At 40.7% G+C, this 288,358-nt stretch overlaps 5 protein-coding genes across 5 annotated transcripts; 3 read left to right on the top strand and 2 right to left on the bottom strand.

The window, feature by feature from the left end:
* Positions 1-14,045: 14,045 nt before the first annotated feature.
* LOC308132956 (transmembrane protein 132D) lies at positions 14,046-41,433 on the top strand (the record flags this gene model as incomplete). Its single annotated transcript, XM_080500187.1, has 9 exons — positions 14,046-14,118; positions 19,082-20,006; positions 27,917-28,054; positions 33,716-33,908; positions 35,907-36,050; positions 38,924-39,129; positions 39,369-39,633; positions 39,843-40,034; positions 40,120-41,433. The coding sequence occupies 9 exons, from the start codon at positions 14,046-14,048 to the stop codon at positions 41,431-41,433; spliced, it is 3,450 nt and encodes a 1,149-aa protein (XP_080356313.1).
* Positions 41,434-42,424: 991 nt separating this feature from the next.
* glt1d1 (glycosyltransferase 1 domain containing 1) lies at positions 42,425-62,729 on the bottom strand. Its single transcript, XM_080499295.1, has 12 exons — positions 62,503-62,729; positions 62,160-62,311; positions 61,947-62,052; positions 59,913-59,964; positions 57,308-57,344; positions 56,835-56,891; positions 48,498-48,596; positions 47,789-47,838; positions 45,636-45,679; positions 45,095-45,215; positions 44,469-44,567; positions 42,425-42,873 (listed from the first exon to the last, which is right to left on the bottom strand). The coding sequence occupies exons 1-12, from the start codon at positions 62,568-62,570 to the stop codon at positions 42,721-42,723; spliced, it is 1,038 nt and encodes a 345-aa protein (XP_080355421.1). The 5' UTR covers positions 62,571-62,729; the 3' UTR covers positions 42,425-42,720.
* Positions 62,730-63,126: 397 nt separating this feature from the next.
* On the top strand, positions 63,127-93,146 carry slc15a4 (solute carrier family 15 member 4). Its single transcript, XM_080500188.1, has 9 exons — positions 63,127-63,262; positions 63,840-64,444; positions 66,836-67,128; positions 67,902-68,043; positions 68,288-68,365; positions 70,364-70,544; positions 75,289-75,453; positions 80,302-80,460; positions 91,379-93,146. The coding sequence occupies exons 2-9, from the start codon at positions 63,872-63,874 to the stop codon at positions 91,528-91,530; spliced, it is 1,743 nt and encodes a 580-aa protein (XP_080356314.1). The 5' UTR covers positions 63,127-63,262; positions 63,840-63,871; the 3' UTR covers positions 91,531-93,146.
* Positions 93,147-103,163: 10,017 nt separating this feature from the next.
* LOC308131908 (transmembrane protein 132C) lies at positions 103,164-249,335 on the bottom strand (the record flags this gene model as incomplete). Its single annotated transcript, XM_080498797.1, has 9 exons — positions 103,164-104,336; positions 105,832-106,023; positions 108,912-109,185; positions 116,784-116,992; positions 124,505-124,648; positions 140,893-141,079; positions 170,909-171,055; positions 220,398-221,286; positions 249,290-249,335. 9 exons carry the CDS (start codon positions 249,333-249,335, stop codon positions 103,164-103,166), a joined length of 3,261 nt encoding a protein of 1,086 aa, XP_080354923.1.
* A 16,598-nt stretch (positions 249,336-265,933) lies between these two features.
* asb6 (ankyrin repeat and SOCS box containing 6) lies at positions 265,934-273,153 on the top strand. The gene is made up of 7 exons (XM_080500119.1): positions 265,934-266,056; positions 267,110-267,232; positions 268,384-268,559; positions 270,402-270,508; positions 270,601-270,709; positions 270,810-270,896; positions 272,238-273,153. Exons 2-7 carry the CDS (start codon positions 267,123-267,125, stop codon positions 272,960-272,962), a joined length of 1,314 nt encoding a protein of 437 aa, XP_080356245.1. The 5' UTR covers positions 265,934-266,056; positions 267,110-267,122; the 3' UTR covers positions 272,963-273,153.
* Positions 273,154-288,358: the final 15,205 nt, after the last annotated feature.

The following is a 288,358-nucleotide window of genomic DNA, read 5'->3' as shown; positions in this document are numbered from 1 at the left end:
GATAAAAATCAACACAAATATCATCACAGTAAATTCAAGACCATAACTGTTGGGAGCTCCAGGGTGGTCAACCAGTGGGAATCAGACAGATGCAAACTGTCCCTGATTGAAGCTTTTGCTTCTGATAGAAGAGACCAGAAGATCCTAGTCATAAGCACCGTTGAAGGCACAAGGAGAACAGGGACAAACTCAGCACACACATTTAAATAAAATCAGGATTTTTCACCAATGACTTAAAATACATTTTCATTACTTTCTGCTACCTGTCAAATGTTTCCACGTTGCATTAAAAGGCTCCTGTGCAAAGAAGTGTGAGGAAAGGGAGGATCAAATGTGCAGGCTCGAGAGACGAAAACAAGATGGACGGCCGGTCTCTTATATTGAGCCAAGCCAACTTCTTGATAATTTTCAGGTCATCCTGTCCTCATCTCCGGACAACAGCTCCCTGATAAGCACAGAATGAATACAAAGTGGAAACCAGACAATAGAGATGATATGATGTACTCATGGGGAAATGAACTACATTGCAGTTTTGCTTCCAGGCGGAGGCAGTGTTAAGTCAGAGAGGGCGATTCACACAGGACATCTATTCTGTGTGCCTTGGATTAATCGGCCATAGCAGAGGCCCTGATGGAGGGGGAGCTGAGCCCCCCCCCCCCATTCCTATCAATCAGGGAACTCTTCTTCTACCCAAACGAAATTGACCTGCCAGTGCTCTGGCCACGTCCAAGCTCTTTGCAGAAATAAATCACACTGAATCAGAAGTACGTTCCTGTCAGCTACACTGAACACAGCATCCCTCCATCTGTCCTCACTGGAGGGAAAGGCACATCTCTCTGCATGGCTGGCCGGTTCACAAACAGCAGCCTGAACAGCTGACTGACCTGCACATGAGTACAGTTAAAGAATGTGTTTTATTTACTTCGGCCTTCAGCTGGCTCAGTTTATCGTGTTTTACTCTGTTGTGGATGCAGGACAGAATTATTTATCCACCTGTGATAGTCATCTATTGATTCAATTGCAGCAACAGAACCATAGAGGGTCAGGATAAGAGTGATAGGAACGTTTTTGATTATTCTAAGCCTCTTTCCTCTAGAATAAGTGTTCTGACATTTGTCAAGCTGGCACTGGTGCATCGCTGTCGATATGTCCTTGCATCAGTGCTGACGAGACAGATCTGCCGAGGCCCATTTAGCTCGAGCTTCATGGAGAATTTGGGTCTTACTTTCATTGGAAACAACAATCGCAGTGTTGACTTGATGGAGTTTCAACCTTTCTTCATCCTTCAGCTGCCACTTTATCCCCTTGTTGTAAAGCCAGGGGCTTTACGAAGTTTCCCAACATGAGCAATGGTGTAAAGGGAAGATAATGTAAGGAGGCCGGGCTCTAAATCTCGGTTCTGCTCATCTCCTCTCATCCTCTGGTTCACCTACGCAGCTGGCTGACAGATGACACAGTGTGCAGCCCAGGCTGCGTCTCTGTTCCCGGGTCATCCATTCCTCCCGGAGTGATAAGTGGCTCTGTCCTGGTGTGGCTCATCCCGCTGCATACACAGTCAATCACAGGGCCGAGCCACGGTGCAACTACTGCCTGTGGAGGACAGCAAAGCAATAACCAAACTCCAGGTGACATCTGTATCACCTGCAGTGACAACAGAATTCCCTGCTGTAGGTCCCACAAAGGACTTCCTCTACTTTGTTCCACGTTTACCGTTATTACTGGTGATCAGCTCCAGCTTGTGTAAAGTTCTGTTCAGCAGTCTGTTAAGTGACATGTAAAGAGATTACAATTGTGTGACTCTCAGGTGGTAAAGAAAACACAGTGATGGTGGAAAACCTGTGTTACTTTAGGGAAACTATTGAGCAAATGATGATTTCTTTTATGTACAATCTCCTGCTGCCTTGTTGATGGTCGAGAGCTGCAGACGATGCAGCATGTTGTGGTTTCAAAACTTGGCAACACACTTTTAAATATCCTTTCTGTATTTTAGTTTTGTGGATGACAAGTGCAAACTTGATGTGTAGATTATGGATTAAGGGAGTTATGTGGTTAGTTTTGTTTCAGCTGTTTGCTTCACAACACAGTATTCAATTATGTTCTGGATAAGCTGTCTTGTGTACAATGCAAAAACTGTAAAATGTCAGTATTTCTTTTGCTGGAGTTATTGCGAGTTTTGTTACAGTAGACAAGATATGTTATGTTATTTGTATGTTATGACATAGAACATTTAAAATGATGGGAATTTATAGGAACATGGACAACCGTGGTTAGCGTAATGTATCACAACCAGAATATCCCCAGTTTGAGTCCAGGGTGGATTTTCTGTGTGTTGTTTGCATATCCTTTCTTGTCATTGAGTTGATTTTCTCCATACTCGATATGGGGAAAAAAACACTTCTGAAACTAATTTGCACAAAAGATTGTATGCGAGTGTGTGTGGCTGTCTGTTTTGTCTTTGTTTTTGCCCTTTGCAGGAGTGGTGACCTCCACTCTGCCTCCACCCACGGCCAGCCTTGTTATCCTGAGGTTGCTAAATCTTTCAGGTAAATCCAACATCTAATTAGCTTTGTTTGCAAGACAGAGGAACAGCTTGTCTTCCAGTCAGGATATTAGGGTGTTGTTTGAACAGAAGCAGAAGAAGTAACAATGAATGATTGGTGCCTTAACCGTGAGGCTCCCATCAGATTTCCAAAGCGTTAAATTATGATTTGCCTGGGCATGAATTGCATCTTTATTTAAATAATACAAACCTGCTTCTGTTCAAAACCAACAAGAAAAGTCCAAAAACGAATCCTCTCTAAAGCTGTTTTGCTAGTTTTCACTACTTTCTATAATTTTTTGTAGGATTGAATTAAATAAAATGTGCTGTGTTAATTTTCGACTGGTAAAGGAGCCAAAGGAGGTCTCAACCAAATTTTGGAAAGAACCAGATTAGCCTGCCTTTACATCAAGCCAAAGTCACTGGCTGCAGTTCCATGTTTTAAAACATGACAGTAGCATTTATTGACTTATTCGATTCGTAACTGCAAGAAAGCGAGACAGCGTTTCTGTATTATTTTGAGAAGTGTCCTTTCCAGCAGAATTTAACCTCTGTGTATGTGTTGCATTGAACGAGTCCTTGTGGCTAATCCCCGACAGAATGCATGCAAGCAGTTTCTGGAGTTTTTTTTTTTTGTTTTTTTTGAAAAAACTTCTGAGGAAGGTTTTTTTTTTTGTTAATTTATCATGACTGTGGCAAAAAATAAAATAAAAATAAAAATCAAAGACTAACACAAATGCACAGTGTGAAGTTAACTGGATGGAGCGTGGCAACAGCACTGCCAGGACGAGAGCTTTGATTCCCTGTGGGATTACCCTTACTAGAGACATGAGCACTCTCAGGCACTGTGAGATGCTCTGATCGGCGTGCACACACACACACACACACACACACACACACACACACACACACACACACACACACACACACACACACACACACACACACACACACACACACACGCCTCGCAGAAGATAAAGGAAAAGAAATTGAATGCAGCCCAGAAACTGAATTAATTTTCCGTCTCAGCAAGCAAGTGAAGTGCAGTAAAGAGACACTAGATGGCAGCACAGCTACACTGCTGCGTGTCCCTCTGATAGAATATTTAGTCATGTTTCAGATGACAGTTTTTGCATGACATAACATGATAACATACGATGTCACCTCTGTCCATTTACCTGCTGTTGGGCTGACATGTTGTCCGCCCTGACACTCCTCATGTTCACGCCATCATACCAATGAAGAAAAAATATATAGAAGAAAATCTAATAACATGGCTGACTAACTGCTCAGCCTGCATGTCATGCTGTTGTGAGCTCGCGTGAAAAGAAATATACATAAATTAAAGTTGAGCTCTGACATCCACTCATTGGCCTTTTCCTAAATCACCCTCAGGAGATGAAAAAAAAGTAGTCTGACTTTTGGAAGGGAATAGTCCTCTTAATCCTCTGGACCTGATCGCAGTCTGCCAGGTAATTCCTGGAACTTGGCACTCTATCACTGAAAGGAAATTGGGCTTAAGATGTGCAGCCCCTCTGGTCTTGCAGGGTGTTTTTAAGAAAACTGAGAGGGAGGACATTGAAGTTTGATGTTTGCAAACTGTACTGCTCATTAAAGTTTGGATGCCATTCTTGTTCCCGTGACTGAATTAAACAGGAACACCTGCACATATAAGTCTGGGATTTAATCAGGGTGGTAGAACTCAGAGTACGGCACCGAGGCACACTTATTGGGCCCATAGAACCCACGGTTATGCATACATGATCACAGTCGAAGGATTTCCAGCATGCTGGATTCCAAGTTTCTAATGAGCATGTCCAAATGGAAACCATGCTCTGTCCATATTGTGGCTGTGAATGCATCATGTGTTGTTGGAGTAAACATACTTTTCTGACTCTGAGATCGCTGCCTGTCATGATTCATCCCATCATGTCTGACTGTGTTCCCCAGAGCGCGAGGGAGAAGCTTATCATCTCTCTCCTCATTTCATGCCCTGTAGCAGGCAGTCTCCAGCATCGGAAGAACCTCAGGAGGTAGCCATCGCCGACGCACCTTAATTACTACACAGGATGCATGTAAGAGAGGCAGGAAGCACATATCTCGTCGTCATATTAAAAAGGGGTTCCAGGCGTGATATTCTCACAAAACTGTAACCTTTCCACCGCAGTATTTTTTCAGGATAAGGTAAGCCAGCGACAACCTTAAAATGTGCTGTAAGCTGAGATAACCTATCCAATATCAGCAACTAATGAGGCAGAAAGAGGAGCTGGAGCAGACAGACGGTATCATTTCAGCTCCATACGTTTTCATGTGTAAGATAAGCTTTGTCAGAGGTCAGATTCTGTGTGATAGTCTGACCAATTTCCAGCACTATTTCAGGCAACGACTGTCGATTTGATGGCAGTTTGGATTGCCAGCCGTGGTGAATGAGCAGCCGCAGTGCTTTTGGCTCACAGGGGAAATCTGTTTTGGGCTGCCTGGAGTTGAACTGCGGAGCACTTTTACTCCTGGTGAGAAGATTGCTCTCATGTTTTATTGAACGTTGCCCCCGGCACCTCTCATCCTTGACAATCTGATTCTACCAAGGTCCACCTCGTGACCTTAATGTTCAACCAATGGGGTGTTGCATTTCACTCACACTGACCCCTCTATCAACCTCATCATCCTCATGGGTCCTTTGGGCAACATTTATGGTCCACTCTCAAACTAGATTAATATCTTTGTTGCCGGCCTGTACTGTACTTAACTGTCCTTGCACTTAAATAACCTGTCATCTTTGCCCTTTAGTTCACTCGCCTCATAACAGACAAGGCCAGACATCACTTTATCATCTATTCTTCCTTCTCCTTTACTGTTCAGGTGCACGGCCAACAACCACTTCATACTGAGTATGTACATGTCCTTTTGGCAAACATATTAAATTTGGGTCAAGCTTGCCAACGAGAGGAATAAGAGTCTGTCCAGTCTCCTTGTCTGACCTCCACAGCTGTCACCCAAACTGTATTGTAGTGGAGATTTAATCCACTATAGCAGCCGTGGAGCCAGTGATGCTGCCGTAAAAAAATGAAAAATAAAAAAAACAAGCTCAGTCCTACATCCATATTGTGTTGCATCACTATAGTGTTCGCTTAGCTGCTACACAATTCTTCCAGAGAAGACGGTTGTTTACAGAGTGTAACAATCAACATGAATACTCTGGTTGGATATCTTTTCACTTTTTCTCATGACATTATTTCAAAAACCTTTTACAGATCAGATAACAGATGGGAATCTGCTTTTACAACATCACCAAGAGTCGACATGAACAATATAAACTGGAGGTCAGAGAAGCAGACTTGGGTGTCCATGACGTCTGACCTCACAGCATCCCCTGCTCCTGGTGTGTGTAGAGATTAATATGAACAGTATTTGTTAAAGTCGGAGAATTGATTTTCTCATGGGGCTTTATAAAATTGTGCTGAAAAGAATAATAATGGAAACAAAAAAGATGTGTGCGTGTGTGTGTGTGTGTGTGTGTGTGTGTGTGTGTGTGTGTGTGTGTGTGTGTGTGTGTGTGTGTGTGTGTGTGTGTGTGTGTGTGTGTGTGTCTGTGTGTGTGTGTGTGTGTGTGTGTGTGTGTGTGTGCGCATCTTGCAGTTTGTATGAATTGGGTTCATACGAAATGGGTTTTTCTATTTTCTCTGTTAAAAGCACTTAGGAATGACTGTGTTGTAATTGGTGCTACATAAACAAAATCGAATTGAATTACAAGTTATGGTACAGACCAATAATAATTAAGAGGGGTTTATTTCACAGGTTAAATAAAAATTTTCTTCCCCCATGATTTTTTTAGTTGGCCTTTATGCAGTTGTGTAGACTCACTGTTTGACAGTGTTGACATTGAGAGCTGTCCTAGGATAAGTTGTGCGGAACCGATGTTTTGTGACACTTTCTTACTCGAGACAGATCTCAAAGATGTAAGCTTGATTTAAGTTAGTATCACCAGGAATCATCTCCAGATAAGATTAAAATAAGATTAAATCATTGGATTTCACTCTTGTCGCCATACTCCAATAAACCTATATGGCTGAGCAGGACTAAAATATATGAGCATGATCGGCCTTAAGCTCTCAACATTCCCTTCCCACAGTTCAGTTGTCTTCATTTCTGTTTAAGAGAGGTAAATAATTGAATTAGATTTTCCCCACAAAGTCTCTCCAGGGCATGGAGTTGTCGGAGGATAGCCGGGTTTTCTTGACACTCAGCCAAATGACTGTCCTTATTTCTATGTCCTGCTCTCTCTCCCATTGCCTCACATTGTGGAGTCCATATTCAGATAGGTGCTTGCTTACGAGTTCTTTATTATTTTTGATTAAGGTCTTTCAGACCAATTGTCCCAAATCCATTTTGTCCAAATCACACACATCAGTAATTGAAAGGTGAATTTTTATTTCTGAACAATCCTGCATCTGAATGTAATACCCCAGTAAGCTCATTTCCTATATCTATAATCCAGTTGTGCTGATGTGAACACGTGATCAAAAGATGGCCATCTGAGCATTTCCACCTCATTTAAGTGCTTAAAGTGTTTAATAATTCCCTCCCATGCACCCATAGAAAGATTTATCCATTGGCCCATTGTCAAAACAGTGATTGTATTGATGTGTCTGCATAAATAAATCTTTAGTCTTTCATTTAGCTAGATATGAATTATTTATTAAAACTATTGCGGTTCTCCAGGGGTTCCAGACAAACTGGTTACACAGACATAACTCTCTCTTCAAAATCAAAAAGTAACGTCAGAAACTGGAGTTCCCTGAGACAACCCACACATGCAGAGGGAGAACATGCAAACTCCACATAGTACAGTCTCACGATCTTTTGTTCAATGCTGGCTTTCCTCTACCTTCACTTCAACTTGTGAGCAGCTGGTCCGTGATAACCAATGGGTGACCAGTGCAACTCAGGGACCTACTATAGTAGGTTTCTATATTAGACTATATTTTTACATCCAGTGGCCTCATGCTGTGGCTGACCGGGTGTGTCTATTTCACTGTTTTGAAAGATGTCAAAATTCAACCCCCCCCATAACAGTCAAAACATGCAAATGAATACAAGAATTCAACCAAGGGGAGAAGCAGGAGCTTTTAGATTGAGTAAATCAGATGACTTACAATACACATTTATTAATGACTTCCGTTTTCAATCACGATTTCCTTTCAAAAACTTAAAGGGAGATGAGTGCTTTTTAAAAACATCTTTCATGTTTCAAGCTAATACAATATTTCATTGTCACTGTTAGAGTGTTTTGGTGTGAAAAAACCCACTAAGCTATCGCTCCTTTTGAAAAACCATTAAACTGGACTCGTTCACAATTACCCAGCATGGTTAAGAAAAGCTAGAATTATTGTGTGACAACTCAATTTTGCCACTTCCTCCAACAGTCGTTGCTCATTATTTTCCACACAAAAACAAATGGCCACCTGATTGCAGTGATGGAGCAAACATCACAGCTTCTCCAAAGTCATCATAACTCATCTTTGAAACACAGAAGCCTGTAAAAATTCCCTGCCACTTCATCAGAAAGTTGGCGAATCATTTCAAGCCCGAATTGCTGCGCAGGCCAATCAACTGACATTTCCATAGAGCCATACTCCAAAAATTAAATACATGACAGATGAATGAGGCAGATAAGGGGATCATAATGAGTCTTTTATGAGATATCGCTGCTTAATTGTGGCCTGAATTCTGCATAACTGATTTCTTTCTCTTGGTGACCTCCTTAAGATAACTGAGCTGGAAATTAATGATGCGATTATTAAAACACGAGGATTTTATTTGTAACAAATGATCTTCGGAGGAGGCATACTAACCGTCTGGTAATTACTCAAAACAAATGGAGCCTATTCTTCGTCTCCTTTAAAGACATTATTCAGACATTATTACTGTTATATGCCGTTATGATTAGAACGTTTCTCGGATTGTCAAGATGGCCTCAAGTAAGAAATATTATTCTCAGAGAGACATCAAAGCTGTCTTATCAGACAAAACATTAAAATATGAAAATAAAGAAATGTTTGCATCATTGAATGAAAAATTCTTTACACAGAAATCCTGTAAACATACCAGCATCTGGTTTCACAGTTATTTTTTTGTTCAGAGTTTTTGTTTTGTTTTTTTGTTGTTTTGGTTGTTTTTTTTTTTTGGGGGGGGGGGCAGCTGAGTAATCGTCACGATCTTCTGCATTTGCATGAAAAGTGAAACACAAAAGGAAAAGTGATGCAGAAAGTTTAATAACAACTCTGTGCAAGTGCTTCAGTGTCTTACACTGAACCAAATGTGGGGCTGTTATTTCCTTTCATTTGATTGGCATCAGAAAAGACGACATGAAAATGTGCGGCAGATTTCAGATTGGACTTGTGAATTGTTTCCTCTCCCTTCGATGTGCTTCCATTTGATCGAAGGCACCAACCACAGTTGCTTCCTACCTTTCTGTTATTTGTAGGGATGTGTAAACATCCATCATCAATCAAGCGTGAGAGTCAATTTTCATGTAAAGTGGCTGCTGCCACTCTGTTCACACTGTTTGCACGGGCTTGTATGTGTGTGTGAGTGTGTGTGTACGCCACAGTAAGTGTTGGCTGTGTGTGGAGCAGTGCAGAGCGCTGTCCTGCCTGCTTGGTGTGTCTGATTTCTCTGTTGTGGTGGTGGGATTACTCTGGAGGATTAGCAGGATACTGGCAGCACCCATCGATGGGGCAGAGATGACAGTTCCCATCACGCCGTCTCCCGCTTCAACCCCTTGCTACTCCCCCGGACTTAAAGCAGCACACAAACAGCAGATTACGCGAGTGCGACAGCAGGGGAAGAAGTCACACATCACACAGTGGAGATTAGGCTGAACAAACTCGTCTTCAGTCGCCTGAGGGTATTCAACCCAAACATGGAGAGCTGTCTCTTATGGCCCAGTTTGGGTGAGATTAGGAAGCCACTGACAAAGTTCTCACCGTACAAGAGTTTGGAAAGCACAACTAATGGCACAGCATTCACATGAGTTTGCAGATATGTTCATTGCAGTTTCCCCTGCAGGAAACATCACACACACACATCTATTGATCGGAATCAGAAGCAGTCGAGTTGAATGCTTCGTCACTCTGTCACTGGCGCAGAGCTAATGTGTAGGCCTTTATGACCCTGAGGAATCGGGAACATTGGAGTCTCTTGGGTATATTTGAGGCATCTGAGCCCGTGTTTGTTCAGGTCTCCGCTTTGTACCTTTTCATATTTACACATACGATTAATGTTTGTAGAGCCTATGCAGCCCCAAGTGCATGTGTCGGAGGGGAAGCATCCAGTAGCTTCTCTTCTATTAAGGAAGCCTATTTTCTGTCATCTAATGGTGCAAAGTCTACTGTATATAAGATGTTTCTGTCATAGTTTTATCCGGTGTGGACTTTAATTGAAAAGTGTGCTACAACGCGAGGGCTTGTTATTCATTGCAGGTTATGCAACGTACAGTATTTGAAAGATAAAAAGTGTAGACAGAGTCTCTCTGTGTGGGTGTATCGCTAACTGTAATTGCATATAGTGACGGCCGTAGTTTTAACAAGGGTGTGTTTGATCTGGAGCATGGGTGGGCGCAGTTTGACTCCTCACGCTGTCTTCTTGTTCCAATCTGTGCTATACTTTCATCTTGGAGAGGATTTCATTCACGTGCACAGCAATGACCACCATCACCTGCAATACAGCCCCGAGCCTTGACTAAATAGGCTTTACTTTGTTTCAGATTTTGTTTGTGTATTGCAGTGTTGTGAGTGTTGACTTTGCTAGAGAGGCATTACATGAGGATTAAAAATCATCATGGCGCCGGATTTGTCTTGGGTTAATTAAACACCTTCAGGTACTTGGATTTTTGAGTGACAAAAGGTGTCGATTTATCTGATGGGGAAATTTAACTTGGTAACTTAAAAATAACTGTCAAGTTGTCAAAAGTGATCAACACTGAAATGTTCAGCCTACAACTGTCAGATTAATTATGGCACATAAACAACCGAACTAATTTATTCATTGTCTGATCAAGAATCATCCACATCATTTTGCGACAGTTGGCGTTTTGCAGATTTCACCACATAGCGTTTTACAAGGCGGAAAGTACTGGTCAATGTCTGTCAAAATGTCTCGATTGCAAACACATTTTGATCTGTGATTTTCTTTTATTAATAGTGATCATTTTGCTGCCAGGATTCTCAAGCACAGCCAATTAGTCATTCAAAATTCACAAACAACTCAGTGAAAGCTCTCATACATGGAGTGCTATGGTAAGATTGATAGAACAAGCCTGTTGTTATATTTTTAAACTAGCATCATATAAGTAAAACATCTTTACCCAAAGACCAGCAACAGCTCGTATGTGTTGTCTTTAGATTTAATATATCTTGTTAATAGTGGTATGTATCTTAACAGTCAACAATAAGCCAAAACATCCTTAACAAAAAATAAATTAAAAAATGCATGGCTTAATAAGAAGTCTGAAATTTGTGTATGTTTGTTGCAGGTTTATGTCCTTTATTTACTGGTAAGAATTGGCAGTTCAAGCAATTCAACAAAAAAACAAGAGCTGATGTAAGATGACTGTTAAGGTTGATTGAAAATACAGAATAAAGGAGAATCATCCACACATTCACTCATAAATACGTTTTCTACGGCACAGTATATTCTAGCCACAATGGGCAGTGAGGATGTTATTGTAAAGATATGCAAATTTTAGTGCACTCCCTTCCTGAGTTCCCTGCAAACCTGAGGATGGGACCATTACAAGTGTGGTGTGTAGCTAAATGCACCTCCGATGAAGTTACCTCTATCTGTCAAACAGAAGGATGATGCACATTGAAAACACATTCCCTTCCTCGTGGCGCTCACATATATCACCAGTTTATGGCCACTCTCCCTCTCTTGCACATTTCTGTTGTGGCATCCATCTACGTCAATGTCCTAACTTACATATCCAGAGGCCTGTGTTGTTTCTTTGTCCTTTAAGTGTCCATAACATACTTGACAGCTCTCACCATATGTTTACCTGCATCTGTAAATCAATGTGTATGCTACACAAATACAGTCACCGGAGGAAGGTTACATTTGTTTTGTTTTTTTGTTTTTTTCCTTTTCAGATAGCTAATGTTATTTTAAGTGATAGGTGAATGTTTGTGATAACTGACAGCCCTTTGGTCCAACACAGGGTGACGAAAAAGGTTATTTTGGTCAAGAGCATGTTTCCGCTTTGCTAATGTAGATGCAGTTGGGGGATGACTCAGACAATCCTGTTTAATTTTCAAACCAGGACAATTGCGGTTCTATTTACTTACAGAAAAAATATCTATATTCTTTATGCAGTATGGTGAGCATTCAGTGTATTACTGATGATTGTGAGTGTGAATGCAATCAAGGTACCTGTGCTCCTGCATCCATTTTGGTCTTCTCAGCCTTTTTCAATACGGTATAGTTGCAGTTTCCCTGTGTGTATGAGAAGCAGGTAAATAGGAAAAGGATCTAAATTATCCTACGGCAGCACCACAGCATATTGGAGCTGCCCCAACACGAAGATGCAGCTGCTGCTTATCACGGTGCTGCAGTGCCAGGGAGGAGCACAAATATGCTCACAGCAGTATCTTGTGGCAACTTCTCCAGATACTCTGAGCCTGGGTCACACTCTGTGTATAGATATGTTGGTTAATCCTCTTTATTAGTCAATAAAGCCCCATTACATTTACCACCACAGGTCTGCAAGCCATCAGAGCAGGATTACGAACAACTAACTTTTGTTGGAGTCAAATAAGTCAACATGTGCACCAAGCTTTATGACTGAGGTATACTCATTAGTATTTATGGTTGGTTGCAGACAGATGAGGAAGAGGAATATTATATCACAGTGAGATATATCTTATGTCACTACAACCAGAAAGTTGTATGCAAATGTTAGGCACTACATTACTGCAACTCATAAAACTACATGCATGAATTTAAATGCTGCTCCTTTACCCTCTGGCTTCTCTGTTAACAAAATAAGCTCAAATAAGTGAGAAACATAATAATTTCTGATGTAACTGAGCTGCAAGCAATAGTCAGTAACTCACCTTGCTTCAGTTACCAAGAAATCCCTCTTTACCATCAGAGGGCACTAAAAACCCACCTGAAGTTTTTTTTTTTTTTTATTACAATCTGGACCAATAGAATTTAGACGTCACAGAAACGGCGACTAATGACATTTGGATGATCAATTTATAAGAAGCAGTAAAAGTTTTCACTTTTTATCGTATCCGAGATTAAATAGGAAAATTCCTATTGAGAATTTAAATAAAACGTGGTAACTGGGTTCTCTGGTTAATTTAAAATCGTGATGGGTACCTACAGTCAACCAGTCAAGGTCTGACAAGGTCGCAGTGTATTTATTCTCTGTGTAGATAATCATCCATGATTTAAAGGGAAGGCGGATCAAGGGCGTTAATCAAGATTTGACAGTGGCAGAAAATTGAGGGAAATTGCGCAGCGGATTATAAAATCTCAGACAAAGCCAAAGTTACTTTTCGTCATGATTCAGAGACACCGTGCATTTATATCTTATAATGAAAAATGTTTTCTCAGATGATAAAAATGGCAGTGATTTAACGAGAAACAATCTCCATCATATTAGAATAAGTGTCACTTAAAATAAAACGCAATTCAATATTCTCAGATCTAAATGATTACTTCTTTCTTTTTTTTTTCCACAATAAAGAAAACTAGTAACATTTGCAGTTAGTTTATTGCTGTGTCAATCGTATAGTTCTGGTCATTTATCCTCCACAAAAGCAGTTAAAAACATCTCTCCATATTTACACCTTATGATGAAACAAATTGAGTGAACTAACGTTACAAGACATTAAATGCGCAACATTTGATAATTTCTTGTGACATTACATTCAAACGCAACGCAGGGTTAATCCTACCAGCTGCGCACTGGACGTGGCTTTCTGAGCGGATGAACAGTGACAGATGATGAGTTTAGTGCCCTGAGGATTGCGCACAAGACAGTCAGTGATCTGCTAACAACCGTTTAACGCCGCAGAGTCCCAGCCGCGGCGGCAGAGAGGGACACCGACTCATTCTGGACGACTTGTTGAGATAATTCGCTTCGAAGGGGAATATTGATCCATACGAAGCTCTCTCCGCCTCACACTTTCCGCTCAATATTCACATATTTTCAAAGCGGGCTCGAAGTCTTCAGGAGGGACTTCGCCGTGGTCGTTACGCACAACTTTTACGCACGGCGCGGTGGAACCAGCAGATGAACAGACCTCGATGCGCGGTCCATGCTGCCTGCCCTACATACGGACTACAAAACAACTTGTACTCTCACAGGTGTGATTATGTCAAATGTGCGAACTGCAGGAATGAATGAAACGATCCGTTCTGTAGTCTGTTGAAACAAGATCCAACCGCAGGGACTCTGGTGGGAACTTGCCTGGAACAGCGAGCCGCGCCGGTTGCCAAAATGAGCCTTTACTGGCAGAGCTGGAGGGTCTTGCATATATTATTTGCAACGATTACAACGATTCTCACACAAGGTAAGTCACCATAGAGTGTGTTTTGTTTAATCTGATATATTAATGAAGAATATTTAAGAGACCAGTGCAAGTGAAAGTGGAATGAATTAACCTAAAGCCTCTTGGGATGTTAATCGCTGTAGTTAATCGCTGAAGCATGCATTGTGTCTACTTTATTCACTGATGATCGAAAACCAACAAGCTGTTCGACCGAACTCTCCATTCTGTATACATGTTACTCATGGAAAGTGGGCCTCTCCTCAGCAGTGTCATGCCACCAGCAAAAACAACCCCCTCTGAAGTTTAAATAATACATAAATGTCCTCATTTGTGCCACAAACTTGCATCTTGCTCCACAATGATTCAGTGTTTGAGCGAACCTAACATACGTCATTATTGCTACACGGGAGTGTCACAGCAGTGAGTATAGTATTAAACATTTAAGATGAAATCAGTGAGGAGTAAAACCACTTGATGGGTTTGTATTACAAACATGTCTGTGAGGGATACTACTACTGGACTCTTTCATGGCTATTTATAGGAAATGCAAACTGGTAGATCTGTGTGCATAATGAGGTGACAAACAATGAGAATTTGTGACAAAACACATTTTTAAAGCAGCTGCAAAAGCTGGAAAAGTCTCATTAGACCATCTCTTCCTATCGCTGCACAAGCTTACACATTCCTCCATCTCTTCAGTTTTCTGTCCTCATCTCCCCCACCATGTCCTCCTGCATTTCAGAGAATTGCAAGCTGTACAATCAGTACTGCATCATCTCTGTATGTCTGTACATTATGAAACACTTTGTAAAGCATAAGAGAAAATAACATGGTGGAAACTGCTTTAACAAGACGGGTGTTGTGGGCAAACTTTCAGCCTGGCAAGAGTTTATGACCAGGCTTGTTTTTGCAGCTTTACTGTTGCCAGCTCGTACATCACTTTGATGACACATTGTAGTGAAAAGCAGAGCGAAGCTGCAGCAGAGTTGAGACGAGTGAGAAAATTTGATGCATTCTGCATATTAACATAGCCCAAGGCGAGGGACAATACAAAAAAAAAGGAAAAAAGGAAGCTTTGTCACTTTGATTATTACTCAAATCGAGCCCTTCTCATTGGCTGAAGTTGTGTTTCTGGCATATGCTTTTCAACATCTGCTTGATGTTCCTTTGATAATTAACCAAACTGCAACAGAAACTTTTTTTCATGAGTAATTCATGATCCTACTAACAGCTTCCCTCTCCTCTAATGCGTGCTACTGTTTATCTCCCGAGTGGACTTCTTAAGTGTCCTGCTAACAACACTGTCAGATCCTGGCGAGAACATTTGCTGAAATAAAGACCGACACGCTGGAAAGGTCAACAAGTCCAGAGACAAAAACACACACTGCAGGCACCACAATTAGGAAAATGTTTTACGCTACAGGTGTATTTTTAAAGTTGTGAGCATCTGGATCCTTGCCATTTCTTTTGCACTCTTTGGCATGGTGCTTTAGTTGACCAACGTGTGATCACCTCTAATGTCAGCCTGACAGCAAAACGTTGAGATACAAATACATCTTTTCATCTCTAATGCTGTAACACAGTGGCCTGTCTTCTGCAATGCTACTGGGAGTCAGCTCACTTCTGCAAGCTGTTTTGCGACATATGGTAAAAGCCATTAGTGCACATTAGAATTCACGATGGTTGCTCAGGCTTGCTGCATTTTAATGGAATAATACAAAGATTGATTACAATTGAAGAAATAATGCTCAAAGACAAGCACCAAAAAAAGCAGTTTGATGACGTGCCAGTGAGAAGAATTTAATGTGCCGCCATAAGACAAACTACGGGGCAAACTGTAGTTCATTAAAAACAACAGTATTTTTATTAAAACCGGTGAAGGGGAACATTATTTTTGAAATAATACCCTTGTTTAATGACTGAAGTCTCACACCGTTAAATAAGTAAACTTTGTAGTTAGTTACTTGTAGCACAAAGCAAATCTCACTTGTCTTACGGAACTTTTAAATGTTGATTATCATAAGAACTTTTTATTTCCTTTTTAATGCTTGACAGTGAAGCTCTTACTGGTTTGGACTCACTCTGAACATATGGGTGGACTAAAAAGTGATGTGATACATAAAAAGGTGCATTTGAATCAGTAGCGCATCCATTCCTGCTGTCAGTCAAGGGCAGTGTTGCTTTTAAATGGAATATGAAAAGCAGCTTTTCAATATAAATTCATACGTTTTTCTTTGTTTTTTTTAATTGGGATACTCTGAGAGGAGAACAAAGATTTGATTTACAATCAAATTCTAGCAAAAATGCAGCCCTCCCTCATAGCAACCATTAACCTACATACTGTGAAGAAAGAATTTAATCAAGCAATGGTGCAAGACGTTGAACATGTTCTGTCTGCAGGAGAGCAGTCTCGGGAAGGTGGCTTTTAGAGGCAGTTGGAGCATCTGCATGGCAACATTGATGCTTTCTGACTCAGCCAAGGAGGAAGAGAAGCTCAGGGTCTGAGTGATTTGAGGGGATGGAACAGCTGGTGCAGCGGATTTGCTTTTATGTTCATCAGTTGAAGGGGAAGACTCTCATCATTACAGAATTTTTGCTTACATGCTTGTTAAATTTCCGAAATGTTGCTGTGATGGAAAAGAGCCTGCAAGGTTTGCTGCATCCACGGACGGATTGCGTGCGAGGTGTGCTTCACTTAATTGCCCTCCGTTGGGTTTTTATGAGGTAAAAAGCATGTGAGATAACAAGGGTGGCACGGATGACCCATCAAACCCAACCGTGGAGCGTCAAGCTTGCATGTGAGGTACTTCGTTGCTGCACTCGCTTTGTACTCTCCCTCCTGGAGACAGTGAGTCCGTTTATATTCACTCCAGCCAGAGCTGCTGCCAGCTCTGGTATTAAACAGCACATCTGTCACTGTGGCCACTGGTAGGCTAAGCCAGGACAGCCCAGATACCCGACTTCAGCCTCTGCCTCATGCAGTGTGTCGCCCACTCACTGAACATGAATGACACTCGTGTCTATGCATAGAAATGGTTGAGGGGGGAAAAAAAAACATTCTGTTGTGTTCTCTCGGAGGCTGGCGGGCTGACATAACTGTGACACCTACAGGATACTGATTGCCGTGTCAGACCGTGGTGACAGGTTCCTTGCCTGTGTGGATGAGTTGGAATGAAAAGCTCTGATAGACAAACTCATCAAATGCCAGCAGCCATGAGCGACATGATGGATCAGTTTGACACAGAAAAGCTTCAACCTTCCTCACTGGATAAATAACAATTAATAATTCAATGACAAACAACACTGTGTAAGTCATCTTTTGTCAACATCTCACAAATACATCCCACACAAGGGCACAATTCCGAGCAAGAATGTACTCCATTTTTTTGTTTTAGTAAAGTCACTGGATGATCATGCACTCCGGTTTTGATTTGCTGCTAAGTCTGTATTTTTTTACTGTGCAATGCCATGCTTAGTGCAGCTTCATCCATTTTGTCATAATCTCCAGAGTAAACATCAGTGTTTTTTGTCCTTAATTCAACAAGTAGGGCAATTAACGACCAGATAAACATTGCACTCTCAGGTCAGCTGCTATAATCTTTATAATTCTATCAAAATGGATGTTTAATGAGGGCAAATGATGACCGGATGACCCCAGGCCTTTCACTTGTTTCTCATTACAATTTACTCACTATCAAGCTTTTAAAGCAGATCAGAGAATATGTGTGTTGCTGGTTTTTGCATATTCACAGATATAAAAAGATCATTCTTGGCATTTATGTCACTCAGTCACTAATCCTTGTAATAATTCTATAAATACACTGTAAATACATCAATCTGCATTGTACTGATTAAGGATACGTTCAGAAACGTTTATATGTCTTATTGGAATATTTCAATCAAAATCCAGTCATATATACTGTACATCCTGTTGTATATATGTTATAGCCAATGGAGGATCTGCCTGCTGACATTATGAAAATCCATATTAATCCTACTTTTTTGAAGGGTGATTTCAATCTTGCGCCAGATGTATCAGATCCCACCTTTCCTATGTATACAGGGAAAAAAGATCATCTGTGAGCGAAGTGAAACTTGGACACATGGAGAGGAAATTAAAAACATTACTGTAATGTTACACTATTACAAGCAGTATTTTCCAACTCTGTTTTATCGTTTGAATAATTTGTGTATTTTGTGAGTCAAACAGATTGTAAAAAGTTACTAAAGCACCACTTTGTCATAGGTAAACTTAGTCATAGATTTACATGACATGCATATTATTTAGGGACTGTACAGAATTTATTAGAGATTACAGCATGTTTTTTTTTTTTTTTTTAAATAGAGTGACCTGAACTTTCTTTCTCATCTATAATTTTTTGTGACATCCTTTTTTGCAAATGTTGCTAAAAGGCAGTGAAATTGTTTTGAAATTGGGCCATGCATAAAAAATAGGGCACTTTAACCCACTGAGTGCAACAGTATGTTGGAGTTTTATTAATGTGTATGTATGATGAGCACAGTTGGACATACAGATTGGAGTTTAAATATTTTCCTGGTCATACTAGGGCAAATTATTCATTGGGAGGACCTCAAACATGACGCCTGGAATTTGTTAGTCCTGACTGATTTCAAAATCATGAAAAATGCTTAAACAACAACAACAAAAGAAAACACTTCTAAGCCTCTCTTTTTGTAATTTACATAATTTTACCTATGTACTTTGATGCACGACTTTTAAGGTTAAGCTGATAGGCCTTTCAGAATAATACTTTGATGCTCCACTCAGCTGATAAGTTGGCCTTGACTGACTTTTGCCTTCAAGGCCGAATTTCAGGAACACTGCTTTGACTTGCCACTGTATTTTGTTCTAAAATAAGGAGAATTGAATTCTTCATCTCCATTTTTTTTGTTCAAAGTGCTTAGAATTGTAGTCATCAGAAGCCCACTAGCTGAGAATAATTTTACATTTTTTGCTTTGCAGATTTGAGCAGCAAAGAGCTGACGGACAGCAAGAGTCCCGTGCCTTTCCCTGTCTTCTTGCCAGTCAACTATGACGTGTGGGATGCCGACTACCTCTTCCTAAAGGAGGCAGGCCAGGACTTCATGAGGAACTTCAGCATGCAGAGCCACACGCAGCCCTTTGTTATTTTAAGAGCCAGCCGCCAGCCTGCTGTCAACGCCAGCTACGGCACCATGTCCACCGAGAAGCTTGTGCCTCTGGATCTGGTGCAGTCCGTGCAGCTCTTTAACACTCCGGAGGTCTTTACCTTTAACTGGAAAATCCAGGCCTTCGTGCTGACGCCTCGGGTTTTCTCCTCCAAGCCCAAAGTGCGAGTTCTCTTCTATGTTGCAGGGAGGGACTGGAGCAGGCGGGAAACGGCTGTGGATGAGCTACCGTGTGTGACAGTGTATGGCTTCTGGCAAACCCAGGAAGTGAGAGGTTCCTGCTCCATGGGAGGCGAGAGGGGGACCTGCATGGCTGAACTGGCTCCAGCACTGAGTTGGTTCGCTCCAGGGTCAGAGGGCACCAGCAGGGAGAGGCAGGATCCATCTGCTGGGAACCCTGTGGAACTATACTACCAGGCTCAGCCCAAAGTTAATGGGAGGTGTAATTCTGTGGATGGAAGCCGTTGGGGAGGCTCACAGCCACAGCAACAGCAGAAACAGCAGCAGCAGCAGCAGCAGCAGCAACAGCAGCAGGCTGAATACGTCCCTGTCACTCCCATGCAGAGGATTGGCAGTGTCCGTCTTCTCCAGGTGCCTAAAGGAATGGCAACGCTCTCTCGACTCAAACTCGGCAATGCAATAGTGATAAGGACGTCCTCCAAACCTCTGAAAAAGACTGACATTGCCACCTTCTACATACTCATGGCCAGTTCTGCTCAGCTGACCAACTTCACTCTCAGGTAAAATAACATTTCCTGTTGCACTGCCAAATAACACACTCCTTCATAGATCCGTGCAATTTCAGTGCAGTCGAAATGACCTGGTCACTGAAAAGCCAAAACTAGTTTTTGTTCATCCATTGTATTAGTCATCTTTCCTAATTCTTGCACAAATCCTGTGCTCTGAAAAAATAAGGGAGTATTTGAGAAAATGAGATTTAACATGGATTAAGGCATTTCTCTGAAAATATCGCCATAGTTAGCTGTCTTTCTGTGAAATGGGGTAGATTATTTGAGGGAGCACAGCCTGATGACATTAAGGGCTGTTTCGAGTGCGGCAGTCATCAAGGTTGACATGGATCAAATTAAATCACATATAGCTTGTGACTCATTATTTCCCTGCTTGGGATACTATTGAATGTACGAAGATCATGAGGATTACTACCATAGCTCAATTTGATATAAGGCTGTTCCCATTTTGCTGTGCAGAATGACTGGGATGAGAACATTTGGAATGCAATCTTTAAAAAATAGTTATTGTACTCGAGGTCTCTGTGACATCCTTGATCATAGAGCCTTATTTTATACAGATTTATATTTTCAAGAAATGCAACCATTTACTTCCCCAAAATTAAAGTCCCAACCCTCCCAAAAAGAAAAACAAGACAAGTTAGTTCACGTTGTTCTCTCTCCAAATGTGAATCTGTTATTCAGTTTCTCTTAGTAAAATGATGCAACATGGTAGACTGACACCTCAAAACTGCATTTAAATTTAGCCTACAACATTCTCCCACCATTTCATTGATGAGTTTCCTGGTCATCTGCAGCCTTTTGTTATCATCATCCAGACAGAGATCAAACAGAACCACATGGCAGCAAAAGCCAGATTTGTTGAGGTTAGCTGTCAAAGCAGACAAGCAGAGATTTACACTCACCTGATTAGCGGCTGGTTTTCTTTTTTTTATTATTATTATTCAAGACACTATCTTTCTTATTCCGAGCCAGTGAATAATGGTCTGTCAGTTTGCGTGAAATCTGTTTTCTTTACAAGTCTCGGTTATTCATTCGGTTTGTTTGAGCACGTCATAAATCTGTCTTTCATGTGCGGTTTGGCTTCCCATCATCGCATAAATGAACGTCTGCATTAATCTTCTCATCCGGTGCAGCTGAGTGACGTCCAGGAAGGCTTCCTGGTCTGAAACAAAAGACGGCATTTAAAAAGTATGTCAGTTCCTGGACAGTATTGCAGCGTGTCCTTGTAGGGGAACAAAAGCTGCAATTCACAATCAATATGTTCAGGAAAGAAATAAAGAGTTCCTGAGTTACTTCCACCTTGATCCGCTTGTTCTTACACGCTTCGGTGGAGAGGAGCAGGTGAGGAAATGATTAATTATTAATCTGCACTATGGGAGTGCCGGGAAAGGTGAATGTGAACTGAGTGGACAGCTGTGTCTCCATGTCACTTGTCCCCATAATCAAGGTTTCTCTCAGCTGCTGTTCGGTTCATTTCTGCTCCATCAAATGGGAACAATTAAACATGAAACCGAAGGTCTTCCATCCAATATTTCACAAGTTGCCAGAAATTCCAAGAGAAACATTAAAATGGTGTCATATACTTTAAAAGGTTAGCCCACGCATTTGAATTAATCACCTGGTTTCCTTTTTATTTTAGCCGAGGCAATGCAGCCAAAAAAAAAACCCGACATCCCCTCTTCAACCTGTCGCTTTTAATCATGGCTGCTTTAATTCACTGATAGTCCCTTTTAAGCACATGAACAAAAAGCTAGATAGCATTAATACCTCACCTCTTTTATCTTTTCCTGCTCACCAATGTTCTTTTCTTCAGCTTTTCCACACTCTTCCTCTTGCCTATTGTTCTCTCCTCACAGCTGTTACTTGGTTGGAAGATTGGCCATCTCATTAGGAAGCTTTGTAGTAATTAAACCTGTGATGGCCAATTATGTCGACACAGTATGTATGTGGTTCACCAAAGTTTGGGATTCCAGTGTAAACATACACTGGAAACACTTTCTGTCCCTTTAACTTAGATAGTCGTCGGTAACGCTGTGGTTTTCTCCCCTCGTCTTATCAGCAAATTAACAAGCACTGTGCATCCGGTCCTCAACAGCTGTCTGTGTGCTTTATCACTGTCTGAATGTCCCATTAAGCTCGGCTTAATACTCTCTCATCAGCATGATAAACCTGTTATTGATGTCTTTAGCTTGAGTCAAGGGACGTACAAATTTGAGGTCGATTGAGAAAAAGACAAGCCACACCTGTCCGTTCCAGCAAAATGAACCTGTCATTCTCCGAGAGGCTTTGATAAAGGTCAAAGATAACGTATTGTAACGCCGTAATTACATTACCCACAGGAAGGGCAATTACATGATCCTCTTTTGCTCGCGGAGTTGGGTGTCATGCAGCATGAGCAGACATTTTTCTTTTTGTTTTCTTCTGAGCAGCTATTAAAAGTCAGTGATGAGGCAACGCAGTTTGTCATTTTATCAGAATTTCATTTCATTGGGGCCCATAAATTAACGTTGAACGTCTATATCTACAGGACATTGTGTCAGTGAGCTTTTCAACCAGGGAGCCTAATCATTCATCTGTGTGACAAATAGGGCTTTTACATCCATTTTTAGTGCTGTGGTGCCTGCCATCTGGCATGAGTGTTGGCATGAGCGTTTTCTCCAACTCCCTAAACTGCTCCATAAGTACGATAAGCACGTTGCCGATGGCTGGCCATCAGACTGGCTAAACGGTGGACATTTGCCTGCATAATTAACGATTGCATCTGTTTCCGATTGCGCCGGGGTTCACGAGTGGCACTGTGGCCCCGCAGTGCTGCATTCAAAAAGCTGGAGACAGCAACACAAATTATACCAGGGCAGTAATTACAAACCCTATGTAGAATTTTGATAGCGGCCTGGATGATGAAATGCATCTGGGCCAGGGTGTCTCGCTCATGGAGAGGAAACAATCTATCTTATAGGGAGTTTGATCAAACTCAGTCTGCATCACCTCTCCGCCATTTTGACTTGCTTCATTTTTTTTACATTCATTGTTGGCTGCATCTCTATGATGAGTCGATATAGGTTTTCAAGAATACAACCTTCCACAAGTAAGTAAGGGTAGTTGTTGACTAATGAAGACCAAGGGCCATCGAGGTCCGCTATGAATGTTTGCTCGTATTTCTACGAGTGTGCACGCACGTGCGAGGGAATGAAGAGTATGTAGAGAGTGAAACAGCAGTGCCACTCATGGATTGCCTAGTCAGAAGTGAGATGGATGGCAGGTGCAGCACCTGAGAGCTGCTTTTCTCACACACTGTCGGCTTCGGTCTCCACAGCCATCCATCTTCTCTGCCCTGGTGCCTCCCCCTGCTCGCTGCCTCCTCAGGGTCTGCTAACTAAAGCCATGGACACTGGTTCCCGCTCCCAACCACTCAAAAGAAAAACGCCTCATCCAGCCGCAAGGGATCTTTTTTTTTTTTTTTTTTTACCTAACACAAGGGGAGCCGAGAGACAGAAAAAAGGGGCTTTAGATAAGTCTTCTTGTTACTGTCACTATTTATTAGTTAAACCCCGTTCCACTCAGCTCAATACACAGAGGTGTTTCATCACAGCATGGCACGTTATTCAGAAGCCATTACTAGATTAACATTCCTCCTAGGTTTTCTCATTAATACACTGAACATGCAATCCTGCTTACTTCATTGATTATGGTGGCTTAAAGCTGTTTTCCCATTGAAAGTAAACTGCACAGCCATAAAGCACTTAGATTTTTCGATATTCAGGAGTATTGCAGTTAAATAAAAATGGACACGTGACGTTGGTTGACCTCAAGCAGAGAAGGACCATTTAGCAGTTCGGATTTGGCGAATACTACAATGCAGTGCTTCTCAAACCTAACACGTGACTGTAACGCCATTACTTTTGAAGTAATCACTTGGTAAACGACTACGACAATTAAATTAGCAATGCACTTACAATTACTGAGGTTGCTCTTTGATTCAGCCTGATAGGAAGTCAGGTGGAGAGCTGCTGGATGCCTGCTGAGCCAACTGTTAGCTTTATTATCAGGATTATCCCAAGCTTTTGTCTTAAAGCTTATAAATTCACTGTACCCATGTTTACTGGAGGAGCAGCGCCAGCACAAACAGGACCTGTGAATAGTTAAACATGTTAACGTACTGCGTAAAACCTGCCACGCATGTGTTTGTCTCAGCTGTTGTGTTGCTGCCTCTTCTTAATGTAAATATGTAGCATGTAGTTGTGTAACTACTACTTAATTAGTCAGTTAAATTAGGAACTTGTAGCAATAACTTCAATGGAACATTACAGAAAAGTGGACTCTGAGGCCAGACCATTGTTGCACCTTTGCTTTGTGTGAGAAAAAAGGTTAAATAGGACATTTAATAATAAATTGGACGTGGGCGATATGAATAATTATAATAAAATGTCATTCTAAAGGCAAATATGCGACTGGTTACTTTTGGCGTGATGCCATTAATGTAGCAAACAGAGTGCCGTCGCCATCCTTTTCATTGCCTTCATCCTAATCAGAAACATGCTGCTCCCTACATCAAAACCTCTTGTATTCCTCTTTTCTCATTTCGACCGCACTGTTTTCCCCCTCAGTCGTTGGCTCTGCTGCCTCCTGGGAGCCCACCGACTGATAACAATGAACTGGTTATCCCTTTTTGTTCTCTTTCCGTCGTACGCTCTAATGCACAGAGAAGCTGGTTTCATTTACGAAACTAACAGGGAGGCCTTACACCACTCTTAGCTTTGTCGTTCCTTCTACTATATTTGAAGAGTGCTGCTCAGAGTTCGAGGTGATTTAATGAGTCCCGGTGCTCAATGTGAAACTTCAGTACACAACCCAAAATTCCCCAGGAAAATGTGAAAACACTGCCTTGAATGTTAATGACAGCAGACAACAACCCAACTTATCAACTCGTATTTATCTCCAATAGAACATAGACAATATACAAGACAGAAAATCTCAATTTGAATTTGATGGCAGAAACACATGGGTAATGGGCACAAATAAAAAATGACTATGCAGTATATATATTTTAAAATAATCTTTATATTTACTTATTTGACACAGCTTCGGAGACATGCAGCTTCTCAGATGTAGACAAGAGCAGAGGTTCATCAATATGCAAATTGTCTCAAATGAGTAAAATGTTAAATAAAATGCTCAGTGTAAAATTGTATAAAAACTTTGGTGTTTGATGGAATCAAAACATAATCAGGACAAATCTCTGTGTGCAAGAAACAAAATGAGAAGGTAAAAACTGGATGTTGTTGATCTTTCTTCCCTCACGCTGCCCTGGCTGCACACATGAGTCTCTGCTGGATATCACTGCATAGGCACAGGGACACTTTCAGAATTCACTTACTGTGAACACAGCTCACCGTGCAATCCACAAATGCAGGTTAAAGCTGTATCTTGCAGCCATGAATCAATATGTGAGCACGAACCACAAACTCTAAGTGAAAGCTCGATCGAAATTGAAAGTCAGTCGAAATGAAGGAAAGACAATGCTAAACCACTTACTGCAGCGTGGCTTCAGCATGGCTTCACAATAGAAGAGCCAAGGTGCTAAACTGGGCAGATGGAGGTCACTCCTTCCGCCAATAGAGAACATTTACTACATCATGATGCAGAAAACAAAGGCTGAGAACTATTGCACAGATAAAATTGTGCATCAGATTAGAATGGGACAATATGCCTGTCCTAAAAGACTCCCCACTTAATACATCTCATTTCCACACCATGGTGAACAAGGCCCTGTCACAACTTTTTTCTGATGTGTTGCTGCCATCAAATTCATGTGCTAATCCTTTAAATGCATTGGTAAAATTAATCAATTTCAACCTCTGATATGTTGTGTAGGTTCAATTGGGAAAAACAAATTTATCATATTGAAAAACTTGCCCAATAACATAATACCTGCTAATAATGCCATCATTTTTGACATTTTAAATGTAATAAAGTCAATAATGTAATACAACATTTGAGCCATTATCATAATAATATTTTGCCAAGTGGATAGTAATCCTTTGAAACTAAAGTTTATTTAGAAATAATAAGAGTAGCGGATAGTATAGTGATACTTTTTCATTGAGAATACATACTCCCTCACGATAATGGTTCTGAAAATGTCTTACTATATTATTATATTACTAGCAAAATTATCTTTATAACTTTTCAAATGGCCCAAATTTATTACATTGCTGTCAGTTATTATTGGCTATTAATACATTATTAGTTCCTGCAGGGGCTGTAATTTCTGAAACACATTTGCTGGAGCTAACAGTTGTAAAACTGACACAAATTCATGTGTTCAACTGTTCGGTTTGGTTAGTTTATGGTAAATAAACAGTAAATATTGTGTCATCAAAGTGTCCGCTGACTTTAAAACTGTGCCAGTCGGTTACATGCAATCATCACCAAGGACGATTTCAGCTTTTAGACCTCTGATCTCTCGGTGAACCTGCGTTAATTAAATATATCAGCTTCTGCAGTGAACAGCTGGAATGGAAAAAGTCATTCTCGAGAGCCGTGATGGCGCAAGAGCAAATCCGCTATTGAAGAAGATACAGTTCATCCCCCTGTGATTGTGACCTTCAACCTGTGAGCTGTCTGCTTAAACTGTCAACAGTGTCACAAATTGAACAAGATGAGCGCCATTCATTATTTGCTTTAGAGGATAAAAGAGGGACGGCACTAGGGAAAAAAAGGGAGACCTTTTTAGTTTTCCATTCCTCCTGTCATACCAGACAATATGGCACTACAGTGAACAAAAACTGTATATGCCAACAATCAGGAGCCACTTGAGACCTTCCCTCCAGATTACTTGTTGGAGGGGCAGATGTTGGCACAGATAAGGGATCACGCATATTGTGTACACACACACATACACACGCACACAAATGCGCAACATGTACTGAAGGCGGAGCGATGTCTTCTCCTGCAGCTTGGGTTCTGGAAGTAAAATCAAAGCCAAAAGCAGGAAAACTGCTCCGATTGCGACTGCGTCTATCACAGATTACACCTCCTCAGAGACTCATAATGCGCTCAAACCTTGTATTTATCTCAAAGATTCAGAGATAAACCAGGCAGCTTTGCATGCAGATGAAAACCCCACAAAAACTTACACAGGGATGCTTATGGCATATACTTATTTGAGACATCGAGTGCGAACTGCTGTCATGCATTCACTAAATCTTTTTAAATCTATAAGTACATATTAATATATACTAAAGAGCAATATAGAGACATTCCTAAAAAAATTGACCTCCTGCAAGCTGCTTATGCGAGGGAAAGTCCACTGGGAGCATCCGTACAACTGCATAATGTGGACCATCTACAAATTAGAAGTCAAGAAAAGCAACACTCCATTTGTATATTTCAAAAAATGAGAGCAGGCTGAATAAAAAGGACAATGTTTTCACTGGGCCTTCAATTGCTTGGGGGTGAGGACGTTGAAAACTACAGTCTATTGGCTTTCAATGACTTGACTTTTTTTTTAAGGGGGGACCAACATTAATTCTTAAAACTCTCACGTGCAAAATCAAACATATGAGGTTGCCTTCCTGTCACTGAAGTTATTTATTTTAATAATCATTAAATCGTTAAAAGCCATGATTGAAAATTGTAATTCGATTCTTTGGTGTGTATGTTTCCATTGTAACTCGGCCCGACCCATAATATAATGGGCATAAAGAAGTAACCTCAGACAAATGGGCATTAGCTTTGATTAATTGTACGCATTATAAAAGCAATTGAACTTGAATAAGCTCCAATGATAATGATAATAATACTATCGAGTCATTGCTGGGAATTTCTCTGGTTGTTAATATGGAAGGTTTCACATTGAGCACATTCCCGACCTTTTCGTTTCTGACTTTTCACAGAGCAACGGTAAAGAAAGGTGTGACCTTTCGCACAGCGACACCCAGTAACTCTTTACTGTGGGACATCACCCTGGATATGGGGGCGGACGGAGCCATCGCCGTGATCTGTCAGAGGAAAGCTCCCATACCGGGGAAAAGGCAAGTTGGTTTTCTTCACACTGTAAGATCTTATTGTGTGTCTTTCTTATTCTCTTTATCTATGACATTTAAACACATTTTAAGGTGATGCGATAGATCACTGGTTAAACTTTTAAAGTGTCGCTTATACGTATATCTTGTGCTTGGGCAAGCATATCAGTATTTTCCCATGCACCCGGGGACCACAAGACAAACCATTAGTAGTGTACAAGTGTGACACTATTTCAGTGCAAACATTCCTCTGTCCTGCAAGGACGTCTCTCATGTATTCTCTGAGCGCACATTGGCTGCAGGGTCAGCCTATAAAGCTGCCTCTTGTAAACAGGTAATGCTTCCCCCAAATTTATTATCCACTCCTCTGCACTTCAATCACTTCCAAACATTTAATAGCTTTTATTAAAAACCAACAAAAACATTGCAACCTGTGACTTAAAAGCTACATGCCATAACGGCTGAGAATATTTATTTAAAATTTTTAAATTCATTCATTTCAGGCAGACAATGTCCTGATTGTGATTGTACAATTCAAGTGTACAATTACTTATAGCTATGTATGTGTATGTGTATATGTATATGTATATGTATATGTATATGTATATGTATATGTATATGTATATGTATATGTATATGTATATGTACACCGTTAAACTCTAGTATTTTAAGGGTATTTACAAGACATCTACAGGTGGGTCTGCTCAAACCCTGCTCCTCGGTCTCTAAGCAGTACTTGTTCCTTAATCTCATTAAATAGGGCTACAACCTTTCCCTGACAACCAGCCTATCTTAGATGTCCTTTCAAGTTCAGCTCAGTGCGGCTTTATTTCATTGAAAGGGGATGAGATGAGTTCAATTAAGAGTTAAGTCCCATAAACGTGACTCTGCCTCTTGAGATTACAAGACACCTGTCTTAAAAAGGGCACAGACAACACGAGGCAAAAAAAAAAAGAAAAAAGTTTAGTACGTGTTCTTTCAGCCTTTCTCTGTCTCACTCGATTGCTTCCAACAGCAGCGCTAGATTTACAGGCTTATTAACTACTTGTTGTTATGTGCGGTTGTCAAATGTATCTTGTAACCGAACAGATTTTTCGTTTCCGCAGAAATCCAACATGGCTTTGTAAAACCTCGCTGTCTGTCCTTGAATATCGTGTGCGGTTTCTCATGAATACCTGGAAAATATAATACAGGCAAAAACCTAATGCAGCTGTGGCGGTGGATTTGTGAGGCAGTACTTTGATAAAAAGGTGCTTAAAGATAAATACTGGCATTCATGTGGCGACAAGGTCACAATGCTGGTCCACTGATGTCCCGCAGGTTGACCATGCTGACTGTTTTAAGTTGGCGTGTGGGCCCACCAATGTTTACTGAGAAACTGTAAACACAAAGTAGGTCAGTACAGGCTGATAAAGACATTAGCTTTGTGAGTATGTATGCTAGACAAATTGGAATTTTGCCTTGCTGAGTGCACTAAACTAAAAGTCAGAGGATAACCACTTTTTTTTTGTTGTTCTTATTGTTGTTGGTTTTTTGGGTTTTTTTTAAATTAAATTTCATCCTGAGGGAAATACAAATGTCTGCCCTGAATTTTATCTGGTGACTGTGGGGACGTTAGAATCACGAGCAGCACAGATGCCGACCTCCCAGTGGCAGTTAAGGACACGTGGGAACGTTTCTGTGATATTTATTCTTTGGAAGCCACATTTTTATCCTAATTTATTTAAAATTTACACTACAAATACATGATGCATTAAAAAGTCACATGCAGTGCAATTTGTTCCATCTGACTGTGATCCCACCGTTTTTGTGCACATTATCAGCGGTCTGATTCTATGGGCAAGTCATTGATGTGTGAGTCTCCTGCATGGCAGCTGTCACCACTAGTCCCCATCGGTGTGTGTGAATTGGTGAAAGTGACCGTGTAAAGCGCACTGAGAATGTTAAAGAGGAGTGAAAATGTGGAATATAGGTGAAATCCATCCATTCATCCATAATCTACACGGCTTTATACAGTTCAGAGACGCTGCAGCTGATCCCAGCTGGTTGTGGTTGAAGGCAGTGAACACTGTGATCAGTCCGTAACGCGGAGAGACAGAGAACCACCACACCGAGAGGCAGTTCAGAGTCACCAGTTAACCTCAAATGCACAATCGTGGACTCAGAAAAGCAAAGACAATCAACGTGTTCATGTCCAGGACATGCGAACTGGGTACAGAACCTCAAACTGGAGGTCTTCTCATTGTGAAAAACAAGAACAGTACCACGATTTTCTTGCAAATCTAAAACTGCAAAGCTGATGAAGAAAAAGAGTCTACCTCCAATGTGCACAAGAAAAAGCCCTAATACCAAAAACTCTTTGGTCTTTAAGAGCTTCATGTGGGTTCAGTTTCAGTAGTTTGCTCTAAATCAAGATTGCATTGCATGCTAACCTAATCTATGTTGCCAATATTGTGTTGACCTCATTTAGCTGTTTCCATGGATTATGACATTGTTTTTTACAACTTCTTTATGGGTTAACATGTTTTTTTACGCCATCGTTTTTGGTTAATCCTCTCTAAAATGTCATGAAACTCACGGAACCCCTGCAGAGAGCGTCTACTGTCACACCACTGAGGGGATTTCTCTGACGTTTTGCCTCCCTGGCTTTAGTGAGCACTAAAAGTATTTGCCATAACTGTACATTAAAGCTTTTTTTTTTTAATCCACCTCGTCACAGCGGCTTGCTTTGGATCTTAATATTAAACCGGTGCAACTCCCAGACACTGCTGACCATAAACAAGCAGTTGAAGTATCATCGCCTGCGAGCATTGTGAGAACAACAGCGATGTAAATAGCATGATGGCGTAGCATTCCTTATGGATATCTGTGTTAATGCTGACTTAAGAGGATATAGACATATCTATGCATATATCTTGTTTTGATACTTGATCAGAACACATTATCTTTTAATCTCAAGTCTCTGAGCAATATGTTTCATATTATTGAATTACACTAAGTCTCTGTCTTGCTTTTAACAGGCGTCGATACAATAGAGCATTACTGTGCATTGTTGTTGAGTCTCAAATTTAATGGAGGATTAACAAAATATGATTTGCACCTTCTCCTATTGTTCTTGCTTCAGCGCAAGAGGCTACTGGTGCTGGTTCTTTTCATGCAGTAAGAAAAAAACTTACTGTGTCTCTGCAGCACGCTGACACAGACTTATAACACATGCACACAAATGCAAAGTCCCATAATGTCCATGTGGTTATGTGCATGCTTAATGTATTTTTGTCCAACGATATATCTTCTCTTTTTGTTCAATACAGGAATGAAACCCAGTATACAAACTTGGGCCATGGGAGAAAATTGAATCCATAGCTAGACACTTTGTTCTAGGCGGCATCACTGAAAAGCCATTAAAAGTTACAGAGGCTTATATTTTGTTATTTGGAGGATGCCACTGTCCTCGGATCGCCTTGTATTTTGCTCACATTTAACACTGCGGGCCACTCCAGGCTCAGGCCAGCAAGCAGAAATTCAGATCTGTTCTTTTTCAGTTTGGTTTGTGAAAAATGCCTTGAGATGCAAAGTCGTCTTCAAAGCTAGAAAAGAAGGGGGCTGTGTCTTGTCACAATTACTACAATCATATCCCTGTCCTGGAAAATGTGTGTCCTTTCTATCCATGGGGCCAAATTCAAAACATGTCACGATGCATATTGAGCTCCAAAACTCCACTCGCTAGCTCAACAATCTTCTGCAATTTTCTTTCAAATGCAGATTTAATGTTTGATGATCGGATTCATACAATATAGCTGCTTAGTGTTCATTGTTGTCTTGCTCGTTGTGCATACGTTGTAGTCGAAGTGTTGTTTATGCATTCTGATTCATCAATAATTTAACATCACTATGCTATATTTCTTTTTAATCTGGTCAGAAGGTTCTATATCGGTCTCGCTCTACTGAATTTAACTTGTTGAGACAGGTTCAGAAGAAAAATTGAAATGCATGGGTTTGGTGTTACGGTAAATATGGCATCATCAATTGAAGGGGTCAGTCAATTTGTCAGTGTGACATTAAAAACAACAACAAAGACAACAAAACTTCTAAAATCTCCATATCCAGATCAGGCCAAATGAAATGTGTGTATTAACTAACCGGGCAGCTTTCATATGACTTTCATAATTTTGTCTTTGGCACAAACAAAATCAATAATTCCAACTTGTCCTTGTTTAACTCATGTTGACAGAATGATTGTGATGCATACATGCTGAGTTTGTAACGTGTGTACCAAAGGCATTCTTTCCTGTCTGCTTCCAGTTGAAGTCTATATTATATGAGTGTTACAACACATTAAGATAAAGGAGAACATAATCTTTTGTTATTTTGAGATAAAAAAAGAACTTAATCACATATTAATCAACAGCTTTATGTAGAAAAGCAAATGTGGACATTTTACATGATCCCATTTAGCTCATTGAAAGATCTGATCACTCTTGCAACAGGCTGTCGAAAATAAAACAAGTCAATAAAAATACATATGAAACTATTCCTCCCTTGCACAACAATTCTGTGTATTTAAGAGGAATGAGAATGAAGGTTATCTTTTTGCTCATGTTTTGATGACACACTACTATTACGTTGAGCAGTTGTTTATACCATTGCCTCATGAGAGAGAAGGCCACCAGGTCGAGTCCAGGGTTGGACCTTCAATGGCCGTCGGTGTGAATGGGTGATACTTCATGTAGTGCTGACCTGTCCAGGGTGCACCCTGCCTTTTCCCACAGTCAGTTTTGATCCTAAGTAGGACAAAGCCCTATATAATATGGATGAATGGAGCACTGCACAAATCAAACGTCACTACAAATCCCCCTGTGATGTTAGCTAATTGGTGGACACATCTCACAAATACAGGTGTGGGTTGAGAGTACTGCTAAAGTATTAAAGATCAGCTGAGGACTGAAATGTCACTAAACCAAACACCTAAGAAACAAATACTCATTGCCAGTGTTGTTGTAGACTCCTGATAAGATTTTCAACATGAAAATTCAAAGAATCCTAATGCAATGTGTGATGACATTAATCACGCTCTTTGGTCTCCGGTGCCAGGATTTGGGCTCTGTGTTGACTTTTAATGTGCCGAGAGCGCTGAGCCATTGAGCAGTGATGCAGAAAATGCAACCATCAAAACACTGCAGATATACTTTTCGAACATAAACTGAGAGATTACAAATTGAGACTTCATATTAAGCATCAGAGGCTGTGATAGAAAAATGTATCTATTTCTTTTGCCCACCAATGCACAAAATAATAAGAATTAGAGTCTCTACAAGCAAAAAATGTTTTAATGCAAAAACTTGCTCAGAATATTGAAATAAACATTGGGATGTTGCTGTAACATTGTAGCCTCTCTTGACATATGATGGGGTAGTGATGGCCTTATGAAAGGTTGCAGGTTCGAATCCACCTAGAGGACAGGTCAGTACAGTGGGTCATTGAGCAAGACCCATGACCCCCCCATCAGCTCCCGGGAGCCCCCTGATGTGGCTGCACCGCCACATGGGTGAATGCAGCAAAGATACATTTCCACAAATGCATTGATTGTTTCGCATTTTTAATTTGCTGTATTACCATTCCGAGTGTTATGTGCCTTACCTTATGTATGTTATTGCTTTGCTTCCCATGCAGGCTTGAAAGCAGCCTGCTGGAGGTACTTCAGATGGATTTTGAGGTGGAGGAGCTCAGCAGTCCTCTCGACAGTCAGGTGATCATATGGAAACTGGAGCTACCTGCCGCCTCCAAGACCGTGGCCAAAAGTGAAGGTGCCATGAGGATCTACACCACTCAGAGAGACTTTGTGGGGCTGGCTCCTCTTGTAATGGTGAGTTAGCTGTCAGGTCTTTCAGGCCATACCCAATACTTATCGAAACCGTCGATGAGGTTACTGACAGCAGCGTTTCCGATAACCGCCAACGTCCTTAGACGGCATCCTTTGAGCGTTGGTGCATGAGAATATCATAAAATGCACTTTGGTCTGATCCATCCCTGTCTCGTTTGCATACACAGAAGGCTGGATATGCTTCAGATTGTTTAGTAAATGGGTTCTATTTTGAGCACACAGTGACCTTGTGTTGTTGACTGTCAGCTTGCTGATGTTTCTCCTCTCTGTTTCTCTGCTCAGTTCTGGCGTGCAATATGTGGTCATCCGTTCTGCTTTACAGCTGCTTCGTGCACTTCTGTTTCCGTGCCGTGGGACTCTTTACCATGCCGCCCCTATAACTGATCCATACTCTAATTTTCACTTCTATGGTACATTACATTACTTTGAATGACATAATTGCATTGAGTTGTTAGAGACTTTAGTCAATAATCTCTCACAAGAATGTTTTTTTGAAGGGATAACTTTATTATAGGAGATTTCCCAATAAAAAAAAGTTCATCATTGTCCTTTTTTTGTATATTTGAAGTGGTATGTTATTCATTCTTCACAGACTATTTGCTGCATTGCGATCATTACGGTCCTGTGGTGCTTGAAGTTATGAGGACATGCTCAGTATCCAGATTTCTGAATTTGACATCGTTCATCTCTCTTGTGGATTAGAAGCTGACCTCAGGCCGACGGCCAAACATGAAGAGATTTGATGGTTGGCTCCGGGGAACATTAGCGCTGACTGATCACTCTTATCCTTGCTCCATGAACTCCAGCTCGTACCGCTGCTCAATACTTCTATATAATGGCAAAATCCTCCCTGACACAACCCTCTGATCGGTGGCTTTAGTTGGGGGGAAAAAAAGTCAAGTTATTTCAGGTTCATTTAAACCAGTTTTCCAGTCAAGGGACACATATCCATCTGCTTCATTTTCATACAGAGATTGGCCAAGTGTCTCCTTAAATTTGATTTAGCCGATCATTCACAGAACCCAACCAAGCTGCTCTGCACTGCTCTCATACTAATTCACACATACGATATTCCATTATTTCAACTTCATTTGAAACAGTATGCATTTCTTTCTCTTTTTTTAATTTTTAAGAGGGCAGCACATATCCATCTGCTTTATTTTTCTATTTGATTATCCAAGCACGCACACATACACTATGCATGCCTGTCTAAGCACATATACCCATAACTACTCCCGCAGTACCAGGATAAATTAATTTCACTCTTTGTGCTGGCAAAAAAAAAAAAAAAAAATCACTGCAATTCATGGAGCCATTTTATACAGAGTCCTATATAATTTTTCTACTGCTCTCACCTATTAAGCTGCTTAACTTACAATGGATAGATATATCCATCTATAGGACACAACTAACATTAGTACAGAAAGAGGCAGGGATTTAACCACTAACCGGCCATTTAGAGACAATTGTCTGCTGTACTTGCTGCAGCTGCCCTGTTTTTTTAATGACACAGTGAGCATTAAAGAACCGGTTGCCCTGTAAACGTGTGGAGAATATTTCTGATCTCCGTCTCCAGTTATTTGGCCATGTCTGAAGTGATACTGCAGCCCTCTGACGGACAGGCCTATGCAGAGGAATCCAAGATTAGCTTCCTCGTCCATGAGGTGACCTGGCCGTCACCCAGTTTTGACTCTGCTCCCCTCCTGGCTTTGCGAAGGGCGACTGGCCTTCCTCACAACACTGCAGAGTCAGTGCTACACCGAGCCTTCTCCTTTACTTCCTTCCTATATTACTCCGCTTGCAAAGAACAGTTTGCTTTCCAGCTGCTGCATTTCACAAAATCGGAAAAAAAAAAAAAAAAAAAAAAAAGATGTTTCGCGACAGAGTTAGGTATCGGATTGAATTATTATTTATTATTGAATGAGAGAGGTTTCTTTATTTCATGGCTGTACCTCATTTTTCCTTTCAATGTCTCTGCAGGACACAGAGATCCTGAACACAGCCGTGCTGACTGGAAAGAAAGTGGTCATGCCTGTGAGGACAGTAGCAGTGGAAGAGGACGGAGTCGTCACAGATGTGTCCGACTACACAGATTGTAGCTCCACGGATGAAGATGTTCTCAAGGTAGAATTTCCTCCTGTGCCTTCAGACGTACAAAGAAAGATATGCTTCTGATTCTTTTTTTGGAGCTTGTTTGGTTCCACACCTTTAAAATACAATATGTCCAGTGTTAATAAATGAGAGTGACAAGCAAGGTGATAATTAGCTTGAAGATAGTTCAGGGTTTTTAACACCAATTTTTGACTTTAATTACTTTTCTGCTGCAGTGCCTTTGTTTGAAAACCGCTCGATAGCAGGTCATAAATTACAGCAGAGAACAATGAGAGTTGTTTGCGTCTCGTCCAGCCTCCCTGATGCTGAGGGACAGAGGGCAATTTGGAGAGGTTGTTAAAAGAAATACTCCACAGGGGAAAGGTTGGCTTGTGTGCCATGGGAAGGACAGCCACGGACAAATAAGTTGCTCGAAAGTCACTTCGGCTCTCTGTCTCTCTTCCACATGGTAAAACAAACTATTAGCAGGGCCCAGACAACATCACCCATCAATCTTCCCGACAATGAACAGCTACTGTGCTAAATTGCTCACCACAAATGACCTCGCAGTCCACCACTGTGCTCCCATCCCATGGCTCGTCCCTTTTATCCTGTGAACCTGCACACGGCTGTCTGCCAAAAGCTGGCTTTGTTTACTGATGAAAATTGAAAGTCAGGCCCCCAGCCCTTCAGGTCAGAGGCTGTGAATATATTTGCCAGAGATGAACAAAGAATAAAGACATGCAGTGGACTGCAGCCTCACTTTTTGCACGGTCAAATATCTCCCAAAATGGGCCTTGAAAAACAGCTGATGTCTCAGCTGGTAAATAAACTGTAAATTAGTGTTGCTTTTAAAATATCGCTCTGCATAAGGCGATGAACCACCCCTTAGTGTAGGATATACAGTAAGTGTACATGCATTAGGAGCAGATGGGTGTCAGTTAGAAGAAAAGCGGGATTAGTGGAGGATGTCAAGGGGATGGATGTAGACTAAATAATTCTTTTTGCCCCTGTAATGTAGCCGCCTTTGCTGTTTTTCTAAGCTTATTGTAGCTCATGGTGTATTTGCTGACCAAATACAAGCTTGAGTCGCAAATATTCCCTTTAATCTTCTTAGTCTAACAGCTCAATTCAGATATCTTTTCTCCTCTGGTGCGCCTGAAGAGTATCAAATCTGCTCGCGATAGACAGGGAAGGATTTATCGAGAATGGACAGCTCATGACACAAACAATAGAAAAATGAAATATAATCTGTAGTTGTGAAAAGGTTTCGGAAATGTGCACAAATGATTCAGAAACATGAGATATATGAAGGCACTCTCTTTGTCACCTCTGGGTTGAAGGGTTGATGCTTGAAACAGAAACATATCACACTTAAACCTGTGCGTATTTGATGAAACGGGACATTTTCTGTTCAGACAAATAACTCAGCTGGAATTTACCCATTTACAACACTTGCACTCACTCTGCATAATTAATGAATTCCTATTTGACTTGTATCATTCGTACAGAAAAACTACAGTCACAGTCGTGTCAAGTGTGGATTTCAGCCTTTTTAATTTATGGCTGTCTGTTAATACTGTACCCAGTGATGAAAGTCAAATCCCATTTTAAATAAATATCTTTTTTGACACCCGAAACACAGAGTGCTAGATATTCTTGGCCACAGAATAGGACTGTGACCGGGATGAGTGGGCGGATGGCACATTGAAATGGCTTCCCATTTTAGCTGATGCTTCAGAATATTATTTGAACATGGCTCACATTAAGTTCAGTGGAGCTCTTGGAAGATGCCTCTTTAAAAAAAAAAAAAGAGTAAAAAGAGCAAATTGCCACAGATCAAGGATGACTGGTTGACTGCCTCCACACTGAATATAAGCAAGAGAGCCAGACACAACTTTACTTAAAATAAATCCTCCCATGTCCACTGTTCCAAGCTTGCTTTAGACATTCTCCCTGACAACTATTCAAGGGATTCAGCACAACATTTTCTGCAGTAAATTTTTTGTTTGTATGCAAAGTGGAGCATGGGATTATTTGTAGAGAAGTGGCGTTTGTACCTCATTTGGCAGCAAGGATGACACATCGTGATGTGGTCATTTCAGAGCAGTGGTTATGGCTGAGTGACACTCGGATGCAATGATGACACAAGATGGGCACAAAAATAGCATATTCCTGTGACAGCACATCCCCAAGCAAACCGTTAGATTCACGCAAATGAGAGTGGGATTCTATTTGCTATTCGTATTCCTCCTTAGGCTATCTGTCAAAGTCACTGTTTTTTCCTGTCCATTCCCCTGTGCAGCTCCACCAGCTAGTGACTGAATTTCAATGTTGTGTTAATTATCCAATTTGTTTAAAGCAGCTGAGAGGCTGTTAAGAGGACCAGAGAAAACCTCCCGACACATGTCTCAAAATGTTCACCCAATCTTTGAGCAGTTGCCCAAACTTACAAAGGTCACCTTTGAAATTATGCAGTAATGAATGCAGTTGGCTGTGAAGGACTGACGTTCAGCACAGCACTGCATGATATTTTGATTAACATAAAACTGCAATGCTGTCTTCTCCTCCCGCTTCGGACCGGTGATCATTGCTGTGGTTTATTACAGCCAGCTGACATTACCGTGGTAACACATGCAATGGCAAACTCCTACGAGGCCATTTGTTGTTGTAAGAATGGCCTATTTGTTATAATAATGACTTTTATGAGAATATGTGATTATTTTTGTTGTTGTTGGTTATATGACAAAAATCTCCTTCACCGACAAGAATGTCACTCTGAGTTTGATATAGATTGTTTACACGGGCTCACTTATACGAACGCTTTGATATTATCTGGGGAATTAAAATAAGATATACATCTTGTGATGGATTAGTTACTTTTTGTATTATCTCCTTTTATCCAGGTGTCAGACAGGTGCAACTACGTTTTTGTCAGCGGCAAGGAGACGAAGGGCAAAGTGAAGATGATAGTGAACTTCACCTACAGCTACCTGAGCGCTCAGCTTGAACTGGACGTTTGGATGCCTCAGCTCCCCCTGCAGATTGAAGTGTCGGACACAGAGCTGAGCCAGATTAAAAGCTGGAGGGTTCCTATCCTGACCTCAAAAAGGTGAAAGTCTTAGGCTGTTTGTCATCCATAAAAACTCCCTTGATCTGTTTTGTAGCTGTGAATTCAAAAAGCACCCGACAAATCCAAATCATATCTCTCCGTGGATTTACGTAGGTGTTTGATTCCATTGCATAATGTATTACAGTAGCTTGATGTGATCCAATCAAGTAAAGAGAGGGTGCTGAGTGATTGGAGTCGAGCAGGCGTGACCAGCATGGCCGTTTCTCTACTTGTAACAGATCTGGTTGGAACAGCGAAGAAGAAGATCGGAAGGGGAAGGGCTGCATGCTGCAATTTCAGCACGCACTGGTCCGCGTGCTCACCAGCTTTGTGGCTGAGCAGGGAGACCCTCGGGATCCCAAAGCCTACTTCCTGGGTTCTGACTGGCAAGTGGATGTTACAAGATTGGTTCGCTACTTCATGAAGGTGGAGGACCCTCGCGTGGCAAGATTACAGGGAGGAAGAGTGCTGTCGGGCAGAGACCTTGGCACTACTACCATTCAGGTACTAAAAATAACCACTGCTTGGATGGACCTGAGTTAAAAGACTAATGTTTGCAATTAAAAGGTGGAATTACATTTTCTTTCTTTCTTTCTTTTTTTAACCATGTCAGATGCCATACTTTGAGCCTCATAGCCCGAATTTGTCTTTTTGAGGATATACGTATAGTCTTACACACCCCAATGAAATGATTTTATGTTTTTGTGTGGCAGGTGTTTTCTCCACTGTCTGATGCTATATTGGGTAAAACAACCATCCAAGTTGTGGATGACAAAGTGACCATCACAGAGTTGGGCGTCCAGCTGGTCACTGGCCTCTCAATGACCTTACAGCTCAGCCCTGGAAGCAACAGAGCCATCTTGGCTACCACAACAACACAAGAGGTGCTACAGAGCCCAAAGCAGGTACTTGTTTGTTTTTTAATTTGTTTTTTATAATTTCTTCAAGACTAAGAAAAATAACAATTTCTCTATTTTCTGCTTCCTTCAGGAAGCTTTGGTCAGTGCCTGGATACAATTCAGTGATGGCAACCAAACCCCTCTTGACATCTATGATCCAGCCTACCACCGTGTGACTGTGACATCTCTAGACCAGGGGGTAGTGTCAGTTCAGAGCACACCTCCAGTTGTGGTGGCAGAGGGAGAGGGTGAAGGTGTCCTGGTCAGAGTAGAGATGTCCATATGTGAGGTCTGCCAGAAATCCAAGCGCAAAAGTACAGTGGCGGTAGGCAATGGCAGTCTCAAGGTCAAATTTCAGGTGAATGCTCGGCGCCCAGATGGCAACACCAGCAGCTTGGATAGTAGCACCGTCAGCAACAAAGACAATGGCAGCGACTACGGGAATGACGGCGAAGAGCTGGATGGTGATCGGCGGCAGAGGAAACCACAACGAAACTCTAACTCAGACAGAGAAGAGAGTGCCATGCAGAAAATCACAACCACAATAAAATCCACGGAAAAGACACTGATAACCAGCGGCAGCCTCGGAGGAGTGGGTAAGACCGGTAATTCTGGAAACCCCGGAAGTCCGACCAGAGGAGTGAATGTCAGTCTGATGAACAGCCCCAGTGACAGCAGCAAAGGATACGGATCAGACAATATGATCGTGGAGGACATGAGCAGTGTTAGTTTTACAAGCACCGTGAAAGCTCCTGGAAATCTTGTCAATTACAATAATTTTCCCTCGAAGGTGGAGATATCTGGGCAGGACACAGAGGAGGTAGATATTAGTGGTGAAGACATGTTGGTCAACAGGCCTCTCACAGACTTGGAGATTGGCATGTACGCTCTGTTGGGCGTCTTTTGCCTCGCCATTCTGGTGTTTCTGGTGAACTGTATCTCATATGTTATCAAATTCAGACACAAGAAGCCTCCCTCTCACGGACAGGAGCCCACGGGACACAGGCATGACTGGGTGTGGCTCGGCACGGATGCCGAGCTGGTGATGAGCGTGCCAGGCAGCCCTGTCCAGCAAGACTCCCAGACGGCAACCACTGTGATAGACATTGGGCCCGATAAGACTGCCTCTCTTTCCAGAAGGACCAGTTGCCTGACCCCTCTCACAGACTCGCCCATAAGCTGTGTGGGTTCCCTCAGGAACAAACCTTTGCACACCGAGTCTCTCCATTCACCCACAAGCAAGAGAAAGAGAGTGCAGTTCACTACCTTCTCCTCACTGGAACGCCAACATTCGCCACGTGTCCCACCCAGAGAGAACGGCCACGGCATCCACTGGGTTGGAAAGGAGGACAGTTGTAGGGAACAACCTCAAGTGCCCATCACAGAGCCCAGAGACCACTTATAATAGAACATATGATCAGACCTTACATGTACAGTAGGTGTGGCTTTGATCACCTCAATGCCTTTGTCGACTTTGACAACTGTAAAGAATATGTGGTTTTGGAATTTCTCTCCTCTACATTTCATGACCTATTAAGGCCTTTTACATGTACATGTACTGTATATTATTGTTAATATTGGAAAGAGGATCAGTATGAAGATATTTGAGATTGCTGATAGGATGAGACTCTTATTTACACAATGTTCAAAGCCACCAAATGTCAATGCTGCATGTGGATATCTAAATTTGTGCACTCACGTATGAGTAGAATCCTTTGATCACACACAGAAAGAAATACCACATTTTGAAAAAAACCCCAACAAAAAAACAACAAAACACACACACATATATACATATACATACAGTATATATATATACATACAGTATATATATACATATATATGATATATATATATGATGTATAACAAATCTCAGTCACACATTTTAAGATTTCAACAGAAATCTGACTTTGATTAAAAATAATACTAATATGAAGATTTTTTTTGCTTTTTTTTTTTTTTTTTTTTTAAATCATCCAATATATGAGATTTCTTTATTTGTATATTTAAAAAAAATCCCTTTTTCATTAAAATATGTGATCTAAAATGTTGTTTTTCAGTTTGTCTTAATAATTGCTGAAAATACCAACTGGGTGAAAAATTATGTTATTCTGCAGTTTGTGTGCTGCTTTTGCAAAATGCAATGAGCTTATGTGTCGTACTGCACCTTAAACAATTTCCATTTTTTTGCAGTCCTTTATAAACTGCAACCCAATTCGAGGCATTTATTAAAAATTCATGTGACGACAAAAAGAGTGGAGAGATCCTGCAGTGCACATCAAAGTAAACAAAAATAATTTCTAAATCTTTCCAAGTCTGACAAACAAAAGTTGTGGTGTAAACAAAGTGAATGGCATTGAAATAACTATAGCTGTTTCTTCAGATTAGCAGTCAAAGCATTCAGCCGTTTGTTGAACATAAGGATTAGACAGAGATCCCTTTATTTTGTTTCATTTACAATAAATTATAAATAACAGTACATCATTGAATTAATGTGCATAATATATGTAAACAAGACAAGAATTTCAACCCAAAGCGATCTGCAGCATCGTTCCCAAAAAGCATTTGACTTTTTATAAACAAAGGCACCTGTAATAAGAACCTCAATATCAAGTGAACGCGCCACTGTAATGTCTTCTTCTTGACTGTTGCACCTGAGAAAGTGTGAAGTGTGGTGCGAGCTGCTGCGACCTTATGCTCGGTGTAGTGTGCCCACCAGTCGCTGGTAGGTTTCCCGCTCCTGTTTGAGGCTGTGATGCTTCTCCACGTAGAGTTTTCCATTCCTCACCACTCTCTCTCTCAGCACATGATCTGACAACAGCCTCTGAGATTGATGCACAAATTCCTGGCAAGGAGAAGGCAAAATGAGTCTCATTCGCTGCCAAATGCCACTTAAAAGCTTGCCAGTGAAGGTGCCTAGAGATATGTTTTTCAGCATAAAAGATAATCCAAGGCACAAGAACAGAACTGAGATAGAAGCCTTTGCATCGTTTAGTAAATATTTTAAAAGTGTCAGTGTATTGCCAAAGGGAGGAGATATTTGTGGCTCCTGATCCAAATACGGATGTCCAATACACCTTTTCAGTCTGTGCTAATAGCGGCCACCTCTCATTTGCTTTTGAATCATGGGGGGGAAAAAAAACCTCAAAACACAGGAGATTCTGCAGTTTAAAAAAAACCCTGCCAAACCAGCTGTCATGGGGACGTCGGGAGGAAAAGACGATGGTGAATTTTTGACAATTAAAAAAGAAGTAAGTGTGCCACCGCTGAGCATTGACCGAGATGCGATGCAGTTATGCAGCATCCAGAAATCCTAGTTGCTCATCTGCTGGCCCAGCAGGTTGAGAAAAGTCTCCAATAAAATGAAGTCAAAGTGCCTTGAAGTCTACTTGCAATATGGCAGCCAACGCGGACTGCAGAGAGCCAACGGGCACATAAAGTTTTAGCCACCGCCAGTCAGCAGGCCACTTCACTTTACTTCACTTCAAGTGACGTGATTATGTCTAGAGAGGCTCTTGGTGGGAAACAGCTCTTCTGAAAAGCCATATGAGAACTATAAATCCTCAGGAACAGGATTAAAACTCAAATTATGAGCAGAGTACTTATAATCACTTCACTTTTGGTCCAAATTATAGAACCACACAAAAGTGTTTATTTCACTTGTCCAATTTCTTGATGGCCAAACAATGCGATATAATTCCTTTGACAAGTTAACAAGCTTGAAACAATCTGTCGATCAGTATGACATCATTTAAATAATAATAATAGTGCGATACATTGCAAGGACGGCTGAAAGACTTGCACTTGCTGCCCATTTGTCCTGGCTGAAGTCGGAGTTTATCCGGCCCAAGTTGATACAACCATCTGTGTGAGCTTCCTACTCACGGCTCATCTGAGCACACGTGCAGCGAGGACTTATCTCCGCGATCACAACAACATCACGCTACAGCATGGTGTCTTGACAGCCCCACGCTTAAGCCCTCTGTCAACTGGCATTAGCCTGTGCTCCTCTCCCATTGCATCAAACCTCATTAAATATCAGACTGGATGGCTCTCGAGGGGACTCCCCATTTTGCACTCTGTAGTTTTCTGCTCTGTTGCATCAGTGCACGGTAATGTGGTAACTTTGTTCTGTTTCTAAAGGTTATTCCTTTTGAATTTAACCTGAGATAATATATAATAAAATAGAACAAAAAATGTGCCATTTTATCTTTACATGTTGCATTCTTGCATTCCATGATCATTTGATTGAAATTATAAAAAAAAAAAAAAAAAGTATAACATAAGAGAGACAGTTTTTCGTGAGTTAGAGTTCTAGTATCACCTATAAATCGTACTGGTAGTCAGTTGAGGAGAGAGTTGCTCTAACTACGTGTACGGACGAAAGGGCTTAACAGGAATTAACCTGTGTGGTGACCTGGCCAGTATGTCTCTTCATACCTGCGGAGAAGAGAACAGCAGGCCAGTGACCTCGTGCTCCACCACAGCTGCATTTCCTGGAATATCCCTGGCCAACACTGGTACCCCGAGATCCATGGCCTGTTGCAGCAGAGAGCAATAAATGCAAGTTCCCTGATCAGTTGATCATTATTAGGAAGAAAGCACCTAAAAACCTTGAAAACCAAACTGCCAGGCTAATATGCTCCTCAGTGCACTTACAGAATCAACAATCTTTGTCAATTAATACCTTGAGCAGGTTGTTGAGTGAGACATGCTTACATACTTATAAGACTTTAAGCCTACTGTGGATTGTCTTAATTGACAGTGTTTAAGAGAGATTAAGTGGATTTGGAGGTTTTGCTTTCTCAGTAAGGGGAAGATTTTAGTCTGGCAATTAATTTGGGTAATTGTCCCTGAAGTGGCCTGATAACATTGCAGCGAAGCAACATTCTGAGATTAAGAAGAAAAAAACAAAAAAACAAAACAACTGCAGTGACACATTTACAGAGCTGGGGTTGTTCTAAAAAGGCTTTAGATGACAAAATCTGTTTAAATACCTTGATAAAACCAATGCCCATGACCAACATGCTGTTGTCCAATTACCCATGAACCCCAAAGATATTTACCTCCAAGATTGCTGCTGACATGCCCTCTGAGACTGAGCTGTTGACCACAGCAGAGCACCTTCTCATGACAGCATGAAGCTCCTTTTGGCTCCTCTCCTGGGCCAAGAAGACCCCTGCTGTTCTGCAAAAAGCATTGGCAAAAGCACAGTTCTGCGTGACTCAGAGCTCACGGAGGCGTGAATGATGCTCAACAGCAGTGACAAGCTAAGGGTAGGAAACATGGTTGCACAACGTGTAACACGCATGGAGTGTCCAGGTAAAACCTTAACCAGACAGGGCAGCTTCCTGCCGCAAAGATCTTTGTTATGGCGAGGGCCGTCGGCAAAACAATGAAAGATCAGCCAAGATTTGAGAGTGGGAGGACAGAAAGGGAAAGAAGGAATGCAACTCAGATTTTCTTTTCTTTTTTGAGTAGGTTAAGATAAAAGTGAGTTACACTTGCTCTGATGTATTTGTGTTCTTCTTCAGAGACACACACGCTTAAACAGTCTTCAAAAGGAACATAATAATGGCAGATCCGACTACAAAACAGAAGCCTTACCTACTGACAACAGCTTCCACTTCACCAGTAAACACAGGATCAATCTGGAAAAAAAACAATCAAGAGAAGAGAAGCCCTTTTACTACCTGTCAAAAACGGTTTTCCTCAAAGATGCCAACAATGACTTAATCGGAAGGGGGAAAGAATAAAATAAACAATGACACAATTAATAATTGTTATCATGAGACTCATTCTCTGAAAATCCTGTATTTTCAGAGATTGGGGTCAGGGTTGGGTGGGTGGCCAATCTGATTAATTGCAATGTGGGATTTGCTTGCATCAGTAAGCATGCAGAAAAGTCAAAGCATAGAAATTTGGGTCAAAGATGCTCCCAAGCAAGCTGCTGTTTTAGTGTCTTTCATTGCATAGCTCCCGACATTGTTGTATCAAGAGTTGTTTTGAAATACGTGCCGTCTGAAACAATCCAGGAAACACTTTGATGCAATCATAAATTGAGAAAAACATTTCACATCTATCAAGCAATAGATTATTAAAAGTGATGCTGACAAAGATTTAAGCTCACACAATGCAATGTCATGGAGATATTCAACCCCAATTTGACCAATCGGAAAAGGAAGGAAGATAAATATGTTTGTCCAAGTAAAGCTGCCAGCACTTTACTACCTGATTACACTGGTGTTGTTTTTAAGGAAGCTGAAAGCACAAATTATCGCATGACATTCATTTGGCTCAATAATCCAAAAAAGAAAAAAGAAAAAAAAAATGGACGTCATTGTGTTTGTTAAAACCCAGTTGCGGGGCAGTGAGATGTGTTATCACTGACAAACTGACCTGAATCTTCTTCTTCATGACAGATGTTGTGCAGCCAGAGCGCTTATTACTTGACTGAAGTAGCTGTGGATTTATAGTCTGGTGGTGGTCTGAGCGACGCACTTCTCATTCTATCTCCTGACTGCATTTTTACTTTCACTCCATTTAACGTATTTTGTACTGTTTATCTTTTAACCAAAAGCAAAACCCTGTAATTAACACTGAACAATTTGGCAGTCATACAAACAAACCAAAAAGAAAAAAGAAAAAAGAAAAATAATTACAGTAGCTTTTCACTTTTCAGACAAATAACCGTGCCTCCAGTGTGATTCAGGGGTGTTGAGATGAATCACATGTCTTCGATTCCACTGAACCATTTCATCAAACAACAACAAAGCACAACCGAGCAAGAAGTGGAAGTGAGACAGTGTATAAGCCCATGGCCATGTCTAATTGAGTTGTTTTTGAAGCAAAACTAAAGCTGAGAGTACCTTTTGCTTGACACCGCTGTTTGAAAGAAAGAACAGATGCTAAAGTACTGTACATTGATGTTGCATCAAAGCAAGTCAGGTGGAAGAGGAGATGAAGACGTGCATGCAGAGAAATCAATGAGGGAGAGATTGGAAATTAAATTGGAGGGGGGGTGGGGGGGACAGAAGTCTGAAGTGGCTGCTGCTGCTGGCGACCAGAACGTAACTTCTATTTGATGGACTAAAAAGACCAAATTAAAAGATATAAGTGCAATCACAATAAGAAAGAAAGAAAAAAAACACTGCACTGAATGTTTAAAAACTGATTTGATTGCCTGGCTGACTGGCTGATTTATGAATCTCATAAATCATGGCAGGCTAGAAGAGCTCAATAGCTCCCCCCCCCCTCCCTCATTTTTTTTTACTGTCTTTTACATGAATCCACAGCCTGTGTATATGCAATCAATGTCTTGCAGGGCGATGCATAGGTCAAACGTATGTGTGACAAGCTACTATATGCTTTGCCATATATTCAACTATATATAGACCTGTTTACGTGGATTAAAAAGAACTGCTTCTATACAGGTCCTTCGTGAAAGGCATGTGTTTATCTGGAAGAGGCATGGCTTTGGGATATGAAGTATATAGAAGGCAAGACACAAAACCAAACAGCTCCACTCGTGGTGCCGACCCTTCCTCAGCTTGCAGTGGAGTTTTCAGCCGTTAATTCCAGCTAAACAGCTAAAGCCCGTGTCTCTGCTACATCCAATTAGAGGTTGCCTGAGTTCCCAGGGGAGGTTTCAAGGTAATTTCCACAGTGCACGTCGAGAGTCATGGTGCAGAGGGAGACACATGACAGGTGGGGAGAAGAAAATAATAAAACTGATTTGTGCACAGTTAGCGTGTACTTACTCTTGGCCCAATAATGACCAGCACATTGAGCAGATTCTCACAGTGCCACTCTGAAAAACACAAAATAAAACTGGCAGTGACAACCAAAATACACAGAGGGCGGTGAGAACAACAGCAGATTTTTCATATCAGTAAAGCTGTTTGGCATATAGTACAGCTATGTTTGTTTAGAGGACCATATGCTGTGCTTTTTAAATAAGACAGAATCAATTAATTCCAAGAAAATGTGTGTGAAAACTCAAACGTCAAAACATAAGTACATAATTTGATGCCTTGTAGTGCTGTCTCATTACCATAACTGCACGCTATAAAGGTCACATAAAACAAGAAGATTTAACAATGTCACCGCTCGCCTATCAGAGAAGGTTCTCTGAAATATCACAAATTTATAAGATCATCATCCAAAAAAAGATATGCTACAAAGGCAGGACACAACCGAAAGCACTACTTGAACAATCTCACAGCAGTTTCACATAAATTTTAAATTAGGTGCAACCTAGCCGTAGAGATCTACCATCATTTTTAATTAATGAAGACATTGCCTCTACCACAGGCAGGAATAAATTCAGAGAGCCTTCGTGAATTGAGCGTTTATCTGAATACCCAGTCATATGGGCTGAAAAAAAGGCCCTTGTTGTATTGTGCAACTTTTTCAACTGCAGGTACATGTGTAATATAAGTGGTAAACATAATAGATTACACAATATACCTGAAAAAACCTCAACCAAATAGAGGGGGTCTTTGACTCTCCGAAGGCCACAGACCAACAGGAAGACGTGCATCTCATCCACATCCTTGCTGCTTACACCTGGAGAGAAGCCAGACACACAGAGCGACAGGGCCACAATATCAAAACACTGCATAATGAACATCCCGAGTACATCAGCAGATAATGAAAGCAATACATCACCCAAGGTCATGAGGAAAATAAGACAGCAGTGACTAATGTCCTCGCACAATTCTCTGATCAGCAGGGAAATAGTCTGCTGAAAACATTGGAAGGTTGCAGCCTAATCACTGTGTAATGCAGCATCATAACCACAGAGGAAGTGCGCTTGGGTGACAGTCTGCACATTGAACGGCGCTAGATTAAAAGCAACTCACCCAGCATCGCGTTAACTCAATGAAACAGGTGAATAACCATTTCTTCCCCCAGATTATTCAACCCTCTCATGCAATCTGAAGAGTTCAGAAACTGACATGTGTGCTATTGCGTTTGATGACTTCTATACTGGAGCTGGTTGAATAAATGCAGCGGATGCTCACATTGATCCATCATGAAGGCAACACACATCAACCTGTCAGAGCTCTTATCAGGACAAGGACCTTGAAATTTAATCGAGTAGTTACAATGCATTATCTTTTGTTGTCTCTGAAGTACCTGTGGCTCATCAGATCAGATCTGTGGAGTTGATCAGACTTGCCTCCACAACTATTAGATGAGCAACAGTCAGCATACTAAACACAACAGACAAAAAGGTACCGAGCTGCAGTGCGGAATACATACTGTATCATAGTCACAGATTTATGGGCTACCGTGCTTCAACTTAATATAAGATGTAAGACACAGCCAAAACTTAAGGGAATATATTTTGTTTTCCAGGAATTTGTCCACATAAAGCATTGATCAAAATGAGGGATCTGGGCTTTTAGATTAAAGGCTCAAAAACTTCCAAGAATCAAAAATCCTGAGAGCAATGTGAGCATCTGCACCAAAATAGACATTTTCCCAGTTAAGCACAAACCTGCATGACACAAAGGAAATCAGAGATAATCATTCAGTAGCGTTGATCCTTTGGGAACTTGAAAATCTGTTCAAAAAAAAGAAAAATTAAGGTAATCTCACCCGAAAAGAAGATTTAGCCCTGACATAAATTTTTAATGCATTAAGTTCTGTTGGGAATTTCACCAGACCACAGAAAAACACTGCAGCCCCCAATGCATCAAATCCCCCCCCCCCGCCTCCCCTCTCAGGCTGACTCCCCCCTGGCCTCTCAGCCAGTCACTGATTGGTCAGGGCCCCCAGGATGTGACACCTTTGAATGCCCCATGCTTATCAAAAGAAGCATTCACTCTCTTTGCTCAGCAGCCACTGAGGAGGAAGGACCTGCATGCAAGCAGCTCATCCTGTAAGCCCAATCCTGCCCACAGCCAACGCCAGAGGCCTGAATCTGAAGGCCTCAACTCCACTTCTGACCCAACAACGAGGGTCAGAACTTCCCTGGAACTAGAGGCCAGCACCCAGTGTCTGATCTCTCTTATCTTGCAGGGAAGCATCCACTCGGGGAAACCACCTCCCGCAGAACTCTTTGTACTCTTTCCTCCAAACAAGCAGGACAGAGCGCCATGACAGAGGAAGCAACCAGCTTCTCTGATCTGCAAAGAGACAACCAGGACACAGCACGGACCGCCCTGAACCACAACCCTCTCCTCCTGCACAACGCAGCCAACCCGAGTTAGCAGGATGCTATGCATAGACCCGTTTAACTTTTACTAAGATGTGTTGATTCTAGTACTTGTGATTTAACTCTGTTGGTGATATTAGGACACAGGGTCCTGCATGCTACTCTTGGCTTTACTAGCTTGTTAACTAACAACCCTACACATATCACATCAAAGACAACATCACACACGTAATTGAACGCCATCTGATAACTGCAGGCGTGTTACAAGGCAAATTACATTCAGATAAACTCATTTTATAACTTGGCCTTTAAGAGAGACTCCAGAGTCTCACTACTGTGCACCTTGGTTCTCCCAAACACATAGTCGGGAGCCTCTCTGATAACCACCATTTGGAATGTAGTTTATTGTGATCCGCCATTTTCATGTAGTTCCATCACATGTCTCACACACTCCCTCCACCTCTCTCTCTCTCGCTGCATCAAACACACAAACACACACATACTAAGTTGTATATAGGTTGTTAGAATCTGTGTTGTTTGTTCTCATTGTAAATAAATATAATTTGCGGAATTATACTTGCTGTCTTATTAATGTGCACAAAGGTGGATGAAATGTCGACTTCCCCTGTGTCAAGAACTTCCAAATCTATTAAATTGGGTAATTGTAATTAATTTAACTATTAATTCAAATTCCAAATACATTGTTTTTAGTATATCTTAGGAGTGTCATATAAGTGAATTGGCTCATTTCCTATTAAATAGGTGGTGTTCCTGAGGTATCCAATACAGATCAAATGTAGTTTTTAATAGAAAAATTAATAACTATATTTGAGAATTATTAATTATTATCAATAGCCAAAGTGTCAAAACACAATATCACTTGTAAAGCCACTTCTGGTTTAATTATAAACTTCAAGCAAAGTTTGTAGAAAGGCAAATCTGTAAAGCACAGCCATATTAATCAAAAGAAGAATATTACATTATGCCAAAACTCAAAGATGTTCAAGGATATTTTAAGATTAGAGGGTTGCCATAAGTGTCAGAAGATTAATTTTTAATCCCTGACCTTCTATGCTTGACAATGACCTAAAAAGAAAATCCATCAATGTTGAGATAGCTGGGCTGGCGATGGTGCAAGTAATTTAGATTAAGTGTTAAAAATTCAGTTTGTCAATGTCAAACGAAAAAAAGAAGAAAAAATGGGGAAACAAACATTTCTCTTAAATAATAGGGCCGACAGCACGTGCAGTGAGCACAGTGACATTCGGGAGAAATCCCCTGCTGCCAGATAAGTCCAGATCAGAAGGCTGAAGCATCTCTTTTAATACTATTAAAGAGCATCTTAAAATGACAGCGCAGAGTCTGGGCATTGACCCTGATCCTCAGAGCCGAGTGTCAAAAAAGCTTGGACATCTGTGGGATGTATCAATGTTTTTTTGCATTGATTTGCAGCACAAAGAAAAAAACAATGCTTCGAAATGGAATAAAAGACACGCACGCACGCACACAGACACACACACACACACACACAAAACAAGGCAGTAACATGACGTAGGATGGCTAAAATCATAACAAAGAACAAACCTTTCAAAAGGAGTAAGAAATTCAGAAAAGTAGAAATTCGCCTTTCCTTGGGGAAGAATAACAAATATACAAATGATCTGTTTTGCCAGCAGCAAATTTGCACTTTCCCTGCAGTTCAGTGAGTTCTATGCAAAACATATTTTTTTTTGTTCAGCTGCCTTTGATTTCAGAAGGGCACTTTCAACAGCCCCCTAATGCTTTAATCAGCATGTGTGTACTACATGTGTTTGTGCAGGGATGTGGGATCATGTATCTAAGTGAACAATTCCTATTAATCTGTTGAGTGGCACAGGGTGAATCAGAGAACAGAGTCGGCGGGGTGTCGACGGAGGGTGACAACACCATCTATAACAAGAAACTTTCATTTATTAATGCATCGACACAGGTGATGAACATCGTGAGGAACGGGTGTCTCTTTGAGAGCGGCATGACTATCAATACTTGATAGCAAGATGTGAGCAGGAATACGTTTGCGGCCCACCTGAGGCGAAAATGTGAGACCTTAAGTAGCCTTTTTGTCTAATCATTAAATGGTAAATGGACTGTACCTTCATGGCACATTTTACATGGGGGTTCGGTGTCTTGCCCAGGGACACTTCCGCACAAGCACGGGGTAATACATGGACTTGAATCGTTAACCTGGGGACAGGAAGAGGACACACTCTTCCCTATTACACCTGCATACATGTGCAAGTGAGACATCAAAGGTAAGAGCGACTGTCCGTTTGCCGAGTCAAAACGAATGCATAATGCATTATTTGCGGTATATATTACTTGCTTGAGGCAGCACCCGATTGTATGTAGCTACCACTGAAAAAAAATGCACGTCATGCATGCATGAACTCTGACCTTCTCATCAAGACGATAAGCAGTGACCCAGACAAACAGGAATAACAGCATTTGTTCAGCACCTGCTTCCAGTTCTACAAAACATTTTCACCCTGGGCTGCTGATTTCTTGAATTATGTATCGTGTCGAAAACAATAAGGCTATTTAAAGAAACAGTCTTCTTTAAATAGACAAAAACAACTAATAAATCACGAGCATCGAAAGTGTTACTGTATGAATAATTGTGTCTCTATTTGAACCAACACTTGAAATAGGACACGCATTTAACAAAAACTGTATAAATGTCTTAATAAATGTTGCGTTTCATTATTTCCTATGAAAGGAAACTATGCCAGGAATATAGTCCAAAACTGTAGTCTTAAAATGGAACTAATGGAACTCATTTTTTTAATAGTCTTTTTTTCCCAATGGTGGGACACACAAACACTTTGAAACTTTCCTTTTCCCTTCATGTTCAGAATGCTCACTGAAAACTTCCTGTATAATTATTTAAAAATTGGATTCATGTGGCGGTACACAAAGTCACTGGTCAAATTAATGACAAGCTCCTGCTTGTTTGACATCATCCATGACTAAATCAAAGTATCGGTTGCTCAATGTATTGCAATTTATCTGTTCCCTCAACCCCCACCTCACAAAGCACACAGCAGGGACAAAAACACACAGACACACACTGAAGTTTGTGCCTTTGATGGGTATATGACATCTGAAGGATAACACTGAGATGTGTACGGTACAGTCGTACATCTTCAATCAGGTTGGAGCATTGCTTCGCCTCTTTTATGTTCGCCAGTGGAGGGCTTTTCACAGAGTGCCACTGCCATGAGGCATACATTTATTCCCATACCTTTACCAACTTAGCCTATATACAATATAGTCTAGATTTTGTGGTTTAGGAATGATTAATTGATATCACACCAGATGGAGGGAAGAAAGAATAAATCAATATGCAGCGAGATCGAGGAGGAGAGAGTGCACACATGGGATAGTGCCCTCTGCTGTGCTGGGAATGTGTGTGGAGACAAAGGGAAGATGAGAGCGGGTGGGAGGGAATACGGGATGCTGCAGGAGCGACTTCAGTCAGACTGCGCTGCTTTGTTTGAAGATAAGTAAAACATGAGCAAAGTCATTGACATTGATTATTGAAGATGGCAAAACAGGTTCTCGCGGTTCACAAAAAGGACAGGGAACATCAGATCTCTGAGACAGCAGTGGGACAAAACCACCCAGCGAGGAAAACTAAAAACACAAAACAGAGCCTGAATGTTTTAGGAGAGTGCGACCAAAGTTATCCTCACAAAGGCAGATTGAGAAGACTGAAGCATACAGTTCATCTAAATGAAAGATCACACTCACATTGCTGGATGTAAAGGTTCAAGTGAAAACATTCATAATGCATAACACTGATCAATAAGCGGGCTGCAAGGTGGTGCAGTGGTTAGAGCTTTCAACTCAGTGAGAAGGTCTCTGGTTTGAGTTTGCACGTTCTCCCTGTGTGTGGATTGCCTTCTTGCAGAAAACGTGTTTCAGGTGAACTGGTGCTCATAAGTCCTCCGTCTGTATGAATGTGAGTGTATGCGAGTGGTTGTCTGCCCCTCTGTTTGCTCTGTGATCAGTAACGTGTGGTGAGCATCAAGATTGGGTTGGCAGGGTCATCAACGTCAACATCGACAGTTACACAAAGCCACAAAAAACACAACACAATCATTACTAACACTAAGAAGCCTAATATAACCCCAAATAACGACATCTGAAACACCACCAACCCAACTGCCATAATGCTTTGCAGCGATCAGCTCCATGACACTACAAAATGTTTTGGCTGACAAGTGTCAATCTGACAAAATCAAGATCCTAAAACACCATTAAAGAAACTTAAACAATGATTCAATAGCAGTCTCCAGACTCTCCCAACAAGATATATCGCATGACATGGCAGCGCATCCGTTGTTTGTGTCGAAAACACGGAGAAAATGAAAACAACTCTGACGGCAGAGCTGTCTGCGGCGCTGAAACCTCTTTTGCAGCACGTCTGCACCTAAATTGACATGAAAGTATGAACAATTTTCAGACCTTTCCTTTGCTGAAGGTCTGGTAGCTCAGGTGTTGGTCTTCCATCTGTTAAAAGCTGCTGTTTTTCCTCAAAGCAAAGTTGTGAAAATGTTTTGATCGTCTCTAACACTGCCTGTTAACCCACCAACTAGCGAGAGAGCGTAGCAGTGCTGTATCAATTCACTAATGTACTATGAAAGTAAGTATAGCATTTGGCACAGCCCGGTTATGTCCAAAGGCAGCGTAGTGATCTGCCTTTTTAGGTAAATGGTTTTCATATTGCGGAACTTACTGCGGATGTGCAAACACACCCATACACTGGCTATGACCAGTAAAGGCAGAGCAGCAGTGTGGCCTTCAGGAGAGGGTGTGGCCTTCATGGTAAGACGTCGCAGGAGTAAATGACTTGTGCAGCCTCTCTGCCGTACCAGGAAATAACGGTTTTGAGTCATTTGGGTTATGAAAAGCACAAAATGCTGACACTTTCAAATCTAAAGGTACTGTAAGATACTGAAAATTGAAAAATAGATTATAATAATTATAATACAATTTTAAAAAATTAATCAAAATGAATATTTCATTAATTTCAAGTTAGGGTAGCAACTGGACTTCCCTGCCTACATGTCACTGTCTGTGATATAATTGCAACCTGTCCTGGCTGTATTCTGACTCCACTCATTGTCAAGTGGAATCGACTCCATATAGGAGATGGATGGATGAGAAATCAGGTCTATTCTGACATGTATTCAACAACAGGAACAAAGCTCTCAGTTCAAAAAAAAAAAAAAAACAACCCAAAAAACAAAAAAAAAAAAAAACAAGTCAGTGCTTTAATCATGTCGAACTCACAACAATGCTGATTCCAATTTCAAGACAAACAAATGAGAGATGTGACTGAGGAAAATGGGTATTACTTGCACCAGTTGTGAAACACGGTGATAAATGGCTATGGGCTAGAGAGCTATTAATCAAATGTACCTCTCTGCAGTCATCGGTGCTTTCTATGAGCACTAATGCACTCAGGATGGACATCATCTTACAAAGTCCCATTTAAAGTCCAGTCTGTTTGTAGAGACGCTCAGGCTGCCAGTGCATATTTACAGAACTATCAACATGGGAGTTAATAAAGAATGAAAAAAAAAAAAAAGAAGGAAAATGTTGATTAAGTGAAATTTTATTACTGCACAAACTGCAGAATCGACCACTGTGATCTTTATACTGTAGCACAGAACTTTATGCTCTCCCAATGGTAATTTTCAGGTTGAATGTCTGAATGTTTTCCCATTCTGCTTGCAGTAGTGGCTTCGCTGCACTGCGCTACACAATCAGAGAGGAGGTGGGGAGGACGCTTTCTGCTATGTGACAGAAGTACAAGCCTTGGGTACAGTGCTGCAAATGGCTACAGAAATATGTATAATGGCGATGAATGACACCAGCAAACCTGCTTTTCAAGGCAGTAAAAATCCTTTATGCAGTTACCTGGACAATGTCTTTCGTAGTGCAAGCACGGCTCCCTCTGCAGAAGTTTAAGGCATAATCCTCATATTTCATTACTGTTAACATTACTGTCACGTTTTTGATGCGATGAATGGACCAACAAATCCATTCATACATCAATTTATCGTAACACTTAATCTAATTTAGGATCGCAGGACATGTCGGGCTGATCCCAGCTGACTCTGGCCAAAAGCAGGGTTCATACACCCTGGGCAGGTTGCCAGTTCATCCCAGGACAAACACAGAGAGACAGATAATCACATTCAGTACCTGTAGGCAATTTCAAAATTTACCTCAAATGCATGTTTGTTTAGTTTTTGTTTTTTTTCAGACTGTGGGAGGACTGCTAACCTATTACATAACTGTGCAGCCTAAGAGCAACTCAGTGTCAGACGAGTGTCCATTAAGCTGTGACTAACAAAAAAAAAAATGAACCTTGTAAATTCAGTTAAGTATGGGCAATTCAGCTGGTTGTGATTATAGTATCTCTTTTTACAGAATGTTATGGGGTCCAAATACTGAAGTAATTAATCAATAATATAGCCAAAAAAAAAAAAAAAAAAAGATCAATCGATAAACTTGTACAGTAGTGACTTTAAGGCCCGAGGAACACTTAAACCCATATTATCAACACAAGACACAAAGATGACTGATCGTACCTGAACTCCTCAAGAATTCAGACCAGCAGAGTTTCTCAGTCCCTTCTGTCTGGATACCTTACAAACAAAAACACAAGCACATTTACATTGTACACCAGCGCTCACAAATGATTATTCATCCCAAAATATTATTTCTGTGCGGCTCCAGTGTGATCGCTATCTGGTGATGAGCCTAAAAAAATAAGCCTCCCCTGGTCGGGGCTCAGCCATGCAGCTGGCCCAGGGGCTCTCGTCTAATCTATGAAGGGACACTATTTGCCAAACAAGGCTACTGGTGGGAAGCAACATGGAAGAGTGATTTGGCCTGTCCTACATGGAACGGTGGCCAATGGCAAGAGCAAACACAACTCTGTAGCGCAGACGGTATGATAATGGAGGAAAGAAATGTCAAGGCTGATTAATGTAACACTTCAATGGCGAGTCGGGGATGCACAGTGTAGGACAGTGCAGGATATTCATCCTGCAGAGCTTACCTTGAGGCTGGACACAGATTTCACAGTTCTGGGACACCTTCAGAAACAAGAGAGAAGCCTGTGATTGTAACAGGTACCAGAGTACAATAACAGATCCAACCAGTTGTTAATTAATTGTACTATTAGCTTTTCCGTATTACATTTGTTGATCATAAAACGAACGTATATGCTTTTTTGTGCTCAAAGACAATTTTGACAAATGCAAATTTTTAAAGAGAGCCAGGAAAAAAGGGTTGCAAAGATAAGGGCAATGCAGCAAAAATAAATCAGAGGGGGTGGAAAAGGAATTGACTGGATGTTATCACATCAGATCCATCCCCTATGTGTGTTTTCTGTCACAATAAAATGCGTGGCGATGCCTCTCGGTGCCTGTCCTGTCTGGCTGTTGTCACCAGTAAATGGCAGAGATAAAGCATGCCACTTGCCTCAATTTGCAGCCTGCGGCTGGAATCTAATCTGAGAATAAAACACGGTAATATTGTTTTAATGCCCGACTATTATGGGACAGGGCAGGATATTGTGTTTGTATTGTAAAAGCCCTTCTGCTGTATTTATTGATGCTGTCAGGCTCCTGCTGTCTGCTGATGGGCCATAAAATGTAAACAAAAAGTTAAATTTTTCTCAGCAGGTCTGTGGAAAGGGAAATGAGCTGATTAAGCAAATAGGTCAAAAAACCTGCTGATGGTAAAACTGTGTCCTACACGGAACTGTTTCTAATTTGAAGTGGAGGCGGTGTGAAGCAGGCTGTGATACTCATGATGATGGATCAGCAAATGAGAGCATACATGGATTCATTTATCAGTGAAATTGTCGAAGGAAAGAGTGACATTCAAACCCTCTAAAATTCTTTTTAATAAAATCCCACGACACTCGATGGCACAATCTTTAAGCATCAGTAAAAAGAATTAGAGCGATCATAAAAGTACCATTAGACTATTAACGATCCAAATTCAAAACTAAAGTGTGATGCCGTGTGCTAAAAATATAGAAAAGGTGACAGGATTTGTTTTGTTTGAGAAAGCTGTCATCTTTTAGCACTGACAAAGCCATCGCGGCCAAGTGTGTAAAGATATATACATAAAACATATCTGGTATAAATAATTGATACTGTTACTAAAAACCGACATTGTCAACAATGTCTCATAATCTTCGCTCGCAGGATATTCTCTTATTGTCTTTTCCTAAAGTCAGGGCAGAACTGGGAAAAAAGGCATTCAGGTTTCTGCTGTTTCTGAAAAAAAACCTGATTTCACTGGACTCTTTCAAGAAATTTGCTCAGTGACTTGGAGACAGACACATCTGTCTGCAGATGTTTTAAATGGTGGACTTAATTTTAATTTGGGGAATTATTTAGTAATTTTTTGTAAATGTGCATGTTTTCTTTTTAATATGTTGACAATTTTCTTATATGTTTTATGTGCCTGTTTTGTCTGGAACGTTAATGTACAGCTGCCTTTCTTCGCCACGATACTCTTGAAAAAAAACCTATTTTAATCTCAACAAGGTTTTTCTGGTCAAATTAAATGTTAAATAAAAACAAAAACACAAAAATGTCAGTAAATAAAGATGGACACTAATCTGTCCCCTTAAAACAGTGTTCCAAAACAGAGAGATGTCACATACTGTATGGACATTTGTCTACTATACGTTGTTATTATGAGACGATGTGCAGCACAGTCTGTTCCACAGTTTAAAACGATTCGGTTTGTCTCATTAACAGACAAGGATATAAAGAAGCAGATGGGGCAGAGAGACAGTCTTCATTACATATATTGTTGTGCAAACTGTTGAAGAAACTTTCCTGAAGAACATTTGCTTTTGTCTGTTTGATGTTTGAAATATTTTTTAAAGTCATATTTTCATTGTGTAACTACCAGCTATTGCTTTAAAAAAACAGCTTATTGTAACATCGTCTGGATTTCAGTATCGCGAGCTACATAACCTCAATTTTCACGCCTTTATTGTCATCCAATGTTTTGTTGTTGTTGTTGATTGAGTTGCAGTTTTGTCTTTTTTTTTTGGTGTCAAGGTAGAGGAAACAATTAGGAATCCACAACTTCACATTGAAACTTTTTAGGTTAACAAAGTTGATCCTCCCGGCACAGAGAATTTTAGCTTCTTCCAACTAAAACCAGCTTTGGTTCAGCTTCAATTGTTCAGGTGAACTAGAGGTAGCACATCTGGCACATATGCCTAGTTATTAATTAGAATATTCAATTATTACAGTGTTGTTACGGTTTAACAAGGTGTGTAATTGATGTGGTTTGAGCATGTTATTCTATTTTCTGAGTAAGTCGTGTGAATTTCGTCAAGGCAGTATGACTGCTTGGCAGGCTGAATGCTTGCTCTCTGACTGCAACATACATTTACCCACGGGTACTTGAACATGATGGACTGGTTGGGTAGAAGCAATAGAATAGAAAATGTATCTTCTTTTCCTCACTTTCTTTTTGCACTTACCTATTTGTGGCACTTTTCATGTTTACAACCCTGAGCTTCACTGTCGATATCTCTCTAGAGAGGCTGACTGAAAACATGCACTATTTAGATAGAGAACAAACTACAGCTGGTAGTGTATCAAAATATCAAAAGAGTGTAATCATACCAAAAATAAACCAGCCTCTTCTTTCAGTTTGTCAGTAAATGCGACAGCAAACCTAATTTGAGAGCAAAATACATTTCATTATTTCCCCTATAAAAGGCACTTTCATTTTTTCTTTCACAAGAAATATTACATTTAATCTTTTTACAAGCAATGACAATCATTTCTGACAACAATGGAAATTTAAAAAAAAAAAAAAGCAGCAACAACAGTAACACAGAAAAGTCTCCAGACTCAGAGTGAGAGCAGAAAAGCAAGTGTAGCTTGAAGGCAAACGATCTCAGGATGCATGCTCCAAGAATACAATGAAGGAAATATAGAGCAAAAAACAGTGGGGAGACGTTCATTTGCGTATGAGTGTGAATTATTAAGTGGGCCAGTAGGAATTGGGTGCCAATTGAATTCCATGATCAAGGTTAGTGTATTAGAAGGTTGTAACAGTGGGAGGTACCATATAGTATATGGACGGAGACGTTTGAAGTCACAAGAGCTGAATCTTTCATGAAGGCAATTATCTCCTCAGACATACTGTGTAGATATCTCTCTATTGATCTTTATCATAAATGCTTAGGCGACACAACAGTTTGACATCCGGTTAGAGGACTAGATATTGATTAATTGCCAATGTTGTAGAAAGCAAGGGGGGAAAACAAAACTGCTGGAGTTACCCCGCGTGTGTTCAGCTTCATTCTTTCAGGCCAGTACTCCAGGCATGGGCATATCATGAAAATATCCAGACTTTTAGAGCCCTGCAGATAACTGTTAACCTTGTCAATATTAGTTACATGCTTTTCCATAAAATCAGGGAATAAACTTCTTCTGTAGAACATTTGTATGTCCAAAAATGATCACAGTTGTTGAATTAAAGTTTTTTTTGTTTTTCTTTGGTAAAGTTGCATTGCTATTTGGTATGTCACATCTGCTCCCTGTTTGCATTTAACAACAATATCAACAAGTTTGTTTAGTATAAATACATATTTATTATTCATTTCAATTCAATTCAATTTTATTTCTATAGTGGCAATTACAACACAGTCATCTCAAGGCACTTTTACTGAGAAAACCCCAACAATTCCATATGAGCAGAGGAGACGGTGGAAAAGACAATCTCCCTTTCAACAGGGAGAAACCTGCAGAGCCAGACTCAGAGGTGGAGACTTTCTGCTATTCTGGTTGGGGATAGGGAGAGAAAAAGATAGGACAGACAGACAGATGTTGGGGAGGAATTCAAACACTGGATCGATCGGAGGTAGGAATGTTCTATTCAATTCAATATATGCATTTATTCATCACATATTTAGTACATACAACTGAAAGCCAGTCTATCAACCATCTATCTTTTGCAAATCTTTGTCCAATTCAAGATTATGAAATATCATTGCTGATCCCAGGTAACTATGGGTAAACGGCAGGTAAAGGCAGAGACACATTCACGTTGATGTGCAAAAGTGGTGTACAGAGGAAGTAGACTCAAGCATGCATAAGGAGAATGTGCAAACACCACGCAAAAACGTCCCAAACTAAACCATTCTTCCCTTAGACAAGAGCACTAACCACCATACAAACGGCATTGTGCTGTGGGGGCCATATGTGTCACACTTACAACACAAATACCAAAGAGAGGAAGCTTCGATGGCAGGTGTGCCACTTTGTCACGCACAAAGACAACTGACAGCAGATATCATCGTCTCCTTCCATTTAAAATTAACAATGTCAACTCTGTTAATAAATGAAGAGGCACACTTCACACTAACCTTTAAGTGGCACTGCAACAGAGAGGAATCTCATGAGTTGGACCTATTGGTGCACTTTTCTATTGTGCAATGTTACTGTGATAGTGTGCAGTATAAACAGTTTGTTTAATATTTTAAAGTGACCCAGTATGTCAAATTAGCTCCTGAAAAGAAATAAGCAGATATGGCAGAAGCTTTTTCTGAATTACATGTATTATTATGTAAAGTGTGACTTTAACCATTTTCTGTTTGATGAGTTGAAAAAGTAACTGTAAAGTAATAGGATAGTTTGTGACAACATCACCTGGCTTTCAGTAACACCTGCTCCATTACCACACGCTTCTGCTCAACTTTCACATCTTCATTTATGTCTGTTCCTCCAAAGATGACGCCAAAGGGTATTTGGACATCTGCGGTGAAGAGCGGATATAAAACAGAACAGGTAGTAGTATCATATGAGTCGGGCGGTGGTTTATTACACAGATAAGTAAATGATATGGCAGCAAACATCGTTTACCAAGGAGGAGTCTGCCTGCTTTGAATAGGTGAATGGCCAGAGCACCACCAAACGAGGGATCTTGGGATATTAGATCTGCCACATCAGCAGCAGATTGAAATTCCTTTACATCTCTGAGCTCACAAATGTGTCCTGCTGTTTCAATGTGGGACCTAAAAAAGACACATGATTGAGCTTGTATACAGGTTGGTGAAGATTACAACATGGTTTCGTAAGACAGGCAGTTTTAACAGCCTTTACAGCTGATTTCTTACAAGTGAGGTATCTTAATGCAGGAAGGATCTGTTTCAATATTATTCGCATCACGTATAACGTCAAACTACACTGTGTTAATACGTGTTACCTTATTCTCTCAGCTGTGGTGTAATTTCCAGTTTTGGGGCTGAGACAGGCAAGGAAGAGTAATTTCATAGTTCCACAAAAAAAAAGCTGGGGCGTCTTGAAATGTAACAGCTGAGGCTGAACTACGACGGAACACCAGGTGAAGTGTCATAGCGAGGAGGAGCTCTGTGACTTAACACCTCTCACATTTCCTTAACTCATGCCTTGAAGCTAGCAGCTAGCCGCCGCCAGCAGGTCGAGCTTCCGCGCACGCTTCCAATGTTTATATGTCCGTCTCCTTTACTTGCCCCCGGAAACACATGCGTACAACGGAACTTTACCAATTCCCAAATTGTATTCTATTTTAATTTCGTGGTTATTGTTGAACTGAGCCAATTCCTTCAAACATGCCAAACATGTTTATTTTTTAACATAATTTACACGAGAAAATCTGTGACGACAAAAAAAAAAGGCAATTTCACTTCCTCCTCCCTGGTCCTTCATCCGCACACATGAAGCAGATTATTATAGCGTATGGATAAGATGCCCAACACGGTCTTTACGCTCGCCTTGCTTTTGTAGATCTTTTTCTGGGCAACACAAGCGTGAGAGTTTTCAGACTGAGCTAAGTGTCACGCGATGGTACTGTGACACTGTTTTGTTGACTTCCAGTTCCCTTTCGGTGAAGTTTACAAGAAAGTAACTTTATATTTCTGTTGGTGATTTTATTCACGTTCATTGGGATACCCGGTGACCACTGCCACACGTCTCAGTAATTAAAGGTAATGTAAAACCAGTATTTTACTAAGCTGTTGTTGTGCTAAAGCTAGCTTACTTTGGACTCGAGTTATTTGATATCGACAGCTTGGCGGAGTTTTCCATCAGAGCCTTCGAAAGTTAGAAAATCAAACCCGTTGACACTATTTCAGGAATGGAGCTTTGCAAAATGTATCGTAGCACTTTAAGAACATTCCAAGGGAGGTTCAGAAAGACCAAAAAGTCTTTTATACAACTTTACAGACACATTTATTTACTTATATGTTTTCTCATATTATTGTTCTACCTAAATATTAATATCTCTAGTGCTCTTAAGATATGTCAATATTGCCATACTATTTTAGTTATCCGTTTAATTAAACGTAACATGAATGTTAAGTGGTGTTTATCATAGTTAGTATTGTTATACCTTGATTGCGTTAAATGTAAATGGCAACCTATGAACTCTCTCTCTCTCTCCCTCCCTCTCTCTCTCCACACACACACACACACACACACACACACACACACACACACACACACACACACACACACACACACACACACACACACTAACTGACCCAATCTGTATTTTATTTACAGGTTTGGACTCCATTGAACAATATTCCAGGAGTATGGCTAACAGCAGGGACACCAGTGAGACCACCCCTCTTTTGGACTCTGGAAGTCGACCCCCACCTCCCTCAGTCTTCAAAGGAAGAAGACTGGCCTGTGCGGCAGTCCTGCTTGCCGAGTCCTTAGAACGGATCGCTTTCTATGGCATCATATCCAACCTGGTTCTTTTTCTCAATAACAGTCCCTTTCTATGGGAGGGCACACAGGCCAGTCAGGCGTCCCTTGTGTTTATGGGAGTTACGTACCTGATTTCACCATTTGGAGGCTGGCTGGCAGATGCATACCTGGGAAAATTCCTGACCATTGCGTCAAGTTTGATCCTGTATCTTATTGGCATGTTATTTTTCCCCTTCCTTTCAAATGAGAACACAATGATGAATATATGTGGAGCTATGCCTGCATTTTCTCTGGAACCTCCAGAATGTCTGTGGCAAAATGCCACCCCTCCAAAAAACATAACCTGCCCTTCCCAAGATCGATATTGTGCTTCCGTGGTCTACAGTGGACTTTTTCTAATTGCGTTAGGTGTTGGTACCGTGAAGTCCAACATCACTCCATTTGGAGCAGATCAGGTACAGTATGAACATTGTACAGTTTCACATCTCAAAGTCTGTATTGCATAACTAGAGTGTGATCTTAGTGTAAGCTCTCTTCTTTAACAGGCCCATGAAAGATTAGGTATGCAGTGTGCCATCATGGGGGTCAGACATGTGACGGGTTTTCCGCTTTACCATGACATTTCACTGAGACATGCATGCTCTTAATCATCATGACCAGTTAAAATGTAAAGTCGAGGTCTTGGTGAATGTAGTACAGCCAGCATTACTCATGAGGAATGTTATTATTTACACTGAAGACTTAACAAGAAGTGAAACATGCATCTGTAAGTGCGTTGTCAAAATATGACCTGACTAACCAGGAGGCCTGCTACAGGATCCAGCAGGCAAAAAAATGGTGGGGCAGTTTGTCAATGGAGTCATTGTTTCTCAAATTACACTAATCAGTTGCAGATAAAACCTCACAAACTGTTCCTGCAGTGCAAATATGATTAGTTTGTGAGCTCATTGCGACTCACGAGAACACTTTTGGGTTTCTGTCAAAAGCCTAACTTGATCGAGTTTAAACATGCATTGGCATAAAAGAGAATGATTCTACAGAAATATAGCAAATACAGAATAGGATGCTTTTTGTCAGTGTCACATTTAGAGTGAGTAACCTGACAAAGACATAACTTCTTTGCATCTGAAATTTGCCGCTTATTCCCATTAACAATCCTCTTGCTGAAATACTGAGAATATGTAAGTGTAATTTAAGATTTAAATGCGACATTATTCCTATCCCAAACACAATTCACACTGCATTGATAGAAATTTTGTGTTTTGAATTTACATCTTTTTCACAAATATGAAATTGCATCTTAATGGAGTCCGCACACTGGCCCAGAGCCGATACAGCTGCAGCTGCTAGTTGATAGCTGGAAATTGAAGTTAGTCAATGATTCAGGAAGAAAGACACTTTACTGCAGCTATATACATATACTTTTTTCTTTTCTGAGTCGCATCACCCATCTTCTATATTGTATTTAACCAATATACGTCACAGGGGATTGGATTGTATCCCTGCTGAATATGAGCAAAGGCGGGGTACAACATCCTGGACAGGAGCCAAAGATATTTTACACAAAAACGGATCCAAATGACATTTTGAGCAGAATCCCCGTCGGTCTGGTTAAAGAGGTGGGCTTTCAGATGTGTTATGGGTGAGTCCAGGCAAAGGGCATTGCAGGGTTGTTCTGGGATGTATATGATTTGTGTAATATGTAGTTATATTCTGGATTTGATGGAAGATGCACATTAAAAACATGACAGTATATCAAAAGCTTGCCTCATACTGACATGACGAAGGGCCTGAGTGAGTGCAGCCACTTACACTGATTGATCTCGTGTCAGAACTAAATGTATTGGCAACATAAACAAATGTACTTTTTGCATACTATTTGAAAACATGTTACAGTGTAGTTGCTGGTTAGTCAGCAATAAAGTGATTAATTTAGTAAATGGCATTGCACAACTGCAGAGCAGAACCCCACGGAGATTTATGCAGAGTGCCGTGACATTATCTCTCCAGTAGTTAATTGTGGCTGTACCGGTGCATCTTCTGTGCTAATATATAAAACACATATCCACTTCATCATGCAGTGATAAAATCTTCCCCTCTCCCAAGATAACTGCGGGAGGGACCAGAGCCATTACGAGAATATTATTGTATGCTTGCATAGATATTGAACTAAATTTATAGTGGTTTTGTGAAGCTAATGTTATCGGCTATCATGCAGATTCTGGATGAATGCTCCGAGACACAAGAAGCAGATTGAGCCGGATTGCAGTTTATTGTTCGACCGTCCCCTTAGTATAATGTAGTTGTTTATATATTCCACGTTAATATGGCTGTATATATTCAAAAAAGGAAAAGCAGTACAAATATTTCTATATAAACTCTTTCTCCAGCACTCTCTGGAATACATGGACATTGAAAGTTTCTATCCTATGGGTGTTGTTGGATCATATTTTAAGCCCTAAAATGACACAATAACAGCTTAAAGCTTGAAAAGCCTGTAAACAGATGTAATTTTCAAAACCCTCCCACATTACTGAGGACTACTATTGGGATACTTTCTTATCCGTGGATCTTTCGAAAGTATTCACTTAAAGTATGACTTCCTGCTTGATTTCGGTGTCTCTTTGAACATGGGCGTACTGCGTTTTCTTGCAGCTTCTGCTTATTATCCAATGCATTGCATTTTTTCTCTATTTCTTTTTGTTCGTTTCCTGTGATGTTTTTTCTCAATTGTTTTTGTGTTAAATGAACAAATGAAAATGTATTTATATATCCATGACCATGTGAGCACGTGACCTCATTTGAATTTCTTCATCATGTGATTGTTTATGGTTTTGTGATCACAGGTCAAAGACAGAGGACCAGAAGCCACACGCAGGTTCTTCAACTGGTTCTACTGGTGCATCAATTTAGGAGCCATCCTGTCTCTGGGAGTCGTGGCCTATATTCAGCAGAACATCAGCTTTGAATTGGGCTACATCATTCCTGCCGTGTGCCTCGGGGTCTCCTTCCTCGTCTTTCTTCTGGGACGCACAGTCTTCATCAACAAGCCGGCTGACGGCAGCGCCCTCACTGACATGTTTAAGATCCTGGCCTTCGCCTGCTGTTCAGCGAAGCCGAATGAGCCCAACCTGCTCCGGTGAGCGCAGCGCGTAACTTCGGTGCATGAGTCGTTTCAGGTGTTGTTGTTTTTTAATGGCACGATAAGAAATGTAATAATACAAAGTGCATTGTCAGCTGTTAAAAAAGTGATGTTTAAAAAAAAAAAAACAACATCCCCTCAGTTACAAACGAGACATTCACATTACCTGCAGTGTAGTAAAGCAGATATCAGTCTCATTGGGACGCCTCCGTCTTGCTGTGTACTAAGTGTTTTGTTCATGGCGGAGTTGAGTGGGATGGCAACTCTGATCCGATGGAATAATGCAGGTAGGTGTTGTTGATAGGCCTTTATCGTAAAACCTTTTTTGATCCCCTTGTATAATTCTTTTTTTTCCCCCCACTGGCCTGTGCGTTCATCTTTTCTCCCGGTGGGTGAAAACCTATTCTGAAGTGCTGATACTTGACTTTGAACCAAAGAAGCACAATCGGCTCAAAAACTTGACATTGAATATTTTAAGTTGGACAATCCTGTAGCCTTTCAAGAATTCCTTATTAATGCATTTTCTCCAGAGATGGGGATTATAGGCTTTAGAATGAAGTTTCCTTCCTATCTCTAAAAGAACTGTTATTTAAGTTTAAGATGTTCATAAAAAGACTGATTAAGTCTCCCTTCAATGGTTTCTGCTAATTCTAGTTTACTCCCTATGTGCTGTGTGTGTGTGTGTGTGTTTTTCCATGCTGATAATCGCACTGTAGTTTTGAAACTTTTCAAGTGTGTTTGTTTTTTTCTTCTTCTTTTTGTTCTTAAAGCAATAAACCAGCACTGCTTGACAGGGCCAAAGTGACCTATGGAGGTAAATTCCCAGAAGAAAAAGTCGAGGAAGTGAAAGCATTGGTCAAAGTACTTCCAGTTTTCTTCGCCCTTATTCCTTACTGGACTGTGTACTTTCAGGTATGGTTAAAATGTCTTAAATACTATTTTGTCATTGCACAAGAGGAAAAATATTGAGGGATTTTATATGATAAGCTCTCTGGATTTCAGATATGTGCACAAACGCACACAGATGTACTGAATGAGATGAGATTATTTCCCATTCGAAACCTGGAGACTACTGGCTTTGCACCAGACACCCTGGTGATCATAAAGTGGAGAATTACTTCATGCTGAGACTGCAATCTCCTTATGTTTGTTGCAGATGCAGACTACATACGTCCTGCAGAGCCTCCATCTGATGATTCCCAACCTTCCAAACCGCACGTCCGGCTCCAATAAGGTAAAAGTGGAGGCTCTCTCTGTCTACTTAAGTGAACAAATAGCATTAGTGTGGTGTGACATTGCAACTTGCTGCTGAAACTGTTATATAATTATAATGAATGAAACAGCATGGAGCTTTAACATGCATCTCCACTGGTTGTTTTGAAATAGATTTTTCCACGATTGAAACTAAAGGAGTCAGTAGGTCAGTGACACACAATGGTGAGCAACAGCTGGAGGCATCGGCAAAGGCGGGTAATGCCTTGGGGATTAAATGCGAACTTCACAGACTAATACCTCGCAGATTAGCAACCTGGCAGTGTGTATGTGTATCGCTCCACAGCAGCGCCTCCAGCTGATTCAGTGAGGCTGCTGTACCTGTGTCTCACTCCGAAGGATCTTATGTTGAGTTCTGCAGGGCTTCGGTTCGTCAGCGCTCCACATGATCCGCCACTCCTGAAAAATCAAAGTTGTATCACCAACACAACTGAATGAACATGTGTTGTGTGCATACTGTAGTATTCCCATTCAATCCAAATGTGACTTGCCGTTGTCTAATTTTCATCAAAACACAATTCTAACACTGTGGGATATGTTTTGTTCATGTTTCTTTATTTCTGACCCTGCCTGGGACCTGCGTTTGCCTTTTTATATTATTTTTACTCCTCATATCATTCATCTGGTATAAGAAACGGAACGGAATGTCTTTTTTTTGTTGCTGCGACCAGCTTCTCAGTATCTAAAGAGAAGTGAGATTAGATGCCTCTGTCATTTGCTCCCTCTTCTCACCACAGATTTCAATGGTAAACTAAACTAAAAAAACAAGCTACTGTCTTTTGAAGGGAACAGAACTCAAGCAAGTAATAACCAAAAACAGGGCTATGGAGGAATTGGTTTTCTGATAGTTTATGTTTAAATGACCTGTTAGTAGTAAAGTAAGTAAATATGCTTTTACCAGTTGCATTCCTGAAAGTTAAAACTGAGCAAAAATCTAGGGTACACACATGATTTTAAGTCGGTGAAATTGATACTTTAAATTAAAAAATTTTTTGTTGATCATTGATGAAATGCACGTGCATACAATATATGTATGGGCAGAGCACACTGCATGTGGTTCATTGTGAGGAAGTAGAAAAGCTTGAGATATAGTCACACTGGAGCACAATAGCCATTTAAAGCAGACTTTCTACAGCAGAGAAAGAGTCTCACTCAGTTGATCCCATCATTTCGAATATGATAATGCAACAAACAAGGCAGGGAAACACTCTCTAAGGAGCTGCTTATAGATTGCCAGTGGTTACTCCAAGAAATGGAAATTCAATTTGAGAATAAATGATGCTATCAGAAGTGTTCAACCAGAGACACATCAGGGGCTCAGATGGCACTTTGAATTTGAATTACAAAAAAAACAGCTCTGGCAGTTTGCACCATTTCATTGCTCATTCAATAAAATACTGCCTGTTTGTGGAGATAGTTTGCATGCTCACAATGGATATTTGTCTGATTGATATGTAATCCACAATGTTTGCGAAGTGTAATTATTTCTTTCAAAGGTTATACTTTATGGTAATGGATACAGTTATGAGCTGAAATTTTAACTTTGTTTCATTACCTTGCCTGTTATGGCAGTTTTAATGAATCTGAATTAAAAAAAACCCCAACAAATAACAAACAAGAGTGCTCTCAATACCACCATGTGTGCTGCTGCCTTTATGGATATTTGTCCTTCTAGTTATTTCATAATAGTACAGTTATTTCACTGTGTACTGTATTTTAATTGTGATTTGAATTAATATTCGTCATTACACTATGTTTGCTTTTGACCACCTGGGGGTGCCAAAGCAGTATCCAGACTGTTTGTGTTCATCCACACACATGCATACTCACTTATGCATGTGTGTGGATGAACACAAACAGTTGGTGAACTGTTTTGGAATGCACTGACATTCTTTGTAGTTTTCACGCTTTGTTGATTTTTGTACATTTTTATTTCATCTTTCTCTTCTGGCTCCCTCAGATGACATTCCGCTTCCCGGCTGCCTGGCTCACCATGTTTGACGCAGTGCTCATCCTAATGCTGATTCCACTTAAAGACAAAGTGGTGGACCCCATCTTGAAACGCCGCGGCCTGCTGCCCTCCTCTCTGAAGAGGATTGCGGTGGGGATGTTCTTTGTCATGTGGTCGGCCGTGGCAGCAGGTGCGTGCTGAGAACAGACGGGTACTCTTTATATCGTCACTTACGTAGGCCGGACTGAACCATGATGAAACATGATGAAATTAGACATTCATCTGATGGAAAATGCTACATGGAGCTGGTGCAGTTGCTCCAACATCAGTGTTTCACAAACGGACACATAGATACGAATCTAACATGTTATTGCTGTGATAAGTCGTGTGTGTGTGTGTGTGTGTGTGTGTGTGTGTGTGTGTGTGTGTGTGTGTGTGTGTGTGTGTGTGTGTGTGTGTGTGTGTGTGTGTGTGTGTGTGTGTGTGTGTGTGTGTGTGTGTGTGTGTGTGTGTGTGTGTGTGTGTGTGTGTGTGTGTGTGTGTGTGTGTGTGTGTGTGTGTGCAAAATTTGAAATAAGGATTCCTTTTAGTGCAAGTTTTTTATTTTTTATTTACCTGAGGGGACACACATAAAACCAGGACTGCTGTGAAGGGCGCTATAAGTTATTCTAAATTCGGCTATTCCTCATAAACTCAGCTCTCGGCTTTAGCTTTGACTTTTATAAGTAAGTATTTAGATGTCAATGCCTTGCAAAATTTCTGCCTTCCACATCAATCTTTTTTTCTCTTTTTTTTTTGATACTAAGAGCCAACATTTTTATAAACGCGCTGCCAGCCAACAAAGTCAAGACAAGTGAAGATACGCCTACAAGCCCAAACTCCATCCATCCATCCATCTTCTGCAGAGCTTTATCTAACTCAGGGTCCCACGGCAGTGGAGCTGATCCCACCTGACTATGCGCACAGGCAGGGTACACCCTGGACAGGTCAACACGGAGAGATAATCAAAACATACATTCACAAATACAATGTTTACTGTATTGTGTGAGGAAACCTGAGGAGCCTTGAAAAAAATCAAAACACGCGCACACACGACTTGAACTTGAGATTTTCTCATTATCATGTAAGACAACATAGTGTGGCTCAAACACAGACTATGTACAATAAAAACAATAAAGCAGTTGTTTTGCATTCCTCATGTACACTAATTTTCATTTGATCCCTTGGGCCATTCAGGGACAACCAGAAAATACTGCCTGCAGGCTGCACAATGCCCAGGTCGGCTTTTCTGAATTGTTTACTGTAGTACTCAGCAGATGGTCTGTCAGAGATATATCAGCCCCTGAATGAAAACATCATCTTTCTCCTGGCAAAGGTAGAGCAGCAGTGTTGGGCTCTTTTATTTGTTTTTGGGGTTTTTTTCCCCCCAATCCCGTAGATCATGATGGGAGCTTTGGTTTCAAACTTTGGTGGTGAATGTACCTGCATCATGCATCAGTACTCTTCAATCCCGTTCACACCCAGTCCGTCAATTGTTTTGAAAATAAAGTCAAAGCCACGCCTGTCAGTGGGAGTTGCTGCACTGATAAATCCAGGCTAAAATGTTATGTGAGAGAGACACAAGCCCGGAGGCAGGAAGAAAGCAAATCAGTAGCACTCCTGAGAATCAATGTACATCATATTCTCCACAACCACTATCTTTTATTTTTCTCTCCCTGATGCAGGTGCACATTACACCTGCCACAAACTAATATGAACGTATTTTGTCATTACTGACCTTTAGATATTGACTGGTGCGCTTTTGCCGATTCCCAATTCATTTGTAAACACGCACTTCATCAAGTCCGACAGCAGTAGTTAGAGGTAATTAAGAAAGAATATTCTTTCTCACAAATTAGAATAAAGATGGCAAACAGCTCATATAATATTGTTTCTACAGGAAGTAATCAAAACTGATTTCTTCATTCCATATTAATTGTTGCTCCAGAGTACCCATTAGAGATCTGGGCAATCTTGTTTATTCTTTCCTCTTATAAACCTGGGTCAATTTTATTTCATGTTTCATGTCTCAATTTGATGCTATCATAAAATACAATAATGTTATTGCTTCTCTTGACTTGCTCAATAAAATATGACCTTATTCTTGCATCCTATCTTCCATTTATCATCTATCCATCTTTATCTAACTCATGGTTATGTGGGGTCTGGATCTGATGCCAGCTGAATATGGAGGAAGGCAGGGTGACACAGGACAGGTTTTGACAATAGTGTGCACAACTGATGTGCAGTTAACAGACCAATGCTTTAAAAACAGTCCATAACGTGGTCAAACTCACTTTTTCAACATTAACATTTGTATTAATTGGCGATAATTCAAGTTCACACGATAAGAAAAGCTCATAAATACAGCTTTATTTGAAGAAAATAATACTTTACTGCTATATTTGTGTGTATGTGTCTTTTTGGAGAAGAGAGAAACCAATAGTGGCCTGAACTGTCATTTCATGCCTCACTTAATATGTCCATGTTGGTGATGGGATGGCAAAGTTTGCTGTTGGGACAGTCCTCAGATGTACTTAGCTGAGAGTTATTAAAGCCTGACTTAGTCCGTCAAAAACATCATTTTAAATCATTGCAATGCGGTAAAAGGCCTATTAGCCAAATCTAATGTGTCTACTTTTTTTGATTGAAAGTAATAGTTTCTTTTCAGACGACATGAGCTTTCCCCCAATGAAAGGTGCTCCAACATGTTCATTACAGTGCTCAAAAAGCTTTTCAGGTATTTACTATTACTTGGTTCCGTAAAAAGAAATTGCAATCCTTGCATTTGAATTGAAGCAAAATAAATTCTGAATATTGCAGAAAGCAATTTTGAGTCCTGGGAGTGGAGAGAAAGGGTTTATGATGTTGCAGTGGTGTGGCCATTGGTCACATCACAGGAGGTGAATACACAACTAGTGTGCAAAGCAGACCTGACCTGGATTTTTTGGAGCCACATCAGAAGACGGAATCTAATCTAGGCAATAATATGATTTGTAAAAATGAGTTCTTGAAATACAGCACAAAGAAATTGTGTCTACTTCTCATTTTAATAATTATTCAACTTTTTTTTTTTTTTCCCCAATGCAAAAACCGTCTGCTGTTTATTCCCAGCTTTGCCTCACTTCATATTCATTCAGTTACTCACAGTTCCTCCTGGGAGCTGCCTTCCACTATTATTATATTTTAACTGCATCCTCAGTTGGCTGCATGTGTCTGCTCAGCGCTTATCTGCATCTGCCCACAAGCTGGACTCGTGTTGTTTAGAGACTGACCGACAGACAACTGAGAGGGGGGGAAAAAAAAAACGGATGTCCAAGTGTGGCACATTTTACCGCGAGCGTGCCCGGCGCTACTGGCTCCATTGTGAGACGGCCCGTGCTGTCCGCAGCCTCGGTCACACCTCTACTGCTCAGCGTTGGAATCACTTTCATCACCTTGTGCATGAAATGTGCAGGAATTTGTCATGATTGGTGCTGCAATATTTCACAGGGTTTCATCGTGGCCACTGACTCACGTGGCAGGGCGACTGCTGGCCCTCACACGTTACAGCAAAGGGACAACCAAAGACTTCCTGTCCAGCAGTGACACTGCTAAACTACATTTTTGTACGACGTTCACAGAGTTTGTTTTTAAATTGCTGATTATGTTTGTCAGCTCGGCGACTGTTACACGTGCAAGCGCCTCTCTTTTCATTTTAATGCCGCTCCTGAAAGCTGTGGCAGGGTTGCAAGGGATCAGTCAGGGTTGTCCGATGTGTGATGTTAAGTTCGAGGGGGAAGTAAAAATAGATATGTGTTTATAGTGTGAGACTTGCTCTGGGCAGCCCAGTGGCCGCGCTGCTCGAGATGGACGTCTGGTATTATTGGATATCCGGATTACAAGGCTACAACTCCACTCAAATATAGCATTAAGTGTGGTTATGATAGGATGCTGTCTCTGGGAGTTATCTAGAAATACCCGCTGGTTACGTGATAATAGCTATCGAATAAAGCTTTTAGAAGGCGGCGGCGGCTGTTGACAACCGCTTGGTTTTTTTTATTATTGAACTGCCTGCAATGTCCCATCACTAATAGCCAGAATACAGAAGCGTGCAGATGTGATCTTAATGAAATGGTGTGGTAGACTTAAAACTAACTAAATCCTTAATGCCTTGTCACTGAATCCTCTGACTCTGGCTGCGTTTGTTGGTGTCATGTGCTTTGGAGCGCCGAGCGTTACTTTGCTCCTCCCGAAATATATTACGGGCTTTAAGATTTATCCAGTGCCGTGTTTGAATTTCAGTCAAGGATGTGAGTTGGGAAACCATAGCTGTCTGCGTGTGTGGGGCCTTGTTTCACTCTTTGCATGAGGTGTCAAAATCCGAGATCCCACTATACTTATGGAATCCAACCCACCTTGTGAGGATCATCAAAATACATGCTTTAAATTTAAATAACAGTTCAGATCTTGTTTGGGCTGCACTGTGGTTTTGTGGTTAGTGTTTGTTTGTTTTTTTCCTCTCCCCTGCCTGCTTTGATTGAAGTTGGGGGGCCTTTCTGAGTGGCATTGAAAAGTTCTCCCTGCGCTTGCATTTTGAGCAGGTGCTCCAGCTTCCTCTCACATTGCATAAAAATGCATTTGATCTTATTTGACTCCAAATTGTCCGTCGGTGTGATTGTGTGCGTGTGATGGACTGATGACCTGAATTGGCTCAATGTAGAAGATGGGTGGGGGTGCTTGTAGGGCTCAGGTAACAAATAGAATAGGGTGGGGAGTTGAATTGTTGTTCAGGTTAGAGTAAGACCTCACAAGTAATGCCTTACACCGCGGGCGTGTGTGATGTCTTTTTTTTGTAACTCTCAGCTAACTGTGTTTATGTTTATGTGCTCTCTTTCCTCTGTTGATCCCGTCAGGTATTTTGGAGACCAAACGGCTGGAGATTGTCAATGCAGGCTCAAACGGTACGATCGACCAGGTGCTTGGAAACGTCGTCTACCACGCTGCAGATTTACCCATATGGTGGCAAGTGCCTCAGTATGTGCTGATAGGAATCAGCGAAATCTTTGCCAGCATCGCAGGTACAGTTGTTCAACATCCTCTGCAATATTTTCAGCCGTGCGAGTGCTCATTTGAGTCAGTGTTCAGGTAAACACTATGACTCATAGTAAGATACTGTACTCCTCAGTGATGAGCCTTGTGCTGTGAGTCGGCCTGGTTTTCCTCCTCCACTGAACCACGCTGAATGAATTGTGGCCTAAAACCCATAATGCCTGTCCTTGTGAGCAGAATGTGATGAAGACTAATGTGTAAACCCTTTTTGAACACTTTGTTTGATTCATTGCCAGTCTGCACCAGCTTAATGTGTTTGTGGGTTGTAGTCCAGAGTAAATAGCCCAAGTCATCAATTGATAATTGATTATCCAAAATTTCCCCACACGACTGCAGGACATTGTTCAGTAATGAGATTTTTTTTTTTTGTGCAGATAAAATCATCTTTTTCACAATGGAAATGATGAAAGTTTAGCTTTCTCTTCCATCAGTTAAAAGCCTCACATTAGTCCCTTTTTTCTGCTTGTTATCCAAACAAATACAGTCGAGAGTAGTATTGAATAAATACGTAGACCCGGTGCCCCGTGTATCCCAGCGGGTACAGTCATTGTCAACACATTCAACATCATAGCAAAAACTTTCAACATTCAGTCAATTGCTTTGTCGACATTTACTGCGACAAACTCTCATTTGTAACAGCATATGAAACAGTTATCACAGTGCTCCCTCCACTACTCACAAGAGGCTGCGTACTCGAGAGATAACACTAACAAAACATACTGACACACTCTACATTGCAAGTTCAACTCTTAATTATCCAATTAGAAAGCCTCCCCTGCTGACACAGTGTTAATAAGGACATATTACACCATACACAGAAAATGATGGTATGTTTAATTATCAGTCCAGCAGACTGAATGAGCTGACAGCTGCATTTGCATGAAAACCAAAGAGGCAGAGAATGAGCCTTAACCGTCATTATGAGAATGTAGCGTGTATGAACTCCAGCTTTTAGAGGCAGCATTATCCTGCAGACAGTCATGATTGCAGGACCAAAGAAGTAATCCTTGATTTACTGTAAAGCTGACAGAATAGGATTCAACATTTGAAAAGTCTCTTAGGTGCTTTTATGGTCTCAAAAGTAAAGAAAGACGGCTTTAGTCTGGTGATTTTCTAATAGTGTTACTTAGAAAAGACTTAACGCTCATAAACAGTGTGTGTGTGTGTAATTTTTTATTTATTTTTTAACTTGTGTTAGAATTTTGTTGTACGGCTGATCACATAATGTTTTTTAATGAGACTTGTGTCTGACTCCAGTGTTATGAGCTGGCCGTGAACCCGAGGTGACATGCACATCCTCAAAGGAGCAAAAACAAGACAACTTGCTTTGTATCTGGAACTGAAACATGGATGCTGTTTGTAGATTTCTTTTCAAATCGGAGTGCTGCGGTGGCCAACAACGTCATGAGCGGATTAGACTACCGTAATCAGGTAGATGAAGAGAAAGAAAGCGACATTTCCAACTGTGGCTTTTTGTCAATTAAAAGCGTCTCTCTGTGTGCTTGTTTGGCTCATTGATTGAAACAGCTCCCACTCCCGCCAGTGCATAATTGCCGCAATTGTTGCAAAAGTTGGTTGAGTTCAAACACAACTGTTTAAACCAGGTTTTCATTACAACACATAAAATAGGCACAGGTCTGCGAAGATTCTCAGTGGCCCGGGTCATGTGTCATAAAGTGTGTTATGAAGGTAATTGACCCATAGGATGACTCAACTCCCACATGTCAAGCTATTAACAAAATCTCGTCTGATGCATTCATGTCCTTTGTGTCGCTTAAACGCATAAGAAAATTAGAATTTTGGCATTTTCTCAAGCATTTCTTGCAACCTGGTTGGAGCCTGAAGTGTCTCTGTACTGGATGTAAATGAATTGGGTGTTTTTTTTAATTTTCTACCAGGGCTTCATTACAGTCTGTTAATTTGTAACTGGCATTTTGCAGCAGGCACACATTATACATGATACAAGCAAGACAGGAAAACTGCCGAATCAATATTGAGGAACGCTGTAAGGTTTTGTGGTGACTGTCCACCTATTTATTGTTTAGTCAACTTCAGACATGTTTTTATAGTTCAGATTTGGGCCCTAAAACACGGCAACCGAAGAGAAAGATTTTTTTGTCTTTTTGCGAAATCTCAGCACTTCAACAAACTTTTCAGTGGGAGATTGTAAACATGCCCTCGGGTTTGATGTTGATGTGGAAGATTGTTCATTCCAGTACACATCATTATGAGACACATGCTTATCAATATGTGGCTTCCCATAATCCCTCACCGGAACATCAGCACGGCTTTCTTTCTTGCAAGGAAATAGATTTCCTGTTCTCTTTTTGTGGGCAAAATAAATCATTGCTTCAGCACAGGTCAGGATAGTTCACACAGGAACTGACAGCTGCAAACTTCTTTTTGATGCTTTCTAGATATCAACTGAAAACGGTTCTATAAGCTGCCTCACTTTTTTTCCCCCTTCTATTTTTGAGCCCTTTCCTAAAGAGAAAGGCCATTTCATTAACAGCTATGATGCGTAAGGGCGTATTGCCCCAGTAATACAATCATGTGACAAAGTGAGGAATTGCTGTAATGCTGTATGAAACGGTGTCCGCACAGCCTGAGACATGAATGGAAACAACAGCAGCCATATTTATCTTTATGGAAAGAGGGGAGTTTGTGAGAAAGGCACTAAATATGAAATTCTGTAGCAGCTGTGGGCCATCCGACTGCACACACACACACACACACACACTCAAAACTGTTTTCTGTTTATTCATATCTTCAGACTGTATGTATTTATTGGTGTGTATTTGTTCTGTCTTTATTTCTTCCCTTCTATACCCATGACCTCAGGCCTCAATTACCTCAGTAATACTAGTTTGTTAAGGCCTCCAGCCATGATTGAGTCATTCTCCTAATACTGTGGGTCATGTCGATGCGAGGTCTTCCATAGGGCACTTGCTTTATCTCCCAGAGTGAAGATTGAACCATTAATATTTCAGACTTTCTCACCAACAGTTGAAGGACTATCCAGTCACTTCAGGGTTTCTGTGGAAATGAACAGTTGTCATATTTGAGTGTAAAAAAAAAAAACTAAGAATACTGAAATTTGTTTAATAAGCTTGCGTATTATATAGCCCTTGAGCAGAAATCCATAAGGCTTCTCTAAAACAGCATAATTTACACAGATCTAACAGGGTCCCCATGAAAGTCAAATCCAGACTTAACAAAGCTATAGGGAACCTTAAAAATAAACTTGCTCTCTTCTCTCCCGCCGTAGCCTCCCACAGGGCTTATTTCAAGGAAAATTGGCTGACAGAATTGTGACATATGTCTAGTAAAGAGGAATATTTCCCCCTTAGTCGTCTTCTGTTTGAATAAATCTGCTTAAAACCTCCAGTGCTTTCTAACTTCCTCTCGCCAGTCCTCAGTCTTGTAAGGCGATAGGTAATTCTTTTCACATTCATCACTCAAGTTTGGCAGCTGTCGAGGGGGGGGGCATATTTGGCAAAATGAGTCTCTACAGCATATTTGGAAGGGAAAAAAATGCATTGCTGTGTTTTAAATGTTATTAGTAGATTTGAACACAGGTAGTTGGAATGGAATTACATCCTTTGCTCTTTTCTGTTTAGTTTTTTTTATATATTCTGTTTCAGTGGAAAAGAGAGAAAAGATCAAACTGTAGGCATTGTTTTGATTGTATCATCAAGTGTTTTCGCAGTGTAACAATAGCAGGATTTACCACAGTGTTCCACCTCTGGTCTGCACTCTTCCCTCATCCACACAGAGCTGCAGCCAACAACGCTTTTTCACACATGCGCCGTAAGACTGAAACTATCTGTGAATACAAATGTCTCAATCAGTCGGATTGTACCTTAAACAAACGGACAGTTTCATCTTTTGCCGGTTCAAAGTCCCATTAAGTCCGTGTGTGAAGAGATGAGGATATTGTCTGGGGAATTAACTTAACTGGGAGTGTTGATGATGATAAAACCCCGTTCAGCCTTTGCTCCGTTGTGGCTTTTGCACAGCTGTTGACCTTTTTTTTTTTTAACAATGCAAAGGTTAGCATTGGATATCCACAAATTAAATTGTGTGGATTCATAAAAGGTCAACTGTGTTTTCCCCTGAACCCTATTTTAGCCATGCTCTTATCTCCTTTCTCTCTTCATGAAGCTGTTCCCCTCTGCCAACTAGTTCAGGTATCTGTAAGAAAATTGTTTGTGACATTAATTTGTGTGATGTCTCCCTCCAAGCAAGGTGTTACAAGGCGAATGTCTTTAACTGCGGCTCCCTAATCTTTCCTGGCAGATGTAGCCATAGGGCCTCATTTGAAAAATCATATGTGTGAGGTGCCATGAAATTATCAACGTCAGCTTGCAGCAAGGAAAATATTTAGGCAAAACAGACTTATATTAAATGTTTTTTTATTCCTCTTAGATTACACTTGCATTCCGTCAGTGATTTTCAGTAAATGTTGAACGGTGTGTTTTTATCCAGAGATAACTTGTGAGACCAATTACTCAACAATGTGCCACCACGGAAGATTAGCTGCCAGGTAGATGATGAGACGGTCTTTTGCTTTTGAGAGAAGATGTTTAAGAGAGAGCTGTCGCTATCGACAAACCTATTATGTTGCATTATTGGGGGGGAAAAAAGAAACTGCAGTGTTGCTTCACAGTCGCATTGAATTTGACATTATGTGTTCTGGCAAAGTGCATACCTCAATACGGTGACGCCACAGTACACTGTCAAAAGCTCTTCTCTGTTCTCCACAGGTCATAACTTGCATGGTGTTTTTTTTTTTAACTCTACGTTTTTTGTTGCAGGTCTGGAGTTTGCCTATTCTGCAGCCCCAAAGTCAATGCAGAGCGCCATCATGGGGCTCTTCTTTTTCTTCTCTGGCATTGGCTCCTTTGTGGGCTACGGTTTATTAGCGATCGTCTCCAACAAGGCGATCGGGTGGATGTCATCCCATAACGACTTTGGTAAGAGCTTGTCCTCTATTCTTAAGGTGTGTCAATGTAAGGACCTCATACATGTAAGCAGCTATAGATTTAATATATAGATTTTTTTTTTTATGAACAGGTTGTACATAATGATGAATTCCGGGCACTATCATCTGATGCTGCTGTTATCAGTATGAAGGCTTAGCTTCTTTCATCTTTTCGGTTTTGTTTTTGATGCTTGCATCTTTATGTGTTGGGGTACTCGCATCACTCCGATTTCATCATTTTTAGCCTCTGCAGGCATCTCTAAGATGTTAAAACCTTTGTACACTGTACACTGGCTCGGTACAACATCGGCAAGGTAGTGATGATCATAGTGATGTATCTTAAGCGTTGGAAGGCCTGGGAGAGTTAAAGTTGGATTTAATCATGAACTTTTAGCGACGAGCACAACTCCAAATGACTAACAGTGTTGCTCAGTAGATCCGATGAGATGGAAATGCCATGAGAAACCCCCGATTTTGTTGTTGTCGGAAAAAAAACTGCACAAATGAAATGAAAACATGCAGTCGTTCATTAGTTGTTAAGCAATGTGACCCTCACTCTTGCACAGAAACAAGCAATTGAACGGTTTTGTGTGAAATTTTACGAAATTTCGTCAATCTGTAGTCAATGTACATGCATGCAGGCTTAAGGGAGAAATTCACAGCTTCACTTTGTCTTTGAACTTAAAAATAAAAGATTATTCTCTCTTCAATTCATCACAATTCCATCATTCTCATTGAAGTAACACAGAGGTGATTGATCTGTGAGTTTTCTGCAGGGCTGTTTGTCGCCCACCTGAACAGTTTGCCCCATAAAACAAAACTCAACCTACCAATGTTGATTATTACTCTCATGTGTTGAGGGAGGGGGGGGGTCCAACACCATGTGCGCTTCTCTTGTCTGAAGAGCGTTTCACATTACAAATAGGCAAGTCAGACTAACGACAAAAGGTTTGTGTAAATCTGTCCATGTGGTGGAATGAATCGTGTGGCAGTGGCAGCAGATGGATGGGCTCCCCAGCAAGCGGAGGCTCCCAACCCAGATGCATTTTTCCCCGAGCCCGCAGTAAATAAGCCAGCTCTGTAAATTGTTTATCTGCAAACATCTAATAGCTCATTAATACAGTGGACCGACAGGTAGGAACGTACTTTTGATGATGTTAGCACTGGAAGATGCTTGGCGCGTCCCATAAATCCATCCTTTGCCTAGTCTTGCATCACTTAAGGGGAAGTTAAACTAAAGCCGGATTGCCTGTAAGACCCCCTTATGCTTTCCAAAACAAGTCATTTAAAAGGTGAGCTGCAAAAATGGAACAAAACATCCTCCTGGCCACTGATAAAAGACACATGGCACAAAGCTGAGGCATTAAATACAGTCAGGAATCATGCAGCTTGTTTTCTTGGCTGTTTATCACAGTTTGTTGGATGTTAGCGTCTTCCATATTTTGAGGCTCTCGAGGTGGAATGGATTGAGCTTATTTCCATGGCTGCGGGCATGATGGTGTGCAGTAAACAGCATCTTGGGTGAGCTGTGCTGAGTTGTACTGAGCTCTGCTGGCCTGAAGACAGACAGCGACATTAATCACAGGTTGGGGGTCCGATTACGTAGCCCCGCTCCTCTTAAGCAAAGCTGTCCCCGGAGCAATACATGGAGACGGCACTGAGAGTTTGGCATTGCGTTGGTGAATGCTCAGCTGTCACGCTGTGCTGCTGCTCCGTCATTCTCCTTTCCGGCACAGACAAATGTCACATGGCAACTTTGTCAAGTTTGTCCTTCATTACTGAATCTCCCAGGAAGATGGTCCACTTCCAAGTTAATGCTGTTGGTTTACTGAAGTTGCTAGGGAAGATTATGTGGTGCCCACACCTTATAACACTATGAAAATATTCTGAATCAATAATTTTGCTGCAGGCCATCACTCTTCAGACATCAATAAAAGCAGCTTGTGAATGGTCAAATTGTGGAGTTCATAAATTGTACTTCCTCAGTCCCTCACTGAATTAAATATATAAGGAGACTGGTCAATGGGGAGAAAACGGGAATAAAAAAAAATCAAAGTACATATATAGGCTGCACTTGACTATAAGCCGCAAGTGCCACATTGTAAGAGGGCAGGAATTTTTCTGCCAGAATACAAGGATTGCTCATATTTTCATCAATTCCTGCAAATCTGTCTTTCATAGTACTGGAAATTCCTGCACACAGTGTGTGTGTGTGTGTGTGTGTGTGTGTGTGTGTGTGTGTGTGTGTGTGTGTGTGTGTGTGTGTGTGTGTGTGTGTGTGTGTGTGTGTGTGTGTGTGTGTGTGTGTGTGTGTGCGTGTGCGTGCGCGCGTGCGTGCGTGTGTCGTCCACCTGCTGCAGAGAGAGAGAGAGAGAGTTAGTTTTTATCTCTGTTGACAAAGGACTTTATTAGTTATTTGCTGATTGACAAATGTTCCTCCTCAGAATCACACAGACCAGCAGGGCAGCTTTACGTGATGCACCTGAACACATCAGTCGCAGCTGTCAGCTGCTGAAGTTCTGCACCACGGAAAGCAGCACAAGATGAGGTCACAAAGAGTAGAAATGTCACTTTTAGGGCAAGTTTTAGAAAAGCAGAGGTGCTCAAAACAGCATGTATCTACATGCAGAAGTAGAATCTGGCGGCACGAAGCCCGTTAACCCATAAAAATCCATAAATTAGCCACGTCATTTTATAAGCCACAGGGTTCAAAGCGTGTGAAAAAGGTAGCGGCTTGTAGTCCGGTATAGTTACGTTATCATACATTGCAATCCCAGTAAGATAGATCTCATATTTCCTGCATGCCTCAGGTCAGCACTTTCCATTCGGTTGCATCTACCACTTTCTTTTTTCTCTTAAAAAACAGCAACTGGCTGGGTGCAGCCCACACTGACCATCCCTCTAAATCTTTCTCCACCTGCCACAATAACGACACACATGGCCAGTGCGTTTAGTGACCTGAACTCTTGGGATCATCAGCATTCAGGATCTGGCACGCCGGGTGGATCTGATTGTAGCAGAAGCTGTTGATCTCGGATAAAGCAGATGGTCCATCCCATCACCACTTGGCTTGATACATGGTCCTGTCATCACTACCTGTAGATGCACTGGAGGGAGGAGGTCACAAAGGAATTTACTCATCATTCACGCCCATCAGTCAAGATCCATTTTTCACAATTATGAAGCAGGACAGGTTGCACCAGCAGAGAGAAAACTCCTCTGCAGATGCCATGAGCTCAACTCGGTGTTTTCAATTGAATCCCAAGCACACCGAGTAGATCAGTGAGTTACACTGTGTAGGTGAGTGAAACTTCTTCCCACTTCATAATCCAGCTCAGGGAGGCACTGGAGGTGACAGAGCTGGTCTATATGGTTGCTTCACCCCGTGAGAAACGGAGAAAAAAATATCTGAGATGGTGACATCTTCTATGAGTCATTTATTTTTTGTAATTCAACAACAAGAATAATCACCAAAAATGTGTTCTAATCCAGTGTATATCACAAAATTGGCTGTTTTTTTATTTTTATTTTTTGCAACATTTGGTGAGCTGTGCCAAGTTGAGCAAGCATGGCTGCCGTTTGGACAGCGTGTTGATGTTGAGCATAAGCGAGGAAGACAGTAACATAGAACGGAGCTCTGCAGTAGAGTAAATACACAATTATACAAAAATATAGTTCCATATAAGGCCCCCCCCTCCCCATTCAAATAGGACATGTACTACAGTAATGTCAAATAAATAAGTGCTGTCCTAATTTGTCCACGAGAGGTTGCCCTGTCTCTCCAGAAGTTACATTGATAGTGTAACACTGAGAGCCAGAACTGACCAGTTGATGATAACGCTGATCCTGATCTACTGGATTTCCCTGTTATCCAGTCATAAGTTACATGTATCCATGTCGTCAGATAGCCAAACACCAACAGGTTATTTTTACACAGTACCATCGAACCTGCTGCTTGCAACTCTTTACCTTGTGAGAAAATGGTAGTAATTAACATCAGCACCGTGTTTCTAAAAACATCTGCTTTCCAATTAGCTTAATTTGAAATCATTGCTCCTGCACTCCTCAAAGCACAGTCTTTGTTACTATGGTTACATCTTGGCTGAAAAGGGAGACGGACCTGGTACAACGCCACGACGTCCTCTCCCGTCCGAGGAAGCTTGCAGCAGTCACGTCAATGAAGACCTGGCCTTCATTTTCTTTCAGAAATTACTCTTTATGTGGGTGGTTATAATTCTCGAGAAAATAGCATCTGCATTTAATTAGCTCTCTTTTGTGGAAGTGTCATTACACTCATCGAAAATGTTTTGGGTTTTTTGTGAGCCTCTGTGGTCATATGACAGGAAATGGCCTTTTCTTTGAAAAGCGTTCAAGTTCTGACTGGTGTTATATCAGATGTCTGGGGCATGTTGAGCTCCTCACACGGGCTGACATTCGCACATCCTGTTGGGTCACACTTACTGAAATGTCAGGGCTTTAATGGAAGCTTTTATTGCCAGGTCTGGCAAATGTAACTTTTATTCTGTCTGCGAGGACGTCATTATGATGCGAGTTGTGTTCTGAATGTCACCAGTAAGGCATATTGTGTGAATATGTTGTGGCCTCTTTTTTTCAAGAGAGAGCAGCAACGATTACCTGTATTTATTACCAAAACAAACATGCGTTGATTTGTTCGATCATTTCGTTCTACAGCAGATGATGACATTGAAGTCACTGAAGCATTAAAATGTTGGGTCGTTGCACTGAAGGTCTGGATCAATTGATCCTTTTTCAGGCATTATATTGATATCGATTCTTTTCACCTGGACTTACATGGCCGACTCAAACCCACTTGCAGGTAAATTGTCCCACAAGTTTATGTCAGTAAGATATAAGAAGGCTGACCTATTTCTGCTGGCGATGTGAGGCGTAATCATGGCCTTATAATTATTATAATAACCCGGTGCTGTCAAACAGAATATTAAGGTACATGTGGAAGTCTCATGTTCCACATTGCATTTCTTCTTTTGTGTGCGTTTTTCATTACTGTGTTCAACTCAAATATTGATGGACTTCATTAACATTTTTTACAGTATATCCCTGCTCAGTGTTTTGCCGCTGTAATTAGCTTTTCATGTTTTTTCAAAGTGCCTTGGCAGCCAAGTGGACCCTTGGGGGTGGAGACTGAAAGAAAGGGGGAGATCCTTATTTAATGTACACTAAAATTAGAGGGAAGGTCCTTTAAAATGTTAAACCTTGCTCAGCTTTTTGGCATGTTCCTTAAATGTTGTTTCTCTTTTTATCCGTCCCCATTTTCTCTCCTATGGCACTCGTTTGAAAAAAGAGTTTTCAGAAACTGGAACAAAGGTGCGATCCAGTCATCTGTCAGAATAATCCTAATGCAGCTGTTTCCTTTTTTTTTTTTTTTTTCCCTTCAAAGGAGAAGAAAGTGACCTCATATCAAGATTTGTTACAGGCCCAGTGCTGACATTCAGTATCTGCCCAGGAGCAAACTCGGCGAACATTTAATTTGTTGCGGTATATTCTGCTCCTATTTTCTATTTTTTCATAATTTGTGTAAACTGCACAGAGTGGTAAGTACTTTCACTTTCCAGCAAGAGTCCAGTTCTGGACCAGCAGTGTGGATTTTCCCCAAGTACTACTGCTTCGTTTGAAGACTCTGTGGTGACTTTAGATTTCCCCTATAGTTATGAATGAGAGTGTGTGTGATCGTCTCTCTTTATGGACGGGTGACCTATCGTGTGTGTTCATTCACTTAAAAAACCATGACTCTTAATTACATAAAGCAGTTCAGAATGGATCGCGCTGCTTGCTTAAGTCACCCAGCAAGTATATGTCTCCTCTCCTACATAATTTATGCACTTTTTATAAATGATTGTGCTTTGTTAGTTAAGACTCCGGGTTTACTTTCTGTTAAAGTAAATTATCGATTGTTAATGCAAGCACCCTCCGCTTTCCCATTCCTCCAGTGCTCTGCTGTCAAACACTTTGTTTTGTACCTGATGAATTATTTAAACCTTGGTTTACTTCTTTTTTCTTTTTTTTTTTAAATCTATTTCTCAGAATTTAAACCTTTGACCGGATTAAGATGACAACAAAATAAGTTAAAACTGCAGATGGGGTTTCTCACTCGATGCCCCTTTCATTAATACCCTGGCAGCACTTCAGAGTCGTCTGCCAACTCTCTGTTCTTCACTCAAAGAATTCAAGCTTCAAATGGCCCAGTGCACAGGCCATTGACAAAAATCCCTTCTGAGCGATGCTTCCTATCATTGCAGTGTTCCTCTGGTCTCCTTGATTTTTAATTATCTGCAAGAACCTGCACACAACAGAGAGAGCATGATAGAAGTCGTCTATGCACAATATGTGCGGGACATTATGGCGTGTGATCGTATAGGATTCTACAAGGCAGCTGGATCACTTAAGTTGCAATGAGCAAATCCTGCTCTTTGATCTGTGGAAAAGGACACCCTGTTAAATCATGTAGAAGAACATCGGGCTGCCTCTGATGTAGCGTGGCCAATGGTACACAGGACCCGATGGGAAACCGCCTGGTTCAGTTGCCTTTATAGGTTTCAGCACATATTAGTAAAAGTGCATGCTTTTCGAAAATCATTTCTCAAACTATCAGCATTTTACTTTCTGTCCATGATTTGTAGTCTGATCAATGCATCGTTGACTCAAGTGTCAGATTAAGCCATAAAGACATCATTCTAAAAGTCACTGCTTTGTACTTCTTGGAGAGCTACACAACCTTTATCCCTTTTTTCAAGATTTTCTTTCTCCCATTTTACAAGTAAGATCTTTTGAGTAGCTTCCTGCGTCCATTTAATTTATTATATACAAGTTGCAACACTCTATGTTCAATCTAGACCTGACTTTTCACCAATAAATGACATTTGGTTCATCATGAAACCAGCGAGAAAAGATCAAAACGAGAATCCTGAGACCAGAGCCGGAATTCATTTATCTCCCAAGGCTCCAGAAAGTTTTCTTCTCACTTTTCAGACGTCAACAGACTATTGTTTTAAAGAATAGGGGATGCCACACATAGTAAACATCGCTCTGTTTTTGGAGATGTATTGACGCTGTCAAATTGAGCTAATATTTTCCACGATATGGTAAAGTTTTCATTTAAAAGTTCAATCTGATTTACCTTCTATTGGGAATGACTTATACACCATTGCAGTCTGTTATTTACACTTAACACTCAATTCAATTAGGGATAATAACTTTCCGCTCCATTAGATATAATTATTTAGTTAAAGTCAAATTGTCTACATTAAAGAAAAAGATACGATAAGTAAACACTTCCATCAGAGAGGGATAATAACATTTGGATTGCAAGTATATTTTATATATAATGATGATGGTAACAGTTCATTTTTTATGAGAAACGACACAAACCATACATCACAAACACACACATCAGTAGGTTGTCATAGCTGTGGACTTTATCTGTGTGACGGAGCGATGACAGTGCAGCCGGCCCTCTGACTGGTACGCTCTCGACCTTGAAATGTTTGTCCTCTTCCATGTAGTATTTCAGTACGGAAGGAAACACACTCGAGTAGAAGGTTCTTTGAAATGAGTTGTCGATAGAGCAATGGGGAAAGGGGCATCAATAACAGAAAAAAACATGGCGATATATTCAGGTTTAAAAAAAACCCAACAACAACAACAACTGAATGAGGTTAAATCATTGTGCACAAATCTATAAATTGATATGAGTGACTGTTGTATTATTGGTTGTCCACAGCTGCTTTATACTCTAATAAAGGTTTGTCCTTCAGTACATTAAATCCCCGCAGCCACCTGAAGAGAGCCGAGCTGACAGGTTGATAAATCTGTGGCCTCAACTTTGACAAGTCCTGCACAGAACACAGGGCCATGGCAAACGTCTGCAGCATTTGCCTTGATTAAATTACCACCAAATTACCAACGGCTGCTACAAAACGACCCTGTGCCCCTCGGCGCGCGCCACATGGACCCCGCTGCATCTTAAATATTCTGCTCTTCTGCTTTTCCTCTGCATCACATTTGGCTGCATTTGCCGTTGTCGTTACAACCTTCGATTTGGTACACAAGCAGAAGATTGCCCAAAAGGAAAATGCTTTGACATTTTCTTTGAATTTATTCTGTCATATTAGTGAGAATGACAAAAGTGAGACCGACTGTAAATTATGTTCTGCCAAAGAGGAGTAAAAGATGGTTTGTACGATTTTACTCCGAGCTGTGCTACATGCTACATGCTACATGCTACATACAAAGAGTTCACACACCAGTGATGCTTCATGATTAAAATATGGCTGATACACTCATTGACAGAGAGCTCAGTCCCACGGTCCACCACATGTACATGGCAGTGCTGAGTGTCTCCAGTCAGATACGACAGAGGCGGTGCGGCGAAGGTTTGCGGCGACGTGTAGCCTTCATGTCGCGATTCCCCGTGGAGTACAAATTAGGCTTAATGGCATTTAGTAAGTACTTGTATCAGTGTTGGGTGTCGGCTAGTGCCCCAAGGTTAGTACATGTAGTTTTACTCTTGTTTTAAGGAAGTGTTATTGGTGCAGCCCTACTCTAAACTGCCCATAGTTGTTAATGTGAACGTGTGGTTGTCTGACTGGTGACCTGTCCAGGCTGTGCAATGCCTTCCTCCATAATTAGGTGGCATTAACTCACTCAACCCTGAACAGGACAAAGCGATATAGAAGATGGATATTTTTTTCAAAACAAACCTTGGCTTTGGTGGCGGGAGAGATGATTGCCTCATCCACATTTTGTATTTGAGAGTCTCTGTTTGCTGTGAAAATCCTGCGTGAAATCGAAAAAATTTTTTAAATATCCCTGCAAAATGGTGAGAAAATGAGCAAAGTGAAAGAAAGAAAAAACCTCAATCTCGCCCTTCAGATCCGAGGGTCATCGATTTTAGTGTGGCAGGTGTAATTAAATTGTACTTTAGTACACAGAAACTGAGTTGAGAATTGCCCATATATCCAATTAAAATCAAGCCTGCTTCCCTTTCCCTGCCTCTTTATTCAGTGTGACAGCTCCACATGAAGGAGCTAATGGGAGCTTTCAGAGGAAGACAGACGCCACCTCAGGGGCTTCACATGGGCTCGTTTTCAGATAACATGGGATGTAAGCAATAGATCCATCTGTAGTCACAGGTGTGCGTCACATCAGCTGTTATCAGCTGTCGGCATGTCACTGAGAAGTAGTGCTTGTTAACACTTGAGGTTACTTTAAGAGTTACTATAAGCAACTATGACTAATTAGTTGGGAAAGTAAGAGTTGGTCTTTATTATCTCTGTGCTCTCAACACATTGAGGTTCAATCTACAAAGAAGAAGAATTTACTCTTTGAGTTGAGTTGACGTTACATCAGTCGGTTGGCGGAAGATGTTCTATAAATTCAAATGTGAGGAGCTCCTGAGAGAAATGTTTTCCATTTGTAATGACAAATACTAACAAGAGAACAGCCGGTTGCAAAAGTTAAGCTAACGTTTAGCAATGAATACAGGTTAATAATGTTTATTTGGACGTGTTTCATGTTGCTGAGAGATGGACTGAATTAATTCAGGATGAAAGATGTGCTCCTCCTCCTGCTCACAGGAGTTTAATGAAATAGTAAGATTTTGACAACAGCTTCAGTGAATGGTAAAATCAGTAGTAGCACAGAGAAACAGCAGCTTTGTTGTTAATTTTATAGTCAGTTCTTAATGTGTAAGAAATTGTGACTTGTTTTGTAAAAACATGGGTCAGAAAATCAGTTTCATTTCCGATATAAAGCATCAATCAAAAGATCACCGGTCTTCTGTACTGATTTATCTCATTCAGAGTTGTGAGTCCATCACAAGGCAAACCAAGAGCCTCGCTGCACATTGGAGGTCACAAAGTACATTTTTTGGCCCCTGCGTGGTTGAGAGGGCAGAAACTGCAATATTGTCAGCCGTATCTTCTCCACACTGGAACCGATGTATTGTTGTCGGCTTTGCCCTCCACGTAAACCCAGAGACGGGCAACAACAGGATTTGTTTTGCGCTCTTCTCTTGAGTTTTGTTGCTGAATGAGGATGGCCACTACGGTCAGCAGAGACACGAATAAGATCGTCACAGGCCTGTTGGCTGCGTGGTCCGAGCCAGCGGGTGGAGGACGTCAACCAACACCATTATTGTAGCTTTCTAAAGCTTGAAACTTGCCGTATGTCCTCGGCTTTTGTCAGCCTGAGTGCAGTGTGTTTGTCCTCCCTCCCCTCCTGTAAACAAGTCATATCTCAGTCCCACAAATCACAGTCAGTAGCATCAGTTTATTTTTTTCCTCCTTTTTTTTTTATTGCTTCCCAGTCCCACGGGGAAACAAGCCGTCCTTTAATACCGATGAAAGACTCCCCGGCTCGAATCACAGCTGAGGGCCTGTACTGCTCCGTTATTTCTGATGCTTCAAGTCCCACATCATCAACGCCGCCCTCCTGTATCAGCGCTGAAGTGCGGGGTCAATTGTCTTCACTTTCCAAGGGTTTTGCGGCGCCAAAATGAGAAGTAACAAGCCCTCCTGTCCCCCGCTGCATTTTAATTCCTGACAGAATTATGTTTCCCCGCCATGCTCACTTCAAGCCCGCCTTTCATGTCGACAAATACGGAGCAACTTGCCACAGTTACGAGCTCGTGGCCATTTACCTTTGCTATTCTTTTAACTCGGAGAAGTACTTTGTGATGAAAGAACCCTCCTGCTGTCCCTCTCGGAATGTCTTCTGAGTGACACTTTTGTTCTCCCAAAATTTCCATATTTGCCATTTTTTACCGTGCAGTTTCAACGTATCACGTCAGCACGAGTGTTATTGTTTTCAGGTCTCGGCTAAAGTGTACTATATTCTATTAAAAACCGTGTCCTTGTTTTCCTTTCTTGCAGGTAATATCAATCACTGCAAGCTGAACTACTACTTCTTCCTCCTGGCGGGGATCCAGGGCGTCACCTTGCTGGTCTTCCTTATTGTTTCAGTCAAGTATGACAAGCAGAAGGGCCGAGCGGGGAGCCAGCGGCAGAGAGACCTCTCCTCTTGACCTCCGGCACCCCCACCCCCCCACTCCCTCACCGATGCCTGCCTTTTCCCTGCTTATCGCCCATCTCCCAACGACCCTGTGAAATCAGTACTCGGTTGATCATCCAGCAGCTGTTGCGATGTCGTCATGACTGTACTTTTATTTATGTTTTATGGTGGTTTTACGTGATTTGCACAGGTACCACTGAAACGCCGGCACTGCGTTTTGAATCGTCTTCGACTGTACGCCCTCACTCCTGTGTGTTTACACCCGTTGCCTTTCGTCCATCATTTGCACTCAACTTGAGAAGTGGTGCCATATAATGTGACAACTCTCTAATCATGAAACAAGAGCTAAGCTCTTGTGTTTTCAGAGATTTAATGAGATTTTTACTTCATGTTTTCTAACAAAGACTTATTTTTGGACTGCTTCCTTTGCTAATCATTTTACTGAAGAGTACCTCACTACTGAGAATATAACTGGAAATTAGTGCATTGCACGTACTTAAATGTCAACAGTATTTTATTTAACGAGCTGCAGACACTGATGGAGTAACATAACAGTGATCAGCCTGAATGTTGTGTGTTAATGCTGAGGGTGACTTCATGTTGTTGCTGATCCCCGGTGAAATCAGTGGCATTTCTGTTTGAGGAGATTTCAACTTGGGAATCTGTTTGTCTGATCTAATACTAAAAACTAACATTGAAAGATGGAAAAAAATAAAAAATCTCCCACAGTTTTTCCACTGCCTGTGGTTACAGCACACACTGTAAAGCCACATAAATCCACCACATGAAATCGTTATGACTCCTCAGACGGCACCACACATGACTGACGACGGCGTTACGAATACGCCACGACGATCATGAAGCTTCACAGCAGCTTTTAATTTCTGGTCAAGTTTGTGAAAACCGTTGGTATTAAACTAATTGTGAGCTTAATCAGATCCTAAAGAAGTGTGGCGTTATTCCTTGGATTGTGATCAAAAGGAGTTAATACATATAAATGAAAATGTAGCCTCTTCACATTGACATTATGTATGTATTTAAAAGCTAAAAAAGAAAAAAAAAACCTTTTCAGTATTTGCTCTCGGAAGCTTTTTTTCTTTTCCTGTGTTATCATGACTTTGCAGCCTTGTTAGAAAATCTTTTAAAGAGGTTTGTGTTTTTGTTATTGTATTTATAAGTCTGTGATGCATTTGTTTTCAGCTTTTTGTTCTTCAGGATAAGTGTTTGTGTGTTTCGTCGATCCACAGAGTACAAGGTATTGACTTTTATTAAAACAAACAAAAAGAAAAGAACTCTCAGGGCTGGAGGGATGGTGTCAAGTGACACACATTTCCAAGAAACTGCCTTTCGGAGCGCAAATCGGCGTTTGTCGTCTGGTGTAAATAAAGTTACGTTGGTAACGGCACATAAAAGGCTGAATCGATCTCAATGACACGAAAAAGCCTGATGGATTGATTTATGACTTATTTGATTGGATGTATGTTTTAATGTTTTATTGCATATTTTATATCTCCTCGCTTTGTCATGATAGTCATTTTTAAAAGAGTTGTGTCATCTTTATTTTGAAATGATCTTGTTTCAAACATGTTATAGGACTGGATATTGTTTTGTTGTTATTTTGCCGCCTATTAAAGAATATCACAATGAGCACTTGTGAACTGGTGGAGTTATTTCAGCATACAGAAGCTCCAAAAAACATCATCCTCTTTATTACACACTGGGTTTTTTGTGGGGGGTTTTTCTTTTCCTTTTTTTTTTTTTTTGCTTTTCTGTTTTTGGTATTTTCTTCCAAGCCCGCACCGCTTTGTTGCAGGTTTTTACAGTCATGATTATGTACCAATGAAAAATTTGTAGTCTACTTTTATACTCGTGTTTTATTCATGTCCTCTCAATATTTAATCCTTTGTTCACGACGATCGCTGATGTAAAGTAATTCTTTTTAAGCATCAAAAAAACAATAAGCGGAGTGAGAACATGTTGCGCTCCCATGTTTTAAATTCAGGCGGCGTGGCGACGCCGCTGTTTACATGTGAATCACGGATTGTGCCTTTAAAGCCCGGCACTCATAATTAGGGTTATGGTTTGTTGGTCCTGAGGCAAATTCAAAGTCGAGTGCCTAAATTATTTATACTACACAAAAAAAAAAAAAAGAAAACAGCCTGTGGCAGGCTGTAAGGAAAAAGGTTGCTAACACAGAGGTGTAAAGGCTCATTTTGCATTCCCAGTGGGGAAAGCAGCATATTTCTTCTCAGTTTCATCAGACGCAGATTGGAATCAACGTCATCGCGGATCATTTTTTAATGGCGAGGCCTCCCAGCCATGAGGCTCGAAGAGGCCATTTCCTGTTTAATTTGGTCAGAGCCCACATCGCCGTGACAGAGCAGACAGCTTGATGTTTGAAACCAACACAATGCCTCCAGGTCACAATTCCAGTGTGGCGGCTTGTTTCTCATGTTGAGGAGAGTTTCTGACACATGGAAGCGATTATGGAGGCAGAACTTTACGGCAAAAGCACTAAGATAGATAGTTTGGGTACCCACCTCGCTATATTTTTAAGTGGTTTATGGTTTAAGTGAGCAGCAGTTTTTTTAGGTACAAACTTTTTATCAGAATTTTAAAAATAATTTCCTAACGTTTATGTGTAAAGGTGAAGCTCGGCCTCTGAAGCTTATGACTATTAATGACGCTGCATGTAATTGGGAATAATATTCCTTTTTTATTTTAAAATCCATGCTTATATTATAGGTCAGTCTTTTCTCATCCTGCTCCTGTTATAAACCACTACAATCATGAACCTGCTCAGACATCCTAACCTTGAGGTAATATTTAAGAACATTTGTAAGGTTCCCAAAAATCACAAAAACAAAAAAATTAACAGCAAAATAGGTCAAACCTAAAACCAGCCAAAATCAACCTTATTGTTTTTTCTTTAATTGCTTACATTTGTCACCACATTACTGTAGTTAAACACGTCTTGTCATGTCTTATACACTATAAACATTATTTTCACTCCTTTGATTACAAAAGGAGAAGAGAGAGGGAAAAAAGGGATCATATTTGAACTGATATATGACTGAATACAATGTAAGGAAAATGAAAGTTATTTTGTTTTCAAAAGCAATATGACACCCGTTGTATAGAGAGTGTGAGTAACAAAGACTTTACCAAATGTGAAAATTAGAAAAACACAGCAGTGTTCATGTGAAAAGTTGAACACAGTGTCAGACACTTTTATAAATTCGTAGAAAAATGTCGGAACTTTTAACAAAGAATTTAACTTTAACCATTTAAGAATTTATACTGTGGCAGTCGATATGTAACTTAGATTTGGACAAATGAGTACAAAAAGATGGGATTAATAAATGTGTCACTATTGTTCTGCAGCGCTCAGGGGGAACAGCATTGGGAAACTAAATCTGCTAGATTATGGTTATGTAAAGCCAATGTTCCTCTGCTGTGACTTATTCTTAAGTGTTTCAAGATCTGCAGATGGATCCTCTTTTTTTATAAAACACCCTTGACATTTCCTCTAGTACTATTGAGCAGGTTTAGGTTAAAACTGTTCTGTGCATATCTGTTGAATGATTATAGTAAAATGTATTTCTGCATGGTCGGGTCTCCCTCGGGTCATATTTTGAACAATCTTCGAGATTAATATTGCATTTCTCTATCATATTATATCGTGGTGGTCAATCGGTTTGACCACGAAACTGGCTCATTATTTGAAGCCACAGAGGTTTTGCATCAGGAAAGACATCCAACATAAACCTTGTACCAAGTCCAGTGGATCTCACAATCTGCTGTGGTGACCCTGCATGGAGCAGCTGCAAGATAATTATCATATCAATCTTATAAAAATAGGTCAAATTCTAATTTGACCAATATGTCTAGTTTATATGTCCACATGCCCTGAAAGATAGAGGCAACCCCATCAGCCTGAGCTGCACCTTCATGCCAAATCATGTTAAAATGCAGAACTGAGAAACAAGGAATGTATTACTAATTAAATCCCAGCATTACCTTGTTATAAGAAGCCAGCATGTGTGTGTGTGTGTGTGTGTGTGTGTGTGTGTGTGTGTGTGTGTGTGTGTGTGTGTGTGTGTGTGTGTGTGTGTGTGTGTGTGTGTGTGTGTAATTGTAATTTTTTTTTCTTAGAAATGAGCTAAATGTTACAACAGAAGTTGAAAGCCAAAAAAGCTTCAAAATTTCACAAAACTTCAAAAGATCAAGCTTCATTAATAAGCTTAAACCAGAAATGTTGAATTTCCGGCTGCAACTTAAGAGATGCTGATGTTGAATTCTTGATGGTATATTTCATTCTCAACCAAATATCAGCCTTTTATTTCTCTCATTTGTGTTCTGGTTTGGAAAATGTATTCAACTGTGAAGTTTTCTGTTGCACTTGTTTTCTGTAACACTCAAGCATTCTTAAAAAAAAAAAAAAAAAGATAACCAAGGAAATCATATTAACTAACAAGTAGATATAACCTGAAAAAAAGTCTTGTTTATCGAGGCGGTAACGATCAAACAAGAAACATTCACTTTCTCTGATTACCTGTTGTTTCAGGTAACAGCAGTCACATATTCGGTTCACAGTTTTCTAGTTTATTAACTGTATAGCTGGTTATTAGCAGGTGAAGCTGAACTTTGGGCCACATGCTGCAAGTCAAAGACTTTCAGGCAGCCCACCATCACCAGGAAGTGTAAAAGTGCCTTTAATTGCATTAGTGAGTCTTACCTGTGTAATGAGCGGCTGGCAGCAGATGCTCCTGAAGATGTTGCTCCACTAATTGGAGGATTAGGAGGTATCATGGCATGTTAATTAAGATAAGCTAATGCAGACACAATGTTTAAGAAAGCGGGCAGGCACACATCCCACGCCCATCTCCAAGTACTAATCATCCACGTTCACATAGACCTAATTATGTTATCGGAGCTGTCTTTGTTGGCGGCGTCCTGGAGCCGGTTCTGAGGGAGATTCCAACTGGAACTTTTTTTTCCCTCTCTTCTCTTCTTTCTTTCTTCTCTGGGTTGAATTGTTTCCATCATGTTAAACCAATGAAGTCATGCTGAGGAGATGAGCTACGAACAGGTAAACATATGTAGAGCCGCTCTCAATCTCGTTTTCCAGAAAATGTGCTTGTCTTGTCACTTGTCAGCAGATTTTTTTTCTTTTTATTTACTTATTTTTTTTCTTTTTTGTGGGACTGAGCTTGACGACGGGTCGAGGATGTTCGTTCAGACAGATGATCTGTGAAATAAGCAACCGTAAACTGCTTTAACAGCGTACATCCATCTGGATTTACGGCACCAGCCGCAGTTATTACATGAAGGCTCTGTGCTTTAGTGCATCTTATTTGTACAGAATGGGAGTTCACTCCCATAAAACAGAGCAGGTCTCAAAGATAAATCTCCTGCGGCCTCACTGAAGAGTGCCTCGTGTGCCAGGTGTATCTCGCCCGCCCTCTGACCTTCGCTTGTTCTCTTGCAGTCAGAGAAATACCTCGACTTGCCTCGGAGGGCTGACTGGTGTGTCACTCCCTCGAGCGGAGTGCCCACTTCCTTTTCTGGGCCAATATATCTAAATGACGTGGTTGGGTGCTCAAGTCATGCTGCTGAAAGGCTCCACTAACTGCTGTATTAGTTTGTTGCCTTGGAGTTTTTGAGTCATTGCTTATATTCACTCTGGTACATTTGTTAAACCAAAGTGTGTGAATGTGTGCTATTACTTTGTCTGAATCAAAACCCCATTCATCAAATCACAGCTCGGCTAAAACAAAAAAAAACAAAAAACAAAAAAAAGTTATGTATAGTACAAGCTAAAGTCAATCAATCGCAGCATGTTTATTTATGTCATGGGGCAGTTTGTCCAGTAACAACAAAGCAGGTGATTTACTGATTGTAGGAAAACACGACAAGGTGAAATACATTCTGACCTCACAGGATCCTCAATTCTCTCATGTTTTGACAGGGCCTGATTTTTTAAAATGTATTTATTTATTGCACTATTGATATATCAAATACATTTTTCTTTTTCAAATAAGACTGAAATAACATCTTCTAAACTCAAACTTTTTGGTTAAACATGAATAATCTCCTAATGTGTTTCAACATACAATTTGGTTCACAGCCATTGAGATTTATAGGCAACAAAAAATTTTTTTTATATTAGTTGTACATTATTACTTTGAATGTATGGTCTTCGTATCTTTGCACCTGTAATACTCGCGAGGTTTGCCCTTTAACTTACTTCAGAAACTGAAATATCCTCCTTTCTGGGCCACGTGGTGACGTGATGTTTGGGACTGGCTTCTCGCAAATGAGAATATCTGGAGGCCTTCCTGTGTGACTGTGCTTTCTCCGGCTGCTCCGGTTTCCTCTCACAGTCCAATAACATGTATTTTACTGACTGAAAAATGGCCCCTCGATGTCATTGTGTGTGACTGGTTGTGTTTTTGTGATGGACTGGCGACCTGACCGGCTTACGGATCAACTCCATGATATGACGTCGGTTTCAGTCTCCCTGACGTATATAAGCATGGCTGTTAGTGTCTTTCAGACTTAGATCGCCTGTTCTTTAATCACTGTAATGCAGATATAACCCATCCCCAATAGAAATGAATGCTGCGTCACCAGGAGGCAGTACAACTACGTTTTGGCAGAATGTTGTTGTGGAAGATCTTTATATACAGCCTTCAACCTTTGCAATTGTAATACTGTAATACTCTTTACAGCAGGCATCCCGGTTTCTACACACAGCCAACAAAACAGTGCAAAACTTACATTTGAGGTCGATTGGTGTCTGAAGGACTGAATGTATGTACTGGGTTACTTTAATAGAAAACATAACCTATTCCACCCTCTCAGAAATGAATGCTGCTCCACCAGGAGTCAGGACAAAGGCAAAGGAGTACTTTTTTGATTAATGTCAAAATTCCTAATATGTTTAAAAGAGTAAAAAAGCTGATGGTTTTCATAGGCAGCAGACACAAATTCATGCTTAAAACTCTTGGTTTTATATCAGCGGCAGCCACGGCACTTCGTTTGTGAACCACAGCTAAATATGACTCATCTATAAATTTATTTCAAATATCTAAAAATTGTGTTTTAATAAGGTAAGAATTAATAAAAGTTATTTTGTCTTTCATCACAGAAAGGAAAGTGGGTTGACATGCAGTTCTGTCCCAAATTGAACCGTGTATCGTATCCTAAGGAGGAACATTAAGTACTCGTGGAGTAATAAATGAGGAGCGACTCGTCCCCGGCAATCCTGTAAAGTAGATTTCTTTTATCGTTTTCTCTTACGGTACTAACGGGGTTCGGCTGAATGAATTCAGTTCCTGTGTGTGTGTTCAGGTAGGAGATCGTCTTTTGAGGACACATACTGAACTGAGAATATGGGTTTTGTATCTGATCAGCATTGTCTTAGGCTGCTTGCGCCCATCGGTAAATAAAAAACAGTCAGGACTGTACAGTACATCAATCTGACCTTGTCAGCCGCTCATTTTCTCCTCTACATCATTGTGTGTGCGTGTGTTGGTGCGCGTGTGTTTAGTTGTAAAACTACTGTGAACCGGCTTTAAGAAATTCAAAGGAAGCAACATAAATCAAGCAGTGAATAATCATTTGGAAATTGCAAATACTGGCTCGGCACATTAGGACCACAGGGAGCACAGCCAACCATTAGTGAATTTGTTGGTCTCACATCATCAATTTAATTAAAAATCCATTTAAGATGGAAGCTGAGGGAAGATTTTTTTTCTTTCCCTTTCAAAGAATTCAAGACTTCAAGGCCAGCAAAAAGCATCTTGAGTTATGATGCTGCAAGAATTGAACTGAATATAGTCATTATATCGCCTTTGTCACATTCCTGCAGGTACGGACACATCTGACGCGGCCCCTCAAGGGAGTGGATGTGGTGGGCCTTTTTAATGGCCTCCAGCGCTCTGATCCTGCCTAAAGAAGTGGAAGCCATTGACAGTGCTCGCAGAACAAAGTTGGAAAGGTGTTTTAATTACACAGGGTTCTCCCATCAATCATGCCCCATGTGGCTGACAGTGAAAACCCTCCCATATCTACATGGGCTCTCCTCGCCCTTCACAGTCCACCGGGCAGAGCGCAGCCGCGACCGTCCCATTGCACAGAGCGTGCTGCACGGCGAAGCTGCCTCGGCCCCCTTGCAGCCACCGATAAAGCCACACAAAGGGAAACCACACAGGAGGCTGCAGATCACGACGCAGAAAAAACAGGATTCAGGACAGAGCGGAACCAGAGCAAAGGAGAGTTATTGTTTCAGTGTACACTATTTTGCCAACAGCTGATTTAACAAACTGCTTCAGTGTGGATGTTGCCTTTATGGAAAAGCTGAATTCTTTATTAGCTAAGCTCCTCAAAACATTGTGTTTTTATTATTGTGCAACTAGGAAACATAAGTTCAATAGGGAGAGATTAGTGATTAGAACAGAATAGGAATGTTTACTGAAGTGATAGAAAATAAATGTTTTGGTGAAACTGAACTGTAGAGAAGCAACGAGGAGGGTTTCTACACCGCAGGTTCAGAGGACCAGAAGGACCATTTTCCAAAGCTATTCAAACAGCATCGCATTCAAATGGACTGAGTTTGATTTGGCTTTAGATACAAATTCTTATTTCAAACATGTTAACGGACTGATCGTCAGCATTGAACTTTTAGCTTCACTTGCTATTTATTTAAACAATTTTTTGACCATTTGCTGACCAAATCTTTTTGTAGATTAAATGTCTAATAAGCAGATTCATTACTGAACGTTAGCCGTCCTGAAAATGTAGGTCCAAGACCTACAACATCTTTTTTTTTTTTTGGTATATATTGTCAGATCTTCTCTCTCTTATGTCAAGCAGATATTCTTTGCTATTGAACTTTAGCAATTTAACAATTATTTAAATCCACAGGAGCCTCAGTGGTGTGTGGAAGAATGATACACGGCCACAACAGGCTGGCACTTCGTCTTCATGGTGGTCACACTTCACGGGTCAACGCACCAACGTGGTTAGTCCATTCTCTCTGTGCCGAAATGCTGGAGGGAGACTGATAAATCCACTCTGGATAGTTTGGTCCCAGATTGTGGGACAAATGTATAGTCTTTCAAAAATGTGCTGCCATTTTGGAAATATACATTGCCAATTGCATGGTATTTATTTCTGAGAAGTACTGTTACAACAAAAAAAGAATGTGCCAAACATAAATTCCCGGAATTTGAACGTTATATGTAATGCCATGTCACGTTTGATTCGTTTACAATTGATTATCTGTTGTCGTATTTCATTTCCTATCTGACATGTTTCAATTTAGGTGAATAAAATTATTTTTTCTTTTATAGCTTTTCAATTTTAGTTCCATTTGAATGAAAAACGTAATAAAAACTTATTCAATGTGATGCCTCTCACAGATGAGTGTGACTGTGTTCCACCTTTCCCAGTTTCTGAATGCTTCTCGTAAATCTTTCAACTCTAAAGCTAACCGGTCCTCACTCATCACTAAATCAGACTAACAAAAACCCATAGATACTTCGAGGTGTTTATATCTACAGCCAAGTAATCTCTCGACCACTCCAATCCAATCGGAGGCCAAAGAGTTCAGATCACAGTGATATTTGTAAAATCGGTTTATATGCAGTAGTTTAGTTTCCTCTATGAGGGATACCTCCACCACACAGCTTAAATCTTATGAAGCAAAAAAGAGATGAACTGTATAGATAATACATCGCTCAATACATCACCCTCTGTAAAGGATTTTCACACTTTTGATGGTGTTTAAAGAAACACATGCGAGCAAGTCCATCTGTCATCATCTGTTTAAGGTCTCCATGTTAACCTGGGCCAACTGTTTGCAGGCTTTGATTTCTCATCAAACAGGAATATTAGAATCTCCTCTTTAGTTAAAGCCAACACATCAGGAACACTTTTATTATTCTGTCTTGTCTTTGTTTTTGAACACCATTTGTTGATATTTTGTGGCGTGAATCTATATCCTGGCTGGGCAATGAGGGGATCGATAGCAGCTTCACGAGAGGGGAAAAGAGAATCAATGAGCACCATTAAAAAAAACAAAAAAACTAATTAATAAAAGCTGAAAAGGTTCCTTAACTGCCATGCAGGCATCGGAGAGGACGCCGTCTAGAGTGACTCTTGACATAACTCAGCTAATCTAAAAGGCAACCCTAATTATTCTCCGTGTCGTGCGGCCATTCGCAGGAGTGCCTCGGCTCCCCCCTCACAGGTACGTCTGTGAATGTTCCCGAATAACAATCTGATCCACACTGCGGCAACAGTTAACGTAATGTGAACATTTCTCAGCTTGATGGAAAATAATAAGTTCTAAAAAAAAAAAGCAATCAGCCAGCACCACTGTGATGATAATAATGTTCACTGAGTAAAATGCAATTTTTCAGCCCACTGCTTTTGTTTAGGAAGTTTTTAAGAGATGATTATTATTTGTGTAATTATCTGAATAATAAACGATCCATTTTCCCCAAAAAAGAAAACATTTCCCACCTTGCTTCCTTTTGTATCTGTATGCCCACTAAGAGCGAGTGAGCGTAGTGGGCTTTTACTGCTGGCATTGGTACAGAGGTTAACGAGACATTAATTGGCATTTTTCTTTAAAGCTCACAAAACTTATAAGTGGTGGCACTGGGAAATGTAATATTATCATGTTGTCGAGCCATTTGGTTTGAAATCTCCTCCATAAAACCACGAGGAGTGGAGGATACTGTGCTCGAAGATGAAAGGATTAAACAGTTTCTCCTCTAGCCAGCATTAAAATCAAATAAAGGATTGGCTTGTGAGTAAATTGCATCTAATAAAATCCTCCTCGACACAACAATTAATGTATAATTGTCGCTCCCCTCCACCTTCATCATCATAGTCAGTTAATCTAAATGAATGGCCTCATGATGTGGCGGTCAATAAAAGCTGATAGACACTCTTGACATTGTGGTGTATTCCTTAAATGTTATGAAAATACAATATACAGAGCAACAATACAATGCTTTGGAGACTGTTCAGTATATACATAACAGATCTTCTGCCTTGGTAACGGGGATCAGAATGAATCAGAGAATTTGTGCCTTTTTTTTTAATGACATGCAGAATTTTCTCTTTAGCTCACTTTTTAGTCTTTCCAGAGCTCCACTCCCCACCGAATACGCATCTGACATACGAAATTAATATTCAAAGTGGTACAAAAATTCCAAAGCCATTTAATGTGCACACACAATCAGAACATCTATCTAGTCTTTTTACGGGTTGTTTTTAAAATGTAGTTGTCATCCGGGCATCACAGGTCATCATTAACGCAGATCAATCCTGGGATCATTACTTGGTTCTAAACCTTGTGATAATAACGTGATGATAAAAAGGTAATCATCCGATAAACAAATGAAAAAAAAATGTACATGACATCCTCATATTTTTTGATTATTGACTTATCATTTGTCTCTTGTGAAACCGGGGGCAGTCCTCTTTAATTTAATGACCCTTTGGCAGTTTGGGGTGATTCAGAAGTAAATGCACTCCTCTTTGGCCTGCGACCGGCCTGGTTCCTGTTGAGATACTCGTTCCTCTGGAAGGCATAAGGGTGAGTCTGTTCCAAGTGCACACAGTTCATTATGCCACCTCTTTTAAAGCACTGTCATTTAGCCGTTCCATGTAATTGCGCAGCTCCTTGGAGTCTCCCAGCTGCACGTCTTGGCACACCCACTTAATGTCCTGGCTGTGGCTTCCAGTCAGTGTGTTCACTGTGGGGTAGCCACTGTCCGATGGGATGGTGGTGAACGTGGTGAACTTGACCCGCTTCCTTTTGGTGGTAGGGGAGTCGCCCTTGCTGTCCTTGGCTATGCAGCCCGTCTCCGCTGCCCGGTGCACTTGGCTCTGCACGTTCTTTTGGGCAGAGCCCCCGTTCAACAAGTGGCTGCCCTCCTCGAGGCCGCTGCCCGAGTCCATCATGGAGGTTTGTTCCTCCTGCTGAGGTGAAAGACTGATTTGGCTCTCCAGCAGCTCCGCCTCGTTCCCGAGCCACACCCAGTCGTGGGCGTGGTTCATGTTCTCCTGCCCCTCGATGGAGAGCTCCTTGTGGCGGTACTTGAGAGTGTAGGAAATGCAGTTAATAAGAAAAACCAGGATGGCAAGGCAGAAGACTCCCAACAGGGCATACATGCCGATCTCCAAGTCTGTGAGTCCCCGAGCTGTCTGAACGAGTTCATCGTCTACGTTGCGCCCGCGAGGGAGGTCCACCTGGGCCGGGAAGTCAGCAAAGTCGATAGGTACATTTTGGCTGCCATCATCTGAAAGTTTGTCCCCATTGGGTCGGCGCACTATGGCGCTCCTGGTGGTGGTGGCTCTCCCCAGCACCCCGTCCTCCATGTCAGAGATGGAGCTGCCGTAGTAGTGGGTTTCGAGGCCGGTCCTGTCCTGGGAGGATGAGGAGAGCCGGCCTCTGTTTTCCATATCGTCACCGTCAGGGCTATAGTCGCTGCTGCCGCCCTTCGAGCTGTCGCTCTGACCAAACTTCACCCTGATGTTGCAGCTCCCCACCGCCAGGATGCTTCGGCGCTTGAACTTTTGGCAAACCTCACAAACAGTCATTTCCACCCTGACCAGCAAGCCTTGACCCTCCGCCTCTGTTACGATGACAGGCCATTTCCACGCCGGGTCCTGCTGCACTGTCACCACTTCTTCATCCAGGGAGGTGGCTGTCAGGACAAAGAAATCTGGGTTGAAGAGGTCCAGTGGAGCTACGGAGCCATCGCTGAACTGCAGCCAGGCACTGATCAAGGCCTCCTGTGGAAATACAAACACGCATGCAAAAACACAAGTCAGTGATACACAACAATAAAATCTGCTGCAGTATTACAAAGAAAAGGAGCTTACTGAACACGGCATAGAAACAGACTTGAACAGACTGATGTCAATGAGTTTGCTTTCCTATAGATTATATTATTACGAGTATAGTGAATTGGAATAAAGATCTACAAGATTATTTGCATTTATGACCTCTTGTGTTTAATGCCCCACAGAGACCCCGAGTATATATAAGTCTTGTGCAGGGTATTTTTAGTGGAATAAAACACTCACCATATTGTATGTTTCTCTTAACTGAGTGACTATTCCCTCTAAGCCAAAGGGGATACAGATTAAAAGATAAGTGGAGAAGATCAAACCGTAACATTAAACATTGTTCATGCCACTGAGGATTTGCCAGACACGCATATCTTAAGACCACCTTCCAATGGAGTTTCGCAATTTGCCATTTCTTGTCACCAAAGGACAAATCCCTCGGCGCACAAGTAGATCCCCACAGCAGTCTGTCAGTGCGTCCTAATTACGGACCAGCGGACTTACAGTGCAGCGCTTATCATTACACTTTGCGTGAGGAGATGTCGCAGATAAATGGCCTTTACGTTCGTCTCCAGTTGGAAAGAGGAATGTTGAGTAGCAGCCATGAGAGGACTCCACATGCTCATGAAAGCGGCCACAGCAAATTATAAAAGGGAGGCAAAACATGATGGAAAAGCCAAGTTTGGGCTGTGAGTCATTTTTCTGTACAGTACTTTATGCATGTTCTGGGATTAATCCCCCATTTCTATTAGCCACCCATGAGGATAAAAAAAAAAAAAAAAACTCCTGTCACACTCTGGCCTTGGTGTTAAGACGGTTAGGGATAGTGCGGAACAAACAAATAAACCGACGTGTGCATGTGAGCACACCAACAGTCCTGCTTTTCATGTAATAGCAATTTGGAAGTACGTTTATTGTTTTGGAAATCACTGTATTTGTGGCGGCGGGATGCCTTTTTTCACAATTCTGCATTGAAAAGAGACAACATTTCTCTCTCTAATCAAAGAAAGAAAACAATGTAGTGTAAAACACATGAACACAATTCCTTGTCTCAATTAGACCTGACAAGATGGAGTAAAAACAACGTTCGTTTGTTTCTAATGTGTTCAAAACAAATCACGGCCCATTTTGCAACAGAAACTGTAATAAACTTTGATGGCTATAACAGAAAAATATAATCTCATGAATTCATCAATCTGCACCAATAACTTTCTAAAATACCACTAAAACAGTGAATCTCTACTTAAATTGTCTATTGTCTTACTACTACTACTACTACTATAATAATAATAATAATAATAATAATAATAATAATAATAATAATGGATGGATCAAAACTGTTGTATTAAAAGTAAAATAAATACATTATCCCTGAAAAGTTTGATTTCCTGTTCATAAAAGGACACAGCTTTCTCCATAAATCGTTCGTCATCCTGACCTGTTTGGGATTCTGCAGGACGTCCTGGGTGGTGGTCGTGGCGAGGATGGCCCTGTTGCTTCCTGTGCTCAGCTGCAGATTCATGGACAGACCCGTCACTAGCTGGACGCCCAGCTCAGTGATGGTCACTTTGTCATCCACCACCGTGACAGTTTTCTCTGCCAGGATTGAATCTGACAAAGGTGAAAGGACCTGGGAGTAAAAGAAAGACAGGAGACAAAAAAAGGAGGGAAAAAGTAACAAAGCTTGACATTCAGGCTGGTTTGCACCAACAAGTATAAATAATGACATGAAACCTAATTAATTATAATTCAATCATTGCTACAATAAATTGAGAGTGACTTCTAAGTAAATACCGAAAGATCCCAACAAACTTTCCTTAGCTTCTCCATTGTCCTTCCCACCTTAAAACTCCATCATATTTTAATAATGTCCTTAAATGGTAAATTCTAATCCATCAGGGATCCAGAATTAGCTTCTAAATGAGTTTTGTGAAGCATTACATTTCAGATTTCTCAAAGGATGGCACAAAATAAACCATGCACTAAAGTTATTTGCCCATACAACGTCATTATCAACTTCATCATTTCTCTTCTCAAAGAAAAAACTGGCAATCACATTATAAAGTGATAATTTCCTACAAGCATGTGAGCAGTTGAGGAGAAATAGAGAAAAACTAAAAATGTGGTTGTCTTTGTTGTCTACTTTATGAAAGCAACAAAAGATATTTGTGTATGTTTGTTTCGATTAGACTGTAGTTTGGTTGGTAATAAAATAAAAAGTAGGCTTTATTAAAGATCATTTGCACATGAGAGGTCTGTTTAGTTTTAAATCTGGATTTCTCATTCTAAATCCAGTTTGAGCTAATCTTACATTAAATTAAGCCTCGTTGGTGCCAGTCAGTATAAAAGTAATTCATGCTCTCTTGTTTCACGCGATCTGAAAAAAAGAAAAGATGAAAAATTGGAGTTTCTTTCCCTCCAAAATCCACATAACACATGATTGCCACGCAGTAGCTTGTGACATTCTGGTATGAACAATTACAGCTGTGCTGCTCCACAACGGTGACAACCCTTTGTATAGCCTGTTCATGAAAGCTTTTTCATTTCCTGCTCTAAGCGCTCCGGGTTGGGGAAGTCTTTCCCAAGAGAAATCAGCAGCATAGCAGCAAACATAGCTGAAATAGAGAAAAAGAGCAATACCGACAGAAACTTCATCAACAGAAATTCTGAGCGGAAATAAGTCACCACTGGGCAAACGGGCTTGATTGACAAGTGATTCCTGGCAAGAGAAATGCGGAAACATCACATCAATGAGCGTTTAGCTGTGAAGATGTCAGTGACATGAAAAAAAGCGGATTACCACGAGTTATAGGTGATTTAAGAAAATGTCTTTCCGAGTGTTTCATCTCACATAAAAGACTCACGAGCTCCTGTGCAATATGCAAAACGATACACAAAACCTGCCATTTTTTAAAATTTGTATCTCTTTACTCAGACTGGGTAGATCAAACAACAACTCAACCTGGCTGCCATCCAACCCTTATACCTCCTGCAGGTAAGAATCCATTCCCTTTGATTAATACCAGTAATCCAAAGGAGAGGCATACCTTAACCCAAAAAACAGAGACAGGAAGTCTCACTGTGTGTGTGATCAATGCCATGTGAGCGATGTGTGACTTTCCCTGCATGCACATCCTCACGAATGTCTCCCGGTGCATCAGTCAACCTGATGCGTGGCAAAGGTAGTCGCAGCTGTCAGACCTTCGCTCTCGCCGTGTTTCCCCGGCTCGTGCTTGTTTTTGCGCGAGCACCCGGAGCTTGCGGAGGTGAACAGACGTCTTAGCGCAGACTGACGGATGAGTCCTGCACGCCCCAAAACAGATCCCACTTTAACAGATGTCATTAGGAGGTTGATATTCATCCAGTTAGTGCAAAGAGGCTGACAAACCAAAAGGCCGGGGGAAGGGAGGGAACCCACTCAACGCTGAAAGCTTGAAGTGCAGGCTGCGACACGCCAGTGAGCACCTGTCTGCTCTGAATAATAGCCGCGACGAGCCAAACCTTAGCAGTAACATTGGCAACTGTTTTTGTCCTTGGACAAATTATATGTTCATCCTTTCAGAGTATATTATTCAAGCATATTTTTCGAAACGGTTGTGTACCATAGTGAACTCCGCGCACATTAGTTTGAGTTAATAATGTATACTTAAAAAGTACTGAAACCATTACCGTATTAGTTTTGGGACATTAGAATAATTATCTCATTATCTTCTGTAATTACTGATACAGACATTTGCCAAGATCTTTGGCAGCCTCCAGTGCACCCTGGACTGTGTTTAACAGTGTGTGTGTGTGTGTGTGTGTGTGTGTGTGTGTGTGTGTGTGTGTGTGTGTGTGTGTGTGTGTGTGTGTGTGTGTGTGTGTGTGTGTGTGTGTGTGTGTTGAAAGCAGGCTCTCCATCACATCTATAAATGAAGCTATAAGAGATACGAGCGATTTAATGCAAATTCGCTGTCATAAGGAGCCGTTAGTGAATCTTACTCTCCTCAGTGGAAGCAGGCAGAAGGGACTCGACGCCCATTGACAAATCAAGATACAAGAGGAAAACAAAAATCAAGGTATTTTCCACATATTTCCACTCAACCAGTGGGACGTAACAAATACAATTTCTGTTTGGTTCGGCAAAAGTTATGTAAGCTGAAGTATTTTAATCCATGGGAGATTCAGTGCAGTTGGACGGCATAGTGCTGCATTGTCTCCCTGCTCCCTGTGTTAGGACTTCTATAAGCTGGCATCCTCTTTTTAGGACTTGCCCTCCCTTTCACCCTGGGTTAGCTGGAAAATCTCCTGCCTCTGGAGACCTGAGTGTGTATATAACTGGTAGAGAAGATGCATGGATGCATATATTTAGTGCAAAGGGTCTTCATAGTCTTGCTGTCACCTCACAGACAATAGATTCCTGTTAGAAACTGGTTTTACTGTGTCAGTTTACATGTTGGCCGCTATATTAAATCTTCCAGACTGTATCCAGGATAAAGATAGACGGATGCATCCACGTAAAGTTTCCATCTGGCATACCTGGATAGTAGTCATTCCCACGTCGAGTCCCATCAGTATCTTTCTGTCCAGCAGCTGTGCAATCTGCGGGTCCTCGACCTTCAGGAAATCCCACACGAGCTCCGTGATGTCAACCTGCCAGTCGGTGCCAAGCATGAACCCGCTCTGGCCCCGGGGGTCCGTCGACTCGGCCACAAAATGCGTCAGGACTTTGACCATGGCATGTTGGTACTGAAGAGTGCAGCTTCGACCACGTCTGTCCTCATCATCCTCATCCTCGCTGTCTCGTGTGGACCTGGAGAAAAAGAAGCAGTAAGGAACTCGATGTGCACGTCTTCCAAGATGTCAGTTGTGTCATGCCAATGCCTATTTCTCTCAACCTGCTACCAACCAATACATTTTAGATGACATCAGCTGGTCAAAGTGGACGTCTGGCAAAGAATCCCCTACATTGCAGGTGCTTTTACTCACACTACATATATTATTGAAATGTTGCTGTCTTGAACCCAGTTGGAGACATTTGATGGTAACCGTATGTTGAAATGCAATTCCTTTGCAGAAACCCTTTTTTTCCTCTCGCTGATGCAACATGCAGCTTGAATGAAACATGAAAACTGCCCACTCATTTCTTTATATATTATCAATCATTATTATTAATCATTGATGATAATGATTTTTTTCTTCTCAATGTGGCGTCGATACAGTATAATGTTAAAGGAGAGTTTCCCTGTGTGTCTATGGTCTATGGCCATGTTGGTTTTAAAATAAGTTTTAGATCAGATGCAAAGGTATCACATCGCTAACTGGAGGTGTCATAAAGTGAAAGGGGTTTGGACCAATTAAAACGAAGAATAAAGACAACGGCGCAGTGTTTTCTTGGTATCTCAGGGTTGCCTTCATCGGCAGATGGCTCATACCAGGATCACAGTGCTTCTTACGCAGAAGAAATCCATCAACACAGGAGGAGCTGAAGTTGAGTCTTAGTTATGAGTAAAAAAAATACCTACAGCAAATCTGACTGCGACACATTCACACACAAGACAGGGAAAAAACGTCATTGTTTGTTTCTAAATCATCTCCAACAGGAGGAGAGGATGGGTCAGAATCTCACGGCAGCTGATATTGTGTATTTTTCTTTACTTCAGACAGGTGAGCCGTCACACAGTCGGAGTTTATTTGTTACAGAGCGGCTGTTCTCGGTCCTCAGCTCCATCACAGCTGCTGCTTTCACTTTGCCACTGTTTGGCAAATCTGCCCTCATAACAACAAAGCACCTGGGTTGGCAAACACAAAGGGAAAGGGGAGATGGCATGCTGACTGATTAGGCTTCAAGTAGAAACCCTGAGAAAATGTGCTAATAATCTGCTATTAAGATAGCAAAGAAGGGATTAGACATGCCCAAATGCACTGATTCTGTCCTCTGCTGTGATCCGTTTAGTGCAACACTGTCTGTGGGACTTCTTGCGGCATGTTGGCCCACAGGAAGCACGAAGTGTTTGCTGTTTAGTTTGTTAGTCATGTGGCATAATGCACCAGAAGAATCCCTCAATGGGTTTGGGTTCATTAGAACTTCCGCAGACTTGAAGCCTGACTGTGAAGAAAAGATGTTTACATTGTAAACTGCACAAATGTCATATATACAGCGAATTATGAGCAATCACTGTAGTAGATTGGGATTTTGCTGTATTATAAAATATTGTCTTTTTTGCTAAAACTCTCTTGTCTACAGTCCTTATCATGCCGGCAGTCATGATCACAGAAGAACATCCAGATTAATGAATTTAGGGGCTGAAATTCTATCCTGCATATCATTGTTGAACAGTGTTTGGCTGGCTGTCACTCAACAGTGAATGTTTTATAAACAGCCACAGCACAACAATTACCTCAGAATTGAGACTGTGCAAGGAAGACAGTTAAAATAAGTGTTTTTCATTATTTATGCCTTTTTGAGTGAAAAAAAAAAGCTACATATTACGACGATTGGCAGTTAACGTCAATTTTGCAGTCTGAACGTGGCTGAATCTAAAGTACTTTGCATTAATGTGTGCTTTGTGGTGTTTTCAGGCGCATTGTAAATTTCCCTGATCTCAGTCAACATGCACAGACTGGTGTAACTCATCCAGAGATGTTTACCCGACCAAGATCAAGCTATGATGCAATGTTGTTGATTAAACCCGTAAGAGGGGATCAATCCTGCGAATAGCCATCATTTTTCTCACAGAATATCTCTCCAACACCATTTTGGAGCACCGGGTCTGGATTGTGAATGCGCATACACCTCCTTACTGCTTTACTTAATAGCCTCCCTGATTGCTCTGTTGCTAGCAAATCTAATTTTATTACCTTAGGCCACAAATCAGCCAACAGAGGCACAACTCTTTCTCGCCGAGGAAATTGCTTTGAGTCTGACACATTGGGTTTAAATGGTAACAATAGAGCAGCGATATCATTATATTTTACCCATAACTGCTTTCTCTTTATTTTCGCCTTAGCAAACACCTTTATAAAAACAACAGATAAAGCACCCGGGATGTTGAGAAAGCAATGTTTGAACAGTTGATCGGAGGTATTTGCTGCCACAGCTCTTCAGTCTCACACTGGGGCACAGTTGGGATACTGGCAAACAGAAAAGTGCGTCGTCAACACAACTACAAATCATATATACTGTGCTGCAGACGTACACTCACCTTTCTGTCTAATCATCATCATTTGCTCCTCCTTTTCTCTCTCACACACACACACACACACACACACACACACACACACACACACACACACACACACACACACACACGCACACACGCACGCACATACACATTCATACACATAGACTCTTGTGAGTGTGATAAAGGGGAGAGGAAAAGAAATTAATCTCCTAAACTGTTTTTTTCTTGTTATCATCTGCTCTGCTTGTCTCTTTCTGTCGGAATCCCCCGAGAAATCTCACCACATGGGGAGCCGTGGGAATAAAGACGTTAGCGGCAAAACTGCAGAGAAAAGTAGTACAGAGAGATTTGAAGTTAAGGGCTTAAAAGCTTTGCTGGCGGGACTGATTTCACATGCAACTGAATGACAGCCATTACCGAAGAAATTATTCCAATGCTAAAGAAAAACATATATATTCAGGATTCGTGGCAACGTTGCAAGTGATGAAATGCAAGTGACAATATCCTCAGTCTGAACACGCCTGTGATGAACATGAGGGGATTTGGACAGCAAATGGGGTATCCAAACAAAAATCAAATTTTACTGCAACTTTCTCAATAGTATTTTTTCTTCTATGTCTTTAAAGAACCTGAAAATGTCTTTATGACATGAACCAAACAACCCAGCAACTGTCATCATACTGTGATTGAAACAATTTCCAAGTATGATTAAGCCACAGACATACTGTACATACGTATGTACCCATACATATATCGGGACATTTCAAAGGATCGAGAATAACATGTAGAGTTAAAAAAAAAAAAAAAAAGGAGTCTTGAAGACTAAAATATACTGCGGTCATGTAGCAGCCCATCAATCATAGCAAGTAATTGATCAGAAAAAATGTTGTTAATAGTAATACCCGGATCTGTCCTGGAGGGAAGCGAGCCTCGGTGTGTGTTGCCTGTTGCAAGATTTGATGGATACCACCTATCGAAAAAGTCCTGATTTGAACCGAAAGAGATTCAATTTTGTGTGCAGAGACATTATCAAATTCATTGTTATGAGAGCGGAATGCAGAGGGAGGTAATGAATGGACATCAATCTTGTCTGATCAGTCCAAGTTTGATCACTGCACATGACATAGATTGATGTTGAATGAACTTGTCTCTGTTGTCTTTTGCATAACTTTGCTCTAACTTTAAATGGCAATATTTCAGGAGTTTAAAACTTGCACATATAAAAACTGGTGCAGAGCTTGACATTGCGTACACACATGTGGAATCTTGAGTCTGAAAAAAACTCAGCCCTCAAAATAACACATTATTGATTCAGTACAATTGCTTTCATAAATATGAAGTATTTACATCTGAAACTGCAAAATACTGTGAGGAGGATATGAAGATCGATTAATGTACCATAGCTAATTGGTGAGGAGTTGAAAGGGTTCATTCTTCTTCAAGATAATGACTCAAAACATAAGTCCAAGCTATGGCAGAACTGCATGGCAATAAAGAACAAACTGGAAAGCGTGGAGTGACCAGCACAGGCTCCAGTGTGTCACACATTTATGGACACAGAGCTGGAAGAACTTTCTGAAGAAAGAAAGAAAGCCACAAGAGTGTTCAGCTGTTATAGCTGCCAAAAGTTTACAATGTTTTGTTTTTTAACAAACTGTTTATTTGTTCTATGTTTTCATATCAGAGTGCAATGGGACATTCAAGTGAGTAATTGTCAATTAAAAAACTGGAAAAATCTTGAAAAAAAATTGATAACTTCCTTGCCTGCTCAGATAGATTATCAGGAGATCCGATTTCTAATCCATGTACTTAATTGTGCCTCCTTTTGAAAGTCAGTTAACATTTTTTTGCTGGTTTCTCTTGTGTGTCTCTCTTAAGAATTGCACAATATAACTCGCATGTCGTGACATTATTGACCGAGTCAGTTGCTAAAGACTGCATTTATAAGTGTGGATGTTAGACAGGTGTAATGGATTCAGGAGTAAACAAGCTGATAGTGAAGTCTAACCATTTTAGCTCTGGTATAAATCTGCAATACTGATGCTTGTGCAGCCATCTCAAAATCTAATCGAAGGTTAATCTAATAAACAAATCACACTCAGTGCTGAGAACAAGCTGCTCCACAAAGCAATTTTTCTTTCTGCTTCATTCACTTTCGAGCGCGCCTCCGACTTCAGAGGAGATGCTGCATATTAATGTGCATTCTGTGCTTATTTTCGCTCTGCCCTGTGCATCTTGTGCTGTATTTGTTGTGGCATTTGTTGCATTTTATTTTCTGCCACGATGACATGACAAAGGTCATTTGGACGGAAATAGGAAGTGCCGTTTCTATATATACAGACGCGACGGCGTCTTGATAATGGCTGATTAGTTTTTGTTTGATTGTTTGAAACTTGTAGTGTTTATTTCACTGTGGAATGAGAACAGTCGATGACAGCTCGGTTAAAAAAGAAAAAAAAAAAGAAAAAGCAATGTCAAAAACAGAATTGTAAAAGGTAACTGTGAGAACATTTACTCCATTTCAAAAAAAGTAAATGGAATCTCAATACACATATCTTGAAAGAAGTGGTGAAGGAGTGGCGCATGCCTGAGAGCTACGCCTACACTTAAGTTTGCTGTCTGCGAAGGCTTATCTTGTCCCTGCCTTGACAGGGCTTAGGAAGGGAAGAGGTGAGCCATACAGGCAGTGTCAGTCAAAAACCGCGTGAGGAGTACTTTTGGAGCGATCCCACTAAACAGGCCTGATGTCTCTCTATTTTCCATTTCTCTCTTTTAACCCCAGCGTGGCCCGCAACTCGTGAGCCTGCCTGGAAGAAGCAGGTCCCGCCACTCGCTATTGTTGCTTATTGGCTTAGTTCCTTCTGGGCTTATGGACAGTGGACCAGTGCCCATTTCAGGCTTCATGGTACTTTGCAAGGTCACGGCTGTTATCCCCTGATAAACAAAGGCGGGCATAAGACGGGGAGGAATGGAGCTCTCCGCAGCCCATCAGCAGCGTTGCTGGCACCCACAATGACAACACGACTTGGCTGTCCCTGCTGATAAAAGGCATACCAGCACACAGCTGGCAAAGCAACATGCCTGACAAGTCGTGGCTATGGTTGAATGTTGTACTTCTGTCACTCAAAAAAAAGGAAAAAAAAAAAAGAAAAGGAGGGGAGCAGGAATAATTAGAGTAGCCACACTAGTGCGTGGGATGACTCCGGGTCCAACTTCAATGCTTTTCCACTAGTAATTACTGAAGGTAGGCTGATAGCTGCTCCATCAATTGATGGATTTCAACAGTCGCCGAGTAGCACTGCACAGCAGCGTTGGCAGAGGTGCTGCTCGTGATGAGGCCTCGGGGGAGCGGTCTGACCTCCAGACAGCTCTAATAATGTTCTGTCCAACTGACAACTAAGAGGCGTAATGGCAGGCCACCTAAAGCCAGTCATAATGACATGCTGCATTGCACAGGTCAGCCATTTTGTTATCAACAAAGAACTGTCAGTCAGACTGAAGTCAGGAAGAGACGGGTGAAGTGGTGTTCGGCCACTCTTCTCGCCATTATCTTATCTTTGCCATAGCTGAAATCAAATATATCACAAGGAATATTTGACACTCTTGAACCGACATGGTTCTCGCTGGGAATATGGACAAAGGTATCGGATCATGAAGCCAAGAGAACAACTGAAAGTCACAGCGTGACTGTCAGAGAGCTGAAAACGTGCAAACTGCTCTTATATATTGAACATATCCTTTAATAGGTTTAGTGACCTTGTACCATGACATGTGGCTCACATTAAGCTGCTCAACAAAAGACTGAGTAAGCATTAAGTGAACCGACTCGTGCTTTTCATAATTAGCACCTTCTGATTTATTCCAAACTAATAAAATCTGGGTTTTTTTCTATATTGCTTTACTTGAACTCCTTAGAGAGGTGATAAACAAGCTCTGACACATTAATTGCCAAGTCTGAAAATACATTTTGTCCCATTTAAAATATCAGTGATTCTTGATAAAAAACAGAGCAGGAAGGCTATTCACAGTATAACAGATGGAATTATCTCTCTTTTTTTTGTGCTAAATATCACCTGACGAGAGAACATTTTGGGGAGGGAAAAGCAATAAAGTGATGGTGCAGTGTGTCATCACGAAATAATTATCTTGTTAATTAAATCAGTTTCTTCTCTGACTGATATTTTCCCATTAGGACAGATCATGTTTTTACAGTCTGTCACCTGTATCCTCCATTCTCATACCGACAGCCTGCATGTCCCCGCCCATCACAGACTCTTCTGCTCCATCCTCTGCACCCTTTTTCCCTGTATAGCAATCATCTCTCTTACATTAGTCATCAAACCATCTCTATTCTACTGTGTCTGTACATTCTATAGATTCCGTGCGAATAAAACCACTTTAATGCTATGAAATACCTTTGTAGCTGTATTTAATAGCTCTATTTCTGATGTATTTCTTACACACCTTGTTGATTTTGTTGGTTACACAGTTTCTTCCAAAAGGTTTTACAGCAGTTCAAGACATTGGTGCTGAAAAATTGCATTGAAGGGAGCAATAACAATATCTTATTTTTGCTTGGTATTATATTGTTCATAGTAGTAGTAAATTTCATTTGAAAACTAAAATCACAAATGCTTTTAAGTAGTCCAAAGTCCACATTGGGGGCATCGGGCAGAACCATGCGCTCATCATTATTAGTTACCTTCACCAACGAAGTTGGGTGAACAACTGAAGCTGGCAGAGAAGGTTGTGTTTTCCACTGTGTATTTATTTATTCATTGGTTTATATGTATGTACTTTACCAACATTTTGCAAAAAATACTCACCGGAATTGCATTTTCAGGGATGATTTGTCATCATCCAAAGACAAATCGATTAGATTTTGGGACGTTAACAGACAACCGTTTCTGACTAATTCCCCAAAGAACTGCGAAGAGATTTCTCATACATTGAGCATGAGAGAGGCACCTCATGGAGGAGATCACAGGAGATCAGCATCTGTTGCCATGGAGACACTCAGTGACATAGTGATGACCTACCAAGTTTGCATCCATATGAGCTATGGATGGCATATGGACAGCATGGCTATCATGTTAGCGACGCAGTTAAAATAGTTGAACAGATGACACACAAAATGAAGTGAAAGGGAATGTTTCTGAGAAATGTTTCCTCCTGCACACAACCATCTTAACGAATCCAGTGAATTCAGAAGGAGTCACCACTGTACCTCTGACTGGAGGCCGCGATGGGCACCCGCCACCCTTTGATCTGGCTCAGCTCCGTATCCGAAACCTCGATCTGGAGGGGGAGGCGAGGGATCCACACGTTGAGCTCCAGCTGAGCACTCAGGTATCCGTAGGTGAAGTTTACCATCATCTTCACCTTGCCCTTCATCTCCTTGCCATTCACAAAAACGTAGTCGCACCTGTCAGACACCTGCGTGGGAGGAGGGAGGAGGATTAGAGAAAGACGGCATTTAAGCTGGGGTCTTCTGACGGTTGCACTAGATGACTACACAGTGAAATACACAGTGCAACACACTCCATAGTGCCATGTAGGCCTGGCCTTGCGAGTTGATTATAAGGGTTTGCACTTCTGAGCACTCCACTGATACAGTATTCCTGTAACTACTTCAGAAAAAGATGAAAGGTCCTCTATCTGCTCCACACTCAGGAAAAGAGGGAGGAGGGCAGCAAGGACATCTTTGAACCTCAGGGAAAACAGGTCGTGGTCTGCTGTTTTATTATCTTTCAGCCTTCAGCTAAAAGAGGAACCAACAGATGGAAACTAGCAAGAGGAGAGCAGTTGTCTCTTGATAAAATGACCAAACTCAAAGCCATCTGTTTTGTAAATTGCTTTACAAAAGAAAATGAGTGGGCCAAATTTCTGCTATCTAAAGGCAAAACTCCTCGTTGCTTTAACTCGTTCTCTTTAAAACCCCGCTGTGTGCTTCTTTGCTTAAACTAGCATTTAATTAAAGTCCAGAATCCTCCCACATCATCGATTAAAAAATGGGAACGATATGGCTGCGCAAGCACGTGACATATGTGAGGAAACAAAGACGGTCTGTAGTGCAATAGTCACTCACATTCCCACACGGCCCCATTCATGCACACAGAGGTAATTAATCTGTATCTCTTAAATGGAGATCCCTGCTTTTTTTTTTTTTCTGGGCACTTTGTCAATCTCATTGATCTCATCATATAGCGTACAAATACGGCTGGAAACAGATGGAATTTGATAGTCTGGGGAAATATCTTTTTTTTCTGCTTCCAAGTCATTTTTCCACACTGAGATAAAACCATAAACAGCCATTCATCATGAAGCTGTGGCAGGACATCCTCTGTGACCAGGATTTTTAAAATTAATTAATTAATTTATTTTTGGGGCGTGTGTGACAGATTCTCTTCTGAGCTTTGTGAGAGCTTCCTGCACTTTTGGCGAAAACCCGATGCCAGCAGCAGATTTTGTGTGGCAACTGAACATGTGCAGCAGAATTCCTCGAGAAGAAGAGTGCACGGCTGGATGCAAGTGAGCATCATGGTGTTGGCTTGATTACACAGTCATTAGAGACATTCCAGTCAATTTATTTTGCTTACATCTCTGGGGACGTGTGGATGTAAACAAACGGCAGCAAGCTGGGAAAAAAAAGACTAAGGAGAAGAAATGACATCTTTTTGCCTTTAAATAAAACATGAATCAAGTTGTCAAATCATTGAATGTTTTTTCTTTTTTCTTTATGTGAAGTGGAAATTACTATACTTTGTCCAACTCGGTTTAATCCAGCTGAGGTCACAGGGTCCTGGAGCAGATCCCAGCAAAAGGCAAACTTTCTATAACAAATAACACTTTTTGACAGTTATATTTATTCCCATATTTTCTAATTCTCATTTTATTGTGGTGTATCACTAAACTGTGAATATGATATATTATTTTTGTTGTTTAATAGTTTGAGAATGCTCCTTCTCAAGATCATTATTTTAGTTTTTCATGAAGCAATCACTTGTAACAATGTTGTGCAAATGAAGCATAATTAATTGATGGATTGATTGAGTTACTATGTTTATCTGACATCTGTGTGCTTACACTGCTCCTAAATATGATGTTTTTATTCTCAACCGTGACTTTCTTTTTACCCAGAAATTCTCAAAGAATTGAAAATATCATCCAACTATACAGAGCAAAAAATATAAATCCACCACATTGAAAAGAAAGAGTGTGAAATCACAATGAAAGTCATTATTATAGCAGGTTTTTCAGCATAAAATTACTTGCAATTTCATTTAATTTTACAAGTAAAATCATTGGTTATTATAATAAGTGATCAATCTCAAGCACACAGAGGATACAAGCCTGCTAACACCAGTAAAAGTGATATTAAAGGTGATCAGGCCATGTTTTCCAGCCTCAGTAAGTTTATCAGCTGTGTTTCAGACTGGTCTGAAAAGCGACGGCAGTCAGGTCTAATGACAAATGAAAGTCATAAAACTGTAAATATTAAGTCTGGTTCATAATCAACAATAGCTGCACCCTCTAGTAAAACATAGAATACTTTAAAATATCAGTAATCTACATTATTTAAGAGTACAGAATGATCAATTGTTCAAAACGTAGTCTCTTCCAGTTGCAAGCTAACAAAAGCTTTGGCCTTTATGTCCAGACTCGAAGCAGCTCTTTAACCTCCGGCAAGAAAACAGGTAAAACGTGCTTCAGGGCATCCTTCAAGGCTACAGCCAACCATCAGAAACCTCATGTTATGCTCCTCATGCTAGCCTGCATTTTCAAACATGCATGCAGGATCAATAGACGCACTCTGTTATGTTATTTCAGTACATAAAGAGAACATAGAGAGCAGCGCCTTGCTCCCGCCTTCGTGCCACACGATACAACGATGTAACAGAAAACCGCTGGAGTTGCTTAATGAAGCTTTTGAATGTTTTTACAAAGGCGAAGTCCCTCCTCTGGATAGTCAGTCATGGGGCAGATTGGACTCCGTTAGCGTTCCCAGTGTGAGAGTGTGTTTGAACCGATAAAGATGTCAGAGGAGTCCCCGCTGCTTATCAGCCTTCATTGTTCATGTCTTTTTCTCTCACGACACTCAGTCAGCTGAGACGGAAGTGCCTCTGACAACCCGTTCATCTCTGACTTTTCGGCACCCTATCACCACGGGCATCGGCGTGCAGGCACCGCCACACCTGACTGGACTCCATGTGAGGCTCATTGACCGTATCTAGTTGCGATATGCATGATGGAAGAAGGCAAATGCTGCTGGCAAATGTGTTTATCCTATCAGCCTTATTTTGGGCGGAATTCACAAAAAAGCTGTATGAGGTTGACCCCTTTTGTGTCATAAAAGAGTTTGTAAATGAGTGTAGGAGTTATTAACATACAGCCCGGCTGCTGCGTGCCGTCTGACAGGGAAATTAACTGCCTGCTGGCATTTCGATCTATTCCCAAACAGTCTAAGCAGAAACAATTATGGAAAACATGGCAGCTGACATCCAGCCATCTCAACACATTACACCGACCCGCTTACAATTTCCTGCTGTGTTGTCTTATTGGCCAACAAAGTCTTAAATCAATATTTTAACATAAAAGGACATTGCCACCTCATCAGCAGCCCCCTTTAACCCCTCGCACACCTCGCCTTCTTGCTTTGCACTGTGCCAGACCCGATGCAGCACTGTCTGTGTGAATTATACACTCCTCGTCATTCTGCTTCACAAAGTATCATAAACGTCCAGGAGGATCCACTGCCACATTAATCAGACACATTAGGCAGCTAACGGGAGAATACTTACAAAGGACGTTAAGGCTGTCTCTTGGATCGAGCCCAGGAAATTAACAACTCACCAGACAGATACAATCCACAGCAGATATGAGCGATGGGAGTAGGAAGCATGAAGGTGGGGGAGAGTCTGTCTCTGGCTTGTACACAAAACTGGTTTGACAGAAGCAATTAAGCTGCTCAGACTGCTCTGCGTTGGATACACAGCTCTTTTCAATGGAAAAGGAAGGTATGCGCATAAAAAACTCTACGCTCCATGGTAACAGGGGTTATAAGATCCTGCTAATAACACAACCTTGAGTTTGTGTGAAAATCTCATTAAGGTTGTGTTGTCACTCTATTTTTTTTATGTGAACTGAAGTATGCATTGCAATTATGCAACAAAAAAGAAAGAAAGAAGAGAAAAAAAAGTAAAGCTCTGCAGGTACCAAAAGATTGTCATGAGAAATGACGGCATGAAACTGTGGGAAGTTGCAAAGCCGACTCGTGATTCTTTGAGTGCATCACTGGGTGTGACCCGTTCGACATGCAGGTACTCATGGAATACACTTTATAGATGAAAGCAGACCACAGCTGAGTCTTCACCCATCTTCTATACCTGCCTGATCCAAGTTAGGATCGCAAAGAGCTGGAGCAGATCTCAGCTGATGATGGGCGAAAGGCCGCAACCCATGACAGTTTAGCAGAGAGAAACTCACTCACACCTATAAATAATTTAAAGTCAACAAATAACCAGCAAGGGCCCTGAGACTTTAGGCTCATTGGTTGGCTAATTGTGTTTTGGGCCAAACCTTAAATACATCAGTGAACCAGATGTGTATTGCTTTCTCGTCACTCACAATTGCTTGCTTGCTCTCAACACTTCACAGCAATATGGTGACAGATGGAGTTCAGTACAGAAATCAACTGCTCTGTTTTAAATTTTCTGTGTGTCTGTTCAACTGTCTGAAATAAAGAGAAGCGCACGATATCATCTGTCGCCAGATCCTTTCCCATCAAGTGAGTAAATAAAGATGTTTTCGCTGCCTAATGCATGAGTGCACCAGGCAACTACACACTGGGTTATTCTTCAGATAACTTTCCGCGGGTACGTATATACGACACTTCTACAAACATTGCAGGTAGCAGACACAGATTGAACTACAGAGATGCCCACCAATGTGCACGTAGTACAAAACATCCTTCAAATAAGACAAAAAACTGACTCCTATACCTGATTTTAGTGGGTCAATGGTACAATTGCCTTTTTCATTTGGAGATAGCCATCAATGTGCCTGTCTGGACATTCGATTCAATTGAAGCCGTGCAAAGAAGCTTTCACTCCAATATGTATAAGATCGGGCCATATGTAGCTCCAACATGTGAAGCTCCACCTCATGATGTAAATGTAAAAGTAATCGTGTCTATTGTCCTCACATGCGCACAAAGCCAGTAACGCACACGGAGTGAGCAATCTATATGCAGCCATGTATATACGTACCCTGGTACTAAACTGAGATGACAGGAAGTTTAAAAAAAAACAAAAAAGACAAGACATGCATGGAAAATAATGAGGGCACAGCCTCATTTCTGCCTACATATGTCAGACAAAATTTGCATAAATGAGACAAATCTCGGAAGGGATTTGACATAAGTGCATGTGACCTGAGGTATTTGTTACAAATTCACTGTAATTATGAAGCCACGAGTGAGTAGAAGCATCATTTAATGTGCACAGTGATTCATAATTCAGGTTTAATGTCAAGCTCTGTTTATTTATCACTACTTCCCCGGGACAAAATTAGATAAATTACTCATGTTTACATACATGATTGCAGGCTATGAATAGAGAAGAGCTTCACCGAGGGATGGAGTGAATCCTCTGACCAAACGAGCAGGAAAACACTTGATCTGTTGATGCTTCTTTGAAAACAAATATCGCAGTGATTACCCTAAATAATAACACACACACAATGAAGCGCTTTAAAATGGCCAAATATTCTTCTGTTTTCTTTAATAAAGAATGACATGTTTGTGCTCTCATTACACAGGAATACAAAAGGCACATTTATTCCAACCATGAGAATATTAATTGACAAGCATGGTTGACCTGGAAAAGGTGAAGATTATTGTCGGTAAATAGTCTTGTGTTTTAAAAATAAACAAAAAAAGCATTCCCCTATGATATAGTATGGATGTGGATATGGACATTTGACACTATGATCCCAGTTTACCATTACTTTGGCTGTAAGAATTTGATAACTGTGAAAACTCAGTTAATTGTTGTGAATCAATCTGACACATAAACATACACGTCATAATCCCCATGATCCAAAAATATCTGATTTACGTGTTTCACTTTATTATCGGACCCCCTTTGGGGCGAATATAGCCTATCCAAAGTGCCAAAATCTCAAAAAAACGTGTTGTTAGCCATGTTGATGGTATTTTTGTCCTCTTTCACTCCACAAGTTCATCAACATTCCACTGCTGCACATGTATCTCGCTCCTGTTGTGACCAAGACATTTTCTATGATTTATTTGTTTTCCTACACTTGTGCAGATATAAAATACTGAAATAAATCACATGACATGCTCAAACACATCAGACTATTGGGGAAAAAAATCTCGGTTGGTTAATCTGAGTTTTCACATTCTGTTCACTGCTGCTGTCTGGTTACCACATGAAATAAATACATGATAACTTTTATATTCTGATAAACTCCAGAAATCAAGCAATGATCAAATGATTAATGTACATGTGTACATGAACACTTTGGTTCAGATCAGGTCAGTTTTAGCATCAATACAAGGTATACTATAACAGACTTCTCTTTCTTATTTGCTTCATTAGCACACACTGCATGACTTTGATTCGCTGCTTCTTTCTATCGCTTATAATCTTGACAACCACCTAAAAACGGGAGCAGCCCATGTGACCCGACAGGGTGCTGTTTCCATACAAGACACAATCTCAGCCATTAACATTAGGAGGCAGACCACAAACAGATGGAAGCCGGGGTTTTTTTGTTTTCTTTTGTTTTTGCAGGTTTTCACTGAGTCTGCAGGAGAGTGAATCCCTTTGTTTGCAGAGCTAAGTCACTGATACTGGGGCTCAACTTTATAACACTATGAGGGAGTCTTTACTGACTTGTGCTTTGTGCCCCAGGTTTGAAAGAGGGTGTAAAAATGAGAAACTTGTCAGCAGTTGCTGCATATCAAACACACCCTTTCATGTTGTTTGCCAGTGTTTGTTTACTCTTTCTGGAGGATTTATATAGATGTGCTAAACATAGAAGATCTTCTCATCTATTTCTAACGCTTATAGTAAATTTCCGAAATGCCTCGCAACACCCACATAGCTTCAAACTTAAAAGCACATACACATATGTACAATTCTTGATTTAAAAAAAAAATGTGCATGTTTTACTTATTAAAATGTAGATTATGATGGGAAATGTCAGGAGTAAATATTGTAGATTAGTAACTGCAAACATCTTAAACAAGCCACTAACATTAAATTATATCAAGTCACATCTTGACAGATTAGATAAAAATGCAATAGATGAAAACGTGCAAGTAAATGCAGATGTGCTCAATGTCATATACAATTATATTTACCTTAAATTCCATTACCAATTAAAAAAAACCAAAACAACCTTTGTTCTTGAAATATGTCATTTTGCCATTAATTGTGCTTCAGAGTATGATCTAAAAAGCCACAAAAATCTGAGGAAAATGTCAGATGAGGAATATAAGCTAACGCAGAGGATCCTGGAGACTATGTGTAATAGCAGGTGTTCATATGATAAGGTTCAAATCATTTCTAGACATTTTAAAATTGAAATTGGACATTTGGAATTAAACGTCAGACTGCGGCTTTGACTACAGTGTGGGATGAGGATTAAAAAGGTGGAGCAGAGCGTTTTTTCCCCTCAAATCACACTTTATTTCACGTTGATGTGAGGCGAATGGGCTGCCGCGGGCCAGACGGTTGGCTCCTGCAGGCCGCATCCGGCCCGCCTATTCAGGACCCGTCATACGCTATAACGTTGATTCGACATTGTTTTTAGGATTCAAATGTAAAAGCAAAAGCCCAATTGAAGCATCTTACAGCGAGACTTTTGCTAAGAGCAGAAAAGTAAAGCCTTGTTGTGCTTTCACTGGTTTATCTCACTGACCTTCACCACATCTTCGTCTGTCGAGCGGCACTTCACTGTGTCTGAGACATCCGTGACAGAAGCGTCCACTCCAATAGTCACCACCTTCACTGGGACGGCCACCGTCTTTCCTGTCAGGACAGCCGTGTTCAAGATCTCTGAGTCCTGAGGGCATGAAGAAGGACAGAAAACGATCAAAGGCAGAGCAGGTTTTTAATATACCAATAACGGGTCTTTAATTACCAGCTCCCGAAGAACAGAGGAGAAAGTGACCTCCACGCTGGTTTTATAATGACCCGAGGCTTCCTGGAGAATCACCACTTCGTTAATGATTATTTTACATAAATGAATAAATAAGTTAGAATTGCAGATAACTGAACAACAAATAATTGATTGCATCACCCAGGCAGTGAATAGAAAGGCTAAACATGCATTTATTTATTCATTTTATTTTTATCTAATGAGGCATCGCGGAGGTTTTATGATTTGCTCTCACAAGCAAGCACTGTGAAGATCAAAGTTTGCTTCCAGCTGTTTGCATGTTGCTCACCATGTGTGTATGCTGTTTTACTACTAGAACAAACCGAAGATGTGTCTTGGTTTAATTGCTGATTCTATGTTGTCTGGAGATGTGAACGTTTCTAGTACAACGGTTCACAACCTCGTTTTTCAGGGACACACACCCACCCACACCCAACAAAAAAGCTGAAGGAACCCCATAACACAGCACTTTTTTTGTTATATTCTCGAAGGACAAGTTCTTTTTTTCAGGGGAAAAAAGCTCTTTGGGTTTACACACCGTCTTGGGGTGTTTGCTGGACTAGTGCTGCTTTAGCTTGCAGTTTCAAATGTTCATGTGATCAGTTTTTAACCACAAAATCCACGATTCACGATGATACACATTTAATGCAAAACTGAGTAATTTTAATGAAAAATGAATTAAATGGTGACTCAGCCACTTTCTTTAAAACATTAAAAAAATAAAGGTTATAGCCTTTAAATTCTATTTTTGGCCCTGGTGGGGAATCACTGCTCTAGTCAGCTGGATGGATGACAAGAAACTCACTGCCTCCATGTCAATATGTGTGATCTTCAGATAAAATAAGTATAAAAATAATTGCTTTTGCTACTATTACAGAATGAAAGGATGCATACATTAATTTTCTGCTATACAATATTAATATTTATTGAAATTATTTTGACGTTCACTCAAACCATCCTTCATAGTGATTTTGCATAATCCCACCTCGGCAAATAGTCAGCATGTGTTTCACCAAATTCTCAACACGAAAGTAAAATGTTCACATTCAAAGTGGTACATGTCATATATCTATGTAACGAGTTTTTCGAACTCACGTTGATCAAGCTGAACCTGCCAGGAGTCGCCTGGCCCATCCTGTGTCAATTAGCATTTGCAGTCCAATCAGAGCGAACTATGCTCCATGTGAAAAGCACCAATTGCTAGAATTTGCCTCTGCACTGTAGCTGAGGCGCTCCTGGGAAATGACCTCAGTGTATAAGACAGCCTTTAAGTTCAATGCCACTGCTTCATTACCCTGTACAAAAACCTTAACCTTTCATTACAGATACACACCAGGCTGTTGTCACAGAGGATAATTGGGCCCAATTAGGAAAAGTCAGAGGTAACTTTTGCTCTCTAATGTCACCAATGCACATTGGGTTGTCTCTTCTACCCATTCAGCCATAAGAAAGAGCGCTTCAATTACACTGGCTGCAATGGAACGGCTGGGATCACAATAAATAGCTGCTGCAGGGGTCAAAAAAGTTCATGGCTGTACTATAAAGCACACAAAGGGTTCTTGTTACTGGTGAACTCAAATGACGTGGGGAAACTGTGAGGTGTGACAATAATCTATCGCTATAAGCTGTATTCATTATATTGGCATGTTCTTCCACAAAAGGGTTGTTCAGATATCCATAAATTCCAATGGTCAGGAACCCCAAAAGCCTCCTTTTTTGTGTGAAACCGGTGCATTGAAGTTTTGCCAGCACTGAAAACATCCAGCCACAATCAACTTATTCTTCTTAACAGGGGAATCACAACTCTGGAGCAATGCTTGTTGAATTATATGTCACATTTGTTTAGAGTAATCTTGCTAAACCTGCCAAGCACAGACAGGACAGATCAACAGTGTCTGACTTCCCGTCTATATTCATGTGTATTTCACACTCACCGGTGAAGTACACACGGTTTTTTACACTGCTCTGTCAGCTCGGTTTCTAAAGGCTTCTCCTTGTGTTTGTGAGCTTGCAAATCGGACCCATTCAAAAAAAGAGAAAAGGCGGATTAAGTTTGATTGAAAGAAGCCTGCTCGTTTGTAAGACCATTCAGCGTTAGAGTGAAATGATTATTAGCCGAGCCAAGAGATACCAATGAATCACAAAAAACACTTAATCTTCAAATGGCTTTCATTACAATTTTATAGACTGTGACAGTGTTATATGGCAATATAAACCCCTCTCACTGTGCTGCTGACTTTGATTCAATTCCCCTTAAAATTGAGGATTGCAGTAAATTAATTCTCTGTCTGCTGGGATTCCACCATTTCCACAGGGTCATCTATAATACATGATGGGGTAAATGGTTGAGACCTGGTGAAAGCAGGGGCTAATGTTAGATTACAGTAGTTGGAGATGACCCAGCAGGTTGAGAGCAGCTGAGAGCCGAGCCTGGCAGTAATAAGCCACAGCGGGATCCCACAGTGATGCATCAGTGGTCCACAGACTTCGACATAGACGGCACAATTAAACACAAAATGGAGACCAGTGGAGCACGTCAGCAGCTTAAAGTAGCCCGAATGAAGACCCAATGTAATATGGGCTTGTGAAACTGGGAAAGAAAAATCCCCTTATGAGTTGTTATTATGCCCAGTGTCTTGTTTGTGCTCTCAAGGGGAATTGCTAACAAGAAAATAACCCTAACGTTTTGTACAGTTTACTGAAGATTGTAAACAGCACTGTAGTAATGACATTCATATGCTATTATCTGCTTCAATTATCTAAACATTTTACTAAGTACAGCAGGTATGAATCCTTGGTTATGGTTAATATACGTTACTCTTGTAGTATGTGAGTCATTAAAAATAACAACTCATGGTATCAATACCCTGTCAAGAATTTCTTTGCATCAAAATGTAATCCTAAATACTAAGTCCATTGCAGTACATTTGCAGTAATTTGCTTACACTAAAGGTCTGCTCTTTCAAGAATAATGTGGCAGTGGATAATCTGTAAAAACAATGTCGGTATTATAAGAAAAACAAGACAGCCTGGATTAAAAAAAAAGTCACGCACCTGGCAGAACAGAAACACAGACACAACCACCGGGGTCTGAGAGAATATCTGGCTTATTTTGTACCACTTCCAATCAAAATGTAGAGCATATTGCATATTTATATATTGAGGCAATATGACTTTTGAATGTAAGAGAATGCATTTATCTTGTGGAAGAACTAAATCTCATCACTTCCCCATAAGGCAGAGCCACGAAAAACAAACCAATGCAAGTCTACATTCAATCTTGACTGTTTCTTGTTTTTTCATTTTTTTTACTCCTTCACCAAACAAATTAGCCAGTTACCACATACAACACACAATTGGAGCCTTTGGGATTACCTGAGGGTTTCTGCCAAGAGCACTTTCCCACTGTAACCAGCTGGTAATTCAGGAAAATAAAGAGGAAACGGAAGAAACACAGTATGCAGTCCTTAATACCCTACCCTATCCTCTATGTGCATCGGTTCAGAAAGACGGTTGGCTTCCACTTACAAAGGTTGTGTTGTTATCTGAAGATAACGGGCAACAAAACTGGTTTCCACAGAAAGCCGGCGTAAATATGAGAATTGATCAGAAACAAAGAAAATCCACAAGTTTTCTTGATCATATCAAGAATCTCAACACGTCTCAATCGTATCTATGTGTTACTACCTTCCCCTTCAGAAAACCCATGTAAGAAACATACATGAAAGACAATTGCTTATCTGACTTATTGTATTTTAAGACACTTCCAAGCATACAGGTTGGATGTTTATGTAACTCTCACCTGTTGACGCTGGTGTTTGTGCTTTACTTCCTACCAAAAGCTGCCCCACGAGTCTTACAGATAGGAGTCTTTTTGTTCAATAATCTGTGGGTGAACTGCTTGTCTGCTTTATCAAGGATCTCTCTGTTAGCATTCAGCTCGCTGCTGAGGCTGGTAATGTGTTCTGGGCCGTAATTTCTGCCTGTGTCTCGGCTGGATCTGAAAATAAGTGAGATTTATGGTGTCAGCCTGAGTGACATGGCCAGCATGAGAAGTAGCAAAGCTGGCCGTCCTGGCGTTGCGATTAGCTTCTGCCTCAGCCCCGGCGCTAACACATCCACATTTTGACCCCTCCATCCGGTCTACAGGTACAAATGAACAGGTTGAACACAGTGTCGACAAGTTTTACTCCCTGAATTATTCATAATGTAGCAAAAAAAAAAAAAAAAAAAAATGACGAAAACACAGCATATGTTCCTACTGTGCAGACATTGGTGGGGCCTTTCTAAAATAAACAGTCTGTCTATTGCATGAGCCCAAAACATGTAAAGTCTTGTTTTTACAGCCATGATTGATGAGTTCTCATTTTGAAATCAGAATCTTTACGGTTTTTCATGTCCTTTCAAGAGCAAAATCATTAAAAGAGCTATCAAGTATGCCAATAGTCAACTAACCTATTGTAAATGAAATATTCATAGTTCTGATAAACATTTTCATCCCTTGGTGATAAAGTACGCAGATGTGTGAGGAAACTGAGGTCGGGAGTGCACGGATCGTGAATTATATGCTGTAGACATTAAACGCCACTCAGACAGTGTCCTGGAGCTATTAAGCAGACTAAAAGAGACATGTCCTTTCATCAGTTCTTCTTTCCACATTGTGCAATGCTCAATATGGCACTTCCTACCCTCTATTCCAGTGGGCGTTTAATTGGCTAGAAGCGAGAAACATGGAGGAGAGTGGGAATAAAGGCCTTGGTAGCACCATGCAGAGCGATACATCACTGCATGACAGCGCATTGAAGTGGTGGGATGGTTGTGAAGCCAACACACTGCCTTTTAATGAGGGTCTCTCTTTTTCTTCCTTTTCTTCTCTTCCCACTCCTGCTTCTCCAAGAACGGGCCAGTTATTCTCCTGTCTTCATTTCCCTCTTTTTTCTTGTCTCTTCCTGGCTGTTGGGATAAAGGTGGCGGCAGTATCTGGCACACCGAGACCCATCACCAGTTGGCGGTCGTCCCTCGCCGCCTCCTGAAACACACCTGACTGCTTCTCAGTAGCAGTGCCCTGTGTGAGGTACACGCTGGTCAGAGATCTGATCTGCTCATTACGGTTGGCCGTGGCAGGCAGACAGAGGATTAACTCAATGGCCGCTTTCATAGTTGATCTTCTCTCTTTAAAAGGAGACGTAATGAGAGATCATGTTGAGAACATGGACAGGGTGGACTGTTGTCACAGAATGAAGGTAATGCCGAAGGACCAGTTTAGTAGGTACCTCACTCAGTAATTAAGAGACATTATGAAAAGGGCACTTCATTTCCTGTCAGAGTGGGTCGTGAAAATTAACCACACACACACACACACACAGCGAAAGGTCAAAGGGCTCAATTATTCAGCTGGCTGCAGTTATGCTGAAGTGTAAACTATAACTCTCTGAAGATCAGGGGAGGTGGCTGACATATAATGCAAGATAAAGACAGGTGAAGAATAGGTGATTGGCATGAGCCTTGTTCAATCATGCTTTATAATCAATAATTATCTCCTTGAAAAACCAGCCAAGTAAGTCCATGTAACATTGAAGCTGGAGTAAATCATACGTAGGGTTCAATTTGCCGGGCGATAATGTTTCCCCCACTCTGTCAAATGTGTTCATCTCTTGTAATTATCACAAGGAAGGATAACATCGACAAAGCTACTTCATCACCACAAAAGCCAATACATCAATGAAAAGCATTTAGAAGGTGAAGTAGGACAGGTGAACCTGCAGCTACTGCACCCATTAGACGTTGTTCTGAATTATGGCTATTTATAAATGGTTTTTTTATTTGGACTTTATTGCAATTTTAATATCAAAACATCCGGTGTTTTGTAAATCACATCAATTTGAATATAGCCATTATATGAATTCAGATATGACGAGGAATATTTGTTGCTACTAAGGCCTTCAAAGCATGTATATTTTAGGTGGTTTGGTAAGACAGCCCCTATTCGTATCATAATAAAAGACTATTGTGAATGTGTTTTTGTTTTGTGCCAAGAGTGAGATGAGAAGCTGTAAAGTAAGCATGATCTTATCACCAGGAGCCAATTAGCCAGGGTCAGTTCATAGCCCAGGAGCAGGGGAGAGAAGCTAAAGTGACTTTGGCCCAAAGGTTAATAAAATCTACCAATCAGCACTTCAAAAGCTCACTAATTGGGGACGCATGATGGCAGAGTGTTTATTGCTCTCACCTCACAGTGAGAAGGTGGTGGGTTCAAATACAGTCAGGGCCTTTCAGTGTGGAGTTTACTTGGTTCTCCGTGTGTGTGTGTGGGGGTTTTCCTCCAGTTTCCCCCACAGTCCCCCCCCTCCCCCAAAAAAACATGCACCGGTGGCCCCTGAGCAAGACCCTTGGCTCACCCTGAGCACTGCCCTGAGTGGCTGCCGACTGACGGGTCAACTCGGGCAAGAAATGTCCCCAAGGGATTAATAAAGTACTCTTCTTCTTCTTCTTCTTAAGACATTTCTTGTTTTGTAATGTTTTGTTTTGTTTTGTCTCTGCTGGTTGCCTGATGATCTCGCTGCAGCTTCAACAACTCACTGCACTAAAGCCCTTAAACAATTCCTTCTAAAACCCCCACTTTCTCACCATCTTCAATGCTTATGACTCTATATTACTGTGGAGATGTCACACAAACTTTGGGCAATACAGCAAACGTACCCATTTAACTACAATAATTTCATTCTGAGTGGAAAAATTCTGCTTTGAGCTCTCTCAAATGCCACATTTTCTTTTTGGGATATATAATTTATTTGGTCTTGGAGTAAGTGCCTCTGATGGAAATCCAAGAATAAAACATCCTTTTTTTAAATGTCGTGTTTGGACTTGACATTCGGTGACAAAGTCCATGTGACTCTCACAACACAATTGCGAGGTATGAAAAGACACGTCTCGCTGTGAGGGAAGAGGGGTCGGCATTCACTTCAGCACTTTGCTGTCGGGGCTCCAATCTGCACTCTTTCAGTTTTGACTCTGTAAATTGTGTCGCTACCAGTATATTTTCACGCAGCCTGAATAGATAAAGATGCAGTACCTTCTGAGGAGCATGTGTGAAATCTTGAGACTCATTGTTGGTCGACGCACACCAGCTGACCAAGCCAAACCACCCTTCAAGAGTCACTTCTCACTGTACCTGAGGTAGAAAACGCTGCATAAAACCGACAGGAACTTCATAGGCGGAATGGACTTGTTGGAAATGATTTATCCTGTACCGTTGGCCTCGTAACTTTCTTAAGAAGGACGACCGACGACACAGCAGGACTCCCCTCCGTCGGAGCTATACGCTCAGTTGTACAAGAGGATTCACGTGACGTTTCATGGACACTATTGAGGTTTTAGCCACAGTGAATTGCCCTCCACTGTAAATCATTTATTAGTGCACATGATTTATGGATAAACTTGATTCTGTGAGGAAGTGCCATGATGACAAGCTGCTGACAGGATAAATCTCTCCACAAATATTAATTCTTTAATTCCTGATTCTTTAGTCTACATGGCTTACTGACAATATAATATTGACTATAAAATATATATTTATCCAATGCAATGGGTAATAAGGCTCTCTGACATCATGTAAACATGATGTTTCAGCAAAAATTGACTGAAACTTCTTTATTCATCTTCAGGCCATCTCCAGAAAAACTGTGAAGTTACATTAACAGAGAATGTACTAGTGCCTGTGCTTGCAAAATTACCTTTATAGGATTTGTTGAGGGCTTGTGCCAGGGGGGCAAACCCTCCACCAGGAGCACCTCATGCTGTGAAATGGAGCTTGTGAATAAAACATGGCTGACAGTGGAGGTATTTTAATTTTAGGTTTGTAAGACAAATCCACTGCAATTCTCATGAATACTATACCTGCAATACATCTGGATCAGTGGGTCAGGGGGGAGTGGGAGGGTGTCCCTGATGGATTTCAACAACCGTCAGACTCAGCTCTGAAAGAATCAAGGGCACCAGGGACAAAGCTCTCTGCTTGCCTCGAGTGAGAAAGAGATCAGCGGGGGGCTCAGGGGAGGTGACTGGTGGGTGCTTTGATAGATGTTGGCACTGATATAGCATTGCCTCACTAGTGCCCCCGCTGCTCGCCCATTCAGTAAACGCCCAGAGGCCAGAAGGCAGGGAAACAACCCTGCCTGCGCCAGTCTGCTCAATTTCAGTTCAATATATATCACACACAGCCGATCGATGAAGAGTTCTTCACCAACAGCCAACGACGCCTGTGGAGGGATGACCCCCTGATCTCTGTCTGATTCCTTCACCCGTCTCTGATCGAGATCCATACTGCCAGCTTAGCTTGGCTTAGCTTGGCTTAGCTGCCCTCCGGACACAGACCTCTCTCAGCAGGCACAAAGGTCAGCTCCATTGTAGAGTCCATTACTGCTTAAAAAAAATACACACATTCCTCTCAAACCTCAGTGGGTAGGGATTAAAGGCGGGATGAATAGAACTTGGCCAGAATGTGAAGTGGGATGTTAACAATTATGGGGAGACGTGGGGTACAGACATGTGTCACTCTGTGATTGATCTGTCAGTCTGCATCGGCTGTTCATTTCATTCCTTTATATATTATATTCTTTTTTCGCTTTTGCAAACTTTTTTCCTCCACCTTAACTGACAGAGTTAGGAAACCAGAGAGAACTGCAGTGACAGTGAAGGTTCACAGTATTCTATTAGAGGAACCAGAATATAAGTGGTTCCACAGGGTTCAGGTCTTGTCAATTTTTCTGTAAGCATAACAGAATAAACTGCCGCATAAATAAACTGCCGCATAAATGTTTGGTCCAAGAGTTATGTAGTGCTGTGTGGGTCATCTTCAAAGGATTGCAATGGCTCAGTAAATAAATTGTTTGACCTTACTTCAAAAAAATTGTTCAAAGTCATTGGGAAATGTTTGTTTTTATCAAACGAAGGATGAAAATTTTGTGATTTCACGGAAATAAACACACGCTAAAGGTAACAAACCCCATCACACTCACATTCTTTCAGGTTTCACAATTAGAAAATGATTTCTTCGGCTTCTTTGGTACCACTTGATAAATTTCTCCAAAAATGTCATTCAACCTGTGGCATGAAAAAGGAGGTAGTTCACCTATTCATTTAACGAGTCATAGAGAGAGTGTCTGTCAGTCTTCTGAATATTTTTTACATCCTCGGATGACAAATGAGCCATTGGAAACAGAAAATGTTCAGCTCCTCTCAAAAAAAAAAAAAATCATGTTCTGAATTCTGCATTCGTCACTGTCTGCAGCCGTGAACAGCATCGCATGCGGTGTGGCACATGTGCAGACGGCTGCAGCCTCAATTAGTACTACCACTTCATCATCAGCTTCTGAGCTGCAGTGGATGCTAATGGATTGCTCACTTGGGGTCCATCCATCAGCCCCTTATTGTAAACTGTGTGGAACAATGTGGAAAAAATGCAGTGTTTTATTTCCCCCCCATTCCGTTAAAACAGTAGGGGTGAGCAACTGGGACTAAGCACAAGTGGAATGGAGTTGATAAAGCCTATTAAATGATTCAAATTAGGTCATTCATGCACGGTGCACTATGCAAAGGTCTTTTGATAAACAGCTTGCACGATAATACCTGCACCCATGATGCATTTCTGTGGGATTAGCTGGCACGTAAGTGCTCGTGTCTGGACGTCTAACTATGTGTTTGATAAATTGTTCACTGGATTTCACTGGCCTGGCAGAAAAGATGTGCAATGCAACAGGAGGAATGGAATCGAAAGGAGTAAAATGAAACATTCATTGGAAGATGTTGATAGATGGCTTTATCATGTGAGAGCAGAAGTGGCCAGAGAAGGCCGGGGTGATGATGTATTGTTTAACAATACATTGGAGCAGCACGTGAATACAAACGGGTGCTTTCATTTCTCCTCATCTCTATGCCTGCGAACGCTCGTGTGAGTGAACACAGTTTGGTGCCTTGGCTGCAACAGGAAGACTGATGAGTCCAGATATGATGTATGCCCTGTCCTCCTGCTCCCTCTCCATCACCAGGCATCCACAGCATGGGTAATGATGATGAGGGCAGCCTGGACAGGAGCATATTACTTCACGATGCTAAAAGATAATGGACCAGCCTCCTACTGTGAAAGGGGAATTTGCTCAGGCATCCAATTACTGCCTTTAAGATCCATCTCAAGATGACCCAAAAAAACACACACAACTCTCAAAAAGGCAGCACGTGAGGCAGAGGCTGACAACAGAGCCAATTATTTTACATCGTTAACAGATTAATGTATATTTGTCTGGTGCAAACAGAAAGGTATACAGCAATACATAAGCAAGTAAAGAGGAGACAAGCTAGGACAGCCGAGGGGTATTACAGTTCTGAGGCATTTCCTTGCTCTAAACCGACTCAAACTTTGAGTACTCTTTTCATTTTCTGCTTTTGAAATAATTGCTGCATTTGCAGAACTTCTGCTTCTCAGTACGAAATTGGTGACAAAGTGGCATGCGGCGCTCCGAGCCTTCCCAATGCAGGTGGGTCTGTGACAATACGCAGGAGGAGTCCTCTTCAAAGGGAGCTGGGGGAAAAAAACGAGGACTCATCTTTCAAACCAATGTCATTGCTTTCCCAGAAGTGTCACCCGTGGCACAGCCTATCACTTGGCTGGGCTAATGTAATAAAAAGACCTTTTTATAATAATCAATTCCAGCAAGGGCGCAATAATTCAGAACATCCCATAAATGAGCAGGGAATGGGTTTGAGGAGCCATTGAAGTAATAGCCCATAAATGTGATCAAATCCAAAATAAGCTTCCCATTACTAATAGTCATTAGCTTTATTGCATTACAACCTTTGGAGACATGGTCAGTTCTGGATCTTCGTTTGCTTTATGAGATTTTTTCTGGTCGAGACACAATTACCACAGCTTCACATTAGAAAAAAAATCCAGTCTGGCTTATTAGACTAATTAGTGCTAATTACAGATGAAAAGACTTTCTAGAGAAGCTGTTGTGTCAACAGATGCCTTCAGCGTGCTCTGTGATGTTTCCCCTCTTAACTTGATTAAAAAAGATTTGAGAATTACCCTGTGTGTTTCCTCCCTCTCTACTATTTCTGATAACACTCATTTTCTCCACTTGCCTGTTCTCTCTTTCATCTGTAACCTTGGATTACTGTTAAACACCTCTGATCATAACAAGCCCCTCCACTCACCCTCACAATCAAAAAAGGAAAGAATAATGCGTTAGCAACAATAATGGCACCAAAGAGACTACATTAAAAAGCTTGTAGTTCATCTTAACTTAGTTTTTACAGTAAAGCTGACAGCAAAGGTGGTTCAACAATTACATTTCTTTCAAAGCTCCATTAAGAAATATTATTTCGTTTTTGTAATGCAGTATTTCTAATGGGCTACTGTAGGCAACACTGAAGATCAACACCCAATGATGCCGCTTTAGGCAGCTTTCAATCGTGTTCTGCTCATTACTTCATCTCTCAGAAGCACTGATTTTTAAAATACAATGAAACAGAAGGCAAATAAACGCAATAATACAATGGAATTGAACCTGTGGAGAAAAATGATTGTGGAAGCTCCCCCAGGATGTCAGTTTGGCCTGTTTCTGGGCGATGTATCAGTAATGATTCAAGACTGCCAAAAGGGCGACGTCAATACACCGATACGCCATCATATCATAACCTATTTGAGGTGAAGTGAACGCAGATAATCTCTTGATCATGGTTCCCGTTAGTGGGGTGCGCTGGACTGTTAGAGAGCAGCATGAGTCCTCGATGTCGATGTGATAGAAGAAGAAACATGGACAAACACAAGGATGTGCAGCAACTATGGGGTGTTGCCAGCCTGAAGTGGTCAACATCACAAGTGGTCAAAGGAAGGCCAAGTGGTGAACCAGTGATAGAGTCATGGGTGGCCAAGGCTCATTGATGCACAGAGGCAGCGAGGGTAAACCAATCAAACAGACAAGGCACTTCAATACAACTGCTGCAGAAATGAGGGCTTGTTGTGCTATGACGGTATGATAATACATAATGTATTGTACTTTTTGTTTATGTGTGTAAGGCTACCTATATAAATTACAATGCTGAATGTGTATGACAATGACAGGTGGAAATTATGCAGTAATTTAAAAATCTGGGTCAAATTGCAAAGTTATTTCTTTGTCGCAGGTTACATAAAGCAGGAGTTACTGAGTGATTGAGAGCAGTCAGCCGGATAAAGAACCAAAAAGAGAAGTGAACTCTCCTTGGGTTTTTTTTGGAGGCTATTTTTTATGTCAAACTTGTAACCTGATACCTAAAGATAGGATTGCATTGCTCTCTTCTTTGTGTAAAGCTTAGTATATTGAAGAAAAGTGGAGACACATATTCCAACGGGGTAGGTCTTTTGTCCTCGTACATAGCATCTCACAAAAAGTGCCAGGATGTTTTCCAGATTGAACGTCATTTATTCACAAGGGCGACACTGTTACAGACAGCATTCATGTAAAAGTCAGTAACTGAAGTGGTGAGAACATGAAGCTATATCTGAACTTGAATATCAGTCATTATTGAGGCGTTAAATTGACCAGCTCTACTTTGTCCACAAGGAATGCTCGGTGCATTTTGTGCTCTGCAAAGTATTATTGGCCTTTTGAAGCCATTTCACTTTTATTGTACGAGGTTACAATCCGTACTCTGGTATCACAATCATTATGTACCCGAACAAACTATATTACCATATATCCTGTTACACATACCATAAATAAGTCATCTCCATTCGCACCTCGACTACTTTTATTTGGCTGATTCATCTCTGTGAGCAGAAACCAGCTTTCTGTGGGAATTGGACTTTGTTTTCTCTTGTGCAGGGAAGGTGGTGATGATGAGGGTGATGTGTGCGCGTATGTGTGTGTAAAGAGAGGTTGACAGCACTGCTCTTACATTACCTTACTTCCTCTTTTCTATCAGTGGGGAGTGTAGCAGGGAGGCGGGAGAGGAACTTATCTGAGGGCCTTTTCATGCCACAGTGATCCCAAGTAATCTAATTCTGCCTTCCTCTTCCTCGCTTGTGTGCTTCTCTCATATTGGGGCATGCAGATTGCAAAAGCCTTATGTGCTTGCGTGTGTGTGTCTGTGTGTGTGTGTGAGAGAGAGAGAGAGAGAGAGAGAGAGAGAGAGAGAGAGAGAGAGAGAGAGAGAGAGAGAGAGAGAGAGAGAGAGAGAGAGAGAGAGAGGAAGACAGACAGAGTTAATGAGTTCTGAATGTGTCTACATATATAAGCATTTGCGCCGTGTGTTAAGTATTGCACCACGGGGTGGCTGGAGATGCTGTGCACCTTAGGTAGTTGTATCTGCTACAGATGCAAAATGAAGTGGATAACCAAAGTGAATGCTTATGCAGCCTCCGAGTTAAGCAAACTTAAGTGAGAAAAGTGCTCCAGTCAACTTCTCTTCAATAACCCAATGGAAATGTTTGAAATGATGGCGTCAAAAGGTTTATGGAGATCAGTGAAGCCAGTCCTTTCAGTAACATGATAATAATTGCTGCACTGGTTCGTTGGGCAAGACATTTGATCAGAATAGCTAAGCAAAGTAAATAATATTAAAAATCAACTACGTTCATCCATTGAGCGCACGCACGTATTCCAGTGGGATGACATGTTGCAAATGGATTTCACAAAGGATTTTTCAAAATATCTTGCAGTTTCCCCACAAGTTGCAGGGTCTTGCAAACATATTGCTTGACATTTGAGCTATAGTTGAAAAGAGTATTTTTTGTGAAACTGTTTCATAGTCATTGTGCATGACTTAAAACCTGTCTATAAGTCTTATTCCATATCGTTTCAAAACGATTGGTAGGTAAGGGAGAGACCACAATTATTGTATGATCAGACAAGACAGTTCTTGTGAATGTGGAACAAATCTCTGGCAAGTGTCTTGTGACATGCATATGAGGTCCGAGCTAATTCTGACCCAAACTTTCTGATTTGTGCAATAATCAAAAAACGTAAAAGCTTGCCTGTTCATTCATACAATTCATTTTTTAGAAAAACAAACAGACCCTATTGCTGTTACTGTTCAAGCTGTTATAACGAAATGAAATAAAATCAGTCAAGTAAAGAGTTTTTTTTAACACTGGCTTTTCACTGAAAAGGCAAAAGCATATTCCTTGGTTGTTGTTTTTTCCCCCCAAACAGGGTTTTTGCTATATAATCATGCAAATAATCTCTGCAGTTTTTTGTCAGAAGGTGTGGGAGCAAATGATATATTCCTAGAGCAAGAGAAGCAGGCTGTTGATGCATCAGTGACATGAAAGGGAAGCCAGAGAAGGAAGTTGAACAATACTGAAGCATTAAACACATAGCTTCAATTATCCTGAGAATGGATCTGTGGGTGAGGATGCTTCGCGTTTCACTGAATCCAGGAACTGCCACCCACAGGCATCTATCATCTACACAGCTAAGGGCAATACTTAGAGAATAACAATGACACAACAGTAAGGTCTGTATCATGCAGATTAGAAGAACAGAAATAGAAATGAATGCAATCTTTGTGCTCGCAATCAGCGCTGATGCGACAGCGTGCCATTCTCTTTAGTCAACACAATTGATGTCAGTCATTTATTCACCTGGATCTTCCTGATCTCTATCAGAAGCAACGCTCTTCGGGTTGCCGAGCAGAGCTACAAAGATGCGGGAAAAGTTCTCATTGTGAAATTCTACAGGAATTAATCCAAACAACAGACTACCTTTGTCTCACTGAGGTAGACACACAGCTTTAGGCTTACCCTGAGGCCAGATCCAGCTTCGAGACTCCATCTGAAGCCTGTTGGGAAGTGCAGATGGTCTTTTTCTGCCTGGCTCCTAAACATACTTTGTGGGTACAGACCTACATTTTTATCTGCAGCGAGGCAGCAGTGGAGAATCTCAAACCTTCACTTGAGTGAAAAAAAAACGTATGCTCCAATGACATACTAGTTACAAACACACGCACGCACGCACGCACGCACGCACGCACGCACGCACGCACGCACGCACGCACGCACGCACGCACACACACACACACACACACACACACACACTACATGATTAGATTTTGTGGCAGGCCAAAATACTGCTGTTGCATATTTTCTGCTTCCTCTATATTTATATTTTAGTTGATTTACATAATTCAATTTTTTCTTATCTGTCAATGTTTTAGCTCAATTTCTTTTATTTTCATGCATTGATTAATTTTATAAGCACTTATTTAGTATTTTATTAAGTGTTTCCTCATGGGAGCGCTCCACATCGGGAGTTGAGTCTGGTCTGTCTGTGGGGGGCATCATCCTGAGGACTGTGGTTTGGTCTCCTGACCGGCTGGGTCGGGACGGTCCGCTATGGCTGGGCTGTGTGTGTGTGTGTGTGTGTGTGTGTGTGTGTGTGTGTGTGTGTGTGTGTGTGTGTGTGTGTGTGTGTGTGTGTGTGTGTGCGCTCGTGTGGTCATGTACGTGTGGTCATGCACATGCGTATGTGTGTTGTTATTTTTCTTTTTTTAGTATGTGAAGCACTTTGTGCTACTAGTGGCGCCACCAGGATTCAATTTCCTAGCACGCACCAACCCCGGGGGGTGTTAACGGAGAACTTAATACAATTAAAAAACTAAAAAAGTAAAAACTAAAAATGATATACATATATACATGTATACATTGCTTCAAAAAGCAATTAACATGGCCTATTTTATTAAAGTCTAATAATCTGAATAGTATTAAAATAAATCATAGTACAGAAAAGATAAAAAGCAGTGAAAAAACACCACATGATTACATAAAGTTAATTTCTACCAGTAAGTCCTTTTGCAATAGAACAGTGTCATTTCATTTGTATGCATACAAAGTTGTTCAAGCTCTTGAACTCCACATGTTGCATATTAAAGTCACCCACCAATGTGTCCAATTTGAATTAGTGTTTTGCTGCCAATTTGTACAAATCTGTTGAAAACAAAAGACCAGATCATATAGACATCTTCCATGCAGTTTATGCAAGTGCTGTGTCAAATTCTAAATTGAGAATAAGGTGTTTGAGAGTATCAAGATGCACTGTTTTACATTCGTAGTAATAAGTGTGCAGCCATCTATGCGGGAGCTGCACTGAGCTGTAAGTGGCCTCACTCACCATTGCCAGGGGCACGATGCCCGCCAGGTCCTCCTGCGCCAGTCGGATCTCCGTCTCAGCCTCTTGTGTGGCGCCGCGACTGGCTGGATACTCCACCTGCCAGGCCATCCAGCGGCTGCCCATCAGCTCTGGGAAGCTTTCCATTTTCAGATCCACCTGGAGCACCCGCTGAACTCCCATCTCATACCTAGCAATGTGCAGAAAAACAAGAGTGTCAGTGAATGGCTAAACAGATGGCTGGGCGAGAGTTTGAAAAAGAATAAGTGTGTTTGTGCGTGTGTGTGTGTGTGTGTGTGTGTGTGTGTGTGTGTGTGTGTGTGTGTGTGTGTGTGTGTGTGTGTGCGTGTGTGCGTGCGTGCGTGCCTGTGTGTGCGTGAGCTCATTCAACCTGCTGTCTGGTCTAACGAGGACAAGTGGTAAAGACTGATGAATGTTTCTGTGGTTGAAATCTATGACATTTTACCAGTTGAGATTTCTGAAAATGTCAAGTCCCTTTGTGTTTGACTCTGGTCAAACCCCCGCCTTACGGAATAATATCTCACTTTCTTTACTCTCTTTTTTTCCCCTATTCATTCATCTCACATTGTAGTGTAAATAGAGGCTACAGTAAATGTTTTCTATCCATCAGAGCAGCTCAGAGGAATGCTTCACCAGGCGTCACCCCCGCCAGGGTGTTGATAGCCGGGTTGTTACCAATGCCCTTGTTTGCCGTAGTGGAGTGTAAATATACGGCGTGCTTCGGCCCAATCTACGGTCGCCCTGAATTAAGTCAGACAAATGGAGACCGCTGATAATAAAATTTCCCACGGCACCATAAGTCTCTGGTGCTCACGGTTTAAATATAGCCTCGAGGTACGAAAGGTCAGCTTTACACGGGAGCCGGAGGAGATGGGAAATGGCACAAGATCTGTTAGCCACGTCTTGCGTGTCAAATGGCAGGACTCGGGGCCAATAAATTTCATGCATGGTCTCTGTGGCGCACTGCCACAAAACAGAATCATGTCATTTGAGGAAGGCGTGGGAGAGAGACAGAGGCGAGGAGAGCTGAATAAATCCACGTGGCACTTTGTTTGGAGGGAAGAGGTGACCACGTGTGGCATCCAGAAAACACAAAGACAAGATTTCTCACTCTTTGTAGGGAAAAATCTAGAGTGTAGATGGGGGATATTTCCAGACTTATTTATGGGACTCAGGGTACGCTGTAGGAATGCATAATATATTGCGCATTTATCATTATCACCAAATCAATATCTGCAATACACATATTGCAAAAGACTGTGATAAATTATTTTATGTACTGCGTTCATGGTCTACATATTCAAAATGACAGATATTTAAAGATGAAAAATGTGTGATCAATTGCAATTAATTCACCAAAAATCTCCTATAATGTCATCAATGTCATTATAAATTGTGAATCCACTGATAGAGAAAGAGCACTGTTGTTTGGAAGAACAAATCTTAAGTCACAAAAACACTTTAAGTCTGGATTTCTTAAACAAAAAGACATTATTCTATATTGTACCAATGGCCATTACAATGCAATCCTCCAGGCACAGTTTTGGGTTCAGTGTCTTGCTCAAATACACTTTGACATGTGGACAGGGAGAAACGGGGAACCTGCAACCTTCCGATTGAGAATCGAGCATTCCACCAACCGAGCCATGGCCGCCTCCTGGATGTTCCCTGAACTTGTCCCACCATTCCTTCTCTGGCAGCCCTCTGCCCTGTATCCTCTCCTTCGTATTCCCACGTAATCGAACTGTCTCAGCCTCACATTTCTGCATCTTCCCGTCACGTTTTCTACTCCAGAAGTTTCTATACCTCCTTGTCCAACCGCATGCCCTTATGCACTTTTCCAGCTCTGCTGCACTTGTCTCTCCTGCATGGTTGATAGAGAGAGACTGTCTCCATGCTGTACAATAAGGCTGTGGATCACAACTACATTTCCGCAGACACCCTCTCATAGCACACTTGCCATTTTCTTCCAGTTCCTGCAGCCAGACTCGCATCCCCCTTTACCTCTGATGTGCCCACCTTTATCAGTATGCTGCCAAGGTTTTTCAATCCCTGCACTTTCGGTGCTTCAGCTTCATGCAGCTGCACCTTTTCAACTTCACCGTTGTGTAGGCAGAAGTATTTGGTTGTCCTCCTCAATATTTTCAATTTTGATGTCTCCAGTGCAGTTCTCCACTTCTCGAGGTCTGACTCCAGTTTCTCTCTGCTGGTGGAGCACATCAAACATTATTGGCAGCCTCTCCCTGCCTTCCAGTGTCAAGCAGACCAGGAGGATGTCAAGAGAGGAATGGACTGAGAGGTTTGATGCACTCCTTCTTTCACAGGGAATAGTTTGGTTGTTCAAGCAGCATGTGGCTAAAACCCACCTCAATAATTACCAAAAGTATTTAAACATGCCTTAGCTGAATGTTGTCAATGTTCATTTGTAGGAAAATAGAAAATATTGCCACAGTCTACAAGTAGTCCTTCGCTGAATGAAGGGTTACAAGTAAACAAAAGAAGGCCACGAGGGAGGAGAGATTATATATATATGCCCTCTTAGAAAGACGCCACACAAACATATAACATTCTGAATTATACACAAAGAACTAAATAACGGAAAAGGATGAATAATAGAAAATGTTTTATCCGCTTCTGTTGTACACACAAAGGACACTATTTTTCATGTTATTCAGTTTCACTCGGAGAAAATGAAAGATTTGTTGCCCGGCTGAGCTCAACAACCCAATTTTCACATCCAACAGAGGTGTATATAAATAATTAAGATGATTACCAAATCCTTGTTGTTACATTTCTTAACATCCCACCAATTGGACCAGTGAGCTGTTGGAGCTGTTCTACAATGGCATTGCATAACTGTTCCACAGTGCTGTGCAAAGATGCTTATCTCAGTTTAAAGAGAGGTGAAGCTGCAAGGTTCAGACAAATAGAATCATGGGCTAATAATGCACCAGCATCCAGAAATAAACTTTTAAGTGCTCTATTATAATCTCGTGTGACATTACCAAATGTCACACACACAGCCTGTGTCAGCTAGTGTGTCCCACTTCTTGGTGTATTTGTACTGTGGATAGGTTGCAGGCAAAAAGCAAAAATAGTCCAAGACGGCAAATGAATCTACATGTTCTGATCCGAGACACCTACAGATCTCACAAATAAAAAAAATATAAAAGAGCTCCAGAAAACTCAGAAAAGTTGTGCTGTTAAGTTTTTGTCGTCTTGAGAAATGTCCCTGCTTTGTACGATCCAGTTTAATAGCAGCCGTGAACACTTTTAGGAGGTTTTCATACATCCTCCCACAATAAAAGTTGCATCAAAATTTTGAGGCAACAAGAATGCACATTGAACAAAGTCCTTTGTATTTTAGCAGAAAGGCATGCTGCTAATTTAGCACTTTTGTGACAGAAATATCCAACTTCAAAAGGAGACCTGGCAGCCCCATGAAAGCAAGGACAAGCAGAGGAAGGGAATGAGATCTTGGTATAGCATTGAGCTGCGATCAAAGACAAGCGTGAAGACAAATAAAGACATTCACACGCTCACATTTCACGTCGGCCATTTTTTTGACTGCGTTCTTGCTGGGGCATCAATGGGTAAATTGTACGATATGGAGGACAGACTTATATGCAAAAAAAGTTGGATGACATCCAGCTTTGAAATGCTCATGTCCGAAATGCCAGAGAGAGGAAAGTTAGAGGGAACTGTGAAAGTCAAAAATAAAAAAAGATTCAAAGGACAAAGAAAAGTTTTGAGTAAAACTTTCTACCTGTGGGAGATAAAAAGCAAAGAGAATACCTGAAACTGCAGAGGATCTGGAGGACAATTCATCTGGATACAGGTGCGGTGCGACATTTTGCTTAGTATGAAGAGAACCCAATAGGTTCTCCCAACCAGGGCCTCGACTAAACTATGCAAAGCGAAGCAAAGTGACAGAGGAAACATTGCATGGATGAGAGGAAAGGGGAATCATATAGATATTTAAGTTCCTCAAACATATTTTAGTTCAGTGGCCACATACAACCATCACGATAACAACAAATAGCAATACCACATTTGACTTGCTTCTTGAAAATATTTCCATTTATTTAAAAAGAACTCCAGAACAAACTGATAATTAAGAAGCACAATAAGTTTTTTTATTTTTTTTTATTTAGCTTTAACATTGTGGCTGTATAGTGGCACACTGGTTAGGGCTCTCGCCTCACTTTGAGAACGGCCAGATTTTAATATTAGCCGCAGTCTTTCTCAGGAGAATTTGCATGTTGTCTCTGTTTGCCTGTCTCTCTGTGTTTGCTCTGTGATAGACTGCTGACCGGTCCAGGGTGTAACCTGCCGTCGTTCATAGTTAGTTGGGATTGGCTCCATTGCCCAGCCCAGATTCAAACCCACAATCTTCTCTAGAGGTGAGAGTGTTAACCACTATACCGCTGTGCAGCCCCTTAGACATTTTGGAAAGGGCACGATGGCTTTGATATTAATGCTACTTTGCTAACAACAAGGCATCACTACCTTCATGTTTGACACTCCTGATCGACAGCAAACTCCAAAGCGAAGCTTCTGAAGTGGTCGTTACTGTCCTCTGAACATCGAGGAAAATGTGCGAAGAGTTTGAACAGAGTATAATTAAGTGATCTACAAGAAAGAATGGTTGACAGTCTACAGCTCAAACTGAAAGGCTCATGACGGGCTGCAAAATGTATTTGTAAGCAGTTGTCACATCTGCCATCTGATTGTGAAATGAAAGTTAACAGCGAATTAACTATGGAAAAGAAGGTTTTATTCAATATGCATGTTTACAAGAATGTATGTCCTTTTTGTCTGACTAACAAAATTATGCAGTACAGAAATGCAAACTATTAGGATCATAGCAATTCTCTGTTTGAAATACTATGAAACATGCACTATAAGCTCTCTATAAAATAAAGAAAATAATGTTTATATCTCCTCCACACAGTGTATAAAGGTTCATATTAGTACATTAATGGTCAGTGTGTTGGGCCAAAAGCTGGGAAGGAAATGAGGAGGCATATTTCTGTTATTTGGGTCAAACTAACGAACAACTCAAATGTTGATCTAATATGATGAAATTTTTTTTTTTTTTGGTGAAGTGAAACCCCGGTTGTTTCACATATTTGCATGTCTGTGTGATAAATGGCCCATTTTCAATGTAAACATGTCTTTTTACTTGAAAAGCCACCTCTGTGTTAACAACTTTGCTTATAGGACGCAAACTTGTGCACATTGACAATCAGTGACATTGTGATTCACGCTGGTATTCATCAAAGTGCTTCACACAAAAATAATTACAATTTTCATGGTGAAAATGGATTATTTATTGCATGTTTTATTGAGGACTTTTGAATCCGAAAGCTGCCACAGGGCCTGGCAACCCCCAACATGGTTTTAAGCAGATGGCAAAAAAAAAGCAAGAAGGAGGGAACAATAAACCGACATTTTGAGCTCTTACACTCACTTTGAAAGCCTGGAAGCTGTCCATTTCTGACTCTCCACTGTACTTGACCCCCATTGACACGCGTCATCAAATGAAACCTGACAGGAACATCAGTGTCTGGATGGATGTGATGCAAACGTCAAGTTGAAGGCATCGGCCATCTACACCGGCGTGCCATCCCGAGCCGAGCCTCCCCTCTCTAAACCTGCTAATCACATGGCTCGCTGGGGGAAACTGCTCATTTCTCTGTCACTTCCAGCATGGGGTCTAATTCAATTAGCAACAAAGAGCCTGTGGAAGCGTGCCACACAGCTGGCCTCGGCCTGATAATTATCTGTAAGCTCGCTGTGGTTTGACTAAATCTGAGGCCAGACACGGCCAGAGGGCAGCCAAAGGCAAGTAGATAACAGGCCCTAAAGTTGGAAGCAGCTGGCCCTGTGGCTTCACAGACTGGACTCGGGAGGAAATCGGACTTGACAAGGTGCTGCTGGAGACAGTTTACGACCAACTCACCGAGAATAGCACGGGGATGGCTGAGAGGATGCTGTTTAGGCATATTCAGGATGCCCATTAATCACAATGACACCGGCAGATCTGTGCGACATGCTCTGACACCAAATGAAACATAAGCGAATAGTTTAGCATCACAATGTATTTGTTTAAGATGCTGCACATAGATTTTTTTTTTTACACATCAAAATGACAGTTGAGCCACAGAGTAAAGCCAATCGTTAATACCGGATACGATTATGTGACGACTGGTGACGGCAGCCTCTCACACCACTGCCTATGTAATTCTTTGGGAGAATGCTTGCTTTATTCTGAAAAGTCAAATATCTTATAAACTCATGTTTAGGTTAGCACTAATTCCAATACACATGTTGACTTTAATGTATATAAAACAGAACATTTATATAACTAATATGACATTTCTGTAACAAAAATCAACAATGACAAAAAAATGCACAGGCATGAATTTTTTGTTATTCATTATCAATGCATAAATAATACTTTCAGTGCCCTTTCAGAATGTTATCAACCAACTATACCTTCTCTTGTTCAACCTCTGGTTTTACTAATTTCACAGTCTAGAACGCTCTTTGCAGAGGTGATTCAGCGCCATCTTATCTTGATGGGAGCCTTGTTCGAGCGCTATTCAATCTGGACAGCAAGAAGGTTAAAGAAAGATAGATTTAAATGTCAAAATGAATAAACAGAGACAAGGCCAAGTTATTGGAAGAATTTCCTTCTCAGCCAATTTCTCCAGAGAAAGAGCTGTAATTGAAAGAGCTTCTATTGTCCCATTATCAAACTCACTGTGTCATTGTGACACTCCTTGTTTAATCTCCCCCTGATGTGATAGCATCATTGTGTCCGCTGCCTCATGGGGTAGAGAGAAAAAGAGAGAAAGACGGCCTGTCTGGTCTGTAAAAAGTGTCATTTCCAGGTTCAATTTCTTTATTTTGCAACTTGCAGATCAAGTATTTCTCAATATTTTCTGGTAGTCTTGAATTGTCAGAAGCATAATGTCATGCAGTTGTACATATTTTAAGGTAATATTTACTGAAAATAATTTCGGGATGTGTCATGCTGTGGGGACAAAAAAGCATTTTCATTTGAGCAAAAACCCTTATTGTTCATGTATGTCTCTGCATAATGGCCCTTATCCAGGTAAGACAATGCAAACTGACTCAGGACAACTTGGTCCAGGAAAACGTTTCGTTCCACGTCCAAGTGGCTTCCTAAATTCATCCTCGACTAGGCTGGCTAGTCTCTCTTAGTGTGTCAGTAAAGCTTCATATGCTAATGACCTTATGTTTCTATGTGATTAATAGACTATAGGGCTCATACTCTGACTCCTGACACTCAATTGTGTTCTCTAACATTCAAGGTAGTTGTTGGAGTCACACATGGTCACATGGGGTTCAGAGGAGGTCACTTGTGATTGACCGTGACCCTTTGAAGTTGGATTATTGAATTTCTTTGGCAGGGAATAAATAAAGATGACGTAAATGAGGTAAAGATTGCGGCGTAAACCTCTTTCTCTGTTAACAGAACGATTTTCCATTTCCATAGTGCCGTCTCACAAACCGTCTGTCTTCTGTGTCCACAATGTGGATGTTGCTGTCTTCAAAGGAGTGCAACTGTTCCTTGAAGTGTGAATAGACAGCTGAGTCCAGACCTGAGGAGCGAGCAATTCTGTGTTGGCCAATACGTTTGTTTATTTTCACCACTATATAGGTTATTGGACTGTGGTAGATTAGCGTTAACGAATCCCCACAGTACCCATATTGCAGTATTTGCAGCCCTCAATAAACATTAACTTATAGTAATAAGAAATTACCTCAGCTGTTTGTTTTGTCACTGCTTCTACTTATAGTTTCTTTCAAAAACAAGTGTTGTGTTGCCTCATCAAAAATCGATATCCCTGTTGATGCATGATAAACTCAGACATGGCAAAATAACACCTTGAGTTGACTTCAGCTGAACCCACTAACTAAATGATTGATGAAACTGATCAAAAACACAATTAAATAAGTACTATTATAAGCCAGACATCATATACAACTGAGGCAACTAAAGAATAATGAGTTGGTTTTTGTGTGTGTTTTTTTTCCATAAATATAAATTGTAACAGAAACGCTGTTTGGGTAGTTTGATCCAGAAAATCAATGTAAGTCAATGTCATGTCTTTAAGAAGCATAAAGGTCTGATCTACTAAAGGTGTGTGTCTGTACAAAGGGGACACAAAGTTTACATTGCACACACACACACACACACACGCACACACACACACACACACACACACACACACACACACACACACACACACACACACACACACACACACACACACACACACACACACACACACACACACACACACACACACACACATAAGCCAATCTACCAATGACACTGAGGTTTCAGAGTAACAAGCCCTCTCAGTTTACATTATCAGTCAAAAATCAAGCTTTTGTTTCCAAGATCATGCAAACTACTGCAAATCCACTCTCATAGATGAGTGTACAATCCACAATGTGATTTACAATCCCTCTAAATGTTTGCCTCGTGCCTGATTGTGTGGGATTGAAAGACATGAAAAGGAGGTGGAGAGATGTTGTTCAGTTGATTGGAGGCATTTCTTTACATGAACCATCAAAACCTTCGTTTGCGCACATTATTATAACAGATTTTGTCTGTTGCGTGCCTTCACATGTATTGCTGTCTTTTCAATACTGATATGTTGATCTTGCTTTTTGTTTTGTTTTTTGCCAAGCTCAGATTTATTTGCTGCAATGCTCCAATATGTTTGAGAACTTGCTCCACCAACACATTCAACTCTACAGTATGACATTTCATTGTGTGATTGTTTTTGTGTATCCAATTACTCAATTGCACGTAATCACGTGTGTCAAAACCCTTCAATTTATTGTTGCTTTTTGCACTAGATGTCATTCATGGTATTATCATCTCCTGCAAAATGCACGCAAATGAAAAGTTCATTTTAGCGAGTCAATTTAGCAATTCGTATAGAATCTATTTAAATTGAGCCCATACTGTGTGTACATGTAAAGCCCTTTGGAACATTGCATTGACTTTTATAACATAATTTAGCATACAGAACATAACATATTTTTACATCAAAATTAAACAATGTTTCTCCTCCCCATTCAATTTCATGCATACATGTGTGTATGTATGTGCAAGTCAGGGGGTGAAGAGGACCCTCTACTACTTTAAAAAAAAGAAAAGTGAAAAAAAGAAGAAATAATCAAATTTGTGGCTTCAGTGGTGCTTGAAAACAGCACCCTGGAACTCTGCTGTTCTCATGCTCCGTCACCTGGAACAGCAATAAACCAGTCAGCAGAATGAAGCCAGGACACACACACACACACACACACACACACACACACACACACACACACACACACACACACACGCACACACACGCACACACACACACACACACACACACACACAGTACATTATGTACGCTGGAGCATCCATGCATAATTCTATGCCTGCACATACAGACAAACGAGGAGAACTGAATCACTCATGCAAGATGAGGTTTTCCAAATCTGGAACAAATACACACAAACATGACATGCATTACTAACTCCTGTCATTTACTCTACTAAAAAAATAATGGCTGCTACACATGTTAACATCTTCACAAAGCCTTCTGCAACATGCATAAGCAGCAGTGCACCCAGGAAACTCAGCACATATATCAACTTTAATGATTTGCTGTTGACACAAACCAGAAAACACACACATCCCACTGCAGCAAGACTTCGCTATTCTCTTGAATAAACCAAAGGTTCAGTCTGGGTGACTCTCACTAACTACTTTTCAATTTCACCACCTAATCTGAAGATTATCTTTGTTATTGGATTCAAAAACAGTGGCAGAGTAGATGTTTTATCTAATCAATACTTGAATACTAAAAAGACTTATAGTTGGCATTTGTTGTTTAAGAATAATGTCAGTGACTGATTAACAGAAATTGTTCCATGCAGTGTGACCGATCAATTGACTAATAGTTTCACCGATACTGGATTTTGTGATCAAGAGGTCTGTGCTCCTTCTTCACCTCCTGACTACCTGTGTTTCTGTATTCCGTCTCTCGCGCCACATTGTTATTAATGTATGGATTATGAGCCTGATTAATAACACCGTGCCAAAGTGTGGTGATGCATGTGAATGCATTTCTCAAACTCAAATGTGCTTCTGGTGCAATTCTTCACAGCAAGTGCTGATAGAGTTGCTACAAGCAATGCTGCTTTAAAGCAAGGAAGGAGCACAAAATGAGGTCATTAAAATCCTTATTTTCACATGTTAATAATCTATCTATCTATCAAATTACTCATGTAAAGTTTGGGGAGTGATGAGTAGAAAAAAGTGAAGTGAAGTGATAAAAAGTGGACACATAAATATTTGGTTGGAGAAGAATAATCTAATAATATGAGTATGGAGAGGAGACGCTGGGATTTTAAATCAATGGTAAATGGTAAATTTATTTAACTTATATAGCAGTATCAGGTGGACTCTGTATGTCACGTTTCCCAAAGCTGAGGTTGAACTTCATTTCTCAATCTGAGGGGTGTCCATTAGAAGCCACTCTCAACCAGCATCCACCTCAGAGGTCAGAACCTTTTTTTTCTTAACTTTTTTTTTTTTTTTTAAAGCCTGATTTCTGAGACTCCAATGGTCACAGCTTGAAGCGCAATCTCACATCGTAGAGAGCCTGAGTACAGGCAGGGCACATTTTTGTGGCCCTCTGATTAGCCTCTCGGCAATCAAAGCATCAAATTACTTGGAGACTGAATGTACTTAATCATGAATGCATTTTGAGGTCCAAACTTTCAGTGCAGACCACAATGAAAACTGGGACGCCCCAATGAATTTGAAGATATGACAAAGTTTTGTGTAAACTCAGGGGTGGGGGGTAGGGATACCATATTGTCCTTGTGCATTCATGTGCTTTCTCTTGGTACTCTCGTTTCCTTCCGCTGTCTGAAAAAACTTGCTTTAAGGTTGATCGGTGTCTCTTAAAGTGCCTGTGGGGGTTAATATGAATGTGTCTGTCTCCCTGTGTTTGCCCTGTGATGGAGTGGCAATCTGCCAAGGATGGACCCCTGCATTCACCCATAGTCGACTTTGATCAGCTCCAGCAAGGATGGATAATAGAAGACTTTGAATGTGAAGGTAGAAAGCCACACTACAGGAATGTGAAACTGCTGCAACTTTGGCAAAAGAAACAAAGGAAAATATGGTAAAAACATCAGTATTTCCACTCTCCAAAGATTTTCTTTTTTCTCTTCTCGTCAGAAAAGCCGAGCCAAAAAGGGTGGAAAGTAGATGCTGGGAGCAGTCGGGGGAAAAGTGTGGGAGGAAAACACACCCTCAGATACCTATACCCAGCAGACCTTTTCAAATCAGTCTTGTCCAGAATAGAAAGGAAAGATAGTGACGGGAAGAGAGAAAGGTGTAAACTATCCCTGAAACACTGTCAAATAAAGGGAAGACAGGGATGAAAATAATAGTGATAAATGTCAGTGAGGTGTTTCTGTCAGTAGGTTTGGAAGTTCATCGTTATGCAGAGATATATTGTATGTCGTGGCCATAAGAGAGGTAGTCAGGTAGAAGGGAGAGAATTCCTACAGATGAGAAGGAATACAGACTATCTCCATCATGCAGCTGTGAAAGAGGAGAGGATTCATGCAAGTGATTTAAAAATCTTTGTTCTCAACACAGTCCATTTTTAAAGGCTGGTGTGACAGATGAAGGTAGAGAGTACGTGCAAAAATGTGACCAAAGCCACAAGATTACACTGAGTCAGATTTTCAGGAATCATGAGTCACAACGTCACATTGAGAGCTTTCGAAACAGATTTCAAGCATGTCTTGTTTATCAAGGTGTCAGCCGAAGATTTCCCTGTATATTAGACACGAAGCGGGAAATCAACACAAAAATTCAAAGTGCCTTTTCTTCCCCTTTCACATGACAGAAACATTACATTTGGGCAGCCTGCGAGTGCTCTTTCCACACTCTCCAGGATGTGAGCTAAAATAAAATCCACCTGAACAAAGAGCCCACTGACGGGGGCCACCGGCGCCCAGCATTAACTTGTCAATATGACATTCAACATAGTGCCAATTTTACATTTGATGCAATTTCAATATGAAGCTGCACCTGAATGTGTGCGTCTCCCCTCAGCCAATGCAAGCAGGCATGCATTTATAGAAACTCACGTGCATGCTGGGCTGCTGTATTTCAAACATGTCAAAGCGTTTCCTACATGGAGGCGGCAGTGAACGACTGGTGATACAATCAAGCCGGCCGGAGCATCCCTCATGTTGCTATAATTTCCTCCAAGATACTAAACCAATACCTGTGATTTATGGTGTGTCAAGTGACATTCATTTATATTTCTCTAAACTGACAGTGTAAAAATGGTGGAAATACTGAAGAGGGCTGTTAAAAGAAGCTCTATGATTCAGAACTTCTTATAGGGAAACATGTAGATAGTGGTAACAGTGCTTTTAAAATTCACTGAAGGAAGCATAAATCCTATATGACGGGTTGTTATGACACAAAAAAATCTAGCATGCCGTGCACACATGTCATGACATATGGTCATTTCCTCTGCAGAGCAGACGCCCACGGTAATAAAAAGCTTCTCTTTAAGGTCAAGAGACCAATTCATTTGATATCAACTTTGAGGAAAGTATCCTATAATGACTGCCTGATGATATTATGTCGCTGCAGCAATTAATGTTCATGTCTCCCTCACATATTAAACATTTAAAGACTCCACATGTTTGACCGACAAGCGTGTTTTTTCTTCCTCATTCCATACATTCTTCCACGGTAACAGCCAAAATGAACCACCAGCACGACTGCCAACAGTCTGAGAGTCAGGTATTCAGGTGTGTGGTATGCTAACAGTGAATGAAGTAGCCTTGAACTCTATGCCCATGGGAGTTTATTTCTTCTTTTTGCTTTTTCTTTTCATTTATTTATTTTTTTTCAAATTAAAAATTTGCAGTCTGCGGGTGTGAGGCTGAGTTGACCCATGTGACATCTGTTCAGGCACTCCATGTGAAACTCACACAGGAGACGCAAACATTTTTTACATTATTTTAATCAACATACAACCCTTATGAAAACCCCTCATACACACTGAGATTTGTGCAGCTGTTACATTTCTCTGCTACTTCTATCTTTGTATTCAGTTTGTATGTTTGTGCTGATTTACTTCTGGTCTCTTGCATGAAGGTAAATAAACTTAAAATTAAAGTAATCTTTATTTATAGCAATCCACATACAGTATAATTTGTAAAGGTGTTCTGTGTTGTACATTAGACATACATTCTATTTTTTGTTCCTTCACAAATTGAAAGAAGGTCTTGAGAATTAATTTCACTGAGTTTATTCTCCAGGGTATTTAGAAAAAATGATTTGAGATGTTAAATTTCAAATAACCTACAGTTCCTAAATTAAACCCCACTTTTAATAAGCATCACATTCCCCTTAATTTAATCATTTATTCTTTACCCTTTTCAGTTTAATCATTTATTCTTTACCCCTTTCAAACAGGCACACAGACAAAAGAGCTGAGTCTTATTAATTATACAATTATAATGAAGCACAGACACAAACTGAGGGCTTCTGGCTTGTGCGCATCAAACCCAATAAGAGGGATCAAATTTCCGATTACCTTAACAGAGTTCTGCACCATTCATCGGCTAAAATATTCAACTCCCACCCACATACACACTCACTCTGTGCTTTCTTTTTATCCTCAGCTGGTCTCACTCACTCACTCACAGTATCATGCAAACATTATTAAACAAAAAAAAATTTGAGTTTTGTCTGAAAAGCAAACTGCCATATGTTGAACTGATTTGGACACAGAAGAGTTTAATCATCTCTTTAAAAAATTTTTAAAAAAAAGGTGGCTCCTGGTTGGCATCTAGTCTGACACTAAGAGAGGGTATTTTACAACAATGTTTGAACAATGCAATATTATTCCCGTCCAGAGAGCCAGTCTGTTTTGGGGGGATAAAGAGGGAATAATAAGGTAGAAGAGAATAAAGAGGAGAACAATCCTTCATTACATTTGTATTATATTTGTTGTTATATTGCCCCAGATTGCCATGAAAAAAAAAGAAAAATATTGCACAGTCACTGTGTGCTCAAACAGCAGCACATCAATTTCCAGACAACAAAAATCTCATCCTGGAGTTAATGAAATGCACCATTCAACCAACGGCTAATCAAAACTAAATGCTTTTCTGCTGTGCAGCAACATTAGAGGCCATCAGCTGGAGTAGACTTCATAGTGTAATGGATCCCTAATGATGGCAGTTATCACCAGTGACCTCAGACCTTTTAGCATCAGGCATCAGTTATCAGTTAGTTGCATTCTGTATCTGTCTCACTCATGGGAAAGCTATCTAAATAGCAAATTGCAAAATAATAAATTGCTGCTTGCCCTGATGGTTTTGCTCAATTTTTCCCCCCACTAGGGCACTCAGCTCACGGCTGGATAACAGACATTAACATGAACCATCAGGAAGATCCAGCAAAGCTGCTGATAAGTCAACCAGGCACACACACACACACACACACACACACACACACACACACACACACACACACACACACACACACACACACACACACACACACACACACACACACACACACACACACACTAGGGGGCAGCAGACACTGAGCCTTGGGGCACTGATGCAAATGTTTGTGCAGATAAATGGGTCCCACCCCTCCTGGAGAAGCTGCCCTTGGTTGTTCTGTGTAGATGTCATGTGACTGTCCGGGCCAGCATGAGCACCTGCAGGTGCTTTGACAGTGGCAGTGACTGTCCTCCTCAGGAAAGTCCTTAAAGACCCACAAAACCCGGGTTTATTCGGCTCTGCTGCTGTTGGCATGGCAACAGAACCTGGAGAACACACAAGAGGCATTGACCGGAGGAGGCCAAGGCGATCAGATCAATGGTACTCTATTGCAACCTAGGCTTGGCTCCCCAGGGCTGTGGGATGTGCAAGGCTGAGCCACAGCTCTGTGAAACACAGAAGGAGGGTGTCACTGAAAGAGTCACAGAAAAGGCTCCGCTCAATATTACAGCATGTGTTTTGCAAACAGGTCACTGGTAAATAAGGACAGCAGTGCCAGATGTCGAATCTGCAGTAACAGCAGAGTGAGCTCAGTGCCAGTTTCTTGTGAAAAAACATTGATCTAAAGACTAAGGGGTGTTTAACCTGTGTAAACCGCATCGGTGAGCTTTAAAAATCCAATGCAAAGAAAAACCGCTCTTGTAAAAAATCAAGTTAGGTAATGCTTGAACATTAAATATGCACAGACTCACTCTGATAATGCACAAGTTACTCTCCGGTCGTTCAAGGACCACGAACAGAACCAGCGTGTTTGTGATAATTACAGTGGTGTGGAGAAGTGATGTGGAGGCTGTGTGGACATAAGTGCTTTGTGCCTTCCCTTCAGTCTGATTTCAGCGTCTCATAGAAAATAAAGGGGACGACTCAAGCGATGCACACATTCAACTGTCTGAAAAGTGGATTTTATTAATAAATTCAAATCAATGATCATGGCACCCACATTAGCGCTACTTCCTATAAAGAAAAGACATGTTTATTTGCTGTATTAGTATTAATATTGAGCACATCCAGCACAGACATTGTCCAAATGATTAACTAAAACATGGTGAATGAAGAGGATGATTTCTATACTGCAATCTCCCCGTTCAAAGCAATGTATTTAGTCTGTTCGGGTTTAGATTTAGTGTTGAAACATCTCAGTATACACTGACAAGCTGTGACGTCAATGTGAATGAAAGTGAAAAAGACGAAATGCAATCTCACAATCTCATTTATTTTTCCCTAAATGGCTCAAATATTCCACAGCACATGGGCATTAGTATTTCATTTGGACACATTTACCAATTAACAGCAAAATTATTTGACATTTTGGATTGATAAAATCCAAGGGCAGCTGTCATGACTTGTAGAAATTGATAATTGTCTCAACATTTCACCATCTCAGTGCAATACATCAGCAGCCTCACCCGGTAAAATCCGGGCTCCCAGTCAGAAACGCATTTAGATATTAAGCAGAGTTTTGCCCCGTCTCATGCACCACTTAATGTACCCAGTGCTAAATTACTACCAGAGCAACACACGCACACACACACACACACACACACACACACACACACACACACACACACACACACACACACACACACACACACACACACGCACACACGCACACACGCACACACGCACGCACACACACACACACACACACGCGCGCTCTATATATCCCACTCGACACACATTAACAGTGCAAACTGAGACTATGGCTATAACTTCCATAACTCAAACTGTGTATTTGTTCTCGTGTTTGTGAAAAAAAATATCTGTATTACTGGTGCACATAACACCCAAATCAGAAAGCTTGCGGCAGCAAAATTTCTCATTGATCAGCAGTTAGGGGGTGTGATGTGAACGTCCATCTTGGCAGAGCAGAAATTATAAAGCATTTTGTAACGGGGAAAAACTGCTTCCACACACCCAGGGGTCTGTGTGCAGAAATGAGACATTGATCCATAATTGGAAGCACTCAGTCATGAAATCTAAAGACTAATTAAAGAAAGAGAACTTTAATGGCACCCATTTACATATTCAGCGCAGTGATTCAATGCTGCTCACTGACTTGCAGCCTGTGAGAAATGGCAGTTTGATCTAGAGGCTGTAAAGAGTGGAGCCGGATCACAAAATGATGGACTAACGACAAGTGTCTGAATGTCTGAAAGCATCAGCATGAGCTGCTTTCATATCGCGACTAAGATGCTATTGTAGCTTTGCTCTTGCTGACAGATGTGCCGATGAAAAGGATGCATATATTCATCAAGGTCTTCTAAAAGTGCTCAATCAGAAATATTGTCTTGGCACAAATGACAGTGAAAATGAAGTCACTGGCTTTTCCGAGTGACCTTCACAAGCCAGAGACACCTTGGGATGCCCTGCTGAGATTCACCTGAAGTTAAAACTCATATCACATGGGTGCGTGTGTCCGGGAAAGAGAGCGTCCATACTCGCGTAACACAGCTGAGTGTTAGTGTGTGGAAGCTCTCGGCAGAAAGAGGACACGCACAAAGTGTGGCATCTCATCTGCAGGCATGAACATGCTCGCCAGTCTTGTTGTTTTGTGTTGCGGCACTTGGGGTCCAGCTTTGGATCGCCCAGTGGCCCACCGAGGTGTACACGCCGCCTGATTACATGTCAGCACTGGTAAGTCCTGCTAAACAGGCAGCAGACTGCAGGAGAGGAGTGCCTACGGTGGCATCCTTGTCCCCCCCTCCGCCAACGCATTTTCGGCTGGACGGACTTCTCCTTTCAACCTGTGACGCGAGGAATGATAACAGGGGACAACAAAAGATTGCTTGTCAGTGTTAGCACGCACAAGTGCTGTTGTGCAGATGAGAGGATGTGACTTGTACCTTTTCTGTTTGTCTTCTGGCTGATTGAATCTGTTGCCGACTGAAAGCAGAGCTGTCCATTTCTTTTCTGTGTGCGAGGTTCTTCAACACCCCCTTTCTTTTTGCAAGTAGAACCTCTACTTTGTATTTTCCTTTCCCCAAATGGTGCTTTTACACCTTTCGCAACAGCCCAGGGCTTCTTTTAATAGGCTCATTTGAATATTTCTGCTGTGCAGGTTAGAGAATTGAAGCAGTGTTGGTGCCAGGCATTTCTTTAAGTGGAAAAGGCTTCAGTATAAAAGCCAATCATCGAGAAGGCCAAGCCACACAGAGGTTAATTGGAGCCAAATGTGGGCCAAGATTTCTTTTTGCCATTTCAGTTAGATAAATCTGCAGACATGTGAATGACAATATTCCAGACTACTGGAGCTCATTCGAACTGCTCAGCTGGTATTCATCAGAGACGGAGTGCTCATGAAGTAAATCTCATTCCAATTCAGCTCAAACTGAGTACTTACTCAATATATAGTACAAAGATGTAATTAGAAGAGAAACAACCAGCATGTTTGTCAGAAGGCCTGTAGACAATTGCATGTTTACATCTCAACCCACTTTGTCTCTCTGGCTGAGTGCTACCTGCCGTGAGCGCAGCAACAGCAACAACAACAACGATTGGGATCTAACCACGGGTCTAATTTCACCAAAACTGTCTGTCAGCTCAGAAAATACCTGCAGAGGGTAGCAGGCTTACATTTATTTATAGGAGGGTTGTTGAGAATAAACACAAGCACTGTTTGTTTGTGCCCTGTTTCTTGCTAAAACATCCCACATCAAAACCAAAGGTCCTGAACTTTCACAGGAGAAAGTTGTAAATGTGATTTAAGGAAAAAAAAGCAGATTTTTTTTCTTTTTCTAAAAAGGCGTTCATGTCCATGTCTACTAATGGTTTTTAAATGATTCAGTAATTTGTCAAATTCACGAAATGGATGTTGTATGTAGTGTCCTGTTTTGTATTTTTATTGCTTATATTTTCCCAGTGTGTTTTCTTTATTTCTATTTCTTCTTGTCAGGTCACATCTTAGAATTGTATTTTAATATTCTGGTAATGCTGAGTCCTGATGGGTCAGGTTAATGCCCTGGCATGTTTTTAATCTGTCTGGTCCAGTGTCACGTTTACTTCCATGTCGAGATATCTGATCTGTCCAAGTGATTAATCCCTCCTCTTCTTCAATTTGTGTTTTTGAACTCCATGTGTTTTACCTTGATCACTCCCTTTTCCTGTAAGTACATTAAGTTGCTGTCCATCTCGGACCATCTGCATCAGGTGTAATTTTGAGGATTCCTGTATTGATAATGTCAAACACCTGTACACATGTGTTTCCCTTGAATTCATTATTGCACGCTGGTTTTTCTTTTGGTTAGGTTTTTGGTTAGGTTTTTCTTTTAAATTAGGTCCTCTATCCATACACACTGAATATGCACAACAAATGAGGAATTATCTCTTCATATCACTACATATTTTCTTTTATGCTGTAACAACCCTTCTTGGCAATACATCCTATAGTATTGTAAAACATGCCTCATGTCATTAAAAGTTTTTGAAAATTTCTTAAGGTCATGCAGTTGTGAGACGAGCTGCAGAGCTGAATATGTGGGCTGTGCACATGAATAACTTGCTCAATCATCTCCCCTAAACAGCTTTTCTTTGCTGTTGGCTATTGACTCCTGTTTTAAGTTTCCTGTACCCATGGGTGTTGAAAATCTGGTGTTTGATCAGCTCCATTAAATGTAGAGATATCAAGATGAGATTATGCAACCAGTGGTAAATCTCATATCTCCACACTGTGAGACTAAACTATCCTCTAAGTTGGCAACATTTACCTGCAAAGAGTGCGTGGGGTTTATCACAAACTAAAATGGAATTTAGGATTGGAGATGAACAGTCCTGACCTCAACCTTATTGAATTCTTTGTGGATCAGGCCAGGGATGTAGCCGCCTTGGCTCGTGATAGCAATGCAGACTATAATGCTGATTCTAACTTGTTTTGCCATACAAGCTTGCATCGTTTTTACTTGTGAATTAGTATATGATACACCCACATTGGCAAAGTGGTAACAAGTGCTGGTCGAAGAACGGGATCTATCCCACAGCAGTGTGTGAAGAGGAGGTGCCGGCCCGGTCTAGCTGTGTATAATTCTTCTGCACTCCACTGACGTTCCTGTTTGTTAAATGAATCAATGGTAAAATCGCCAATATGTCTCATCTCTTCAGATTCCTGATGAAACAAAAATGAAAACAAAAAACAAACGGGTCAACAAGAAAGAAAATCTGTTTAGCATTTGGCAGAGAAGATCTGGCAAACTTGGAGGAGTTATTGCATAAATTATTTTTAAGAAAAGAAGCATAGTTAAATAATGATGCCATCTACCAAATATTAAAATCATTATTTGTTGGGTTGTTTATTTCCAAAAAGCAAAAAAATTAAACAAAAACAGCCCCATCTACAGGTTTAAGACACCTGACAGATGACTTTAAGAAGCTGAACGAGTTGCTGCCCAATTCCTTTATATTTCGCCAAATGAATTGCAGCTTGCATTCTGGTGACCTTACATTGTGTGCTCTCTGATGATTTCTTCGTTATATGATTCCATGACAAGACAAATCTGTTTTTCTTTTATAACATTATTTTGACGGTCAGATAAATTCCAATTCCTCCCTCTTATTCAATCACCAACTTGAAAAATAGCAAATAATGTTAAAGCTACAGAAATTGACAAAGAGTTTTCACCCTGGCTTATCCAAATCTTTTGTTTCCCAGTAACAATGAGCGGGAAGCAAAATGATCCAAAGGTTGCAACTAATTAAATGAAGATGGCAGATTGTTGTTCTGTCTATTGCGAGAATGTTGTAAGACTAACTGGAGAAAGATTGAATGTTGACTGGTACTGTCAATTTGTGGTGAAAGTCAAAGGTAAATGGTTAATGGATTTCACTTCGATAGGAGTTTTCCACCATTTGAGCAGTCCTCGAAGCACTTCACACTGTTAATCATATTCACCCATTCACACACATTCACACACACACCAATGGAGGCAGCTGCCATGCAAGGCGCTCAATCCACTGGGAGCAGTTTGGTGTTCAGTGTCTTGCTCAAGGACCTGGCATGTTGAGAGGGGGAGATGGGGGATCTAACCTGCATCCTTCCGATTGAGAGATGGCCACTGTACCTACCGAGCCACAGTCGCCCTCGAAGAGGAACTCTCTACCTCTGCATCTCTGTGTCTGTCTAGCTATCTAGTTAGGAGTTTAATAGCCTTATATATATATATAAATTTTCTTTTTTTTTTTTAATCCACAGAAGCACAGAGAAAAGCCCTCTGGCAATGCAGGCCTCCAAACACTGGTGGCCACAATCTAATCCTTTGGGGGATAAACCTCTTAAGAGCAGGATATTCACTCATAAACCTTTATAATTCTGAAACACATGAACTCCCTGGGACACATGCAAACCACCAATCTGTCCCCGCACAGCACATACACTCTCTGCCATGCTTTACTGCCCACACACACACACACAAAAAACCCTCTGATAAATCGTACCCACTGTGGCGTGATATGAGTGAATTTAAGATACCATGCAAGCTATGTGACTGAAAAGCTTTTCAGGATACCGAGCAAAGGCAATGCGAAAATTCATTAAAATAGCTCGGACGAAGGTTACCTTAGTAACTGCGTGGTCATTTGGTGGAGAAATATACTATACAGATCAAATCTCTCCCACTGAGTGTTATTACTGTCTGATTGGTGAACTGGGAAAAACTGCCGAATGGCGCACCATGGCATAATTTAGCCATAGTGCTTCCGCTGCCAATGAAATAGAGCAACAGCTTCAACAGTCAGATGTAATCTGGGCTGACTGCTGTAATCAACTGGCTGTCCACAGCAGACATAAGAATAAACCACATCCCTGCACCAGAACTGATAAAAGAAAACACGCCCTATACATTCCATTAAAAGCAATTTGAATGTTTCCTTTTTCATCGTTACTTTACTGAATCAAATAAGACTAAAAGTGATTGTCTTGGTGAAAGAAATTAAGCAAAATTGAATAAAAGAAACCTTGGAGACATCTGAGCTGTCACACACAAGATGGAGGTTCTAGTTTGAGGAGGTGAACAGAAAAAGAAAAAAAATTCTACCTGATTCATCGCTGAGGGATTTAGGGTTAAGGATGTGACGTTACCTTTCTTGTTTCCCCTTAATGGAATTGGGCCATTTCTTTTTAGGCTTTGATTCATGTGGAACTGAAGACTATGTGGGTGACTCATAGCAAAGACGGCTCAACTCGAACAAAACCTGATTCATTCAAAAATCAAGAGGGTTTAGGACCCAATGACAAATTGAATCAAGTGAGAAATCACGGTCGTTGCACTGCCTGAGCCACACCGATTGTGAAAATAATCTTGTAGATTTTTTATTGTCTAAGCCACCTTGTTCTAAATGTGACTGCACGCTTTCATATTTCTGGACACAACCAACTATTGGTCATCTTTTTTTTCCGGAGGCTGGAGGACAATAAAAACTCGTCTGAGTACTTTGTTCCATTTCAGTTTGCTGTAAATGTCAGAAAGGATAAATAATTTTCTTCTTAAAGGTTTTCCCCACTTTGAAATTGAGATAAATGGTGAGGTCACTGCCAAATCCTGAGCATTATTACATAGCTATAGGATTTCTCCCCCATTTGGAATCCCGAGTATTCAACGCTGATAAGATTTACAAGTCAGCTTTAGTGGAAAAGTCATGTACTTTATTGGAAAATTAACATACATGGAATTTAATTGCATTCATCCAAACTGTGTGCAGAATTGATTCAGATAATGCAAATCAGGCCCTGTGCTTTTTGAAGAAATTAAAAAGGATATTTAAAAGTACACGTACTCCCCGTCCTCTTGATCCCACTTGCACTGGCTCTCTTGTGGAGTGGCTGTAATGAGTGGACTGCCTGCTGTCACTGGGCTGGGCTGGGTGTGGTGTGGGGGATTAATGAAGTGGTGGCTCACAAGGGATATCCATCTGCACCTAGACAGACTTAATGAACTACCGATGCCCAGACATGGCACTTTTACTGAGGCCTCCACTTATGGCGTATGACATGCTGAGGAAGCAGGACTGCTTTTGTCTCGAATGGGCTCGCCATTAATGGTGACAAAGTGAACTTTTCAATCAACCAGAGTGCATTCTAGCCAATATTATGTGTACTCTACATGGCGATTTTGTCCATTTCTATAGGGACTTGTTTTGATTTCTTTGACACGCCATCAGTGAAATTCAGACTGATGGCGTGAGAGTCACACCATGTTCCCCTCAAAATGTAATGTATGGTTAAAAGATAATCTGCATTTATAGCAGGTAATATTTTGGGTCCAACAGGCAGGCTTGTACAGAAAAAAAAGCCTATGTATGCTATATGTACACGGCCAGAGAAAGCAGTTCAAGCTCTAATGAAATTATGTTATCAATTATTCATTAAATGGACGAAGGATGGCCAAATTCAACAAAATATCAAGCTGGAATGAAGCCCACAGGCCATTAGTTATTGCTAGACCTTACGTTTGGCATTTACAAAAACATAAGTGACATATTTACGACAAAACGTCTACATATTTGATTGCACACAGACGGCAAAAGGCAAGTTTCTTATTAGAAGCCACACAGCGTTGATTTTTCTGAACTATTGACAGTCACTTCACTCCTAATTTTGTGTTGGCATTGATATAGTGTTTGAAAAAAATTTTTTAAATCACTGACCTCCAAACCCTTCAGCTTTAAGGTACAACCAGAGCAGAAATGGCTTTCTATGAAAAAAATTTTTTATGACAAAGTCCTTGATAGGGATGAACTCATTACTGAAAACTCATTAGGTCTTCTTCACTCTATCACTAAATTTGAAAGAAGTGACGTCAGCTGTTTCAATGTTGTTTCCTTCAGGGTGAAATCAGCTCCGTTCTGTCAAAAGGCCCAACCTGTCTCACATTTTATCACGCCCTCGATGAAAACCTGACACCTCATTATCGCTGGAAGACGCTGCCAGTGAAGCAAAGTGCAAAGTTAAAAGTTCAACAGACTGAAATGAACTTTTTTAGTCGATGATTATTGTGCTATGTTCAGCTGCAAAGCAGATGATGATAAACAAAGGTTCAGGTTGCTCTGTTTGTTTACTGTCTAAATTGTGAATCGGGCGTGGTGCGTGCATCAGCTGCAAACGAGCAGAAAGGAATCGGATCAGCTGGCTGCAGCGAGTGGCTTAAAGTGACTGGCTGAACCTGCACAGAGACGACACCTGACCCATCAGTAATGCTGCGCTCTAATGCGTACAGTGGGGCCGCCGCTCCATCATGGCACACAGGCCTCAATTAGCGGCTACGCACACATAATTCAAAGACACTTAAGGCCATTTCAAAGTACAAGGTCCAGTGAAAACACCAATGATCCATCTGAATTTGCATGGGTCGGATCTGTGTGTGTGTGTAAAAGGAAAATCTTTCATGTGAACACATATTTTAAGGTAAGACAAAGGTTTAGGGAGAAAGTCTCTGGTTTGCATCTAAGTTGTGCTCAAAGACATTTCTGTGTGGCGTCTGCACGTTTCTTAGAGCATGCGTTGCCAGGTTCTCCACTTTCTAACTACAATCCTAAAGCATTTATTTGCAATAGATTGGCGATTTTGTGTTAATGTGAGTGTGGGATTATCTGACTCTCCTTGCCTGTCGTCAGCTGGGATTCAGCAGCAGCAAAGACGTATAGAAGATGGATGAAGCTGGGATTAAGATTAGTCAACTCGTAGGCACGGCTTAATTCAGAGTATGTCTGCAGGGAATAAATGTAAATTGATGTAAAGACAACAAAGTGATTAAAACAATGACATGGCTATTGAGCGCATGTTACATTTGTGGGGTCCTACCTTCTTGGACTCCCCGCACCACGTTACATGTAATTTATTTATTTATTTATTTTTATCTTGATTGTTTTCACAATAACACAAAGTGGCTCGACGTAATGTAGTGATGTGGTTTTAAGGCGAAGCGCACCATTACATTAAGGTCAGCGAATCCAACCTAAACTGAAACGGCCACATCAGGTGCTGATGGAGGTATTTGGAGGTTTCTTTAAAAAGACATGTGTAACATTTAAGATGTCCCCTATTAAAATACGATGCTTAACATTTCTCACTTTTGGCAATAATTTAAAAACATGGGCCTGACAGATACAGGCTGACAGGGATAATTTTTCATTAGATTGATTTAACTTTGGTCCTGATGGCGTCCTCCTTGAGGCAAAAAGTGATTAAAATAAAGATTGTACAGTTAAAGAGCCTCCATAAAGTTTTCTTATTTATTTCTTTTTTTGGTCGGTGACGTCTGATGTGGAAAGAGCTCATCTGGCTGAGGCGCATACATACAGAAACATGTTGCACACCAAGTGATAAATGATTGATGGCTGGGTATTAACAACAGTCTAATGCAGAAAAGGAAGCAATTCATAAGTGAACTGACTGATGATAACGTCTCGATTGTACTGAAATACAATGACACTGTTGTTGCCGTAAACAACTTTGTATTTTTCAATATGTCTGGCCTTCAACTTAAACAGCAGAGGACAATATGATACGTTACGATACAATCCAATGCATCTACCTTCACTTTATCCTGTTCACAGTTGTGGGAGGCTGAAGTCAGTCCATCACAGGGCAAACACACACTCACATGCGCCGTGCAGCCAACAATACAATACAGCACAACACACCCAAATGTTCCCATGTCAAAACTCCTTTAAACCAGTGGGAAATGCAAAAACAATCTAAAATACTGTACTTGGGAAAAACTAATTAATTGAATAACCCCCCCCCCAAAAAAAAAAAAAAACCCTCAAAAAACAACTGATCTCCACACAAAAGAACAAATTGAGTCTCATTATGGTACTGACCAGGGTAAAGCATTTCAACACCCTCCGTAGCGTATGCCAAAAAATCTACTGCACCAAAAGTGTGAGGTGCATTTGTAACATAACATTAATTATTAACATAATAAAAAAACACACACACACTCACAAATGAAAGGTGATATAATAGGAGAGTGAAAACTATGTGAAAAATATGCAAATGTGGATAACTTGATAATCATGGTGCCTCCGTCTATTGGAAAAACATGAATCCTCATTTCTTTGACCTATAGCATCAACACCCCTCGTCATCCGCTTGTCCTCAAGAGGAAGTGGGGAGAAGAAAGCAGGCTAAGTGACAGCTCAGCTGATGAGATAGCTATGTTTAATCCCCTTTTTAAAGAGCCTCATTGAAATGACTCTGCGCGGGGAGGACAAGACCAAAGAAAAATTGGAGCATTGTGTATTGTATCGCCGTCGTGGGGCGTCTTCGCTCTCCGCTATGAAGTGACTTTGACAGCTGTGAGGATTAAGGAGCAGTCCAACGTACACGCACAAACAGCAGGGATTAGACTAGATATGCTCACTCTTGTCTCTGGCTCTTTCACTTAGTGAATCAATAAAACACGATTTAACTGCGGTAATAGAGCATGTGCATGTGTGGGAGAGAAGGTGAGGTCATGAGACAGAGTAGAGGGAATAATACCTGCATGAAAAGGAGATGGAGGAGTCAGCTGCCAAGTGTTGCTGCAGTTTGCAGATGCTCCTGTTTGTGTTGTTTAAGATGCTGCAGCTGCACCTGAAGCCATGTATAAGCATGGGATAGTGAAGGCCAAGGATTTCATTGGGACAAAGGTACCCCGACCTTGTTTAATATTCATGTTTGCTAGATTTCCACAAGAATTCAATAGTTATAAACCCTCCAGGATAAAATTACTTCTAAAACCATACATTTATCTCTTTTCTATACCTACACCAAGGAGTGGGAAGAAACCAGGATATGCAGAGGAAACTTAAACAGGCCCAGCTACTTGCAACAACACCTCGCAGAAGAGCAACAAGCATTGAAATTTGAAATCAACACACAAAAAAACAACAAATCAGACTGGATACCATTCATCAACTAGTATCTTAAATATTTTAAATACAAATCTGAAGTATAGCTATACATATTTATGGATACTTTCTCTATTTTAGAGGAGTAAAATGAAAAACCGTTATGACCCTGAGTTGCGTGTATAACATCATGCATTTTTGCAGGCAACCAAAACATTTCTATTTATACGACTGAGCTGTCAAAATTGATCATATCAGTAAAGGTTTTTTGTTTTTTTTTATCACACACATAACTAAGAGTTTTCATAGCAGTTTCAGTTGAAAACTGTTAATAAAGTATATATCAAAATAAAATTTGCGCTGCGTGTGAGAAGATGTGAAAATGTTGAATTAACATGTAAACATTGCGAAGAGATGTGAGTGTAACATCTGAAAACAGTTGGGAACGGTTGGTGTAAATGTAGTGCTGGAGGCTCACACAAGAAATCACTGGATGATACATCTATTAAAGAAAACTTTTATTAGACACTTCTGATTTTACAGCCATGGCACACACACACAGCTGTCTTTGTTTTGAGTGCTGTAACACAGTAGTTAGACTATAATTATTCCCTGTAATGATCTGCAAAACAACAGCATGTTTATAAATGGGAAAATACAGTACCAACAGATTCAAATTACATATGCTTCGTCGGCTGTTCCATTTCTACATAACTCCTGCACAACTTTGATTATAATGCTGCAATGTCAAATGCCTTGTTTTCTTTAGGGAGTGGTTTAGAGTTTGCTAAGTAGAACCGCAGCTAAGGAGCAAATAAGTAAGCTTTCCCAAGCTTCAAATCTGCCTCTAATCCATAAAATTACACCTGTCACTAGAAAGTTAGATTTATTAAAACTACTCCCTGATCCAAGAAGGAAAAACCATTAAAACACACAAAGGCCTTCAATCAGCGCTTAATTAACGCAACAACCTTCTTCCCTTTTCTGACAATCACTTCCCTATCTGCCAGATTAGTTTAAGGACATGAATGCTGATAAGAAATGACCAAAACAACTCTGAGGACTTGGCAGTGGAGAAAATAAGTAGGCAAATAAAAAGACGGAGTGAAAGTGGGATGGGGTGGCAGGAAGGAGGGAGTGAAAGAGAGAGAGAAAGAGGAGTGTAGGAGTGGATTAACTGTTCTCTCCAGTGAGTGGTCTCAGCAGACATGGCCTTTATGTCAAGTCAAGTGTGCCTTTTCAGCAGAGGGGAAATCGCTTAGATAACCATTCATACTATATATTTCAGGTATTGTGTGTCTCTTGCCTAAAAGTGAGCCACCAACGACAGCACTTTCTAAAATGACAGCAAAAAACCTTTTTGAGAGATTGGCAAACTGAGCCATCTCAAGTAAAGCCATCTAAGGCGTGCACTTCACAAAAGTGAGACAATCATGTTAAAGTCCATCCATCCATCTTCCACAACACTTTATTCAACTCAGCGTTGCGGAGTGCTGGAGCCGAATGTCAGAGAAACTCAATGTGACACACACACACAAATATGCACACACTCACTTACTCACACAATTTGGAATCACCAATTAACTCTAAACACATGTTTTTAGAGTGTCAAGTCTCAGTCTGTCCCGTCTGATCCCCGTGAAGTCTGTCTTGTGTGTCGAAAGGCCCCTGCATACTCCCTTTTAGAAGCCATAAGAACAAGAAGAAAGTTCGGCTATGACGTCAGGCAGATGCTTTTTTGGCAGGACTGTTCATACGCTGAGGAGAAGTTGTCAAACTCGCAGGCCACGCCCCCTCACAGCAGCCACGTCTGTGAAGCGGCGTTTTAACTTTCCAAATGCACAGCTTATATCTCCCCTCCAATGTTTTCAGAAATACATTTCTCTGAACTGTTTCAGTAATAAAAGAGAAAGTTTGTGTCTGAGCCGCCATGTTGGCCCCGTTTCAACCGCAGGTTTTAACTGCAGGAGCTGACAGCATTTAGTGATGCGTTCAGGTGCATCACATAAAGCCGCCCTCTGACATGTTAATGAGCTGCGGGGCTCATACAGTAGCGAGGTTCCATGCTAAACACGATTCCAGTAAAATATGACTGATAATCATTCGCGAACATTCATGTGTGTGTGTGTGTGTGTGTGTGTGTGTTTCCTCGTGTTTCCAATTAACCGACTGTGTTCTCTTCCATGTGCCCTCAGCATCTCATGTGCATCACCTGTGTCTTCCCCTAATTATACCCTCCAGGCCAGATCGTCTAGTTTGCGTAGCAATCAGACAACCAGCAAGTCCTTGTATTTAGTCCTCGTGTTTACTACCCTCGAGTGCAGGGGTAGGGAATCCTGGTCCTCGAGGACCACAGTCCTGCACTGTTTCAATGTGTCCTCGCATCAACACAGTTGACAGCAATTATTGGCTCGTAATCAAGCTTTCTGCAGAGCCTCATCATGATAAATCAGGTCTGCTTGAGCAGTGAAACATCGAAAACATGCATGGCTGCGGCCCTGGGGGACCAGGATTCCCCACCCCTGCTCTAGGGTTTGGACCCTCTTCTGCCTCACCCTGAGATATAAACGTTTTTGAACTATGCTTTGTGCTAGTCTGGTTTTGGGTCTAGGCCGCGTACTGGCGCTGTGGTTAGCGCTCGCCTCACAGCGAGAATTTCTTTGGTTCAAGGATGACCCGGAACCTTTCTGTGTGGAGTTTGCATATTTTAGTGTGTGCGTGGGTTTCCTCCAGGAACTCCAGTTTCCTCCCACAGTCCAAAAACATGCATGTGAGGTAAATTGGTGACACTAAATTGCCCTTGGGTGTGTGTGTGTGTGTGTGTGTGTGTGTGTGTGTGTGTGTGTGTGTGTGTGTGTGTGTGTGTGTGTGTGTGTGTGTGTGTGTGTGTGTGTGTGTGTGTGTGTGTGTGTGTGTGTGTGTGTGTGTGTGTGTGTGTGTGTGTGTGGTTGTTTTTTCTATATGCGTTTACGTTTAGGACAAACTGACCCGGAGCGGGATAGAAAATGGATGGTTTTGGGCCCTGTGACACTGAGGGAGTATGTGAGGTAAACCCATGCATGAACAGATACCCCAGGCAAACTACTCACGAAGAGGCCGGAGCTCAGTCTGGAGATCTGCTCGCTATGAGAGTAGAAGTGCTAGCCACTTCACTGATGGAGGAAAAAAAAGGAATGAAATGTAGATTGATGCAATTACATCACGACGTACTGCCATGGGGTGGCATGGCTCAGTTGGCAGAGCGGTCATCTTCCAATTGGAAGGTTGCAGGTTTGATTTCCATCTCCACCTGTCCACATGCTGAAGGGTCATTGGGCAAGACACTGAACCCCAAACTGCTCCCCTTGGAGTGACAGCGCCTTGCGTGGCCGCAGCCTCCATTGGTGTGTGAATGGGTGAATGTGATGAGTGCTTGGGGCTGTTCACCCAGTTGAAAGACGTTATATAAGTGAAGTAAGCGGAGTCCATATTGTTAGACAGGAAAAAGCAGCACAGGATTAAAATATTTTTAGACGCAAACCTTTGTTGGTCGTAGCCGGATTCCTTCCTGCGGCAGTGCAGCGTCACCACCCGGTGGCCTTCGCTCCTCACATCCTGGCTCACCATCCACTGAGTTGGGTTGCTGGGGCGAGCCCCGAGAAACGTCACTCCTTCTTTCAACTTCACTCTGCGGGACGAAAGAAGACGGCACGTTAATGATTGTGTGTGTGTGTGTGTGTGTGTGTGTGTGTGTGTGTGTGTGTGTGTGTGTGTGTGTGTGTGTGTGTGTGTGTGTGTGTGTGTGTGTGTGTGTGTGTGTGTGCCGTTGCCAAGAGGATCCTCACTCGAATGAGTCACCAGATGAATGCATGCATTGCATCTGCATCTGCAAGGAAAATGATTTTCTTTGTGTGTGATTCGGTCCACCAGTGCATTATCCAAACAGTTCACTGGAAATCCCCATCAGTTTCTCTGTTTTTGATTGGACCAGTTTTGTTTCCCCAAAAAACGGTTCGTCTGTGTGTGTGTGTGTGTGTGTGTGTGTGTGTGTGTGTGTGTGTGTGTGTGTGTGTGTGTGTGTGTGTGTGTGTGTGTGTGTGTGTGTGTGTGTGTGTGTGTGTGTGTGTGTGTGTAAATTATGAAATTGGAGCAATATCATTGTGCATATCCCCTAAATTCTAATTAGGTTTACTGTTAAATCTATTAAAGAGAACTAAATGAACCCTCTGATATTGAGATCTGCCATCTATAGTGAATCTGCTGTTTGTCATAAAATTAAGGCGTAAGTGAGATGTGACCACCCTATTATGCTACTCCTCTTCCTCCTTTATCTCCATCAGTAATAGAATCACTCTCATGCAGTCGGAAAATGACATTATGAAAAGCTTTCTTTGACTGCGGCAAAATTACGGCGTCAATGTCCTTGGCTCGGTGGTCTACAAAGGAGGAAAATGTCCAAGGGGAGGAGAATGAAGCTGAAAAATCTCTGTTAAATGTAACTCATACAGCATTAGGAAGTATTTGTGTGGAGACTGATTTAAAGGTAAAAGTGCTGACATAAAATAGATTTAGAATAATGTTCCATAACAATAATGTGGCCAGAGATATTATCCGAGAGTGGCAGCAAAGCTGAAAGATTGAAGACGAGGCTAAATTATAAGAGAAGGTCCAATCACTATCCCTGTCCAATCGATACATGGTTGGCAGATGAGACCAAAGATATGGCTTTGCTTTCATCTTGAATTTGTTGCCGCACTTTAACATGCAATTGCCTATCTGTTTGCCAATGAATATATCTGCCCTTCCCCATCAAGCCTGCTTCTTTGATGTGATATCTTATCATGTTGTTGGTCAGGTTATATGTGCGAAGTGAAAATGAGTAAGATAACAGATGGTATACTTTTAACTCTGCGGAGGGACGGAGATAAACACAACACCCCAGGGTCACACCGAATGTGTCTGCATCTGGGTGTTTATGCGCGTGGACGATGATACTTTTTTGTGTTGCGCTCTTCTGAAGATGATTTGATGTCTGTGGCAGCTGTGTCCCTCAGTGCTATTATGTATGTGCGCGTAATTGAAGTCGCAGAGAACATTTATAGACTATGCCACAGCTTCACATGCTCGGCCTGATGTTGAGATGAGAATATTCAATATTCTTTGACCCTGACCCATCCTGCAACAAAATCCACAGATTTTTGTTCAACCCAACGATGTGCGGTTAACAAATCTTTTTTTTTTTTTTTTTTTTTAAAGCTAACCTATCAAGCATTATTCGTTGTCCCTAAGCAGTGATGCTGGTTTGTGGTTTTCATGCCACTTAACAGACACAGTGTGGATGTGTGTGTGAACTGCATTTGTATGTGAGAAGGGAGTTCTGTTGCAGTCATTAGAGTTTCACCTGTGCTTCTCTAGCCAGAAGAAATTGCGAAAAAGAGATGTGCAAAGGATACAACTGTTAAAAATATATTTATAAGACATATATTATTTTAAAACACACATTTTTCAACAACCCACTATAATTTTTTAAATGTTGGACTGTCTATAATTTTGAAAGAAGCCGTCAAGCAAAAGTGCAACAGGTAAGACAATTGCAGCACAGTGAAAGCTTCTAATTACAGTTTTTCAAGTGCAATTCAAGTGCAAAGTCTTCTTGCCTGTAGATCCCATATGACATTAACAGCAATCCCTTTAACTTTTACATTTAACAGACTCCATTAAGATGTCAGACATTCAACTGGGGAATACTATTTCTTATCAAATACAGATGTGGAATATAACTGTGGATGCTCACTGCAGGCATGCTGACCTCCCCATATAGATTTAACTGCCTTTACTATCAGTCTGTGAATCCATCTGGTCATATTTGCGGTCTGCTGCATTTGCCTGAATTAGTCTAATGCTACCTGGCTAAGACAGTGTTCAACAGGTCAATCAATCCACCCTCAGCCAGTCACCGGTAGCCCTCAAATGTTACCAGCTGTGCTTCACAGTGATTGTAAAATGGTTTTATTTATAGTGATGTGCAAAACCTTTCATCTGTTTTCTGATCCAAATAAAAAGTTTAAAAAAAACAAACAAAAGAAAAACCTGACATCACAATACCAATACTTCAAAACCATTACTGTGTGTGTGTGTGTGTGTGTGTGTGTGTGTGTGTGTGTGTGTGTGTGTGTGTGTGTGTGTGTGTGTGTGTGTGTGTGTGTGTGTGTGTAACTTCAAGCTCCAACTCCAAGAAAAAAAATATTTTTTTCTTTTCTTTTCCAAATCATAGCTTTTAATAAGACATGAAGGTGATCTGTATTATTTCTCGTTCTCTCATCTCTAAGCATGACTGTGTCTTAGGTTGGACTTTATCTGAACACATATAAGCCAGTGATATGATCATCCACATGCATGTTGCATTTAGACAAACGTTATATGCAAATTTATAAAAGCGTATCAAATCCCATGTGGAAGAAGGCAGCTCCAGCAGGAATTTTTGATGAAAAGAAATGCATGTTTATCTAAAAACAGTGCCTGAGATGTAAATATCAATATTTTGACATGAGAAGCAATTCAAATACAGATATAATATCAGAAGTATTGATATTTGGATATCGATCTGCAAGTCACTGTTTGCTACTTCAGAGATATAAACTATGTGTTTCATTATTTGTGTTTTTTTCCATCCTAACTTTAACCCTCTATAGGATACACATTGAAAGCTTTACAACAATCATGTTGATATTTAGCGACCTGCTCTTATCATGTTACTGATATGTTCTACAGTCCTATAAACAAACAAACAAACAAATACCCATTAATAATATTTAATTAAGTTACATTTGAAAGTGTAAAAGTGACAAATTATATTTGTTTCAAAATGTATCATTGCAAGTATTTATAAACATGATCAAATTTGATTGTTTTCAATAAATTCTCACTATTCTGTTGTCTCATCCTAATCACAAGTACTCCAGAAACAAAAAGTTTTCACCTGAAAAATTATGAGTTTGCAAGCTTCCACACTGACAGCATGTTTGTAACACATAAGGTGTTACAATATAGCATGATTTATATATTTATATTTAATCCACTCATGTTACATGCATTTTGTTTCTTTTATTGGAGGGGATTTGGCTTTTTTGGTTTCATGAAAACATCTGATTCTACTACAAACATTTCCCACTAAATTAATAGTAATCTGGATGGAATCAAATGCATATATCCACATGTTCCTGGAGCCACCCAAATGTTTACTTACCTATAACCTTAGCTACAGTGTGTATGTGTGCAAATACAAGTTGAGCATTGGCAGCCATGTCTGTGTTAACGGACAGGTGAATATAAAATGTAGATGCTGGTTATTGTTCAGAGACTGGGTGTATTATCTTTGGAGTAGAAACCATGGGGAGGTTTTAATATATCAGCAATCGGATCTCTTCTAAGTTCTGACTATCAACTTTCAGTAACTCAAATACATAATCACTAAATAGCTTCATTTCATACATAAATTATTTCTTTTCTCTTTCTTTCTTTCACATTGAATATAAGAAACTGACTGCACTAAAACTTCACCTCCTGTAGCCGGATCAATACCTCATAATATAAAACAGCCACAATACAATACATTTGGAATCTGAAGTATACGCAATGTCTACAGTGCCGTAGCCAAAGGCTATTATATTTGAGTGTATTTACTCCTGGCATTCAAAAAACAAACAAATAATCAAACAAACAAAGACACAAACTGCCTTAATTATACTGGAGCTTCAAGTTATCCCCTTCACTAAATTATGAGCGGAATGGATGTGTTAAAAAAAAACAAAAACGGACACACACAGTGTTTGTAGAATATCTAGCACATCACAAATGAAAAGTGTACTGCTTCAATAGACATTTTTTTTCTTTGTTTCCCACTAAAAGATTGTCTGCTAAAGCCAGGGTGAAAGAAAGTGCTGAGGAGAAACTCACTGGCAGCAACCATGCAACTGTAACACTAAAAGCTCATGTACAGTCCTCCAAAGGTCCCGTGGGGAGCAGCAGGGTCTTGTATCTGGTTCCTTTACACTTCAGTGATCGGGAGGTCTATCAGTGGCTTGGAGTACGGTTTCAGGATGTTTTAACCGAACTGAGTCTCGGAGGGGAACCAGTCATTACGCCACAGACCATATCCTAGCTCTGAGCAGTTGTTGCAGTATGGCTCGAATGTCTTTTATTGACTTAATGGTCAATTTGGCCTTGTAACCAGTCTGTACAGAAGTCTCCTGCAGGTCAAAAAGCAGCCTTCCAATCCTCACGACTATTAGACTCATGTCACAGTCAAGCTATACGGCTTCAGATATGGAGCGTTAAATAATTTGATCCTGCCAAACAACCGCTATATATCATAAGTAATGTTTATGTTTATTAGTAATGGTTCATCATGCTGCTTCAGTAATTAGCAGTTAAAAGAAAGTACAGAAAAGGCTGATGCGCAGCGTGTGACCTGGTGATGATGCCAGATGTAAAATAAAAAGATCATCAAAATTATTAGTTCTTGCTGAGGAGAGCATGAATGAAGTTGAACTATCTTGGTCTTTGGGAGATGGTGGTGCTAAAGTCTGTGTGATTCATGATCTAGGAGATAATTATTGTCTTGATCATGCAAAGTTGTAAAGATATTTCAATGAATATGTGAAAAACATGACTGAGGGGCAGTGGTGGCCCTGAAGTAAGAGCAGTCTTCGACAGGAAAGTTGAGTCAATTTTGGAAAGCCCATTTTTCCCCAAATCAACTGAGGGTGCAGCTTGTGCCAAGTGAAAACAGGACAGGCAATCACCGTCATCATTATTATGTCAAAAACATGATGATGATGATGATTTTCTCCTGCAGCACAATCGCTATAATCACTCCAATTCCTCTTGTGGGGATCAATTCCACCTGCTGGTGATGCTTGGAGCAAAGTGCAGGAATCCCCATGTGTGGCAGGGGATGGCAAAATGGCTTCAGAATCCACTCAGGAAAAAGACATTACCACCCCTGAAGCCAAGCCAGTGGCATGGTTGATATCAAGGTTTAACATTCTGTGCAAATCTATGATTCACACTTCAGCTTGCAGCATGTTTACATGTGATCTCGGGTACACGCCTAATGTCAAGTGAGCTTCATCCCACTCTTGTAATGGCATTCCAGGACACTTGGAAAGCTGAAGGGGGAAGTCAGAAAATTCTCCTCAAAGTTTGACAAGTCGGCACTCCCCTGGAAAATGAAGCGGTGAACACTTTATATCAATGCACCTGGGCTCCTCTCAGTCTCTAAATATCTCCCCCATGAAGCCGGAGAGCTACAATCACGACAGAATGTTCTGAATACTAAGCATTACACAACTACAGGCAAAGTAAAGAGACAATGGCCCGCAGAGGGAAAAAAAAAAAAGGAGAACAGCGCAAGGAGGCAAGAGCATTTAGATGACAGTTTAAAGTAACACGAGGAGCGACTCCTCAAAACTGTCGGCAATCATGAGAGACCCTGACGGGTCTTCGGTGGCACCTCAGTGAGCTGCATAAAGAGGAGTGGTAGCAGGTAGCACTGAGACTATCAGAGAGCCCCCCCCCCCCCCCCCCCCCACCGAGTGCTGCGTTTCAAACCTCACTGCCACTTCATGTGATCATGACCCTTCCCTGGTTGAAATAAAATGAAGAAAATGACACTGTAACGCTTGTCGAGTTTAACCTCCCATTCATTTCTTTTGTTTTCCTGTCTGTCCTCTCTTCAGATCTGATAGTATGCTTGAACTCCTCAGGGACTCCTTTATTAAATAGTGATGAGATAAGTAGAAGAACTATGTCTCAGCAGGAAAGTAAGAGGAATAAACATTTTGAAGGAAACCCAATAAGGCTGGGTGATAAAGGGAGTCCCTCTGCCGGTGGTCCATGTGCCACGGCTGGGGCCTGCACTCCAGTTACCCCTGTGGCCTGTTTCCATCTGGCTCTGTAGTGCTGCTTCTGGCTCACATGCATGGCAGGCTTCGGTGACCTGCTCTGACCGTTTCCCACTAGTGACTCCTCTGAGAGCCATACGCATCCACAATCAGCGGCTCCCCGAGGAGGCTTTTCTTGTTTTATTGCGCCATCCCGCCTACATAAATAGTGTGCAGGGAATACGCCAGCTCGGTGGGGATTGGTGAAAAAGACAGACGCTGTGGTGTGAAGGAATGGGAGTGACAGCGGGAGGACGGTACTTTGTGATGGTTTGTGGTTGACGGCTAATGGAACAGAATAAAGCGCTGCACCCGTGTATGAGTCTGCTGCTTTGTGGACCGTGACTGCATTAGGTGCAGATGACAGAACGACCACACATATATAAACTGGCAAAATAAACGAACAGAAATAAATGAGCAAGGCCAAACGCCTACCTTCCAATACCCAAAATGACATACAAAAAGAGGTATTTTATTTCAAAGATATACAATAAGACATGAAAACCTTTTGCAAACTCTTAAAGACCTTCAGAAATAAGACCTTAAATGCCTCATAATGATTTGGTGTTTTGGTGTATAAGTGTCCGAGAATAAATCTTGGTTGTCATTTCTTTATGCTGTACAGCATCCTCACTGAATTTACACCCCCTCAAAAAATGTCTGTGCATTGAAGCTCATGGCTCAGTTGGTAGAAGCCGTATTCCAATCAAGGTTGGTGGCTCTGGTTTGCGTGGAACCCAAAGTTTTTCGCAATAGTGTGTGAGCAGCTTGTGTGGAAACTATCACCACTGGTATGTGGGCGTGAGAAGGACTGTGTTTGTAATTGGGTAGATGTGACTGGTCATGTAAAGTGTGATGAGACTGCTCAAGCAATTAAATATGCTTTATAAGAAAACTTATAATCTGATTTGTGACTTTCTGTAAATATATATTGTTTGGAGTTTGTGATTTTTCTTTGTCCAACTAAAGGAGAAGAAAGCATCCAAACCACTCTTTTAGCCTAAAAAAAACACATTGTTCACATCCCAGTGAAAACACACGTCAAGTAACTGAAGTGGTCCCATTTTGAAATTATGCAAGCTTAGCCTAAAATCGGATCAAATGTAATTAATATGCATATTGGAGTGTTACAACTTTTCAACACCCAAGCAGTCTCAGAGCAATTTACACCATCAGTCACATTCTGCTGTTCATGCTCAAACGCACACGTGCACCAGTGATGAAAAAGCCGCCATGCAAAGTGCTCACTCTTTGTCGGGAGCCACTTGGGGTTCAGTGACTTTCCATTGCAAAGTTTAGCACATGAGGAGGGTGAACCAGACCTGTATGTCTAATATGGTGACCTGTTTTACAATGTGATCCACAGCAATAACACATGCATCCTGCAGCTATTTGCCCCGCTCCTGTACATGATGCAAATTAATAACTGGATTGTGCATAGAAGTAATGAAGAAGTGAAGCTTGCAGCCTTAAGTCAGGCACATGTTTTTACCTGACCAGTCACAAGGACAATTGAAGCAATCGTGATGGTACCATACTATTTTATTTTGCTTACTAACTGAAGTGCAACATATGAAAAAAAAAACTTCAACATTTCTCAGCATAAATTAAAACCTTTGAAGTTTCGCTTCAACTTTATTCTGGCTTTCTAGTTTGGGCTCATGTCGGTTTTGATAGCATGAACAATACTGCCACCAGTCACCAAGGCTTCACCTTTAAGAAACTACACATCTTTTTAGACAGCTAGTCTTCATCAGCATGCAAACTAATGGCCAGCATGCTGGTCACTGTTTGAAATGTGAATTAAAAAAATTGGGGATCTTAACATACAATTTCAGGTGCTGTGAACATTTGTAGACACGGTTTTTTTTATTGTTTACTATATGGACAAAAGGTTGTATATTCATACAACAACATCCATCCAAATTAAACATCATTGTATTTATGATGTCTTCAAACTTGTTCATGTTAAGAGTCAAACAAGAATCACTGCGAGTGTGTCTCCATGCTTCCAAAGAGATGAAAGTGCAGCTGTTTGCTAACACAGTGCTGCTGGTGACTTCTGACTTACAGATATTTCTTTACATTACTTTTGTACAAAAGAGAAATGGAAACACTGCAGTCGAGGCCAAAGGTAGGTGGAAGTTTGGAGTGACTACAAAAACAGACTAAAGGAGAAAGAATTGGCTCGGCGAACCAGTCGATGTGTTTGCAGGCACAGAGCGTGACCGCACTCTGCAGTTACTCAAAGTGGTCGGCGGTGCGGCTCGTCCCGCTCGCTCAGCAGACAAGAAAAAAAAACAAATGTTCTGAGGAGCTGGATTACAAATAATCAAAATAGGCATCGTCTCTCGGTGTGCATAGGCTCGGAGGTGTGGAACAAGGCCGGAACGTATTGACAAATGACTAGTGGAAGATAAATGTAACACCATTACAGGTAACTTCAGAAATGTATAAGAATAATTGAATCTGTCGTACAGGATTTTCTGATTTACTTGCTCTTTTGAACTTCAATTAAAAAAAGGAATGCCACAATAATCACACAAAAATTGGAATGCATTGCAAAAAAATCAACAGAAAATATGTTCTTAAAAGCAAAATAGTGTTATAATAAATATAATGTATATGATGTAATGGATCAGTTTTGGGAATTTGCTCATATGTCAATGGGAGAGCAGCTGAGTGGCGGTAACATGCTCTACCTTCAGTAGTATTTCCCCCACACGCCGAGAGACACATTTTATTGCTTTTTTCATTTCTGAATCACACAGCGGAGATTACAGAAGTACCCATTGTTATGCTGAGAGACCATAAAAAAAGAGGAGGGGGGCATTTTACATGGACATCTGTTTGGCAATTACTCTATCTTTTTGTGTAGACACGGTGTGAGCAAAGAGAGGGAAGCATCCAAAATCCCATAAGAAGAATTCATATGACTGCTATCATGGCGTGTAGTTTTGTGGCGTTCTCGCAGAATGTGTCCACCTAATTTGATTTTCACGACATTCAAGTTTTCAGCCGTGGAGAGAAAAATACATGCAGTTAAAAAAAATAAATGAAAAAGAAAGTGCCCATAATACTGAAATACATTTTCTCATATATTCTGAAACGTATAAAACATCGGTACAGATTTGGACTCCTGTTTCATCAGATAAATGGTTTTCAATTAAACCAGACTCAATTTTAATTAATCAAATTCAGTAATGTCTCTCTTTAGTAATAGCACATGATTTACTGCAGCTAGTCTGGGAGCTTGTGAAATAGTTCTTCCAGTCCGTGAACTGCAGTATCATCCCTTGTTGAAGAATGTTAAAGTGCATTTGAGAAGAGCTGATTTATAGAGGAGGCACTGGGGCTCAATAAAGGCTGCTAGAAAGTGTGTATTTCCCTTTTCGCCTACATGGGGGCAAGGAGGCAGCTGCAGGCTAATCTGCAAATGAATGTGTGTATAGGTAAACATGCTGCCTTTCATTCTGCACCAAAGCTGGAGCTTTCAACATTCACACAAGTGCAGGCAGAGGAAAGTACACCGCCACGCACACACACAGACATAGATAAATATAAACATACAGGGATTACATACATGTGCTCCTTGCATAAGTATGTGCACATTCAAATGAACATACTTGCAGATGCAGTCCTCCGTTAAGCTCTGACAAAGAGATAATGTTGTTGCCATTGGCAAAGATTCAAGCGTTCAGCTTTTTTTTTTCTTTCTTTTTCTCCCTTTATTTTCATTTTATCTTCAGTTTTTAGTAAAAAGGGGGAATAAATAGTTGCGTGCCCAGAGGAAATGGTAAACTGGTAAATGAAAAGCCATATTGAGCGCTCCATCTCTGCATCTTGCACAATGATGTCTCATCTCTAGTTTCATGCAGTGTGTTGGGCAGAGGATGCGTTACGTAAAGGTAAGAAGCCCAACTCATGTGTTTACAGGCTGTCGAGTTAATGACGCATAAGTCAAAGAGCCTCAATCAGCCTCAATCAGACTTGTTGGTACAAATCTGAATGTAATTGTTTTTGAACTCAGGGAGGAAACAGTGCGGTGAAGCTAGAAATGAATACAATAAAAGGATCGTGTGAGCATTTCACAGGTGAATGTCATGCACGAAAATCTAAATGGTATTAAATATCAGGGGAACTCCCACTGAAGAATCGCAACCAAGGAAAAACTTAAACTTAAACTTGTGCAACATCACACAATGACAGTTAATTTGACACCTTATAAAAACTCTTATAGGTCTAATAACATAGCAAAACATTTACCAAGGTTTCACACTGAGTTAGGATTAAATATGATGGCTATAGCAACATATACTGAGTCAATAGAAAAATGGCAGCCTCAGCAACTTTTATATGTTATTTATGAACAAGCTGTTTGGACTCCAGTGATCTTACGTAATGTCACTTGACTTGTGCCATATGTCCACCCTCACTTCTGCTCACCGTCTGTCCTCTCATGCAAAAGAAAACACAGTGTGGTGTCAAGTGGCCTTCCTGTCAAAGAGCTTAAAAGCTTAAAGAGCAAAGAAACTTGAGACTGGCCCTGGCATGTGTCAGTCAAGAGAGAAACTTTTCACGAAGTGGCGTGGAACCCATTCGAAGTAAGACATGGAGGTTAAAAGAAAGTCCATTGATGAAAAATATTCTAGCTATGAACAGACTACTAATTACATTGTTTATTTTAACATGAATGAATGACAGATGGTGTTTCAGTTCCTTAAAATAAAGTTAAATTAAAAAAAAAATAAGACTACTAAGGCTGAGCATTAGTTGGCGTCAGCATTGTGCAAAAGGGCGAATGTTTGTTTTTACCTTCAGTCAGATGAAGAACAAACAAGTGTTTTGTTTGGAAGGCAATAGAGAGTCGTACGCTTATAGTTTTGATATTATATGCTTTGATCATACCGCTGTGAAACCAGTCAGCATTTCCAGGAATTGCGAGAGTAGAAAGGAAGTGCAAAAAGTTAGCATGAGTGCCACGCCCACAGTATATATATGTATACATACATATTTAATGGGAGACACAGGTTGATAGAAATGAGAATCATCCCTGAAGCGTAAAGATTGTGAGAATCTTTTTTGTCTTTGCAAGTGGACTGAGGGGAAATATAGGCAAACAGGTGGCACATTCCTGAATTGAAAAATAGCCCCTGACTGAGACCAAAACCATTCATTCTGCCCCCTGCTGGAATACCAATGAAACATTCCAGCAGGTGTCCATCAGACCTGTCTGCTCTGACATACTGATGTGATGATTGGCATGGTGGCACGGAGATCTGTCAGGGTAGGAAGGACAGGCTGGCTGCAGCGGCGCTTGGTCCTTCAGGGATGACGCTTTGTATTCATCGTTGCGTCGGTGTCTTAACCTTCCCCAGGGTTATTTACACCAGCTCGTGGCTTTCAGCCTGTTTTCACATATCCCTTTATTCCCCACCCTGTGCCCATGTCTCCCCTTCCCAAGGGGTTGCGGGAAGTTGGTAAAAGATAAGCTTTATGTCATAGCAGTGGCAACTGACACTGCTTCAACAACATGAGGATTTAGCCTGCAAGCAGAGAACTAATGCCCTGCACGTGCAGGGAATCTCTGATACACATCCACATCCATCTGCTCATGTATGCCTAAACACCAATGGAGATGCACATGTTTGCGCAAACACCCACACACACACACAAACACATGCACACGCATGCATGCATACAAGTTCATGCTTGAACAGAGATTCAGTGAGTGAAATAAGCATAACGGAATCACCCAAGAATTCACACAGAGACACGCACACGCACACACAATGAGGTAATGAACAGCCTGCCTCAGTAAAAGGCCCGCGGCATGCTTAGTCTAATGCTCACAAAATTGCTTTTAATTGGTGGAAGAGAATAAATCAATGCAAACCATGTTTAGGAAACCAGTGAGGAGGAAGAAGAGTGGAGGGGGCAACATTTTAAGTGACACAAACAAAGGCTCCTATCTACAAATCATCTAACAAGTTTGTTTTAAGAATAATAAATACAGGGGTTTTTTGGGGGAGTTTTTTTTTGCAGTTTGCCATCTCTCATTGGCATTCTGAAGAGATGTCAGGAGAGCAAAGCAGTCTTTCATGGGACAAGTAGACCGTAGATGTAAGCTGATGACAGGATCATCTCCCCACAGCGAGCGAGAAAGCCCAATAAGCAGTTCGGAATCCACAAAAAGGCGAGAGGCGCCTGGACAGCCTGAACCTCAAAACCTCCCGCACCCACATCTGCTTTGATGAAAATTAGCTGTCAGTCTGTGGCGCTCGTCTGATCGACACAACTTCATGTGCAGCTCACTGACCTTTACAGTGAGAGAGGGGGAAGGACGGCCGCCCACCTCGCACAGAAATCAACACAGTGAAAGATGAAACAATAACAACCTCAGAAGCTCAATGAGATGACACAGCAAAGAGTTCAACTTTTCACGGATAGACATGACTGGAGACACGGAAAACGATGAGGGTGTGTGTGTGTGTGTGTGTGTGTGTGTGTGTGTGTGTGTGTGTGTGTGTGTGTGTGTGTGTGTGTGTGTGTGTGTGTGTGTGTGTGTGTGTGTGTGTGTGTGTGTGCTCCAGAAACAAAAAAGCTGTGTTAAAAAATAAAAAAAAAACATCAAATGACTTGAGGGAGATAAAAGCCCAAACCTGCGGCAAGCGAGACACTGCTGATTCAGAGAAGAAGAATCAAACAAATCAAATCAAACTTGAGGAATGAATTATAATCCCTGGTATGTCACTGCCTTGTTACCAAATGCTCACCAAATGAAAATTGCACATCCTCTCTGCACTTACTCCAAAGCAGTTGATATTGCCTTAAAATATTCAATTTGCAAGCTCACCAGGTAAAATCCATTTAGGACAGCCAGTGATGTCAATTGAATTAGGGCAGCTTGGTATAAAGCATGGACTCCCTGTTCTTTCAGCTGAGTGGCTCTGCTGGCACCTTGTTTGTAACCAGAAGGCAAATGGGATTAGAGGGAGACACGTGCTGCTAATGTAACGACATAACTTTTCAAATCATGCAAAACCACAGAGAGCTACTAACTACTTAATACGGCACACGGGGAGAAAGCATAGTGGTCTATTAAAGATTCGCTTTGTGTCCCCACAATTGGCACCTAACTACCTGAAGTATATTATTAAAGCAGTAAATGTTTGGCCGCATTTAATGGGTTGGGCTTCACCTAGTTATGAACTCTGAGAGAAAATGAGATGTGATGCTGCATGCATGTGATATTAAAGGCAGAATATTGAAATGTTACATGACCATTTGTGTAAAACAAATGGTCATGTATATGTATATATATATATATATATATACTATTTAATCATAATATAAAGTTTTTATAATTAGAATCATATTTATATGAGTTTTTGTTTTTTGTTTTCACATTGAAACAATTACCTTTTTTGCACTAATTGTCTGTGTCTGCTATGGTGTGCCTGTTGCGTGTAGCATACAGTGTTTCTAATGACAACAGCTACCTGCTGATGCAAGAAATATTGACAGCAAAATGGTTTTCTTTGTTCATTAACTTGTGTTCTTGGGTTAATTGCTTATTTATCTCTTGATCCATGCCAATCAATTAGAAAAGTATTATATTTTAATATGATGCCAGCACCATCATCAGAATGAATGTGAGTGTGTTTGTTTCTTGTGCTGGATGGATTTATGAATGAATGGATGGATGGATGGATGGATGAATGGATGGATGGATGGATGGATGGATGGATGGATGGGTGGATGGATGGATGTATGGATGGATTGATGGATGACTTCCTGATGATGTGAAACAAACCTGGAAAACAATCTACATACGTTGAATGGTTTTTGTAATTATCAATAGGTAAATACAATGAAGCTTAAACGTATGTATGTCAAACTCATTTTCATTCAGGGGCTCCATGAAGCCTCAATAGACCAGCTAAAACTATAAATGTTGACCTTTGGCGCATTAAAAAAATACATCCATTTTCTATAAATTAAAAAAAAAACCTTCATAACCTGCCTTCGTAAGAAGTACAGCCGGAACTTCACTTTTGCACGGTGCTTCTCCTCATACGGCTGTTGGCAGAATCCCATCGTTTCTCCGTGTGCACCGTTCAACTGGAATGTTTTCAGCAACTCACCTTCAGTTTTAGTTTGTTGTCATGTCATTTCACTTGCAAACAGGTAGCTAACTTTCCCAGCACCACCTTGCTGTTCAGCTCTGGATCTCAGTGTTGTGTTGGTTCTGCTAATTTCACTAAAACTGTGGGACAATAGGAAATAGCGAGTACTTTTTGTTTTAGGGAAAATTACAGTTATTGTCTATTTCAAACACTTTATAAGGACCTTCATTGGGCCTGATCAGATCGATGACAGATTGATTTTCACCCAAAGGTCATTTGATTAGGTGAAAACTGAGCAGTGAAACAATAACAATGACCTAAAAGACATTAAAATGGTTTGTAGAGCTGAAAAATCATCCATTCTTATTATTTATAAAAATGTAATACATTTCTGCAGATCAAACTTACATTTTTGCCTGACCTGTCTTTTAAATTGCACATTGTGGTTTTTATATTTGTTGTCATGGATATACAAACTCTTGTGGTGGGAAAAAATAGTTCACGGGTCATCACAGTAATACTAACTACTACACACGCCACAAGAACATAAAGAAATATGTTAAGCTTTATTAGCGATGGCAAAATCAAGACGCCTACGATCAAATTGTTTCTGTTTTTTAAATTCCTTTTTTTTTAGATCTCTGAGATGTTAGTAGCATTTTCATGCATGTTGTAGCTGATTTTGTCCTCACAGATTAAAATACATGACTGTGTTTGACTGTGAGTGCTGTCTGTCATGACTGGTGTCGAGCAGGAAAGAATGTCGTTTTGAAATATACACACATATCCTACAGCCAGTTGAAATATGCGTCATCCAAGGACACACTGATAACCATCAAAGAAAGGAAAGTACAATATTGATAGCACATACAGTTCTGACACGGCAGCTATATTGAGTCACCACCATATTACATTCTCAGTTAGTGCTGGGTGTATTTTGCCGCAGAAACAACCAGATGACCTGACTTTACAAGAACTGATGGAGAACTACACACACGCACAGACATAAACACAAACACAAGACTGCTCTGCAAACTCCAGTATGTCATTTCAATCACGCTGTTCCTCGTGGAAGTCTATTCTTACCTATAATGCCAAAATCACAGTGGGGTGAGCTGACCCCTATTATATGATTGAAGGTCTTCTGCAGGGTTAATTACACCCACAGTGGGCGGTGCCCTCAGCCTGTACTTGACGACACATTAGCCGGCTATGATTGGCAGGTGTCTCACCCGATGACAGGCCAGGTGACGCGGCATTGAAGTGGGCAGCAGGAGTCACGTCCTTGTCCTCTTTAGGTGCTCAGGGAGCTGAGGACAGCTGAGAGACTCACCTGACAGAGCAGCAGCTTTTTAGGGCAAAAAGCTCCTTCTCGCTCCACCAGGGATAGGCGTCCTTCAGGACTCTCGCTCCAACACACATGGCTACACGCAAACACATGTGCTGATACTGCCGAGGCATCAAAAGGAGAGGACACGGAAAGCTCCACGTGGACTCTCCAGTTGTTTATCCACATGTGTTAGCCCGCATGCCATCGGATTTTTACATCAAAATCAGCACTCCAGAAGTACAGCCACACTTACTTGGAGAGAAGCCTGACAGTGAGAGTCGTAGAAGATACAGATAAGACAAAAGTAATCACCGTCGACAGGTTTTTGATTATATAAAAAAAAAACATCTTCCCTCAAGCATTTAAAATCTAACATATTTTACATAAAAGTCTCACAGAATCAAAGAACAAGGGTTTCTTTCCAGGCCCACAGACAGAGAAAACCACCATGAAAGGAGAAGAGACAGACTTAGACCCTTTTCATTTCCAACATCGGCAGCATCAAGCACACTGACTTTTCAGGATATTTACAAAAGCTTTTCTTTTTTAACAAGATTAGATTGGTCCTGAAATACATTTTTCAAAGATGTCCAACTGAAGTTGCAGCTCAGAAAATTACCTTGGCAGATTATAGATAGATAATGTGCGTGTCTATTATTAAAGCTTCTGTAATCAATGGTTTTATATTAGGATGAAATCAAGGAAGGTTGTCCTCGTAAAGACAATTATAACCACACTGCAGCTCCTCTCAGCTCCGAGACATCTCTTAAGCATCTTTCACTTCACTACTTTAGTTATGCGGTCAGCAGCTGAGCTGAACTGGTTTGGTTCAGTTTAACGCTCTCATTAGTGGTATGGTCACATACAGCAGAAGTCATTAGGAAAAAAAAAAATAACAGCTGCTATCTGGCTGAAATAATAACAAATTGCAGGCAGTCAAAGTTTGAGAAAAGTTCATGTTTTTTTTTTCCACTCTCAGGAGGGAAGAGCCAAAAGGTGAGGGAACAATAGTTTACCAGGAGGCCAAAGCATGACCTCTAATAAAGGTGTATGTTGGTGTGTACCTGCTGAATCTGTAAATAAGCAGCTGCTTGCGAGCGTCCTTACTGCCTCAACTTTCTGAGGTGACAGTACATAAGGGCAGTGCTCGCTATTTGTTTCCACAGGGGCTGAAATAGACTCAGTCATTGCAGGTTCAACTAAATTACCTGTCACATGTCACACAGTGTCTCGCAAATGAAATCCCCGAGCACACCAGAGAGAATGACACAGTGATTGTTCATCCGTGCGTCTGCACCAGACAGAAACCGGGTGTTAACAACACTTGGGACCCAGGACCATGGTTACGTGGATCACAAAAAAAAAAAGCTACGGCTTCAATCTTCAGGTTTCTTATCTAACTCATTCTTATCAGAGTCTAATCAAAGAATGAAAGGTGCAGGCACAGTTAAAAAGCTATGATAGGCACCTTCTTTCTATAAAAGCTTTTATAAACGATAGGTCCAAAAAAGAGACATAACTCACCCCTTGAAGAGAAAAGTAACCAAATTGGCTTTTTTTTATATATTGGGAACTATTTATCCTTGTGTACGACCACACATGAAGCACATTTGTACACAGGCGACAATGTGAGTCATGAATTATTTAGTGCCTTCACTGGGCACAATATTAAAGACACAAGGTGCCGACTGATGTGGCGGAGGACAGAGAAATGTGCAGCTGAAAACAACACAAGGTCACCCAAATAAATCTAAAGGTGAATAATATGCAGGCTTAAACAAACTCTAAATTAAAAAAATAAAATAAAATCCTTATTAAAGACAATAGTTAATAGACACAAGGGCCGTCACTGCTCGTCTACTAATAAGTGGATATGTTTTGTTGGATGTCTAATTCCTCTTTCAGTGCTCACACTGATCACCTCTTTATCAAGGCACCAAGTGAACAGTTTGAACTCTTAGGTTTATGCTGAAAAATCAGTGTGAGGATCTGAGCAAGTGCGACCAAATTGTGATTGCCGGACAAGTCCGAGCATTATTTCCAGACCTGCAGCTCCAGTACGCCCAAGGAAGGAAAGCAAGAACTGGGTCATTGATGCACATCAGAGCAGGACGCCGGCCCATGCGGTCCTAATCAACAGACGAGTGGGCAATATTTGTCAGGGATCTGCAATCCTTGGGTTTATATGCGTCTATCTATGCGTCACGCTGTGCTGGGCTGTGAGTCCCTCCTAACACTTCTTGTTTCAGGTGATTATGTGACCCGCCTGTGTTCTACAAGCTGCTCTGCTACATGCAAGTCCTACAATTGTTGTCAAGTGTGAGTCAATAGTCATTAGTTGTTTGCGCTTGGGGAGCAAATCGGTGGCGCAACACAGTATTAGTCATGTGGTCATTATGTTATGGCTAATTGTTGCAGAAGCCAATTGATGACCATTTGCCTCGGAGGATTCAGCGCCATGATGTAGTTTGCTCTTAGAAATGCAACTGGTAGCACCAAGGCCCATAAACCATCAGACACAACAATAGCAAGACCTGGATTACACTGTGCATTTACGTATGCTCAAAATGACATAATTATAAACATAATAGCAAATACAGAAAGAGGTGTACGGTAAATAATTGATTACTGGTACAAAGTGAAAAGGTCACAAGCACAGATATCAAAGAAATATGACAAGATGTTTCTCATCTGAAATGTTACTGCCAGAAAATGCAGGATGGAAAAAAAAATTACAAAAACAAACAAAACAAAAGAAGAAAAAAATGTAAAATCACTCCAAAAATTAAGGACAAGAAAAAGAGCTGTTATTTCAAAGAACAAGTCTTCAAACACAAAAGACATTAGCATCCTCTATTCAAATTTCAGTTATTTATCATGAATCCTTTAGGTGATTAAACACCTCACATTATCACATTATCACATTATCACGTGGCATCATGCTGCTCTAAATCGTACCACACGTAGCAGTGTTTATAGGACTTGGGGTTAAGGGTCATAGTCAATTTATTTCTGTCTTTATGGCCTTATGTTGCATCTCCACAACCACCTACAGAGAAGATTAAGCTCCCACAGGTCCTAATTAACCCCTTGTATTCAGAGTCAGCCTTTCTAAAATAGAAAAAGTACCAGTTGTGGCAGAGATAATCATTGTGGACCACATCTATTGCTGCCCTGACCACAGTGTGCTCATTCTCTGAGTTCATGCTGATAAAGTCTTATTTAAGGAGCAGTGTGTGTCAGGAGAGATTCAGCGAATTGGCTGTACTTTCACTCCAGACTTGGACTTGAGTAGTGTTGGTAATGACTTTGCTGAGCCCAAAGCTTTTGGGATGAACATTTAATTGCAGATTGCCGGCTCTCTTTGTAATAAAGTGGAATGAGAGTTTTAAATCTATAGCCATTACTGATTGTTACCTCTAAAAATGTGCAACCATTGTAATCCATCAGTGATAACATGTGGCTCAAGCGTCATTCATGATGAACGACGGATTTTATACAGCCAATTGATTATAGGATCAGTGCCCCCATCCATCCATTCATAGTATGTAGTCCTATAATGAGTTTCTGTGTTTGCTATTCAGTGCTGTATTGACATACTGAGTAAACTACCTTTGTCTAGATTCGTTTGCGTTGGGCGGCTAAAACTACTTCAAATGTCTGGTAGCTGGAGAAGTCATACTCTGGTAGTTTAAATCCCGGGCAGCCTGTTAGATTAGTGCTGATAAATTTGGTTCTTCGGCCAGCCTTTGATCAGCACCTCCTACGGCAGCCGGTGCTGATCAAAGGCTGGTTTGCAGGATGGGAGTTGCACGGTGAGTCTCTTCATGGTGACATCGCAATTGTCTGCTTTGCAATTGTCTGGAGTGGTTGTGTGCGCGTGTGCACGCGGCTGTGCATTTGAGGCGAGAGGAGCAAGAGAAAATATTTGCACAGGGCCCAGCCGCAATTATTCTACACTGCTGAGTTGAGAAGACAAAGGTAAGGAGGTAAGAAAGGAAAAGAAATGGAAGAGAAATACCGTCTAATGCGTTTTTAATACCTTTCTGTCTTTTTCTGCTTTTTGTTATTCATCCATTCCCTCTCGATTGTTCATCCTCACCTCTTTCTCGCTGACATTCAATTGTCATTTCCACTTGTTATCTGGAAGCAACCTTGAGCCAATCCATTATACGTACACACACACACACACACGCACGCACGCACGCACACACATACACACACACACACACACACACACACACACACACACACACACACACACACACACACACACACACACACACAAAGTGTTTCCACTCACTACAAAGTGCACATTATTTGCGGCATGCTTCATTTCACCTTAGTTAGGGCTGTTTACTCTGCAAACACTGTGAGTTAATGAGACTATGACAATTAGTACCACTTGTTTACAAAATTCCCATGCTGTCGTGCCTGGAGTATCTATGGTGCATCATATACCATGGCACTATAGACATGCACAAAGACAAGCATGTGTTCTTAGAGCCTCTGTTTATATCTCAGTACTACAAATAAATAAAGTACATGACTACAGTTTCAGGAACAGCTTAAAAAAAGCACTTATCTCCTGGGAATACTCAATCCTCTCCAAACATTAGCAACAAGCAAACATGCCTCTGATTACCACATTTACAATACATGCAGCATGATCTACAATACAAATTTCACAACATCAACAAAGAAGCCTGCAGTTGTTATGCATATCTAACAGTGACAGGGTGCCCTATATAATGCTCATGATAGAGATACACAAACAGGTTTTATTGCAACTCGCTTTGTTTTCTATGCATTGTGGTTTCTCCTGGATATCTTTAATAATCACTGAAATCTGTCTGCAAAAGAAAGAAAAGAAAAGAAAAGAAAAACAGCCCAGCTTAAAGTATTCCCTGAGCTGCCATCAGCTTACAACCTGTCGAGACATGCAAACAATATCAGGGTCTTAAACATTAGAGAATCACACTGCGAGTATAAGCGTTGGTTTTCGTGCTTTGCAGAGTGAAACAGGAGTGCTGCAGTTTGTGCAAAAAAAAAAATATCGTAGCATTTCACCAGGGCTCAGGCGGGTGGTTATAGCTGACACTCCCGTCCTCTGCTCAGCAGCAAGGAGATGGGGACGTCACACAGTAAATTGCCAACGGAACAGCAAAGCTGAATCTTGTGAAATTTGCATTTTAACAGCCATAGTACACAAAAGTGTCAGAAGCCACTGCCATACAAGATGATACACTGAATACTAGGAAGAGATGAAGGAGAGAATATGGGAGTGGAAACTGACTTGGGTACAAACAGGTGGTAGGCAGAAATCACATGAGAAAATATTTCCCATACATTGAGATGTAGAAGCAATTTTGAATCTACTCCACATAACGGATCTCCGACCAGCTTTCTTTAAAGGAGTAACAACAACAACAAAAAAACTCTCAATGGGTTTGAAGGATGGAAAATGTAATGTGGAAGTACAAGGCAGATATGCATGAGAAAAAGTTGTTTCATTGCTGAATTACAAAATAAGCTGAAACCATGTGGAACACAATCCAAGAATGTCTTTAAAAAAGATTGCAAAATCTTTTTGTGACACGGTTTATTTATTTTAAAATTGAACATAAATCACTTTAACAGACTTTATATTAAGTGCAGTGGATGTTGTAAGTTTGTATTGAGATGGCACAGCAGTTGAAACCTGCTGTCCTTATCGAGTACAATAAGTTCCTCCTACGATCTGAAGAAACACTTAAGTGAGTTGGTGAATTTAAAGTGGAATTAAGTCTGAATGTGTCTGATGTGGCTCATCAATAGACCGCCGACCTGTCCTGATGTACCTTGTTTTTCCTTCTGTTTAATGGAAGGTTATCTTGACCCCTCTGCAATGTCTAAACGCAGGAAGAGAAGACAAATGGATGTTTGAATTTGCAAGTTCTCCACTTCTGAGTTGTGTAGATATTGTGACTGTATGAAGAAGTCACAGTCTGTTCATTCAGTAGATTTAGCCTGGAGTAGAGGCCAAAAGGGCTGATTAGTGTGTAATTTGTCTTTCAGGAAATAAAAATATTTGATGAAATAAAGTGAAGGTCGCCATGAACTTGCCAGGCCAGTGTACAAATGGATCCCATTTATGTGTATTCATAAGCATTTTTATTTTTTTTGGTAGGGGGACTGACTGCAGTTTATTTGAGGCACTGTGTTCTCAGTTAAAGCTGTACGAATGCATTAATAACAAACACAAAACTATGACTAGGTCATCTTTTGCTACGATTTGGTACGTGCCTCACTGAAAGAAGCCAAAACACAAACAGTGAAACACAATGTAAGCTTTGATTTACACTGTAAAAAGCTCCAAAGAGCTATCAATATGCAGAGGAGAGCATTCAGAGGAGAGTGTACCATTAAAACTATGCTTGGTAAATATGCTTAATAAATACCCACACTTTGGAGAGGTGTGTATGTGCTGTGGAGAGATTTATTATGGGGCCGTTGACCTGAATTGCATTATAACACAGGTTTTTTTTATTTTTTTTATTTGCTAATCACTCACCATAGCACAGTTTGCAGATGCTATAAAAATGAACAGTGGTAGAGGAACCAACATTATGTCAGCAGACACGGGTGAAAAAATAATAATCTACTTCATGTCATGAAGCATTTATTCTATATTAATTAGGTTTTTTTTAACAAATGTAAAGTTGCCATCACCTATTTAATATCTAATTAAACTATTTACCATAATGATTTGGAAGAATTAAGATGAAGCTAAGATCCTTCATGTTCAGAATACCACAGTATATGATCACTGCTGTGCATCAGGATGCCATTCCTTGATAGCAATGATTTTTCCTGGTATACCGCCAGTGCCTTCATAGATATTCAATAGTGTGAAGGCTGAGTTTCAGTGGGGTTTGTTTTGTCATATAACTCAATATAGTATGCTTACCTTTACTTTTACCTGCTAAAAAAGACAAATCGAAAGATGCTCCTCTTTCTATCTTCTCAGTTCGACACACTGAGGCCCCATTTAGGCGCATTGTTTTTTGTTTCAGAAAATGGTCACATTGAGGCGGCAACATTTTGAAAACTATGTACATTCCCTATGGGTCCACGAGTTGCTGCTGTTGTTTGTTTTGTGATGAAACCAAACACACACACATGTGCTCACAGAACAATGTACCATAAACATTAACAGTGGTGAGTCCATGGACATTTCTATGGACAGACAACCAAGTTGGAGTGCTATTATGTGTGACTCTCAACTACAAAACTAGCAAGTCGCAGGAGAGCGTCAGCAGGGAGTCATGGCGGCAATATTGCTATGTACAGAAGAACTACTGTATTTCTTTTGGTCGTGGTAATACACAGTAGCACCGTTATTGCCGTCCACTAGGAGACGGAGCCTGAGCATTTCAAGAAAGTTGCATGCTGTTGAAAAGTGGGAGCCGTTCTCAAGACATTGAGTTTTCAGTGGCTCCAAACGCTGTTGTGAAAACAAACGCCCAAACACAACGGAAGTTTAGCTGGACAATTGGTTGGTAGCTTGGTTAATTGATAATAATACGGCCTTCAAGTACAATGGTGGGAATGCATGCACTGCACGCACCGCAGATACTCTATATCTGCATTTAAGTGAAAGGGAAGGAGAAACACAGAGATTGATCTAAGACCTCAGAAACAATTACGATTAATATCAAATGTTTGTTTCCCACTTCTCTTCCCCTGAGCCCGCTGCAAGCTATTTTCTTTCTGAGTTCTGCTTCACAGTGAGAATATCACAGGTTTGAGTCCACTGTTTTTTTAGTTGGTGTTTTTTATGAGGACTCTGGGTTCGCCCCGCAGTTGGTAAAAAAAGATAAAAAAACCAACATTTGAGATTAACTGGCGAGTCACAGCAATGTTAACTGTTGCCATGCAATATGTCCGTCCTCCATTGGGTGCAGATGGCGGTCAGTGCCTTCCCCAAGGACACATGACCAGTGTGAGATGAGAGATCAAATTACCAACACTGAGATTGTCACAACCACCCATAGAAGATAGATGACAGAGTTGAGGGGATGCTAAAATTCAGCATCGCACACACGTGCCTTACACTAAAACTGAGGTGGTGCATGGTTTTAACATGTCAGTGCTTTTACACACAGGATTGTGATGGCTGATTTGTTTCTGCTGAGTTTCATGAAGTCATTCAGCTGGACGGACGAACGGGTGGATGGATGGATGGAGCCGAGAACCATTGAAAGTCTTTGCTCAAAATGTTTCTGCATGATCGTCACTATCCTTTTCAAAGACTTATTGCTCAGCTGTGCCATTGGTGGTTTCCCCTTTAAGTACTTTTGTCCGACATAAAGCTTCCTTAAAAAGCCTTTATCTTGAAAGAATTCATCTGTACAGCCCAAAGAACCGAGACAACGTCCCACAATTCAATGATTTTTCACTGTTTTTTTAAATGTCATCAGTTTTCATGTCTCTTGCAGGACATTATACCCTTTCTTCATGCCCATATTGCAGGAGAATGGCAAGTAAGTGATTTTATGGGATAACCTTTTAAATGTGTCATCAGAAAGATTAATTACAACCAAGACTAATAACAGCCATCAAAAGATGTAAGAGAAATAATACAATCACAAAAAGTCCCTACACAAACTGAAAATAAGTTTATTTTATTGACATCCTACTGAAAATGAAATTGCAAACAAAACATAAATGTGCAATAAAACTGAATAATCATGAAGTGCCATGCTGAGCACCAAATGAAGACCTATTGTTTTACAAATTGAAATGAAAGCTTCTGCTTTAACTTCTGCTTCTTAATATATATGTTATATATTCCATTAACTCTGACAGAAAGCACAAGTCTTATGGGGTTACCGTTCATGATTAGTGGTATTCAATCGACAGTCCATTTCATATTGAAAGACCCCTGGTAGCGGGGTGATCAAAAAATCCATAATCTCTTTTCTTTGGCCTCAAGGTGACATCTGTTTTAAAAGAACTCTAATCTGAGCTGATATAAAGAGGACTTTCAAAAGACATCTCACAAGCTTTTGTTGTGTGTGTGTGTGTGTGTGTGTGTGTGTGTGTGTGTGTGTGTGTGTGTGTGTGTGTGTGTGTGTGTGTGTGTGTGTGTGTTCATTCTCCCCATGTCCTCTGTCCCACAAAGAAAAGAGCAGAGGTAGTGACTATTTGAAAAAAGTTCCTCACTCGAAGGGAAATGGCTGAACCTTGACCCTGATTTACGAATAAACATTGTGTGTGTGTGTGTGTGTGTGTGTGTGTGTGTGTGTGTGTGTGTGTGTGTGTGTGTGTGTGTGTGTGTGTGTGTGTGTGTGTGTGTGTGTGTGTGTGTGTGTGTGTGTGATACTGACAACCACACAAAACACTCCAATTTGCTTACATAAGCTTCAGCATTCACCATGAGAGTGATCAAGTCATTTGTTGCCTTTTCTGTCGGTCATTATGGCTCTTTTCAACCCTTTCGGTGCAGCCTGATAGTATCGCCGCTCTATTAATATCTCTAAAATTGAAATCTGTTCATGAAATGTACCTTCTGTGCCTGGACTGTCCACTCGGCCTTGCTACACTGCTTGTAGCTGGAGCCTGTGGTATCATCCTGACCAGAAGAGACAGGACCTTCTCGGCTTCAATCTGAGGATCGGAGCAACTGCTAAACACAGGCTGCTGCTCCTAATGGCATGTAGTAGTCACATCCGTGTCCCTGTCCTCAGCCAGCTTGTGCGCCCCCTCCCTCCCTGCCGCCTGCTCCCGTGTCCCCTCCTCCCAACGGCGTGGGGCGGCTATCTCCCAGTATCAGCTGGAAATGTGATGGATGACAGGTGGAGGGAGAGAGAACAGGGCTCCTCAGAGCCCGTCAGGCTCACTCCCTCTACCCATTAGTCTTCCATTTAGCTAAGCGCTGGGCCAGCCACCCTGATCGCGTACACACACACACACACACACACACACACACACACACACACACACACACACACACACACACACACACACACACACACACACACACACACACATGAATTTTCTGGTCAATGATGAATCCTTAACCTTCCTGCTGCAGGATGGGTTCAGCCTCCTTTCAGGAGAGAAAAAGAGGCCACCATGGATCATCTCTCTCAGTCTTTAGCCATTCAGACCAGCCACTGGCCCACTTATCTTCCCCCAATGTTAGGTAATGCCTAATTCTGCAGGAGGAACTGTCATAGTCTCAATGTCTACGGTGGATGAGTACTGTAGAAGACATGACTGCTCTTGGTGGGAAACACACCGAGAAATGCATGATTGTGAGAAGAGTCTGGCTTTAAATGTTTAAAGAAACAATGAGAAACGCCTCTGTTTCAGTGAGTTGTTTCTCTTTGTTTCGGGGTTTGTTGGTCCATCATACAGCTCTCGCTGTGCATCTTTTCATCTCATCAAAGACCTGCTGGACCTGTAATTCTGCAACCAGTTGGGCAAACCATTGGTGCATTGATTCAATCTAGAGGATCAAGGACGGAGTGACAGGAAGAAAAGATCACAGAGCTCTTGCTGGGAATTGATCGATGTACCGATCAGCCCTTCTGCAGCCCTAACAAGGCCCAGACCTCTGACATCTGCCCCGAGAAAACTCATGTTGAACACAGAAACATTGACATCGGAAGCACCAAATGAACAAGAAAAGGTTGTGACCTTTGGAAATGTCAGGCAGTTGAACCAAATCTGGAGGTGCATGTAAAATGCCAGACTTCAGCGTCTACGTGGTCGAATCCCAGGATGTGAGACAAGCTGTAGCTACTGAACTGAATGTGGCTCCAGAGAAATGAAGCGCAGAAAGAACAACACTTCATTTACAGTCGGGGGGGGGGGGGGGGGGGGGGGGGTGCATTAGTGTTGTCAAGAGATGTTACATAGCCAAGACGGAGCACAACATCTTCATCAAATTGGTCACCGAAACAAGAAGCACAAGCCTCGTGCTGTAAGTTCAAGCCAAATATTACATTATCGCGCCGCAACTTCCTGGCATGAGATCTAATCTCTAAGTCATTTCACGTTTTTTTCTCCATATTCCTTTTACGAGAACAGGGTCTGCTCAGGTTAATAACAGTTTCTTCCAAAGGTTATTACAGGAAGAAGAGAATGAAATGTAAAGAAGGAAGCTTGCATTTTCATTATGTAGAGCTGAGCTCCATTTCCATCTCGGAGCCAGTTGATTGTGGAAATGACTTATTAAAATGGAATACTTGTCAAAAGAAATGGATATAATTTTCAGACACGCGCGCACACACACACACACACACACACACACACACACACACACACACACACACACACACACACACACACACACACACACACACACACACACACACACACACACACACACACAATGAATACCTTCCACATAAACTCTTTAGAGGTGGAAAAAAAAAATCTATTTATAGCTACAGAATAGTTATGTTTCCTCACAGAGTTAAAAAAAAAAAAATCAGCTACATTTAAAAATAAAACATTAACAAGATCCAGATTTAAACACCATTTTAATAAACGATGTCATTGGTGAGGAAATTTACTGTTGAGTTCACAGAGTTCCCCCTATTTCTCTGGTTCCTATAGTCCTTGGCAAGCACGGCCTCCCTGAAGGTATAGATGGTCAGTAATCAAGCTGTGGGTATAAACAGTTTGTCATTTTAATCACTGAGGCAGCCAGTGTGAAATGCCCCTCCTTGATGACATTATTTCTCAAGTGAGAGCACTGATTTGAGGCACAACCACAGCAGAAGTATAGAGGTTCTTTATCATGCAAGAGGAGCGGCTCAGTCGTGTCTGAACGCACCCAGCATGGCGCTTCCCATAATAAAGACCTTTTCTTTGCAATTTCGAAAAAACCAAAAAAAACCCAAAAAGGGTGCTTTTCCATAGGTGATTTGACAGCGGTAAACACAACGGTAGGTACAAACAAGGAGACACATAAACGCAGCATAACTGAGAGAGCAGTTTGTGTGTTTTGCCACGTCGATACTAAAGTAGAGATGATTATGTTGAAGTTATGTGTTCACCAACAAAAGCAAATCTATATGCTTCACATGGAGCATTTAAAAACCTGAACAAAACACTGAATAAAACTGCGTCAATAAAAGAAAGATGTTGAAACTTAGTGGACGTTTTCTTGATTAATTATCATGAGGTGTGTTGAGTTCTTGTGCCCACTTGTTCTCTGATTAATGTTTACATTACATACAAACTGAAATCCTTTATTTATAGTGCAGCAAGTTGAAACATAGCTCAACTAGTCAAAGCATGGCTCTAATATTCTGATACCTGAGGGAAGAAACTTGATGAAGCATGATTATTACTTCATCGCCAACATGAAACTAATAGTTTTATCTGATGAGAAATTGTTCTTTATTTATAGAATGCAACAGGAAGAAAATTGGTTCTTAGATTCCAGGCCGTTTAAGTATGGGACGTAATCACTTCCTCTACACAACTATTTCCAATTACAATTTGTCAGACAAGCTGTACCTGGAAACTGTATATGACCACCAACGTCACTCGCACGGTTCTGTATACTGACAAGCTATCAAACCTGATAGAGGTCGACATAGAGTTTGTTCACAATGCCCAGCTCGATGCGAAGACCATGAGGGGGCACCACGTTGAAGACATCAGTGTGATCATGATCTTCTCTTGAGCAACCATGATGTGCATCCTATAGTAACTTTAGTTAAGTATGGTGTTGGTCAAATAAGCATGGGTTTCAACGTATGTGTTTGTGTAGCCATCTCAAGTTTGTACCACACTTTATAGTTTCTAGGATTTCATCAATGATTCCATCAATGGGTGTCAGTATTTAAGTGGTGAGTGCTGATAGGGAGTAAAATCACCAGTTTTCTGATATTTCATGTGCACTGACATCAGTTAATAGAGCAACTGTGGGAAATAGATGAGATGTGATGAACTAAAAATGTAAAAGTTAAATTCATCAGTGTGCACACACACACACATGCAACATGGCGATCACCAAACTGAGAGGTGAGAGGATATATATACACAAGTACCAATTTTTACGTGAAAAATCCCCGCCTGCTTTACATCACTAATATTCCAAACAATGATAAATGGAGGAATATTAAAGAACATACAAAAATTAAACATTGAGCCAAATGTCATTTAACAGTAAGACATGGAAAGCAAAGAACATGCTCTTCGTCAAGTCTTGTGTTACAAAACAGTTACCAGATTTAGTCATAAAATTGTACACAAAAAAAAAATCGCAAAATATGAATCCATTTTCTGCATCCACTTCATCCAAGGTCAAGTCACATGGAGTAAGAGCTGATACCTGCTGACACTGGCCGAAAGGCAGGGCGCGATGTGGACAGACCACCAGTCCATCACTGGGCTAACACAGAGAGACATACAGTCCTACCTGAGGGCAACTTCAGGCTCACCATTGAATTTAACATGCAAGTGTTTGGCTGGTAGGAGAACGTTTGAGCTCCCAGAGAAAATCTACGCATGCAAAGAGACGATATGGAAATCCCAAACAGTAAAGGCTCGCTCCCCAAATAGAGTGTCCTCTAAAGATAGTCACTGAGGTTATATATAATCATGTTTATCAGATGGTTTTTTTGGACGGTAAAAGAAATTGTGGAACTATTTTGTTCCACAACAAAGGTGGCACAAAGCTTCACAGAGTGTTAAACACTTAAAATTAAAAAAGATTGCACTTTCTATTCCTGAATACAAAAACACCATATGCTGCAGAAATTATACTTTTTTTTACTGATGTCCACTGATCACAGAAAGGAACAAGTCAAACTTCAAAGATGTGGACACTTGTGGGCAGAAGATGAGTTGGTAACTATAGAAACATGCAAAAATCAGCAAACATATTTAAGTGTTTGGACTTTATTTTAATTAAAAAGTTAAAAGCTCCCCAACATCCTAATTCATGTGTGAAAGTGAGAGCTGTGTACCAGAGCAACCACACAGTGTTTTACAGCAGTATATACAGAAACTCATGGTTATTTCTGTACTGTGGGAGTACAGTATCGTGGCTCCACAGTCACTGGTACTGCTTGTGCACAGCAACGAGAGGCAGAAAGAATGAGGGGGAATAATAGCGCTTTGCCTGAAACCATTGATCTGATGTGGATCTGTGAAGGCGGGGCTGTGCTGGGAGACTGTGACAACAGGGGACTGTGATCGCAGGGGGCTGTGTTTCTGTAGAGAAACAGAGCTGTTGCTAGGTACACGTTGGACGGTCCTGATCTCTGAACGCAGCCAGATACTCACTAATTGACACATGCGGTGGGGATGAGCTGAGTAAATCCTACATTTGAAGTGGTTTCCAACAGGCTTTTGCACCGAGGTCATCACAATCAGGACGGAGATTACGTGCGTAAGTGTCAGCTTGGCAGGACAACCTGTCAGCCAAAAGAAATTCAACCTGAAGATCATAAAGGAAAAGGGAGGAACACTCTAAATACTGCACTGCTCCTGCCAGACACAGATAGACCAGGGGAGCATCGGGAAAACTGCACAGCACAATGTAAACTGAGCAACAACAAAAAATGGGCAGTATGCAGGTTTCACAGGCACAAAAAAAAAAATGACTAATCATCTCACTAAGGTTAAAGAGGGCAAAACAAATGTAAAGTGTCCCACTTTGCCTTTTGGCTGGACTTGCTGTGCTTTTTTAGAATTTAAAATCAATAGAAAAATACAGCAGACACTGATTACGTTGGTCCCAGTTGAGCTTGTGTCCTTGGGTTTCTCACACAACACGCGGCATTATGCCTCCAAAAAGCTAAAGTCAAGTTTAAATAACAGAACAGCCACAAGCCAAGTTAGTTAAAAAAAAGTATATAATTAGAAACACTTTAGTTCAGCTTATCATGGGGATGTATTTTCCAAACGGCTCATATTGTTTGGGTCTTTCAGGACTGTTGTGCAAATTCGATAATGTGCAAAGTTATCATTAGGTGAGTGATGCAAAGTGGTGTAGCAGTTAGCATTCTTGCTTAAGGTTCCCAGGTTGAGTCAAGGACCTTTCTGTGTGGAGATTGCACCATACGTATGTGGGTGTTCTCTGACTGCCCCAGTGTCGTCACAGTCTAAAAACATGCAGTTGAGGGAAACTGGTGACTCTAAATTGCCCCATTGTTCCATTTAATGCAAAATACTGGGAGTTTTCAACACATCTAAATAAGTGCAAATCAGCACTGATGCTGGTGTTATTGGCGTAAGAGACATTTCCTTAGTTTGCTCCCCTCAACTTTTATTTGTAGAGTTTATTGAGATATTTTCTGTGTTGCACCCCAAATGTTGATGTTGTGACTTTTTTTTCTTTTTTGTCATATTGACATGTATTTATGGGAACATTTGATAACTTTGTCCACCAACAATTCCATAGCATCACATTCACTTTGTGCTGGCTCCTCTCAATCACTACATAAAGAAAACACAAAACTGCAAGAAAGTAAATCGTCTCCAGCAGATCACTCACATATAAACCGGATATGAAACATGCTCAAATGTCATTTGAATACATTTCAGCGTGATTTTATTCACAGTATTATTCCTTTTTTTTTATCACCCATAAAACACGCCCTTAACAAAATGAGCAATCTATTTGCATGAGCAATTTCTATACAGGATATTAGTAAAGTTGGATTGGAAAGTTGGAGGTTGTATAGAAGATGGATGGATACAAGATGGATCATTAATCACAAAGATTTTTAATTTGTTCATTAAAAAGACACAAAAGGGGTTTTGTCTCTTTAATATGTATATATTTAAGTTTGTATTTTACTTATGTTGATGAAAATCATGAATTAAAATTTGGTAAATTAGTTTTTCTTTGTTTTTCCACTTCACTCATCAAACAGATGTTTATGACACTTTTAATATAAACAAGTGTACTGATCTGTACTCATGTGTCTTTAGCTCAGTTTTAGGGCATCTTATGTCAATTTCAATTTAACAATTTAAAGGAGTCTGACTTCATCCGAAAGTGACAAAATCAACCTTAAAATCTTACTGCATAAAAATGTACAGCTGATGAGATGTAAATAAACCAGTGTTTTTCCTCCTTTTGGTTAAGTAGTGGGACTTTTTTTTCCCAGTGTGTTTATTATTTGATTAAATGAGATCACATTTCCATCTGTTATCAACCCTTATATTGCCATGTTGTTGCTGTAGACAGGATTTGACTTGCATATTTATGAAAATCGAACTCGATTACTCGATATGCAAAGCACATATGGAGGGGTTTCTTATTATGACCATAAAACCAATTACCAAATTAACCCTTAAATATTTGTCAAAAAGTCATTTATGTTGAATAACAGACAGATTAAGAAAGGTTGTCTTGACAAAAGAAACAACAGTGAGTCCACTTATTACATGCATTATCCAACATTATTACATGCCTTAAATCCAGGCTGCCTGGCTGTAATTTCAGTCATAGATTCAGTTTCTTGAGTGGAACAGGCATAAATGTACCTAGAACACAATGCAGATAGATTTTACTTAACTTTTCTTGAAACACCTCCACAGGTGGTCTGGTACAAATATGAACACTCTGATAACTAGTATATAGTGGCTTGCAAAAGTATTCATACCCCTTGAACTTTTCCACATTTTGTCACATTACAAACACACAAACATAAATATATTTTATTGGAATTTTATATGAAGGACATCGGCAAGATTGGACTATATTCTCCTCTAAAAGTGTGCATAATTATTTTCATTCTACTGAAAAACCTTGCAAGACTTTAAAATGGTGTTTCCATCTGTGAAATTCTCCATTACAAAGTGACTAAAATAGGATGTTATGACGAGAGTTTAACGCTGCAAAACAGCACCTAGAGCCAACCTTTGCAGCTTAAAATGATCCACCTCGTGTCACATATGGTTAGCAAGTGTTTAGAACACTGTGGACGTAAAAATAGACAAGATTTTCTGCACATAGCTGCTCAGAAAAACTGTGGAACAAACGCCAAGAGCTGAGATACAGCAAACAAATCTCAATCAGATTGTTCTCTGGACACTGGAGACACATGATAATAAGTTTAAATGTAATCAAGTTATCTGTGTGCAATCTGATCTGAAGATTCATGCTTAAACTCAGACTTTGATAATCCCAAATGGGGCAAGTTTAGCCAAAAACAAGAAAACATAAACAACAATATATAAGTGTTAATGTGCCCTCTTGCAATGACATGATTTGATCTGATCCACACGTGTGTCTATTAATCAAAATGAACGTGCTCCGGTTTGCATGGGAGGAATAATCCCACTATTCTCATCTGGGTCTGGCTTCATCTGCATGTCTGAAGAGCTGAGCTGTCAATGAGCCCTTGGGAGTCAGTGTGTTTCCCGCTGCTGACTACTTTTATTTACATCCCATAACATCCTGAATGCAACTATCCGAGTTAATTAGCCACTGTCAATGAACAAGTGGCCACAAGTGTCAGGGAAGATATAATACAGCGAGTTGCAGTGCCAATTACAGAGCTTTAAGGGCACATTAAAGTCAATGCATGAATAGGGGGAAACCGTTCAATTCAGTCTCATTGTGTTTCCCTCCAGGAAACCGTTAAATCATATCACTGCTAATAAGCAGAGCATCATTCACGATACAAATGGATAATACAATCGAACTGAGCTGAAAACATTGAGGTTTAGGTGTAGTCTGAGCATTGTGACGAATGCGTTTTTCTTTTCAAACAATCTACAATTTTCACTGTCGCTATGTAATGGCTTTGACTTTGTGTTTATTAAAGAACTATCATTTATTTGCCCATCTGTGAGGATATATGTCGACTCATTTACTCAACGATATTGTTACTATATAAAACCATTATTATAAGCTGAGAGAATCCATAAAACACTGACCCTAAATTAAACATGACACTACGCACTAGCAGAGCTCAGAGACAGTAATTAATTATAAGGAAAAACGCTTTGATCATGTTTATGCTTAGGAGGGAATAAAAGTATGTGTGTGGGGGGGGGTAAGTAAAAGACTTGGGACTGAATAAACTGACCCACTAATTAGCACTGAATAACAGATAGGAGTTATTGTAATTTAATTTAGTCATTCTACAAAGAAATAATTACCGCTACATGTATAATGTGGAGGACAGGAAATGTATTGTAATCTCTGAAGCTCTGTTCTTGTCAATATATTCATCAGTGGTGGGAGCTTGGCCTCCATTAGCCTTCCAACAGGATGTGTTATTGTGCGGCTCAGTGTATTTAATATTCATCAACATTCAATTAGCATGTTAATCTTATCAGTAGCAGTGAGGCAGAGGAGAAACACATGTTATCAGCGGATCAAACAGAAAGATGCATAATCTTTAAGAAAACCGGCAGAGAGAAAAGAAACTTCTGCAGAAACCAATAGCAGAATCATTCACTGGTGTTTGCATATTTTATCGAGTCACATCACACGTCTTTGTAAATATATATATATATATATATATATATATATATATATATATATATATATATATATATATATATATATATATATACATATATATATATATACATGCTTTATTTATTCCGTTGTTCACTTTGATTAGGTCAGGAGAAAAAAACTTAACAAAACAGGTTAGCGAAGAAGCTCCGTTTTTCCTTCCCCTCGTGTTCATGTATGTTTGATTTTTGTTTACAGCGGTGGCATGAACTGCTTATGGTTTACCATTAAATTCAAATTAATTCATGCTCGCTTAAGATCTCCCATGCCCACTGGTCTGATATCTTAAAGCTGATTACATGCTTCGCGCATGGGCGCCGTGAACACCCACGGGCTCCGACAGGCACGGCCCCTCCAATTATGCAATCTGGAAGTCGCGTGTCCAGCTGAACACAACTGATGCTCCCTGAATGGCAATTGGCTTGTTGGACTGCCGATGCAATCACTTCCACCTTGTTAGCAATTAGGCAGCCGTTAGTTTTTTTCATTTTGGTTTTTTTGGGGGGGTTTTAAAAGATTAGAAAGTTGAAGATATTTCTCTCCACTGTCTGGACCACTGTGAGGAAGAGACAAAATGCAGCCAGGTTTGACAGAGCAGACAATGTTGGTTTCTACTATGCTAAACTAGCAATACCTGCCTTTGCACGTGGTAAAAGTCAACTCTCTGCAATAGAAATTGAAGAGATGAGGAAGATTGCGAATGTCAGAATACATAAATGATTGGATTAGTTCAAAGGAATTACCCAATTTTACAGTCAACTTTGCGTATAGAGACTGTCATGTGTAATTAGGGACAAAAATGACACACCACTGGACATGATTGTTAAGAGTTTGCTGTGCCCTGACCAACTTGTGTCCTTCAGTTGTGCCTTTTGAATGAACAATTTGACCATGAATGTAGAAAAGGACTAATGAAGACAGAAAGTCAAGAATTGTATCTATTCTTTACAGACTTTAGTATTGGAATGTTTTTAGAATATTTAGCATGATTTGGAATAAATGGAAGTACACAGTTCCCACTTGAAATTTAGCAGAGATCAATTGTCATAATTTTTAGTGAACTTTGTAATGTCAGACACTCGGCCACATGCCTGCATCGTCCTCAAATCTTAATAAATTGCTGTAGGGGTCCACTCCACCACACTCCTCTATCGTACCGCAATACCTAGCGTTATCTGGAATATTTAATCCTTGATACATTAGGGAAAAACCACATGAATTCACCATTGACGATATGTTGTAATGCAGCTGTATACATAAAAGATGGTGGACCCAAGCGAATAGGAGAGGATCACTTGGCTTGTCCCCCACTTATCTCAAGAAATCCTATTGTAGCCATAACCCAGTTATTTATAATACTATGCAAGTCTGGAGACAAATAGCAAAAGAATTCAAACTGAGGGCCTTGTCCAGTTTAATACATATTTGAGCTAACCCGGCATTTAGACCCTCAACCACTGATGTCACATTTGTTCGCTGGAAAGAAATGAGGCTCCACGGAGTTGGAGATTTGTATCTTCAGGGATCTACAAATCAGGAGTTTTTGAACATCTCGTATTTAAGACTTTGAGTCGGCCACCAGGGTGACCACTGTGGTTCTGAAAAACACCCAGCCTCATTCATTTGTGATCATTTACAGGCGTCTTGTCAGATTGATATGGGTAAAATAAAATCAACTTGGGAAAAGGAATGAGGCATCAAACCGTCCGTGGACATATGGGTGAAGTTGCTAAAGTACGTTAACTTGTGTTCTGTTAATGCACCACACTGTCTCATTCGATTCATTACTGCACAGACTAGACTACACCAAGGCAAGGCTACAAAGAATGTTTCCTGAACTGTCGGCAATTTGTGATGAATGTAAAGGTGCAGAAGCAGGTTTGTTTCAGAGTTTTGAATTGTGTACAAAGCTACAAGGTTTATGGACCAATGGATTTTAATTTTTTTTCTAAACTTTTCAATGTACGTTTAGATCTGGATCTTGTGTTGGTTATTTTTGAAATTCGGCGCAACTACAAGTACTCAAAGCTTTTCAAGCATGTCTGCTTTATTATGGTCTAATGGTCTAATGTGTGCTTAAAGGCTGATTCTCCTTCTGTGGTAGGGAAAGGAAATACCGTCCTTTACTGAATGGATGTCAGTAATGACAAACACACTGCATCTTGAAATTATATGATCTATTTTAAAGAACAAATTGGCAGACATTGAACAACTATAGAAACCTTTTAGTGACTTTCTGAAATTGTAACAGCATTGGTTAGTAGATGAGATCGAAAATGTGGCTTTACTTTTTTTTTTTGTTAATGTCTTACATGTCTGTTTGTTTGCGCCCTTTTCATTTATGTCTAGTTTAGGCAAAAGGAAGCTATGATATAATTGGTTCTGATATGTACAGTAACTGTTCCTTGGCTTCTTAATAAAATATTTGGAAATTGAAAGGAAGTCAAATCATTTTCAGATATTCTAAGGATGCCCTAAAGTCAACCAATACTGGAGTAACATCCATAAAACAATAATAATAATAAAAAAAATAAAAAAAACTTTGACTAAATTTGGAAAAGATGGATCCAATTATTATTTGTATTCTATTACAAATAATAATAGAATAGAATTTGTGAGACGGCTACATGTGATGAAAATGTATATATTTGAACAAAAATGTAATGGTTACTCCCAAAAAATTTATACAATCTCAATATAAAGCTAATTTTAGTGAAACCTTCTGGTGCAAATTACAGTGAAATCCACAAAACGAATCTTATATGTGTTGTGTTATACAAATGTACCCTGACAGCCTGGCTTTGAGGCGAGATTTATAGTCATGAGGGTAACTATCTTTCACGGCAGCTTGTGGGCCTTATATTTGACACCCCTGATCTCACACGGAAATTTTATTTTTACATTGCCATTGTTAAAGGATCCTAACAATAATATATTTTATGTGAAAAGCACAGAGAAGTCCAATATCCAACCAGCAATTATTTGTGAAATGTACAGTGTGAGATTTGAGTAAATGCAATTCACTTCAAGCTCGAGACACACATCCTATATACTCTGCAGTATGTGTGTAAATACATATTCCAGGATGTGTAAGATTGAATTTTCCTCAGACAGAGCAACCAGGAGGAACCTTGCCCAATGATAGGACCGCCACAGTTGTGTGTGAACAATGGGCCTGTATATAGGAGTTAAGCACCACTACGCTGGGTTCTATTACAGCGCTGCTGCCTCTCGGTATCTCCAGCTTTTGACAGCTGTGTTTGTTAACAGGACCTCTCTCCGCCGCTGGCAAGGCCACGCGCTATACAAGCTAATAAAAATGTAACAAATGTAATGGGACAACTTTAAATTGGAAAGCTCAGCGTATGACACAATGACGTTTTAAAGCACAAGGAGACTCCTCACTGCATGAAACCGGGAAAAAAAACAAGTTTTTGTCCAAAAAAAAAAAAAGTATGTCGGGGTTGTTTGGATCTTAATTTATTTTGCTATTTTTATTAAAGTGTGCTTCATGCAATCCGAGACGGCTCAGCAAACGCTCTGCTGTTGACACAACTATAGCCACTTTAGCAGGATAGCAGACAGTTTGTTTTGGAAATGCTTGAGTAATCTGCGGCAGGTTGCCAAATCACACTGAAACCTCGCTCAACCCGAACGTAAACAAACTGCAAAACAATTATTCACGACGCGAGCGAGACATCTGACACGATTTATATGAGGTGCGTTTGTAGCCGCTCTTTGAGATGCGTTTAGTCTTAATCGTGTGTATCTGGTCTCGGGAGCGCTCCTTTCTCCCACTTTTAAATGGAAAAAGCTGTTTCAAGTAAACTGGCTTATGGCTTCAATGAGGGCCAATAAATGACAAGGAGTTTTCATATTCTTTCATCACATGATCTGCCTTGCAACAGCGTCCTGATGGCAGCTGATTCAGTGCCTATGATGATCGCTTTCAAATGGGACTGCGCTATAATCAATCGGATATAAGTGTGACCAGTGACTGTATCTGTGTGCTGTGGTGGAGAGACAGAGAAGGAGCTCCCTCTTAGTTTGACACGGGGGGGTTGAGTCCATGACGATATTTCTGCTTGAGCAGTGGTTCAGTTTGTCTGACTGAGGATGTTTAAAGAAGACCTATATGCTTTTAATCCAGTGACATCGTGCGGAAGATGAAGAGTGGAACCCAAATTCTCACACTGGATTCTTATGTATGGAAATATAAACTAAAGATCCATTGAAGCTTCCAAAGACTGAAAAATCAATGCAAAACAAAAAACAACACAACATGAGTTGCAGACTGATATTGGTTGTGACTTTTAAAGAAAAACCAAATACGTGGGTACACTTAGTATTTATTTTCTTGGAGCAATCAGTTGATCGTCACCTGAAAAGGTTGTGAGAAGAACAGTATATATTGAATACTATCTTAAATCAAACCAAATCAATGTCACATCATTGATAAATGGATTGCGGAACAACAATGATCTGGATTGACTGAACATGAGGCCGTTCCTGTTAACACTTCTCCACCATAACAAGCCAAACAAAACCAGAGCCATCAGCTTGCTTATATGGCCTTCACAATAAACTGAAGACTGTTATGCGTGTGTGTTTTTTTTTTTTTTTATTAGGTCAAGTAAGCCATCATTTATTGCAACAGTATTCTGCAATGCTTCCACAAGGACTCCTGCTCATAAAGCTTTCTTTTCTGTTAAGTTATATATTTGGCATTACACAAACGAAAGAAAATGCGGCTTAATAACGCCTCACTTTGTGATTATGCTTTTTAAGACGGCTGTCTAGAAGAGGTGGCGTGACGGAACACTGACACATAAGTATGAAGACTCCTCTTCATTCTATAGTCTTTATTCGAATGAGCGTGGGCAATGCATCACAAGGCAAACACAGAGAGACACAGGCATTCATATTCATGTTTATCAGTATTTTCAGTCTTCCTCTGACCAGTCTAACAATATGTTGCACGAAGTCATTACTGACCTCCAACATGCTTCTTTGTAAAAGTTGACCTCTTCAGAAGAATAAGCTGAATGAAACATTTGTTTGCACTTTAACCAATAGAGAGCAGAAACCACTAAAGTCTGTTCACACTGTTATTGCCAGGTGATGTTTAAGTCCCACCTGTATTGACTGTTAAAACTAACAAAACACGCTTTACTTTAAAGAGGAGTTTATAAGGCAAATATTTTACTTTATCACTGATTATTATAAATAATTAAACAAGTTACCTGCCTGTAAATCAGCCAGTGTCAACAGCATTTTTATTAGGCTACCTGAAAACTGGTTTTAAGACTTTCTTTCGTTGTTGTACCGACCAAAACTGTAATTATATGTCTGCCCTTGGCCATTCAAATTCGCTCTTTTATGATTTGGCTGTGTGTTCACCTGCACAGTGGCTTATTGGCATAACATCTTTGCCAACCCATTCTGCCTCCATGCCTTTTATTCACAATAATGAGGCGGAATAATGACGCTGTGCAGAAGGATATTCAGCGTGTGACTGACTGTGTTCAAAGTATTTTGAGACCTTCCTGTCTCTGAAGTTTTTAACCCTTTTTGTGAGGTTTAGTCTATACCATCTCTGCTCATATTCCAGGCTGTTCGTTCTCACATGCACGGTCGCTTATGTACAACTGAAACAAATCAAGAAGCATAATAGTGGACCATTTGTTCAATGATTCAGTTCCTTTTTAAAGACGAGGAAATCGATTCCATCACACAGTACCTTCGCTCCTCACTGTGTTCGCAGGGCGCAGCACCGACACATGTCAGCATGCAAGCGCAAACACTGCTGCACAGGCATGAAGCCATTCACAAACACTGCAGCTCACACAAACACGTCCACAAATGCTCCATACCCATCAAGGCAGCCGTGTATAGATAGTTGTTGGAAAAAAAAAAACAAACCCTGAATAAACAGAACACTTTTACAGTTTTATTAAAATCTGTTTGCACACAAACGTTTGGTAGCATGTACTGCACAGGAGGCACACGATTAAACAAACTGCGCACAAAAGATCAGCAGTGTTTATCTGGTTGGCACACACACACACACACACACACACACACACACACACACACACACACACACACACACACACACACACACACACACACACACACACACACACACACACACACACATCAGCAGAGACATATGTACTCAGTCAAGTGCACACACCTGCACCTGCCACACATCTGTATGACACACACACATGGACAGACACATTAACAGACCTAGTGGCTCAGCTGCCACATGATTTCACCCTGAGAACACGCACACACACACACACACACACACACACACACACACACACACACACACACACGGAGATGAATGTACAAACATTGTTATAACAGTTATTATCGCTACATATTTTTGACAGCGAGCATCAGCGGTTACATCATCACCTCAAACTATCTAACCATGCCGTTGCTCACAAGTTATTGGTATGTTTTATGTGATAAGAAATAATGAAGTGGCCGATTACACAAGAGTAAAACTCTAAAATTTAACAGCGAACCAGAGGTCATATTATCTTTACAGTAACAATTAAGAATACATTTCAGGTTTCTATTGTAGTACTTTAACTCAGGGGTGTCAAACATGAGACCCGAGTCCCAAAAACTGGTCTACAAGAGGCTCGAATCCAGTCCGCCAAACCACCAAGCAAATTATAAACATGGATTATTTTTTAAAACAAATTTAATAAGAGTAGCAGACACAACCCTGAGACCATGACGTCATTTTGAGCAAACTGGCATTAGTCTCAGAGCCATGCTGTCAGGGGGAGTTTGTAAAAACAATTTACTGTATTTTGCACCAAAAGGTATCATTAAAATTGACTTAATGTTGAGATTGTAGTCATAGCAAAATACATCAGTTTATCATTATCGTACCACATACATATCACAAAAGACTGAGTGAACTGTGCTAAATTGTGGATTCATTCACTGTCTATTCAGGCTCTGCTTGGCAACATTTTTGACCATTGGTATGGAGCCCTGCATCCCTAGATGGTCACTAGCACAAAAATTGAGGAAAATAAAAAGACCAAAAACAACAAATGTGAACAACTGCTCTGCTTCTGAAACACGACTGGTGGGAATCGTTAAGGAAGAAACATGAAGAACAAACGAAAAACAAACAGGGCCCAGTCACAGCTGGTGTAAATTAGAGGCATGAGCGACTGTTAGGTGGAAGAACAAATCTCAAAGCACAAAGACACTAACACCATCTACTTCAGTGTTTGTATTTACCACTAATCATAATATGAACAATGTCCTTTAGTATCCTCTTCGCTCAACATGCCGGAGATTATCGAAATGTAATATTTCAAAGTTTATTTCATTACTTTAAAAAAATATCGCGTTATGCATCAAAGAATATTGTGTTGTTACCTGAAATTTAACAATTGTTACAGAAGTAACTGTTTGTCTTTCATTTACCATTATGGGCAAAATATGAAGAAATGTGAAACATATATCAGAGTTTCAGCAATAATATGTCAGTTTAGAGAAACACAGTAGGTATCCACTGTTGTTAGTTTGGACATTTTATTTCACACAAGTGTCTATATTTCTATATCATTCCCATTCAAACAGTACTCAGTCTGGATTTGTTAGATTTCAGGTAAACAACAATACTAGTTTTTAAAATGGGAAAGTACCTCCTGAAGTCTTCATGGTAAAACTTTTAAACTGGTGCCACATTAGTTTGACATATTCATGGAAAATGTGTTGTCGTTTTTCTCTTTGCAAGAACACGGAAATCCCCCAATCCTACACATCAAAGTCTTCTAGGTAGTGGGGAATAATACAACATATGTTGAAGGGTAAAAAAAAAAAAAAGTTGTGTACAGCCTTGAGGGAGCTGTGCTAAAAATCTGATAAATTGCCTCCAGTGAGAGCCTCAAGTCACCAGAGTCAATGTTAGCAGAGTCTGAGGAGGGACAAGTTTGAAAATGAAAAATATGCTGGTGGTTCCAGTGTTGTACAGAAATATAAAGGGCTACAATTAACTGTTAGTGGCCTTGTTGCAATCATACAGCTCCAATTATTCCGCAATGAAGATTGCAGGGTACAAAAAGACAAGCCCCACTCTCTATATAAGTAATTCATCCACTCCCTAAGAGGCATAAAACCAATCAACAGTGGTGTGTGTGTGGGCGTGCATGCATCCGTGCGTGTGTGTGTGTGTGTGTGTGTGTGTGTGTGTGTGTGTGTGTGTGTGTGTGTGTGTGTGTGTGTGCGCGTGTGTGTGAGTGTGTATGTCTCGGTTCGTTAATTTCAGTAGAATGAAGAAGAGAACTTTTACTTATTATCTAGTAACTTACATATACAAAGAAGTAAGATATACAGTGTGTGTGTGCGTGTGTGTGTGTGTTTTTGGGGGGGTTCATCTCTTACAACGTGTTACTTAAATCGACTAATTTCTAGTGAAAATACTGGCTGAGTGGAGCCGGGGAGGACAGTACACATGTAATGGCCCTCACCATACAGTGACTCATGCTGTATGGGAGCACTGCACCAAGACGGAAAATAGAGCAATTTCCTTTCGTGCTCTGTGCTTCTTCTTTTCTTTTTTTCTTTATACCCCTGGAGACTGCAGGAGGAAAATATCCTTAAAAATCATTTCCTTCATTGCATTTGATTTGCATATGAGCCATATAATACAGAAGGATCATAATGAATTATCAATGACACATAACAATCTGAATTGCTTGCACAGTGATAACAGAAAACATATTATGATAATGAGTTGAGATTATACATTACTTGCATATTAAAAAATGGCCTTAAAGTCTGAAGTTCCTTTTCGGTGTCTTTTTCCATTCATTTGAATCCCAATCTGCCAATGTGTAGAAATATTTCTCAAACATTAACACGAGAAATCCATCAATAAAACGTACTCACTGTGGTGTTCGTTAGAAGAAACTGCGCTTTGTCCATCACAACAAAGCAGAGGAATATCAAAGTGCAAATACAGAAATAACACACACACACGCACGCGCACACGCACACACACGCGCGCGCGCACGCACGCACGCACGCACGCACGCACGCACGCACGCACGCACGCACACACACACACACGCACACACACACACACACACACACACACACACACACACACACACACACACACCCACACACACACACACAAACAGCAATCAAAGGGTTCATCTCCTGAATCTCTCCATGTTGGCTGTAATTTATTCTTTGATGATGTGTTTTGACAACCACAAGACAGTAAACCAAATTAAGGTGTTGCACTGTAAGATAGAATTCTATAGTGTTTAATAAATCTCGACAAGATTACTACCATCTCATGAAGCGACTGCAGAACAAGAGAAGGCTGTGTCCCCGCTACAACCAATTTATTGTGTAAGCGCACAGTGATTTTACTTTTGCTTTGTTTTGTTCTGCTTTGAGTTGAGTTTCAAGATGGAAAACACTCTGGCGAACCTTAGCAATTATATTTATGGTACTACCAGTTTAAAGAAGAGAATATAATTTTTAAGTTTATTATTTCAGTTAAAAAAAAGCTGCAGCCACAAAACAGAGTCACATGACTCACTTTAAAAGTTATTCATGTTGTCTGGACCAATTCACCAGTAATTATATTATCGCACTATACAATACATATTGTTTTGATATACTGTTATTTAAGAAAGCTGAATTTTAACGAACACCCAATGAGGATTACATTTATTTAGTATAGAGTTTGCATGTTCTCTCTGTTGTCCAGCCTTCTTCCACAATGTAAAGACTAATCCCTGGCTTTGGATATGTTCAACCCTCAATGTTAGGCCAGGGATGGACTGCAGATCTGTTCGGGGAATACTGGAGCAGAGTCAGCGCAACCAATCTATTAATGATAGCATCTCTAATTAAAGTTGAATGGATGGATCAACATGAACAGATGGAGTTGCCGTAAACTGTTTGCCGTCGGTACAAGACTTCAAATTGAGACGTGAAGTCAGTGCACTAATAGGCGTTTGACTGATTGCTGCAACTCCAGCAACCTGATCTGTAGGCTTGACAAAACCTTGGTGTTGATTTCTTATTTTTGCTTTGCCAGAAAGACTGTGCGTTTGCTTGTTGGAGTGAACTCACAGAACAAGGAAGCCACACAGAAGTTGTGACACTAGAAACTGTAGTTCATGGCGAAGGATTTTGACAGCTAATTTTACACCGTGGAATGAGTAAACATTCCCAGTCTGACAAATTTGCAAATTATCCCTCGCTGCCCTTTTTAAAAAACGCTGGCATATACGTCCGTGCTCTGACTGACAAGGAAGTAAGTTACACCAAACACACATGAATAATAAATAGAACCAAATTGCAAGAAATGATAGAGTAACAAGCGTAAAGTCAGAGCAGTTTATATATATATTTATTTATATTTATTTATTTATTTATTTCAATTTATTTATTTATATATATACATATATAGTATATTATAGCTGGAATTCCTTGCAGTTTTGTTTTCACAGTTCCCGATGACATTGATTGAAAATGTCTGAAGGGATATTTAGAAAATAAAAGTTTGTTTGTTTTGTCTTCATTTGAAAACAGATCAGGAGGCAGTTTGCACTGAACTTTTTTATATCACCGCTCTCTCGCAGTACAAGAAAACAAAAATTCTGAAATTGAGCAGTCTGATTGAAATGAAAGACCTTTTATCGTCAAACTAATATCAAATTCTGTGAACAGCCTTTTATTTCAAAGCAAATTGCAATACCAAGGACGGCTGCTGGCTGCTCTCTACACTGGAACTCTCTACTCTCCTTCTTGAGGAAGACATAGAAGACGTATTGAATGATTTCAAACCACAGTAGTGAGTTTTTTTAATCTCATAATCCCTCTTTTGCATCACATTCAAACCTTGTCACCTTTGCTAGATGACGGCTTATCAAAGCGAGAGAAGACAGGTAATAGAAATGTTCCCAGAGTCGTCAGAACGACTCCTGATAGAGACTGAGAGCAGTGGCATCAATGCATCGTGCCACAAATCTCTCCTCAAGGATGAGGTGAGCCTACTGTAAAATAAATAAATAAGCTGCTTGCAAAACTTTTTAGTTCCTGAGTGACAGAGTCCATTAACGCAGAGGAGGTCAAATCAAATCGGAGTCCTTCCAATCAAAAGTAGCGTGTCAACAGAGAAAAGCCCCAGCGAGCCAGAACCTGCTGGGCACCCACAATGCAATAAATTGGCCAGACGATTGGCTATTAAAAATATGCGAAATTAGCTTTCATTGCATAACGTCTATCACAGCACGAGTCTCTCAGCATAATGGATCCGGCGAAGGTGAAAACTGAACGGGAGAGGAGGAAATAATTGCCGAAGGTCTCAGTGGCCATTTTAACCTTCTTTCAAATTCACCATTTTTCATCCGAGTGCATAAAGACAGAACTGATTTCAATACATACGGGTTGTTTACTCACCCTGAGCCCGAGTAAAACTGAGAAACTGACCATGAAAGGCCGGGCTTTTGGATTTCGTTATTAGAAAAGCCGCGGTAAACATTTAGAAACCGAAGTCGTGTGAGGTCTGTTTGACAGATTTCACAGGATCATAAGCTCATCCTGCATTCACCGATTACGGCCAAACAATGGCCGACACAGGAGTGTGTAGTACACAGATGATAATGATGTTGTGAATATAGAGATCAAAGTCTTCCCGTGGTGATTAAGCGTCCTAACAAATTCATGTATGAGGACAGCCTTATCACCTAGGACCACACAGAGGCCTTTCCATATCTGTCGCTCTCAGATGGCCAACCTGCGCCCGCCATGCACCGCACTGCCAAATAAAAAACACCACAGGCTTCGCCTCTGTGGCCTGCCTGGTCTGTTCATTTGACTGATGAAAGAAATCATTCAGAGTTTTTTCAGTTTGGGAAATTTTTTTTAATAAATTAATGAAATAAAGTTTGCGTTTCCTTATCACTTCAGGACAACTTTTCGATAATTAAATGAAGTACAGAAAGGACAATTCTGGAGCATTTGTTGAACTTGGTAAAACTTCACATTTATTGTTCACTTCTTTCGTTTGGCTGCAGTGTTGAGCGTAAAGCTCCTTCCGTGCGTCTCTTCGGGTGAGTCTGGTGCAGCTTCTCGTAAAGGTTTGAATGTTTGATTCCCTCATTACTTCTGTGCTTTCCAACTTGCTAAAGCAGAAAAAGAAAAAGAAAAAAAAAAAAACAACAACCTTGTATTCAGCAACCAGCTTGTTTTTCTTTACACACCATCTGATGAATTGGCTTGACCTCTCGTTTGTGCAACTCTGAAGGTTTACGAATGTTCCAAAGGAGTGTGATTAAGACCAACTTCAGTCATTACACTAATGGACATGCATTTTAATTAATGACGCCCTCATTTGCATTGCATGTTAATTATCTAAATCATTTCGTCTCGTCTGTTCACTGTAATTAGTACCCATCAACAGCTTCACTGAATCAAGCCACTGCCGAGACACAACCGCACTCTGGTATTTTCACTGTACTCAGTCACCTGACGGACGTTATGATGTGTGTAGGAGCCAGATAAAAGTAATAAAACAACTTTATAATCTATTTACTGCAAGTCCAAACTTTATAACTACAACCATAAAATACAAACTTGTCTGTGATGTATGCAGTGCCCTCCAAAACTACACCAAGAACAGAGGGAAGGTTCCTTTGAATTAGATTTATTAAGATTTGCATATTAATAGCTTGATATTTTTTTCTTAAAAAAAAAAAAAAAGCTTAAACTAGTCATTTATTTGTCAGATCATATTGTTTGATCTCAAATTTGAATTCTTTGAAGTTACCAAATACACAAAATATAATCTACCAAGAGCAGAGCACAACATTTGGCTGTACTTACAAAGCATGATTACTGTAATCTGAGTAATCCAGATGGAGGAGCAGAGTCCTGACATGTGTTAAAGGATAATCAGACATAAGAGAAATCTTTTTTTCTTTTAGAAATTGTTCCAGATGGAGCTCAAGCTGTAATAAATGTCATGTTTAATTTGAATTTGGGTTTTTTCTGTGTCTTCATCATTTATATTTTCCTACCTTGTTGTTGTTCTTTGTCTTATGACATTGGCATTCACTTTTCTGTCTCAACTCCCACTTTTTCCCTGGTTTGTGTATGCATAGAGATAAATGGATGAAACTGCATTGGTTGGTGGATTGTACACCAACATTACTGCTATATCGGTGAGAGCAACTATGTTCAGTGTGAAAACCTGCAGTTTGTTTTTCATTAATAAACTGGAAAGTACTGCAATACAGGCAGTATTTCTGCTGCGAAAGCCAGTTTAAGCAGCAGCAGCTCCATTTCACTGCGGTTTAAAGCAGCGAGTGTCCAGACGTCATTTGGACAGTCAATCTTTGAAAAAGATGGCCGAAAAAACTGCGCCAACCTTGCCAAAAGTCATCTAACTTATGTGTCCAGTAGAACCTCGGACTAGGGACCTGTTAACAGTGGAGAATAGTCGAGCACAGAGGTTTTAACTGCACCTTAATGAGGGACAGCCTCCCGCAGCTCGGTGCTGCTGTGAAGTTTACTTCAGTGAAACATGAGGCCTGTGGACCAAAACCGGCCACAAAAAGCTCCAATCAGCCTCAGAAATCACCAAGCAAGTGGTCGTATAGGATTTATTTTTTTACATTTCACTGTATTTTGTAGCAGAATGTTTCGTGAAAATTGACTTTATGTTGATATTGTTATAGTTTTTAGTGCTAATTGTGTGATCAACCCATACACTGCGATAGAAACACTTTCAAGAGTAACTTCACAGGTTATATTGCAGCATTATTAAAAATTCCTCAAGAAAACACTGGGTTGTGTACATGCATTTTAACTAACAATTACAGCAATAAAGTTGAACTTTTGACAATATATATGATGTCTGCAGATGTTTTTGATTGCATTTAGTAAAAAAAGCAAAAATCTAATTGAATCACAAATTTTTTGGAGGAACTCGACGATTTTTTTTTTTTATGGCCAAATCACCCAGCCTGATTATTAAGGTATGTGTTGCACCTCGAACTGTTGGTTTTCTGTCGTTTGTTCCCAGAATGTCTTCCCAAAGTTTGTTTTTCTTATCTTCATTCTGTTATCTCAGCTTTGTAAAGCCAGCCCTTGCTAAAGCTTCTGTTTGTCTGACTTGAATGCCAGCCACATCTGTTTGATTGGACCAGTTTTTCTTATTCTGTTTGTATTTTGTTATTACTCTGTTTATATTTTATCAGTGCATTATTATTACTTTTTTTTTTTGTCTTGGGTTTTTTTGTTTTGTTCCTGTATATTTGGTGACAGGAGATTCTTTAACTCAACTTCAGAAACTAAACCTGACTCAGCCCAACAAAATAAAATCCATCCACACTCTAACTAATACGCAAATTGTATCTCCAATGTCTCTCTTGGTTTCTTCAAAATCCGAACAGCAGCACAAAATCCTACATAAAATGTGAAGTTGCTTTAATATTACATTTTAGAGAAGTTAAACTGACATCAGAACAATATATTCACTGAGCCAACTGTGGGAATACTTTCTTCTTTTCTTCGCACATCACTAAAAACAAGATCATTTTTCCAGACGGTGTCCTCACAGAGGCTGTAAAGTTAACAAACCAATGCTCGTTTTACTCTTTTGTTGCCGTCATTAGCCTGCATTTAACAATCATGTTGTCAAACAACTTATCAACAAATGATTTGATCAGTTATGCACAGCAGCGTAGTGATTACTGTTCACCTTGCTGAACAGGTGGCGTTTATGAGGAGCAAGAAAGTCATTAATGCAATGTCATGAAATGTTCTGTCTTTGGAAAATGAAAATATGTTAATAGGTCCAGCTAAGCTACAATGAAACACGGGGGAAAACAACTTAATCCAAGTCGGGCTAGAAGAAGAAAAAATAAGAAATCTAGCCTTGGAACTGCTGTTTTTGAGTTTCACGGCAGACACAGATACCTTTTAAATCCTTCGTGTCTAAACCGTCATGAAAATTCCAAATCACAAGAATGTGCTGGAGTCGGTGGATAATGGATGCAGAGTCTGACAGGGGAAAGCCTGCAGTCAGACATTTCATTGAGAAACAAATTGAAATGTAGTCTTACCTCAGAGTAAACATCTCCACAGGAGAGTAGGCTGACGCAGAGATATAAGCAGAGATGGTTTCTCTCTGTCTCATGGGTGTGGCTGGCACCATGACCATGAAGTTATTATCCAGCCTGTGCTCAGCGAGTGGGGGCTCAGTGGGGTTCTGGTACAGCCTCACACCCCCGATCCTCCTCAGTGGTGTGGACGTGTACGAGCCAAACAGCCCCTCCTGACTGGAGCGGATGAAGTTGTCCTTTCTGGAGTCCTCCGAGTGGCACTCCCCCACGTCCGTGGACTGCAGCATGTAGTAGAGCTCCACCGGGGTGCCCTCGGACACTTCCAGGTTCCTCTGCCGGCCCGGCACGACGCTGGGTGGGCTGAACCAGCCGGCCAGCGGGTCCAGCTCAGCCACGCACAAACCCAGCTCCCCCCTCAGCTGGCAGGCTCCACGCACCTCCTGGGTCTCATGGAAAGCAAACATGTGCACGCAGGGCAGCTTATCGATGGCGCTGTAGTCGTCCCAGTCTCTGCCGGCTATGTAGAACAGGACTTGGACTTTGGGCTTCGCCAAGTGGATGCGGGTGTTCATGATAAACGTCTGCACCTTCCAGTTGAAGGTAAAAACAGAGGAGGAAGGGAAGGTCCCCGGGCTCTGCAGGAGCTCCAGGGGGACGGGCTGCTCCACGGAGAGCGGCCCGTAGCTGGCATTTACCGAGGGCAAGCTTCGAGCCTGGTATATGAAGAAGGCTTCAGTCCGCGACATCAGGCTGGAGTTCCTCATGAAGTCCTGGTTGGCTTCCTTCAGGAAAAACGCCAAGTCAGTGTTGAGGAGGTGATAGTTGACGGGCAGGTACGTAGGGATGGAGGAGTATCTCTGCAATCCCTCGAGGACTCGACAGTCGGCTACTGGAAGACAGATCAGAAAAGCTGAGTCAGAATCATTTTTATTATCCACTCTGCCAAAAAAGCACTTGGGTGCATAAAGATAGTCTTTAAGCAAAAGTGGACGCTTGTGACAAGTGACAGCAATTTGAAGCGGCAATAAAAAGCGACACACACATCCTGTGTAAAACCTCGGCAGGCTAACCAGCTCTCACACACCAATCAGTTCACATGCTTTTAAATACGCTGAGCATTTATTGACTAATTAATCCTACGTTATTTACTATGTTTGGAAAATGTGACACCAGCTAAAGTTAGCTTGACTGAATTGGATTAAGACATTAAACTGAGTCAACAGCAGATCAGCCACACTGATGGGTGTTTCAGACAGATTTGATTCAACTCAAGGAGCTGAATCTAAATTTGACTCAAAGATCCTCCCGATGGGCTTGTTCTTGTCTGAGACACTTCACACCTGAGTCAGTCTAAAGATAACATGTAAGTCTGTTTCCACACTGGCAAAATTCTGTTACCTTCCTTAGAGTTAATTTAGCATCTTCCCACAATCTTTTAATTTAAGGAGAAAGCTTCAGTGAGATAATCTTATATTTATCAAAACACACAGCAAGTTGCCATCATAAATATTTTCTTCATAATGCAAAACTGAGAGTCTCTGGAGAGTTTTCACCCTTAAAATAAAGCCATGCTGGGACATCTGCTCATCCGGTGACTTGAAAGAGCTCTCAGCAGTATATTCTTGTAACTCATTATTTTTAAGCTGTTAAGTTTGAAGAATTCATATTTATGAGGTGTGCCCTGCACGGTGGTTGAGGGAGAATATCCCTCATTTGATCCTAGACTTGAGGGGATTTCCCGTGTCGGTGGGGGGGGGGGGGTTGGCTTTGTCTCGATGCTGCTTTTTCTATTCACAGTCAAAAAACATGCCGTGGAAGTAATTAGTGTGACTCTCTGTCTGCCCTGTGAGACACTGGTGACTTGTCCAGGTCAAGTAGGAAAAACTGGTATAGAAGTGGGATCGATAGATGTTTTTCAAGCTTGAATCAATCTGGCATCATAACTGACATATGCCAAAGAAAATGAACTAAACATCATAAATCTTAGAATTGGTTGATATATAGAATATGTTGATCATGCTGAAACCCTGCATGTGTCAAGCGTAGAGGGATACGCTCTTTACAATTACACATTACATTTGATTTCCTGCTATTTATAGTCTCTGGCCCACTCTATTGTATGTATTGTTCGGCAGTGACAATGGAAGAACTGTAGGTTGTAGCGTTTCATAAGCAGAATTATGGTCTAACTTTTAAGACAAAGATGTGACGCGAACATCTGGAAAAGATTTATTATGACAGCAATTTGCCATTGTTCAACTCTGGAAGTTGTTAGAATTAGTGCTGGAACAATGAAGCAATTAAAACAGCCACAAAAACTATTCTACAGCAAATTTAACAATGAGTTAATTAGCTGTATCCTCATTGTTAATTAATGTAGATTATATATTTAGAAACTAAACATAGATACTACCATAATGCAACCAAACCCTGAGGTGTGTGTGCAGCATTTAGAAGTGTGCATATATATATAAATATATGTTTTATATAAGTTAAAGCGATCATGGCTCATATGACAAAAATTCATATACACACAAACATTCACACACGAGTCACTACTTACATGCATGTAAGTGCCTATCAATGTGTGTGATCTAGTGTTAAAAATTAATAAAACTATGAAACAAACACTGTGAGATTCTTTTAGCTTGAGGATACTATTGGGGATATTTTAACACGCACAGAGTGATTAAAAAAATATTTTCAAAAAGTTCAAAAATTCAACTCATTGCCTGTCGCAAACTGTTCTTTCCAAAACAAACCCCACGTTTACTGATTAAATCCAACCATATGTTCATAAACAGCCGGAGTCCATCCATCCATTATCTATGTCGCTTTATCCATTTCAGAGCCCTTTAAAAGCTAAAAATGCAGGCAGACTGCATGCAGGACTGGGTTAAACAATTTAAATCAGGCCACCAATTAACCTTATATGGATGTTTTTGTTCTGTGGGAGGAAACTGGCGTACCAGGGAAAATTCATGCATGTGGAGGCTGACTGTGGAAACTCCCATTTCACCGAAATGGTGGCTTTGATATGGATTTGTAACGTCAAATTCAAATTCATCATTTGAAGTGCAAAGGTCCGAACATATAAATGAGGTTTTATCAATGATTGCTTATGAAATAAACTAAAGGCATAATAAAAAACCATTAAAACACTGTTTGCCCTCTAAAGCACAAGAGCAAGTTCACAGTACAGTCTGACAACTCCTCTGTTATCACATTAAGGCCAAACTGGTTGAGGAACTGCTCAGCACGCATAAAGAGGATTTTAATCACAATAAGAGTGGGCTTTGACCTTCTCAAGAGCAGTCTCTTACATGATTACACTCTCAGCACACTCCCATTTCCATGCCACTACTGCCTTGGGTTTTTTTTTATTTTTTTTTTTTCCCTCTGATCACCCTTGTAAATCAATGTCCTAACACGTTACGAATCTGACGAGGATTTGTGATTCACGGCGCTCCTCTTGACCTCATTGCAGCTGCCCCACTGAGGAAAGCAGGGGAGCAGGCAGAGTGCAAACCTCCAACCATGTGCAGAACTTAAAAAGCACTCAGCTGCTTTCAAGTGCAGATCCAGACTGGGTCTGTTCAACAGGGAACGCTCACTTCTGACCAGCAGAGCTACACAGGCTAATCCGCGTGTTTTTTTTTTTACCCCCCCTCCCGACCAAACGCACGAGTCGTGTCGATCGTTGGCATGTGGATTCCCTGTAAATGTGGCGCCGCACTGCAGGCAAATGAAAAGCTTTGTAGCCCATGAAGACAGAACAGTCAGGAACAAATTCATCTTCTGCGTCCTGAGTTGTAACATTAGGTTCACCCTGGTGGCTGAACCCACACTTCTCCAGTAAGGTGAAAGCAAAGGCATCTCCCCACTGAGCGCCTCGCTCTCTGTTAAAATGTGATTTGTTTGCTTTCACAGTTGAGACAGGATACAAGTATTGTTACACAGTCTGGAAAACACAGCATAGATTTATAAATTGCCGCATATTCTTTACTTCTTAGTAGCAGTATATACATGCAAAGACTGTTTATAAAAAAATTATGAAAAATAGCACCACGTTACCAGTCAAAGGTCTGCTCTCCAGAAAATACACCAAACATCACAGTAAACCTAAAAGTTTAAATGATTTTGTTAAATCTCTGCAAGGCTGTTGTCATACTTTTACACAAGCCAACAAGACAGAACAAGAGACAGACAAAAAAGAAAAGTCTTTAACTATTTACAAGCACAACGTAAGAGCATGTGCGAGAGCTTATAAATCAAACTGCTAGACAAGACCTAGTTCAGGAAAGATCTTTGTCAAATTATTTAGCATACCAACAAATTGTGTGAAATAAAAGCACTGAGCTGCATCTTGTGTACAAACGAAATCCAAATGCGCAGCCATCTCTGAATAAAAACGAGCAGCGAGTCTGCTGGAAAAGAGGAAATGGGACAGAAAATGGAAAATCCAATACAATTTAGGATGTTGGTATGTTTGTGCCAGACTCCCACTGTGTCAGGAGCATGCAGTGTGTGTGTGCTAAATACGAAATTAGGCACTCCAAATCAAAGATGCATAAGCTTTAAATTGCATGGACTCGCAAATAGTATAATTTTCTTGACCTGTGTTTGTTTTTATTTAACAGAAATCAGGGAGACTAATTCATGTGTATATGAGGACGGTGTGTTTCCAGTGGCCTATTACAAGCAGAAGCATGCACAGGATGTTTAGGACCAATGCCTGGAAGCTGGATGTCTAAAAGTTACATTTTCAAACACAAATCCCAAATAATTAAAATCAGCAAGTCTATGCCATGGATTGGAATTAATAAATCATACGAAGCTGCTTCAAGATAAAGAAGTCCCTCCTTTGTTGTGGGGAGGCGAATTTGAAAAGCACAGTGCAAACATGCTTTTGATACTCCAACAGTTCTTTGTCTCCCAACCCCGGGAATATTGCTATATTGCAGAAGGTGGGGGGTTTTTTTGCTGTTGTTTTTTAAGAAAATTATTATTTTAGAGTCAGTGTGGGACCTATACGACTGTCACCAACTTTCTATCAAACTACCATTTCACAGATTTTACTAAGATCCTGCATGGAGCATGCTAAATTGCACTCACACATAAATAGATTGCACTTTCAATTCTGTATGAATTTTTGCAAGTGATTCACATAGAGTGACATCACAAGTGACATCAGGTGCAAACACGTGCATTCAAATTAGAATTTTATGTAATTTAAGCATTTGTTACACAACGATAATGTGTAAATGTAGATGCTGGAAATTGTATTGCTTTTGTGCTCGTATTAGCTGCAGTCCCCTTGGAAAACTGAGCCCGGCCACCACCAGTGTCAGTCATTAGCCAAAACGGCTGCGTTTACGGTTACTATTACACTGAACTCCAAGTTAGTCGAGTTTATAGCAAAACGGTTATATGGCAACCCGAATGACGTCCTATTGTCATTCCTGTTGTCTTCTGCGCACTATGAGGAAGTGTGCAAAAACCTGCTTCTTTAGGAAATTGAGGAATTTTAATGTCAATCAAACTTATGCGAGAATTTTGTATTGTATTGTATTCTCTTTTACACTCTTCTTAGTTTTTGGTGTCATGCCGTGACATCTAGTGGTCTCAGATGGCACATAACTATATTTTGTGGAAGGTCTTTGAACTCAGGATAATACATTGCTTGTCTTCAGGCAAACATTGTGCTGCATGAGTGAGAGCTAACAGTTCATCATGAGTCTCACTCTCAATGTGCAAAAGGTAACAATTATGCTTTGCGTAGAGTTTGAGACATTTATTTGATGTGTTTTTGGATTCTGGTGAAGGAGCTACGATCACTATACAGGACAACTAGCCTCCACCCCCTCCTGCACTAAAAGTAATTAAGGCAATGTGAAAGTTGTTCTACTAAATGTGCAGCAGGTATAAAAATTCAAAATTATTAAAGAGCATTAGAACATCTGAAATGTTTCTATTAAGAAAAAAGTTTTTACACTGTGTGGGATACACATACATAATGCCCAACTGGCAAAGACAAAAGAAAGAAGAAAAAAAAAGAAAAGATAATTCAACTGGAAAAAAAATGTCTATCTCAGCATCCACATTATGATCCACATTATGTATAATTAAATTCCCCTATTGTGTGGCTTTAAATTGTAAAAAGGAGAGCCAGCATAATGCTGAGCCAGATAAATTCAAATGTTTAAAACTCTTTCTACATTTCCAGTTTTTAATAAAAACAGACCTTCCTCCACTTTATACGGAAGCTCAGTGAAGGCTGTGTTTTGTTCATAGAACAGGACCCAGTGCCGATCACTGTCAGTAGAATTTGCCAAATGCAAAAGTTGGTTGCTCCATTTTGTTACCATGTAATTGATAAATGGTTTGTTCAAAATGTTTCCAAAGATTTCCACCCAAATGATTTCAGTGAGCTTTTTAGCAAGAATCCAGTTTGACATTATTGTTGTATTAGTGAAATACTGGTGTAAATTGTCAAACCTGCTCATAATTCTCAATGGAGAATACAGCATGTTCAAAGACTTACCACCGACTGGGTGGAAAATCTTTGAACATTCTCAGTGCTCACTTTGTCATTTTAGACTTTAAACTGATGCATCCATGCAGACCAAAACAGTCTTGCTCAAAATAGTACAAAATGTTTCAAAACATGTGTGCACAGGTGCATATATTTATGTGTGTATGTACGTTCATTTGCATATTCATGGTATTCATGAATTGTGTTTCCTGTGTTTTTCTCATGTGTTCGTGCACTTTATCTCCATCTATGTTTTGTAACTCATGATTCTGCGTTTGTATTCGCTTCTGTGCTCCCTCTCTGATAATCTCATCTCTTACTATGTTTTCACCTGTGTCTCATCGAGCCCTTCCTTCCAGTGTGTGTGTTTGTGCATGGCGTGCATGCCTCCTGCTGTGTTCCCATGACTTTTGATCCCTGCATGGTTTCCATGAGTTTTGAGCCATTTAGTTGTATTTTACCATCATCCTGACTGAACACAGCTCATGCTTTTACCTTGGTTGTGTGTTTCAGGTTTAAATTCCCTTAAAAAAGGCATTTCATATAAATAAAGTGACTCTTCACTTTTCAGAAGCCATATATTTGTTTTACTTTTACTGAAATAAAGAACCTGGATTGGTACTTAAACTTATAGCAAACTAATGAAGCTTGATACACTTTTTTAATTATCTATATTTCTGCTTAACTAAATAATAATTTGACAACTTTGCACAAGCAGGATAAAATGTACAACTTCTGTGATTGCTGATATTTTCACCACTGATTATTATACTCCAGTAAAACTGTTGCAATCCTAAATACTAGTATTTTGGATATAAAATGTGCTGTACAAATATACAGTTAATATAATGCTTGTTAAACACCATTTGATTGTGTTATAGTTACAGTGTGTGTCCATGCTGGTGCGTGAGGTCACTACTTTTTTTTTTTTATCTGTGAAAAGTGCTTTATAAATAAATTTTACTTACTTACTTGCTTACAGATTGTTTTGCTTCTGTACAAGTTTCACCCCTCGGTTGCAGATCTAAAACAATTTACTTGTTACTGAAACAAGATGTTTGAATGCCTTGAAGAATGTGGTTCTTAACCAGCTCAGACTTCAGATCTGGCTATTGCACAGTTCAGTGAAGGACAATCTTAAAGTTCTTCTCAACAAATAGATGGAGTTTCACTGTCAGCACTACTCTGTGGTCTGCGCAATCTAGTACTTTATGAATCATACAAGCCAAAATGGGTATTGTACCAATTATCTTGGCTGTCACCTAAAAATGTCTGATGCCAATCTTGCACATAGAGTCAGTTTCCAGTTTCTTAGGTGGCCGGTGAGATTTCTTGGTAAGACTGGGGTGTACAGCGGTTTGCTGAAGAGGAAGGAGGGTCCCAGATGACCACTACCTAGCCAAGCAGCACCTTCCTATAGCTGGCCTCATAGAGACTCACTCATCCTACCACTGGAGCGCCACTCTCGGATATGTAGAGCCGGAATGGGACTGGCGGAGCGAAGAGCAGCCTTCACACTCACACAGGCTGAGTAAATGAACAGCCACAATAGAGGACACCAGGGAAGGAGAGGCTACGTTCTTGCTGCCCACTCCGGGCTGTAATAATATGGGTGGACGACAGCAGTGAATGGCTGCCTGGGTGGCTGTCTGCTCTGCTGGCTGTCGTTCTGCTTCATCACACACGTCAGGACAGACAAGACATACGGAGTGAAGACGGAAAGCTTAAAAAGTGGACAGTGAACAACAGTGAACAAAGTGGCAGGGAAAAGGTTGGGAACACTGTGAGACCAAGATCTGTTTAGCATTTCAATGTTAAGCAATATACGCAAATGAGTTTGTGTATTATACACAATGCATCAGTGAAAACAGAGAAAAACTAGTTGACAAGGTTTATGGTTACGTCCTCTTTGACCCTCAATGCGACCCCGAATCATTCTCGGACTTTGCAATGAATGCCAAACAGGACAGTCTTAAATATGAGGGATGAGAGAAAGCTCTTCAGTCCTATTGAATTACCCAGATCATATTTCTCACCATGTTCAGTTAATAAGGGCTATTGAATTTGTGACCATGCGTCAAGAATAATAAATACAATATTTCCTTCAAGGATCATTTGTAGATGATTTATGATTTTGAGCCACAAAGAAATTCAAGAAAGAAGGACTGTAAGAAGAATCAATACGTGACACAGTATGGTATTACTTCATGTCAGCCTCCATAGAAAAGAAATCATTCAGGCAGATGGAGGTCTGTGGAGGCTGGCGAGCTGGTAAGTGAGAGTCATTTGTGATGGGGGCACAATACAAAGTTTGGAAATGTTCAAAAGGAGCACGCTGAGGAGGTAACTCTTCTATATCTTTGAGATGAGTTGAATTCGATGCACAGTAATTGTCTGTGATTAAGGGTCGGCTTAAACTTTAGACTGTGTGTGTGTGTGTGTGGGGGGGGGGGGGGGGGGGGGGGGGGGGGATTCCGAGTATGTGTGAGGCCTGCCGAGGAACAGTTGGGGATGTTTGTTGCCACGCTTCTAATGGATGGTCACATTTAAGACGCTAAGAGCTAATAAAGAGTAATGGGCCTGTGGCTTCACAGGGGAGGAAGAAGAGCTATTTTGAGTTCATGAGAGAAAGCATCATCTCGGGGATTAAAGAGTATCGACTGATGAAGAGTAAACACTGCAATGCCGGGCTGCTGGCCTGTTTGGTGAAGTTGTGGATGGGAAAGTATAGTCGAATAGTCGCTGCTGCCGGAAGGTCAGTGGGGACGTCATTAAAAGAGGGTGAGAAGGGCCTGAAGGTGCTGCGATGAGGTCTGATATGGCTGCAGCAATGTTATCACAGCAGGAGGTCACAGATTGACTGAATTCTGGATATCGAAAGCATCCTACGAGCAGGAAACAACGCCTGCTTTGTGCCTTCCAACACACACGGCTGGGGTGGGGTATAGGCGCCGAGAGCCAGTGCCTTTGGCTGGGAGAACGAGACAAGCACATGTCTGTGTGCCAATCAGTAGTCCCACTGCCCCTCCGGACTTTTCTAAAACATAAACTGGGCTCTTTAATGAATCTTTTCCTCTCACACTGGCCTTTATTGCAAAACGACATCGTAAATCAGGCTAAATACAGAGGCATTCGCTGGGCACAGTCAGCCGGCCTTTTTGTGAGTAGAGAAAGACATTTAATGGTGAGTTAGTTCTGAAGGGACAGAAAAATGAGTGGATACAAATCCAACAAAGACCTTTTGCCAGTCAGGTTATAAATATACAACAGTTACATCGTAAATGTGATAGTGCATGATTACATGACCATTCATAACAATGAAGTTTACTGCCATAATCGTTGACTCTTAACTGTGAAAAAACTCTTGACTACATTGCACCAAATCAGGAGATACAAACAGTCCAAATTAAGAGCAGAGATTGATTATGATATGTCTGTGATATTGCAGCCGAGAGATGAAGTACTACACCTCTCTGATGACTGCAGACAATGAGTGCCTGTCTCTGATAATGAAAATAGCTCTGTCTCTTGCCAAAACTGTTTTTTTTCTGCTCCTCCTTGGGTCAACAAGTGTCGATAAAAAGATGATAAACCTGGCAAATAACTTTGAACCATGGCCCATGCTCCAACGATAGAATAATGAACTCTTCATACTTGAAATAAGGCTTATACCTGAGTTTGCTCAGAAACCAGTAGATGACAGCAATAAAGACTGTGAGTTAATTAAGTCGGTTTATATAGTCAGTAGGAAGGGAGGACTTTGTTCTAAATCCCTTTATTTATAGCAAGGTGTGAAAAACAGAGTTAGTGAATGAAAAGAGTTCTGTAGCGGTGTCTCTGCATGCTTAAGTGCCTCTTTATCCGCCACGCTTCCTCCCCAAATCTACTGGTAAACCTCTCCCCAAGGTCATCCACATAAGAGATGAGAAATTCTGAATGTAGCTCTCCTGACAAGGCTCACGTTCTATAAACACAGCCACACAACTCTCAGTTTGTGAATAAAGTACAAATGTTTCGTTCCCAAGCAGACTTTGTTTCGTTAATTCTACATGCTGTAATATTCATAATTTGGTTCTACCATGAACTATTTCTTATATATGCTTGATATGGACAAAAGGCACATTCAGATAAATTGCGAAGCAGACTTTTGGGGGCGGTACATCTACATTCACTGTAAGGCTGAAAGGAGACCAGGTGCAGAATTGATCATGGCGTCGCAGAGTAAGGCAGAGATTTGTTGCAGTAATATTAAAATGTTTCAAGCGAGGCAAGAAATTCATAGTTCCATAAATTGTATACCGCGCAGGAAGTGCACAAAGCAAAACAGACAGACAGAAAAAAGTGGTTGCAAGTAATTGAAACTATTGAAGACTTCTCGATAAGTTGTAGGCCTCCCTGAGCTGTCAGTCAAACAACTTCACTGATATATTTAGCGTTGCAGCCAAGGTCTAACTGTCTCTCAACCATCATGCCCAAGAAGAAATAACTGCTGGCTGTTTCTGGCTCACAAACTGTAAAATCATTTAACTGCAAAAATCAAAACAAATGTTTGAATGTGCGAGTTTTCACGAGAGCATTGGTTTTTTTTAGCCCACCTGTATTCGGGGGGCGTCCGCGTGCTGATGGGAACTTCCATCATCTTGCATTTTGACAGCTGGTAGCCAAACAACATAAGTGGAGTCGAACTTTTCACCTCTGCAGTGCACGCTGAGTCGGAGTTGTAGTGCTTGTCTTTGTGCAATATTATTTACAGGAATCAGCCATAACATTACAACCATAGCTTTTCCGGGCTGTAGAGGAAATGGACCTCGACGGACCTCTCTGACGGTGGGTTGTGGTATCAGCCATCAACATAATACCACCGTATGCTATAAGTTCTGGTAGTTTAGACTTGTTTGTCCAGCACATCACACAGGTTCTCAATTGAGTGATGTTTTGAAGCTAAATCAACACTTAAAAGGTAATTCTTGGGCTCGTCAAAACCTTTCCTGAACCATTTTTGCAGTATGGCAGTGTGCATTATCCTGCGAAAAGACACCACTACCATCAGGGAATCTGCTCTATGGAAGGTCACGCTCTGCAACAATGCTTGGTATGTATCATAGCAAAGTTGATGTGGTGATGCTGGCTTGCCTTTTTTCCCAATAATGCATCCTGGTGCCATGTGTCCCCGAAGTATACCATACACCGTCAGGCATGGGATGTAAAAAAAAAAAAAGAAGGTTTTATTAGATCAGGTCACCTTCTTCAAGTGCTTCACAGTCCATTTCTGCAAGTCACATGATGCTGCGTGCACTGTGGCTATGCAGCCTGATGGGCAATGTATTCTGCCATCTTTCCATCAGATTCAATGTGAAGTTTTGCAGCGGTCTGTGCTTCATTAGCTCATCTGTTCAACACAAGCCAATCTTCACTCCTCATGCGCATCAGTAATCCTTATAACTTCCCATAACTCTGTCACCAGCTCATGGGTTGATTTTTTTGGGGCAACTTTCTATAAATACCAACCACTGCAGACAAGAAACATCCTACAAAAGGGTTTTTTGGAGATGCTCTGATTATAATCTTGCGATCACAATTTCAAAAAACTTGTTCAGTTTCCTACACTTTCTTATTTTCCTGTTTCTCAAACCTCAATATTGGGGACAAAACATCCACTTGCTGCCTAACATATCCGAGCTGTTAGCAGGTGTCATATCGTTATGGATGACTAGTGTTTGTGCAATGATGTGTTCACCCTCATTATTTCAGGATGATGGTGTCTACGACAGCAGCAGCATTAGTGGATGTTGTTTTTCAGCACACATTACATGTGACCCTCTGTTCTTGTCTTTCCAGCTCTGAAAACAGGTCAAGGTGTCTCCCCTCTGCTCTTTCACCGTGCTGCAGATTCTGCACTAAATAGAATCCGGGGACGGAGACGAAAAAACACTTTGTTAACAAAACTACAATTCATTTGACAATGATATATTGAGGTGTGTATCTTTAGCCTTTGTTTGTTTACACATTTAACTGCATGTGGCATCTGCCATGATTTCCTCTGTAGCTGGATGGCTGTTTGCTCTCCAGTGGATTGTGTACACATTCCTGTACTGCAAATATTCCAAGGTCAGCACTACTGAGTAGTTGTACATGTTGTAAAACTATTAATCCTTTGACCCTCTCCAAAAATATGATTTCCTCTATCACTCTGCAGTAGTGTCCATTCACCCAACGTTGCCTTCACCCTCTGTGTAAAAAGCTTTTTTCTGTGACTCCAGACGGACCGGCTTCAAATCTGCAGTTTAACCTAAAACCTGTCAGAGTGGAAGCTGACTCCATGAACAAATTGCTCTATTTTGAGCCAGGAAAAGAAAGCCATTAACGCAAGAGGAGAGAAATGTTTCTATTTCAGACTTGATCAGAAGGAGAGGAGGGGTGCTTTCACACTGCTGACAAAATCGGTTTGGGGGAAAAAAAAAAAATATTGCCAACTTGCATTGCGGGATACATTTTGTCTTCAAAGCCGTGCTGTCCAGCTGCCATGCTGAACTGTTCAATTCCAGTGATCGACAGGAAATCGCTCTAAACTATGGTTATCAAGTACGGATCCTCGAACGCAAGGCGATTCCTCCTGAGGCACATGTATCGACGCTCTAATGTCTTGAAAAATAGGTAACAAGACAGAGCTATATAATAATTTTACTCCTCCAAACATTTCTGGGATGCGGACCAGCTCTGCAGGAAATAAATAAAAAATACTCTTTGAATGAATCCTCAGTAGGCGAAAGTAAAGCCTCGTGGTTTTTGTTGGCTAAATAATGTTTGAACTCTCATGAAAAGCAGAGGAGGAAGGAGGCAGTCAACATTATAAAACCTTACCGTTCAGCAGGAAAGAAACCGAAGCTATTGCATATATCTCAATTTTCAAGTTCATCCTCGTTGTTTTTTATAAGATAACGACTGCAAGGATTACACAGGAGGAACAGAAGTCAGTCATTTACCATAAATTCCCTCTAATCTCAAAAGAGTCATTTCAGGGCCATTAAAGTTAAGATGTTATTCCAGCATGTTCTGTACAGTTTGTCTTCAGATTCCAACCTTCGGTGGTAGGCCGTGTCGAAAATGATTCATGATTTTGACCTGCAGGAAACAAGGAGTTTTTCATCTGTGATCAGAAAGTCAACAAGTTCTCCTTTTCCCATTTTCCCCATTAGGGGTTACTTCAGCGGATCATCCTCCTTCACTATTTTCTGTTTCCTGTATCCTCGATTCTCACACCAGTTACCAAATCCATGAACCTCTTCACTGGCCTTCCACTTCTCCTCTTGTCTGGCAGCTCCATCCTCATCCTCATTTTCCTCTCATCTGGCCAACATGTGAACAAACTACAACCTTGACTCTCTCACTTTCACACCAAACTATGTGACATGAGTTGACCCTCCCAGGCACTCAATCCTAATCCCCGTTGTTTCGTCCGCTCTAAACCAAGAAGGTAATGAATCAAGAAAAAATCATAAGAAAAAGAATGTCTTAAAAAAAATTGTCTTAACAAAGTAAGGCAAATAAATCCCCAGAAACCACAAAAGCAATTATGAGGAAAATAAACTTAGCAAACCAGATTACCCTGAAAATGTACGATATGCATTATGTATTCATGCACACTAAACCTTCTTTAAATCTTTTTTATATTAAAGTAGTATCACACATTTCAAACTCAAAAATGTTCAATTACAGAGAAGCTGGCTGGAACAACGAGGGAGGAGAGAAATCAACAACATACATACATCCATTCGCTACACATGACCAAGTCGTACTGGTTCGTACTCTCCCCTCATGGCAAGATGGTCACACGTTCAAATCCATGTTCACCCTGCCACAGTCCATAAACGTGTATGATGTATTGCTCGAGGATCTAACGTTCATCTCTGTGTGAACTGTCAAAAGCAGTTTAAAAGATGGAAGGATGCAACTTCGGTCTAAAAGGCATTGATGTGTTCACATGGGCTGTAATTGAACAGATAACATGTCCTGCCTTCTTCTAATGAAAATGCCCACCTGCTTTTAGTGTTTTCACTGGACACATAACTGCACAGAATAAGTTAGCACACGGAATGCTGTTTCATCTCCATTTTAATTAGGAGCAAAAGGAAGAGTACAAAGTGGACAGGTTGTTAGTCCTTTAAAGAGTTAACACACACAAAAAAGACAATCCTCTTTGTACACCTATAGAAAATCTTGTCATGAATCTAAAGTAACGACAATCTGTGACAATTATTAAGCTGGAGTGCCCAAAAACGGCACATAGAGACAATTTAAGACAGAAAGACCAAGGCCAGGACACACCTGGGGTCCTCTCAGAGTGAGACATGACTGCTAACCACTACAGTGTTGTGTGGCCCACTAGAAATAATTACTGAGAATAAAATACATATGCTTCCTCAGTAAAACGCTTCTTTTATAAAGCTCAGTCCAAGCGAGAAGGTAATTCTGTGCAATGGTGGAATCCTCTTCAAGGTTGGAGGCAACATCTCCAGGGTCAGTCTGCCTCCATAATGGAATAAATCTGACAAATTTGCATTGACGAGGTAATACGTTATAAAACATGATATAAAACAATATGAGGAAGTGGCTGCTTATCCGTGGTAACGTGAAAGCAGATAACAGATAACTGAGAAGCCAGACAACAGTTGACTGCTCAAGCTCTCCTTTGCAATGTGCAGAGGCCTTCAAGGGGCCATTAGCAGAGCCGCAATAAAGCCTCCTTTCTCCAGCATATGGCTCGGCAATGATTTGCATTTGAACTTATAGGCGCAACATTCTCACTGACCGACTCTGTGGACCTCATTTGTCTGCAGCACAGCATATTGCTATCACTGTCAGGAGAACAGAACTAACCGTAAGTCTTCCAACATCTTTCCTGCGACAGCCTTTCTTTCCTTTATTCAACCCAAACTGCAGTGAGCCGATGAAGAAATTGCAGTGTACAGCTGGACGTCATGCATAAGTCGAATCTATCCGAATTAGCTTTCAAAGAAATGTCTCTAATCTTTTTCCACTTTCATTAAAGCTGTTGATGATCCGTGCCCTGCTCACAGTGTCACACCACTACAAAGTTTGAATGAAAATGAATCAAGCGCTCCTCTTTGGGTGGTTTCAGCTCTATTGTTTGTACTGCATTTCTTTTTTAAATTAAGTTATCAGGCGCCATTGAAAAGAACGCAATTAACTACGCTGCAGCCTCAGAGCAGGTGAGGAAAGTGCTGCCTTTGATTTGTGTTTTCATACTCAGGTGAGTGCATCAGTTAAATCAGTAGAACAGATTAAAAGAGGCATGCGGAGCGCGTCTGATTGTGCACACCTGGTTTGGTCATCGTACCGCCATTAATATGATTTACCACGACTTCTGCGCTGGCGTCTTGCTTCAGATACTGTATCACCACTGCCCACTTGTTACAGTGTAGCTCTATTTCTTAGAACATGAAGAGATATATCAAAAATAAATCACCGGTTCACTCCCCGATTCCCCCGGTGAAATTGTGTGCAACTCCAGATCTGTTATCAAATAATTGATGGAATTCTCCCGCTTCCTGCAATTTCAGGTTTTATGTACTGTGGATGCTTTTGTGAGAGCGAGGAACTATACTTGGGGGTTTTGGGTTTCTTAGCGCTTGTCTCAGTGCTGAGTTCACTGTGTCATATTGCACCAACACAAAGCGACTCTTTACTCCTCATCTGTCTTCATTCCCAGCAGGCTGCTGTCCCTAAGATCAAACCCACCTCTCTCTGCTGGTTGGCTCACGACAAATTTTCAGGCAGACTCTTCATTTGAACAAAAGCTGCCGTGTCGACATACAGGACCGATGCTGCATATTTCTTTGGATGAAAAACACAGGCTTCTATCTGTGAAAGGAGCTGATAAGTTGTAGCTCTGACATGCTCTGCTCTTAAATATATATGTTTATTCATACCATTCTGTACTTTTTCCTTTTTTTTTTTCTTTCTCCTTATCTCATCTGGCATGTGGTCGGTTGAAACGGTCATGCTTTCTTTATCATGCAGAGCAACGCTGTCCATGGTATGAAAAAAACATATTCTGTCATAGCAAATTCACTGTGTTAGTTCCAGACATTCTGTAAAAAAATACCACTTGACTTACAAATGCCATATTTCAGTCATTCTGGAAAACATCGGGCAGCAAAGAAAGCTTGCGGTTTCCTCACTCTTCTGGGGTAAATTGGCCGTCATACACATGGCATGTGCAATTAAGGACGGAGCACAGATTACATCACTTTACATTTCAGCAGTTGCTATAGTCCCAGAACATCTAATTACACTGCCTTCACATAACAATCTTCAAGGTTCTGCGAGAATGCACAAAAACAGCGTGAAGCAAGACAGCAGTAGTAATCAAATGCAACCCAGCAGGGCGAAAAACCACTTGCCAACTGCTTATGCGCACTTATCTCTGGCTTATCCGGGGGACTAGTTAGCAGGTACTCAGAGCAAATCATATCAAGGCCTCCATCAGTGTCCGTGCAGCCGAACAAGAACGGAGGAGGTGGAATTGAGAGGGCAACTCGTCTCTACATTTTCAATACAAAAAGCTGAGAAGATTATTGTAAATTGAAAAAAAACATACGGTGGATGGGACATAGTGGCGTGAATACTTTAGATCTATCCCAGCCTCCTATTGCACTCAGTATCTTCTGCCAGAGAAACTAATGCTTTGCTGCAAGGCCTTTGAATGAAGCAGAGACAAACATCTTATTAGCCTCTTTCAATTGCTGCCAATAATATTTAGAATGAGTCAACACTGTCAATGATCTGCCTGCAACTTACATTTTCTAGCATTCAACTTGGTACACTGCTTAACATTTAGCTTGGGACTGTTATAAATTCAACTTTGAGGGCATTTACCCAGAAATGTACATTATCTGAATTCTTAAAGTGAATAAAACTTCTATGGTCAAAACTGCTACACTTCAGAACTGCTTGAATTCTTCCTGGCATAGATTCAGCATGGTGCTGGAAGCCTTCCTCAGAGACTTTATATTAACATGATACCATCATGCCATTGATGAGAATATCTGGTTTTACCATATCCTCAACATGGATTGATATCTTTTGACTGCGGAGGCCTTCGGAGGACAGTGAACTCGTTGTCATGTTCAAGAAAAGATGTCTGACATGGTACACTGGGGTCATAAAGTCTGCCAACAAAATACCCCCCCCCCCCCATCATTAAATATACTATCGTAACCAGAACTCATCAAAAAAGGCAACATTTTTCTTCTATTGTCCAAATTTGGTGAAACAAATTTCCTGTTCTTAGCTGAGAGGCGTGACACCCTGCTTCAAGGTTCAATGTGTAGTGCTGTCAGAGATCTTTTCTTCATATTTCTTCACTATTACTGGTACTTTATTGATATTCTATAACTGTTATTATTACACATAGATGCTATCCTACCTCTCTCTCTCGCTCACTCTAAAATACTCATAGTTAGCTCATATGACACAGCACCACATTTCAAATCACTTAAGTCTTTCTTCCTTGTCCTTGGTTTGAATTCCGGCAACTCATCTTGACCTTTTCTCGTCCTCTGAATCCACTGAGTGCCTGCATGTGATTTTCTCATTAACTATTTGAGTGAATGAGTATTTGAACAGTTGTACCTATTAAAGTGGCCAAAGATCAATGAATCAAATTAAAACATATCACAACAAGACAACTGACTATTTTGAAGCATTTGATGTATTTAGATCTTTCCATGCGTAAATGAATCTTCATATTTTCATGAAATTCTATTACATGATAATGTTTCGGGTTTGCTTTTTACTATAATTAACTTTGCAGGTTATTGACTATAAACTGAAAAAAATATTTTTTAATATAAAAATTATATTGGTTTAAGTACAAGGGAGTTTACAGCGTTATTTCCACTGTCATGAGAACAATAATTAATAATAGATTTTTGTACGTGCAGGATATTGTATGAGGTACTTCAGTCTTAACCAACCAATGCGGCCCTTCATTGGACCATACAGGGTTAATAATAAAACTAATCAACATTCAAAGCAAGTGGGTAAATATCCTTCCACAGTTTTATTCCCAATTTGAATTAAACTGTAATATTATTTAGGCTAATCCGTGGTTATCATTGAGGTCATTCTGTCTCAGCTTGGTGTGACTTTTTTTTTCCAATTTGTGTGAAATTGAGGGCCTGGGGGTTAAGAGGAGAATCTGCAGGCACAGATAGTGATTCACAACGAGCGGCACCAGGATGTGCTAACAGCCTGCATTGGTCCTCCTGGCAAAGCTGACACCACCGGGCACCACGGGGCCAGTGACTCACTACTGCCACGCCGTCCATGTTGTGACTGGACGGCTCTAATCCCCCCTCGTCACTAGCTCCCCGTCCTCCGGCACCACACAGAAAAAAACAGAACAAATGATCAACTTGGTCCCCCCCCCAAAAAAAAATAGATGGCTGGGTGTTTGTAGATACAAAGAGCAAAATGGCAACCAGAAGAAACTAGATGTAGTTAGAAAAATCTAAGTTAATGCATATCAGGACAAGTGGGTAGCACTCTCTTATACTTATATTCTCAAAATACTTGTATACATGCACATAAAATGCACAACTGGAAATGTATTGTTTGTATTGTCTTGTTTTCGTTATTCCTTAGTAGATTATTATTCTTCATTTTTATTTATCTATTATCTAATTTTTTGGTTTCTATTCTCGTTTTATTTTTTTATTATTGTAAATAGTAATGTCTGCTCTTTTTGCTTTTGCTTTTGAGTGTTAATATGAGAATTTGATCTGTATTTCTGAATAAAGCCACACTGAGTAGAGCTGGTTAGCCCTTTCCTCTCACAACAAGAAGACCTTGATTCAATCCAGAGCTCGATGAGTTTCTTTGTTAGCAACCGTCGATAAATTCTCCTCCATATGTTGGAAAGTTTTTACCGAACCACAGAGGAGAAGTGGTGAGCGCTCACAGTGAGACAAAGCAGTTTAATTGTGAAGCAGGAGCCTCTGTGTGAAAACTAAACGTTGCTTTCTGGTACTTCGGCTTGTTCTCACCTTGCAATCACAGGAACGCTTGGTTAATTGGCGACTATAAATAGCACGTAGGCGAATGTCTGCGTTTTTGCTGTGATGGACTGGCAACCTGTCCTTCACCTGCAGTCAGCTGGGATCAGCTCCAGCTCTAAGTTAGATAAAGCCGGTCCAGAGGAAGGATGACGGATTGACGCCATTCTTAGATCCCGACGGATAATGTGCGACGAGGATTTTTGTGCTCTTTGTGTACGAGCACGGCGGCGCTGACTCAGTGAGTTCACTCCAGGGACTTCATTAAGTTACAGCCGCTCCAGCCAGACTAACTTGTACACTGATTGTACTCTGAGGTGGCCATTACTTTCTCACTGATTAGGACCCAGCGATTGTGTCAAGACTGATTGGAGACGCACACGTACACTGGCATTCCAATTACACCCTGCACCATCTTGGCAATGGTCACGGTGTATCTCAGGACATTTACATCTAAGTGGGGTTGTAGTCGACCAGAAATGCGAAGTGTCTTCCGGTCCAGTATTTCCTTTCATAATCTAAGAAAAATCACATCCCACAATATGAGCCATACATGTGACGGTACTTTCAACTCCCTTTCACTGCGTTGGTCCAATCTGAATGCACACTTTATGTTTACAGGGATCTCTTGGTTGCTGTGTAAAGAGGCTGAGACATTCTGCCTCAAAAAATATTTACGTCAGTGTAAACAGAAGAAAAGGAAACATGCCTGAGTTGTGAACAGAGAAGAAACCTCCAACAGTCAAACCAGCGACCACAGTGCTGAAATGTTAATCTGTGATGTGCCGGCACAGATCGGCCTCACAGACAATATATATGCAGATTTTTCTCCCCCCACCCCGGGAGGCACCGTAAGCTTACATTAAGCTAATGCTCTTTGTTTTGAGTTATAAAATCTGCTGTGTCAGAAGCACCTTTCCGTCCACCGTAATTCATTCGTCATGCAGGTGTACATCGGTTTTGTGTCACAGACGAGAGGGCACAGCGTCCCAGCAACGGCAGACAGTAGTGATTATTCACAAACAGAACAGACTGCTCAAGGGATACAACTAATATATTTTAGAAATTAAAATTCAATGGTTGTTTTAAAGCCTCTGTTCAGCATTCTGCTGCATGAGTGCAGCACTCTGAATCACAAAGAGGCGCACGACTGCCATTTTAACATAATCTCAACAATCAATCAGCCATACCACAAAGAAGTCAATGGGCCTTGACAATATGTACCTGTCAGATCATTGCCTCTAATGCATTAAGGTCTGATGCCTCTGATAGGCAGCGACAGCGCTGCATACAACCGACTGCTCCTCTCTCTCAGATGGAGTGACAGCCTTTTGTCCAGCCACCTGCCTGCGATTATTCAAATCAAAAATGCATCACCAATTGGAGTTAAGAGAGTATATCCACCGGCAGGAAGGAAAACAGACTCCAGTCTAAACGGCAGCAAAATTAAAGACATAATTTGCTTTGACTTATTTATAAAAAAAATTTCAAATGTTGCTTTTTTTCTGCTCGTTCAAAACTAATGTAGGTATTATTACACAAACATCTACCATTTCAGGATGAATGCCTTCGCTGTTTTTGTAATGAAAGCTTCTATACCAGGGGGCTCAATCTCCTCTACAAGATGTCCTTGTAAACTATAAAATTTACAAAAGCATCAACTATAATTTTCTAATACAAATTTAGTCGTTTCTTGGATTATAATTTATTCACTGGGGATCACACAGTAGCATTAGCATCAAAGCAATACTGCAAGGGTGAATTTTTGAAGTCGTGAGCCCAAAGAAGGAACCGGATTGTACCGAGATGAACCTAAACAGAAACACAGGTGGGATGTGAGTTCCACTTTATTTATTTTTTAAACGACTATTATGCATGTGCTTATATTGACTGGCACCTGCACAGAATACTACAGTACTTTGTTGTATGTGACATTATCCCCATGATGCTGCCATGTGGGCAGCTTGACTTCACTCACAAACAGCTTCATTGCTTCATATCTGCCCACAAAATGTTAAAACGAAAGTGATGCTTTTCAGAGGAACTGAATAAATTTCCCATATGCTGTTACCGCCGGGATGAATATGAGGCAGAGTGCACTGTGTGTAGCGCTGGCACATAAGTATTATGTCTGATAGACATTTTTAGTTTGTCATAGTAGTGGGTTTGAGAGGATTTTGTTTTGTTTTTTAAATTATCACATTGAAAAAAATACAATGTTTTTATTTTTTAACAATAGAATAGGAATTCAATTGATTTAATATTGTTATTTTGCTGTTGTTGAATTTGTATTTTCGAGACAGAAGAGGAATTATTTCGATCAGAATTTCATTCCGCCGATGTTGAAGTTGAATTTTTGTAACGCTGTCATTAATAGATTCTTTAAGGTGTAATAAATCATCTTGAGAAACCTCTGAGGTCATTCTGTGTATTTATTGACATAAATTATAAATAATAGGACAGCATTCGAAAGTATCCTGTTTTATTTTTTATTACAAATATGGTCACTTGAAGGTCACTGTTTGAATCAAAGAACAGAGATTTCAGCAGAAAAGTGAAAACCACCTTTGTCCAAAAACTATAACCATCACCACTGTGGACCTTTGAGCAAGGCACTAAACCCTGAATGCTTCTTGGGCACCAATGGTGGACTGCAAACTTTCTCACGTGAAGTCATTTGTTTCACTTTACGGATGCAACAGAATTCCAAACAGAAAGGGTTTTTTTCTTATTCATTAAGAACAGCATGAACTAAAAAAATTGGACTTCCTCTTCATGAAAACTCCAACATGTTCACCAATTATAAAATCTTTTTAAATAAAGTTGAATTTGCCATAATGCACTCATACATGTTTGCCCTAAAATGAAAGAAAACAGCTTTAGATTTTTATATACATTGAGTTGCAGATGGCCCATGAACAATTATTAGTTTGACAGCCTTGCTGTAGGCCAATGACATTTTGTATTGAAAAATAGACTTATATCCAGTGTTGTGCTTGTTCAGGTTTTCAAAAATCGGTGAGTCAGTAGCATTCACATTGCCTCACAGAGTCCAAAGTGTCGTCTCCTCTCCTTTCAAGCCAGAATGTCAGAAAAAATGTGAGGCTTTCATAGAAAGTGACAAAACACTTAGAAAAGAGGGGACAGGTTAAGCAATGGAAACAGTAAGCACATTGTGCCTTTGAAGGGATGTTATCTGCAGGGAATCATTTATCATTTCTCAACATTGTTAAGATGTCTGGGCTGTGAGCGCAGGAGAACTTCTGTGGGAGATTCTTAGCACCCTTAAAAGTCGTAAATTGACTGAAATTGCTCGCTATAGTTCTGCTGCTGCATTTGCATTAAAGCTAGCAGACAATCGCTGCACTTCTTAACTGACGGTCACAAAAGATCTTGAGAATTGGAGTCATATTCAGACATTTAACATGCACTTTACCGATTTTTTTCTTTTTTTCAGCATCACACACAACCAAGGCAGAAACGTTGTTTTTTTTTTCTCTTCTCTTACATTACTTCTTAATAGAAATTCAATATCCCTGATGGCACATGAGGCTCCAATTGTGTTCAGACAACACTATAAATCCCTTGTGGGTGATTCATCTGTACATTTCCAGCTCATACACACAATGTGCACAAACAACTACCAATCGCTGCAGTAAAACTCTCAAGGAACACAATAAAAGCATAGGAAAAAAAATTATTAACTCGTCATAAATACAATGACATAAAACAACAAAATAGGCCAATAGCTGTGTGATCAGTAGGAAAACTCTGGCAGACAATTTTCTACAAACATTGATCGTGTTTCTAAATTGTACAGATATTTGTTGAACGGATTACAATAAGATTTCAGTCCTCTGATAGTGAATCCAGATGACTCTTATCCTCTAAGTTTATATAGAATGATGAAACCCAGTGTGTAGAGTTACATTTTTAAGGATCAATTTCCATATTTTAACATCCACAACGTAGCGGCACAAAATGTACCGTATTTTCAGCACGATAGAGCGCACCTGAATATAAGCCGCACCCACAAAATTTGAAAAGAAAAAAAAACAAACACGTATAAGCCGCACTTGACAATAAGCCACAGGAGTCCACGTTGTAATAGGGCAAGAATTTCACTGCAGGAACACGGGGATTGCTCATATTTTGATCAGTTCTTGCAAATCTGTCTTTCATAGTACTGGAAATTCCCGCACAAAGCGCTGTGTTGTGCTGCTCCTGCGCCTGCTGCGAAGCCCGCAGAAAGACAGAGAGACACACAGAGGGACAGATACATAATCACCAAGTGTTTTATCTCTGTTGATAAAGTATTTTATCGGTTATTTGCTGATTGTGATTCTGAGGAGGAAGATTTCTCAGCCAAGGATGCTACATGTCGGCTTTACGATGCACCTGAACGCAACATTCAGGGCCCGCAGACAGACAGAGAGACACAGACAGAGACATGGAGAGAGATACAGACACAGAGAGACACAGAGATGGACACAAAGAGACAGATACATAATCAGCAAGCGTTTTATCTCCGCATTTTGTCGGTTATTTGCTGATTGTGATTCTAAGAAGGAAGATTCCTCAGCCACTGAATCCAGCTGCTAGTCTACGTGATGCACCTGAACGCAACATTGACAGAAGTCAGCTGCCAGACCAGGGGAAGCAGCACAAGACGAGCTCACCAAGAGCAAAAATGCAACTTTTCAGGCAAGTTTTGGAGAAGCAGAGGTGCTAAGAACAGCATGTATCTGCATGCGGAAGTAGGCTGCATGAACCCGTAAAAAGCCATAAATTAACCACATCGTGTTTTAAGCCGCAGGGTTCAGAAAAGTTGGAAAAAAGTCACGGCTTATTGTCCAGAAAATACTGTAATCAAGAAATTCACTGTTTTCAAAGGAGCTATCAAGCTGTCTTTGGAAATGTCTTTAATTTAACGCTTGTCCAACAATAACAGTCCATTTAAGCTCAACCCTAAATAGGAAGATGGATCCAGACGGAGCCTTCTGTCCATTTTCTGAGTTTAATTCACAAGTAATCTTGTACGTTTCGAGGGAGCTTCCAGATGTGGGACAGAGCAATACCCCTGATGTAACCACTGTGGGGGCAGTGGTGTGCAGAATAGTTCATGTGCCACCAGCAAACTGAATAAAACAATAGAACTGCTGGAAAACGGCAGAAATGATGGATCCCTTTGAGAAAAGACTGTACAAATGTGTACAAGGACTCAAGGATATCTACAACTGCCCTTAACAAACACAACAGCAGAAGCATGAAGCGTATGAAGGCAGTTGTATTTGCATACATAAAAGGGAATATAATTGGACCTTAAGGCTGACATTTGTGGGGGTTTTTTTCCACAAACTCCCATCATAGCTAACACAACCACCAGGGATCACAATGAATGTAGGTAAAGGTTGTTTGAGGACTCTTCAGATTAACTTAGTTGTGTCAAATACTGTGTAGTTCAGGGATCTCTGAGATTTCAACATGGCCTGGCCAGTATGATACTGTAATAATATAGATAAAATTAAAACTTAAGTAAATTTGACCTTTCAGTTTCAGTGGAAAGAATAGGGGAAGATCTTGAAGATGTTTATAATGAACGCAAGATTTAGAGAATTAAAACCTGAAATTCCTTTTGAAAAATCAACTGGTCAGTTTTGTTCTCCACTTTCGGAGATGTGGCAGTTACTTTATTTGAGAAAACAAATGCATTATTGCCAATCTTTTCAAATGTCATACCACTCTGTCCAACTTAGGGTTGCAAGGTGGTGATTTCTATCCCACCTGACTGTGGGTGAAGGCAGGGTACATCATACAAACTGAAACCGAAGTGCTCATAAAGAAGATGCAAGCACTGCACTTTGGCTCCAAAGATTAAACTTGATCCACGGACATTCTTACTGCCAGGCAAGAGTGTTAACCACTGCATCACCATCTGTCCTTCTGTGACTTTGACACATAGCGAGGTCACCCCATTGGCCGGATTGAACACAATTGTGGCCCAGCTTTGGCCCGTGGGTCGGTCATATGTTTATCATCCCTTTAATAAACATAGTTGTTTTCAGAAAAGTCAAAGAGAGGAAGTTGAATCTGGATGTAGTTCAGTGAATTATCATTTTCCCTATTGGACATAAAGTAACAGGATAATCATTCTGGAGTCCTGTACAGTGTGACAGAGACAAGTTACTGCCATTTTTTATTTTTTTATCCGCACACGTAGTACCTAGCAAACAGCCTGGCTGTGAACTCCCCCTGCAGATTTATGAGGAGGCGGCTCCGTGTTCAGATGCGACGATCCCCCTGTGATGAGAGCACGCAAACACTGCATCAGCATGTTTGTCAGTTATTACAATAGAGCCACTGCTCGGGCTCACACATACTCAGATCCCCTCTCTTTAAAGCTTTTAAACAGATTTCATCTATTCACCTCCCCTAATTATGAAATGTGATTAAATTGAATGTGAGATCACAGCAGCTACAAAGAGCCAATTAACAGATGTGGCAGATGTGCTTACAGGAAACATTCTAAGGTATTATAGTGATGATATTTGAATTTACAGGGCAAAAGCCCCCCTTTTGAATCAGTAATTGGAAAGCTACAATGCATACCTCCCACACACACTTTAAGTATAATGAGCATAGAAGTGCAGTACAACGGATCCAGATGACAGTCCACCTACTCACTGTGTTTCATAAAATGGTCATTAAAAAAAACAAAAGGGCGACAGCTTGATGTGCAAACGTTCACCATAAAACATCTGTGAGGTTTAGAAATTAAACAGCAAATAAGTTCAAGCTGCAACTGTGCTTCTCCTTTGTTTTTCTCCTCCCATGAAGGGAAACTCTCAAAACAACCCAAGCCATGCCAAATTGGATTTGAGAGAAGGGGAAAATATGCCTCTTTTTATCAGTGTCCTCTGTTGCAAATCGCAAAAGTGCACCACAGTGAGCTCAAAACACAGCTGCATGATAGCCTTGATAAAAAATAAATAAATAAATAAATAAAAAAAAACAGGGACTTCCACTGTTCTTTTCATGTCCTCCAATTTGTAAATCAGTATCATAATTAAGTTTACACCAACAAACTGCAAAACAGGTCTTTATGGAGTGAAGGCTCATTTAAGACAGGGGCTCATTAAAATCTTAAAGACCATATGCTCCTGTTACAAGTGGAATTGATGGTCTGTCAAAGCCTGTGCCTGTTTTTCATATGTTTTGGAAAGAAGGTTTTTTTCCCGGCACACTGTATGTAACCTCCCTTTCTCATTTCTTGGCTCATGCTTGCTCAAGGATGTGTACTGCTAAGCATAAAGGACTGCCGGGGACAAAGGAAGTGGATCTGGAAGCGTGCCACAGCACTGGGGTGAGGGACCACAGCAGTGGGTCTTTCTGAAGACCATTATAGATAAAAACTCCACTGAGAGGGAGCCTAAGAATCTCTGCAGGGTTAAATTATTTTATTTTATTTTTAAATACAGGCGCTCCACAAGAGAAAAAAGAAAGGAGAAAGAGAAATCCAGCAGGATAAGTTGTGTCCCCATTGACAGAGAAACAGACATACAAGGACAGGAACAAGGCAGAGACAAGAGACAGCATGGGCTGTGTGCTGAGCTCTTAAACATGTAGACTGAAAACTATCCTTGCTTGATCCCCATTTGGATCTCGTTAAGCTCCAAGGATCAAACTAAGGGATGTAAGATTGGATATTTTCCACAGAAGTTCCAGCGAGGTGCCTCAATGGAACACACCTTGTGGCTTCAATTAATACGAGAGGACACAAGACCTCTCAAAATATGAGGAAATAAACAGAGAACTGGAATTAATGTGGTCCAAGTGGTTTGGTTTACAGCTACGCTCCATCACAATACAAATAACTTAATAGATTTTTGAGGAATATTTGGAGGATGATAACTCGGCACTCTGACGACATGCAAGCCTCTCGTGACAAAAACCACGCTCCCGGTCACAACAGGATACTTAACTTTTCTCCATTATTATGGCTTTGTTATGCTGCATGGACATTTTTTCTCATATCTGATCTGATATTCTCATTTCCTGGAGTGCGTTATCAATTTTCATCACAATGCTCAGCGAGAAGCTGTGTGCTGCAGGTTTATGACACACAAATGCTCAATTTGGATCACATTGTGGCCTTAGCGTATGGCAAACACCATTACTGTACACTTGAAATGTGTGAAGCAGCAAAACCACTCTCATTCTCTCTTTTAAGCTGCAGGAGAGAAGTGGCAAGGTGTTCAGTCACAATGGATATGTGACTTGCAGATTGATAGAGACGCGTGACCTTTAGGTTCACAGGAAATCCGTGTGAGTTTCTTCTATTCATCTCAACTGCAACAAGACTGCTCGGAGGCATTTCAATAGATACCATCAGGGAGTTCCTTTTTAGGACACAAAAGAAAGTTCAACCTGCATGTTGACAAAGAAAAGCTACAAAATTAAAGTACTATCTGGAGAATATATTAACAACTGTCAGTGGGATTGCATTTCCAAGCAGCATGTTTATGGTAAACCCTCCTCCCAAAAGGCAGAGCTGACCCGAGATCTGTATTTCCTGACTGCAAGGCACCAAGAGAAGATGTTGCTCTCTGTTGTTGTGGCTCTCACTGAGTGATGCAATCACATTACATCATTTACATCGCTTATATGGTTAATGAAATGCCTTGCTTCTGCCAGTGGCAGGCGTGTTGTGATTGCAGATGTCGGAAAATGCCACTTCACGGCAACTCTCTTAACTTTCTCCAATAAAAAAATGATAGGGTTCGGGATGAATTTTTGAGTAATAACTTGACAAGCCAAGAGGTAACAGAGCCCCGGTGTTTCTGTTGCACAAGAGAATCCCCATTACATTGAAATATTCATGAGATAAATGTTATTTAAGGTCAGAGCCGCTCTATCGGCAGCTCTGGGGATGCTGTACAGGTGCAAAGCCACTGCAGAGGATTCCTCATTATGCATAATATATGACTGAGCAAATATAAACTGTAATTCCAGTTAGGGAATGGAAGTAAATTGGCTGCCATGCAGAATAGGACAGTATGAAACATGATTCAGACACAGCAGTCTGACACCTTCACATTGCAGTGACTCACAGGATGTCAACTGCCCTGCATCCCTGTGTGTCTCAGGATTGGTACTCTTCTATTCCACTCTTGAGGGATAAGCACTTTTATCCAACTTACTTATTTATAGTAGGGGGAGAGCTGGTTGAAACAGTGGATTAGTGAGCTCGCATGCAAATAGGTTGAAATTGCACTTACCTCCCAAAAGTAACACCGCCGACAGAAGCACGAGAATATGCAACATGTTTCTCAGCCGTCGGAAAAAAACAAGAATTCCTCCGAAATGTCTTAGTTTTGAGAAAGAAATCCTACACACAGCGTCGTTAATAGCAGAGAGGAAGGCATATTTCCCGGCGAAACTGACATGCCTCATCCAGTAATCAGTAAATTCTGAACAGTCATAGTTCGGTCAAACAATTCTGAACGCCTCTTTTACTCGTATTCTGTCTGCACGGTATCGGGGGAAAGGCAAAACTGAAGAATGGAAAGTTGCGTGCAGTTTTGCGCCACTGTTTCCAACATTTTGTGAAATCCTTTACGGTTAAATAAATCTGGTATGGTGACAGATACTCACACTGATTCGCAGTGAGTTTCAAATCATCTTTCGCTCATGGTTGACGTGAAAACATTAATATAAAATATTAATATACAGTTAACACGAGAAGTGGCAAATGAAATCCTCGTTTTCTAAGCTGGTCACTTTGGTTGCTCCGTGTCATCTGCATCACCGGCTTCCAGAAGTTGGCGGCTGTGGCTGCGCGTAAAGTCCGAGACTTGAGGAGGAATGCACGCTCTTCTCATCCGGCATTATCAACGGCGACACGTAGAAGAGGAAAAAACAAATTGGAAAAGAAAAGCAGAAAACTTCAAGTTGCAACCTAGATGATCCTACATCCACGCCCTGGCGATGTTTTTTTTTTTTGCACCGTTAAGTCCTGAGTGCAACTCCGGCAGCGCGCAGCAGCCACACCGGAGCGCGCAACTGGGGATCTGTCCTCAAAGCGAACTGTTTTGGCTGCCACTTATAATTAGAGTTGGACACCGGGTCGGTTCATATTTGCGGGGAGGGGGGGGGGAAAAGTTGGACTTCAAGTCTTCATCTTTCCGTGTTTATGCAGACAGACAACAGGCTGCAGCTTCAGTGAGCTTACGCATTGTGAGCCCGTCCAATGCGCGTCGAGGGCTGCAAACGGGAGGAAAGCTCGGGGCAGTGACAATAGCTGCCAATGGCACTCAGTATAGGAGGGCGTTTGTGCGCTCTAAGAACATATACCGCGAGGTTGACGTTGACAGGATTTTAACAATCTAATAGATGTAAAACGCGCATCCCTGTAAAGAATTGTCATGCAGCGCCGTGCACGGCGCACGTGCAGCTTAAAAAACAAAACAAAAAAAGCACATTTATGAAGTTTCACATAATGCAATATTCCAATCACACTGCCCCCTGCACACTCAAACTAGATTAAAAAGAACAACCAAAAAAAAAAAACGACTTTAGAAGTTCTTAACTGACATCGAATTGATTGCACGATTGCGCCACTTTGTGTGCGGTAGCGACCCCTTCTGGTACAGAAACTGAAGAACTGAGTGCAGCTTGTTAGATCCAGCTATGGGATTTAGAAAATCCCGGACAGTAATTAATAATTGTTTAAAAAAAAAAAAAAGGTATCCGATTCACATGACACTGACAAAAATGACCCGGATGACTAAAACTTTAGTGAGTGTGTGCTTCAGACACCGCAGTCGGTTCGTGTGTGTGAGACTGAGCCAGTTTCTTTGTTGAATCTTTATCTTTATTCATTTATTCATTCTAGTTCCTATACTTATTCATTATCAAGACCACAAGGGACGTGTGGTCCATTCCAGCACAAATACTATGTTTCTGAATATGTGTCCAGTAGCCTTATAATATAATGAGTGGATGAGCTTAGAAGATATATATGCTTTTATAGATGAATAGAGTTCAGTAAACAAACATGTTGAACTCCAAGACAAACACATCCAACATTTGTTGAGCATGTACTTCTACTTGACATTGAGATTGGCTTTGTTGCAATTAATCAATTGGGTTTGTAAGAAATAGTTGTGGCAACATGTCGATTTATCAGACCACTGAAAAGTAAAGAAAATATGGTTTAATATTGTAATGTGGTGATTTATGAAACTGTGAGTATCACAGCAGATTCTCTTTTTCCTGAGCATAGACCAGATGGTGTTGCCAATGAACAATAAAGAAAGATGCATGCACACTCAATACAGAAACACCAGATGACTCACCCACAGTCTAATCATTCTGTTTACCCTTGATGTGTTTCATTGTTTTACCTGCTAATGTGCTCTGATCAGCGGCAATTGGGACGATGGTTGTATTAGTATTTCTATGTTTTCATTGTGGGTATAAGGCTTTGGTATGGATCGTGACATTTGATTTAATATAAATGAAAAAAAAACAATCAAATGAAAGTCTCACTGTAAAGCACAATTAAATGGCTCATTTACTCAATCGTGTTATAGGTCAAATATGATACTTTCTGGTTTCAATTTAACTTTTTGGAATTGAGGGTCATGTGGGTCAATTTGAGCTGACTGTGGGTGAAAGCTGGATACACCCTGAACTGGTCCGAACCAACTCAGAGAGACAGTCACAATTTCAAGCAGTGGTTCTCAAAATGTGCAGGGTGCCACAAAGTAGGAGTAACATGGAAGTCAGAACGCCTTCTCCGACCAGCCCTGTTCTTTTTAATTCTGACAATAAAATTCAATATAATCTATAAAGAATATTTGATTAAAACACTTATTTGTTGAATTAATATGTAGTCGATGTAATACATATGATTAACAATCATAATATTCTTCAAAAGACAAGCATAGCAGCAATAGGTAGGTGAGTATTTTTCCTTTTCTTTCAAGGGTCTTTTTATTAAACAATGTACAACTTACAATAAACACACATCAAAATGTATTATTTTCTTTGATTTAACCCCATACATATAAATAAAAAAATAAAAAAATAAATAAAAAAACAGAAAACAAACAAACAAACAAACAAACAAACAAGAAAAAATAATTCAAATTAATAAAAGCAATAATAATAAGTAATGGGGGGGGGGGGGGGGATCGGTGGGCTACTCAGATGTTGTAATTGTAGGTCTCTCAAAGTAATCCAGAAATGGGCGCCATAATATCTCAAATTTGTTTTCAGATCCGCGAACTGTGTATCTAATTTTTTCTAAATCCATACAGGACATTACATCTTTCAACCATTGTGAGTGTGAAGGGGCCTTGGAATCTTTCCATTTCAGTAATATAGCTCGTCTGGCCAGCAATAGTGAAAAGCAAAGGACTCTAAGATTGTTTTGGGTCAAATTAGGATCTGGGGCTACACCAAAAATAGCACAGATTGGATCTGGCTTAATTTAGTAATGCAGGACATCAGAGATTGTGTTAAAAACTAAATTCCAAAAATGAACTAATGAAGGGCAGGACCAATACATATGAACCAATGTACCAGGTGCGCTACTACACTTTCCGCAAGTTGGGTCCATGTCTGGGTATATGCGTGCTAGCCTAGCCATGGACCAGTGCACACGATGCACTGTCTTAAATTGAATGAGTGTGTGTCGAGCACACATTGATATGTTGTGGACCTAGCCAAGGATAGACTCCCACATATTAGGTGTAAAGGTAGTGTTTAAGTCTTGTTCCCATTTACGTTTAATCACATCTACAGATGAGCATTGTAAATTTGAAATTAAATTATACAAAATTGATGTCACGCCCCTGGAGGTTGGATTGACTATTAAAAAGTTGTCGATAGGATTATCTGGAGGTTTTTGAGGGAATTGTACTGACATACTCTGCACATAGTGTCTAACCTGTAAAAAACGAAAAAAGTGAGTAAAGGCAATACCAAATGTAGTGGATAATTGAGAAAAACTTGCAAATTGTCCATCAAAGTATAGATCGGCAAAACATTTTAAACCTTTTCTGTGCCAAACATGAAATGCACTGTCTGTCATTGAAGGAGTAAATAAATGATTTGAAGCGATTGGACTCTGGAGTGAGAAAGACTGAAGACCACAACTTTTCCGAAACTGAGACCAAATTCTGAGAGACTGACGGGCTACTATATTGTTACTTGGTAAAGGAATTGCAAGAGGAAATGCTGACCCTAAAATTGCAGGTAAGGAAGTCTTGTTGTCCAGGGATTCCATGGTGACCCAAGCAGGAGAGGACGGTTCCATGTAAAAGTGTTTCCAGTACAACATGGACCTGATATTTGTAGCCCAGTAATATTGTTGAAAGTTGGGCAAAGCCATACCTCCCAGAGATTTGGGTCTTTGAAGAAGTATTTTTCCAATTGATCAGATCTTAACAGTTGATCCTTTTATAATCTGGCAAATATTGTGAATTCCTGCATTCAGGAAAAACACAGATTCTGTGGGATTTAACTGAGCTACCTGGAGAAATCTCATGGAACATGGAAACCAATAGACATACCAGGAAGGAAAATTAAATTTTTTTAATGTAAAAGAAGAAAATGTGTGCTAATCAAATGTGAATCATAAAGTAACAATAATCACATTTTGCTTATGACTAATAATCATAATGTTTTATGTAGCCTATAAAATAATATTAGTTCATATCAGAGTAATTCATGGCCTCACTGCAAGAGTGCTGCGCCCACGGCTCACCTTAAAAACTCTATTTTACAATTTGAATACATGCATAATCATTTTTGTAACTCCCAGGCTTTACATAAAACTCCAGCCACGTGCTGTCAGTCAGTTTGTCACACATGTCACAAAGCGTCACCACTGAGAAAACTGTCAAGCTCAACTCAAGTGCATCGTTAGAATAAGTTGCGGTCTAAAAGTAGTATCGTGGCCCAAATTGACTGTGTGGAGAGTATGCAAAGAAAAGAGCCTCGAAAAGAAGCAGTGCTTCTCTCAGGAAAATACTACCATTCACCTACAGTGTACGTGTGTGATTGTAGAGATTTCCTGTGAATGTTAGCAAATGTTGGAGTGACTTTGAAATCTCTTTGGCTACTAAATTGCAATTACAGCCGCCACATCGGTCCTAATTTACTGCAGCTTTTCTGGTTCACTTCAAGTTCCATTTCTCTCCTGAAGGAGCCGAGCTTTTACTTCTTCCTGAATGCGGGCAATTTGATCTTGGAAACAAGTTCTTTCTCGTACAGCTGCAAAAAGCATTAGAGGTGCGGGGGACGAAAGTGCTGATGTAGAGCAGTCACTTCCACAGTTGTAACGGCCGGCAGGAACTTCACTCACACAAAGGCTGGGAGCCGTCCAAAAGTAGCCCCTTCTCCAGCCTGACAGTCAAATCCCTTGAAGCCCACGCTATACTGAGGCCCATTCAACTGCCAGAAATCAGAGACAGCGGCAGACAGAGCACGAGTGGCTTTAGTTACATCGTCTGTAGCTGCAAGTCATTAAAAACAAGTTGAACTTCTTTCAGCCCCACACATGGAAAGTCCATTACCCAGGCTGGATTACGAGGATAGAGACCGCTAGGAACCCAAGACTCGATCCATCTCTGTCCTAGAAATGAAAATACACAGTGAATTTGAAAACATGGGCATTTTAAAAACAGTCAAAACTGTGTCTTTGGTGTTTCGATCTTGAGACCTCTTCCAGGACAGGTCGCCACGGACTTTGATCTCTGGAAATAGGTCTTAGGTCTTTGATGTCTTGAGAAACATTTGGACCCTTTCATGCTTGGAAAATAGACTAAAGGCTGAAATGCCAGACACATTCAGATTCAACATGACTGCATTTCCACTTGCAGACACCCATCAACACGTTTCACCTCACGTTATGGGGCAGCTTTTGTTCCTTTGCAAGGGCTTGCAGTTTCTGCTGACGGTACAGAGGATAAATAAATACATATGTAATAGGCTGCAGTGCAAACAATTGAGGTGTTCAGATAAGCATCTATTACACGATGCCATAGCAGGGGAGTGTGACTACTCTCAGATTCGTTCTACAGCCTGGCAATGACCCCAAAATTCAGCCAGAGTTATAAAGAATATTTTCAGGGAAGGAATGGAGAAAAAAAAAACCCTCCTGTGACAGATGGCATGGCCGCTACAGAGCCCTGATCTCAACATATCGCAGAGTCGCTCTGGGATTATATAAAGAGAGAGAAGCGACTCAGACAGCCTAAATTCACACAAGGACTGTGGAGGAGCCAACCTGCCATGCACTTTGAAAAGTCTGCCTTTAAGAATTAATGCTGCTTTAAAAGCAAAGGGTGCTTACACCTTCCTTTGTTGTCGTTGTTGCTGCACTTTGAAGTTGACTGGTAAACAGAGATATCTTGGTTATTGCACGCTTTGTCTCTGTCTCAGCAGTCATTTTAGGTTGAACGTTGCAACATTTTGATATTTTTAACAATATACAGTGTGACTGTTAAAAACTGTTATTTTAAGTTAAAAACTTAAAATCTAGAGGCAAAATAAAAGCAGAATCCATGCAAGTCAGAACCATCTGACAAGTATTTATATGTAGATTGCAACTGTTAACCTTTTGGTACAGCACTTAAACTTGAATAATAATAATAATAATAATAATAATAATAATAATAATAATAATAATAATAATAATAATAATAATAATAATAATAATAATTATAATAATAATAATTATAATAATAATAATTATAATAATAATAATAATGCAGCTGAAAACTCTTTTGCATCCCCAGGAAGCTCTCTGGTTTCATTTAGAGTAAAAAATGTAAAGGCAGAGGCAGACTGGAGGCAGTGTTTCTTTAGTATCACACTGTCACCTCATGACCTTCAGTAGGCGCCCTGGGAAATGTCCCAACCTCTCCTCTGTTTTATCCATAATGAATCGTCCCCTGTGCCTTCTTTTGGGTGGTATCCTTCATCCATGACCTTAACCAGCCCCAGTAGCTTGTCCTCCGCTCACTTGGTAGACATGAGGCCCGAATTCATCACCACCTCTCATTCTCCTCCTCTGGCCTATCTGATGTATGATAGCATTAATAATAAGTGCTGCCGAATGCCCCGCCGTCGCCCTCTGTGCCGTGCCCACTCCCGGCCTCTGCAGATTACCACCAGCCATTCACAGCCCATTAAAACTGTATTTACTTATCAGCCTCTCTGTGACTGTCACTCTGTTTTCAAGACTGATGCCCAAAGGGAAGGCAGAGCGAGTGACCTTCCCACCGCCCTCAGTGCTGTAAGTCACCGGTCTCAGATGACTCGCCGTTAATTCTACTGCCTGGGCTTCACTGAAAGGCCTCGTTTCAAAGATGAGTGAACACGGTAACTTTATGGGAACAGGACAACACAAAAACAAACGATTACTTAAAATAGTGGTTCGACGGTTGTAAATTCAAAAAGTTGAGCAGCGTGGACACATTGGGGTTAGAGTTGCCTTGCTTGCAAAATCTGCTCATGATTACCTCAAAAACTTCCCGACTTTCCCATTTAGTCGTTTTGTTTACTTGTGTGTGTTTTCATGGGCTTTCTGAGCCAACATGAAACACTCGCAGGGTGCCGAGGCTGTGTATTGTCATGTCTTCCATCCATTCTAAATGAATTTGTCAGTGAATTACAAAGAAAAACAAAATAAACGCTTTGTCTGTTTTTCAAGAGAAATGCTTGAATTGACTGACTTAATAGTTTTATCAATGCACTACATTAGCCTGGTGGGAGGGCTGTGATGGATTTAAATGTCCACTTTAAAGTGTTTACAGACAGGTTAATAAGAAGCTCAGAGACAGTTTGAAAGGCAGATGTATCCTGTTAGACTGCCGCATATATAATGTTATTTTACCTCTGCCTTCTGTAACTTATGGAAACAAGCAAAATAAAGTTAAAACTTAAATTTCTCCATCACCATCTTTGGGTTGATTTGAGCAAATACCCTATAACGTTAATCTTTCTTAGTAGAAAAGCTCAAATGTACCATTTGTGATGGATATGTAGATTTGAAGTTTTTTGTGAGAGTTCACCTGGAAAAACTAAACATCTAAACATTGTCGATTGAGTCCTGAAGAACACAAAGAAATTAGACCACGTCAGTCCAGTTCTCAGATCCTGACACTGGCTTTCTGTCACACAAGCAATACGCTCCAAGATATTACTTCTGATCTACAGAGATCTGAAAGGTTTATGTCCAAAATACCTCTCAGATCTTCTACCATGGTAGAAGTCATTCAGACACTTCAAGGGCGCCTGGAAATATTAGAAACAAACAGCGTGAAACCTGCAGGAGGGCTCACAGTCTGAGTTCTTTTATAGCAAGGCTGAAAACTTTGGTGTTTGCTACAGCTTTCCACAAATGCAAGTATTTTATGCTGCATTGCATCGCTAAATTGCTTTTATTTGTAATGTGGTTAATTGCTTTGATGCTTTTTAAAATTTTGTCTTTGCCTATTTTCTGTTTTATTTTATTGTAATGCTTTTAGGATTTTATAATTTCTCGGTTTTATTCCCCTTTCTTTTTGCTTTTTGCAACAATTTTCAATAGAAAGTAAATCGAATAACCCGAATGTGCTATACAAATACTGTCGCTCTGCCTTTCTCATTGACTAAAACTATTTAATGGGTCATGTCATGTAACACATTGTTAAATGTTGCTTGAGCAATTTATGAAGCTTCAGTTCATGCGAATGTTCATTTTGCTCGTGGCGAGATCGCCAGTTTATCAGAGGGAAAACACAGAGAAACACACACACAAACACACACACATAAATGCATTGTCGAGTCACCAATTACTCTCAGGTGCGTGCTTTTGCAACAGGGGCTTGCACTTCACGTTGATGTTAATTTGATTCTGTGTCTCTCTCCTGTGTCATTTGCTATATAATATAATTAACGTCTGCTTAGCTGAGATTAAAAGTATGGTGCAGAGTTAGCCTGCTTCACAAAATGGCTTTAGAATTACCAAAGCCTGCTGATTAAAACGTCATATTTCATAAGTCAGTCTTGAAAGAAACTTCAGTGTAAAATCTTGTTGGGGTTAGCCTGCCCACTTCATTTCCTCTGTGTTTTTTTTAGGAGAAGCTATACAAACACACAGCTAAATGTAAAGCTGCTGTTGTTTTGCGATACCACCAGCGGAGTCACCGATATAATATAAAACGACTCTTAAATACTGTGTATACTTCTTTGTTCTCATTGTTGCTTGTTGAGGAAAAGACATATGAATGTATAGAGAAAGTGTAATTTCATGTGAAAGTTCATCTTCATGGCACATTTGAAAATATGCATTTGAACTTGGCATCACATTGCCATTTTAGAAATTCACTTGTATCAGGTTAAGTGATGTATTTCATTAAACTGTTAACTGTTATTGTGGATCGCTCCACCTCTTCAATTCATAAATGGTTTGTGATTCTATTGCTTTTCTGTGTCACTTGGAAGCAAAATGGTATAAAGTGTTTGAGCTAAAGTGACCACAATATAAGTACTTTTGTGCGTTTGCCTCAAAGCGCATTGGCCTGAGCAAAGCATTTCCTACAGCTGCAGCCGAGTTAACTGCATATGTGCCATTATATTTGACTGACAGCTGAGCAATCACGATAGCATAAATGGGACAAGGTGAACTCTCCTCATTCTTCTTAACACAGACAGCTTTTCTTATCAGCTATAATGTGTCATCGTCTGCTTTGGGTGTGCTCAACTTCCTCTGACCTTTAAAAAGGGTTGATTATTTCCATCCGCAATCTTCACTCGGCAATATGCTGCCAGCACAAAAGGACATTAGGCCCAGACCTACTTGTGTGATAATTCCAGCTCTTGGTATAGCACTGAGGGAGCCAAAACCACAATGTGCCCACTCGCTCTATTATCGTTCCTCTGCCTCCATCTTCACCTTCACCACTGGAACTCCTCCACCTTTCACCTCAGCGTGTGCAGCTGAGTGTGCGCCGTTTTATTAGGTCTTAAAAGTACTTTGTATCCATGGTAATTAACTTTCCCTTTATGCGTCGCCCTCTCGGGACACATTACACAGCTTTGCATAGCCCAGAATACTGGAGCTATGTAAATCTCCTCGGCATGAGAAGGATCCCATACCTCCAGCTCCCCCGACAGCGCACTTTAATTAAAAAAAAAAAGGGGGGGGAAAAAAGAGGAAATCCGAAGGCAACCAACAGGTCTAAATGTTTAATAGATTCTTATTTTACTTGTGGTAATCTTGTAATCAGAGGTTCAAAGAGGTCACATCTATCACCCAGGGAAGAAATAAAAGTCTTATTGTGCACCGCTTCCGTTCACCTCCGAAGGAAATGTGAACCAGATAAATAATGGTCTTGTGTCGACGGAGACTCAATCTGTTGCCAACGGTTTGCGGCCAATAAAGTCGTTTCTATACTGTTCTTTGTATTGATAGATGAGGTCTAAATTTGATATAGAGCCAGTTTACTTGTATGGGGTAAAGAAATAGAACTGCAGTTATCTTTGCTTTTTTTACTCTCTCTCTTTACCTCCATACTCCAATCCAACTCAAAATTAGACATCAGTAGGACAAAAAGGGTGATATTGTTGAAAACTTTCTTGTAAAGTAGCAACTACAAGAAGAATAAACTAAAGAGAAAGCAACTGGGTGATATATTAGTGTATACTCTCACTGCCTCACGGGAAGGTCTTGATCCATCAGCCTTTTTTTCATGGTGAGTTTACATATTCTTCCTATTGTCACACAATCCAGAGACCGACATGTGTCTGTGTCCACATGTCTGAATGTGACTGTCTGTCCTCTTTCCATTAGCCTTGTGATGGACGAGCAATATCTTCATGGACCATTGGATCCTGCACTTCCCTTCATTGTCTGCTATATTTTTGGTTCTATCCCCATGTGTTATTAAGAGCCTAATGAAAGATGTGATTAATAATGTCTGAAAATGTTGTTTATTTCTGCAAAATGTTGCCAAATTAGGTGTAAATCAGCTCATCTTTCAGCAGAGATTCTGCTTTTATTGTGGTGTTCATTTGCCCCACCCACTATTTTAAATTTCCAACTTTATTATAGGTTATTTTGTAAGTCAGTTTTTTTTTTTTGCATGCCATCTTTTCAGCATCTATTCTGTTGCCCTTCTTTTCCCAGCAGTCTTTACTTTGTGCCACATCATTTATTGTATTGTATTCAGTGTATATTGAATATTATTTGGAGCAACCCTTCTTTCTATTTGGTCACTTCCTCCACAAATGTCTACTTCCTTGGTGTCACATGTCATCATGGATGGATGGATGGATGGGTGGATGGATGGATGGATGGATGGATGGATGGATGGATGGATGGATGGATGGATGGATGGATGGATGGATGGATGGATGGATGGATGGAATCTTCCATGGTACCTACCGCCTTCCTCCACAATTTCAGAATGTGCTTAATCAAACTGTTCGTTGGCTGTCGTAGCAGCCGCCCATTTCAGAATCTCAGCAGAAGCAGTTTTGAAGTCTTGCATTTTGGATGCCTGCAGGGCCTCGACACTCACGCCTTGAGAACAAAGCATTCAAACGCTGAATTCACAAACACAAACACTGACACTCGCTGTGCCATGGCGGGTTTTGCACCCGCCCTAAAGAAGCTGCCTTAATGCCGAGTCGGACACCTGGGAGAGCGCCTCAGTGGTAAACCACACTTTCTTCATGGTCTAATGGTGGATGTGTTGTGCCGCCTGCTGTTACTATCTTCTCAACACAGCCCCTGTGGCCACATGGCACCAGTGGGGGGAAGCTTGTCTGCTTCACCACGGAATCCTGTGAGGTGTGTGCACAAAGACTTAAGATTTTTACCAGCGGCAGGTTTGTAAAAACGACAGGTATAGAGATTATTCATGAGCACATGGCTCGGAAATCAAGGGGTAAATTAAGTGTGCATGGAAAAGAGGCAGAAAAAGGACTTCAGCCACATTACAGGGATTATATGAGTATGACGCCATCCGTTCAAGGAGCAATGGGTTATTGATCAGGGTACTTGGATGTGAAAATGGTAATCGTCTTCAAAGTGACAAAATTAGAAATAATCAAAGTTTGATTAAAGTACTGCATTCTGTTTTCCGCTCCAGAGGAGAAGCTCTCAATGCGCCCAAATAGATTCTTCCAATGACGCTTGTTTGCAATTCTGCCCGTGTGCACATTGACATGATGGCTTATGTTCACTTTCATGCACATGTAGAATGATGCAGTCATGCATGTACTGTGTTGTGCCAGCTGTGTGCCTCTCATTCCAGGATGTGTGTGGTGCTGCAATGCTGCCACCTAAAGACCGACTTGGACTCCATCAACATTTTATATGCAACCATACAAAAGCAACCAGGTTTCTCTTTTTAGCATTTTGTAGCATTTTATTCCAGTATACAATTTCAGTCGTCATGGCATAATTGGAAATGGAAAGAAATCAAATGAATGACCAAATCATTTCATTAATGATATTCTTGAATTAGCAAACACTAAGGAAATAGCCAATATTTTTAATGATTATTTTATAAATGTCGGACCAACTCCGGGAAGTGAAACTACGACTGTTTCTGTTTCAGTGTAGGCTCAGGGGGACTGGGTCTTTTGTTAAAAATATGGCAAGAACAAATAAAAAAAGTAGAAGCGTCTCCATAAGAGGGGTTAGTCTTTGGGACGACCTGGACGATAACTTACAAAAATTGGATACCCTTAGAGAATCCTAGAGATTAATAGTAACTGTGTCCCCTATAGGACAGTTTATGTTTGTTATCTCGGGAATGGAAAAAATAAATACAAGTTACGTAGTTGTGTTGGTTCTGTTACAGCATTTGGAGAAGCTTTATGTACACTGTGTGTACAGGGTTAGGCAAAATAAGTTAAACTTCAGTCTTAACCCTTCAGTCTTTCTCTGTTTGTTTGTTTGTTTTTTCTCTTTGTTGTTGCATTTTTTTGTTGCTTCATTTTGTGTTTGATTGAATGAATAAACTACTACTACTACTACTACTACTACTACTACTACTACTACATAAAGCTTTTTCAAGAAATGTGTGGGCGTCGAGAACGAGCCCATAGTTTATGAAGCGGTGTTTAGTTCAGTAAACAGTTTTCATATCTCTTCATCAACACTTTTCAATCATCTTGTTTTCCCTCTTATTCGTAAGATGAAAAATCTCTTTCTCACTTACAGCTGTGAGAAACAATGAATTTGGATTTCTATCAATCAAAAGTTTTCAATATATGGGCCTGTATCAGGGATTTTATAAGCCAATTCAGGTCCTTTGTTCAAAAAGAAATGATTGAACTTTTTTGACCACATCATTCAAATTTACAAATTTCTTTTTCCTCATCTACAAAGTGCAACGGGTTACTTACTTGATTAGATCAATTTTTCAAGACACTGTTGAGAGTAAGCCATAAATCTTTTATGTTATTTCTCTTATCATAGAATAATTTATTAAAATATTCTATCCTACTTTTCCTCATGACGTTAATTTATTCCAATGTATATTTGCTTTCTGCCTGTTAATGAAATGTCTTTATCAGGAGTGTCAAACATAATTGTGATTTCGTATGAAAACATACATTCATAATGCAACACAAGAAGTTTTTTGACGTTTCACTGTATTTTGTACCAGAAAGTTTTGTTCAAATTGGCTTTATGTTGAGATGTTAGTCATTTTCACATATACTCAGCAGCACAACAAAGACGAAATTTAATCCTAAAGTTAAAATTTAAAGGTTATTATAGCTCTGTTTTACTGGTCTGGACCACTCAAAATGAAATGGAGCTGAAAGTGGCTGCTGATCGAATATGTGTTGAACAGACCTGAACTAATAGTGCATTTTTCTTTTTGTGGTCATTTTCAGATCCAAAAGCACTTTAGTATGTTACATTTTCCTTTTTCAACTACTGTGGAATCTTGCTTCTCATAAAAACGTTTCAATATATTGAATCAATACTTTTCAGTTTGGAAATCCAATGCTTGGAAACTTTCACACACCCCTTTTTTTTTTTTTTTTTTTATAAATGCACCACAATTTTCAAAGTTTCCACATTCAGAAAGATATTTTGTGATATTACTTGCAATATGACAGCTTTTTAGAATAATTGCTGGCTTTTGGTTAAAAAAAAATACTAAATCAACTATCACTAATTGGCAGTGAAAATGGTTACTACAAACTGTAAAACTGATTAAAGGTGTAAATAAAATTTAAAAAAAACAATATGGAGCTTCATCTAGCAGACTTCCAGGGCGCTCATCTTACTAGACTGGTCGTCTCTGGGAACTTCTTCAGTCCCCTGCGGGTGAACGTAACAGCAGGATTGACTAATAAGTTGTCCACAGCAATACAATGACTCCACTTGATATATGATGCAGTGTTACAGCAGCAGCATGTGTTGTGTTAAGATGCACTATCATTTACATAAGAATACATTTAAATGTGTGCGCACACACAGACACAGACACACACACACACACACACACACACACACACACACACACACACACACACACACACACACACACGCACGCACGTTAAAAATGACTTCTTGTGAGGGATCCCCCTTCAGTGGTTCTCAGAGGGAGCCATCTGTCACCAGAGTCGGCCACGGCAGGGGCTTGTTTGCTAAACGGGACAAAGGCGACTGTTGGCACCCAGATGTTGCAGACTAAATAGAGTTTTTGTCAAATAAAGAATCTGAAAGTGACTGTCTTAGATTAATATACCATATGGACAAAACAAAGAAGAAGTTTGTTTTGGGTTTTTTTGGAAATGTGTTTGTGGTAAATATTTTTGTAATAGTATCAAGCTAAACATGTCAAATGCTAATCAGTGACATGATCTCTGGATTAACTTCAATGGAAAGAACCCCCAGTATAAATACATGGCAAAGTGTAACTTATAATCCGGCAAATTTGACATTTGAAGATTAAAATTCACTGACTAAACTGATTTTGATGATAAAACTTGCTTCGTGATTTGCTTGAGTAGAAACAGTTAACCCAGTTTGTCTGCCATATGTGCACTGTTTTCTTTTGGGATGTTTGCTGTCAGAAAAAAAACATTACAGTCATTTTTTACACTATTTATTGCTACACTGCAGAGTAAACCTTTATAATTGTCACAGCTTTCAGAGCAGATTTAATTCTGAAACTGACAATCTACCTTAGGTCCAATATTTTAGCACCATCTGTAAGCTCCTTTAAAGAAAACCCAACACATCAACACAGGAATTTGAATAGAAACTTGGGTTTTTTTCTCAAAGAAATTATTTCATGGGGGAATTCTTACTAAGTAAACTTTAACTTGTGTTGAGTTCTTTTCTAAGTTTGCCATAATGTGTGACTTGTTCCTCCTTACAACTGTGGTTACTTCCTCCATCTTCCTCCCACAGGCCAAACATGACAGGTCTGTAAATGACTCTAACTTGTTGGCCTTGTACTGGGCTGACAAGAAGTCCCAGTTGCAATCTGCCTCTCACTGTGTTTGCTGAGAAAAACTCCAATACCTGTGACTCACAGGTGGAACTGACATGTATAGAAGATGGATGTTCTCTTCAATATATGTGAAGTTATACAACAGAACAGAGACAAGCTTGTGTGTTGTTATGGACAATGTGCAACTCACTGGTTTTTGATATGACTATGGGATGAGGGCCACTTCGAGGATGTTGGTTGAAATGTTTCCAAATGACTGTATTACTAGTCTTGTTTCAAGGTAAAATATAAGGATGAAAAGCAGAGACATACAGTTAGTTGCTTTCATTAAATTACCCCACATAATTCCAACATTTTCTTAAAACAAGTCTACTCGGTCACTTATGGAATGTGAGGATTTAAAAAATGTTTCAGGCCTTTTAGCTGACCAGCCATAATTCACAGTAAATCTGAAATCATAGTTATACTCAACTATGAGTTGCTTGTTCATCTATCTATCACATGGTAGCATCATAGACGAAAGAAAAAAACCCTCCATAGAGTGAGAAATGGCTAAATGTTTCTGCATTGGTAAAACTGACAAAAAATATTATTAGCGATTAAGCTCATTGATTAATCAGCAATTTATCACTTTTGGGATTGTTGCAAAACCAGATGTTAATATGATATGAACACATATGCTTTCAACAAATGAGGTGATTATAGTCTAGAGGCACTTTTTAATCAATAAACAAAATGCAAAGGGAATGAACAGATGATACACTCATCTTTGGTGTGACACCATTTCAAAATGGCCTCAGCCAGATGGTCATGGGTTCAGAGATGGGCTGGGGCCTTTCTGTGTAGAGTTTGCATGCATGGGTTTCCTCCAGGTACTCTGGTTTCCTTCCACTGTCCTTCAACTGCCATTCTTATTAGATTCTTATTTTTAATAGTTTTTATACAGTTTTTATTTAATATAGTTGTGCAAATTTAAATAATTATTAATGAGGAATATATACGTCTATTACCATGCAATGCATCTTTTTAAATAATATTTGGGAACCTGTAATTTCAATCAAATAGAATAAATTGTTGAATTTGTTAAGAAAGTGTGTATAGATTACGGACTTCTTCATTCCTAATCTTTCATTGTTGATTCGTGCTTTTCCCCTGCAACGAGCACTTTCCCTGTCGTTAACGTATCGTCACAACTCAACTAAAAAGAAAAAGAAGAAACTGAAAGAAATCCGCCATAAAATGTTAAACATTGTTTTCCCGGAGTGAAATTTTCAGAGCAGCTCAGGAACTTAGCTGTGCGTAAAGAGGAACCTTGTTGTTCCTCGGGAAGTGGGAAGGAAAACAGCGACGCACCGAGGCGGCGGAAGTGTCCCGTATGGAAAAATTAAAGAAGAAGAAAAAAACGGGGGGGTGAGTGTTTTTGTTTTTTTTAACTCCGTCACTTTCAGAACACGTGTATGTTCTGGAGAGATAACAGGATTTTACGACTCTTTTCCAGACTAGTTTGGAGCCTTCAGATCGGATCGGACCGCAATTTCTACTCCGATCGACACGAATTGGGTGAGAATCTTTGAGTTTTAATCTGACAAGTATTATGACTTTAGGTCCACTTGGATTCCAGGGGGAAAACACTACAGGTTCGGGTAACGTTAAAGAAACTGTGCTGGCTGGGGGTCAGGGTGGAGGAAACAGAAACACTGTAATCTGATTGCCCGCAGAAATATTGCACGATGGTCAGGGTTGGATTGGGACGACAAGACTGTGAGATAATCCGACTGTTGCACGAGTATTGGGTCAAAACAGGGTTGGAACAATGCCATTCTGGTCATTATTGGGGTCAGGTCAATGCTACTATGTGTATTAGACTGTATTTCTACCAATAATTCAAGAAACGTCTGTTTATGACACTCGAGGTGTTGTTTGAATACAGTGCTGATCCATCTCCGTACATTAAAGTTCTGACCTGATCCAAAACACTCACGTAGAGATGGTTCTTCAAAACTAAACAGCTTGAAAAATAGTACTTATTGAGTTTAAGGTACAGTGTTGATGTAGAGTATTTCGGTGACGGGTTTCAGTTTAGTTTATGGCCAGAGGTGTCCTAAAGTGATTGGTCCTCAGACGCCTCGACAATAAAGGACCTTATTACGTCTCCATAAGCTGAAAATGGCTCAGTTCTGCTCAGACCTGCTGCTTTGCAAGCATTTTTGCAGAACACATCAGTGTTTGTTTGGACATGAGTGGTTTCGGAAATAAATACTCACATGTGACGACTGATGATTTTAAAATATTTGAGAAATACAAATAAGATTCCACATACTGTTTTGTTTTGGGTTTGTTTTTTTGTTTTTAGATCTGTGGCTTTTTTTTCTTTTTAGTACTTTAGGCTTAGTGGGGGTAGTTAGGGGTATCAGTTAATTACTCTGGCTGTTGTATACCTCCAAATATTGAATATATTTTTAAAACAATTTCAACAGAGGGTGTTACAGGTTGTATAGGATAGGATAAAGATACTTTAGGAATCTTTGGGGCAAATTCTTGAATCATTCAACTTGGAAAATCAACTTTTTTTTCTTGTTTTTTTTAACTAAATAATCTTTTTCTTCTTTGTAGGATCTGAGGAACAATGCCTTTCCTCCATGGGTTTCGAAGGATCATTTATGAGTACCAGCCACTAGTAGATGCCATTATGTGTGCGTTTGGACTGGATGAAGGCGATGAGAATCACCAGAGAAGGTAAAGCACACAAAGACGTGTTTATATATATCGGTCACTGTATATGTAGGAAGTAACAGTTTAACTTTTGTCCCTGTAAGATACGTTCTGATCATTTTATCCAAAAAGATATTTGACAAACAATTCGTGAAATAAGCTCCTCGCTGATGAAGAGCATCGCACACATGTGATATTCAGTTCTTCTCTGAAGGTGGATCGAGTCAGTAGATTGAATTGAGTAATTGCTTGATCGTCCTCAGTCTCGGCTGTGACTTGGTGCTCGGCAGTAGATGAAGTAAATGCCTCTCGGTAACAGTGAAGTGGGCGAAACCCTGAACGAATGAGTCCAGATAGGTGGGAGCTGTTTGCAGTGTCGAGCCTTTGAATACCATGAAACCACAGTGGGTGGCGCTTTGTCACCACGAGTCTAAAAAGAGATCGTAACACAGGTTGTAGATTAAATCGTGTATTATTTTATTGTATGTGAAGACAAAAGCAACACCGCAGAGCCTCTTTGGATATGAACTTGTCTCAGGCGGAGCCGTCTTACCGTGAGATTGGCTGCACTTCCAGCCGAAGCGTCACCGGTACCGCGGACGCCGTGTCAGACTGTGGCGGTAGACGGGGCAGAGGGGGGGGCCTAGTGTGACCTTTGACCTCCATCAGCTTCGGGACCACCCTAATGGGGCTGCACACCACATCTGAGACATGGGATGGTTAAAAGTGGAAAGCGGAAGTTACCCAAGAGGATAAATAAAATCTGATTGCTTGGCCCAAGGATGAGGTGGAGGAAGTTGTGGTCGGTGCTTCTGTGACCCCAAGTGGACAAAATTGGAAGTAGACGGGGATTGATGTCACGCTTTCGCTTTAACTTAGAAAGTTGACTCTATTTTCTTTATTGTACTGAATACAACATCTGTCCTTGGATGAACAGTGTTTGTATTGTTGCCACCTGTGCGTTGGAGGATGTTAGATCAAACAGAAGTCCGTCCAAAACGAGCACATCTGCAAACTACCGCTTCATTAAAAACATGTCGTCCTCCGTCGCAGCTTCATGGGAAAGTGAATGTTGCTGTTGGCCGTGGTTTTGTGGCGCTCATCCCGAGGCTCGGGCGCTCCGGTCGGATGTGATACGATCACAGTGAAAAGCTTCCTCTTTCTCCTCCTGCCAGAGAACCTGAGGATGAATCCAGGATGTGCAGCTCTCTGATCAGGCTCCTGGAGCGAGAGTCTCAGTCCGAAGTGTTTAAAGAAGGCATCAACTACGCCCTGTTTAAAATGGCCAAGCGGGGAAAGCTGGACGCCGTGGGCATCCTTCTGCACTACGGCGCTGATCTGAACTTTGAAGGTAAGAAGTCATTTCAAATGATTTTTTTTCCCCTTCTTGCTGTGAGTCACGAGCCACGACACCAACATGGCAACACTTTTGTTATTAAATTTGCGACCAAGTCGCCACACTTAGTGCAGAGACACATTCTGCTTCAGAAGAAATTCAGAGTAAAACCTGCACTAATTCAGTAATGAGCAGATCTTCCAGCTGTAGCGAATTATTTTCAGACACAGATGTAGGTTTTTTTTTCTTTTTTTTAATATGCAGAATATGGACGGCAATTAGTTTTTCCCTTCATTCATCTCGTACCATCTTTACTTTTGATGATGGATCCAATCTTTATACATTTCTATGTCTTTCCTCAACTCATAATGAACATTTAATGGCAGATAGCTCTTCGAGACCAGGCTGTTTTGCCACTTTACTCAAGTAAGGTATTATTAGTAATGAGCAGATGCACTCCAGAGATTAAGCAACTCTTGTGGTGGGTTGCAGTGGATTGCTGCAGTGATGAAACCTGCCAGGACTCAGCCAAACTGTGCTGTTGGTGACCTCTGGTGGTTTTACACGTGCATTTCCTCGGGGACACAATTAGAGGATTCTGAATTCTGCTTTTTCATTTATCTTTTCACCAAGTTGACAAATGACTCTGGTAAACAAGGTTACATGACATCTGTTATGTGACGGCAAGTAAGTGATTATAAATAGTCCTCATGATGTGTCCTCTAACTGAACGTCTGTATTCCAGACTTTGATCGTGGTGGTTTTTTTTTTTTTTTTTTTAAATGTGCAGTGTTTGTGCTCTCTGCATGAGCTTCATTTGTTAGAATTTTCTGTATTAGAAATAGTTCTATATTTCTTTGTTAGTGAAAACAGCAGTCGCGTCCACCTTGCCAGTTTACAGAAGGTGACGGAGGGTGTACACACTTTTTTTTTTTAAACTCCCAAGTAACTTTTATCAAAAGATGGTTTTAATGGTCTACTTTTGTATTTCTAAACTCGCTGCCCATTTTAGTTGTTCCTCTTGTTCAACCACTCATTAACACAACTAGTCCATCGGGTGGCAGCAATACATTATATTTCGGCCTGAGGACAATGGTCAGTATCTGTGTTTCTGTGTTCTGCTAGCTAAAAACAGAAAACCAATCACCATTAATCAATAAATTATCAGAAGAAGAAAAAAAACATTTGTCTGGTGTAAACGACATGAAAGCATAGATCCATCCTGCCATACATTAACCCTTCAGGATGCTAGTGGTGGTGCAGTGACGTGTGGGACAGGTTCCTGGGAGCCAGTGGCCTTTCACACCTCAATTCAATGGATCATCTGTGTGATTTGGTGGAACAGGAGGATTGCATCAAAAATGTGGAGCCGACAAATTACATAGACTGCATGACGTTATCGTGTCTATATAGAAGAAAATCATATGTGAATCTGTGCCAACAAGAATGGAGACGGGTCTGTGTGTGTGTGTGTGTGTGTGTGTGTGTGTGTGTGTGTGTGTGTGTGTGTGTGTGTGTGTGTGTGTGTGCGTGTGCGTGTGCGTGTGCGTGTGTGAATCTCATCAGACCGCCAATTATTTCTTTCTTGATAATCTGCAATGAGCTCCATTCATTTCTCCTATTTTTAACGTCTGCTGTATAACCAGCAGCAACCACTATCTTAGGATGTCAACAGTTACCATGGAAACCAGTACACGAGAAACACTGTCGCACTTTACTGTGTTTGCTTGACGTCACCCGTTTCACCTCGGATCGTCTCATAACCGTCGACTGCAATTCTCCCCGGGCCTGACAAGTCCAAGTCCACCACAACGACTCACTTCCATTGAACTGCGTGTTTGTTGTTCTGTTTTCAAGACCCGGTGTCGTACTACAATCCACTTCACATCGCAATTCTAAGGAACAGGCCAGACGTAGTGGCGCAGCTGGTTAAACACGGAGCTGACGTCGAAAAGAGAGACCGGGTCAGTCCTTCCTAACACTCTTCTCGCCTCACTTTTTTAATTTGTTTGTTTCAAGTCTTCAGCGTCAGGATTACATTTGTGTTGCATTGCAGATCCATGAAAGCAGTCCCTTGGACCTCGCCAGTGAGGAGTCGGAGAGGCTGCCCTGCCTGCTCGCCTTACTGGACCTGGGCGCTGATGTCAATTCGAGGGATAGACATGGTAGATATGCACTGACCAGCCCCGGGGGGGGGCCTAATGTTTGTATGAAGTCATCGAATTCCGATACGAAGATGTGGTTGCTTTGTTCTCGTCTCACCAGGAAAAACACCTCTGCTCCACGCACTGGCGAGCAGCGACGGAGTCACTGTGCACAACACGGAAAATATACGCCTTCTACTTGAGAGAGGTACGGTCTTCAAAAAACAAAAAAGAAATTATTAGTATTTATTTGTGATTAATTGCATTTTTTGTAAACTTAAAACTGAAGCTTCATTGAATTAATGTAAACTCAACACACGTATAAATATATATAGTATTTCCTCCAGCTTTAGCAGTTTGGTGAGCTACTGGTCAGCCAACCTGGCAACCTGCTGCTTTACATAATTATGTACTCGTTACATTTGGTTTTGCTAAGTGTGCCAATGACCTTCGTTTTCTCCAACTGCTGTCGGGCAACTTTTTAAAGTGAAGCTTTCCATCTATTCTGCTGCTCTGTTAGGTTGTGGAGTTTTTAAAAAAACTAAAAAACTGGAAGTAAACAAAACTGTACATTTTTTTTAACGAGTTAAAAGTTTTAAATTAATCTCCACTCCATCAATATTGACAGCTTTATCGAACACGTCCATTGAACATCCATGGTGATTGTAGAAAAAGAAGGTGAACATCCTAACATCCTGTAATCTTATCGCTGAAATAAAGATACTGTATTTCAGAATTCTGTGTATTTAGGTCTTCGGTGAACATCTCTAACTTGATAACAATCGAAGATGGTTTTTATTCAATCTGTGACATCACAGTTTGGTAAATGTTGATTTAAAGAAACTCTTTTTTTTTTGGTCTTTTTTAATCACTTAAAGGCTGCAAGACAAACTATTTAATTTAATTAAACAAACAGGTATTGTGGGTTTCAATGATTTACCATTCGTCATGAAAACTGAAATACTTACAAAAACTCTTAACTCCAGCAACTTTGAATCGTTAGCTAAAGCTGCCAACTCGAACAGATAAAGAATTGTTGGTGGCACATCTCCTATTGCTCGTTCTTGACTCTTGAGTGTGAGAGGACGCGGGTTTGAATCCCAGCATCTGGTGTAAAAACTACAGGGTAAGTATCCGTGTCTTGCTGTACATGGGAGCAGCAATTAGACTCTTTCACTTCATCTACAAAAGTGAAATAGTGCATTGATTATGATCCTGAGCTCCCTCTAGTGGAAGAAAATCATACTAACACCCTGAAATGAAAATCTGTAAACTATAAATTCATATTTGATGCAAGTAATTTATTTATTTTCATATTTCTAGTGCTTCTGTTTTGTACACATGAGGCTGAAGTTGACCAAAAAAAATCAACAAATAATCCTCATTAGGATTAAACATGTCTCTTTTTTTTTTTAATATGTTCTCAGCTAATCGGCATGACAGGTCAATGTTTTCCCATGTGGTAGACGCTGAAACGTGTGTTGTATACAGAGGGTGACTTTGTGTAGAAGTGAGTAAAATTGTTGTGAGTGACGCCTCTCCCCCGAAGGTGCCGACGTCAAGGCTGTAACCAAAGATGGAGAGACGGTGGAGTCGTTGTTGGTGTTCCTGGTGAAAGAGGCTCTGCAGGCCAGCGAGGAGGACGCCGCTCAGATCGGGAACTTCTGCCTGAAAACCATCCAGCTTCTACTGGCTCACGGAGTGGACCCCAGCTGCTGCCTGAGCGACTGCGAGCCCTCCCTGACGCTCACCAGCCTGGAGCACTTTGACCTCCTCTTCCCTCTGGCCGTTCTTCTCATCCAGAGCGGAGCTTCTTTGGTTTGCTCCAACAGCAACAACAACGAGCCCTGCTGGTCCGCCTACAGCGTCATCATCCAGCGGCTTCAGGCGGCCCTGCAGAGCTGCTCCGATCAAAGCCACGCCGCCGAGCTGCTGGAGCAGGCTGAAGATCTGATCGACTTGGTGAGGGTGAACGTCCCCGCGCTGCATCTCTCGCTCAGGCTGGCGCTCCCGCAGCCCGCCCAGGACTCTCACCCGTACGCCCAGGAGATGCTGGACCTGCACAACCGTGTACTTGAGCGTGAAGCCAGCCCTCCAGCCTTGGCTTGCCTTTGCAGGGCATTCATTAGGAGGCACCTGGAACCCTGGCCCCTGGAAGAGCGAGTGAACGCTTTGCCTTTACCGGGCAGACTGAAGGAATACCTCATTCCCGAGCACGCGTACACCCTGAGGCCCGGCTGGGACTGCTTCAAGCCCCTACAGAACCAGCATTGATCCCATCAAATCCCGGCTCATTGTTGTGTTGGTTATTATTCAATGTGAATGATAGAAAATATTTTGTGGCAATTTTGTAAATTGTCGTACCATAATGACACGCAAACTGACTATTGGGGCCTTTGTTTAATTGTCATTGCATTGTGTTTGTGCCAGATTTCAAATGTGTGTATGTTTACTTTAGGATAGAAAATTGTGTGTGGAAGACCTTCTGTTTAGATTGTAACCGTTGTTTTGTTATTCTAATGTGAATAAATGATTGTGCTGCTCAGTGAGCTGTGTTGCTTGGAAGGAGCTGCAGTTTTTAGTGGGCGCCACCAGATGGCAGTGTTGCTCCTGCACTTTCAACGTGGCTCAGACGTGAGGGTCACAGATTTAGTTATTCACAGTGCAGCCTATTAAAGTTTGCTTTCAGCTCTGTAGGGTCCATCTATATTTCATCTCGTCAACATCATGCTGTTGTATTATAGAATTTGCGTATCTTCTCGGCTTAACATGACGGAGGATTGGTAAAATAGTTTTTTTCACCGACAGTGCAGTGGTGAACTGCACTTCATACACAGCAGTTTACATTATTTGCTATCCATCAACATGTTTGGGCCCATACCTGTCCAGATAGTGGCAGTGCAGCACCTCCTGCGACTCTCACAGGATACCTGTAATTGGGGAAGAATCGTTGCCGTCTCTTTTACCTCACGGTTGTTCACACGGCACTGTGATCTGAGTCAATGCTGAAATATAACAGCAGGGATAAAATGCTAAAGCACAGCGGGGAGCGTGTGCCTCTAGATGTTTTGACATGTGGCTGCAGTGGCTGCTGGAGTAGAAAGTTTTCCCAAGCATCCCTAATGCTTATGTTTAAAACTGATGAATTTCAGCAACCCCCCCCCCCCCCCCCCTACCCCAACCCATCCTGCTATTCCCAGCTTCAGAACCCGATTAACCGACCCTAAAAGGAGTGTATTGCGATGGTACGGGAACACCATCGGGTACATATGTGTTTGCGTCCATGTGTGTGCGTGTGTGTGACGAGAAAACTAAATAGGACATTGTGTTACACAACTAACCCCTTCCTGACATTGCTGGAGCTGGAGTGGCTCCAAGGCTTGCAGGCGCTCCATCTCCTCTTGGTTATCTAGGTCACAGCCTCTGAGGAGAAGAGGCTCGGCAGCAGCAGCAGCAGCAGCAGCAGCCCTGCATGACACACGCTTCACTCTCCTGTCTGTCTCAATCTCCCTGCATACTCTTGACAAAACCTCAACACTCTGGCCCTGGTCGAATGAGGGAGGGAGGGAGAGAGAGAGCGAGAGAGAGAGTGGGGGTTTTGAGGGGGAAATAACATTAAAGATACAGAGACTGCATATGTGGGACGGTTGAGAGAGCGCTCATGGAGGACACATGGAAATGGCAACGTTGGATTACATTTATGCTATAACACTAGCAGCAGGGACATAATCCACCCAACCAACAATCACCACGCTGGGAAAAAAAAAGAGAAAAAACAGGCTTCTTCCAAAGAGTCCAATCCCTGCTTGTGGAAGGTGATAGAATAGAGTAGAGATAGTGGGGGAGGGCTAAGCCAGTACTCTCCATCCAGCATTTATTGGAAAACAGTGCGGGTGAAGCTCTGTACTGAAATTAGTTATTGATCTATTCTCTCCCTGAAGCCCATGGGTCTTTCCCACCACACCTGCTCATTCTCTCGTAGCCTTTTCTTTCACCACAGCCCATTATATCGTTCACCCTTTGCTTCGAGCTCCGGCGCGTTTGTGCTTGTTTTGTACTTCTTTTATTTACTTCAGATCATTTTATCATGCGGTGAAGTTACCCCAGAATGAAATCTTGATAACAAATGTGATTGGTACTGGAAAGTCTGATAGCTGCAGAACTAGATTTTTCATATGGTTTGGTTTTGTGGGCAGAAGAAAAGCTTTAAATTACATCACAAAATAACTCGATATCATGATTTATAGCATACAAACTATCCCATAACTTAGCTCACAGTGAAATATATAAATAATAAATAAAGACACCTTATATTATATGCTTGATATGAAAAGTTCTTTTTTTTCTAAACAATGCCCTTCTGGTTGACATTATCTCTCTTTTTTTTTTAAAAGAAGAAAAAAAAAGAATCTTATATATTTTCTCTAGTTTTCATTTTCCACCTCAGCAGAAAAAGGAAAGCGCAAACTCTATCCACGTCACGTTTAAGAAAAATAAACTCAGTACAAGGACAGCGTAACACTTTCTCAAGGATGAACCGACAAGAAATTGATTTAATTTGGTTGGCTCCACTTCAAACACGCTTTATTGATATGAATTCATAAAAAGTGAGTTAAAGTCGGCTTTTGTTAGAGAGAGAAAAAAACAAACATGTCATGTTTGCTGCCAGTAGCCATGAACATATAAAAGAATATTTTGGAATCCATTAAAATTGCACATGAATACGGTTTGTTTTCTTTTTACTGTTTACGTCTGTGCTCGTTGGCTGAGTTCCTGGTCTGGTCCTAACCTTTTCATCAACCACTGCGTCACCCGGTGAAAGGCATTGTGGTCTATTCCGGGGCCTTTTCTTCTATAGAGCACAGCCTGTGCATCTCCTTGTCTTCCACTAGACATTGTCTAGACACGGGATAATTGCAGACATCACTGAACGCTCAGCTGCTGCCTAAAACCTCATGGGACTTGAGGTGGACTTTGGAGGGAAATGGCTCGCAGTCAGTGAAGGGGGTCACACTGTGCGCTCGCACCCCTCCACGCTGGTGTGTGTGTGTGTGTGTGTGTGTGTGTGTGTGTGTGTGTGTGTGTGTGTGTGTGTGTGTGTGTGTGTGTGTGTGTGTGTGTGTGTGTGTGTGTGTGTGTGTGTGTGTGTGTGTGTGTGTGTGTGTGTGTGTGTGTGTGTGTGTTTGCCCCATACATCTTATACTCTGTATGTGTGAAGGCAAGCGTAGGTTTGGATATGTGGGAGACGGCGGTATGAAGGGGCGAGAGAGAGAGAGAGAGAGCAGAGAGAGAGAGAGCACAGACATTGAACACACACACACACACACACACACACACACACACACACACACACACACACACACACACACACACACACACACACTGTTCATAACCGCAGATGTGGTGACTTCATCAGAAAGAAATGTACCCCGTCCTTTAGCTCTGCTGGTGTTCGTGGAGCGTACCAAAACTAATGGCTGCTAACACTTAAAGGAACTTAGATCGCAATATTTCCTGCACTCACGCAAGCTTACGTACAGCACAGTTCATCTCATATAAGATTATTGTTGTTTGGATCAGTAGACGTGGAGCTTTGGCTGTGCGTGTGTGCGTGCAATGCTGTGGTGATGGTGGTACTATGAGAGATGGTCCCAGGTCGGAGGGTTCACCCGGGGCAGGGACTAATCTCAGTGGGGGTGGAATGGGACTGGATGCAGGATAACTGAATCCTGTCGGGGCAGGCCACCTTCTCGTTGTGCTCCAGGTGTTGGTTCCTGCTTTAGATTGACACGTGACGGCTGTGCGGCTGGATTCAGCTCAGCGCTTCATAGAATCACGGCTAGTTTCACCTCGTGTGTTGGAAACTGTAAGTTCTCATCTGCTCTGATGTATTCTTTCTTTGATTCCACAATTAGATGTATCTCCACAATAAGCTCTCCAATGTCTCGGGAAAGAGAAAAGTCGAGACATTTAAAGTAACCGCACGGCTCTGACTTTACTATTAATACAATTCTGTTTCTGTTCTTTGAGCGAGACTCATCCAAAGTGGAACACAACCAAAAAAAAAAGTTCCCACTCCAAACTCCCAACTATTTTAGTAGCACTCAAATCCACCACCCTCTACATTTCTACAACTGACGCCATTTCACAGAAATTCCAGACAACTGGCGCCTTCGCTCTGCCTCCAAGAAGGACATGATGAATAGGACACACCCTTGGTATGCTAGTGAATGCTAGAATGTATGGCACACTGCAGTGTTACAGCCTAGATTCATTACAGCCTCTCATCCCGGCTCTTTTCAGTGTCGTTTTCTCTGCTTTTTCTCCCCCTCGCGCTTCATGCTGCTCGCCTATTTTTAAAAGCCTGAATTTGAGTGAAATGCACTGAGGCACCAGTAAGGCGAGCTACAGCTCTTTCCAGCACTGGTTCCTGATCCTCCTCTTTGTTGTGGTCTATGCATGCCTGCTCTAGTCACATGACTGCGTTTCTATGGCAACTCGGGTTTGAGTAATCATTTGCGTTACGACCTTTATTCCCTTGAGGAAAGGGGAGGGGGAGGTTAGACTGAGCCTGTAGAAAAAGGGAGCAAGAGGAAAGAGAAAAGACAGGCAAGGGGAGCGGCAGAGAGGCACGGGGAAGGAAAATCGGCAAAAACAACGACCGTAGAGGGACAAGTCTTACTCTTTCTTGCCTATATAGTTCACATTTTTATCCTTTTTTTTTGTTGTTCTTGCAGGGCTCATTCTGCATCACTTGGTTTGAAAAAAAAAGACAAAGAAGCTTGCCACGAAATGGTTTTTAACCATATCTTTTAGTGTTGTGACTCACTCTCTGTGACTAGAGCAGGCAAGTGAGTTCGGTCGGAGAGACAGCAGGCATGTATGTTTCATAAGGACCCACACACACACACACACGCACACACACACGCACGCACGCACGCACACACACACACACACACAGACACACTTACAGACTTGAGGCGCTATCTTTGTAGGGCCTTCCCACTGACGCAATGCATTCCCAAGCCTCCTACCCCATCCAAAGTGAGTGCCTAACCTTGGCCTCAACCTCTCTCTACCTTTAGACAAAAACCCACATCTTGACCCAACGAAAAGTTTACATTTGCAGCCACACAAGACACAGTGGGTCCCACTAGTGTAGTTTGTTCGAAGTTTCCGAGGGGCCACAATGAGAGAAATTCAGGGACATTTTGCTTCACGCCAAACTGGGATTTGATAATGACATCGAGCGAACTTTACTCCAAACTCTACAGCATTTACTAGTTACCCCAATCTTAGCCGAACTAAACCCACAGTCTGGCCTGACCTAAAGATTCATCGACTCCTCATGCAAACCTCAGTCTTTGCCCCCACGGTGACATGGGACCCCGAGTGTGAGGCTCACGTCCCCACAAGTATAGCAGAGCGAGGCTGCGCACACACACGCACACCTCCCCTTTGCTTCTTCTCGGAGGAAAAGCAGCACTGTGCCACATGTGCAAGTCTCAGCAGAAACAGATTCTGTATGTTCCTGTTTCTTGCTCTCCTGGCTGCGTTGTCATGGTTACCGAGCTCCTACCAAGGCACACAGCTCCACTCTCTCTCTCTTTCTCTCTCTCTCTCTCGCTCTTGCTCTCTCTCTCTCTGTCTCTCTGTTCTTTTCTCGCTCTCTCTCTCTCCTCCGTTGGGTGATTCAACCCATCAGTTGGGTTGTGTCATCTCCTAGATGGAGTTTCGAGCTCCCACATCTCCTAAACGGAGTGTCTCAGTTTGGTTTTTTATTCCGTTTGGCCTCCAGTTTGAGAAAATGGAATAATTGTGTGTGTGTATGTGTGTGTGTGTGTGTGTGTGTGTGTGTGTGTGTGTGTGTGTGTGTGTGTGTGTGTGTGTGTGTGTGTGTGTGTGTGTGTGTGTGTGTGTGTGTGTGTGTGTGTGTGTGTAGGTGGGGCTTAAAGGGTGGATTTTGGGTCTCTCTTCCCAGCAGTGGGGGGATCCAGTATTGACAGGAGGTGGGCTCGACTGGGGGACTGGTGATAGACACTACTGGGGGTTGTGTGGTGGTGCTCGGTGGTGGTGGTGGAGGTGGTGCTGGCGGCTTCCAGGTGCCTGTGACTGGGGCTGAATATGAATGAGGGGCCCCGGTTCTCCAGAGATGGCGGCTGGGGAGAGAGCTGCTAAAGCCAGAGACCAGTGGAGCCTGGCTGGTTGAGAGGCCCCCACAAGCTGCTGACAGGAGCTGGAGCTAGCCATCACGTTAATTAGCGTTTTTACTCTTGCAGCAGCGAATAGGGGGAGTGGGTTAGAGAGGGATGTGGGGGTGGTATATGACTCATAGACACAGTATGGTTTATTCATGATGGAGGAAGGGGATGTGTGTGTGTGTGTGTGTGTGTGTGTGTGTGTGTGTGTGTGTGTGTGTGCGTGCGTGCGTGCGTGCGTGCGTGCGTGCGTGCGTGCCTGCGTGTGTGCGTGCTGAGAGAGAGCTAGAGAGAGAGAGAGAGGGAGAGGTAGGGAGGAAACAGACATTTGATTTGCACACAATTTCGAGCGTTCATGCACATGTGCGTGTGTGTGTGTGTGTGTGTGTGTGTGTGTGTGTGTGTGTGTGTGTGTGTGTGTGTGTGTGTGTGTGTGTGTGTGTGTGTGTGTGTAGCCTCAGTAGATCACTGATTGGCACTAAGCCAAGATATTATTATGTCTTGAACATAATACCAGGCGTTCATTGTTATTTTCATTCATTTTTTTATTGCAATTTTTTTAGCACTCCTCTGAAATGAACTCTTTTTTTTCTTTCTTTTTTTTTTAACAAGATCATTCCTCTGATTTGGTGATGCATACATGTAACTGGAAATTTTACACATCACTTGCTGAGATATGAAAAAAACAAAAAAAAATAGTAATATTCTTCATTGGTTTCTCTTTCTGCTGTTACTTAGACATTATCGATCATCTTCTTTTGCAGCCTGTCTGGGAAGCATCAGACTGATGAAATGGGTTAGGGGGTGCTTTTCTCATAGGTGACCTGACCTTGTCTTCCCTGCCTCAGCACCCGACAGTGATCCTCACCCCCTTGGGGCTTGCGCTGGATCGATGGATCGGGCTTTTACCCGCACCAATCACCCAGGACTCCTCGTCCCGTCTCGGGCAGAGCTGGAGATGGAGAGCCGCTGCCGACGCCGCTGCCGAAATGTGCAGAACATTCCAGAAGAGTCTCTCAGCTTTCCTTCATACCGGAGCAGGGATTCGACAGCTCGGGTGTTTGTTTGTGTGTGTGTATAAGAGGGTGTAAGGAGGGGGGTACATTACAGCTATGCTATTGTCTAATTGTCTCTTCTTATCATTAGTGACAACCATGACCTCTGTTATTGGCATATCTGCATTCTGCCTGCACTGCAGAGCCTCCACCGCACTACTCGTAGCGTTTTCTCTCCCAAGAGCGGCGGGGCCCATGCCTCATAAATACAAACACAATCTCTCCTACACCTCCTGACTGCAGGACAGGACTCCACACATATCTGCCCGTGGAGCGCAGCCCATTTGCATACATATTAAAGTGACGCCTCAGAAAAAAGGAAGAGAGAGAAAGAGGGGGGAAGAGGGAAGGAGAGGAGCAGGGGAGAGAGAGAGAGTGAGAGAGAGAGAGAGAGAGAGCGGGTATATGCAAACAAGGCTTTCATCTAATATGCAAGAACCGGCATTGCTCTGGCATAAATCTGCATCTGAGCTCAGGCAAAGAGAGCAGAGCCCATTTGACAGTAAATGGGCTAGGGATGGCTGTCAGAGGCACGGGGGAACAGTGTGTTACCCCACGGAGAACAGGGCCGATTGATCAGTATGGCATGTCACATAAAGCAAGAAGTACAAGGTTACAATAGTGCATGCTAAGTAAAATGCATGGATGGGATTAGAGGAGGAAAGCGCGAGGCAGCTGATGATGATGTGCTGTATGGTAATATGGAGAGACAATAAATGAAATGGAATAGTTGGCGTTGGCTTTCAACACATTTTTACCAAAAGATGTTTTAATTAGTGAGGTTTTGGGTGTTGGAAGGTGCACACAGTTATTTCCCAAAGAGCCCACGTTCGCCATTGATTTTTTTTGTTTTTTGTTTTTGTGCTCGGAAAAAGCTGAAAGACGAGGAAGATGCTAAGACGAGCTAACCATTAGCTTTACCAAACACATACAATACCTTTATTCATCTCAGTTTACATGGAAAGGCGGGGAAAAAAAGTGAATCCTCACAAATTATTGTCATTAAATCGGCTCTTTACGCAAACGAACATCACATTTACGTCTATGACATGCAACGCGTTGCATTGTTGGATTGTTATAGCAGATGTCCGGAGCAGGGAGGGGCACTTCTTTAATTTCAGTGTGAATTGTGACAACAAGAGATGTAATATAATAGTCTAGAATCCAGGGAGAGCGAGTGATGGTCACTGTAAAACACACTGGAACATCGAGTCCGGATAAAAACACACTAATGATGATCACTTGTTGAGATCATATATTGTCCACATGTGAAAGCCTTCTTTTTTTTTTTTTTAAAAGAAGAAGAAGAAAATTATCATAATAAATTCAATGCTGGCCTCTGAAAGAGCATGTTTTAGAATTACATTGTGCTGTCATCATGAAGTGCTTATCATAGGGCAAACATGGGCAACTGATTGCCTATATAGACCACACACAGCCCTCCGTCTATATACTCCAAGCCATATATACCTCAAGCCAATTCCTTTCATTTAATTTCAAGGTGACTGTGTGTGTTTTATTTTTTTTTAATTAAAGACATACAATTAGTTCTTTTCATTAAATGAACTGTTTGATTCTCAAGTCCTTGTCCTTGATGTGTTCGCTCATCCCCTGGTCCTACAAGGAAACATATGTCCGGAGACCAAATGTCCTCTTTTGCCTGGACAGTTTCACTCGTCGTTTCCCACCGAAGAGCCATGGTAATTTGTCGTCATTTTGTGTGATCCTCATTCCCTACCTTGTTTGTTGCCCTATTATGCTCACAATGATGATATAATATCCCAAAAATATAGACGTAGGAGTCACATTGCATCTGATCTGCTGAAGTAATGATTTTAAGAGAAAATAAAGGGAAAACAAATCACAATTTACAGAAGTTAAATTTTTTTAATTGTTGAATTGATATATTTATGAAGCAGCTGTTTTATTTTAATGTTGTTATAATGAAATAACAGATATTTAGTTTAAGTTGGATTTTCAGATCATTATTTTAGATATTTTTATTACTTTGCTGCTGTAATTTGGCTTTAAAAAAAAAAAAGTAATTTGGACCACTTATTTCAGGCATTAAAAAAATCTGTAGACTCCGAGCAGCTTGTTGGAATATGTGTCATTGGTTATGGAAACATAGAATTTTGTTATGCAATTGAGTTTTTTACCCATATAGGGAGGGCATAGTTTGAATATATAGAAATTATAAGGCCACTTTGAGTAATCTTTAAGCATCATTTAAGTATAGACCCAGGTAAATCTCCTCCTAAAGAACTTCCCTCTGGAATTATTGAAGTATTTCTATTCTATTCTATTTTTTGGAGGGTGGAATCAGAGTATGCACACTGGTTACGGGTGTTTCTTTGCCTTGAGTTTTGACTTTCAACACGACCAAGCCAAAATGGCTGTTTTCAGTCGTTTTCCCGGCGAAGATGGGAATCAACTTTGGAGTGGTGTAGAATTTAAGGTCTAATTTGAACAGGGGAGGCACAAGGAGGAAAATACTCAAGTGTCAAAGTATTCCTTTTAAGATAAAGCAGCACTGCTGCGGGGTCCCATTAATTTGTACTGAAAACATACTGCATGTGCCTTCCCCGAAGAGGCAGATGATTACACTTCAAGAACATTTTTTTTTTTTTTTTTTTTTGCACAAGCAAAAGTAGAGCACACGATGGCAGTGCTCAAGCAAAGGAGAGAAAAAGTGCACTGGTGAAACTTTACTTACTGTCTTCAGAAAGCTGGAGTGCTGCCAAAAAAGCTCCGGGTTTCCCCGAACTCACTGAGTATTTCATGTTGGACACCCTTGAACTCCCTTTCCTGTTTTCCTGCCTGAGCATGTCGCATCGAAGCACGCCATTCTGTCTGTACAGGTGATGTTACGCACAGGATATGGAAACTCTGAATGTGCGTGCGTGCGTGTTTGTGTGTGTGCGTGTGTGTATGTGTGTGTGTGTGTTGGGTGAAACAGGATATGTTGGGAATAACACAAAGCACAAAAAGTGTCACATGATCTGAAACACAGGGTTGATTTATTTGGCTTCAGAAAGAATCTGTTGCATGTGGTTTGGAGCCGAGAATGTTTTCCTTCTTCGCTCTCAGTGTGCTCAGACACAACACATGGAAACATTTTCTGAGAGGCCATGGGTCTGTGAAAGAAAAAAGAAAAAAAAAAAGAAAAGAAAAAAAAGGGCTCCAGACATTTTATTTCTTCTCCCTCTTTTTTCAGAGTTTTTATTTTTCGGGGGGCCTTTTTCCCCCCTCAAACTGATTGAGTTACATACATCTGCTGGCCACATGTAGAAATATCTCCTTAATGAATATTTGTGATAGGTTCAACCGCCCAGGAGTGCTATTAGTGGAGACTTTTTTTTTTTTTTAAGCTACGAATCAACTCTTTGAGCTGTGTACCGGGTGGAGGAGCTCCACACACCGATTCCAGGCTTGTATCAATGAACATCCTATTTACAGCCTATATTTCACTCTGTAATAAATACACTTCCACTCATATGAGACAGTTGCATGTCTGCTCTATTGTCTGCCATAAATATGCTGGAAGGGTTGGTTAAATATTGATAACACCAATTTTCTGCCCCCCCCCCCCCTCCCCCCTTTCTACACATACCCAATTGTACCCACCCTCTCTCCATCACCACAAACACACACACACACACACACACACACCAAACCCCTCCTTCCTTCACTCCCTCTATCTCGCGGTTATTTCACCCTCACAGTAACCTTGCTTATGCATATTGCATATGTAAATAAAGCACCCCGCCTCTGAAGTAATTGTGTGCATCTTCTACAGGGCTGCATATCTTAGCTATGTGTTTAAGAGGAAGCTCTCTAGAAAGACTCTTTGTTAAGCTGTGATTCTTTTCCTGTTTGGGATCGTCCACAAAGTCCGGACTGTAGATTTACTGATAGAGAAAGTATTGATTGTGAAATTGCATCTGTCTCCTTTTGGGTTTATTTGTAGTGAAGACAAGAGGTTTCTCGTCTGTCTGACCGATTCATCCAGGATTTCTGTAAATTAGATTATTAAGACAGAGAATCAGTTGTTTGCATTTTGCTGGATGAACAAAACTGTGCAGGCAGTTGTATAAAGGGACTCTTATGCCATCACCATTTTTTTTTTTTTATATTAATAAAATATTAATAACAATTATATGTCTATTAAAAGTCAAATCGAAAAATGTAATTGAATAATAAGATCAATTTATTGCATTTTTGAAACCTGGAAGTGTTTTTGTAAGTTATTTTAAACTTTAAAAGTGGTAAATGATTGTTGGAAAGACAGGCTCAAGCGAGATATGACAACAATAGGCGTTCAGTTCTGCTGCATCATTTTTGTTTCAAAATGTGCAATGACCTGAAAGTCTGTGTCAAACTAAACCTCAAATCATTGATAAAATATATAAATATACATTTCCAAACTTTCTCTTTCTTGTATTTGTAATTCATGTGTGGTAATAAATGAAAAAGTGATGGTTGTTCATAACAGGGTTTGTTTTGTTTCTGCTGAATGAATTCCAGTTCTAATTTTAGGCTCAGCCTAGAGCAAAATGGTGTTTTCAGTATGTTCACAACATATTTGTCAATTATAATTGAACTATGCTACAGCTCATCTACAGTGAAGTATACATTTCTGGTTTTTCTGTTGTACATTAACATCCTCATTACCTGCAGTTTTACAAAGGTTTTACCGTTGTAGTTTTTATGTTACCAGCTGAAGTCGGTGGTAAATTTTAAGAGCCAGATTTGTAGTGGTTTCATAATAAACTCCATAGGAAAGGAAAGTGTCCAATATATGCTAAATATAGTTTATATCTGCTGTTTTTACATTATCTATCGTTATAAATCAACAGATTCAACAACTAAGCTTTTGGAAATTCACATTATTAAGAGGTATTTGTTGGAGAGGTGTCATGCTGCGTTGCAAATTCACATACAAGGTGATTTTATGTTGATTACTTGTGCAAAAATTGTAATTTACTGTGAAAACTGAAGATGGTTCACTCTTTCCTGTTGGCAGATTGAGCAAGTTTGTATCTCGATGTACTAATGAACAATAAATCACATATTTCTTTTGAAATAGACGAGTAAATGAAAAAACCAGATGGCTGATTTTCCTGTTTACAGGCTATTTTTCCCTGACACCCACCTGATCGCAGTAATAGTATCATATATTAGACATGATATGCTAGACTGCAGTATGAACTCTGTTTGAAGGTTCAAATAATACATCATACATGACGTGTGCATTTGTGTTGATCCCAGTTTCAATTTAATCCCTTGATATAGAATGAATGAATGAATGAATGAACTTTATTTACTTCAAATATTAAACACATGACTCTAATATCATCATACCAAAGACCTATTCAAAAAGATGTGCTTCTGTTATGCAGAACAAAAATAAGTATATTGTTAATAGAATTATTGTAAATGTGTCATCTATGTGAGACATTTTGACATTAGTATTTAGAAGAATTTTTTTTTTTTAATATATGTATTTGTACCTCTGCATCCTGTAAAACCTGCAGACACTAAATTATTGTGACACTGCTGTTCTGTTTCATCAATAAAGGTTTATTATCCTTTAAAAAAAAAAATATTATTACACATGATGGGATTTAAAGGACAAGTTTGTGGCAGGAAGGTCAAATGATCAGCGTCAATAGAAACAAAACAGTACGACTTCATGCATGTATGACTATTTACACTTGAACGTGTGCAACTACAGTGATGCTTTCCAACCTGAAACCAGGTCCGTTTGACATTTGGCCTGACCTTTGGGGGTTCGTCTTCCTCGCTGATCGTAGATTTGTGTTTTCCCTCCAGTGATAAAATCCTCTCCACGGTTATTGTTTTTTTCCTCGCAATGTGACATTTTGGCACCTTCACTTTACAATGGTTTTTTTTCCTCTCCTCTCTTTCCCTCCTCTCTTCCAGCATTTCCTTCATATTGCCATTAAGATAGAGAACTAGGATGCATCATCTAATGGGAAACCTTATTTATGAAACCATTTCAAGGGCATATGTAGACTTTGTTTTTCTTTTTCTCAGTGTGTAACACAAAGTTTACACCAGTGAATTTCAAGTGTGATCTGTATATTTGCTTTGTGTGTTTCTTTGTTTGTTTGTTTTCTTGTTTTACAAATGGTGTTCATGGACTTTTCCTAATATTGAAGCTTTTTTTTTTTTTAATTGCTTTGTGGCAATTTGCAATCTGCAAACACAGCAAAAACTCCCAAAACATATTCATGCAGCGTCACTTAACTTCAATACCTTACAAAAGTCTTTATTGTTAAGGAAACGCATGCTTCAATTATCATTTGCTCTTTCATGAATTCTGAATTGATGCTTAAAAAAGTGACATTCCTGGGAATTCTGCAGTGGAACAGCATGGAGAATCTAATATTCAGGATATTTAAATAAAAAAAAAAAAAACAGAATCCCAGGTAGAAATAGATAAAACCCCGAAGAAGCAGCTCAAAACACTTCTACAGTGAACCTCAATCCATGGAAGCTACTGTAACAAAGAAAGAAGAAGAACATAAAAACATGTACACATTAACAAATTGCTGTTAACATAGATGAATATATAAAGAAAAGGGATGCAAGTCCCAAATCAGTCATCAAATCAGTCACATGCAAAAGCTCTTCATCAACATTTCATAGTAGGATCATTGAAGGAATGCCTGTCATGTTTTAGTTGTTTTAGTTTTAATTAAAGATAAAGATGTTCAACTCCTTGTATCAAATACACTGCAATCTGATAACTGCATTTTTCTGCAACATGTAAAACATATGCACAATAGAGAACATTTGAAAAATGTTAATCATAGTATAGATAAGTTTAAATGAACAGTTTGTGAGATGAATGCCCAATTAGAGGAATTTGCTGATTATCCTGGTTGACCTAATTTATCAAGCTTGGTCAATGATTATTTCTAAAAGCTCCATTACATTGCTGTACCCTCACCTGTGACACGTTTTTTTTGTTATGTTATTTCGTTAAGTTATTTTTTTGAGAGAATTTCACTTTGTTTCACACATTTAAGTATTAGAATAATGTATTAAGAAAACAAAGTATTTACCCTCAAGTCTTTGTTCATTCTCACATTAAAAGACTTTGTCATGGAGACGTCACACCATCTCTGATCACTTTGCGTCATAAAACACAATATCAATCTGTTGACTGCTATTTAGAGTACATTCCTGCGAGAGCACGTGTGCCAGACTCTAATTTACAGTATTATCAGAGCATGATAGCCATAATAGTGGCTGTCCTCCTCATTCACCTATTTGGCAGGAAATCAAAGTCACGTCCAGGTGTTGGGTGTGATGTCAGCCATCTGCGTGTGTGTACATACAAACAGATGTGGGGCGCAGATGACAGTTAATCTCTCTACAAAGAGCTTCAACACACATCTGAGTGCACTGGCAATATTTCTCTTATCACAGACAGCCCTAATGACCTCACAGTCAATTTCCGACAGGACATTGATAATTTACTGCATGTGTGCATATTCCTATTAAAACCATGTTTGTGTGTGTGGCCACACTTGTGTCATTTTTAAGAGGGATCAGTGTAACACAATGTAAAAGAAATTGACTGCAGCTAAAGTGGTATGTTATGTTATGTTATGTTATGTTATGTTATGTTATGTTATGTTATGTTATGTTATGTTATGTTGTGTTGTGTTGTGTTGTGTTGTGTTGTGTTGTGTTGTGTTGTGTTGTATTATGTTATGTTATGTTATGTTTTGTTATGTTATGCTATGTTATGCTATGGTATTGTATGGTATGGTATTGTGCAATATCTCACAATATGGTGTATGATATGGAATGATACCACCCCATACAACATGGTACAAAAAGCTATGAAACACTATGGAATGGTATGGTATTGTTTAGTATGTTAGTAAAATGCCATACTGTACCACCAGTATGGCATTTTAGGGTTTGGATTCATGTGGGACAGTGCAATATGGTGCGATACAATCTGTCATGGCATGATGTACTGTGGTATGGTATGGTATGGTATGGTATGGTATGGTATGGTATGGTATGGTATGGTATGGTATATAGAGGGCAGGATGGTGTGTGATGGCACGATGTGGTATGATACTTTATGGTACAATACCATCTGATCCAATGTGGTATAGTATAGTATAGTATAGTATAGTATAGTATAGTATAGTACTATAATTCTATTATAGTTGGTTATAGCATGAGTTAATACCATGTAGCACAAGCTAAAATATGTAAAAGTGGATTCATATGGCTGAACAATAGACATTGTTGAATAACAGTGAGAACAAAAGGAAGCTGCACTCCTAAACTGTCGTCCCGCTTTAGTATGATTAGACAGAAAGTGCAAAATGTTAACATCCTCTTGCACATACTACAAATGTGCC

Source organism: Blennius ocellaris (assembly GCF_963422515.1).
Source record: "Blennius ocellaris genome assembly, chromosome: 7".
Classification (NCBI taxonomy): domain Eukaryota; kingdom Metazoa; phylum Chordata; class Actinopteri; order Blenniiformes; family Blenniidae; genus Blennius; species Blennius ocellaris.
The sequence above is the reverse complement of the archived record's forward strand: the minus strand, read 5'-3'. Positions and strand labels throughout refer to the sequence as shown.

What these genes read in the sequence shown, in the direction of transcription:
- glt1d1 (XM_080499295.1), bottom strand. Translation starts at nt 62,570, where the DNA reads ATGAAATTACTCTTCCTTGCCTGTCTCAGCCCCAAAACTGGAAATTAC. An exon ending in TGTCAGCAGCAATCTTGGAG is followed by an intron (nt 44,568 to 45,094) that starts GTAAATATCTTT and finishes CTGCTGCAACAG; the next exon opens with GCCATGGATCTCGGGGTACC. An exon ending in TGCTGTTCTCTTCTCCGCAG is followed by an intron (nt 42,874 to 44,468) that starts GTATGAAGAGAC and finishes TCTCCTTGCCAG; the next exon opens with GAATTTGTGCATCAATCTCA.
- slc15a4 (XM_080500188.1), top strand. Translation starts at nt 63,872, where the DNA reads ATGGCTAACAGCAGGGACACCAGTGAGACCACCCCTCTTTTGGACTCT. An exon ending in AATGAGCCCAACCTGCTCCG is followed by an intron (nt 67,129 to 67,901) that starts GTGAGCGCAGCG and finishes TTGTTCTTAAAG; the next exon opens with CAATAAACCAGCACTGCTTG. An exon ending in GCACGTCCGGCTCCAATAAG is followed by an intron (nt 68,366 to 70,363) that starts GTAAAAGTGGAG and finishes TGGCTCCCTCAG; the next exon opens with ATGACATTCCGCTTCCCGGC.
- asb6 (XM_080500119.1), top strand. Translation starts at nt 267,123, where the DNA reads ATGCCTTTCCTCCATGGGTTTCGAAGGATCATTTATGAGTACCAGCCA. An exon ending in GATGAGAATCACCAGAGAAG is followed by an intron (nt 267,233 to 268,383) that starts GTAAAGCACACA and finishes TCCTCCTGCCAG; the next exon opens with AGAACCTGAGGATGAATCCA. An exon ending in CAATTCGAGGGATAGACATG is followed by an intron (nt 270,710 to 270,809) that starts GTAGATATGCAC and finishes TCGTCTCACCAG; the next exon opens with GAAAAACACCTCTGCTCCAC.